The sequence below is a fragment of the Dermacentor andersoni genome, chromosome 2 (genome assembly GCF_023375885.2).
Source record: "Dermacentor andersoni chromosome 2, qqDerAnde1_hic_scaffold, whole genome shotgun sequence".
NCBI lineage: Eukaryota > Metazoa > Arthropoda > Arachnida > Ixodida > Ixodidae > Dermacentor > Dermacentor andersoni.
This window is the reverse complement of record NC_092815.1, coordinates 177,599,073-177,875,346: the sequence shown is the minus strand read 5'-3', so window position 1 is coordinate 177,875,346 and position 276,274 is coordinate 177,599,073. Positions and strand designations below refer to the sequence as shown.

General features: G+C 45.7%; 1 protein-coding gene across 3 annotated transcripts; it reads right to left on the bottom strand.

Annotated features, from left to right (window-relative positions):
* Positions 1–77,197: 77,197 nt before the first annotated feature.
* On the bottom strand, positions 77,198–254,666 carry Ubr3 (Ubr3 ubiquitin ligase). 3 transcript variants are annotated; one of them, XM_055076002.2, is made up of 37 exons: positions 254,404–254,661; positions 237,882–238,095; positions 234,656–234,801; positions 232,621–232,770; positions 230,901–231,008; positions 222,279–222,412; positions 213,259–213,667; positions 209,442–209,575; positions 208,193–208,285; positions 207,530–207,685; positions 199,556–199,737; positions 193,561–193,694; positions 188,210–188,355; positions 173,031–173,197; positions 162,447–162,594; positions 160,566–160,664; positions 154,995–155,265; positions 150,648–150,944; positions 145,430–145,546; positions 145,110–145,324; positions 143,244–143,602; positions 143,065–143,153; positions 142,673–142,825; positions 140,575–140,717; positions 134,022–134,132; positions 132,196–132,396; positions 121,559–121,686; positions 117,998–118,083; positions 114,613–114,721; positions 110,962–111,059; positions 103,326–103,450; positions 102,326–102,424; positions 94,248–94,376; positions 89,384–89,560; positions 84,479–84,688; positions 81,348–81,487; positions 77,198–77,697 (listed from the first exon to the last, which is right to left on the bottom strand). In XM_055076002.2, exons 1-37 carry the CDS (start codon positions 254,612–254,614, stop codon positions 77,580–77,582), a joined length of 6,006 nt encoding a protein of 2,001 aa, XP_054931977.2. In that variant the 5' UTR covers positions 254,615–254,661; the 3' UTR covers positions 77,198–77,579. The 3 variants fall into 3 exon arrangements, with proteins under 3 accessions (XP_054931977.2, XP_054931975.2, XP_050043145.2); XM_055076000.2 differs by having other exon boundaries at positions 94,248–94,370; positions 145,110–145,546; positions 254,404–254,666; XM_050187188.3 differs by having other exon boundaries at positions 145,110–145,546.
* Positions 254,667–276,274: the final 21,608 nt, after the last annotated feature.

The window sequence follows — 276,274 nt, the reverse complement described above, 5'->3', positions numbered from 1 at the left end:
GATGAGCCAAGAGTGTGCTTATACACTCATGAAGGATCCGCTATCAGGCTAGTTGAAAAAATCAAGGTTCTATAGAACAATACAACATATCTCGAATAAAACAGATGAAGTCATTAGGTTACTAAGGAGAATTACCAATAGACACAGAGGCTTAGGAGAAGAAAGCGATTTGAGGCTAATACACGCCTTTGCTCTCTGTCACTTCACTTATGTGGATGGATTATTCAAATGGAAGCAGGCAGAACTTAACAAATTTAATGTGATGCTTAGGAAGCTCGTTAAAGTAGCCCTAGGGATACCCAGTAACGCTGCAACCGACAAACTCATGAGTCTAGGGGTGCACAACACAATGGAAGAAATCGCGGAGGCCCAACAGCTAGCGCAACACGAAAGATTGACAAAATCACGAGCTGGCAGGAACATATTACAGGCAATAGGTGCAGAACTGATTACATCAAAGAACCCAATAGAGACTGAAGTAGAATTGAGGACTGACGTTATGAAAAAGATCAGAACCAACCCTCTCCCCCAGAAACATGCATCCAGAATATAATGTCGAAAGGAGAAAGGCAAGAGCTAAAGCACTCTTGCAGGAAATAGAGCAGCAGAACCAACAGGCAGCTATAGTTGATGCTGCCTGGGTGAAAGGTAAAGAAGCATATACGGCCATTGTCTCAAATTATCAAGAGAAGGTGCAAGACGCTATCACTATTTTTAACAAGGACCACATGGTGGCGGAACAAGCGGCAATTCCTCTAGCCATCAGGAGTTATAAGTGGGCCTGCATTTACAGTGATTCGAAATCAGCTATAACTTGTTTTGATAAAGGCTACGCAGCTGGAGTTGCAGCTAAACTTTTTGAAAACATTGGGATTATGAGAACTGAAATCCGATGGCTTCCTGCGCATATGGGGAAGGTGGACGAGACTCGGGTAAACCTCAATGAGGTTGCTCATGACTTGGCACGAGGACTTGCTAACCGTCACAGTCACAACCGAGCTGTTCACCATCAAGCCAGGGGATCTAGAGATCGTTTAATAACACACAATGACATTACCAAACATTACTATTTAGGACGCAGGCAATTCCCATTGCCACATTCAAAACTGAACAGGACTCAGGCAGTCTCAATGCGCCTATTGCAAACAGGCACATATCCCACACCGTACACCATTAATAAAATATATCCAGAGAGGGAGATTAAGATGGACTGCAACGATTGTAATGGCATCATTGGAATCAGACATATGCTGGCGGGGTGTCCCGCGACTCTCCCCAACCTCGTTGAAGAATGGACACAGTGGGAGAAAATGGTTCAAAGCTCATTGTTTCAGGACCAACTAAGGGCCGTCCAGAGGGCCCATGATGTCGCTGAAAGGCTTGGCCTGACAGTGCCAACGTGGGAGCGGCCCGCCTTAGCTTAAGAAGGCGAGCCTCCGGACCTCATTACAATAAACGTTTTCACACACACACACACACACACACACAAACACACACACACGCACGAGTCCTTCACAGTGGAGTTCTTTTAGAACAAGTACAGGCCGTCCAGAAGGCCCACGAAACGGCGGTAAGATTAAACCTTACTGTCGCGACGTGGGCACCGCCTGCGTCAACCTAAGGCTTGATGTTCAGGACATGAATAAAGTTCATCATACCATATCATACCATACCAACTATATGCAACTTGAACAACACGCGTAATCTTTCTGTGCAGCTTAGCAGCGGCATCGACTTTTTCTATAAAATAAATTTATGCTGTTTTCCTGTAATTATGCTTTCGTTATGCAAATAAACTCCAACCTATTCGAACTAGTTTGACCTGCGTTCTTTTGGGCTCCGCAGAGGAACAGAAATTGAACCTCTTTCGCTGAACCGGAACAAAAACCAGAACGTAAAATGTTTCGGTGCGACACTGTGTTTATAGGACATGTTTCTGCGTCTACAACTGACACTCGCAATGCTGGCCTGCGGCAGAAAACATATCCCTTATGTTGAAGGTCATTTTGAAAGCATGACCGAATTAGGCAGATATTAACTCTACGCGTGCACCAAATTTTAAGAAAGTTGTTTCGGTAAAGTATTAAGAAGCTTTCGCGTTTGCGCCATCTCAAGTCTCGAGTGACCGGTCCCTACGAGAAGAGTAATGGGAAATGCTAAATAAGTGCTTCCGATGCCTGCACCGTAAAATTTGTAACGCTTTTTCACCTTTAGGAGTGCTTTATTGCAGGACAAAAAATGCGTTGAAAATTAAAATATGTTCATTGGTGGGAGATTATCCCTTCGTGTGAAACATTTAGCATGCAAATATTCCCCGTGAAGAGAACGACTACACCCACCACTCTTATGGCGTTCCACTAGCAGTTCCGTGCACTCCATAGATCATTTCTTAAAGTGTATGAATTTGTTTGGGTATGAATCGATTTATATCGAAGACGAGTTCGAGAACTATAGACGGCACAAACTGCTACCGACTGGAATACCCTTGCGCGCGCGTTTGTGCAGGTGCGCGTGTGGGCATTTGAGTTGGCGTTACAAACAGTCTTAGGAGAATAAAGGCATCTTTTCCCGTTCAAGTGCACAAGCCATATGGCTATAAAAACTACGAGCTCCAGCTAAGTGCGTAGTTCTCCGCCACAAGTAAGCTTTAGAGCATTACTAAAGAGTAGTTTCTTACTCCCAGTGATGCCACAACACATTTTTTTCTTGCGTTTAGTATTTCTTGCCATATTAAACGTGCTGGTTATCTTCAGGTCACCAAAGATAAGCAGCATGGGCTCTCTAAGGGCTTCGGTGTCATGCATTCTACATAGATAGCTCACTCCAGTTCAGTTTTCGTGATTGAGACAGCAAAGGCGTTTGCTTTAACAAATACTAGCTCTCGTCACTAGAAAAATATTTAAAAATATATAAAAGATTCGGCACGTGTGAAATACATATCGCAGGTCGCAGCAGCTGTATTAAAAAGAAAGGCCTGCAACTGCAGCGTGTTCAAGGTTGAATGCCGCGAAAAGGCAAAAACAAGGTTGAGCGATTGCGCGTATGCGCAGGAAATGTTTTTGAAAGTGCACAAGTACAGTTTGACCTTAATGAGCGCGAGCACACCCTCAATTAAACATTATGTGACCTGCCTGTGTACCGTTAAAAAGAAAGCTTTAATTCGACTTTTTTTTTTTCTCGCCATAGCCTTCTGTGGTTGTTCTTCCTTTTCGTTACAATGTAGATTTCCTCGTCAAGAATTCCTAGACCTGAAAAAAGGTGCTAAAAGGTCAGATGACTGTGAAGTGACGTGTAAAATGGCAAGCTGTCGGCAACACTGCTGCGATGCAAAACGGTCGGTTTTGAGGAAACGTACTCACACGGGGTCTTAACGCTCGAAAACTCACAATATTTTGGACGTTCTGGGCATCGGTTCACGAGTTTACGAGGATATGTACACAAATGAGACAAAAGCATATATATATATATATATATATATATATATATATATATATATATATATATATATATATATATGGAGAGAGAGAGATAGAAACTCTAGCACCCTCCCTAGTTCGTGGGAAGAAGCCAGGGTAATTTTCATCCCAAAGCCAAACCCACTTAGCACTTCAAATCTCCGACATACATCACTAACCTCTTGTCTCTGCAAAACACTTGCAGACGTCATTCTCAACCGACTCAGTAAATTTATGGAAGACAATAATCTTCATCCAGCACAAATGGTGGGTTTTCAAAAATCTATCTCATGCCAATCCATGCCATCTGGACCTGTGTAAGGCGTTTGACAGCGTAAATCTTGTTATACTTCCATACAAACTTTATGATTACGGTATACGTGGTACGGCATTAGATCCAATGAGGAGTTAACGAATCGTTACCAGTTTGTTTCTTTTAATCTGGCGACTTCCTCCCTTCTCAAGTACAGACTGGCGTGCCACAAGGATCCATACTTGGTCCTGCATTATTTAACCTTTATATTAATGACCTCCCTAACATTTCTTCGTCACCTAATATCATCATGTATGCGGATGATACTAACCTTTCCTTTGCAAAATTTTCCCTGTGATGCTTAGAAAAAGAAACAAATGATTAATTTATTATCTAATTGACTGTACATAAACAAACAACAACTGAATGTCAACGAAGCCATGCAAGTGTATAATATTTAAACCAGGAAATAAACTATTGCTTGCTAATATAATTCCTCCATTTCAAACAAAGAGGCTAGAACAAGTAAGAAAGCAAAAGTTTTTCAGGGTATGGTTTCAGGAGAACTCCTGGAGAATCATGTTACAAGCTGAGCAATGACCATAGAAAAGTAGTAGACGGTATGTATAAAATTGGTTATCTAATACCACTGTGGCTAAAGAAAGCAATATACTATGCGCTTTTTTACTCGAAGCTAACTTATTGTACCTTGATTTGGGGAACAACGACAGCAAAAACTATGAGAAAGGACTAAACCTGCAAGAACGAGTAGTCCCAATTTTTAAAAACAATCATGGATGGCCACATGACTTACCCACGCATAATCTTTTTGGAAAACATCCATTGCTCCGAGCAAATCAAGTTTGTTACTATTATATATTACTCTTGCATATAGAAAACACAGACTCCATGTTGAAAGCCTGCCCACTTCTCTTCAATACCCATTACGTAACTAAATTAGTACAATACCCCTTACGCGTGCTAACTACAGACGTCAGGATCTAAACTATCAAATACCTAGGCTACTAAACATTGTTGAAAAAATTGATTTTATGCACCTCATTTTAAACAATGGGTAAAACATTTCTTTTACATTATCAAATTACTCATCAATAAAATGATATCGCGCTAACATTATTACGCAATATATGTGTATTTTTTAATCTGCGCTGTAATTCGAATGTACGAAAAAAACAAAAAAAGCAATTTGAAGCATAGAATGTCTTTTCGTGTAGTAATTGTACAATGTACAAACTATCTTGTTTATTTGGATTTTCTACATTGCACTCACTCATTTTTGTGCTATATTTGCTTTTTTCCTGCATGGAATAGTCATGTATGCCGAACGCGCTTAGGAGCAAGAGCGTCTGTAAGGCCACATGGCCTTTAGCTATTGTTTCCTCTGTATGTATCAAAGAAAGAAAAAATAAACTTCAAGTAAAAAAACTTATGCCATGCTTCGATTCATTCCACCCAACAGCAGCCTAGATACGCACGCAATTATGAAACTGGGCCTCCACGGAGCCTTCAATAATGCTTCACATTTTGCCATTCTCCGAGAGCGTAAACGTAATAGTTCTGCGGAAACCTGCAAGGTGGAGTGAAGTAACTATTAAGGGAAAATGAGACATCCGCCCAATCGTAGCACTTGGTACAATGGAAACTCATACGGGTTCCTCGAAAGAAAAGCTTCGCAGTTGAAGAAAAATTTGTCCTGGTCCGGGACTCAAACCCGGGACCACCGCCTATCCGGGGCAGCGCTCTACCATCTGAGCTAACCAGGCGTCAAACTATTACGTCAAACTCTTGTCTTTGCTTCGAGTTGTTGACAAATTCGACTTCGCTCTGCCATCTGCTAGCCGCCTGGTTAGCTCAGATGGTAGAGCGGCTGCCCTGGATAGGTGGTGGTCCCGGGTTTGTGTCCCGGACCAGGACGAGCTTTTCTTCAACTGCAAAGCTTTCTTTTTTTTTGAGGAACCCGTATAGGTTTTCTTTGTAGCAATTGCAACGATTGGGTGGATGTCTCATTTTCGCTTAATAATCCGAGTGCTTAATCTCACAGGGGTTAGCGGAAAGACGTGTGACTACGCAGGTACCTTCTCAGCCCACCGTACCGCAACCATACATATAAGCGCAGAGCAATCTCCCTTGTACGCGTTGGGCAACTACGGCCCGCCGAAGGCTCAGTGCTCTCTCCTTTCCTTTTTAATCTCTCTCTGATACCATTGGCGCGAGCACTGATATCTATTCTTGATCTCAAGTTTTCGCTCTGCGCCGACAACATCACTCTTTGGACGACTGGCGGCTCCGATGAGAGGTTCAAGACACTCTGTAGGCCGCAGCCAACAGGGTCGCGGATCATGCATGGGCCATGAATCTCAGAGGCTCCTCTCAAAAATCCTAGCTACTTCTCCTGCCATCCCACAGGGGAGCTGAAAAACACATATCTAGTATACAGCTCGTCCTAAACTCTATCCCTGTTACTAAAGTGGAAGGGCTCTAGGTTCTTGGTTTACGCATTCAAAGCAACCAGCTCAACACATATGCCCTACATACCCTCCACACCACAGTTCATCGCACCCTGCACCTTCTAGGGCGGGTCTCCAATGAACATGGCGGACTAAAGGAGGCCGAACTCCTCCACTTGGTCCCGGCTTTCGTATCAACAAGATTACATTCGCAACACGCTATTTACATTTTCTTAAATCATAATCAGATCATATCGACACTCGTTTACACAAAATATATAAATTCGCTCTGTGGGGTCCCCATACGGACCTTCACTGAAAGGTTCATGCTTACTGTCCCCTTAAACACACTTACTGAACTCACAGAAGCCCTTATCACATCCCAGTATAGCAGACTTTCTAACACCGTGACAGGCCGACAAACTCTCTCTACAATTCCGGCACCCCATCATCAACACTAAGTGCACCATTCCACATCACATACGCGAGAACCTCTACATTCTCCCACTTCCTAAAAACATGCACCCTGTGCACAACAAACAGCGCAGGAGGCAGCGAGCGAAGGCTTTACAAAAACAATTCTCCTCCTCGGAGACCTGCTGTATGATTATGACACCGATTATGGTAACAGGAATTATTGTGCAATATCAGACATCAACTGTCACGGCGAGGTGTCTGCGGCTGCCAACGTTCTCGGCTCTTCCTCGGAGGAGGCGGAGGAGGAGGCCCCTGGCCGTCACAATCCAAAATTGATTCGTTATCGTTAGCGACTCCAAAACAGCAATATATAACTTCGGAGCGGGCAGGGACTCTACACCAGCCCTTTCCCTGCTTTTGGTCCATGCTTTCCATCAAATTGTAGCATTAAACTGGACTACCGCGCATGCGGGCCTTGCCGTAGACGATGCGGCTCATATCAGTGCCCGATGTGCCCCACGCAAGCATCGGATGTGTCGAACCTCGCTACGGAGGAGGCGCAGTCTCCAGAACGGAATCCACTTAATATCTACCACAACATCTGCACACACAACCGATTACATCGTTTAACCTTTCCGCCGCTCACGCGTAAATCCCTGCGCAGGTGCGAAGTTCTATGGCGACTGCTATACTCGCACCTTTCCCTCCCCTTAGATCCTCCACCGCATTCATCCCTCCATTTACCTTTCTACCGCTTGTAAATTCTGAGTCTCTCCCAGAGCAGACTTAGACCACATGAGGGGGTGCTTATCCTCTTTCCTCAAACAAGAAATGTCTAGTGAGGAGCAATGGCAGGCTGCCTTGCGCAGCTTGAGGCACGACCTTCAAGAAGTCATCCTGGACAGGGCTGAGAGGGTAGAGGAGGCTTACTTCATTTAGTTCCTCATCCCTCCCTTTGTCCCATTGCCTCATTCCCTTTAAATGGGGCTAAATAAATAGTTTTTCATTCATTCACTCATTCATTCATTCATTCATTCATTCATTCATTCATTCATTCATTCCGCAACACCGTATGGTTCTCGCGGCGCCAACCTCAAACGCAAGCGCCCATGAACACTCGCAAGGCTGTTTTCTCGCTTCAGCGCTGATCGTAGCATGTCGTCAAATATTTTAGTTCAGCCGCACTTGGGTAACGTATTGGCCAAGATCATTCGGTAGCGACGCTTTGAGAACTGTTACAAGATTTGAAACTGGGCTGATTGGTGTTCCATGTTAATGCAAAGTCAGCTCTTGTCTTCGTTATTTCCGGTTCTTTGTCCCGGTGTGCGCTGTAACTCACAGTAACGTCGAGAACGTCCGAATCATCTAACACCTACTGCTGTGTCATCATTAGGCATCCTCCTGCGTTTGAGCGCAGTTGCGTTCTAAGCTAGTGGCGTGTGATCGTCAAGAGACGATAAACACGTAGAGAAATATGGCTGAAGCTGCACGTCCTTGCTCATCTTCCTGTTCAGATTTAACTTTAATAACATGAGACTATCCAGGCTCACACAACATCATGAGCGTAACGTATGCGCGAGCACCGTGGTCACCGAATACAGTATTGACCTCAAACAAAATCGAAAACAAAGCAACCAGTCATCACTTGTAAGTTGTAACTATAGGTTCAACCACGTGAAGGCAATGTCCAGTGTCCGAAGTTCTCCACTTCTCCCTTTGCAGCGCATGTCAACCAACTACTTCGGACGTGCTCTGAAACGAACGGAGTCCCTGATTGTGTGCTCAGTGGTATGAATTGAGAAGTGACCAACCTGAAGTCCAGTAACGGTGACTCATGGGCAATACATTTCATAAGTCGCTCTTGAAACATCTACATGAAACGGGACTTCATGCTTATAATTAATTTCCTTTTGACATTAATGCGCGTAGCAACTGAGGCGACTTACAAAAAAATATTAGCCTGTAACTTGTTCGCATTTCATTTGACTACGATCAAGTCCTAATTAACACTGTCGAAGCAAAGTAGGCCTCCTATACGTCCCCTTTCTTCGATTCGGAGGCCTAGAGTGCTATACGCATAATAAACTAAGAGTAGTGATAGCTTCGCGAGTTGTTGGCTCTTGATATTACACTTTATGCCACGCCGAGTTTCAATGTGCGAGTTCGTTTTGGTCGAAACGCACATTGACTTTGGAGGACAAGCGCATCTGACATTCCCCAACCCTCGCAAAGCCTTTCTTTGGAAGGCACCAATGCTTAACTGCTTATTACACTGAAGTATGGATAAGGTATACCAATACAGCTTTAATTATTGTTATTTTTTATAGAAAAAGAAATTATGCAAGTCATTTAGAATTGCGTTATATATATATATAGTGAGTCTTGGGGCAACCACAATCAGAAAGCCACGTGATGCTACTGTAGTGGTTTAAAACAAAACCGACGGTAGCGTTACGGTATCTCTCATATCCCCTTTAAATACCAGGCGGCACATAGCACGCGACATTACAACAAGCACAAAACAATATACATGTTTTCACCGCAGCCAAATTGGTAGCTTGCTGAGTTTTTCTTTGTAGTCAACTGCAAAGAGATGTGGCATGCAGTACCGGGAGCGCAGCACACGTTGCAATGAAGCCCCCTATTCAAGTTTTCCTGTTTGCCGCAGTTCACGTACAGACGTACGTGTCAGTATGTGAGTCAAATATCATTCTCTTCCTTTTATACTTCGCCCATAGGCATACTGATATTTGTCAGCATGCGCACTGTTTGTTTTCTCCGATGCTTTTGAAGGTGCTTTGATTGTAGAAAGAGGAGCGAGGTTTCAGAAACATGAAACCTTCAGCGCTTTTCTTATTTCTTTTTATGTTTGATCGTTGCTTTTCTGCTTTCACTGTTCCTGGTTCTCTGCTATCATTCTTTATTTCATTGTGCGATGCAGCAGTATAAAAGCATCGAAGCGAAGGTCAAATGAGTCGTCACCATATGAACGCAGTACTTCATATATAGGGATCTGCCGGGACGAATGTTTCAGAAACAGACATCAGCCGCAGAGCAAATTCGCATTATTTGAAAGCGCAAGAAAGAGAACACATCAATAGCATGCCTGTCGGCACTGTCGTTCGCCTTACGTCAATATTCATCCATGCATCACTCGCGGCTGGCACGGACACATACGACAACGCCTGCAATGCGAACCCGCTAAAGACATTCGACCTGACGAAGGTAACCGCTATTCAGCGTTTATGTCTTAATTACATCTCCGTCACTGCGGATTCTCCATTACCTTCAAACTAAATAATGGGACCGGGTCAGTCGTCTATAGCTTCGTTCAGTCTCCTGTACAGCCGAATTTAAATATTGTGCCACAGATTGCCCACCTAAATAATCCGTTTTACAAACACGCGCACAAGAAAACAAACGAAGAACAATATCACCTTAGGTGAATAAAAATAGAAACTTACAAACACGTGATTATCACCTTAGGTGATTAAAAATAGAAACTTACAAACGCGTACGAAACGGATTTTTAGATTTTCAAACAAAGAAGTTAGTCAAGAAGGAATGAGCGTTTTATGTGCGACAAAGTTCGCCACTAACAAACCTGTTTAGGTACTCCATTGTGACATAGAAGTTACATACACAGGGATAAAGTGCCTCGGAAAGGTTGGTCAGCCTTTCCGAGGCCCTTTATCCCTGTTTACTTAACTTCTATACCACAGCGCACTACTCTATCTGTAGGCCCTCTTCTTTATGATGGGTAGTCCACAGTGATTTAGTTACTGTCTAAATTTAGCGAATTGGCTCAAATAGGTAAAGCATTTTGCCACGTGAGTGAGTTTTTTCTTCGCGCCCAGCGGCCAGAAAGGCGTAAAGTACGATTCCGAACCCATGCGGCCATTTAGAAAGACTTCGGCTGTGAAAATCGCTTTGAATTTGCTGGCACCAATTCACTTTTCTTTTTCCACGCTTTAGTCTGTTACAGCATTTTCTTTTCTCTCTCTATTTCTGCAAGTGGCGAGTAAGGGGGTCGCAAAGTGGTTATAAATTCAAAAGTGAAGCTAAGACATTCCCTTTCCAAACGAGGAGGCCTCACCTCGCTTTCGAGGCATTACACCACTTTTGAATTCGAAGGTGGATCATTTAGTTATTGGGTGACCACAGGTAATCTTGAATCACATTTTTATGGTGCAGTCATCCGCTGAAAGGTCATCTCGCCGACGTACCAGTGTAGTGTTACTATAGTGTCCTGCTGTACAGAGCACAAGGTCGCAGGTTTGATGCCCAGCCATGGTGACACTATTCCCCGGCATAGTTTGGTGAGATGGCCGTACACCTAGGTGCACTTTTGAGGTCTCCAGATGGCACGAATTGACCAAGTCAGGCATGGGCTTCGAGTTAAGGTCTCCTTCCTGAACACGCGGGTAAGCCTAGTCGATTCTAAACTTTCCGTTCCCGTATTTATGCTTTGTCGGTTCTTGCAATAAGGCAGCGCGAGGTGGGACGGACATGTGTATTACACCTATACACTGCAGTACATTTAAGAAGGTAACGAATCTCTGCTGTAAAATTAAATACATGTACTGTTAGTTTTTAAGCATAAAATGCGAATGGATCCCGTTGTCGGCGACCTTCAAGTGACCTTGAGCCAAAAGACAGCCGTTATCCGGGCACTCAAACGAGAACATCCGAGCAATCTGTGAGAATAAAGCGAGATATCTGGGCAACCACACAAGACCGCATTACATACAGTAGTTACTTCTCAAACAAGTTCCAAAAATATTGCTTCCGAGCTTGTCCTAATGTTTGTTCACAATATCACTCAAGCTGTAACTTCTAGTACGCTGAAGTTTTATTCGTCATTTGCAATAGCGACGTTCAAAAGGCAGATACAGGGCACTATACACTCCATTGTCATCTTCTGGCGTTGAGTACTCTTTTCAACGACAGCAGTCCATGAGTCGCGCGGCACCTCCGGTGCACCGCGAATGACTGTTTGACTGAGGCGAGACTTGCAACGAGGTTCTGTCTATGACAGGAAACTATTGCGTCCATATGGACCAGTGCACAGTATGACATGGTGCGGTGTGGTGTGCCGTTGCGAACACGCACTACAACCATTTTAAAATTGTGGCTAGTATCATCTCCAACCAATCTGCTTTACCAGCAGCCATTTCATGCTTACATCTACTCTCGATTACGGGAGAGCCAGGATTTTTAAAACGAAGCCTTCCATGTGTCACGGATTCGTCCGTGAGAGCCAAAACCTAACTGCAGGAAAGCCAACTTACACATCTGCGTAGCACGCTACAGTTTACATTCGCAGTACTGCGCCAGCGTCGACTAGCCGGCCGGTCAATGCCTCATAACGGCGCGAAGCGACGAGCTCAGCAAGAGTAGCGCATGCGCACAAAGTTCACTAGAAGCGCAAGTTGCGTCTACTAGGCATGACACCACCCCTGTCGCAATTAACTGAGCTTTCCTGCTTATCGGAGACTGCAAGTATGCGTGAACAAGGGCTCGTATTAGGATCTGGTAAAAAAGAAAGCCCCTTTCTTAAAGAAAGATGGTTGAGCGCCACGCTACCCAGACGAACTGTATATACCTGCATTGTATTACGCGCGTCGCGCCTCTGACCATCTACCACAGCGCTCACAAGGCAATACTGTGCAAGTGTAGAGTCGTTTGCGAGAGCGTGTGTGCTTGTAATCAACGGCTACATGATCTAAAAAAGGCTACGCAACATAACGAAATGTGTCTTCATTCAAATTCAACGTTAAAAAAAAACAACCCCAAACAAGCAATCAAACCACATATGCATAGCATCGGGTCGCTCAGCATTTCTTGGATTCGTTGCGTGGTCACTGGACTTGGACTTCGATTCATTTTGCAGTGGGGGAAAGCTTCGCGTCCAACCATCTTTATTTAAGAAAAAGGCGTTGATTTTTTTATCTTTTCCTTCGGTCGCGAAGTACTAAAATGCTAGCTCTAAAAATTTGAGATTACAGCTAAAGTCACTTGGTCCCTTTTTGTTCTTCAGTTTTTCTGCAATTGAGGAACTTCGCCAGAACTACAGAAGTGACTGCATACGTGCACATGTTTAGATCGACTTTCCGGTAGAGATTTTGAGACAATCTCTGCGTTTAACAAGCTTGGTGATGATAATGACAATGATGATGATGATAACGGTAATTCATCTAACTTAGAAAGTTAAACTAAGTTATGTTAAAACCGCTGCGTGCACGCATGAGGACGTACGCATTATGAAGACTTGAGCGTCAGATACAGGTAGCGCCAGTACTGGTGTTTACATGAAAGCGACAACTGGCGCCATCGCACTGCATCACATCAACTTTCTAGCGCATCGTATTCGTGTAAACGGGGCTAATGCTCTAGGAAAGCGCGTCACATTAGTGCGCCAGACAGGGGTGGATTGAGACGACGATTGAGTCGACTTTCTGAGTCTGGTGACCCATAACTAAACCAACGAGCTTTCCTTTCCGCGGTGATTTCACCGATGACTCGCGTGAAACTCGCTAAACTTGTTGCAGTCCGGTCTCGTGTTCTTCATTCATAATCTAACAAAGCGCAGATGATGAACTGTGATCTGAACGCCAATTGCGTACGCGATTTGGATTCCGCCAACTGGGTTCCCTTACTGTCAATCGCCAAAAGGCAAGTTCACATGCTACGCAACAAACTCGAGCGCCGGCTGCAGCATGACACCGTAAGTACAGCCATCGTGAAAAACAATCGCCCGTGGTAGAAATCGTGCTCTAGTTGCCCAGAAACGCATTTTTACGAAGTTCAATTTTCCTTGTTCGCGAGGTACCGATGCGAAGCATTCTTGGCCTCCTTCCGGTCATCTTGGGGTCGGTATACAGGCACATCCTGTCTCGCCTCATTTCGGACCTCGGTAATAAAAAGAAATGAATGAGCGACAGCGCAATAAAACCTCTGCCTCCGAGCACATCAGCCTTATGTTCATTCAATAAACACTAGACCACGATCGTACGCCTACTCCTCTCGTGCCAAAGTCGACTAGCACTTTGAGACATTTGGCGCGTGCGCCACGTTCTATTTCTTTTTATTGCATTAGTAACTACATGGATACTTCAGGCGCATTTTTGCCGTCGCCGTGATGTACCGCATAAAGTCCAAGGGCGGTAATGCCGTCACCGCGCGCCGTGTGCTGTATGTGCGAGTGAGAGCACATGATAGGAACCGACGATCGCGGCTCAATCTGGCGCGCGCGAAGGAGAAAGGCGGCGAGCAAACGTGCAGTCTTCCATCGCGGGGGGAAAAGGCCGTGGGGGGACGGGAAGTTGTGAGGGGGGGGGCGTTGGGCTCCGGCAGCAACTGCGTATTTCGCTACCGGGCGCAAGGGCAACTGACGATCGCGGCTTCATCTCACGCGCCATATACGGAGGAAAGTGGGGAGGCAGCGCGAGAAGGAGCGGGGGAGGGGGCGGTGGCTTCTACTCCCCCAGCAACTGCGTACTTTGCGCGGCAACGCGCGGTCACGCGTGCCGTATCTTGAAAGCGATTTGCACACGGCTCATACTTTTGTGCGTGCTGTTTTCTCGCCGTTGTTTGCCTTCAAGCGATAGGCAGCATAGCTGTCACTTCGCTCGCTGCTGCTGCCGCGCTTGCTCACGCCAGCGCTTTGACAGCGAGTGTCCGCGGTCATCAAGTGTGATGTGTTCATGTTTTCCTCTGGGCGCTGACACCACGCTTATTAATTCGGTTAGTAAGCGAATGCTTCCAAGCTTATACGGCCAATAAAACTATTATCCTTGCTTCGTATAACTGTGTACTAATTTGCTATGGCAATCAATGCTTCGCCTTTCGGGAGAAACTGCGACTTTTTAAAGATCGCAAATAATGACTCCACGCTCCTTGAACCTGCAGTCAATAGTTTTAACCACCCGTGAGAAAGCTATCTAGATGTAATTGCGAGAGGTTTGGAGACCTGATTCGCGACTTGTATTCCCTTCTCTCCTCAGAGACAGGGCACAAGAGAAGATTTCGAAGAGATTTCTTTGTCAGAATTGTCCTACGTTAATTCTTTCATGTTTACCAGCTGCAGCCGCGAGTCCTGATGGACTCACTACTAAGATGATTATAATTTGTCTGAAGTCGCTCCTAATGTTTTGTTAGGTGTCATAAATTATTCTATACAATATGCATGGATCCCTCCTGCGTGGACAATCGCGAAGGTGATTCCACTGCTTGAAGACCAAAGCAAAGAATACGTTCTAGACAATAATCGGCCTATTTCTCTGACATAAAATTTCGTAAAACTAATAGAAATATTATTTTACGCGCGTATGATTAAATTGGTGATCACGAGAGAATTACTGAGACCCTCCCTAATTGTATTTAGGCTAGGAAGGACCACCTAGAAAGCCGAATTCAGTTGGCACGTTACCACAAAGAAGGTGTGGCTCTAGTTACACTAGACAGTTCTAAAGCATACGATAGGGTGGAATACCCTATTTTAATAGAGAGGATGCAGGATGTTGGATTACCTGAATACTTTGTAACGTGGATTGCCGAGTTCTTGCAGCGCAGGGAGTGTTATTTTGCGCAAAGTGAAATTTCATTCTCAAAATTCAGACAAACTTGCGGGGTTTCACAAGGCGATGTTTTATGCCCGCTTTGTTCCATACATTGCTCAGCTCCATTCTTTGACATTAGAATGTAAGCGCGTACGTTTACACTGATATAGCGTTTTTTGCTTCGGCAAGTGATATTTCCACTGTACGACATGAATACTTATCCGAGCTAGAAGCACGGCTGTATGGTATTCACATGTCCCATAATGTAAATACGAGTGGTGTTCTGGTTTTTCCTTTACAAGACCAACTTATTATATCCCTTTAATACCGTCATTCATTTATTCCACAAGGAGAAAAAGTCAGGTATCTTGGAATGATATACGATGGAAACCTTAACTGACATGAGCATACTGAACATGTAACTTCAAGAGCTTTCCATGCAATGGGGATACTGAGAAGGGTAAGCAATAATCAATGAGGCATGCTCAGATCACACACTGATAATAATTTACCGCTGTGTATTATCCGACCTATACTAGAGGTCGGCTATGTGTTATTCTCCGGCGCCTCTGCTTATAAGCTATGTCCACTAGTTTTGCTGGAACGGGAAGCGCTCCGCTTATGCCTGGGGCTACCAAAGTTTGTAGCAAACGCCGTGCTCTACAATGAATAACCCCTACCTTCCCTTGAAATGAGATTTAAAATACTCACCGTTCAAACATTCCTAAGCCTCTGTGAATCTCCACTAAGGTCCCAGTCGATCTTCATCAATCGACCAGCTCATTTCTTTGGAGTCTCGTGGTCTCGTTTTCACACGTCACAGGTGATTAAAACACAATCGTTAATGAGTCCTCTAAATGTACTTATAAATGATGTAATCACGATAAGCAATATCGCCAATTCGTTGGTTATTACTTATGATGACATATATACCCAACAATGCAAAGGAGCTTCCCTGCCATATTCTTAACGGCTTACTCCAGGATCACTTGGATCAGCTTCACACAAACGTAATTATAGCAACGGATGCTTCGCAGTGTGAGGAAAAAGGCTGGAGTTGGCTTTCTTTTTCATCTTCGTTGGATTAGGCATTTTCTGTCTCCCAGACAACACTCCAATATTCCTGGCAGAATTGCTAGCTGTTGTCCTAGCACTGCGTAAGCTACAGCCTTCCACGACCACCGCGGGAATAATCACAGACTCCTTATCATTGTGCACCTCTCTTCCTGCTCCCGACGAGTCGCATATATTCAGAACTTTACAGTCAATCGCCGCAAGTCATTTGCGGAATTTGCTATTAGTATGGGCACCTGGACACAGAGGCGTATATTTTTGAACAGTTTGGTCAAGGTTTCCATTGCAGGCCCTGTGTTTACCCTCTCTACCATGACGGGTTTCATCGCGTCCCTCAGATTTCAGAGGTGCACCCCTTTTTGACGGCAACATCAAATCTAACGTGCTGCAATAACTGTACCGCTTACAATTCACTTGGGACAGGACATTTTCCAAATCAAGACAGACAGAGGTACGTAGGATTAACGGCGCACCGCTGTCGAGTCCCACCCCTAAAGCTATACTTGCACCAATCCGGTCTGGCAATTTTCACTTTGTGTCATTTCTGCGACACATTAGATACGATTGATTATTATTTACCGTACTTCCGGCGTTTCTCTTCCCTGAGGAAAGGGACATTGCAAATTACAATGCGAAAGCACGGTGTGCCACTGAACTCTCCAGTGTTGCTGTCTTTCAGAGCTTCTGTGCTTGGACAAATATTTATTGTTGAAAGTAACCAATTTCACTGTTAATCATATTAATAATTTCATTCTTCTTTCAATGCCTCACTTATAAATACCAACAACAGGTTTTGTTATTAAATATATATACATATTTTCTTGCTTGCTCTGTGTTCTACTAGAATAGCTATTTACTGAATCGTCTTGAATTTTACTCACTTTAATTTATTCATCAAAATTATGGATTTCTAAATTTCTTCGCTTAGCACATGTGTAAAATCTTCCCGACTCTCGACCAGTCCCCGTGAATGGGTATGTGTTAAACACTTTAATGTCGTCATCATCATCATCAAATAAGAAGAAATGAAATACATGGCAATGTAATCGTTGTGCGATTGCGTTCTGGGCACTTGAGGGCGAACATCCACAACTCCAAGCCGTCCAGAAGGCCCATGATGTTGCGGTGAGTCTCGGCCTGCCAGTCCCATCATGGGCGAAGCCATCGGCTCATCCCGGGTCCCTCCGGATGCGAGCGCTTCAGGACCTCAATAAAGTTATTGTCATGTCATGTCATGTGTCACTGCGTAGCACGGATGCTCATAAGCACATGGACGAGCGCCATTTTCCTCGACAAAGACGCATGAATGAAATAGCAAAATTTGTAACATTTCAGTAACGGCTTCACGAAAACTTCGCTTCACATAGATTCCAAAATGTGCGTTGCATCTGCACAATTTATTTCTCTCTTTTCAGCTACACTTATGTTCCAGTCAATGGTAAACACTACCTCGAGAGGGACATCGGAAGTGGAAGTAAGGCAGCCTCGTTCCATTTCAATAGTTTCAACCTAGCTTCTCTTTCTAGAATGAAAGCTCGCAAAGCAAGCGTGCTGCTGTATGATTTGTTGGAAAGTACGCAATAAATGAAAAAAAGAGAGAATAGATTACTCTCAAGACGATTACAAAAGAAACTCGTCACTTAAGAAGGTCGAGAATTATTCTACTCCTTCATTAGGGTGTGCGTGACTGCGTGCGTACGTGCGTGTCATCATGAGAAACAACTGTTATCAATGTTATCTCTCTTTTTTTTCAATCATTTGCCTTCTTTGATTTTAATTGGAACGCCAATGCGTTTTTAGAACATTTGATGCACGGATACCTTGAAAGTGCTACAAGCTTTAGGTTCACTGCTAAGTAGATGTGAATTCACTACTCCTCGGCGTCAATTTCACAATCTCCACACGTGCTTTAAAGTGAAGAGTGAAGTTAGGGAGCAGTTTTTAATTAGATGCTTGGACATTGCAAATTGTCGAGCACGAAAAGTCTGCTTCGTCAGGTAATCTACCTATAAAGGGTGAATTGTGTTATGAGGTCCATGCAATTTGTTGAGCACCTCGAACAAGAAAAGTGCCGGTATAGTGCGTCTACTTCTTATATTTAGATGCTGCATAACTGATTGTGACTTCCTGGGCATGAAATTCTAATTTCATTTCCATAACTGATTGTGACTTCCTGGGCATGAAATTCTAATTTCATTTCCTTTACTTTCAGAGAAAGCTAGGTCTGTGATCCTGGACACTGACAACTGCAGGTACCTAGTTCAGATCGAGTGTTATCCAGATGGATCAGGTATAAAAATATCAATGAGATACCGCTCAGCATAATTTTGTCTTTGAGATATTTGCTTCACTTGTAACATATATAACATTGTGCTGCTTTTTGTTCCCGTTACTTCCACCATAAACGAAAAAGCGACTACCATCAGTTAAGAGAAAATCTGGCAAATAACTGAAATTCACAATCGAATGCTACGTTTAACAAAATCTTTCTCGCGTGTTTTCACAATACAGACCCTCTCCACGTTCCCGGATCTGCACTTTATGTAAACGCATTTATTTCCGCGTGTGCATGTGTGCGTGGGCGTGCGTGCATCTGTGATCCAGCGCGTCTCAAAGAATAATGTAGCCGCATTGTAACTGCCAAAGTAACCTTGACTGCATCGCAGGAAACTTGTCGCCGCTGCACGTTGCTGAAACACCACCTTCTCGGCTTTCTTTTACGTCGAGGAAAGTTTGGGCAGTCAGCGGTTTTATTGTTAGAGGAAATAAAAGCTGTTACATCCGCTGCATCGGTTAGTGAGCACGGTGCCGCATAAAAGACCTAAGTCGTTTTTTCCTGGGTAATTCTTGGCAGCAGCTCCCACGTCAGAAATTGCACGTCTTTATAACGTTTTACGTCCCAACATTTCCTTTTGCTCTTTCCTCTCGGTCTGTTCAGTTTACGTTTATAATTTATAAAGTTTGCGCCCAATACGTTTCCTCCTAATATTGCCCAGTTCCTGCGCAGTTTCCGTATTATAAGTGTCGCGCATTGTCTATAAATAGCACAATTCCAATGTTTGTCAGTGAATAGCAGAACGTTATCCATGTTGTTACGGTCGTCTTGTGCGTTTCTTATGCTATGCACTGACTTTAAACCACCCTCTAGATTAGCTACAGGGCAGATGTTACGAGAGGGCACGTTAGAGAGAACAATGTATATAAATTTCCATCCCGGTGCACCCTGCACCGGGATGGAAAATGTTCCTGCTTCAAACGGAACGCCAGCAGCTGTAACGCATGCGAAGTGAGAGAAGATCTCAATGGCGACCTTGCCAACAGCAGGAATAACGAGAATGTGTGACCCGTTGTTGTTTTTTAGGGAGTACTATAGCCAGCTTTTTTTTTCGAAAGTAGTCCTATTAGGGTTATTATAATTACACGAAGGTATTTCGCCCTCGTCAGCAACAGTCCTTGAGATAGTTATTCTGGCGGCTAGCTTCCCACGCTATGCGTGCCGCCCTCGCACCTGGTTAAGCTGTTCCTAGACGATAGAGTTATACTACGTCCGCGCAACCTTGAGCGATCGGAAAGCGCGTTTTCCCCTCTTGACCGGCGGAAAAGGGAGGCTTTGTTTCCGGCCGCAGAGCCCTCCACGTCTCAGTAAGGTGCCTGGTGGTGGTCTCGTGCGTACGATGCCCTCTAGGTGAGCGCATATTCCCCCCTCATCTTTTAAGAGGTTCAATACTTACAAGCATTGGTCTCGCAAACCATATTTATTTCAAGGGAATTTTCCACGTCTCAATAATTTCTCTCGTCGTATTCGAGTGCTGATTGCCGTGCTATCGTTTGATAACGAAGCTTTCCCTCAAGTCTGAATACTTTAAGGCAGTTTTCCTAGTCTCTAAAGCCGCTCCAGTTCGCTCTTCTCCTCGGGCGGCCATTTTTACAAGAAAGTATGCCTTCCAACCACTCGGCTATCGCGGACAACATCAGTCCCTTTCCACGTAAGTGTGAGGCTCGGAGCAGGAGCTGTGGCGCTTGAAAATAGCCTGGGGCCTGACGAACCAACCGACTGAGCTATCTTTCCGGGCAACATCCAAGATCACGAGTTCAAATCACCTGTTATGTTCCTTTTTTTCCCCCTTTATCTTTCTTTTTTTCTTTCTTTTTAATGTCTTTTCCTTTATTTTATCACTGTACGGGAACCCTCCTAAAATAAAAAAAGAAAGATATATATCTTCAATTATGTATGGCCACACATGTGCAGGTCATAAATACCAGGTTCTCTAGCCGAGTGCCATCCGTGCGGTATAACCGAGCTCAGATTGGTCCACCTTGACTGATCAAATAGGGCACCACTGTAGGTTAAATGAGGCGTACAACTCCTGCGGGACCCGCCGTGGTTACTCAGTGGCTATGGTGTTAGACTGCTGAGCACGAGGTCGCGGGATCGGATCCCGGCCACGGCGGCCGCATTTCGATCGGGGCGAAATGCGAAAACACCCGTGTACTTAGATTTAGGTGCACGTTAAAGAACCCCAGGTGGTCGAAATTTCCGGAGTCCTCCACTACGGCGTGCCTCATAATCAGAAAGTGGTTTTGTTTTAATTTAACTCCTGCGGGGACGGTAGAATATCCGCCTCCCGTGCAAGAGGACCGTGATTCAAATCCCGGTGCCGCACAATTCTCCACCGGAAAATACAAAAAAAACCGTGTGTTGAGAAAATTGCACAAACAGGCCTGGAGTACTTGCGCCCTGATCCCGGTGACAAGAACCGGTAACGCACACTCTCACCAGAGCAGGATTGGCCACCCTGGTGCAGTACTTGGCCACAACCTCCTATATGAACACAACCCCGGCCCTCAGTCCCCAGCAGCTGCGAAGCAACTGACCACGGCGGCGGTCAGACCTGCGACGCTGCAGAGGGTGCTAAGAATCCCTGGCTCCGGACAGGCCGCCATTGGAATATGAACCTGGCCACGTTTAACGCTAGAACGTTATCTAGTGAGGCGAGTCTCGCAGTGCTATTGGAGGAATTAGAGTGCAGTAAATGGGATATAATAGGGCTCAGTGAAGTTAGGAGGCCAAAAGAAGCATATACAGTGCTAAAAAGCGGGCACGTCCTGTGCTACCGGGGCTTAGCAGAGAGACGAGAACTAGGAGTCGGATTCCTGATTAATAAGAACATAGCTGGTAACATACAGGAATTCTATAGCATTAACGAGAGGGTGGCATGTCTTGTTGTGAAACTTAATAAGAGGTACAAAATGAAGGTTGTACAGGTCCGCCCCTACATCTAGTCATGATGACCAGGAAGTCGAAAGCTTCTATGAAGACATGGAATCGGCGATGGGTAAAGTCAAAACAAAATAAAGTATACTGATGGGCGATTTCAATGCCAGGGTAGGCAAGAAGCAGGCCGGTGACAAGTCAGTGGGGGAATATGGCATAGGCTCTAGGAATAGCAGAGGAGAGTTATTAGTAGAGTTTGCAGAACAGAATAATATGCGGATAATGAATACCTTTTTCCGCAAGCGGGTTGGCCGAAAGTGGACGTGGAGGAGCCCGAATGGTGAGACTAGAAATTAAATCGACTTCATACTCTGCGCGAACCCTGGCATCATACAACATGTAGACGTGCTCGGCAAGGTGCGCTGCAGTGACCATAGGATGGTAAGAACTCGAATTAGCCTTGACTTGAGGAGGAAACGGAAGAAACTGGTACATAAGAAGCCAATCAATGAGTTAGCGGTAAGAGGGAAACTAGAGGGAATTCCGGATCAAACTACAGAACAGGTATTCGGCTTTAACCCAGGAAGAGGACCATAGTGTTGAAGCAATGAACGACAATCTTATGAGCATCATTAAGGAGTGCGCAATAGAAGTCGGTGGTAACGCCGTTAAACAGGAAACCAGTAAGCTATCGCAGGAGACGAAAGATCTGATCAAGAAACGCCAATGTATGAAAGCCTCTAACCCTACAGCTAGAATAGAAGTGGCAGAACTTTCTAAGTTAATCAACAAGCGTAAGACAGCGGACATAAGGAACTATAATATGGATAGAATTGAACAGGCTCTCAGGAACGGAGGAAGCCTAAAAGCAGTGAAGAAGAAACTAGGAATAGGCAAGAATCAGATGTGTGCGTTAAGAGACAAAGCCGGCAATATCGTTACTAATATGGATGAGATAGTTCAAGTGGCTGAAGAGTTTTATAGAGGTTTATACAGTACCAGTAACATCCACGACGATAAGGTGAGAGAGAATAGGCTAGAGGAACTTGAAATCCCACAAGTAACACCGGAAGAGGTAAAGAACGCCTTGGGAGCTATGCAAAGGGGGAAGGCAGCTGGGGAGAATCAGGTAACAGCAGATTTGTTGAAGGATGGTGGGAACACTGTCCCAGAAAGATTGGCCGCCCTATATACACAATGCCTCATGACCTCGAACGTACCGGAATCTTGGAAGAACGCTAACATAATCCTAATCCATAAGAAAGGGGACGCCAAAGACTTGAAAAATTATAGACCGATCAGCTTACCGTCCATTGCCTACAAAGTATTTACTAAGGTAATCGCAAATAGAATCAGCAATACCTTAGATTTCTGTCAACCAAAGGACCAGGCAGGATTCCGTAAAGGCTACTCAACAATAGACCATATTCACGCTATCAATCAGTTGATAGAGAAATGTGCGGAATATAACCAACCCTTATATATAGCCTTCATTGATTACGAAAAAGCATTTGATTCAGTCGAAACCTCAGCAGTCATGAAGGCACTACGGAATCAGGGTGTAGATGAGCCATATGTAAAGATACTGGAAGATATCTATAGCGGTTCCACAGCCACCGTAATCCTCCACAAAGAAAGCAACAAAATCCCAATAAAGAAAGGCGTCAGACAGGGAGATACGATATCTCCAATGCTATTCACAGCATGTTTACAGGAGGTATTCAGAGACCTGGAGTCGGAAGAATTGGGGATAAAAGTTGATGGAGCAACTTGCGATTCGCTGATGATATTGCCTTGCTTAGTAACTCAGGAGACCAATTGCAATGCATGCTCACTGACCTGGAGATGCAAAGCAGAAGGGTGGGTCTGAAAATTAATCTACAGAAAACTAAAGTAATGTTTAACAGTCTCGGGAGAGAACAGCAGTTTACGATAGGTAGCGAGGCACTGGAAGTGGTAAGGGAATACATCTACTTAGCGCAGGTAGTGACCACGGATCCGGATCATGAGACTGAAATAACCAGAAGAATAAGAATGGGCTGGGGTGCGTTTGGCAGGCATTCTCAAATCATGAACAGCAGGTTGCCACTATCCCTCAAGAGGAAAGTGTATAACAGCTGTGTCTTACCAGTACTCACCTGCGGGGCAGAAACCTGGAGGCTTACGAAAAAGGTTCTGCTGAAATTGAGGACGACGCAGCGAGCTATGGAAAGAAGAATGACAGGTGTAACGTTAAGGGATAAGAAAAGAGCAGATTGGGTGGGGGAACAAACGCGGGTAAATGACATCTTAGTTGAAATCAAGAAAAAGAAATGGGCATGGGCCGGACATGTAATGAGGAGGGAAGATAACCGATGGTCATTAAGGGTTACGGACTGGATTCCAAGGGAAGGGAAGCGTAGTAGGGGGCGGCAGAAAGTTAGGTGGGCGGATGACATTAAGACGTTTGCAGAGACAACATGGCCACAATTAGTACATGACCGGGGTAGTTGGAGAAGTATGGGAGAGGCCTTTTTGCCCTGCAGTGGGCTTAACTAGGATGATGATGATGATGATGATGATGATGATGATGATGATGATGATGATGATGATGATGATGATGATGATAGCCGGCTAAAACATGCAAATATGCGGACAAATGAATAACACCTGATTTACGATTTGATTTCCTCTCTCCTGTTGCAGTGTGGCGGTACGTTACTTACAAGGCCTCGTGGACGCAATCTGAGGTCAATACGTTCAAGAAAATTGTTCCGCAAACTTCATCTCTTTCGTTCCTGAGATGCTTGACGCTCAAATGCTCCGTGAGCAGACCGTGAACACCTCTATAGAATCACCTTACAATTATTGTCTTACGAATCGCCTTACGATTCTATTAACTGGCCAGCCACAGGAACAATGTAAGCGCGAGAGAGAGAAAAAGGGAGAGAATTAAAGTTTATCAGTGCTTCCAATTTTCGAGCCTTGAGTCCTCCACGTCCTCAAAGAAAAAATCTTCCATAAATTTGGAAGAATTGTTAAACAAAGCCTTATTAAACATATTTTTAAACAAACAGATGTTCGTTACTTTCTCTGCGGGACGATGCTCAACTATACGGCAAAACACTGAGACCAACGGAAAAGCCGCGGCTGTTGTGTTCATGTACTATAGGCATAGGCAGTACAACGTTTTGGATGTTGCGCATGGCGTCAAACCTTGCTATGCGCGCCTTGCACGAGTCGCACGAGACTTCCGCACCGCAGCTACCCTCCTGCGTGTAGGCTGCCATCTGTCTCCAGAGTGCGCACAGTCCGACGCTGCGGTGTCCGACATGCCTAGTTCCTGTCCGAGAAAGTCCTATGCGCTAAGTTGAAAATACGTGTCTTTCTCAGCACCTGTTCGATATAAGCAATAATTCGATTTGTCCGTGTTCAATGTTCAACCAGGCGAGTTGGAATTTATAACAATAGAGCTCAATAAACGACTACACCGAATAAAAAGGACGGGAAGAAATTTAAGACAAATTTAAGAAGCGTCTTTGTCGTCGCTTACTATAGCGTCGTGCACATGGAAAGGTTCTGTTATGGTGAAGGACATGCAACGGAAATCGTGAATTGTGTTTGCAAAGTATTCGGGTATGGATTTAGGGTATAGTGGTAAAGCATTCCCCTACGACTTTCGGGTTGTGTGAGAACTATCTAGGACGCCATCGCTGTCCTTTTTTACAGCGAAGCTGTATATGGCTAGCTTACTCGTCCGTCCGTCGCCTGTAGGCCGAAAACTCTTTCATACGTGGGACGATCCACAAGATAGTGCAATTCCGGGCCGACCCACAGCGGAGGTGAAGCAGGCGTTAAGCACTCCCCATACGTGGGCCGATCCCGACATACAATACCGGGCCGACCCGCAGCAGAGGTGCAGTTCGCCATTAAGGGGCCCGCATTCACAGCTTCGCTGGTCATACTTCTTCACAGAGTAAAAGGGCACTGAATTTTTTTAATATTTATTTACACATATCGCAGTCCTATTTGGGGCTACAGCAGGAGTTGAACACACGTACACAAAAGAAACGCATATAAATGAATCGCCACAGTTGTACAAGCGTGAAATGAACACGTTGAATAACATGGACTGGAAACAATAAAATGGGCGACTGACAATGGTTAATAAAGTAAGAAAAAACTGGTTCAGCGGCAAAGAACGCGTGTCACCTGGTAATGAACCTCAATCATCAATGATTCGTGGAAGAAACTTGAAGGTGTTTTTGTACTTCAAGTGTCCTTTGAGTATGAGCTGTGGCATCCGTGAACGAAGGTATCTTTTTTCGTTTTTGTTTCCTTTTATTTGTTGTAGTGTGCTGAGGCAACAAAAAGTTCATGGAATTTTTATACACACTTCCATTTGCAGAAGGCAGTACATCAGCACAACCGTGAGAATGAGGAATAATTTTTTTCGAAAAGAATGCGCGGCGCGTAAGGCTGCCGTCTATCGGCCCAGCGATATGCTAATTCGTCTATCTTAATTGCGGACCAATAGACTTATTCCCCGTTACTTTCGTGCTTTTGGCGATTGCAGTTACTTCATTCGTTTTTTTTCTTTTTTTTTTGCGTTCCGCATTTCATATGTATAACCGTCACATGATGTCCGGCATGAGGGCGGTCGTGACGGGCATGCCTCTCGTTTACGTTCCTTCTTCACGCCAGTATGCTACATTATGAAAGATCCTTCGACGTTTGAAAGCTGCCATCAGAGAAAAAAAAAATTTTAAATTATGGGGTTTTACGTGCCAAAACCACTTTGATTATGAGGCACGCCGTAGTGGGGGACTCCGGAAATTTCGACCACCTGGGGTTCTTTAACGTGCACCTAAATCTAAGTACACGGGTGTTTTCGCATTTCGCCCCCATCGAAATGCGATCAGAGAAAAAGCGACATTGGTCAATTAAGGAAGGCAACACACACTGAAGGCCCTTAACTTGTAAAGGGACACTAAAGAAAAGTAATAGACCACTGAAGACTGCTAAAGTGCTTTTCAAAACTATTATTGTGAATTTCGCAGTGCTTCAAGAGTCTATTTCCGTTGATTTCGTAGCAAGACCTTGATTATTAGCATTGAAAATGAAGGTCCCGGTACGTCAGTATGACGGCACGGATTTCAAAGTATTTGTTCGTATTTGGTCCATTATCGCAGTGCAATTTTTTTAAAACTACGCAAGTTCTGCCTTTCGCTCCTTTAGAAGTCAAATCAGTCCATCTTTACCGATAAAAATTAACTCCAAGCAGACACCGTCAAATTTCATGACGTCACAGCTTGCTGGTGCAGGAACTCCCAGAAAGCGTCGCTGCAGACGATCCGAGTTTTTGCTATTTTCTGTCTGATTAAGCCTCCCCCCACCGTAAAATTCAGGTTTTTTTCATATGTTTTGGTATTGCAAAACGGGATGTTTTGCAATACTTTTTTTAAATATTTCTTTTTTTCAAATATTTCTTTTTGTTTCCCTTTGGTATTCTTTTCGGTCGGGATTTCCACGAAGTTCTTCGCGGTTGCAATATGGCGCCATTTAATGAAAGAGCATTCAAATTCAGATATCGAAGGCTCGGAGCGGTTCATGTCGCCGGCCGCCGAGTAGCGCAGAACTGGCTGCAGGTAGACAGCGATGCGAACCGGTTCGAGCCGACCAAGCACCGGCGGGTCAGCAGATTGCCCGCCGAAGCCCTGACGCAGCGGGCGCTGCCTTCGGCGTGCATGTCCGCGAAGTAAGGGTACCTGCGCTCGTCCGGCAAAGGTGGGCTACATTGAGCGTGCGCATCTCAACGCTGTACGAATTCACGCACGCACGAATATGAGAACACTTCTCTCTTCCTTCATATTACTGAAATGAAGATTTAGCAGGAAGATTTAGCCACTCTCCGTTTCACGTAATAGTAATAATGAAATATAAAATGAGAATAAACGCCACAGAAGAGAAGAACCGAAAACAGGGTGAGATGAAGAGAATAAACAAGGTCTGCTTACGGTCCAACGCACACAGGAACGTAGAGCGACAAAAGGCGAGGACAAGTCACACCACCCACTGTATTGTGTCCCGAACAGAGGTCAAGATGCGGTCCGAGATGAAGGGGTCCACAAGTGTGTAAAATACACCGGTGACATAATACGCTCAACTAAGACATGCCAGGCAAACGAGGGTGCGCCAAACAGCGGTACACGCCGTCTCAGCTCGGACGCGAAATTGTCAAATAAACGTTATGCGGCACCAAGGCACATGGCAAGAGATGCGGAGCTTTTGTGTAAAACGGTTCAATCACGGCTGCAGCGGTAGCGGTCTGACAGGGGGCTGAGTGCGAAAAAAAGCTCGCGTACCGCGCTTTGCGGGCACACTGAAGGCCGCCGGGTGGTCAAAACAATCCGGAGCCGTCCCCACTACAGCGTCCCTCATAACCGAACGTGCAGTTTCGGTACGTTAAACCCAAGAATAGCTAGGCGCGCTGCTCGAAGGCGTACCAAGGGAAACGTTAGCGAACAGAAAACAAACAAGGTGTATTCACCGTGTCCGTTTTCCGGTCACTAATTTTTCAAATGTTACTCACGCCCTGTGGGACTGTTGCCGCACGCCGCAAGCTTAATTAAGAGGTGCAGCATCGCGGCTGTAGATGAAAAGGACAAAGTACGCTCAAGCAGTGGCTGAGGCCCGCAAGCTGGAAATTCGGCACCACGGCCTTCCCACAGCCTTCAAGCAGCGCGTTATAAGCACGATGTCTCACCAACTACAGCATCCACGGCAGCGTTGCCGATTCAACCGCTGCGCTTGCAGACGTGCACTTTAGAGCCAGAGTTGCGTCGGGTAACCTTTGCAGAACACTGCGTGAGCTAAAGCATTCTTTTCTGACTGTTAGGTCTATATTGTCACGTGGTGGTGACGTTGAAGAACCCAATAGCAATACTGTGAAAGACAAAACTAACTTTTATTGGGTGAACCTGTGCCCCAAAGAAACAGGCTAGACTTATAGCACAACGATTTCGGCGAACACGGTCGGCGATCGTCGAAAATATGATCAGCGGGTGAAGCGCGTCGGCTTTTATACAGCAGTCGTCGAATGTTCCAGACGTAATCGTTGGGACCCGCGTGCCTTCCACAAAGTTCTACACCATTCGCGTCACGCGATGAAATCAGATAACACAAGTTTCGGCGACAACAGACAGCGGATAGAAGCATTGATTTTTTGTCGTTATGTAACTGCCCCGTGTATGGGGGGCCAACGGCTCTGTCAAGCTGTCATTCATGACAGCTTTTACTGCAGGTCTCCCGTGTCGTGTACTTTTACGGGACACAAATAAAGACATTATTATTAATATTATTATTATTATTATTATTATTATTATTATTATTATTATTATTATTATTATTATTATTGGGTAAGGGGCGGCAAAATCTTCGCAAAGAAAGACGAAGCCGCAACACTCATTCGAATTACTTGCGACACGGACATCGATAGGATAAAATGACCGACCGATCATTACTTAGTACACAAGAATTTCCAGATTTTGCCACGTTTAAAGCAAACTTTGGCCGAAACAAAAATCATGAATTCACGTTGATAAACTTGAATATTCGTAGTCTCCGCAAATATTGGGAACAATTCAAGATTTTAGCAGAAGACTCGACGGGTTTTGTTGATATATTTGTTCTCACCGAGATAAATGCACCAGAGTCCTGCCTAGATACGTTCACAGTGAACGGTTATCGTGCCAGTTTTATTGTACGCCCGGCACGCCGTGGAGGAGGGATCGCGGTCTTTGTGAGTGAAAAATACGATGTTTCATCTGTTGACATTACATTTATGCATGCGGAATGTTTGGCTCTAAACGTGAATTTATTACACGCCGCTTTCACATTACTCGCGGTATACAGGCCACCATCTGGTAGCATGACAAGATTTGTAATGGAACTCGAGGAAATACTTCTCAGGTACAAAGATGCTGAGTTGTTCTGCCTAACAGGGGATTTCAACATTGATATCTTGAGCTCAAACAAAATTTCTATTTCAGATTACCTATCCTCACTTTCAGCCTATGGAATAGAAAACACAATCACTGCCCCCACGCGTGAAGATTTCTTGTGCGGTCGTCAAGTTAAGTCATGTCTTGACCACATTGCTGTTCGTGCGCCGAATCACACCTTGACTTCATGTATCATTTCTCAGCGACTGGCTGATCATTATTTAACCGCCTGTCGTTTTTCTCCTCAGTCTGGAACTGTTTCATCAAGTTTCAGTGATGTTAATAAGATACCCGTGTTAATAACAGATGAAAGAAAGTTAGATGCATTAGTGGCATCTTTTCACTGGACAAGTTTAATTGCGGACGATTCAGCAGAGGCAGTTTACTTAAAGATGTGCCGTAAACTAGATGAGCTCAAAAATACTTGTACGCGACAAATTACGCGTAAAAAAAGGCGGAATCATGATTGGCTTAGTCCTGAAATTTTACGGGCCATCGCGAACAGAGACTGGCTTTGGAGACGTTCCAAGCAGGCTCCCAAAAACGCAGACCTTCGCTCAGATTACAGAGCCGCCAGAAACAAAGTTGTAGCACTTATTCGATCAGCTCGACGCCTGTACTTTCAACAGCAATTCAAACGAGCATTTAAAAATCCTGCAAAGATGTGGTCTCTGATTAACCATCTTCGTGGGCAAGACGGGAATGCGCCTAGTTTTAATATTTCAGTAGAAGAGCCTGTCTCAAAAGCTGATACTTTCAATAAGTATTTCACGCTCGCAGCAGAAACGGCAGCAGCTCGACAAGGCGTTAAATGCACTTTAAAAGAATCTTTGTCAGCTTCTGCATATCTTCCTCAGTTATCAAAGGAAGATCTTGCCAGATTAGTGTTTAGCTTCAAGCGGAGTAAGTCTGCTGGAATTGATGGCATATCGGCGGCACTATTGCAACGAAATTTTGACGCTCTTTCGGACATTATGCTCTTTCTGTTTAACGACTTCTTAGAACATGCCGTCTTGCCAGAAAAGCTGAAGACCGCTATTGTAAGACCACTGTTCAAGGGAGGTCAAAAGAACGCAGTTGAGAACTATCGACCGATCTCTGTTTTGCCGATCCTTTCCCAAATACTGGAGAAATTTCTATTTGAACGCATGATGTCCTTCTTAAACAAATTTGCTGTCCTTTCAAACCGTCAATATGGTTTTATCCCAGGAAGGGGCACCATACATCTTCTAGAGGAATTTGCAGACCAATTGTACGCAGCATTTGAGGAAAACTCGTTTAGCTGCGCCCTCTTTCTAGACGTAAAGAAAGCTTTTGATACTGTTAACCATACTATTCTTTTAGAAAAATTGTACTTACTAGGCTTTCGAGGTCCCTTTTATGCCATTCTCAAGAATTTTTTGAGTGGTCGTTCTCAAATTGTTAGTTTAAACAACCAATCAGAATATAGTAGCAAGCTGCCTGTGAAGGCTGGTGTACCACAAGGATCCATTCTGTCCCCACTACTCTTTAATATATTCACAAATGACTTGAGCTTAATAACTTCCAAGTGTTCCATATTTCAGTACGCAGACGACACTGTTTTGCTCACAAGACATATAAACTACGAGACTGCAGTTAATACGTTGCAGGAAAACGTGATTCATGTAATGAAATGGTTCGCTGATAACGGAATTTCAGTTAACACACAGAAAACCAAAATAATATGTTTCAGAAATCCGCTAAAGACAGCCCTTATAGACAAACAAGTGTTCTTACATGATCATGATTCTCTCTCTTGTCGTTGCGAACCCGTTGAATATGTAAATTCGTTCAAATACCTCGGGGTGATTTTCGATAGCAGTTTATCATGGCATGATCACTTGGCTTACGTTTGTACCAGGCTGCGGAAGGTTTCATGGTTACTCTTTAATATCAGATCTTTGGCTCCAATGTATGTAAAAAAAACTGTAATTTATGGACTTGCGTATAGTGTTCTTAGATACGGAATTACCTTATTTGCGTCATGTCCTTCCCGTTGGCATTGCCGAATTGATAGCATCTTAAAAAACATGTCAAAGAGCATTGCATATAATTGTCATATCCCTTCCGGGGCCGACATTTTCAGCTTCTTACGTCTTCCTTCATTCCATTCTCTTTTTGTACAAACAGTTGTTCATCGCCACTTTTGGAATTCAGAATTTTTAATTAAATATGATCCTAACCGGAAGTTGCGAAATACCATTCGATATGTTGTACAACGGAGTGTAACAAGGTATGGAAAGGCACGACGGTGTGCTTATGTGCCGGACATTTTTAATGGGCTACCAGAAGAACTATTTGCTATAAACTCTATGCGGAACCTAAAAACCCATTTGAGAACATTGAGTTGATTCTTTTGTTCTTTTACAGTTGATGCTTAGACGTATGAGATTATGTATTATAAGCTTTGCTTCCTTGGAGTTAGTACGGATGTCCTTGACACTGGCTTTGTGATTGCCTTGTTTTTCTATTTCTTCAGCTGAACCTATTGTTCCTTTCAATGTTTTGCTTGTTGTTGCCATTTTGTAACCTCTGCCGCAAACTGCCGGGCCCAGTCCTTCAAGCCTCCTGTTGGCTTTGACGGGCCTGAACCTCTCTGTATCCTCTACAAAGTGGCAATAAATATTATTATTATTATTATTATTATTATTATTATTATTATTATTATTATTATTATTATTATTATTATAACTTTCCAGAAACTTCGGATACATGCAGGCGCGTCCTGCGCTGTACGATAACATGTTAGGCGGTGAAACGTGTCGCCCGATAAAGACAAACAAGTACACGTGTCAATATCTAATGCCTGGAATCCACCTCTCGCGGCCGATCCCTCGTACCTGAGCTGCCTCGGGCTGCACGTGGCCGCAACGGGGGCCTCGCAGCGACGACTACGCCGCCGCCGCCGCCGCCGCCGCACGGCCGCGCTGGCGTTGCTCGGCCGGTTCGCTTCCCAGTCCGGCACGCACTCCAGCGCGCATTGCTCGTGCGTGTGGAACACGCGGCTCTGCTCCGACGGGCAGTTGCCCAGGGGGAAGTTCCAGCGGACGCAGCGGCGGCCGTCGAAGAACCACCAGGTCTCCACCACGTCCTCCCTGCGCGCCGCCAGCGGTCGTCGGGGATCAATCTATAGTGCATCGCATTTCGCTGCAACACGCTGCAAGTGCCCCCTTACAAATGTCCCACGTGTGGAAACGAGCGTTTGGCAGCGCTACTGCCGTAAGCTACAGAGAGAATGCGAAAGACTCGCGCAGCTATATAACTATAGGTTTGTTCGAGAGCGCGGTGCGGCTGCAACCGCGGTACCGCGCGTCGCCTGGAGCCCGTGCACTGACGCGGAGCTCTCTAATTAACCGACACGGTCCAACCGTCCTGGCTTTCTCCACAATATGTCATATGTACATGATAAATAATAATATAATTGGATAGGCATAGTGCGAAGAGGAAGTTTGCATACTTATTTTGTTTAATGACACTGTTAGCCCTGATAAAAACATTATATATATGCAGGGTGTCTTTTGGTTTAGCTGCACCAAATTTTTGCAGATGGGGCACGATTCTAAATCGTTCCCCACCTGCGGCAAGTTGTTCTTTCATCCACTTTCATTTCCATTAATTTATCATTTCTTGAATTCAATTAGTCAGTACCAGGAATTTCCCCTATGTTTTCTTTCGCGTCACTGTTTGTTGCCTTTGTTGCCATACGATTAATAAAAATCAGGCCCCTCGGTTAACCCCCTTTCTTCTCGTTTATATATATATATATATAAGAACACTTACATACATTTGGTCAGTATGAAAACAAACACTTAATCTGTGTTCGAACTGTGATTCCAGTAAATGAGTGAACCAGTCGCCTCTCTCAGTGCTGTCTGATAATAGTTCTCGTATTGCAGAGTCTCCCTCATCAAACTTCTTGTATATTATTCCAGTGTATACAATAAAATGATTGTTTTTAATTGAAAATCATGTTTCCTTTTATGCTGGTGCACCGTGCACAAAATAACATGCCCCAGATAAGGAACACAAAAGCGCTGCATTGCCCCGTGGTTCAGAGAACTACTAAATAAAAAGTCTGGATTTGGAATATCAAAGGCACTTTTGGTTGCCACAAGCGTCAACCTTACGGTGAGCAGAGTCTTGATATTCAGCCAGCCCGAAGAGAGCCAGTCCGAAGATGTATGCTTAACCTCCTTAACCCAGCCCGAACCACTTGAAGCGCACGTGTAAACGCGGTCGCTGGTTTGGAGCTAGCATTGATTAACCGGGCGCGTTGTTTTTTTCCCTAGCCTTGATACAGTATGTAGCAACAATCTCGACCCGTCAGGTGCGAGCTCACGCAGACGCTGTCCCGTCGGGCTGTCTAAACCCGACTTCTGGTCGCACCCGTTCCCGTCGCGTCCACGTAAACGTAGCCAATGGGTCCGGTGGCCAGATGAGACCAACTGTATTACAGCCTCTCTAGTTATCTCGAAAAACGAGCTTACAGCGAAGGGATGTGCCTCAGTTAAAGGAGTAAACGTGCGATTTCCTGTGGGATGAGACCAGCAGCGGGCACCACCCAACCGCAGCGAGCGTCGTCACCTGTCACACCCGGTGAAGAGGGACCTTTCGAAGCATCGGTCCGGCTTGCGGTCACCGTGCACGCAGCTGGCGAAGCACGACTCGAGGTTGACGAACCGGTTCGCGCCCCGGTTACACACGTGCGCGCTGTCGCTCGCGGTGGCCACGCAGCCGTGCGCCGAAGGCTTGTGGTACCACTCCTGGCGTATGCTGTCGCAGTACGTGTAGAAGTAGTGGCCGCACTCGCGCTTCCACTGCACCGCGCGTTGCACACATCGCGAAAAGGAGTCAACGTCGTAGCCACATACAATACAGCCAGTTCTTTCAACACTCTCCCGTGTACAGCCTTACTTCTTTTTTAAAAAAAATATCGCCCGAGTGACTACCGCATGGCATGTCAGAGGCCTTGTAGCGGCGAGGGCCGGTGGGATTGGCGGCAGTATATGCGCGGCCGAGCAAGACGATTTCTAGTTCTTGTGCCATGTGCAGCATGCGCTGTTCGTTTCCAAAGTGTCCTTTGCCACTACAAGGCCGCTGGCACGCGGTGCGGTCGACGCTCACGCAGTGTGGTCGACGCTCACGTAGTGCGGTCGACGCTCACGCGGTGCGGACCATGCTCACGCGATACTAACAAAAAATTGCAAGGACGCTTAAGAGGAAGGCGGGAGCTGCTGCGTATAAATAGATAAGAACACATAACTCGTTTTTTTTTTTTTTTCACGGCAACCACTGCGTCGATTTAGGTGAGATTTCTCGCACGTAAAAGGAGAAGTTAACATCTAATAGTAACTGTAAGAAGTAGAAGAACTTCAGTTTGGCCTAGTTGGTGTTTACTGCATATCATATTGACCGCAAATAAAGACGGGGACAGCGGAAGAGAACACTGAAGAAATACTGCCTGCGTTGTTTTTGTGTTCCCTTCCGCTGTCCTCGTCTTTATTTTCGGTCAATATGATATGCTGTAAGAAGCAGATTTTCAGTTTATGCCATCATTTGCTTAAATATTGACAACTTCAATATTTCGAAAAGCTTCTGTCAAATTTACAAGTCATTAACTCAGCATTAAAAAACGATGTCAATTCTGTAAGCTACACAAATAACACGTCTAAAAGGAAAAACTCGATGTATTCTACTCCGCTCTAAAATATACTAGAGTCTACCAACCATACCACAGGTCTTTTGAAGAATTCTCGTAAACGTTGTAAAAATGTCGCATAAGCTCTCAGTTCAAATATATCGCGTTTTTTTTTTTCACTTTAGATTAATGTGACAGATGCTCTATTACATTTTCCAACAGATGTAACTTACTAAAGTGCGATATCTGTTTTCGGTACAGAGTTTCATAAAGTTATAAACTTAGTTTTCATTCAAATCGGTGCAGCTGTAGTCTCAGAATTTCTGCGTTTTACATGTATTTGAATAAAAAAATTCGAGTTGACCCCGAGCTAACGCTCCCTCCTATCTTCTCACACGTAAAATCAGGCCAGGTACACTCTCTAAAAAAACCTCGCAGTTTCATCCCAAAAGTCGAAACATCGATTGCCATAGCAAATCAGTAAATAACTATACGAAGTAAGGATAGTAGCTTTATCGGCTGTGTTAACTTGCTAACATTCGCTCACTAACTAAATTAACAAGCATGGTGCCACGCGCGCACAAGCAAACATGAACACATCTCGCTCAAGGATCACGCACACTCGCTGTAAAAACACTGGAGTGAGGAAGCGCGGCAGCAGCAACGAGCGAATTGACTTTCGTGTTGCCTCTCACCCCAACGCGAACGAAGCGGTGAAAACGCAGCGCACACGAAGTTATCGGCATTCGGTGCACTCTGTGCCCATCGCACATCGCTTTCAATATAGGCACTGCGCGGTCACGACATACGCAGCAGCCGCCGGAGTATAACGCCCCCACCCTCCCCTCCCCCGGTGCCTTGTGCGTGACGAAAGACGACACGCTTCCTCCCTGCTTTTCTCCCTTGCACGTGCGAGATTGAACCGCCATTGGCGGCTCACCCTCGCACGCTTTCACTTGCACATACCGCATACGACGCGTGGCGACGATGTTTCCGTCCTTTGACTTTATATGGAACATCACGGCGACGGCAGAAATGCGCCTGGAGTGTCTATATATAATTGCTATCGCAATAAAAGTTTGCACCATTTGGAGCTTATCTTGTCCCACAACAATAATCGTTATCTGCTTTGCTTGCGTTTCCTTTCTCGAAAACTCTGCGCTCGCTGCTTTCTTGAGAATGCTATGTCACGCTGATCAAGCGCACGGCGTTCGTGACCTGGAAATGCCGCGCGCAGCGTTAAAAGAAAGAAATGCGGGTAAGACAAATGACAATTACCGTTGTGGGACAAGATAAGCCCCAAAGCGTGCAAACCTTTTTAAGAGTGTATGATGTTGAGATTTCTTTCGCTTGATTTTATTTCTTTGTCATTCACCGCTGACGACAGGGTGGTGGTGGTGGTGATAACGCAGGCGGAGAGCCGCTCTGACCACTGAGGAAGCTCGAAAAGGAGAACAATCGGAGTATAATCGTTACATTATCTCAGCCAAAGCATTTTTCAAAGGCCGCTTTCGACCGCGAAACTGCAGCGGAACATTTCGTTCATTGCGGCTTCGAACTCGCTGCAAAGGATCGCGTATTCGTCACGTGGTCGAGTTTACTACGTCCTAGACACCCTAGCTATGAAAAGAACAAAATAGTAGAGTTGGGACCATTAATGCGATTTGCATTCTTAGGATACCTCACGCGCTTTTAGTATCTATCTATCTATCTATCTATCTATCTATCTATCTATCTATCTATCTATCTATCTATCTATCTATCTATCTATCTATCTATCTATCTATCTATCTATCTATCTATCTATCGATCTATCTATCTATCTATCTATCTATCTATCTATCTATCTATTTGCCCTCACGCCAGACTGTGCCACTGGATATGTCCCACTGGGTATGTGCCACTGTTCATAATAATCATAACATATAGAACATTGCCATCCCCAATTAATTACACAGGCATCACACGATAGATTACTAAAGCTCGCCGATTATCTCCGAATTGTGGATGCGCGGCCAGTTCATTTCCATCGGCCATAGTTCATTGTTCTATAGATAAGTGTAGATTTTTGTTGCCTTCTTTTTTACGTCCCTGCATCTTCGGAACGCCACCACTGCATTTGGGAAGGGAAGCCGAAATGTCGTTCTCAGCCGCAGAACGCCACCCGTCGGTCAAAGAGTTACCGACATCTGATGCCCGCTTACCAACATGCGCATAGGAAGATGGCTCCCTGTTGACCCAACGTCAGCTTCGTGTTCTTCCTTCACGGTTGGAATTCTCGTAGCGGACGGCGCTGACGGAATGCCGGCCGTTGTGAAATTCCCGCTGCAAGAATTGAAAGGAAACCAAAGAAAGGCTCGCGTTTGCATGGTGCATGGCAACGTAATTTTCCTAAATATATATTAACCATGCATGCCAACAAATCCTTCTGAAGCTACAGAATAGTTCGAAGTGTTCATGCTCGCCCACAGGAGAGCGCTGTCTTTAAAAGCGATGCTGGAGATAAATAGATAAGAAAGTCCCAAATTATAATCGGACCTGGCTGTGGACTTGACCTCCTTGAAATATCTACGAAGTATACAACTTTTCCGTTACCCGCTGTGGTTGCTCAGTGGCTATATGGTGTTTGGCTGCTGAGCACGAGGTCGCGGGATCGAATCCCGGCCACGGCGGCCGCATTTCGATGGGCGGAAATGTGAAAACACCCGTGTACTTAGATTTAGGCGCACGTTGAAGAACCACAGGTGGTCGAAATTTCCGGAGCCCTCCATTACGACATGCATCATAATCAGAAAGTGTTTTTGGCACGTGAAACCCCATAATTTTTAACTTTCCCTTTAGTTTACTTTTTTTTAACTACTGTTCATAATCATGTGCCCCTTTTGCAATATTTTCGTATCTTTCCTGTCATTTTTTTTTCATGTCTTTCCTTTCATAATTTCCTGGTCTTGTAGGTCCCGTAGTTCTCGCATTTCATGCATTCTCATTTTTCTTGTATACGTCCGGAATTGATGCCTCTGTATGCCACGCTCCGGGGCACGAACCCAGTCGAGCCTTCTCGGTATTTCTGTCCGCGTTCAAAGCATCTGACGGACGTTCAATAAAACTGAACTGAATTGAATTGAAAGTGCTATCAAGTGGTGCGCTTCACATCGCTGCTGCATACTCGCGCGACCGCCACAAAGGCTGCGATGTCGTCGCCGGCCATCGAAACGCCCGAAAAGCAGCACCGGCGTTTCTCACTGAATCCGGCTTCCCGCTCCGTTCTCGTTGACAGCGGTGGCGCCGGGAACAACCGGCGCCTGGGGCGCGGCAGCGCTGAAACGGCGCGCGTCGAGCACCTCCATCTCATCGGAGGACGTGGTCGACGGCCCGGCATCGCTGCTGGGCAGCTCGACCGCAGCGCCGCCAGTCCAGTCGATGATGCCGCCCGCCGAGGCGACGAAGACGAGCAGCGAGGCGACCAGGACGCCGACGAGGAAGTTTCGCAGCCAGGAGAACGCACCGCCCGCGTCGTCGTCGTTGGCCCGCCCATCGGTGCCCGCTCTCACCGACGTCGCGAGCGGAGCCGCGTCCGCGTACGCCGCGAAGCTTGGCTGCGCGACGAAAAAAGAATCAAGAAAAGCAAAGTTAGGAATAATGTTAAAATTCCTGTCATTCGGTTATATTTCTTTCGTATCATCCGCCGTTCCCGGCCGGCCGATCCGAGTGATAATGTGGCTGGTCGGACCACTCGACAAGGGCGACAGGAATTGTAATAGAATCGTTCTATTCGAAAAACTTGGAGTTGCTCTTACAGCGAAGCAGCCAAAGCGACTATGGGATCACTCAAAAAATATCTGCCACCTTTCACGGTTTAAGGAAAAATCTGTACATAACTAAAAAAATTTATATTTTCGGGTAATGTGGGGAACGTTAGGGGCAATGTGCAGGCAAATTTTGAATCTCTATTAGGGTTTAAATGCAACTTGCTATACCCTCGAGTTCTTACTTTCTTTTTCCGGCCCGTTTAGGTGCGTTGTAAGAAATGCTTAAAAAGTTACCCCACTTTTCTGGGAGGGCCAAACGCGGCCGAAGTTTCATATTTACAGAAGATGGCGGCCATTCTATGTTTGACGCGCACTGAAAGTTGTACTTTCTAAATAATTACTGAACACTAGTCGTCTTACATCATTTGCATGTTATACGAGGCATGTAGCTGCTTTTTCCCGGTCTCGTCAGTGAACATGTGAGGCACGACGCTTATATTTCGTTAAAGTAGGAAGCATGATTGCTAAGGGATGAACGATGAATATTTATTATGTGAAGACTTATTACAGCCTTAAAAAGGTTACTTATTCACGCGTTCCAGAATGTCATACACGTGCTATCCGCTGTTTCACAAAGTCATCTAATACAACTGTGCAAGACACAAACTTCGAATTCAATGGAAATAGGGAGAAGGCTAAGTTTAATATGTGGCGAAACTTTTACGTTACTGGCTTAGTTAGAAACATAAAAAATAATTATATGCACCTTCTCGACACATTTCAACCTTACTTGTCACCTTTCCTAAAGTAACACTCTCACTATAGGGCCAAATACTCCCTAGTGCGAAATTTCACCGCAGCTCGTGTTTTCATTTCGCGATATATTGCCTGGCGCAGACAATCTGTCTCGTGCGGCACGTTGCAAACGGAGCGAAGAGTGGCGCGGGTGCCTTGCTTATCGGGAGATATCGAGAGGCAGCGCGTGGGTGACGCGTGGGCGCGATTCACAGCAGCCGCCGCAGACAGACCTACGCTCATGCAGCGCTTTGCTTCCATATATAGTATCGGTGGACGCGCTCGCCGCATGCCATCGATGAACAGACGACGACACGCTACACTGGCGCCAACTCGTAGCGGCTGCCGACGCAGAGCCCGTCTTGCGCGGCACTACGCTTTTCTTACACTTTCGCCATACCCTCTTCCTCCGCTTTCTTTTCGTGTTCTCATCGCTATCGTCGTCTTTCATGCCCTGCTTCGCTCCACGTTCGCTATTTCATCCTTCGCTGTGCTCGTTCGCCCGGCTACGCCGAGGGATGACGCCGACGCAAAATGCAGGATAAGGTGCTTAAGAACTACGTTCTAAAGGATGAAACAAGTTGGCTGGAGCCTTGTCAACAGCATGACTGTCGAAGAGTCGCTCGAGCACAAATTCCAGTTTCGTTCCTGCCGCTTGTGGTGCTGGCAATCGTGGTCAGTGGAAGCCGTTCGTTCTATGTTGCACAGGTAATACCAGAACGAACACTGGAAGGAAGATTATGTAGGTTTCAAAGAGGTCCTAATAAATGTCAGGAACCTATTGAGCAAGATGCTCGATTACCTGCCAAGCATGTACGAATGACATCTGACACTTCTTTTCGAGACCGCGTACCCGAGCACACGAGTGTTGGACCCTCCCACGTGTAGCCGTGCGCGGCTTAGCCGTGTCCGTGGAAAAGAGGATCCTGGGGGCTGAGCCAATGCCGGGTATTTGGACCTCTACGCCCCCTCAGTGGCGGCAACACACCTCTTTGGCCTACGTTTCGCGTAGACGGCACCTCCAGATTGACCGGCCTGGATGAAATCGGCAGTCGCCTTTTCCTGTCCTCTTTGATTTCCGTCTTTCTCTCTCACTTTTATTCTTTCCTGTCATCTCTTCACTTCTCCTCACTTCAACCTTTCTGGACGGCAAGGGTTAATCTTGTGTGGGTAGCCAACCTTGGGTATACCATGTTTGGTCATAGCAATAGCGTACAGCTGGCGTTTGTAGGACCTGTGTCTCCAGGTCTTGCAGCGTCCTCTTGTTGGGCTCCACGATAGGTGGCTGGTGTTGCTGCCTAGCAATTTGCCTTTACATGTAGAAAACTCATACCCTCCACTCCCTGATCGCCGTCAGAAACGAGGGCACACCGGATACCTTTTCGAGTTTCTTGGCCGAAGCATTGACAATTTTCCACGATTTTATGTAATGCATTCAGAGAAAAAAGAAAAGGCAGCGAGAATGATCTCACCTTTTCTGGTTGCAAAGACACTTAGGAAGCTTTTGGCCCAGGTTATGAAGTCTCCAAGTTGGCAAGCGGCTATCTTCTTTTATAACTCCGCGAAACGAAAGAGCACGAAAAACCCTCTAAACTAGTACCTTTCGGGAGTCTTCCAGTGATGGTCACACCGCGCTGCCCAATGAACACCACCCGCGGAGTCGCTTCCGATGCTGATCTCATGGAGCTGACTGAAGCTGAACTACTGGAGGGCTAGAGCCCTCCAGTAGTTCTGAATATGAGGCGCGATGACAAGGAGATTGAAACAAAGCACTTACTTCTAACTTTCGCATCAAGTATGCTACCTGATACCGTTGAGGCTGGGTACATAAAGATCCGATTCAGACGGTACATCCCCAATCCTCTCCGATGCTTTAACTGTCAAAGATATGGCCACAGTTCACAGAACTGCCGAGGCCCCCAGACTTGCGCTAAGTGTAGTGCCCAAGAGCACCCATCTGACAATTGCGAGAATGCTCCACACTGCGTGAGCTGTGATGGGGAGCACGCCACGTACTCGCGGTCCTGTCCATCATGGAAGAAAGAAAAAGAAATAGACACAATCAAAGTTAAGGAAAACGTATGGTTCGAAGAGGCACGCAGGCGGGTAGCATACCTGCCAAAAAACAGCTTTGCCAAAGTGGCACGTCAGGGGCAGCGCCACAACGCGGCCTCCGGTGGCTGTCCGAACCACACCCAGCAAGGCAGCAGTGACGCCATCCGACCGCCTTACCCCCCCCCCCCCCTCCCGGTGGCTGCAGCTAGCGCTGCTCCGCTACCCCAGCAAAAGAGGCCATCTAACTCTGGGATGGTGGCGAGGCCTCCACATCAAGCGCAGCGCTCGCAAGAGCGCCTGTCCAACGCCTCGGAAGAGGCGATGGACACAACCAGCCAGACGGCCTCCGCGATCTTTCTGCGATGGGTGTCCGTGGGATCATGTTAAACACAATTGAAAGCTATCTGTCTAACCACACTTTTCGCGTAAAAGTAGGTGATGCTTTATCTAAATCATTCACCCAAAAAATTGGTGTTCCGCTAGGGGGCGTACTTAGTTGCACACTGTTTATTGTAAAAATGAACAGCCTGCCCACAATCGTTTCACGCGCAATGTTTTATTCCGTTCATGTTGACGATGTTCAAGTAAGTTTCAAATCATGCAATATTGCTATCTGCGAACGACAAGTGCAGCTTGGGATAAACAAATTGTCTAAATGGGCGGATGAGAACGGCTTCAAAATAAACACCCAAAACGTACTTGTGTACTCTTCTCAAACAAGAGAAGGGTAGCGCCACTGCCTAGTATTACGATCAAGGGAGACCAACTCTTTGTGAGCAGCTAACACAAATTCCTGGGAATCACTTTAGACTCAAAGCTCACGTTTATTCCCCATATTCAAAATCTGAAAATAATATGTCTGAAAACAACGAACCTTCTCAAGTTTGTCACGCACTACATGGAGTAGTGATCGAAAGTGCCTTCTGAGCTTATATAACAGTCTTGTCCGCTCCCGCCTTGATTACGGAGCAATAATTTATAATACTGCAACACCAAGCGCATTAAAAATCCTAGACCACGTCCACCATCTGGGTATCCGTCTCGCGACCGGTGCTTTCAGGACAAGTCCAATCCAGAGCCTCTACGTAGAGTCAAATCAGTGGTCACTTCATCTGCAGCGGTCATATAGCAGTTTTACATATTTGTTTAGTGTACAAGCGAACATTGAACATCCTTGTTATTCAACCATAAACGATATCGCCGCTGCTACGTTCTTCCATAACCAACCTGCAATGAGGAAGCCGTTTGCTTTGCGTGTGAGGAACCTCATTGAGGAAATGGGTGTTCTACTTCTTGAACATTGTCCTATGACAAGCGAAACTGTTACCGCCACTTTAGCAGGGAGGAAGTTTGGGCGTCTTGGTGGGATACATACAACCTGGGATACATGGCGCTAGAATGGCACAAGGACGAAGCAGGAACACGGGACGAGCGCAAACTTTCAACAATTCATTTATTGCAGCTGGTGAGCATATATATATATATATATATATATATATATATATATATATATATATATATATATATATATATATATATATATATATATATATATATATACTTACTGGGACACCACTGCAATAGACACATTGAAGGGAAGGAGGAAAAGCAGTCATGTGACTACTACGCCCAAAAATTCAAGCTCTTTTTTTTTTTTGATATAAAACAGACGGCGTGCTAACACAATCGTCACCTGCTCTAGCTATCTCAGCTGCTTCGATAATTTCCCTCGTTATCTTATTCCTGTGGCGATAAACAACAACAGTTTGTTTGAAGGAAGCTAACTCCACGCATGAGCGATGAGCAGAGAGCGGATGAGGAAAGAGAGAGGAAAGAACAAAGGGACAAACGAAAGGTGGCTGTAATTCCCTACTTTCATCAGGTTTCCTACAACCTAAAAAAGGTTGGGCAACGGTCTGGTGTAAACATTGTTTTTACAGCACCTAACAAACTCTTGAGGTTGAGTGCGTTGAGCTGTCCCATGAGGAAACGAAAGCCAGGTTGCGCTACCGCGCACAAGGATCCTTTTGTTTCATACACTCGCAACGTGGTGTATAAGATTCCACTTTCGTGTGGGAAGTACTACGCGGGTCAGACGGGCAGATGTTTAAACGTGCGTCTGGCGGAGCATAGTAATAAAGTGAAGAGCATCGCTATAGATGGGCACCTGGCTGCCCATTGTAGAAAATGTGACGCGAAGGCACCATGCTTCCCTCTCTTAAAACAAACTGTTGTTTATCGCCACAGGAATAAGATAACGAGGGAAATTGTCGAAGCAGCTGAGATAGCTAGAGCAGGTGAAGATTGTGTTAGCACGCCGTCTGTTCTTTTATCAAAGAAAGAGCTTGAATTTTTGGGCGTGGTAGTCACATGACTGCTTTTCCTCCTTCCTTTCAGTGTATCTGTTTCAGTGGTGTCCCAGTGAGTATATATATGCTCACCAGCTGCAATAAATCAATTGTTGAAAGTTATCGCTCATCCCGTGTTCCTGCTTCGTCCTTGTTCCATTCTTGCGCTATGTACCCTAATTTGTATGTTACCGCCATGGCAGTGGCAGCTCACAGACTGTGATATGTCGTTTGTAGACGTGACGAAACATGCGCCAGAGGCACATATTAAAATGCATTTCTTATAACTCCAGTATAAGTACCCTTGCACTGAGTTTTACACGGACGCTTCCAAGTCAGATGCAGGAGCTTCTTACGCAGCCATCGGCCCATTTTTCTCGGGATCTGGCGTACTGCACCCAGAAACTAGTATATTTAAGGCAGAAGCCTATGCACTTTGTCGGCAGTGAAGCATATAATGAAATCAAAACTTCTAAAAACAGTCACATTTACAGACTCTCTAAGCGTCGTAAAAGCCCTGAAGTCACTCTGTAAACACAAAAACATTGTGCCTATTGAGCTCTACTCCGTTCTTTGTAGAGCGTACATATATAACCAGCATATTGACACGTGTACATGTTTATCTTTATCGGGTGAACATGTTTCACCGCCTAACAAAAGTTATCGCTCAGCGCAGGACGCGCCTACATGCATAGGAAATTTCTAGAATGTTATCGACGCTTCTATCCGCTATCTGTTGTCGCCGAACCTAGTGTAATCTGCATGTATGCGCGACGGGAATGGTGTAGAACTTTGTGGAAGGCACGCGGGTCCCAGTGATTACTGTGGAACATTCGACGACTGGTGTATAAAAGCCGACACACTTGACCCGCTGATCAGATTTTGACGATCGCCGACTGTGTTCGCCGCTGTCGCCGTTCTTTAAGTGTAGCCTGTTTTTGTGGGCACAGGTTCGCCCAATAAAAGTTAGTTTCGTCTTCCACAGTATTTCTACTGTGTTCTTTATACGTCACTACCACGTGACAATATCATTATATGCTGGGTAACTGGCCATAGAGGCATCGAGGGTAATGTTCTAGCAGACCAAATGGCCAGCTCAATTACATCGCAAACTACTCTTACCGCGGCGGTCCCTGCTACTGATCTGAAGCCTCTCTTACGAAGGAAACTGCGGAACCACTGGCAACGCTTGCGGGATGCGGAAACAAATAATAAGCTCCACGTACTCGAGACACAGTTAGGTTTTTGGCCCTCCGCAACAAGATCCCGGCGAACAGATGTCCTATTCTGTCGTCTCAGAATAGGGCACACATTTGGGACCCGTAATTTTCTACTTTCTGGAAATGAACCTCCAACCTGTGGTAGATGTGATGTGAGGCTGACCGTCCTCCACGTCCTCCTGGAGTGTCGGGAAGACGAAGCTGAGAGAAAGAAACATTTTCCTCTTGCATACCGTTATTGTATCCCTCTTCACCCGTCTATGTTTCTAGGTAAGGAACCGCTTTTTAACACCAAAGCAGTCATCGACTTCTTGCATGATGTTGTCCTGCATGTTATAAGCCCATTAAATTCGTAGCGCATCCTGTTTCCAGAGGATACTGCTGTGATAATGTTTTGTATAGCACATGCCTCCAGGCCATTGTCTTTCAAGGGCTCTAATGAGGCAGTAGTGCTCTAGCTAATTTTAGCATCAGACATATCTTATATATCGTATCATTCTCTCGCAATGTATATTAATGCTGATGGTTCCCGTCGTTTGTCATCGCCATAATATTATAACATGTAGATTTTACGCACTTTATAGCGAATATTTTTTGGCCCCTTTACAGCCAGGTCACAACTTCATAGAAATCATAACTTCACTGCAAACTCATTAACATTAGCATGACGCTCTTTGGTCATACCTGGCCTTTGCGCCACTAAACATCACACATTCATTCATCTGACACCTCTTTTGTATGAATCCTAGGTGTTACCACTTGCGTATGAACGCTAGCTTGACATTTTTCTGAAGCACTTTCACAGCTTTCACCACTCCCTCAACGCCACCTAACCTAGCTTGCTAATTACTCTGCCCGGCGGTTTGCTCGCTGTGGCGCTGCTCTCGGCGCCTTAATGCTTTCGCCATTGAACTGAAAAAAAATGGCGGGAAGGAATGCTGGTATTTTTCTTAATCCAAGATGGCCTGACACGAACAATTCAGTGCGTGTAATTGAAGTCTGATAAGCTTTCAGCTACCTGCGATAGTCGTTGTGCATCCCACACCATTGTTCCAGTAGCCCAGAGTAGCAAAAGCGGGATGCATGTTCGTATAGGTTCTCACGATGCAGTGGTTGAAGGACCAACTATCGTTCATTGCGCGCTGCGGCGTAAAGCGACCAAAATCTTGCGTTCATATACGAGAGATGGATGGGAGAGTTTTGCCGTGCCGCGTATTATATGGCAACTTCCAACAGATTCGCACGACCTCGCGCCTAGGGATTCAATCAGTCTCGACGGTGGACTGTACCCATATACGAAGTGAACATAAACTGATGGTCGTGAAAGATCGCGATGCAACGTACGTGGCTGCGCCGGCCCAAGAAAGGATTGGGTGGCACCGCGGGCTCCTCGGCGAAGAACTCCGCGAGGCCCGGAGAGTCAGCAGCCCGAGCATTGAGTGGGGCCGTGGACGAAACGACTAGGGACGAACCGGTAGGCGACGAACCGGTCTCCCAGAAGCCGCAACCAGTGGCATTACTGGAAGCTTCGCAGGTAGCCCCCGTTCTCGCCGTCGAAGTACCTTCGGTTCCCCCTTTCGAGCTGACGTTGAGAAAGCAGACGCGACGCTCCCTCCCGTCCTCGGTGTGGTACGACTGGGACTCCATTTCCGTCGGGCGTTTCTCTTTTCTTCTTCTGCTTCTCTCTGTTGCTCCCGGAAGATCACTTGAAGCACGAATGAGCGACAGTGCTGCCTCGTGCACAGGCGCGCTCCTAATGACGATGATGACGACTTCATACCATGACCCATACCCACGAAGGGTTGCTGGCCAATAATCAATTGGCAGAGGCAAAATATATTATGTAAAGTACTTGTTACGTTCAATAAACAAAAAGAAAACGCGCTGAAGATAAGGAGTGGGACGGGACAGTCAGAGGTAGATGACATAATTTCTGTGCTTTAAATAAAATAAGTAAAACCCAAGCCACTGTGGCATTACAAATACGCGAATGGAAAGGAAACAAACAAACAAGAAAATTCTGCAGAAACTATCTCACAATGAATGTCGACGTTAATGCGATCAACAATAACTAAAGTAATGTAGCGACACACCATATACTGGCCACCGCCGAGACGCGGCATGCATGAGGCTTGTACTCAGCCTGGCTCCTCTCTCTAGACAAGCTCCGCACAAAGTTTGCGCGTGGCCTCCGAGATGTGTGGTGCGCCAACGCGTGCGAACGCTGAGAATTGTTCCCTCACTGGTCGCGGGCTTTCGTGGCGCAGCGCCCTAAAGCGTCGGGTCGCTGTGCTTGCAGAACCCGTGTGACACGGTTACACTGAATAGCGGCACATACTGTGGCACATATCGACCCAAGTTGGCGTGATAGAGGGTAATTGAAGAGTGGCGCATGCGCATTCCATTCGTGGCGCTGCTCGCTAAGGCGTCTAGCTGCTGCGTATTCAAACCAGCGTTACCGGTGTGACATCGGTTAAAATTCACTCCGACTCGGAGAAAGTAAAGGCTTCACTTTAATGCGATTAGCATTGCTTAGGCTGTCCAGTTTCTGGTGTGTTTGTCTGTTTACGTCTAACCTCTTTCACGCCAACTTAGTCACTGGATATACCATGGTATGTGCCAGCTTGGGTCACTGGGCATGTGGCACTAGGTATGTTTCGCTCTTCAATTAACCTTGTCCACGCCAAATTGAGTCACAGGGTATGTCCCGCTATTCAATAAACCTTTTTCACACAAGCTTGCGTCACTGGATATGTGTCAATGGGTACGTGTCATTTTTCAATGAACCTTTTTGGCACCAACTTGAGTCAATGCTTATGTGCCACTGGGTATATAACGCTCTTTATTGAACCTCTTCCACGCCTACTGCATGGTAACGGGTTGGGAAGCGAATGGTCAGCCGTGTGGGTCGTCGTGGTTCAGAAAATGAGCAATGTGTTGGGCTTCGTGCAAAGTGCTTTAATGTTAGCATTCTTTGCCAACATCAGGCGTTATATATATATATATATAATTTTACGCCGATAGAGTGGCACTAGTTGTCTACAAGGTGGTGCCGCTACGTATGAGCTTGTGGTCGTTCGTTTGTTGTCATTACAACTTTGTGATCTAGTCTCGATGTCGTTCTCACGCCCTTTACGCCAACCCAGCGGCCCAAGTTGTCTAGTAGCTTGGTTCACTAGGTGATGCCATCGCGGTCGTTGCATCGTCAGTATTCCAGATTTGTCCTTCAACTCTCGTCATGCCATCGACGTGCCGTCGTCGTCGCCATACAATCGCCATGCATTCTTTGTCGTGAGCACGACCGTCGTGATGACGCTGGGGTCATACCATCGTCGTACGTCCAGCTTCGCCACCCGACTGTCGCCATGCCATCGTCCTTACACCATCGGCGTCGTGCAGTCTTCGCGTTACATTCGTCGCCACACCATTGTCGCATTACAGTCATCTTTATATCCCATTGTCTTCATACCGTTGTCATGCCATCGCCAGACAACCGCTATCACGCACCCGTAGTCGTACCGCCGTTGTCACGCCGTCGCGGTAGTCCCATCGCCGTCAGGCATTTGTCATCATATACTCTGCGTTATGACATATTGTTCTCATGCTATTGTCACAATAGCTGCCATTGCGTCGTCGCCATAGAGTCGTCGTCGTGATATCATTGCGGTCGTTCTATCATCATCATTCTAACTTTGTCATCCGACTCTCGTCATGCCGTCGTGGACACGCCATCGTTTTCACAGTCATTGTCATACCTTTGTCGTCATATCGTCGCCGTCACGCTGTCATTTTACTGTCGTCATCGTTTCAGTAACGATATCCTATTGTCGTCGTGGCCGTCGTCGTCTTACCACCTTCGTTTGCCGATCGACGTCAATCCTTCTTGGCCACTTTTCGGCAGACAGCATCTATGATGCATCCGTTGTACAACCGTCATTCTCATCCCGTTGTGGTTGAGCCATGTCATCATTCCAACTTCGTCATCCTGTTTTCATCATACCATCGTTGTCACACCATCGTCGGCATATACTCGTGGTTAATTTTCTTTCCATTTATCCTCTGCTAGCTTCAACAATAGTTGAGGAGGGAAGGTATTTAAGGTCAGAAGTCGGCGCACCTCGATGACCCGAGTGCACGGTGGCTGCGCGAAGGAAGAGTTGTCCGGTAAAGAGATGCTTTATTCAAACGCCCAGGCGTCTGTACGGGTGAAATCGCGAACCTCCGCTGTCCCTCACACAACCAAAACATCACTCTCTAAACCCTCAGTTGCACAAAAGAGTCGCAAACCAGCCAATCACACATGCGGGTTCGCACCATTGTAACCAATAGCACAAAAAATTTCGTGACGGACATGGCACTGGCAGAAACAGTGACACAATCTACAATACGCAAGAGGATAAGTTTGCTGAAAGACATGTGTCACCTCCCAATCCCCTACGTTAGGCTCCGAGTATTGACCTTGATATCCTCCGGCACTGGGGGCCAGGCTCAAGCTCGCACTTGTAACCATAAATTGCCCGTGTCGTTCCCCTTTGTCTACGCACCAGCCCACGGACTAAACATCTGCAAGAAGCCGCCACGCAAGCTGCGAGAATGTTCCCACGAAGTCATGCCCTATTGACGACATGTGTGCATGACAGTGGGCTGCTCTGCCAGCACTAAGAAAACTCGGTCCCCCGTGCAGCTGTTGGCCGGTTCGCTTGAACGCTCCAACCACAGTAATTGGGACCCGATGGCGACTGCACATAAAGATATCCATCGGTCGGAGCCGGCTAAGTGGTCTTAAATATACCGCCGTTTTCTCAAGGCATTCTCAAAAGGCGCACGCGGATGCCAAACAATGATGTGTCGTGTCGCCCAATTCGCCGTGTGCCATGTGTCACGTTGCCCAACTTCCTTGACTACGCTTCCCCGTCTGGCGGCGAGGCCCACAAACAAAGCGCAGTTGCGACCGAGAAAAGTCAACGCGACATCTGGGAAGCGCCTGGGCGTTAGCAGTGGCGGTGTCCTAAAGCCCACCCCTTCCTCTTATCTTCACGCCCGTCTCCTCGAACGCTTCTCATTCGGCTCGGACTGTCTTTCCTTTTGTTCCTAGTGAGGGTGCGCACTTGGCAGCTCTTCTACGGCGCAACCACTAAGCCGCACTTCTTTCCATGCGTGGGTATCTCATCCGTCCTCTCTCCACGGAGCCGACCCGCGTCCTTCGTTTACAATTGGCCGATAGAGCAGCGTGTGAAAGCTCGCTGCGCCTTGCTGTACTTGCATGAACTGGGCCACACAAGAACAGCAACACCAGCTCCATACACGTCACACTTACTCTCGTCGTCATCACATCGTCCTCGTGTCGTCGTTGTCACGCTGCCGTCATTATAGCGCTTTTGTTGTTCCATCGATGACCGGAGTATGTCGCATACAGCCGAAGCAACGGGAGTCTCAGAATGACCTCTACAGATGTTAAATAAACGTGAATTCAGAAATGCGGTGTGTCCTTACATCACTCGAATGTTAATCGCATTATCGACAATCATCGAGAGATGACTTCTGCCGTACTTTTTTCACACCTCATGTTGTTAGCCGGACTGTGAAGTGTTTCAAACCATATCGCGGTGTATATGTGGCGTTCATTTGCAAGGCTAGGCCCGCCTGCAACAAGCAGCATTCCTCCTCCTCCTCCTCCGCACGCCAACTTGGGTCACTGAGTATAACTACTAGGTATGTGCCGCTCTATCATAATCATCATCATAATCATAATTTAATGAAATTATAAACCTTTTAATCGGGCGAGGAGGATAGGGCGCGCGGCGAGCCTTTCCTCCTCTCTGGCTTGGGCGATCCGGCGCGGCGCTGATTGAAAGTATTGCTGTCGCGTGCTGCGGAACGATTTCGAGATGTTTTAGCTCGTACTTAGTGAAATTTACGCCATGTCCGTTCATATAAGGTCATCAGGGAAGCCTTTCGGTGCATCGGTAACTACAGCAGGTAGAAATATGTCTTGGGGACGCAAAAATGTGACGCGCATAATCAGCCGCGGTGTACGCGCATTATCAGTCGCGGTGTGTGTATCTGCTGCGAACTATTTTGCTTATATCAGTTTTAATTCAACAAAGAAAACCGGTGCCTCTGTATTACCAGCAATCAAATGGTAGATCAGCTCACTGTCTGATCGCTTGACGTAGGGAGTAAAACATAAAACAAAAGAGCGCATGCTCGTGCGCGGCCAACCTAAGGCAACTACGAAACATCTAGGTGGCAGGTGCTATCAAATATTTGTGATACAACGGCATCGTTCTCACGCAGCTCAAGTCTAGTAGGCTTGAAATTACTATATGTCTACGCTAGCCTTCCTGCATGAGGCCGATGGCGCTGCTCATCACAGCGATCACTGCGGTTGGCGAACCAGCACGATACATATCTAAGCTGTGTGCTTCGGCATTGCATTTTTGGCCTGTATACAGCCATAATATATGAGCGGTATCGCATAAAAAGAATGCGATGACTATTTTCGAGGACAACATTTCCGTAATACGTGTGAGTGCGTCGTAGAGAACGGAACGAACAGAACCAAAAACAAAATTTCGGTTATCATCCTCTTTCTCTAAAAAGCAAGAGAAAACGGGCTAAAGCCGCACTTCGTTTATAGATTTATAACCGCTGATGCCTTATGCTTGGACCATGCGCTATAGAGAACAAAGATATGTGTAATCCAGCACCTACTACTGCTTAGGACGCTCGCGCAGTTCGTAAGCGATCGCTTTGCTGGACAAGCTTAATTCAGACTGTAAGGTATGCTGCTACTGCTAGACAAAATTATTTTATTCATGCATGAGAGCCTCATCCATCCAACCAAGCAGTCACGCAATGTAACCTGCAGCGAACAGTTTAAACTCGTGTCAAAGTATAACAGCACAGCTCCTACCGTAGGAGAACGGTACCGACGCTGTTACGATTGTCGCGTAGGTTGCATTTCTCCTTAACCGCAGCTTAGAACAAGAGGATAATACTGCAATAAGGTCACATCAGTAGATGGAACATTCAGAAATACACAATTGATCTCCGAGGCTGATCGTAGGCTCACATATATGCGCGCACACATCGCGCTGCGTCCTCCGTCCACCTCAATGTCAGCAGAAAGTCCGGCCATACCGGCTTAAACCACTTTAGTACGTCTCACAGAACCGTTTAGCACGTAGAAGACGCACGTCATGCTAAATAGACCGCGCGAGCACGAAAACAAACACAAGAAACTAGCGCCGAATGCATACCTGCCATGCAAAACGGAGCACTCGCCCAAGCCACCATGCCGACTGCCCATATAGATGACGCCACTGCATAGCAACATGGTGGCGCCCGTGAAAAAACGGTGTATAGCAAGGTGGGCCGCCGCTCTGCGCAGCTCAGACCTCGGAATCCAGACGTGGGCAGTCCAGCAAGCCCGTGAGGCGGCGTTGAGGCAGGGCCTTGACGTTCCCCCGTGGGAGACCTGAGCCCGGGTCGCGTTAAACCTTGCCGGACGTACAAGAAAGTTGTATCCATCCATCCATAGCAAGCCGCCATAGCCAGGCCGAAGACTACGAAGCTGCACCGCAGCATAGTCCAGGGCTTTTATTCCCACAGGTCTGGTTTGGCACTTTCCCCTCATTGTTTTTATTGCAACGAACCTGAAACTATGGAACGTTTCTTTATAGAGTGTCGTAGGTCCGAAGTGCTCAGAAAACGACTTATAGACAGTCCCCTTCGCCAACTTGGATTGTGCATTACGCTCCCTGTGATACTGCGTCTTGGGGCGGGGGCACTCGGACATTGCAATAGGAACGTATTTGATGCCATATTTAATTTTGTAAGTGAAACAAAGAGACTGCCATGTTGATTTCACTGTTTTACTTTCCTCAATATGAACACAAACATATTCAAAATCTAAATTAATACAGGCTGAAAATTGATAATAACGATTAGCATTCATTTAATATAATTTCTAAATTACAAAATTCTATTTAAGTATTCGTCCCTTCTTACCTACTGCAGCCCGATTCATGGCAGATCCCTTGTAGTGGATTGAGCCATATCTGTAGGCACCAAACCAAACCAACTCAAGCCACGCGATGTTGCCACGCTTCCCAGAGGTCACGCGAGGCGACATCTACGCCCCTAGCAGCTGGTACAGAGATTTTTGATAAACACGAAAACCGTCCGTTAAGAGGTTGCGCTGTCGTATACCTACGTTAAACTTCTGGTGGCAACAACTTTATTTCGTCAACAGGAAGGATTTGGTTCACTTTAGTGGGCTTCCAGGCTGCGTGAGGTGGCCGTCCGATCAGTTCCTCCAGTGCCACCTGCTATAGTCGTGAAGCCCTTTCGGCGACTTTCAAAGCCCAGCTGACGGCCTGCAGTAGAGCTGCCGGGTCCGATATGGACACCGCATCCTCCCACCCTTGCTCGTTAGAGATTTGCCATTTTCTTTTCGGTTTTAGATCGTTGCGTCCGAATAAAGTGTGCTTCAAATCTGCCTTTGTGACCCCACAGAGCTTCCAGGTCTGGGCTGCTCCGGGTCCCTCAGCATTATACTTAATCTGTGGCGAAGGGGAGACAATAGGTCATTTCTTGTTGTCAACTGGAGGGGTGTTTCTGCAATAAGAAAAAATTCGACAGAACCCATCTCACAATGACTGTCGACGGTAATGTGTTAGCATTGATTCAATATATATCCCAAGTAGCACACAGTCTTTAAACACATCGATTTGAGGGATACATCGAATAAAACTGATTTCGTACGTTTTTGACGTCTTAGAGACGCCTCAGACTAGTCAGAATATATCTAATCGTTAAAACTGCTTATTAAACGTTTTCAAAAAGACTATTCGTATTATCGTCTTCTCAAAACCCTATTAAAACCATGTTTTGGCGGGAAAGCTTGTCTTTCTTTTTTTTTCTTTTTTTTTCCTTTTCGCGGCGGAGTCTTGCTTGCTCCACAGCCGTTAGAGCGTCGACAAGGCAGTTGCAGCGCAGGAAGCCGAGCGGCGAGTTGCCTGAGTGCTATCCGCCATACTGCGAATTGCGTCACGCGGACAAAGGAACGTGGAATAAAGTGTCGATTCTCTGCCTTTTCTGAACCTTTTGTCCGGCACGTGCTGAATTCGTTGTTGCTGGTTATCGTTAGCAGATAGCTGTATTTGGGAGCAGTCGCCAGCGATGCTGTTGCTGGTGACTATAGCGAACCGTAAAATATGAAAAGGGGCGGGAACAGTCGCATTCATGTCCTACCGGTGCCACCTTAGTACGTGCAGCATTGATGTTCGTATTTGTCAAGCGTCTATTTAGCTATTGTATCGTGAATACTTGAAGCAGAAATAAGTCTTGAAAGCTGTTAATGTTGATAATTCTAAGTTGTGAGCAAGTTTTTGGAGTGGCGTCCGCGTGCACGCTGCTGTACGATCGCTGACAGGCGCTGAGTTGCTCCGAAGCCTTCTCACATCTGTGGATAACAGAACGCGTCCTTTCTAAGCCTATAATGAGGGGTAAAAAGCACAAAAAAAAAAGCTTGTGTGAGGGGCTTCCTGGAGGAATTAGCTTGTAACAGCCTAAAGGCACGCTTTCTGTTTCGGAGTTGCGAATTAAGAATAGTGATAAATGCGCCTTATATGAATTTCTCACATACGCCAGGTAAATAACTCGCGTCAAAGAACAGGGCGATTCCCATTTACTTTGACTTTGTGTTTAAGTATATTCTGTAAGTGAATTCTCGTTAAGACGAAGTCGGTTAAGCTGAATTCTCGCATATAACGGACAACATGGGAACCTTTGTTTGGTTCTCCATAGACTCTATCTGAAAAAAAAATCCGTTTAAGACGAACCGCCTCAGACGTGCTCTTTGGTTAAGACGAACATTCGGAATGACCGCCACCGCAACCTATCCTGGAGGCTAGGGTGCCTCGATGAGCCACGCCCTGGGACCTCATAATTGGATCGTGGTTACGGCACGTAAAACCAAAAATATAATTTAATTTTTAAAAGAAAGAGAGACAGTAACGTTACACTTAGTGAACGCGGATGACGCGCAAGCGTGTGGGTGCTATAGCGCACACGAAGCTATCAGCCCTCGGTGCGCCTACACTGTCCGTATCGCAAATCGCGTTCAAGACAGGGCTCGTGCGGCCGCGCCATACGCAGCAGCCGCCCGAGTAGAACGCCCCCTTGTAAATATTCGCTTACTAACTACATTAACAAGCATGGTGCAAGCGCGCACAGGCAAACATCAGCACATCACACTCGATGACCGCGGACGCTCGCTGTCAAAACGCTGGCGAGAGGAATCGCGGCAGCAGCAGCGAGCGAAGTCACTTTCGGCGAGAACACAGCGTACACAAAGCTACGAACAATCGGCCCACGTAGACTGAGCCCCCAAAACAGATCGCGTCCAAGATGAAGTCCGCGCGACCGCGCACGGCCGAAGTACAAGTTGGCCTAAGTGACTCAAGTTGGTGAGACGTTCATTGAATAGCGGCACATACCCAGTGTTCCAATTCGGCATCAAAGAGTTTACTCGAACAGCGGTGTCTACCTAATCCCGCACCTGCAGTGACCCATGTCAGCGTAAAAGAGCTCTATTGAAAAGATACATGTCGCCTAATATTCCGTGACCCAAGTTGGTCCGAGAGTTCGTCACGAGCCCAGTTACCTCAGCACAGTAGCCCTATGCGCTACCCGTTTGACCACGGGCTACTCAGTAACCTAGATAGGCGGGAAAAGGTTTAGATACAAAACAGATAGATGGATAGCCCACCGGTAAGTGTGCAATGTTATCGCATTAAGATTACTGGAAACTCCGCTTCGCAATATTGGCCCAGATTATTCTGAGCCTGTGATGCTATCTTTCGGAGCCTCCATTATAGGGCTCAGCCACAGAAATATTTGCTTGGCAATCGAAAATTACACCATTGAATCTAGTCAAGTACTATTTTAGACTGGCCGTCGCACCTCCCGTTTCTTTTATTTATATATAATATTTCTAATTCAAGTATATATAATTGCTTTTTTTTTCTCTCACAAAGAATTTTTGTAAGTTCCAACATGCAAATTTTAATTTCCTTGTTTTCTTTATTGAAATGAAAATAAAAGAAAGAGACGTTGTCACCTTATAATGGTGACGGCTACTCGTTTTCTCATAGCGGAAACAACAATATAAAGATATGTAGGAAAATGAAAAGAAATCACTTCATACGGTTCGAAATCCACAGCACAGTCCTATACGCCCATAAACATAACAGTATTAAAGTCAAATGCAAGTTGCGCCACAATGAGTTCGTAAACAAAGCCCCAAACACACACAAACGGCCGTGATGTAGACTTCGATGAGCATATAAACAGATGAGGAATTGCAGTGTTAAAATCATTTACGCACAGAAAGAAATGTATAACACGTAATATACAAGCACTAACAATTACAAATAATAGACGAACGTTATAGTAACATCGCGTGTTTATGCAGTGCAATACCTAGTACTTCAACAAAACTTGGTGCCGGGCTAGTTGGTGACGCATTCTTTAGAACTCATGGTAGCGCTAAAAGGGACGAACACACGGTGGAAAGACGACACGACGACGAGTGAACGCTACTGACAACTGGTTTATTTTTGAAAAAGGTTTCAAATTTAAGACAAGCACAACACATGCGCACAACCGAACTGCGCCAGCCTTCTTTTACAAATAATTATATCGCAAGCAGTCACGGGAAGTGTAATGATAAAAAATCAAGCAGCGAGAAGTGAAACAAATGACGAATAAAAGAGAGCGACGGACGAAAAGCCATATGTTACGGTTTTACATATCTCTCCTGAAGTGTGCGTTCAGCCGAGTACAAGTTTATCGAAACAGCGCTGATGCACAGGCCCACCTTTTTTGTATGTGGAATGCTTCCAGCAAAACTCTAGCTTTAGCGTTTGCACGTCTGCCCAGAATCTTTGCTTCTTTGAACCGTGGCACGCACTCGAAAACCATCCCATGCGAAACTAAATTCGCAAGCTTGTCTTGGTTTGTTAAATTTTGAGAATGTTCCCTTAAGCGGTCATTGAGGCAACGCCCCGTCTGCCCGATATAGCACTTGCCGCAGGACAGGGGAATAACGTATACCACTCCTATGGCACACCTGACGACCGGGCATCTTCATGCTGCTTTTTGCAACCGCGCTGACCTTCACCGCAGATGCGGGAGCAGAGCTTCGCCAACTTGTTTGGCGCAGAGAAAACAAGCGGTACGTTGTGCTTGCTGGCCACTTTTTTGAGGTTGTGTGAAACCTTATGAATGTAAGGCATCACCTCAGGTTTGGTCTTCACGCGTTCAGGTGCAGCCTTCATTCGTCGGGGACCAAATTTCTTGAGGATGGTTTCAGCGACTGCTAAAAGGACCGAGCTAGGGAAGCCTGCGGCCAAAAGCCTGCGAACCCGATTGTCAAAGCTAAAAAGCATTTCGTGCGGGCACGACTTTTGAAGCGCCGATTCCATGCAGAGCGATGCAATTGCTCTTTTTACGGCCTTTGAATGAGACGATTCATAGGGCAAAAGCTCTTTCTTTGCACGTGGGAAATACGTCCCTTAGTTATCCTCAGCCTGAGGTCTAAAAAGCGAATCTTGCCATTTTGCGGTAATTCATGGGTAAACGCCAGGACTTTACCATGGTCATTAAAAGTACTTAAGACCTGTCAAACAGAATCTTCAAAAGAGGTGTCTTACAAGCTTTTAAAAAGATCAAAAAATCATCATGTCTAAAAACCTTTAAAACAGGGCCTCCAATAAAATCTCGATCCAAAAGGCGATCAACATCAGCTAAAAAGATGTCGCACAATATAGGTGCAACACAGGACACTATAAAAATGTCACTGCGCTGCAGAAAAGGCTGCCTGTCAAAAAGGATAAAAGTGACACCATTCTAAAAGCTTTAAAAAATCATCAAGAGACACTCCTGCTGTGGACTGAAAAGAAAGTTCGCCTGAATTTTCGACAGACTCTTTCACAGCAACTAAATGTTCAGATTGAGGGACGGAATAAAATAAATCCTCAACATCCACAGAGAAAGCGTAGCCGACACGGCGGTTATTCTGGAGGAAGTTTGAAACCTCTTGATATTTTTTTGTCAGGAAGGGATCGTTCACTTTTATCGACTTAAGCTTACATAGTAAAAACCGGCTAACACATTGCTGCCAGGATCCGTTCTCCCTAATAATGGTCCTAAAAGGAAGGCCAGGTTTGTGAGCTTTAGCTGTGAAAAAAGCATTCAAGGAGTTACCTCTGCCATTGGAGATATCATTGCCTAATTATGTCAGGTTCAACTCTACAGAAGTTCATGAACCTGGTTTTTACACGCACATCGCTTTTTCTCACTTGCACAAAGTTCCTCTCAACTGCTTGCATATTGCGATATTGGGATATCATTATTTGTAAAAGAAGACTGGCGCAGTTCGGCTGTGCGCATGTGTTGTGCTTGTCTTAAATTTGAAACCTTTTTCAAAAATAAACCAGTTCTGAGTAGCGTTCCCTCGTCGTTCGTGTCGTCTTTCCACCGTGTGTTCCTCTCTTTTAGCGCTACCACCAGTTTTAAAGAGCCTAGTACTTGTTAAGGATGCCTGTTTCTTCATAAAAATGTTCAAGTGCGTTCAATGTTTTTAGCAGTGCTGTTTTCGATGGTCATGGGCCCAGCAATTTTGTGAGTGAGAAAGGCCGGTGGGGATCAATGGTGGGGTTCTTGTTGTAGCTGCTGTCTTTGCACCTCGTATATGGGGCATTCGAGGAGTAGATGGCAAACATCCTCACGTCGTGGCCACGGGAGCAAGCCGAGGAAGGAGCCCGTTTGATGCGATGTAGGAAATGTTCGGTGTGTGCTGTCCCAAGGCGCAGTCGATGAATTAGTGTCTCAGTACTTTTATAAAGTTGTACATCCAGCTGGTATATGAGTTGAGGGTCCACTTCGCAAGGAATTGCTTCCTTAGTGTTTTCATTAAACCGTGTTGACATACACAAGCCTTTCTTTAGTACTCTCAATATACGCTTTGTGTCCATTGGTGATAACGGGATGAGTTGAATTTCTGCATCTTTATGAGCCGATTTTGCCAATGAGTCCACTAGTTCATTGCCTGTTTTACCAACATGGCCCGGGATCCACTGTAATATCACTTTATGTTTCCTTTCATTAGCCTAAGTTAAACTGTTCAGTACTGCGTATGTTATTCGTGCGTGTGGTTGGCTGTAGTCAATATTTTCAAAACAAGCTAAAGCCGATAAGGCGTCCGTGCCAATTGCCCACTTTGTTGGTGTCTCATATCTTTTGATAAAATGAGTGGCTTAAAGAATTGACACTAATTCCGCTATTTTTGGTGACGATATGTGTCCTAGTCGACAAGCGTACTCTACCTCTAAGGATGGTATAACATAAGCTGCAATCGCACTTTCTTTGATTACAGAACCGTCCGTGTACACGTGGATAAATTCCTGCTACTTGTCAAATAGGTGATGTAACGCTAATTTTTTTGCTGCTAACGTGGAAACGTCGCCTTTATTTTTAAGCCCTTTGATTGACGTTTCTATTTTAGGCGCTTGCAGAAGCCATGGTGGGTAGCAGAGGTCCGAGTGCCAAAAGAAAAGTGATCGTGGGAGTCGTGATTTATGCTCTTGAAACATGGCGTGTATCTGTACACCCGGACAGTTCCCTATGAGAGAGAGAAGGGGGTGTGAAGAATGCCGAGTAGAAATTCTGAAGAGATGTCGGCATGTTTCTAGGCTGCTAATCACCGTGAAATGCGGTTCCCGCGCTTCTGCAATAGTGAGGTGACTGGACATAGCTTGCGGAACTGCTAGGCACACTCATAAACTCCGAGCCTGCAAGCGCTATAGCCGATGGAGGGACGTCGCAGATAATTTGTGCAATGTATGGGCACAGTAAGCAATTCTCTGACGCACAAGTCACGTGAAGGACGTGAAGCAGGGATGCAGTTGTTCCACCCCACTTCGTGCCTGCGATTCCGCGGAGAACATTTATAACACAACTAATTTGGTCCTCCGGGGCGGTCAAATTATGAGTCCATCGAAGCTTGTGGTCTAAGATCACGCCGAAAAAACGATGTTTCCGAACCAGCTCGAACTCATGGCCATCTGTTCAAAGACCAAAATTTTTAACCTTTTTTCTTGTGAAAGGCAGAACCGCTGATTTGGCATAATATATCTTCATGCCCCGTTCTCTTAAATAATTACCTATTGCGTTCAAAGCTTCCTGCATCCGATGTTTGACAACTTCTAGAGGCTTGTTCGATGTCCATATGCAAATGTCATCAGCATACCTAGATATGTTTATGTCTGTTGGAAGTACTGCAGGTAAACCTGCTATTGCTGCATTGAAGAGAAGTGGACTTAATACACTTCGTTGAAGAACTCCTTTGTTTATGGTGTATGCGTCGCTTTATCCGTCACTTGTATTTATATATATCTTTCTGTCTTTCAAGAAGATGGCGACCCATTTGAGAACTCGGCCATGTACTCCGAAAGTCGAGAGTCCAAGCAGAACATGAAGGTGACTGACCGAGTCAAAGGCCTTCTTAATATCAATAAACACAGCAACAGAAATGTTCCCACAGCTAGTCTCGTGGTCAACAAACGTTACCAAGTCAAATATACAGTCCATTGTACATCTACGTTTTCTGAAGCCAGCCATTTGATCTGATAGACAACTGCTGGATTCTATCCACCATTGCAGTATAATATCAATGGTTTTTCCGTCACCTTTGAAACACAGTTCGTTAAACTAACAGGACGGAGGGAGTCAAAAGACAGTGGCTTTTTGCCAAGTTTTAGCAATGGGACTACGTTAGCGATCCTCCAACTCACAGGAACATGTGCTTCCTCCCACATCTCGTTGAAGACGTGTAGCAGAGTGGACGTGCCTGTTAGGCCAAGGTTTTTCAAGGTACAATAAGAGATGTTGTCAGGACCAGTCGCTGTTCTTTGGCGTGTCTTCGAGAGAGCGTGCTGCAGTTCTTTTAGAGAGAACAGAATATCCAACTGGGTGAGTTGCAAGAATTTTCAATCTGTTGCTGCACCGAAAAGATAGGTTGATCTTGAATTGATACAGGATTTGCGAAATTTACTAGTGTTGCGCAGAACCTGTTTGCAATTTCGCGTTCATATAAGCCAAGAGCTGTAGCAAGGCTTTTGGAGGGACTACATTGTGATACCGGATGGCCAAGGGCGTTTATAAATCTCCAGATTTTTGGGCAAGGCAGTGAAGGGGGTAAGTGACGCACGGAACTCACGCCACCAATGCTATCCCAGTTTTTGCATGTCCCGGTTAGATTTTCTGTGTGCAGCTTGACTTTCTTGATAATCTTCAAGCCGTCCGGAACGACGAAACCGACGCTCTGCTCTCCGTCTAACTGCACGGAGTCATTCATGCAGTCTGCGTCGACACTGTATTGTCCTACAGTTGTGTATCGCGTAGCCCTGGAGTAATTAATTAGTACCGATGACATGAACGTGTCCAGGTCATTTACTTGGTTCAGTACCGCAGAGTTATATTCTCGAAATAGCTGCCAATTAGTAAGTTTAGTTACCTTGGGAGATCTTGCCGGATGCATAAGGGGATGCGCTATGAGAATTGAGTAGTGGTCCCTACCCCGTGTCTCATAATATGTGCACCATCTAATACCGAGCGTAAGGTCGAGGGAGGCTATAGTAAGATCAAGACAACTAGCGTAATTGTAGCCTCTTAAAAAGGTAATCGATACGTCATTCAGCACAACAAGGCCGCATGAGTCTACATCGATTTCTAAAGACCTGCCTCTAGAATCACTGTGGTTACTGCCCCAGGTAATGTTATGAGCATTGAAGTCCCCGCAGAATCGGACTGGTCCTTGAATCCTTTGAAAGAAATTCATGAAACTTGACTCAGTAATGCGCGATGCTCGTTGCATGTAAACGTATACAATGATCACTAGCACCTTTTTAAATTGAACTTTACAGGTAACGAACTTGGGCACATCAGAGTCCGAGGAGAAGAGAAGACAGAAAGGTAGATCGCGTCTGACGCATAACATAGTTCGGGTAGGGTGGAGTTCGTGAAGATGAGTATATTACGTAGTTCGAAAGACGGAAATTACGGTCTACACCAGCTTCGTTAAGACACACAACGGGGAACCTGTATTACGAAACAAGCTTCCTGAAGTCTGCACTCTTAGATCGAATGCCATTTGCATTCCATTGAAATACAGTTGTGTTTCGAAAACAGTTATCCATCTGGCGAGCCATTATGCTATGTTGTAAGCTACTTTTGTAGTGCCAGCGGTTCTAACGAAAGAACAGCGCTCACCTCTGGAAGGTTGTTTGCCATAAGAAACGCCCGCAGAATTGCTTTTAACGCAACAAAGCGCATAGACATCACCATATGCTGCTGAGATGATTCCGTTTCACTTGACACATGCGCAGGTGCTTGTGTTCTCGAAGGGATGAATGCCTGCTGAGACTCATGTTGGCGGTCGACAACACTTGGCGACGTCTTTCCTTGGCTGTCTTTCCTGCTTGGTTTGCCTTTCATGTCCTGTAAACCATTAGCCGCCATCGCACACATTTCCTTGCGCTCTGCCGATTGTAACGGAGGAGCTGGTTTCACTGGGTTGACAGCATCTAAGTTTGGAGGAGGCGAGCCTTGCTTTGGTGTCCGACCATGTAATATTTCTGGTCGCCTGAGTAATGAAGCCGCTTGATGCTTGGGACATCTAGCCAGGGGCGTAGCCATGGTGGGGGGGAGGGGGGGGGCTTATGGGGCTTCAGCCCCTCCCCAAAATTTTTTCGCGCTGTCAAGCACCGCCGACCAAAACAACCCCGGCGCCGGAAATCATTCTCGATTTTGTATAGAATGTCTTTTTCATGTTCTAAAAGACATTTCGGCACAAGCATTGCGAACTCGGGCTGGTTTTCGCGGCAGATCCCATGCACCTGGAGTCACATAACGCAAGAAGTCTTATCCGAGCACAAAGTTTCAAGGGCGTTTTTATGGCGAGCGGGCTCGTCGCGGCATCTCGCGGAGGCCGCGGAATCTGCGGAGCCCATGGATTTCAAGTGCGAAACTTTATGGCCATAAAATTCTTATAAACATTTGATACCAAAGGTGCATTGACTTTATAAAGTCGTACATCCGACCGTACGGCGAGACAAGCCAAATCAACACGCTATCATACAAATTGGCAAAGCACGCAGCGAGGTCATATGAGACGAAGCGTTGTGGTGGTTCATTTGCGCAGTCATGTAACAGAGAAGAATATCAACAGTTTTTTCACCTGAGCCAAAGCGTCGATGTCAAGACAGTAAAGGCAGCAAAAGTAACTACTCTCTTATTTATTTTTCTACTTCGACTTTCATTCGCGAGCACACATTCAGCCTCTTCAATTTTTCTTTTTCTTTTTTTTTTTTTGTTCTCGCTACTCGCAGGCTGCCAGAGCCAGCCGGAACGCATGCGTTTTTCTTTTGTTGCTCCGACCACCGCGAAACGCACTTTGGTGCGCGTTCGTTTTGCTCGGGCCGAGTGGATTTGGCCTGCCAGAGTTTTGGACACCTTCTGGCTAGCAGACAAGAAAAAGAAACAATGGTCGCTCGCCGCTATCACTGTGGGGACTCGTTGGGTTGCAACGCCTCCGCTTGAGAGCATCACCTTAACTTTGATGTTATTGCAACCTCTCCGTAAAGTCTTTTGCCTCGCCGGTGTAGGATACCGAGGAGTATGCGTATGGTTCTCTGTGTACCAAGCGTCTCACTACATTAGGTGCCCAAATAGCATGCTGTTTTGGCCAACATGCTTTCCTTCGCGTATTTTTTTTTCACTTCGGTGCCCCCGCCCCACAAAAGAAAGAAAGACATTGTTGCGATGCAGCGAATTGTTGCATGGTGAAAGTTCGATTTTGTTACTTCTTCCTTTGCGGAAAGTGATGAGCCACGGGACTCTAATACTCTTATTATATTCCTGCCGTCGCCATCATGTTCTGTGTAAACTCCAAGAGCTGAAATCGAAAGTTTGACGGTAGCCCGTCTGGTCGCGAAAATACATGTTCAATAAACGCGGAGAGACTGCGTGATTTCAAGGGCTGAACAACTACTACTACAAGCAAGAATATCGGAGTGCAAGGCTAAGGTCCGTGTGCTGGAAAATGATACCGTCTATGCCCATCGCCGACTAGAGTTCCTGTGCCCTGCCGATTTTGCTTCAATTCAGCTACACGCTTTCAAGCAAGCGTGAGAACACGAAATAACGACGTCATGCACCACGCCAAGCTTGAAAGCCTGAGACTATCCTGAAACGGTACGTCCCGAAGTTTACCAAGGGAGGCTATACACAATCTTTCTTTCTATACGCCTGACAAAGCGGAACCCTGTCCTGAGCCTTGGTCTGAACTTTAGCACAGGGCCCACACGAGATACGAAATAGCTGATTAGTGCTGTTAAAGAGGCTATAAGCCAAGTCGACGCCACAAGACGTGACGAAGCTCGCACCCGTGTCATTAACGTGCCTTCTAGGCTTCAAAACCTTTATTCAAACTCCGTGCTGTCGCTAGAGGAACATGAGGCTATCGACTGGCTTCGACGCAATCCAGACATCGTCATTCCTCCGGCTGACAAAGGAAACGCAACTATTTTGCTTGATAGTGGTGACTACACCAAAAAGGTGCTGGCACTGGTCAGTGACAACGATACCCATAGTCGCCTCACGCGTGATCCCACAGGAAAACTGCAAAGGGACTTCCAAAAGCTTCCAGCTGACGACTTTCTTTGAGTCCCGCCCTAGCATAACTCACTCCATTACCGACTGCTTTGTCACAAAGGATAAGCTCCTGCACTTTATGGCCTACCAAAGATACACAAGCAAGGTGTTCTAATGCGCCCATTGTCCACTACACTCGCTCACCTCTGTACAAGGTTTCCGGTTTCTTGCCCCGGATCATTTCGTCACTCGTTGGAAAAAGCGGCATTCAAGTACGCAGTTCTGGCGACGTTATTGAGCAGATACGGCACATTGTTCCTGCTCATGATGACGTCATGGTCTCGTTTTATGTTGAGTCACTATTCACAAGCGCTCTAGTAGAACTGGCTGTAAAGGTTTGCACCGCTGCCCTCGAAGCTGGCGGGTCACTGCCCGATAAGTCTCCGATTGACGTTCCAGACCTGTCCCGTCTCCTTAGGTTCGGTGTGTCGAATATATACTTCGTCTTCCAACATATTTTTACCTACAAACGCATGCTACGGCTATGGGTGCATTTATATCAGTTTCTGCTGCGAATCTGGTCACGCAGGACGTCGAACGTCGGGAGTTCGCATCTTTTATCCCTTCTCCAAAGGTTTTCTTGGGATATGTAGATGATTGCTTCTCCACAATTCACAAGGATGCTCTCGTGCCTTCACTATTCGTCTTAACAGCAACAGGCGATTCAGTTTACTGTCGAGCAAGAACCATACGGTTGACTTCCATTTCTTGATGTTATTGTTAAGCGCGGTGACTCTGGCCTTTCTCTCAACGTCTACAGGAAGCCCACACATACAGGCCGGTACCTGCATTTCAAGTCGGTACATCCGCCTTCACACAAAAGGTACGTTCCTGCTACGCTGTTCCAGTGAGCGAAAACCATTTGCACAAGACAGGACTGCACGCGTGATATCGGGAGCATTTGTGAAGATATAAGAAACTGTGGCTACACTCCGTCCTCCTTGTCCTCAGTATGGAAAGAAGGGTCACTCCCAGAAAGACAGCGTTCTACGTCGTCTCCGAAGTCAGCTGCCATTTCATATGCCCCTGGCACAAGTGAGACCATCGTTCGTATCATGCGCAGGTACGACGTCAAAATTGCGCATGTGCCAACCCGCAAACTAAGAAATGCTTTAGTAAACGTAAAAGACTAATTGCCACAGGGAAATTTCCTCAGTGTAGTGTACGCCATAACGTGAGAGAACTGTGATTACAAATATATCGGCGAGACAGGTGACTTCAAGAAACGTGTGAAACAGCACGAGTACGACGCCAAGAAACGGTGCGCGGCCTCGAGTGTCCTTGCTGATGTAGGAAGACGCAGATGAGAAGCTATATACAAGTATATTTACAAGAAAATACGCCGCGCTTGGCCAAGAGGCAACAGCCCGCGCTAGCCTCTAATCGTCGTCGTTGTCGTCTTCACACTGCTCGCCTCTTCGTGATGGCAAATACTGTTCCGTAGCAATATTGACTGGGCAAGTGCACGTGTCTTGACCAAGGAAAAGAAGCTTGCGCCACGCCTGCATCTAGAATCCTTGCACATACAGACCACGGCGCACACGCTGAATAGGCATGACGGGACTCTTCCGACGGTGTACACTCGCTGCTTGTGTCACATACTGAAACCTACTTAAATACGTTGTATCTCTGCTATCGGTTTCACTGTGAACAAAGCTCCCGGGAGCCGAAACGTTATTAAATTTTCAGTTATCTTGCTCGGTGCATCTTTTCGCGCTTATTGATAAAACTTCAAGGCCGATAACATCGTCACCGCGCGCCGCAAGCTGTACGTGCGAGTGAAAGCGTAGGGGGTAATGGAGGTAGGTGAGCCGACGATGGTGGATCAGTCTTGCGTGCACAAGGGAGAAAAGTGGGGAGGAAGGGCGCCGCCTTTCGTCGCGCGCGATGCATCGGGGAGAATGGAGGAGGGGGGGGGGGGGGGGGGCGGGCTTATGTTTCTGTGATCAGTGATTGCGCAACATGCTTATTTGCCTTGTTTGATGAACTATGTACAGTGAATTTTGTTTAGATACGTAGATTTATTGGAGACTTATACGTATATATACATATCTTGTTGCGAGCTTTTGTGTATACACGCAATGAACTTTGTTTCCAGTGGCACTTTTTTGCCCTTTCTTTTTTGCCTGGCACTTTTTTGCCCTATGTGCTTTCTGCTGCGACGATAATTTGGGTGCAATTACAATACACGACCGGTGACAGCTGCACCTGCGCAATACATTGGAACGAAGGATAGCATCATTGAGATTTCTCCCTGGCCGTCGCATATGTACAAAAATGTAAAGAAGGTTCTCGAATTACAAAATTTTATTAAAGTATTTATCCTAAACTTGTTCATTTCATGGCCTTCACGTTTTTCATATGAGCGGCATGCACTCCTTTGCTGGTTTCGAACTAATATAGTTCTAAAGTTCGTGTGATATTTTCTTCTAAATAGACAAAAAAGGTGGAAGCATTCATATCAGTTATTTCTGGCACAATTTTCTGGGACGTACGTATACATTATTTTATGAAAAATACCTATTTTACATGTCTTTACAGTGCATAGCGCTCAAGAATTCGTTTGCAGCATCTTTGGCAATGATGGATGGATGGATGGATGAAAAACTTTATTAGGGTCCTTTAGGGCGCGCCCTAGCGCGCAGCGGACCGCTCCCACGTCGGGACAGAGAGGCCGAGCCTCTCCGCTGCGTCGCGGGCCCGTTGGACAGCCCATAACTGTTCTTCGAGGTTGGGGCTGTGTAGGACAGCATCCCAGCGTGAAAAAGTGTTACTTTCATCGCCGCGTAAAGCGGGGCATCGCCAGAGCATGTGAGGTAAGTTCGCTAAGTCATTGCATAGTGCACATGCATTTGTCGTCTGAATTTCGGGGTACATCTTGTGAAGAAGTAGGGGGTTTGGGTATGCCCCCGTCTGTAGAAGCCTTAGTGTCAAAGCCTGAGGTCTATTGAGTTTGCAATGTGGGAGGGGGTAGATCCTCCGAGCCAAGTAAAAGTGCTTAGTAATTTCGGTGTACGAGGAAGGAGAGTCCCGATTGTCAGTACCCCCGGCGTCACGCTGCCCGGTAGCTACGCGGTTGATGATCCCTCGCGCAGCTCCGTGTGTAGACTCATTGAGGTTAGGCGGGGCACCCTCGATCTGTCCCATGTGGGCTGGAAACCAGATTAATGTGTGTGGCGTGATCTCTTTGCTTCCTAATATCCCTAGGGCCAGCTCGGATATGGTTCCCTTGGCAAATGCCCTAACAGCTGCTATCGAGTCACTGTAGATTGATGTCCTCTTGTCGTCCAATAAGGCCATCGCTATTGCAGCCTGCTCTGCGATCTCAGAGGACGTCGTCCGAATCGAGATTGCATTCGTTATTTGCCTTTCATGATCTACGCTAACTACAGCGAAGGCCTGTCCGTCGGCGTAGCGCACTGCGTCTATGAAACTGTTCTCCGAAGCCCGTTCACGAGCCTTTTCCAGGAAAGCCTTCGCGCGCGCCCGACGTCTTCCCACGTTGTGTTCTGAATTGACGTTTCGTGGGATCGGCGCGACAGTGATGCGGTCCCGCTGCTCTCGAGGGATGCTGCAGAACTGTGTTTTGATTACTCTGGAAGGAACGCCCAGCTCCTGTAAGATGTGTCTTCCAGCTTGTGTGGTAGATGGCCTGATGAACTGGGCCCTCTCCTGTGCTTCCGCTATTTCCTCTAGCGTGTTATGCATGCCAAGCTGAAGTAAGCGCTCCGTGGGAGTGTATATGGGGAGGCCGAGAGCTCTCTTGATTGCCTTCCTGATTAATGCATTGAGCTTATCCCTCTCCAATCTTTGCCAGTTGTGCATGGCCGCGACGTAAGTGAAATGACACATTACGAACGCATGTACCAATCTCACGAGGTTATCTTCTCCGAGGCCTTGCTGCCGGTTGGCCACTCTTCTGATTAGTCTGATGGCATTGTCCGTCTTCTTAGTGAGTCGCAGCACTGTCTGGTTGTTTGAACCACTCGACTCTACCATCATGCCGAGAATCCGGATAGCATCCACCCTCGGAATATATCCTCCGTCTTTTGTGCGCAGTTTTATGTCGCATTCGGCGAGTGGCTTCCATCCCTTTGGTTTCGGGCCTCTGCGCTTGGGTCGATAAAGTAGCAGTTCCGACTTGTTCGGTGAGCACCGAAGGCCCGTGGACTCAAGGTATCTCTCGGTAGCATCAATCGCCTCTTGTAGGGCCGTCTCTACCTGTCCTTCACTACCTCCCGTACACCAGATGGTAACGTCGTCTGCGTATATGGTATGATTGATACCGTCAATAGCAGACAGTGTCCGGGATAGACCGATCATGACTAGGTTAAAGAGGGTTGGGGATATGACTGACCCTTGTGGCGTCCCCTTAGACACCAGCTTGATCATGTCTGAAGTCAGGTCCCCGATCTTAAGGGTGGCTTCTCTGTCTGACAGGAAAGATCTCGTGTAGGAATGAAAGTGCTTCCCCAGGTTTAGGCTTGAGATTGTGTTTAAAACGCACGAGTGAAGAATGTTATCAAATGCCTTTTCCAGATCTAGACCTAGTATGGCTCTCGTGTCCCGCGTATTACAGTCAATAATGTGATGCTTGATGAGCTTCATCGCGTCCTGCGTCGAGAGTCCGACCCTGAAGCCGATCATGTTGTGTGGGTAAATGCCGTGGTCCTCCAGGTAGCGTGATAATGCAGTTATTATTGGTGTATTTTATCCCTCGACAAATTCTATAAGGAGCCGGCTGAGCTGGAACGCTTCTCTGGACAGATTTATCCTTCGCCAGCTCTTCCTGCGGCGACTGCTGCAGCAAAGGCGCATGATCTTGAGTGTGTCCTCCTCGAAATACATCGACTCTTTAGCACAAATGGCCGACACGATCATGGACGACGGTGCAGCGGTGGCGTAGAGGCAGAGCATCCGCCTCGCGTGCAAGAGGACCGTGGTTCGAATCCCGGTGCCACGCAATTTTCCGCGGGATTAAAAAAAATCCGCGCGTTGATAAAATTGCATAAACAGGCTTGGAGTGCGGCCTGATCACGGTGACCAGAACCGGTAACGCACTCCCTCACCAGAGCAGGATTGGCCACCCTAGTGCAGTACTTGGCCACAACCTCCTATATGAAAACATCAATCAAACCCCGGCCCTCAGTCCCCAGCAGCTGCGAAGCAACTGACCACGGCGGCGGTCAGACCTGTGACGCAGCAGAGGGTGCTAAGAATCCCTGGATCAGAACAGGCCGCCATTGGAATATGAACCTGGCAACGTTTAACGCTAGAACGTTATCTAGTGAGGCGAGTCTAGCAGTGCTATTGGAGGAATTCGAGGGCAGTAAATGGGATATAATAGGGCTCACTGAGGCTAGGCGGACAGAAGAAGCATATACAGTGCTAAAAAGCGGGCACGTCTTGTGCTACCGGGGCTCGGCGGAGAGACGAGAACTAGGAGTCGGGATTCCTGATTAACAAGGATATAGCTGGTAACATACAGGAATTCTATAGCATTAACGAGAGGGTGGCAGGTCTTGTTGTGAAACTTGATCAGAGTTGCACATTGGAGGTCGTACAGGTCTACGCCCCTACATCCAGTCATGATAACCAGGAAGTCGAAAGCTTCTTATATGAAGACGTGAAATCGGCGATGGGTATAAAGTCAAAATACACTATACTGATGGACGACTTCAATGCCAGGGTAGGCAAGAAGCAGGCTGGAGACAAGTCAGTGGGGGAACATGGCATAGGCTCTAGGGGAGCAGGGGAGAGTTATTAGTAGAGTTTGCAGAACGGAAAAATATGCGGATATTGAATACCGTCTTCCGCAAGCGGGATAGCCGAAAGAAGGCGTGAAAGAGCCCGAATGGCGAGACTAGAAATGAAATAGACCTCATACTCTGCGCTAACCCTGGCATCATGCAAGATGTGGACGTGCTCTAATTAGCCTAGACTTGAGGAGGGAACGGAAGAAACTGGTAGTCCTACTGCGTGTCACATTAGACAGCTTTAGTTGGGATATACGCAGCAAACCGCGGAGGCGTCACTGTGCAGGAGCACGTACGGCATGTTGCGTGCTCCCGCAGCTTTTCAAAAGCTGCGTAGCTTCCGCTGCGGGCTTTTCTCGCGCGTCCACGAGAGCGCATTTCAACGCGATAGCGTTAAGGAGCCCGTGTCGCAGGAAATGCGGCGTCCAGCGTCGGACGGCGCCTCGGCAAAACATAATTTCGAACCAAATTACAAACCACGCATACCCAACCACTTCTCTACCGCCCAAGTATCTCACATTTTCTTTCACTCTTTACAAGGTTATTCCTCGGGATTTTGAGAACGGCAGCCCACAAACAAATGTAATGAAAAAAAAAAGAATAGAGAGCGCATGTTCTTTATGTTCACTCTTCTCGGAGTGAAATATTAAAAGTGCAAAACAATAACAGGAGATCGACCCACACAAGAGGCCGCGTTTCTACCAGGAAGCTCGCCTTCGTGCATAGCGTTTGCAGCCAGCGTTTCCCGGTAAACGTTACGGTTACTTAAGCTGCAGTTCCCGCGGTAAGCATGAAAAGCAGTAAGGGGCCCCTGAGCGCTATCCCGTTCCACTCTTAAAGGCGAAGCTTAAACGTCCTCCAAATTTTTTCAATATCGCTTTTGCCGAAGATATGACTCCGGCTTGTGGTTTCACTTCGCGGCGGCTGATATTGGCTACACAGTTTCAGAAGGTGGCACATGGCGGCGCCGAGTAGCACACTACTGGTTCCTACGCGTGCATTCCCTTGTCAACTTCTGCGTCCACCCAACTACTGCCGTATCGTGCGCGCTGCGTACGTGGGCGGTTGAGGAAAGCTGTGCACTATCAGCCGCGGTGGCGGAGTGGAAGCAAAATCGTGGTTGGCTTCGCTTCGTACCGCCGATGTGAAGATATCGTCGACACGGCATGAAACCGGGCATCTTTCGTCGCTGACTTAATTTCTTCTCTCAAATTTGCTTTTTCCGATGGCCCGATACTTCGGCAAATATTGCGGCACCTGCCACGTAAGAAAAATTCATCGGCGACTGTACCCATTCGCGTAAAATGTCTAATTTCAATATAAAAATTTCGATATAACGAAGCAAATCGCAGATTTTACCGACTTCGTTATATCGAGGTATGGCCACGGCGGCCGCATTTCGATGGGGGCGAAATGCGAAAACACCCGTGTACTTATATTTAGGTGCACGTTAAAGATCCCCTGGTGGTCGTAATTTCCGGAGTCCTCCACTACGGCGTGCCTCATAATCAGAAAGTGGTTTTAGCACGTAAAACACCATAATTTATATCGAGGTTTAACTGTACTTGTTAATTTTAATGTCCTCCTGTTAATAGTATTGGGAAAGGGCACAATACGTAACTATAAAAGAACACAAGTTCTGTGGTGAGAAAGCTACTGAATGTTAAGCTAAAGGGCATCCCATTCAGCATGCAAAATTTCAGATTAATATGTGCAGTAGTTTTCACAACAGACAGCTAAAACCAAGGTGGCCCTTTTAGTCTGCCACCCCTCCTTAAAAGGGTCCCTCACCAGGGGCGGCTTGCACGAACAGTTAATAACGAAAATAATAACGAGTTTAGGAACGCATTTTTGTGAGGACTAGGCGTTGTCTACGGAACATTTAAGAACGCATTCTTAAATTCGTTATTATTTTCGTTATTAAGTGTTCGTGCAAGCCGCCCCAGGTCTCGCCATTTTGAGCTGACAAGCGCAGAGCATACATTGCGCGATAACGATCGTGTCTGCAAAGTATTACATCGCAGAAAGATCTGAAATTTTCAAAACCGAACGACGTTTTCCTTTCTCCTCGCGGCCGTTGCACTCCAAGCCGGAGGACGACGTACACGTGTTAGTGCGCCTACGTACATGTTCGCACATACTGCGACGTCGCTCATGGTGACACGCGACTTCGAGAATTATTCAAGACATCTGTTATTTGTGTAATACGTTGTTTGAATAGACGAATTAAAACTTAGAGAAATAATAAAACACACAAACCGAATCTCTGCGCAGCAAGAGAGATGTACTTTTGTTTCGTTTGCTTGTTCCCACGTCGTACAGTTGCGCGCGCAGACACCGAAACTGTCATTTTCTACCGTGTTCCAGGGCGGTATCATGCTCTGTGATCCGCCTGTGTCTGCCTCAGTATTCGTGTAGCACAGACTTATACCGCTAGTCAGGTGTCCTCGTGTACAGCGCGCAAAATCGCGAGCTGCGCGAAACGAGACAATCGCAACAGCTCGCACGCGACACCCTCAGTGTAAGTGCACCACGCCGCAAAAAAAAAAAAAAAAGCGAGGTGAAAAAAAAATAATAAAGGCGGGGCTCGTGACGTATGCGTAACGCGATCCTCGAGCTCCGGTATGGGAGAACGCAGGGAAGGAACTTCGCTTGCGGAGGCCAGAGGGGGCAAGTGGAGAGAGCGTCTATGTTTGCGGTGAAGCTTGCCTCCTGAAATCATGGGTTCACGACACTGAAATATTTATATCCCGGCTATTAATGAGCCGATTTGAAAAATTTTTGCGGCAGAATGCTCCCTAGAGGACACGTAAGAACTTTCAGCGTATAACCAAAATTTGCTATGAGGTCTGGTAATGGGCCCTTTAAGGAAGACAAACAACAAAAGGCGTGGTGCTTGGTTGCAATGCTGATAAGTCAACAATATATATAAGGATGAAACCTTACGAATGCCCAAATGACATCCAGGCATTCCTTTACTGCAGAAGCAGTTTATGCCTAGGTCGAATATAGGTAACCCACATACTTCCGCTACCAGAAACAGAAGCTGCATCATCAATCGTTATGGCCACACCAAACCTGCCTGCTTCAGGCTAACTGGGTAGCCATTTCTGATCCACTTACCCCCCTCACAGGAAGTTAATGGTGTTGCAGACTTTTGCTACCCCTCATCCCACTTTTTGGTGGCAAAGTTCAGCGGCTTTCTTGAGACCGGCTCTTGATCGATTGCGATGATACTGTACAATGGTTTAGCTGATGGTAACCCATAGGCTACTCGCCTTGTCATTATTCTTGTCATGGCCTTAACACTTGGTTCATGTCACAAGATTAGGTGCAGGTCTAGAGCCTAGAAGTTAGCAACCTACCCACTCTGGGTAGGTTGCTTGTGTCCTGTAGCGCTTGTGTCCTGTCCCTTATACTTTGTGGTTGCATGCGTTTGCGCTGTAAACAGTTTTCATGTCACTCTGGGAGATTGGCCAAAAGCCAAGTCGTTTAATGGGAAGTTTATTTTGCATATGCAAAGTGCCACGCCAAGATTTCATTCTTTTCTAACCTTTTTGATTTCTTCTGTAAGGCCAATGGCATGCATACCCTCAGATTGCATGCACAAAATCTAAAGCTCCCCACATTAAAAAAAAAATATTGTAAGCAAATTCAAACAAGATTTCTGAATAGGTAGATCAGAATGAAGAGACAGATCATAGATAACAATTTCATGAAAACGAAATATTAAATAAAAGCAAAAATACAACCAACCAAATCAATACAGAGGAAAGCAATGCAAACCTTAAGGCCTGATTTTTACCCATTTGATTGATAGCCTAAGCTTCGTATTCTAGAACATTTCTCCTCTCAACACTCCAGCATGACTCAAGTACATAAACGATAGAACCACCTCTCGACAGAAGTGATGACTACACTTCATTGACATTCCACAGCAATTCTTGAGAAGCATAGCGTCTTCTTCAGTCGAGGGGTAATCAACTCGGTGAAGTGGAGGAAAAGATTCAAGTCAAGGATTGTTTGCGAATGCGGCGGTGAATCTCATTAACCAACAAGAAAATCCTGAATGGCATCGCAAACTTTCCTGACCCTGTGCCCAAGAGTGGAGGCCCCGAAGAGTAGTAAACTAGGAACGTTCAAATCTAATCAAAGAAAACTGAAAGATGTTTCTACCGTTGTTTTTTTTGGTTTTTTTTTGAGAATTGAAAAATGCTTCACAAGCAATGAAAAAAAAATGGTCTGTTGTCACCTCTTCCCCACAAAACCAACAGTTGTGAGGATGCCAGACCAGCTCTCTGTAATTGGCGTGGCGGCTTCAGGGAGCACACGCTCTTCTTCATTAGTGCAGTGCGTGGCTAGTGCTCACTCCCTGAAACGATTGAAACACTCATTAACACACACAAATGCAGAGATGTGTCGAATACTTAATTTTGCAGACGCATAGCGCAATATATTTGGATACAAAGACATGGGTCTCTCAATTTATATGCTATACACAGGTGCATTTTTGGCCCTTTCGTACGTATATGCTTACGGAAACTCTCATCTTGAAACGATTGAAACGCTCAATTACCATCATAAATGTGTGTCAGAATGCTTCTACACATCTTTCTCCACTCCTAAACTTGGGAGTCACCCTTCGCTTGTCGATTGACCCAGACGGTGCGGGAGCTAGAGAAACCTTACAGCTTACGATTCAATTTCCAATCCGCAGGGAGGCATCTGGCTTAGCTGTATTTTACAACACACAGATCAGTCTCGAGAAACCACTGCATCAACGAAAGCGCTCATTGGAATAAATTGGGCAACAGTGCCAGAGAAAGCTTCAAGCAGATAGCCTTTGGAACAAACAAGAAACTCCGCGACCGTGCAAGCCATGCAGAGTGGGTCTACACATCGCCAACCACATGCTAGTTGCATACCTATTTGTGGTTACTTCTGATGTTTCTGCAGTGCTCAAGCATGAGGCTCAGCTTCTGCTATGGTAACCTACTTTAGTGAAAAAATAAATTAGACCTAACTTTATTTTTCTGTAAGACTATTGCACTCTGCTATGTAGCCGTGTTTGCGCTTTGCAACGACAGTGCCAAGAATGATTGCTGGTTCTTGTATGATTGTGGTGGTAGAGTCATAGTATTGTAGTACAGGTGGAGGCATAATGAATTTACTTTGAATGCAGCGTCGCACGCAAGAGATCACAAAGACAGACCATTGGCATCATTTAACAGTCCTGTCAGAGGCTACATAATTGAGGCAAAATTGTGAACAAAGCATCTGAATTAAGAACAGAGGCTGATGAAGCGCAGATTTCTCTGGGTGGCTTTGGCTTGGGGAACTCGGTGACAGCACGAAGTTTCGATGGGTCAGGAAGGAGTCTGTCTTTAGATACAACTTTGCCAAGAATCACAGGCTTCTGCGTCATGAAGTGGCATTTTTTCAAGTTTAGTTGCAGGCCAGTCAGCACAAGTGAACCAAGCATATGGACAGTCTGCCCAGCACAGCCTCGTCTGAGAGGTCATGTGCTGGGCCAACTTTCGCAGGCACGGGGGAGAGAAAAAAGCGAAGAGGACGGTTTCACGGAGCGTTGACTTGCGAAAGCTCGCAGCACACTGTCCTGCTCCCTTCTAGTGGTTCCGTTCTTTGTGCAACGCACTGACTTCATTTCATTTGCCACCCCACAGCAGCTAGACGGTGACTGAAATAGTGATAAGGACAGTTTACATAATGCAGGAAGGGGCTTTTGAAAAAATATGAGAGGAAATCAATATCAACGCATCTTTTTCATTTTTGTTTATACGTGTACTGTGAATCCCTTTTGTTTTTCTCAATGCCATCCTGCAGGTCCTACAATATAGTCATTGTGACAGGTCTGCTAGTAACAGTATTAGAGCTTTATTAAAATCTTGTTGAGGGCTAGTTGTTTCATCTTTCGAACTGTGCTCAAACTACAGGGCTGCGACAAGGACACACAGAGACAAATATCACAGAACAGGCGCTTGTTCTGTGGTACTACGTATGTTCCTCTGCGTGTCCTTGTTTCAGTCGCGCTGTTTGAGCATAGTTCTAAAGCATTAGTGCCTCTCGGTTTTTACTTTTTTTTTTCTTAACATCAACAGCTTATTTAAGCAGTGCAGTCTTAAGTCATAAAGTAAGATGAAAGCTACAAGAGATTCCAGAGTGAAGGGGTCTTGATTAACTAAGAGCACCTCTGAGATGAAACTGAATTGAAATCTTGCAGCATGAGCATTATTGCACTTCACATTTACTGGAACACAGTTGTTTTGATTGGGAATCGAACCTATAACGTTGCGCTTGGTGACAGAATGCCACAGATACTGTGAGCATTGTATTCGACATCAAACTACCAGGACAGCTTTCACTGTATGGAGACAGAGACGTGTGATCTCAACTCTCTTCTTTTAATGCAAACAAGCAGCAATTTTTTTTCTTTGCAACTTCCTATACTAGTATTATACTGTATTCTTTCGGCCTGGCTGCAGTGCTACTTGACAGCTGCATCTCACAGAAAAAAAAAAAAAAAGAAGAAGAAGAAAATCCTACGCGCCATTCCCCGCAGCAGCGGCAGAACTTCGCCTGTACATATGTATAGTGCAGTGAGGAAAAAGGCAGATAGAAGTGACGGCTGCAGCACCCGCAGCGTCCAGGCATCTGTGAAACAAGCCTAGGGGAACAACGGCACCACAGAGTTGTGGCCAACAGCGTCCTGGAGCGCGGCCAGACGCAGATGCGGTGGGTGAGGCCGAGGGGAAGGAGGGCCAGGGGTGCATCACAGGTTGTCCTTATGCCACACCCAGCGTCTTGAGGTGTGGTCAAAGGCATGTGTTGTCCATTGCTGCTGCAACAGCTGGTACCGCTCCACGCTCAAGTAGAGTGGCTTCCCTCGCCTGCGTGCATGTGCGGCACACCAAAAACATTTTGAATCAACATTTCGATTCAAATCAGGCTCTTTTAAATGGGAGGGAAAAGATAAGAGACATGACAAGGGCAGCATGGTCCAAACAGTTGAATTTGGAGACTTCAAGTACGGTTGAACTTAGACATAACCAAGCGGGCTACGTGAGACACCCGGTGCGTCCTTATGTGCCCTGACCACTGCAATGTCACAAGAGCCTAAAGCTAGGCCATGTCAGCGCTGTCTGCACAGGCCAGATGGCATGCCTCCACTGTGCCAGCAGAGTAAAAGAAATGAAATGCTTGATTGCGATGGACCAAGGACTGTCCAAGGATTGTCCAAGGATTGTCCTAAACAGAAAAATGAGATAAACATACTGAAGCAAATGAGCAAGACACGTACATCCCACAAAGAGGCGGCAGTGTCAGCGCAACACCAGAGAAGACGATCTCGTTGTCAACGTGGACAAGCTGTAGGTCCGAACGAGAGCTCCCTGGCTCCATTCGCAGGTTCAGCAGAAGTTAGTTGATCAACATCGATAGATCTCTCCGAACCATTGCTTCAAGCGAGCCCTGAAAGCCCGGAATCTAATGTATGGCCACACTTGCTGCTGTGCACATGGGCCTTAGACTGTCAGCGCGAGCAAGGACAGCGCACTGAAAAATCACCATGGTATTCTGCCATCAAAGCCATGCTGCGACAAATAATCAACGCCCTGCAGCTGCTACTGTCTGGTTTAAATACGCCAGTTGCGCTAACAGCAGCAAAAATTGTGAGAGCTATAGACAGTCTTCTAGCTACGCTGCCGTAACTTCTACCTTTGCCCGTAAAGATGATGGGTGTGCTGTAAAGTGCACACGTATGCGTTGCACAGAACCAGTATGCTGTGGAGCCCTCATCAACATCATATTCACCATACCACCACCCTCCTTCCTCTTCACATTATCTGTCATTCCCCGAACCCCTTTCCAAGCATGGAGTAGCAGGCTGGAGGCACTTCACTCAGGCCGACCTCTCCACCTTACTGCAATTAAAAATGATCTCTCTAGACATAACCAAGCCATCAAGCCATACTTGCAGTAAAAAGTTTGTTAAATCACACACTTGTGAGGTCAACATTTCTATATCTCAACAGCGAAAATTCCTTCACAGGATTCTGAAGCATTACCAGCACCTACTGCTGGGGGCCACCACCCTATGGCACCATGCATGCATGTAATGGTAACGAAGAATGCCGCAAGTGGAAGAAGAGGCAGAGAAGGGCAAGCAAAAGGATAGAGTAGTAGTGGGTCAGGGAAATAGTTAAGATTTTGGAACGGCTGAGATTTGGGTGCGTCATGTACCGCTTGGAGCCCATTCAAGGCGCTGGACTCCCGTTACAATATGTGTATATAATGTATGTGTATCAAATGTACAATGTGATTTGTACATGTGTGATGACGTATGCTATTGTACCAGGCTCTGATGCTAATGCGTTTGTTTACAATGGTGTATTAGGTAACAATTGCGAGATCACGGTGATTTCGCATGTGATAATCATTCCCTTTAATGACGCCACTGATACAACACACATTCCTTTCATCATTGCCACATTATTTTCATGGTAAGCTCATCGTTACTGACCCAAAAGGTCACCTGAACCTTTTTGGAGCATATCTGTGAAATCATGGGAATGAATGGGGAGCACCAATGTGGTTTCCATATAGGCAGAACAAATGGCAATGCAGCGCATGCCATTATCTGCTGGGCAGCTGTCATTTTTTGCTGCTTACTTGCAACATTCACATGCAAAAGGATGCGTGAAAATGATAAGGTCATAGTAGGGCAGTGTTCTTATTTCTGCTTGTCACAGAGGCTCCAGGTACATGCATGTGCCAGGCGTGGAAATGGTTAACTCAAAATTGTGGAACAAGACTGTTTCACTAAACCTTAAAAAAAGGATCTGGCATTACCATATTTATACGATTGTAAGTCGACTCCTTTTTTTAAATTTGAAAGTCTGAAGTTGGGGTGTCGACTTACAATCGAAACCAAAACATGGCCCCGCCAATAAAAGCGATACCAACGAGAGCTACAACGTAGTTACAATTTTATGTTTGCTCCATGGCCCTACCTGTATCTTTTCGCTATCCCACGTGTTTGTTCGCTTTTCGGAAGGGTTTTTCAACATTTTTGAGAGTCTTACAGTGCATGCAACACTCATGGAGCGGGGGGGTGTCGATAATTGATGGAAACACCGCTGTTCCCATTTGCGGCGGCACCCTCAGAACGGCGGCGCTTGCGGGGAGTATCGGTAGCTCATGGAAGAGCAGACACCGCTCGCGGGTTTCTCTTTCTCTGTTTAACGGCATTGGTATCGGTTTGACCAACTTTTTGACGTGTTCCACTTGACTGCCGGCTTACTGCTATGCTTCCCCAGTCGTCATGAGTGCTGCAGGCCCACTAATCGTTCGGCACTCGTTCACAGCAGCGTTCAAGAGGGCTGCCATCCTTTACGCTGAACAAATCACTGCGCAGCGGGCCGCAATTTCGATGTTTCTAAACGGGTGGTGTGAGAGTGGCGACTGCAGCGAAGCGAAATTTTCACTCTACGGCAAGTGAGAAATTTCCCACGTGCCGAAGTCTGGACGCTTTCCGCAGCTGTAGGCTAAGCTTGCGGCGTACGTCGCTGAAATGCGTGATCGGTCCCTGCCATTGAAGTGTGACGTGGTCATGAAACAAGCCCGGACCTTCGCCTTAATTTTAAGGTTCTGCTCCGCCGTGAGTACAATGAGTGGCTGGCGGCAGAAGACTGCGAAATTACGCCAACCGGACCTGTCAAAAGAGCCTCCCTGACGGCTGCGTGTGGTTGGGTGCATTTGGCATGGGCTGCTGTCCTGCAAGACGTCCTGGTGCGGTCGTTTGCCAAATTTGAAATTTCGCTGGACCACGACACGCTGTGGGACCGCAGCAACGATGACGATGGCTGCACTAGTGAAGACGAGTAGTCCAGTGACCATGTCAGCTACTAATAAATTTTCGTTATCGAATGCGCCCTCGGGTATGCTCTTTTCTTTTTTTCTTTTTTTTCGGTCAAGCGTATGGGGGGGGGTCGACTTACATTCGAGTCGACTTACAATCGTGTAAATACGGTAGATGGGAGCATGATAAAGAAACTAAGAAAGTTCGTTATAGCGTGGATTTTGCTAAATCACACATGTTGTATTGAGGCTTAGCTGCAGTGGCATATTGTACACCTAGTTATGACCAACGACAAAACAATATGTTTACAAAATTTGTAACTCGTTCTACACTACACGTATAAACTGCATGTATACACACATACAGCTGCAAATGCTGGCTAAACTTATGTCAAAGCACTACACAAGGGCACGGCAAGGCGCCATTAGCACTGAACACGTCACCTGCTGCAAAGCCGGGCGAATGTGCACCCATGGTCTACATTCATGTGTTTTCTTTAACAGTGAACAACACTGTACACTGCTCTTCCTTTTTACAAGCAATTCGAACTGCAAAACAAAAAAATGCAACCTCCTGCAGCTGCAATGTTCTCCACAATGAAGTCATTTTTCCTGTCGCAAAGACTGACATTGTGGAGTTTCTAGAAGGATAACTTCACTGTCTAGGTTGTTTTGCACTCACTTGAGGTCTCTGTCCTCTTCACCAAAGCTGTCGAGGTAGACGGAGCCCCAGAGGCAGGCCCGCTTGCCTCGTATCACAATCACTGTTGACGAGTTCACCGCCAAGTAGATGGCCGTGCCCGCGCCGCAGTTAATGGAGTGCTGTACAGCGCAGGAAACAGAATACGCAGACAAATAAGCTATTTAACTTGCACTCAAGGCCACACAGAGAACAAGAAAAACACAAGAAACTATGCTGTAGTACAAAGTGCCCATGGTAATGCCAAATGGCCACAATGAACATAGTGACGCTGCTTCTAGGGCCTTGACATGCAATCTGCGTACTGTTAAACTTTAAGAACAAACTAAATGTTTTAGGCACTGTATGTAGAGCCCTGTTAATAGGTGACAGGGAAAAATGCATGCCCATACATTTTTACTGATGATAATGCTGCCTAACTCCAGTACCAGTAATGCGAACAGCACAATACATCTTACAACCTTCCATTACGATTCTATGAAGAGCCTAGTAGTATAAGAAGCACATCAGCCTGCCCAGGCAAAGAAAAGTGTGAGTTTGAAATATTTGAAGGTCATTTTTTTTTTTTTTTTTGGTGGTGATATATTCAGCACACTAAAAGAACCGACTATAGTACTGGCTTGGACCAAATAATGGTAATAGCAGCTGTCTTTGTGAGCTTTGTGCATCCATTCATTTGGTGCTGTGATCTCAGAGTAGTAAGATTACTTAAGACCAATGTTTCTTCCCTCTCAGTGTCTCATGTACTTGAGAAAACCTGACTACCATATATGTCACTGACAACATTATTGCTGCAATGTAGGCTTTCTTCCTTTTGTAAAATGTTCCTAACTACAAAGAAAAATCAAAACAACAATTTTACAATAAGCAGTAATTCTGTATTAAATAAAATCTTTTACTGCCATACAAAATATATTTCAAGACAAGTTTTGAGAGCCAGAATTGCTGCCCACTGGTACATTTGCTGGTGATGGGCAAATAGTCATGACATTGAACACTTCTAATAGCTTATTTGATTCCATTTACATTTTGCTACTACTACTTGATGTACTCAGGCCTAATGAGCATTCTAAATTTACAAACGATGTTGTCAGAAGCTTCTGGACAACAGAAAATCACTGACATGCACTTTTTGATGACAGAACAATAAATGCATGACACATGTATGACACATTGTCTGCATTCGGCTGCCTATAATTTGCAAACGCATATGTAGAGCACCATGGCACATTTGAGGTTTAATTATCCATTTTTTTCAAACAACAAATCTACAAGGAACGAAATATTTATAGGTAGAAAAAAGATAACCGGTTTTGAACAAGTAAGAAGTTCACAGCTAGTTAGTGAACAAGCCTTAGTTCTCCCAAGCCAGGGTTCTCCCAGAAGTGGTCTGCCTACAATACTCAATAAGGCGACCTTACATCATCATCATCATCATCATCATCATCATCATCGTCGTCGTCGTCGTCGTCGTCGTCGTCGTCGTCGTCATATTTTATGTCCACTGCAGGACGAAGGTCTCTCCCCGCGATCTCCAATCACCCCTGTCCTGCGCCAACTGATTCCAACTAGCACCCGCAAATTTCCTAATTTCGTAACACCACCTCGTCTTCTGTCATTCTCTACTGCGCTTCCCTTCCTCTAGGTACCCATTCTGTCACCCTAATGGTCCAACGATTATCTACTCTACGCATTACATGACGTGCTCAGCGCCATCTTTTTCTCTTCATGTCAATTAGAATGTCGTCCTATACCCGATTGCTCTCTGATACAAACCGCTCTCTTTCCGTTTCTTAAAGTTATAACTCGCATTCCTCGTTCCATCACTCTTTGCGCAGTCCTATACTTGTTCTCAAGCTTCTTTGTCAGTCACCGAGTCTGCCAATATGTCAGCACACGTAAAATGCACTGATTGTATACCTTCCTTTTCAATGATAACGGTAAGCATCCAGTCAGGAGCTCACAATGTCCGCCGTATGCAATCCAACCAATTTTTATTCTTCTGTGAATTTCCTTCTCATGGTCATGGTTCCCTGCGATTAGTTGACCTAGGTAAATGTACTCTTTCACAGACTCTAGAGGCTGACTGGCGATCCTGAATTCTTGTTCCCTTGCCCGGTTACTCATTATCTTTGTCTTCTGCATATTAATCTTCAGCCCCACTCTCACGCTCTCTCTGTTAAGGTCCTCAATCATTTGCTGTAACTCGTCTGCAGTGTTGCTGAATAGAACAATGTCATCGGCAAACCGAAGGTTGCTAAGGTATTCGCCGCCGATCCTTACTCCTAAACCTTCCCAGTTTAATAGTTTGAATATTTCTTCCAAGCACGCAGTGAATAGCATTGCAGAGATTGTGTCTCCTTGTCTGACTCCTTTCTTTATATGTATCGTCCTACTTTTCTTGTGTAAAATTAAAGTGGCTGTGGAATCACTGTAGATATTTTCCAAGGTATTTAGGTAAGCGGTCTGTACTCCTTGAGTATACAATGCCTCTATGAGTGCTGGTATTTCTACTGAATCAAATGCTTTTTTGTAATCCATGAAAGCCATATAGAGAGGCTCATTGTACTCTGTGGATTTCTCGATAGCCTGATTAATGAGATGGATGTGATCCATTGTAGAGAATCCCTTCCTGAAGCCCGCCTGTTCCCCTGGTTGACTAAAGTCCAGTGTTGCTCTTACCTTATTGGAGATTATTTTGGTAAATATTTTATATAATACTGGGAGTAAGCTAATAGGCCTATAATTTTTCAATGGACCTTACAGAGGGCCCACTAACCAGATGCGTCTTGAACAGTTTGCACAGCGCGTTTGTTGTTGCATGCAATCTAAATACTTCTTCAGATTATGAGGGAACCTTTTTTGCACTTTCCAGAATTTGCCAGGAGTTATCCTAATGTTTTCCAGTTTTCCAGATCATGTGGGATTCTGCGAAAACCATCTAAGGACAACAGCTATAGCCATTACATCTCATTCACGCCCAAGTGTCAAGAGCCTCATCTTTTTTTTTTTTTTTTGAGAAACAATAAAACAAGGCTGACAAGCCCGATGCACACAAGCCTCACTGCCGGAGAACAGGCAAGGGCAACAGAGGGCAGCACGAGTCAACTCACGTGCACAGCCTCGAAGTGCGCCTGCTGGCGACAGCAGCTCTCACGCAGACAGACCAGTGTGCCGCACACGAGGCACACAGACGGATCCTTGGGCACGCTGTGACAGTTGCTGCATGCCCGGCTGTGGTAGTACTGGAAGAGCTCATCATAGCGGCCCGGCAGAGACAGGAGCCGGGGCTGGGCCCAGTTCCACCTCACTGACATCAGGCCCTGTTGCAAGACGAGGAACGCTTGGAGCATTCTAGCACACTTAACAACTAGGGATACTGAAATTGCTGGCTGCTTTCACACTCCTTATAAGGCAGGTTTGGCCAGCATACCCAACCTAGAACGGAAACGATAACAAACGTCCTCAAGAACAAACAAAGAATCTGTCGCGGTTGCCTAATGGCTAGGGGGTTGTGTTGCTGAGTTCAAAATTGCAGGTTTCATCCCAGCTCCACCGGCAGCATTCCAAAATGGGCGAAATACAAGAATGCTCATGTACGGAACACTGGGTGCACATTAAAGAACCCTAGGTAGCAAAATTTAATTTCTAGCCCCCCCACTCAGGTCGTGGTTTTCAGGTCATGGTTTTGGCACGTAAAACACAAGAATTCATTTTAATTTGAACAAATGGGGAAACAGTCTTGTTTCTTCTCTGTCTACTCCATCTAACGTTATACTTGCCAAGCCTGTCAACATGCACTACCTATCCCAGCAAAATACTCGGTCAATGTTACACCTAGATCCCCCGCAAGAACAGGACCCCCTTTGCCTGTTGCCTACCACACACATTTGTATAACCCCATAAGTTTTACTGCTACGATGACTACATGACCATGATGCTTTGTTTTCATCACAATATGTGTTGATCGGCGATGAGCGTGGACAACGAAGTTCCACCTATTATCTCCGATGGGGATTTTCTCAGCAACCGTGTCGTCTCTCGATGCAGAATGAATACAAGCGATATGATGGTCAGAGATATATACATTGCAATGATAACAAAGAACGCCACAAGTGAAAGAAGAGAAAGAGAAGGGCAAGCAGAAGGATAGAGTATGATGAAGCAACATCTACTGGGCCCGAAATAAATCGGTGGTGCACGCAGGCACCAGTTGGGTGGTTCCCTAGTTTTGGGACCCATATGTTTCCAGCAGCTCCTGGCCCCTGTCGGTCAGTGCGAGCTGAATTGGTAAGGCGGGGCTGGATAACAAGGTCTCCCATCGCTCAAGGGGTTGGGGATTGGGGGTTTTGGTGGGAAGGGGAGGAGGGGGGGTCTTGGGTTCTGTGCACTCTGCCAAGACGTGCGGCAGGGTGCCCTTTTCTCTTCTGCAAAAAGGACAGAGCATATCGTATTCCGCAGGGTACATGCGGTTCATCAATACGGGATGCGCAAGCGATCCCGCCTGCGCTCGACGCAGGATCGTCTGTTGTTGCCTGGTGAGTTTGGGGTGCGGTTCTGGCAGTCTGCACATTTCCTCTCGGTACATCCGGGTAATGTCCCGAAAGCTGGTAACCGGGTGCGGTAGCTCTTCCGGCTCGTGCTCGGCCGGGATTGACATTTCTCGGGCATGGTAGTCGGCGATGGTGTTGCCTGCTACCTGCGAGTGAGCCGGGACCCACAAGAGCTCTATGGCTCTTCCCGGAGGCTTGTGCTTGGCTAGAATGGCTCGGGTCGTGGAGGAGATTACCCCCCTGCGGAAGCTTCTGTACGCTGTCTTAGAGTCAGTGACTACGGTGTCCACGCTCGGCTGTGCGAGTGCGAGGGCCACGGCCGCTTCTTCGGCAACTGCGGGGTCTGTTGTCTTCAGGGACGCGCTGATGATCAGCCTGTCTTTTGATGTAACCACCACCGCTGCACGGTCACTGTGTTTTCGGAGCGAGGCGTCCGCGTAGAGGACCCTGGGGTTCTCTTCCAGCTTCCGGGCTAGGGCTTTGGCTCGCGCGGTGCGCCTCTCGTCGTCCTTGCCCGGCGCCATGTTCCGGGGAAGGGTTTTTTTCTGAATGATCGTTTTCCAGTCTTCCGGAAGGGCCGTCTTGATGGGTACTGGCTCAATCTGCCATCCTATCTTGCGTAGGACGGCTCGTCCGTGTTCCGTGTGACTGAGCCGGATTCTCTGATTAGAGAGGTGGGCTTCGATGAGCTCCTCCACTGTGTTGTGGGCGCCCATGTCTAGCAGTTTTTGCGTGGACGAGTATATGGGCATGCCCAGTGCTTGTTTCGTTGCCTTACGAAGCATCGTGTTTAGGGTGTCCCTATTCGCCTTCGTCAGCTGGAGATACGGGGCGGAGTAGGTAACCCGCGACACGACGAACGCGCGTACCAGGCGCATGGCATCGTCCTCTTTAAGGCCTTGGTTTCTGTTGGATACCCTCCGAATCATCCCAAGTATCTGTTCGGTTGTAGTTTTGATCTTTGCAATGGCGGCCTGTGCCTTTCCGTAGCTCTGAAGTAGTAGGCCGAGAATCCTAATCTGCTGTGTTGGCTTGATGGTCGTTCCGGCGATCGTGATAATTACGTTCGGCGGCAGCTCCTTCTTGGATTTTCCCGGTTGGATCATGAGCAGCTCTGATTTCTGGGGAGCGCAGCTCAGTCCGCACGACTTTGCGTACTCGTGCACGGTCGTTGCCGCCCGCTGCAAGACTTCCTCCATCCAGGCATCAGATCCGGCTCGGGCCGTCCACACCGTAATATTGTCGTCGTAGAATGCGTGGTCCACGCCTTCAATTTGCTTGAGTAGATCAGGCAGGGGCAGCAGGGCCAGATTGAAGAGCAGGGGCGACAAGACCGATCCCTGAGGGGTGCCCCTATCGCCGAGCTCGACAGGGTCCGACTTCTCCTCCCCTATCCTGATGGTCGCCGTTCGGTTTGACAGAAAAGCTTTTATGTAGCCGAATGTCTTTCGGCCACACCGGGTTTTGTTTAGATTCTGCAACACGCTCGCGCGGGACACATTGTCAAACACTCCCTTCAGGTCGAAGGCGAGTATCCCGCGCGGCGCGTGCCTCGTTGCCGGCTTGACGACCAGTTCGTGGAGTTGGATCATCACATCTTGGGTGCTTAGATGTTGCCTGAAGCCGTACATCGTCTCTGGCATCTGATCCGTTTCTTCGAGGTGCTTCTGCAGCCGGCGAAGGACCATGCGCTCCATCACCTTCCCCACGCAGGATGTGAGGGAGATGGGCCGCATGTTGTCCATCGTGAGGGGCTTGCCGGGCTTTGGAATGAAGCGAACCTCGGCGTCCTTCCATTCCTTCGGCAACTGCGAGCTCTCCCAGGCTTCGTTAATGTGCTCTAGGAGGCCGCGGGCCGCTGTACCGCTCATGTTACCGAGTAATTTGTAAGTTATGGCGTCCCTGCTGGGTGCACTTCTCTTGTTACTGTCATCTATCGCTGTCCACAGTTCCGTCATGGTAAACGGCCGGTCCAGTTCTTCGTTGTTGGGTCCTTCGTACCTCTCTGGCACCGGGTACTGGCCCTGCTCTGTATTTAGGTACTTGGCCTTCAGGTCTTCCAGGAGCCTGCGGCCGTCTCCCTTGTACGTGTTCAATACTTTGGTGAGGTTGCGATTGGTCGCAGTTTTGCTACTCAGCGGGTCGATCAGATGCCTCAAGAGACACCACGTCTTCCACGTCGAGAGCTTGCCCTGTAGGCCGTTGCAGGTCTTCAGCCAATTTTCCTTACATAGTTTGGCCGCGTACTCGGCGATCTGTTTGTTCAAGACTGCTATGCACTTGGCCAGCTTTCTGTTGTGTGTCTGACGTTTCCACCGCCACGTCAACGAGTGTCGGGCCGCCCACATGTGGGTCAGTCTGGCGTCCACGTACGGTGTCTGCGACGTCGTTGCGATTTCTTGGGTAAATTTATCGAGGGCCTTCTTCTGGTCCCTCGCCCATTCGGTGTAGGTCCTTTGTGTTTCAGCTTTTCCCATGTCTTCCTCGGATGCCTCTTCTTGTTCTTGGGTAAACTTTCTCATCTTGTCCCAATCCGTGATCCGCGCCATCCCCAGCACAGCCCGATATCGGGAGCCTCGGATCGTGATGCCAATCACGCTGTGGTCAGACCCCAGGTCCACTTCTTCGCTTCTCCAGGAGACGTCTAGCGTGCCTGATAACCACGACAGGTCTGGCGTGGTGTCCCTCGCGGCACTGTTGCCTCTTCTGGTGGTTACGTTCGGCTCGTTCAGGAGGGCCATCTCGTGATCCTCCATTGCTTTGGCCAATGCTTTTCCTCTCTTGAACTGAAACTTATAGCCCCACGTTGTGTGAGGGGCGTTAAAGTCGCCGAGGATCAGGAGCGGCCTGGTCCCCGCCAAACCTTTCGCCTGGCTCACGATGCGGTCAAATTCATACTGCCGTTGTGACAGCCGGCAGTACGCGCTCATTACAAATAAATTGCCCGAGCTGCCAATTTCTCTCGCATGAATTTCGACCAGCGTGTGCTCGCACCCACCCTGCGCCGTGACATGTTGAGTTGCCGCCACGTTGCTGCGGACGAGCACCGCCGTCCCGTTCTCCGTGGGGTCCGTGTAAGTGACGTACCCCGGGAGTCTTGGTTTCCCGTTTGTTTCTTGTAGAGCAATTACATCGGGCTTGTTTTCTTGCCCGTCAATGTGTAATAATAGTTCCGCTTCTTTGTTGCGAATCCCGCGGCAGTTCCATTGGTAAATTACGGTGGTATCCCCCCCGGTTTCCTTCTTGTGCTTCTTACTTGGCTTCTGCATCATCCTTTCCGGATAGAGTAGCAATGGGTTAGGTTGGGACGGCTGAGATTTGGGTGCCAAACTGCCTTTACAATATTATGACTCTCGCTAGATTTGACATCTGCTACTTTAAAGCACGCTGTAGTTTCAGGGTAATGCTGGCATTAAACTTAATATTCAGCATGATTAATTGCCAGAAAATATTCTTCCCACTTACCCTAGCAGCCACTGGGACCCCGCCAGCAAACTGGTTGAACTCACGGCACCAGGAGCGCAGGAGAACCTGGGGGCTCTCGGTGACCCACGAGACGCCTGCCGCAGCCAACTGGGGAGGCTGGCCCTCGCGGCCTAGTCCCAGAAACAGGCACAGCATGCCCAGCTCGTCCGCGGGATCCTGTTGAGAGCAGGAGTGCACCAAAAAATGAAGACTTGCTGCGAAGCGTGTGAATATCCTAGACAACGAGCTCTCCAGATTACGACAAAACGTGAAAGAATATACAGAGGCCCACAATTAAGACTGAAAATGAAACTGTTCCTCAGAAAGGCAGTGTTCCATTTTGATAGGATGCCTCACCTTTGTCAAGGTAGCCTTATCACGCTCGGTGCTTTTAGTGAAGTACAGACGCATCAAAGTGGTATAAACTCTACCCCACACTTCTTTCACATGAAAGGATGACACTTACTATGTATGATGGTGTGGAAATGCACTGGGATATTTTAAAGTAATGTTGGCCTCAAAATGCCATGGCTGGTGTCATTTACATCATTGTCATGCTGGACACCAAGCAAAGTTTGCCAACATCATCCAAGACTAAGACTAGCTATGTTGCTCATAAACAAGCAAACTGGAGTGTTACATCTGTTTCTTCTGGCTGAGCTCACGTGTGGCAGCCACAGCAAATGCAGAAATGGAGTTAACCAGTGTATCACGATGTCATGACGCAATCTTCTCCTGGGTACCAAAACTGAAACTGCTTTATAGGAAAAAAGTATTGTACAGTCGACTCCCGTCATTTTGACCTCTGTTAATTCGACTTGTTGCTTAATTCGAATGCACTGAAAAAGTCTCCTAGCGAGAAACCATACTGTGCTACGGTAGGAAAACTTGTTTACTTCGAACTCGAAAGCGTACCACTTCGGTTAATTCTATCCCTACCAACACGCACTGGCACCCTCTCAGGCATGCAGTGGTTACTACAAACTAGAAAACACAAGAAATTCAGTAGATGATGCCAGTGCTTCCCCAGGTATGAAGCCCTGTTATATAAATTTATTTTTATATTTAGTGGCAAGCGCTCCTTCTGCTCGTGAAGCAATAAATTGTTGCTTGTTTTGTGTCGTGTCAGGCTGAGCCAGGGTTTAAACATGTCAGCACTCGTCCCCTCATGCTAGTTGAATCATGCTCCAAGAGCAAGAAACAAAGACATTACGGACTACTTCAAGCAATAAAAAAGAGATCTGAATTTGTTCACTTTGCTGTCGTTTGATAAATCGACCTGTCAGATAATTAAACCAAATCTTGCGGTCCGACAAGGGTTGAACTAACGGAAGTCGACTATGGTACGTTATCTAGGCCACTTTGATGCTTGCCAACGATTTTTCCTGGATCTAGAGGGCCTAGGCCTTCATTTATACTGCAACAAAATAATAAGCCCAAAATGTCATATCAGTACATCAGTACATCAGTATATCATATCAGATGTTCGCACATGGATGGCAAAGCAGCCTTGAAGAAGGTTGCTCCACCAAATGAAACCTTGGCTAACCTTTCCTTTATGTTCCTCAGGCTGGACGTATCGGGTCGGTGGCACGGTATGTTGTCCATGAAAAGCAATAGTATTTTCCTTGCCTTAGCACCCATTTTGTTATCCAGCTGCTGCAAAAAATTGCTGAAGAGTGAAGACATCATCCACGCTTTTTTGTTGAAGTTGTAGCTGCACGGCAGGGTCTTCAAGTTATTAAAGCACCGTGGCTTTGCAAACTTTCCAACAATGAGCACGGGCTGCCTCTCGGAACCGTCCTCGTTAGCACAGAATAGTGCCGTCACACGCTCTTTACTACACTTTGCCACCATGACAGCTGTCACCCTTAAACGCAAGGGTTTGCTTGGGCTGCATATGGTAAAAAATACCGCTCTCATTGGCGTTGAAAACATCACAGGGCTTGTATGCAGCAATCATCTCCGGCAGCAACTCCATCCACTCGTTCACCGTTGAAAAGTCCACGGAAGTGCTTTCTCCGCAGGAGCAGCTGTGCACAATCCTGTTTTGCTTTTTAAAGCGATCCAGCCACCCATTCGATGCCTGAAAGCCGTCAATGCCCAGACGCAATGCCACAAGGTCGGCCTTTTTTTTTTAGAATGGCGCCGTCAACGTTGATTGCAGAGCTCTGTGCTTGATGCAGCCACTTGACGAGGACTTTTTCTAACTTCTCATGCTGTCCTTCTTTTGCCGCTTTCCACTTGAGCCCGAACTTGTTGGCATTCTGCAATATCACCGCTTTGTTTGCCTGGATCATCCTAAGCAAAGATCCGGGTATCTTGAGGTCCCGGGCAATGCTGGCTTTCGTGGCTCCATGCCGCTTTTCCGCTTCCTCGATAATATTCAGCTTATCGCCGAGCAACAGAACTGTCCGCTTTCAGGACATCGTCCGTCGCGTTGCTCCACGCAACTCAATACCTCAGCTGAACACTGGTCACTGGGATTACGACGAAGAACATGTGCGATAAACCTAGGCCTCTCCGCGCTACCTTGTCAACGATATGCTACTGGAAACTGGAAGGAGAGAAACGCTTTCCCAACACGACGAGAGGCGACGTCGCCGAGAAGAGAGGGACAAAGTGATTGTGGAGAAGAAAAGGCGCTATTTCAGCACAGCGAGTGTCGCATGCGGCTGCTGGTGGAGGAGAGAGAAACGAACGATGAGACGAAGCAGGGAAGAAAGCTGCGCCGGAGCGAACCAGTCGAGTGGTGTCAAGTGCTCTGCGTGCAGAGAGACGGAGCGAGGAAAGAGACCCGCGGCACTTTTCTTTCGTCCGCCGTTTCGTCCCGCGCTTCACGAGAGTGGTCGTATAACGCGGGTCACGCGCAAAATTGCATCGGATAACCGGGGTTTTTAATGCATTGCTTCTATGGGGACTTCACCGGGACTGCGGTAATCCATTGTAAAACCCGGGTCATCACAAAACCAGGGGACGTATAACCAGGGTTCTACTGTATATTGCTGCTAGCTATCAGCCACTTTATCAGCACCAACAAATCGGATGATTGAATTACATGCAGTTGCATGTGAAAACACCTGTCAAATGGAGGCCGCGCAACCGAGACAGACTGCCATAACAGAGTAGCATCATCAAGTGCAATAAGATCCTATCGTGCCCAGCATGCTGTATATTTTGAGTGCAAATGAAAGCATGTGAGGGTGAGCCGAGAAATACAGTGACTTGATGAGTGCTGTCTTCCCGCACGAGCAAAGGGAAAGGGGGAGGGAGCTCGTGGTAATGCAATCAAGTGTGCGCAAGGGGGTGGGGAGGGAGTGGGGGGAGGGGGTGTCAGGTTGGCGTGTCTCCTTTTCTAGCCCACCTGTCGTGGTTGAGCGCATACGCAGCCTGCATGTGAGGTAATCTGCCATGTGTGCAAAGACTGGGCAAGCCAAGAGGGGATTGCATTATGTGCGCTGTCTTCCCGCGTGTTTAGTGCTGGATGGTGCATGATCTTGAGTATTGTTGGAGACGCATTGAAGTGAGAGGCAGATGAAGCATTCACTCCCCGCTGCTGGTGCTTTCCATAATAGCATAATTCTACTGCAGGCAACAACTATCAGCCACAGGGGCTGAATGGACGTGAAAGCGTGGCATGCTTCGCTTTGTACTGCCGATGCGAGGATGTCACTGACATGGTGTGAAACAGTATCTTTCATTGCCGACTTTCAAATTTAACAAAAAAATTTTTTTCTCGTCTAAATTTGTTCTTTCTCGAATGCCCGTAATTGGGAAAATCTTGTAGCCCCTTTCCCGTAAGAAAAATCCATCGGTGACTGTACCTATTTGCATAAAATTTCAATATAACAAAATTTCAATACAATGAACCAAATTGGCAATTTTACTGACTTCATTATATCAAGGTTTAACTGTACTAGTAATTGATAATGTTATTTCACACAAATGGCCACCGAAGATGGTGGAAGCTCTGAACTAACGGCACTCTTGACTGGTTCCTACGATGCTCTGACTCAGTGTGTGGTGATGCGGAGCCCTCTTGAGATTGGAGTCGGAGATGGACTCTCTTCTGAACACTCTGAACTATACTCACGTACGACCTACCATGGCAATGAACAGAAATCTACGGAGGTAGAGTTCGTGCAAGAGCACTCCTGAAGAAAGTCCCACATTTTCATCCACGCTAGTTTAAGCTAGGGAAGAGAAGACATAAACATCTTGTTTTTACAGCAGCAAAATAAGACAATATACACTGTTGAGTGTTGAAGTTGACTTCTGCTTTATCTCTTATGCATGCGGGCAAATTCGAAACTGTCGCAGTATCCGTTACAAGAACCCAAAAGCGCCATGAAATGTTGCCAGACTACTTGGCACAGTAAAATAGTGCTAATTCTCCGCCGCTGTAGCTTCTCCTTCATTGCAACAGAAAGTAGTTTGTGAGTATAGAGCGTGGCACTGAATAAACCAGGCAAATGTGTGTTCCAAGCGCTCGATTTCAACCAGCAAAACGTAAAGTGCACCACCAGAGCACTCCAGGGCTCTACAATGCAACCAGCCGAATGTAGCATAGGCATACTAGCCAAACTGGCATCGTCATAGTAAAAAGTGATGAAAGTGGAACCAAAAACATCTCCTAGTTGGCTATTACTCACGACTGATTAATGGGGTTTTCTGGCAGCAAACAATGGCATATTGTAGTTGATGGTATATGTGATTAGATACGGCAACCAAAGCTGTACCAACATCCTATGAAGTGGTGAAAGCAGTACCGAAAACATATCCTAGTTGGCTATCACTCAAGTAAATTTCATTTATCTCTGGTAGTATGCAGATAAACAAAGATGAAATGTTATTTTTTACTCACTGCGGCTGTGGGCAGCTTCTCCTCGAAAAGGTGCGATTGCAGCAGGGCAGCTATGCGCAGGAAGGGCCCACACATGGCCATCACTTGCTTCTCCAGCTGGTGTCCTGTCAACTCCTGGCCTCTCTGCCGCTGGTCAACACAAATTGCATGCAGAGGAAGCAAACAGAGCCAAATTAGACTTTACCAAACCTGAAGGCACAGTGCAGTCTCAAGATTTTCCTACTTGCCGAACTGGTAACTTGGAGTACGCTCTCGAAATGTTTTAACCAAAATGTGCAAGCATGGACAGCATGGCATGTCATCATCTTATAGTGGCTAGAAGAGACAAGATAGGCAATGGTATGCACAAGCAATCTCCAGTTCTTCGAATGCTGTCTGCTATACTGTCTGCTTCAGGAAGGCACACACCCTTGCCTTTGCTACCTACAGAGCCCCATTGCACATTACCACAAATAACCAGGCCACACAGCTACAAATATTCGCAATCATCGCTTTTGCTTCCTTCTTATGACAAACCTTCTAATGTGCCCATAAAGTTTCTTCCTTTTCCATATTTATCTTTATTTCCTGGCACACGAATGTGTACCAGTAATAAGAAATAATGGAAAGTGCATTGCTAATAAAACATCTTAACGTACACCTATTCTCACACTGGCTTTTTGCAAGCAGAACTGTGCAGACAACCCATGCATGGCTTTACTGATGCAAACAGAGTAGCAGACAATGCTCACAGCGGATAACGCTTTGTGCACTTGTGCATACCGTCATCTATCTCAGCAACTCCCACCGTTTCAGGTGCTGACATGTCACTCAGTCAAAGTTCACACATTATGGTTAAAAAATTGCGAGGGCGTACATTCAAACTCCTATTTAGCAACATTAGCAACTCAACAGACTTTCGCTGTTTGCGCGATCTCACCCAGGGATTGTGCATTGCTAGAACTGTTTGTTAAAATACAGTTAAACCTCAATATAATGAACTTCAACATAATAAACTTCTCGATATAACGAAGTGTTTGACTTTTCATGACCTCTTGTCCATAGAACACCATGTATTTAGAACCTCAATGTATGCGATTTCAATAAAACGAAATTTCCCTGCTGCCACAGAGGACTGCCGAGACAACATGCGGATGCTGATGGTCAAATGATTGAATTACAAGTGGTTACTAGCAAATGGAACTCTCAAATCATGCACCACGCGACAAGAGCGACCACCAAGGTGGAGCCACACCATGTTCAAAGTGCAATAAGATCCTATCGCGCCTCATGCATTGTGTGCTTTAGGTATGACTGAAAGTGTGCGAAGGTGGGACAAGAAAGATGGTGGCTTGACGAGTGCCGCCTTCCTGCACAAGCAATGGGAAAGAGGGGGAGGGGAGCAAGTGACGGTAACGTGATCAAGTGCGTGCGAGGGGGCGGGACGGAGTGGGGGGGTAAAGTAGTGCATGTCTCGATTTTTGGCACACATTTTGGCCGTGGCTGCACATGGCTGTAAGCGCAACTGAGCACATATGCACCCGCGCACCCTCCTTTAGATGCACTCTGCCACGTGTGCAAAGAATAGCTGTGCCAAGACAGTATGGCTCTACGTAAGCTGTCTTACCGCACGTTTAGTATTGGACATTGCTTAATCTTGAGATTTGGCGACCCATTGGAGCGAGAGGCAGCCGAAACATTCACTCCCCACTGCCAGCGCTTTTCCTGCTAATGTCATCCCAGTGCGGGTGACGCTATCAACTGCGGTGGCCAAGTACATGCGAAAGCGTGCCTGGTTTCACTTAATTCGTACCGCCGAGAATATATCGTTGGTGTATGTCGCGTGAAACCGTACCATTCGTCGCCGACTCCCAAATTTATAAAAATGAATTGTTTTCTCATTCAAATTTGCTTTCTTCAATTGCCCGACAATTCGGAAAATTCTGTGGCCTCTTTCTAAGGGAAATCGAAGATTGACTGTAGTACTTATTTGCATAAAAGGTTGAATTTCAATAGAATGAAATTTCAATATAATGAAGCAAATTGCCGATTTTACTGACTTTGTTATATCAAGGTTTAACTCTATTCAAATAAAGAATCACATTTACGAAGTTATGGAGTCTATTGTCCCATAGCAACAAATAGGCTTAAAGGGACACCACAGAGGGGAGGGAACACTCCAGATTAATTTTGATGTCTGGGGGTTTAACATTCCCCAAAATCTAAGCACACAAGTGTCTTTTGCATTTCGTCCCTACTGGAAATGTGGCCATGGCAGTTAGCAATCAAACCCACAACCTCGAGCTCAGTAGTAGAATACCAGGTTGTAGCCACAGAGTGGCTGCGACGGACATTCACATATATGTACTACTACTACTTTTCCTGTGCACCATCAATGATCAAACTGGCCTACCCTATAATCATGAAGACTCCACAGGAAGCCCAGCACTGTTTTACTTTTCATTTACCTAGGCTTCAGGAACAGCTCGAAAGCTTAATAAAAAATTCAACAGAATGTTATGCTGTTCAGCATTCACTTCACTAACAGTTTCAGTATTCAAGAAGTCCAAAGCATTTAATTAACACAAATGAATATCAAAACTATGATCACAAAATACTAGGAGTGTGTAAACACCGAACAGTAGGTTCCTAATCAAATACTGAATTGAATCAAGAAGAAAAAAAGACAAATATTGAATAGTATCAGAAAATTTTTCCCAAAATTTAATGCTCACAAATTTTGGGCAAAAAAATATGGTGCTGCACATGCTCGGAAAAGACTCATAGCATTGCATTACATAACATTGCACAAGAAGAATCTAGTAAGCTATCAGTAACATACATACAGAAATCAAGACATACAGTACAGTCTATTCTTATTAAAGGGAACACCAAATCAGTATGCCAGCACTGATTACAGCTAGCTCACTTCTAGTGTATGAAGGTCTGGAAAATTTTCTTTATCAATATAATTTCTGCTGAATAGAATCAAGTGCTTTTTTTTCCTCTGAAGCTAATGAATTAGTGACGCTCTGTTGTACTGAATACCAATGATGTTCTCAGCGTAATAGTGGACCTGTTTTCTGCAGCAATCTTTTATTTATTGCACAGAAAGGCTTGCTTTCTAGTTTTTCTCCAAAATTCAGAAGAGCTATCCCAACTTTATGGCACGTGGGTTATCGTAAGGCCAATCGGCATGACAGATGAAAGGGCCCTGCATCACGTGACTCGTGTTGCAACGCCGACAGTAAAGAGCAGACATCGTCCGTTCCGTTTCTTTGTGAGGTTCAGCAGGTTATGCCACCTGTCAAAGATTCTACAAATGACAGCGTCACGGCAAGTTCGTGCGACGTCCCCCCCTCTTTTCCCACTTCTTCACCCGCCGTCTGCGCCAATGAAGGGGCAACCACGTCATGACACTTTTGCGCCCACCATTTAAACACAAAGCTAGTTTTGTGATGAGTTGCCCAAAATGACAACATAATAATAATAATAATAATAATAATAAAAACAACAATGTGCATCTACGAACGGCATCGGTAACGATAGATAACGATAGACCGCCGTTTCATATTTCACAGAAATGACGGCTATGAACAACTTTATTAGTATCCCGTGCGCTCACTTTCATTTGCGAGGTGGCTTGTCGGCTTTCTGAGTGTCGAGCGCCTGCTGCGAATAGAACTGCATCGATTCGACACCAAACCCTAACTTTTGTCACCGACGCCCGATGAAGCAGTGCCGATTAGACCCAATGGCCTAGGCAACGTGGCCGTGATGAAAATCCGCCGCTGGTCGATGTGGTAACGGGCCACAAGCCGTGGCAGAATGCATGCCGCTAGTATGTTTATACGGTTGGCTCATCATGCGATTGGCCCTGAGGTGACCGGTGAGGGTTAGATTGATGGCTGTCAAAGCGGTGTGAGGCTCATCGCTGCATATCCAACACGATCTGCATGCCTATCGGGTGGCTAATCAGCCTGATCTTCTCCCTTGCACAATACGCGCTGCTTATGTTGCCGCTCCTTCTGTCCGGGGTGTCGCGCTATCATTTCGATTGGTCCTGCCGACCCGGAGGAACCTTGTACCAACAAAGGCGGCCCTGGCCAATGCGGCACTGTTGTGTGAATTGCGGCATTCAGGCGCTGCGTGTGTGATCCCCGCACCGAGCTGACGTTGGTGAGTGCTCACAGTGGCAAAGTCTGCTACCGCGTCAGCTGGGGCAGCCCATCCGCAGCTAGCTTGGTGGTCCTTTTGTGGTGAAAACAAAGTAGTAGTAGTAGTAGTAGTAGTAGTAGTAGTAGTAGTAGTAGTAGTAGTAGTAGTAGTAGTAGTAGTATAGTAGTAGTAGTAGTAGTAGTAGTAGTAAACTTCATTTAGAAAAAAAAAAGAAAAGATCAAACGCTTGCCTGGGCAGCATCGAGCACGAGGGGCTCCGTGGCACAGGCAACATTGCACGGGTCTCTATGCCGAATATATCGAATATTAGAGAAATAGAAAAGTAGATGTTCGATTTGCAAATCGAATTATTCAACCGTTCACTATTCGACTCGATTAGGTGATATTAGACTTTTCCACATCCCTACAACATACTGATGGCAGATGTGATCACATCGCAGTGCCATTGACATGACAAGCAATAATAATAAAGACCCAAGATGAGCCGAGGATGGACACATGTCATGACATCGCATTGCACACTTTGCGCGTGGTACACATAAGCAATCATTTTTCTACTTTCTGTTTGAACACCATGCATTGAATGTGCTGCTGGTTTAAAGTAAACATGCAAGATTTTTCCTAGACCTCAACCAGACATGAAGCAACTTAGCTGCAGCATTTTTCAAACACCAAGTGCCTATTAAATAAGAGGAAAAGCTAAATACAGTGAAACCTTGTCAAACCGTAGTTGGCTGGAGCTCGAAAACAGTGTATGTACTAAACAGTAGTACTGCTTAACCGAAATAGCACGAGATCGCCCACTTACCTATCAAAAACGGAACTCAGAGAGAGTGTGATGAAAGGGCACAAAACATGCAGTATTTATTCATGTCGCGCGACGACAGCGGTCTCAAACACTTTTAATTAAGCTGTGAGCCAGCTTTTCCACCAGCTTCCTCTTCTCAGCAAACACCCACATGAGGCTGACATAATGTGCAGCTTCTGACACTGCTGGGCCTGAATCGTTCGTGCTGTCGCTTTCAGCGTCATCCTCATCAGTGTCGTTAGGCGACACTTCAGCAATAACAGAAGCAACAAAGGCAAAAAGTTAAACCTCAAAAAGTTAACCTCGTAGCCGACATCTTTTTGCAGTCCCAGCAGCACTGCCAAAACATCTTCTCCTTCGCATTCCAAATGCCACACACCGTAGTTAAACCTCGAAAAGTTAACCTCGTAGCCGACATCTTTTTGCAGTCCCAGCAGCACTGCCAAAACATCTTCTCCTTCGCATTCCAAATGCCACACACCGTAGTCAACAGTAGATTCCTCTCGCGTGCCAGCGCCAACTTCGTGCCACATTCGATAGTACGAACAATGTTCAATTAAAATTTTTTTCGGAGCACCCGGTTTTTGTCCGAGCTCCAGCATGACGCGAGTCTTAGCTTGCACGACACCACAACACAGGCAATCACTAGCCAGTCACAACGCTTTCTGGCTCGGCGTCGAAATGATGTTGATGTTAATGTGGATGGATGGATGGATGGATGGATGGATGGATGTTATGAGTGTCCCCTTCAGAACGGGGCAGTGGGCCGTGCCACCAAGCTCAAGCTACTATACTGCCTACTGTGCTACCTAGGTTAAAAAAGGAAGAAAAAAAAAAAGATGAATTCTCATAACCAAATTTTCTGACCCATATGGTAAAATTTGTTTTTGTACATATCCATTTTTTCTTTTTGTCATTTCTCTATTTTTCTTCCACCAATCTTCAAATCACCTCTTACTAATCTCTATTGCAGACATGTTTACTTTCCCCCTGCTCTCGCTGTACCCAAGGGCTTCAAGGAGGCTAGTGGTGCCTAAATCGACCGCTGGGCAGATATCTTCAGATTCTAATAAAATATGCTCGATAATTTCCCTAGCTTTACCACAGCAAGCACGTGCTTCTTCTTCCTTCCTATATCTCGCTTTATAGGTGCATGTTCTAAGGCATCCTGATCTCGCTTCGAAAAGTAATGAGCTTCCCTTGAGTTATCATATATTGTTTCTTTCCTGATTTCGTTTTTTCCTCTTAAGTAGTTACTCATGGCAGGTTTCTTTTCCATGTGGCTTCACCCTTCCAAGCACCCTCTGCGTTTGTGCTTGAAAGCCATTCCAATCTCTAAGGCTCGTTCTTCTGCCTGGCGGACCTACCGCCATGATTGCCTCACAAGAAGTGCAAACAGTACGTGTTAACCGATACGTACATAATAAGCCAGTACAGTTTATGCGGATACAAAACGTATTATGTTCAACGGCTGCTAAGTCGGAAATTTGACTTTACTACTTTTAAAACGAAACTACTGTTTAAGTGGGTACGGTTTAATGAGGTTCTACTGTATATCTCAATCGTGGTTCATGGAATCTGACTATAAGATCTGTAGCCACGTGGCTATCAGTGCCATTGCATCTCATGATATATGAAGGTTGCGGTTTGGTACGACCCACTGGTGGTACACAGTCCTGTTGGGTGCTTTTCTTCACTGCGTCTCTAACCTAACAATTTGACCAAGTAACATCTGCAAACTAGAATTGTTAAATTCCTCAATGCTTCCCTTGGCTTCAATCACTCTTGACTTTTTTATAAAGTTAACTTTAAGTCTGCATGAATTTTTGCAATGTTGGAAATGTTCATGTCTTAGCATTGTTTGTAAGATTTCGAATGTCCCTCTCTCAGTCTTCTTCATAAGATTTATTATTACAATCCTGCTATAAAATGCACTTTTTTTTTTCTGTCCCTTTGCTAGTCTATAAACCATCATTCTGAAATGGCCGGCACTATGAATCACCATATAATCTCGAGGAAGGGGCTCTACCAGTGTATGGGCTGCACTCTCAACTTGACAGCCCAAGATTCAGCAAAAAAAAATTCCATTCCAACCCAATCGCAATTGTGTTCGGTGCACTGACGTCGCATGCAGGCATCGGCGAGTTTTCACGTGCCATTACTAGCTGACAAGAGCTGCACTTTGATTTCCAATGTCCATGGTGCGGCCGTGACGGGTTCCTCTGTGTTCCTCTGTGGTAGTGCGCAAATCACAGGCGCCATGTTTTCATTGTGTGGTTAGTTTTCACAGCCAGCTCCTTCAGCTCATCTGTCAGCTGCCGGGAGACCACAGAAGAGGAAGCATTTGATGGCGTACGACGCTGCATTTAAGCTCAAGGTTGCCGTGTACGACGAGGAGAAGAGCAAATTAGAAGCTAGCCACAACTTCAGCGTGCAAATGGCCCAGTTCCTTGTAAGGCCACAACTCTTCAAGGTTGCGGGGGAAAAAAATGTGGTTCTTACACGAGTATGTACAATAAGTTTGGAAACTTGCTGCCCATGTATTGACTCCTTTGTGTCAACAAACACTGCCAAATGGAACCATCTTCTCACTCCTATTGCCACCATATCACATGCTTCAACACTGCCGCAGGGCTGATAGGTAGCAGTTGCCTCAGGATGGTAGCCTCAGGATGGTGCAGTTGGCGTTCGCACGCACCAAGGCCTGCCAACGGTTGCAGGCCCAAGAGTGGCCGGCCAATGCCAACTTTGCAACCGCCTGTTCTCAGCTTTGCCCATGACTAGGTGGCTTCTAGGGGCGCAAGGTGCATGCCATGGTGCACACAGACGATGATGACCTTGCCCACTACTTCGCTTCCAGAGCTGTGGGCGGTACAGCATAACTGGTCTCGCAAACATTTATGTAACTGATACAATTGACAGTCCAAAGAAAGGTCAACACTGCCTTGCAAGATGCAGTGTGATGTTTTCTTTTGGATGTTATTGTTTATTGCATGTGTTGTTATGCGTTATATTACCCCAGTCCTTTATGCAGTGCCTTCCCTCCTTGAAGGTATCTTTAATAAATACATAAATAATATAAATATGTGAAGAATCCATTTGACTGACTCACCGCATGGGTGTCCATGTCCTCGTCATCAATGTACAGATTGCCTTGCTCAAGTTGCTCAACCAGCAAGCCGAGCACAGAATCTGCTGATTCCAGGGAATTCTGCACATGGATGAAAGAGTGTACAGGGATCAGTTTACAGCAACCAATGAACATAATTCTTTTGTGCATTTTGCCCTGTCCTCTTGTCCACTTATTTACAGGAGGTTGACTGCTTGTCAAGCTATACAGAAGGCAGATTTATCCTCAACTTCATCTTTTCTCATATTATAGTATAACAGTATAACATGTAGAGATTAAAATAGTGATGTTTATATGTTTCACCGCAAGTCGCAGGCCATGATAGACACAATAGCAGAGGCTCTGGATCAACTTCGGCCCCATTAGGTTCTTTTAAGAGTGTACCTACCAACCTGTAAACTTAAACATTCGTAAAATCCTGCAGACACAACACCGTGAATGAAAGGGGAACGGTGAGCGGGGAGGGGGGGGGGGGGGAGGTGGCCTAAATCTGAGAATGTAGGCATTTCTGTGTTCCATTCACCAGCCCCTACTAACGTTCGTACTAGCATCCACTCACACTTGTCGAAAGTCACTTACGTTCGTACTTGCATCAACTTACTCACTGGCACTCACTGCCATTTTTAATACCCACGTCTAAACGCACATTTTGTCACTCCCTCACACGTCTGCGAAATAAGAATGCAGAGTTGAGTGGGTGTACTGGTGAGTGAGTATGCTGAGCTACAGCAATCCCAGCTGATACTGATGTGGCTACTGCACGCTGATTGAGAAATCAATTGAATAAATAAATTTAATGAATGAAATAAGTACATGAGGGATGTGGGAAAACAGAACACATCATAATTCGGGAATTTAAAAGTACCATATTCTAAATGACAATGTTTTTTGGGGAGGCTAAAGACTGAAGAGGGAATTATTCAAGTTCTAAGGGCATTCTACATACTCATGCTCCTATCACAGAGTCGAACAAGACACCCACTGGTGAGCCGAGGCTTTTCTGCTTGAACTGAGTCCGTGCCACGTGACCAAGATTACAGCTGATCTGCACCAAGGACTGGACGTAGTTGAGTGCATACAGTGACCGAACCAGACACGTGTAGTACGCTGCAAGAAAAAAGAAACAGAGGTTGGGAGGAGAAGACAAAGCAGCAGTGTGTCTCTCATTCCCAAACACCACAATGCAGTAAAAACGCAATAGGCAATGATGACAGGAAAAACAAGTTTAAAAATGTTGTCTGGCTTATTACCAGCATTTTATTTATTTATTCAATATACCTTACGGGCCCGAAGAATCGGCATTGGGTAAGAGAAGCTTCAAAATATTGCATGGTATAGACAGCATTCATTTATACAAATCATAAGAACACTTTGTCAATAATGGTACGATAAAGAATAAAGTGTATGCAAAGTTGAATATACTCAAGCAAACAAACTAAAAAATGAGGACATGAAACAATTCAGACAACATGTTAAAATAAAAATTGGAGCAATAAAGCTCCATAAATTTAGCCTTGTTATTTTTTATTTTATGAAACTGGAAGAAACGTACAAATTATTGTTTTCAATCATATCTAACCATATGTCAAATTATAAAATATCATTAGCAGTGGTGGAAGAGCTATTTCACCTTTCGGCACAAGTCCTGGCACAGGCAAAAAGCCGATTTGGCACAGCAGCAAGCACTTTTGGCACAAGGCCCCACGCACGTGTGCTTACCATATATCATACAAATTTTCACTCATATAGTCGATATGTTGTGGAAACGGATTTGCATAAGGCTTACCCTGCAAGTGCCATCAGGAAAGGATGCAATGCCCCTCCACACCGTGACGCACAAAAGGGCGCCATGGCCGAGTTCGTCGATACGGCGCAGAGAAGGCATCACTAACAGATAGTGAACAAGCACGTGTTTATTAAGCTAGGATGTAACGGCTTGTGGGCAAAGGCTCACCTCAAGGCCGATCAAGTATGTGCACCTGCACTGAACATGACATCATACAATGTACTCAGGTCATGCCATGCGCATTAGGGAGGTTTCAAATAGGGGCCACAAAGGTTTTATGGCCGCAAAAAAAAAATACTGTCAGCACAATTGCGCACGCACTAAACGCAAATGCGCTTTTGCGTTTGCGTCAGCGACACTATATTTCACCGAAATAGGGCAGCAACCCAAGCTTGACGCAAAAGTTTTGTGTCAACCAACATGGCGCCACCCATCGAAGTGCCGGCTCTCGCAGTGTACGACATTCGACCTCATTTGCTAATACCATTCTTAACTATGCCCCATGTGCAATTCTGATCATAGCGGCTCTTTTGCAAAGCCCCACTTTCACCCATAAAAATAGAAAAAGCATACCTTTATTCCTAAAATGTGATATCCTCCTTCGGCAAACTCCGTGGTACCATGAGGGCAGGTTCGATGAACATCGAAATAGAGCACCAGCAAGATGGTACGCTAGCACCACATTGTACGTCCGACAGAGAAAAACACACGAATGACGAACCGGACGACTCCGACGGGCCCTTAAAGCTTCTTACTATATAGTGAGAAGCTCTACAGACAGGCCTCTGCTTTCTTCTATGATGATGATGATATCGTACTGTTGGTTTCGATTTCAGTTTCGTGAGCTGTGAAGCATCAACGGAAGGAGGGTTTTGCCTTTATACATGCTTTCGCGCAGGATGGTGCAAAGTGCCGCTATCGGTGATGTTTGGCGCAATTGGCACTGCTGTTCCACGACTGCATTGCGACCAGATTCTTAGGCATTAAAAAGATGGGTTTTAAGCACCTAAAACAAGCACTTACAGCCTGATTTTAGGCACAATAGGGGCTGAAATAGGTGTTATAAACTGTTAGAAAATTACAGCGAACTTAGTGCATTCAATGTGTGCAATACGTTTTCATGGTAATAAATTGATGTTTACTTGGGAGATCTGAAAGGCAGGAACCATATTTTGCAATTCTTTGCTTCGCAGCGCTTTACCGTGCACATGGGAGGCCACTAATAAATGCAATGCATTTCTTTGCCTAGTCGAAGCCAAGGCAAGAGGATAGTCATGCACAAGGGCGCGTCAATTTCGTCTCCAAAAATGTTGGCTGATCCAGGAGATCATGCAGCTCGAAAAGCTGCTGGACATAGTGCAAACACCAGATATAATGTGAATGAAAGTGGCTTGATTGGCTAGTATCAGACATAGTATCAACAAACACCGGATGTAGTACGAATTGAGGCGGCCCATGGCAGCAGGTGATGCACGTGGGTGCAGACGTGAGCTCCAACCCCCAACGTGTAGTCATCATGCTGTCGCCATCATTTCGTCCTCAAGATTTCATTGCCGTCATGACATTGTGATCATTCTTTCGTTGTCGTGTTACCTTTCTGCCGCTTTTACACTGTTGCTATCACTGTGTCGTCATATTGTTATCATTACGCCATCTTCGAGTTGTCATACTGTCATCATCACGCTAGTGTTGACAACGCATCACCGTTACAAGTCGTCATGCCACCACAGTTATCCCATCACTGTCATTTTGTTGTTGCAATTGCGCTGTCATCAAATCATTTTCATCATACATGTGACGTGGCACTGTTGTCCTTATTTTACCTTTGTCATCCCTTTGTCGTCAAGCCATCATCGTAATACAGTCGTCATAAAAATGTCATTATGCCGCCATCAGAATACCATTGCAACCATTTTAACATTGCCATCCCATTGGCATCACTATAGCATTGGCATCACTGCAGCCTTGTCATTTCATGGTCGTCATATCGCCGTTGTCATACAATTAGCCACTTTGCACACATTTGTGTCGTCTGCATCTTCCATAAATGCTTTCCGTGGCATAGATAATCATCATGGCTGGTTCTTGCTTTAATTTTGTTGTTAATACGCTAACACTATGAGCAGGCAGAGGGCAGAGTACTATATTTATTAACCAAACTTTCCCACTGACAATGCTGCCATAAGTGGGGCAGGTGTGAAAAAAAATTTAAAATATATATATATATATATATATATATGCCTGGGAGGATGCTATACAGTTAATGTAGAAGCTGAAATCCGTACCTGATAGATTGAAGTCAACAAATGTTCTGGTAAGAAAAAAGATCTGAATAAAGCGTATTTCCACATATAGTAAAACCTCGTTAATTCAGATTTCACAGGACTGAAAAAATGTCCGAATTAACCGAATGTCGAATTATCAAGGGTATCAAGAAAACAATAAGCAAATGCATACTACGTCAACACCCTTTTATTTACTGAATGAATCAGCAAATCCTGTTTCTATCTTGCACAAAAGCAGTACGGAAGCTGCAATTCTCATCTCGTGACTGATTAGAGCTCACAGCAGCGAAGGCCTCACAACTTCTTTCACAGCACAGGCGCAGCGCAAGTCTTCATCTGAGATGCTTTTCACTACCGCGCGCACATTCCAATTATTCTTCTGCCAGTGTCGCCAGGTTGCTGCCCATCGAGATGTAGACGGTGATCTACTTTCTCGACATATTCACACTGAATAAAAACGAAACTACTGTTAAACGCAACCATTGTGAATGAAACCGTGCCGGCTGTCGACAAAATCATGCACGACAACCTTGCGGTTCTGAAGGTGTGCGGCCAGGTGCACACTGAGTCAAAACGGAACTACTGTTTGCCGCAACCACTGCAGACGAAACTGCAGTCGCTATCAACGTGATCATGGATGGCGACTATGCAATGCTGAAGGCATGCGGCCGATGTGCGCACGGAGTCGAAGCGAATCTACAGTTTGCCGCAACCACTGCGGACGAAACTGCAATCGCTATTGATGTGATCATGGATGGCGACTATGCAATGTTGAAGGCATGCAGCCAATGTGCGCACTGAGTAAAAACAAAAAAACAAAACAAAAAAACTACAGTTTGCCGCAATCACCGCGGATGAAACCGCGGCCGCTATCGACGCAGTCATGTTTAGCAACCACGCAGTCGTGAAAGCACGCGGCCAATGCAGTGCAAAGCGTGGCAGTAAATGCAAGAAAGGCTTTAAAGGCACAAATAGGCATGACACATTCTGCCGTTGCTGTCATTCTTGATTCACGTATGATTTCCACTAATGACTATGGCGATGGGAGCTCTGCCGCTTCGTTCTGCTAGACGCTAACTCTGTTTTTGCTCTGTTGCGGCACTCCGCACTTGCTGACCTCCAAGAGTTGTCCGAATTAACCGATGTGCGGCCAAATGCGTCCTAATTAACGTGAGTTTCATTGCATTAAATAATACATACGCCTGCCGGAACCAGAAGACAAGGCCGAATTATCCAATTTTTCAAATTAACGAGGGTCAAATTAAACAAGGTTTTATTATGTATGTAAAAGTTACCAGAATAGAAACACACGATTATTATCTCTAGGTTTTAGTGTTCAAAGTTATGCTTTTTCTCACTTGTAGGCTGAAAATGAACACTTAATATTGACGGAATAAAATGGAGTGTTTTTATATTCCTGTATGTTTGATGGCTTCACACACTATGGGATTCTTGAGTGTTTGCCTGCAAGAACCTCCAAAATTTCTACGAACAGAAAATACAATCCATGCTTCTCGTCTAAGACAGTTTGCACAAACTTTTTCTACAGCTGCTGCCACACACACGGGATGCAGTAACTTGTGTTATGGTGCGGAAGCTGTGTCATGACCCGCAAATCATTCATAAGAACTTTTCAGTAAGCCCCTTTTGTGCATCATTACAACTTCATTCTTCACAAAGTGTTTCTCTTTTATCGCACACTAGAGCACAGGAGTATCTATCTCCTTATACAGTAGAACCTCGTTGATATGATCTCACTTCATATGTTTTCCTGGCGCCAATGTTCGCGACTGAGAATACCAAAAATGACATAGTACAGTTAATGTTTTTTTTTTGCTGGTTAATATGTTCCGGGAAAACATGATCTTTCAGCACCAACGTTCAGTACATTGCCGAACTATGATCCTACAACACGTTTTCTAGCCACTAGATTCCATGTGAACAAGAAAAGGTGCGAGATGGCCATGACTGAGATCAATCGCATGCCGCAGCTACTTCCCCACAGTACTCACCTGTGCGTCATGTGAAAACACAAGCGTGCACCAGTGAATCCTCTCGTGGGTCATCACATGGCGCATTTACAGCCATCGTCGCTAACTCTATCACGATAAGGATCTTAATTTATCTGTTTGACAGCTCGTGTGACGTAGCGCAGTTGGAAGCGTACTGCACGCTTTAATAGGCAGTAACCCAAACGCTGTTCCCTGCTGCAGGCAGTGCCAAGTAAGCGTCATGTTCTGCTCTGGTGGCATCGTATTCCACCGTCGCCCATCAGCCCGACTTTGTGTTGGTTTCCCTTTGCTGTCTTAAAAAGCTGTGCAATAGGAAAACAACAAAGCATGTCCCCGGGCTCGGGCTCCACCAGCTCAATGCGCCTCGGCATCTCGTGCCGCACCGATTCTTCTCGAGTGGGCACGTCAAGACCTCCCGCTGAAATGCCCCGCCCGAAGAAGCTGTTGACCAAGGCTGAATTTGAGAAGTGTGAACGTAAGCTTAATGAAGTCGCAACAATGACAATGCGTGTCTCAGGCCACACAAGCCCCACCAGCTCGGCGCACATCGGCATCTTGTGCTGCAACGATTCGCACAACGCTTCGCATTACGTAGATGCCAACTACGATTGAAACTGCCAAACTTTTTTAGTGACGTTGAATATGTTTTCCCGGCTAGTCCATTTTTCTCTTGCATATTTTTTCCAACACATACGAACGAGGTTATACTGTATATCATCATCACTAGTTTTTTTTATGTCCACTGCAGCCTATATTTATTTCCACGTAATTTTCTGCCCTCCTCGACTGTGCTACTTGCTACTGTATGTACGCTCACTTAATTTAAAAATTCGTTGACGATCACGATACTCTCAATGTGAAATTAGAGCACAGCTGTATACGTGTTTTCATTTCGCTTGTCAATATGTTGTATTAAGATTATATAGGTACACCGTTTATATTAGGAAGAGAATGCTGTGAGTAGCATGCTTCGTTTCCATACAGACGACGTGCGCTACTCCGGCATCACATCACAGTCAGTGTTGCCACACAGCCTGTCTTGTATGGCACTGCGCTTTTCTTCTCACGCTTTCGTTCCACCAATGAGAGCAAACCTTCGTCGCGTGGGAATCGTGCCACCAGTGTCAGCAGCAACAACACCCACGGGTGCATCACATCGAACCTTACTCGTAGCCAATCGTCACCGCCCCTTGCAGAAGGAGTGATCCCCATCACACACGCTGGTACCATGGACGAGCTCCCCACCTCACGCCACATTTGCCCTCTCTCGGAAGCGCACACGAGATCGGCCATGTGGCTGCAGATGCCCTGGCCGCCGCCAACTCAGCACATGCGCAGGCCATTTTCCCTCCGCTCCTCTTCCACTTTCCGCCTCACGCTTTCACTGTAGCCTCCTCCTCCAATTTCCTTCTCGCATGCTCGTCTTACATCTCCCGCTGTGCTCCACGTTCTCCTTCACCTTTCACTGTGCTCGTGCGCTCAGTTACGAGGTACGACGCCGAGGCCTGCCAATGCTCAATGCAGGAAAGGACGCCTAAGAGCTGTGCTCTATAATATCAGGATGAGGCAAAATGAGGGGCAGTTTAATGCAGAGGGGCAGAGTTTAAAGCTCATCAATTGCAGATTTTAGATGAGCCACCACAGGCTGGTGTTTCTGTACAATCAAAAAAAGGAGTGGACGTACTGAAAAAGGGACCTGCATAATACATTCGACAGTACTTCAAGCAGACTTTGCACACTTATGTTTAAAACACATGCAGTGCAATCTACAGTCAATGGTTTTTCTAAGCTACAGTCTACAGTACACTTTTCTCAAAATTGTGCGCTTTCCTCAATGAAATCCCCGCTCACAGAGTAAAACTGAGTTGCGTGTCCATTGCCAAAGGAGCCTTTCAGTGGTCTTTTTTGCTGGCATTGTCAACAAGCGTCAGGCACATGGTGAGAGGCTCTCAACAGCTCTACTAGTATCAACAATACAAGTGCCTATTTGATAGGTCAAATTGTCAGGTGCATTGCCATTAGCAACAGTGTCTGCCAATGCTGCCAGATCTTGTGGAGAGAAATGAATTTGCTTTCCAAACAAAAAGAGTGCCTCAGAAAAGCATTTTCATGTGCTAAGGGCATATGAAAAGCATCTATATATAGCAACAAGGACCAGAAATAGGCATCTATAGGTACTAGAAAGCCCGTGCTAAAACACTAACTCATAACTTCTCGCACAACAAAAGGGTCGAGCCGAGGTGCACCATAACAAATAGGCGTTTGCCTGTAATCCGGTTTCCGATTATCATTGCCATATAGGCATCATTTGCATGGCTGCTATTGCTTCCCACCATTGCTTTCCCCATAATGATTGTGGTGATGCGTACAGTTTTGTACCAGACACCTACAGCTCACTCCACTCCAGGCTTCTCCAAGTTAACACGTTTGCCTCAGCGCATTCCTCGTGCCAGCTACAGATGTACAACTTCATCTCCCAAACCAATCCTATTCGATTTCTTTGATTTCATTAACAGAGAAGCAACCTGAACCTACCTCTTTCTAGGTCCAGAGGCAAGGCAAGCATGAGTTCCAGCAGCACAGCTGCAGGGTCGCACACGAACACTGGTACCTTCCTTTCCACGGGTGTCAGGCTGCAATGCACACATAAAATGTAACAACAAATCACAAACACACACGGAATGAGAATACCTGCCAACCTTAGGGCCTCAAAGTACGAAAGATTTGCTGAGGGAAAGGGGGGGGGTGAAAAAATTTTTTTCTTTTTTAGGGTGGGGGGCCACAGCCATATCGGAAACTGCAATTTAAAAGGGTTTTAACTCAGCCAGTTGGTACTGTTTCATAACTAAAGAAACAGCACAAAATAAAACCAGGGCAAGAAAGACGATACAGGACGAGCACTGATTGCCAACAACTACGTGTACGTATATATATTCCCAAGAAACAAGGAGAGGGGATGGAAGAAAAGGGGTTCGTGCGCATGCGTCAAGACGTCGAAAAATTCGGAACCATCAACCACGGAGATACTGAACCTCCTTGAAAGTCAACCAGTCGAAGGCGCACTGACACATGACGATCCCTTGCAGTGCATACAAAAAGCTTTGTAGGTGTCACATGCTCGCAGGTCTCTGTATTGGCACAAAACATGTGCCTCCTGAGGTAAAGGCAGGCACCCACATTTGGTACAATGAATGGCGAAATTGCTTTTGCTCTCAGACTTGAGGTGTTATTAGTGTACCTATGCAAGCGGTCGTTAACCCTTTCGCTGTCACGGACGTACCGGTACATCATCGCGCTTCCCCCCCACAATGTCACTGACATACCGGTACGTTCTCTATCATGCGTTCAAAATTTCGCGCCTGAGCGCAAAGCTGGCGCTCCTAAACTGGCCACGCCATCTGTTGACTCTTTCTACGTTTGTATTTTCGCCCCGATCTGTGCAGTACATGTATTGAAGAGTATGGTGCGACTGCCACTCCCCCCTTTCTCTTCGCTGAGTTGCGCGGTGGCTCTGCGTTAGCTGGATCATGCGTCGCGCGCGCGTAGTTATGGGTTCAAGGGTTGTTCGGCCATCTCCGCTGGTTTGCAAGTTTTTATTTTTCTTCTGTTGGTATGTTTGCTATGGCGCGTCAAGTTCAGGCGCACACGCCGTTGCCTCTCCGAAAAGAGTGACTCGATTGCTGCTTTCGCTCTCTCGCCGCACCGTCGCTTCCGACTTGCAGCAGTAAACGTAAAGCCCTTCAAACTTTGTTTTAGCCTTTTTCCATCTCCCTCTGTCTTCTTGATCACACAACGTCCCATTTCTCTCCGTTGTGCTGGCGACTGAAAGCGCATCCTTCCTGCGTGCGGTTACTTTCGGATAGCTGAGGCGCGCGGGACCTTCGTCTGCTCATTGGAGTGGTGGCTCTTCTGATTCAGAATACGAGCAGAGCTAGGATTTGGACTCGTACAGCGTCTCATGCGAGGAAGAGAGGAGTTCTGCATCATCAGATTCGGATGTTGAACGGATGTTAGTCAGGCTGATGATGATGATGATGTTTACTAACAACAGCTGCAGAACACTGAAATGTGCATATTGCATTGACTATGTTATTTGTATACCAATCATAATCAAAAATAAATTGCTATGTTCATTCCCTGTTATGCTCGTTCCCTGAAACCAAGCCGACACTGGGGGTGCGTCACGGCCAGAAAGGTCCGACAGCAAAAGGGTTAAGGCAATGACCTGTTTATCCAACGTACGAGTCACCGCACGACATTGGGACCTCGTAGAATATATGTGTACACACCTCACATGCACCTCGTATACATACGTGTGTGCACGTAGAATAAATGCATTTTGTTGGCAGTCAACGCTTGTCCTGTGTAGTCTTTCTTGTCCTGGTTTTTTATTTCATGCCGTTTTCTAGCTACGAGTCAGAAACAGCTCTGAATGGCCACCTGCACAGTTATTACACATCTTGGTGCTCGTACTGTGACCAGAGACGGCATGTGAGGGTGTATAATTACAGGAACACATACTAGGTTGCGTGACAATGGTCCTTTTTTACCCTCAATATGCTTAACCGCACAGCAGTACTGTACTTCAGCAGAACTAACCTAAGGTAACTGGCCATTATGCCATGCATATTAGACTTTTGCCTCAGGAACGCTCCTTAACACAGGTCTCGATTTGAAGTGAAATTAGTTATGCCTGCTCTGCCTACATACACATAGCTTATGCTTAAATCTGCCCTTGTCTAGCTACTTGGCACATAATGAAATTACGATGCCTGACGCTGCATTAGATATATTTATTTTTTTCTTTTTCTGCGACGGTGCAATTTTTGATGAGGTTTATGGCAGTGTCCTTACAATCTGGAGGATCGGTTGAAATTTGAGAGTCACCTGGATAAAATGGCAGAGTTGGAAGGTATGGATGAGTAAACAAAGGTAGGACAGATGGCGCAGTTACAGCTTGCCTCCAGGACGAACATTCTTGCCATGCAGCTACAAATAACTGCAAGTGCTTTAAATTATCACTTGGACAACGAAAACCTTTTTGGATGCAATTATAAACACCAAAAGCCGCGCGTTTCAAACGGTGAGCACAAACGAGCCCCTGTGTCTGCACACATAGGCTTTTGCATGCGCATTTGTGCCCCAGTGGGAAACCTGCTCCCCCCTCTCTGTCGCATGCTGTGTGGGAAGAGGGAGCTGACATGCCCAGACGTGACGACCAAGCGCGAACAGTATGTGCTGTGGCTGACGATTGCCTACCTCTACTGGGCAACAATGTTCAGGGAAGCTATAAAATGCAGTATGCCTTGCCGGTGGGAGAGCCTTCATCTTTCTTTCATGAGCAGCTTGTTCAAAAGATTGCTTGTTACATAGCAATGCAACTAAACGTCATGTTTTAGTTCCCCATTGAATTATCAATGCCCAGGCCTTCTCTGTTGTATATCTGGTCAAGTTCCAGGGTGCTGGGCTGACACTACCTTGGGACTGAGCAGTCCCATGCAACAGTGGGAAAGAATGTGATGTAATTTCTATGTTAAATCACCACTATAAAGACGTCAATTGCTTAAGAGCACTTGTTAGGGGAGAGGTGAGGGGTGGGGATTCACGTCTCTTTTAGAACTGTTCCAAAACGTGGACACCTGTGAGTTACGTTTTTAGCCTACACTAGTACCTTTGTTGCTCACTGCTCAGTGTTTGCGTTGGTATATATTTACAACTTAAACCTAACGAAGGTTGTTGCGAGTAGAGCAGAAATACAAAAGAAAGCTGCAGTGAAGTAAGTAGCTGCAAAAGCAAAGAGGCTGGGCAATTCTAGTTGGCCCTGCTATAATTTGCTTTGTGTGTGAGCATTGGAGGGTTTATAACTGTGCAAAAGCAGCCACGACATGTTTGTCTCTGAAAGACACTTGTGAGCATGACAGTGGGCCAGAACTCATACTGCATATTGTGAAAACAAAAGCAAACTACACATTTCTGAATACAGTTCTGATTTATGCCAGCTTTCAGCAAAAATGGATTGCAGTCAAGAAATTCCAAGCAGCTTCTGACTTACAAATTGCTCTTTGCTTATACAAACATAGCTATTACATCAAGAAGCATAGTAATTGAATCAGCAAGTTGCAGTAATGCAAGTCACCCAGAAGAAAGGAGGAAGGTATAGGTGAAGGATAACGATGGCCATGCTACCTGGTAAGATTCTCACTGAGCACCATGCCAGTGAGTTGCGACCAAAAGGGGGCTTGGCGTCGCTCCATCCACCGGTCTGCATGCAATGCCAGCACCCGGAACAAAGGCACTGCAAATGCGTGCAAGGAACGTTAGCTGCTTGTGCTTATAAAAAGGCCCAGCAGTCAGTGATGAATCGGCTAATAACTCTTCGATATACCCTTCAGAGAGTTTACGTTTGGTTTTACTCACAAGAGCATCGCTTGAACGAAAGCTTACTGCACAATATTGCAAAGAATAAAAAGGCATAAAGCACCAGAATCGAGTACAGATTTTCAACTTCAAGGAAATGCGTATCAGCAAATGAATACTATATATATTAAAAGAGCATATTACAATCACCACTCATCACATGTATACATATCCATTTGCTTATGTTCTTCTTTTTAAGTTAAAAGCACACACTTTATCTAGTCATATTATGTATCTTTTCTTTGTACTTTTGTGCAGTAGCTTTTCTGTCAAGCATGGACCAATTAACCAGCAAGAAAATTCTTCCTTCAGAATATGCCACTGCAACACTGTCTAGTTTTGAGCCAGAATGCAAATTTACCAAGTCGTCTCTCAGAACTGTTTGCCGAACACACGACTACGATTAAAGGAACAGCTCGTTCGTGTTTCACAGACAGGAACACTATGTGACATGGGTTCAGTCACTACATGCTAGTGACGAAAAACAATTAGCAAATTGACTATTGATAGTATCGACAGCTTTTTAACTATAGATAGTTAAAGAAGACTGTGCTCACCAACTGTGCTCACAGCTATGGTTGTGTTTCGAGTGCCACTTGTTTTGCTGGGCAAAGGTTTGCCCAACAAAGAGTTAAGATTTTGAAGTCACGCTTTTGACAAAGTGTTATTCTATGCTGTCATGACAACATGACAATATGTTCACACTTGTAAACCTTATTGGTGATTGAGTGTAAGCTCAGACACACATGTTAGACTGATGGCATAGTAGTGATGGCTGGGTCCATGTGTGGTCCCCTCCGTGAGCAAAAAGTCGGTCAGCAGCGTGCACATTTTTTTGTTAATGCTCGTAGAAACTCCTCCATTGCTTCAGATTGCCTCCATTCCCTCTGTGTCTGAAAAGTCTGTCAGCAGTATGTGTGTTTTGGCCAGCGGTTTGACTTGCAGTTGGCAAACTAACATACTAATCCCATGTAATAACTGATAATTGAGTAGGGAATTCGGGGCAATGCAAAGCAAGTGCATGTAATTTATTATTGTTCCCATGCCTTATAATGGCATGGCATGATGCTGATGGGCCATCAAAATCCATAGCAGACCTTCTGCTGGCCCATCAGAAGCACCCCACTTGCATTTTTTTTTTTTTTGGCATAGACCGGATGGCAATATTTTATCATCCATATCTACAAGTCCACTCTTATCTAATATCAAATTAGAAAAGGTATTGGTCCAACTGGATACAAATATTAACGCAGTTCGACAGCATTACCATAAATTTTGCAATAATTAACCATCAGTAACACTCAGTTCATGTAAGTGGAAGCAGGAAAACACGGCCAAGATTATGCTACAGTGTTCATGTGCGGTACATCGTGGTGTTTTACATTATTGATAGCAGGTATCGATAGTACGGTACTGCTGGTCGTGCACTATCGATGTTACTACCGAATGAATGATTCGTACAACCAAATATTCGATAATGACTAAACTATCGATAGCTTTTCATCACTACAACCGGTACAATTTGAACTAAATAGACACATTAATCAGGCTGAAATGGGTGCTCCTGTACTACCATCAACAATTTAAATAAGAAGTGGAAAACAAAGTATAAATCTGAATGTTCAAGTTTGCCTTTGTGAATTAAGGCTTCGAAACAGTTTTTGGGTAACACCATGTTTAAATACATATTTTTTTAAATAATTGACCAAGTTTGGAGAGACTGCACGCCCCTAAGACGATGACTAGTAGTGAGACCATTCACAAAAATGAAAGTGGCAGCAATTTAAGCATTAAGATTCAGCATTCGGCCATGCAGTTTTCTTACATTACAACCTGTACAGTGAAACCTCGTTAAACCGTAGTTGGCCGGCACTCGGAAAAAGTACATACTAAATGGTAGTACTGTTTAATTGAAATAGCATGAGATCGCCCACTTACCTGTCAAAAACGGAACTCTGAGAGAGTGCGATAAAAGAGGAAAAAACATGCGGTATTTGTTCACTTCACGCAACAAGTGTTATTTTCGTTTGATGCCACGGCGGCCTAGCAGCGACGACAGCGGCTTCAAACCTACCAAAGCTGTGAGCCAGCTTTTCAGCCAGCCCCCTCTTCTCGGCAAAGACTCGCATGGCAGATTCCTCGTTGGCGTTGCATATTCTTCGTGCACAGGCGCGGTAGCGTTGCAGAAGTCACAGAGTCGCGGGGCACCTTTTAATTGTGGGGTGCTGTTCTTGTAGCAACGATTGCATGCATGAAGCTGATGTAACACACGGCTTCTGCCACTCTTGGGCCTGAATCGCCTGTGCTGTCGCTTTCCGTGTTATCCTTATCACTGTCGCTAGGCGACACTTCGGCCACAACAACAGAGGCAACGATGGCGAAAAGTTGAACCTCGTAGGCGACATCTCTTCGCGGTCGCAGCAGCGCTGCCAGGCAACTTCCCATTCCAAATGCCCCACACCGTAGTCAACAGCAGATTCATGTCGGGTGCCAGCACCGACTTCTTCGTGTTACATTCGATAGCACGAACGATGTCTCATTTTTCTTCTATGCTGAGCACCCGGCGTCTTTTTTATCCGAGCTTTGGCATGACGTGAGTCCTCGCTTGCACGACACCTCAACGCTCTCTGGAACGGCCATATGGCATGGCCACACAGCGCCTAAATGATGTTGATGTTCATGTGGCTTCACGCGCGAACGCACAGGGCACTTGGAAGCCGTTGTTCTGATCTCTGAGGTTTGTTGTTCTGCCGGGCCGCCCGACGTAAATGACGCACCACCGTGTTTGCACGATGAAAAATGGAAGCACTACGTGTTAACCAATACGTACGCAATAAGCTGGTACAGTTTATGCAGATACAAAACACATTATGTGCAATGACCGCGGAGTCGGGGATTCGACTTTACTACTTTTAAAACGAAACTACTGTTTAAGTGGGTACAGTTTAACGAGGTTTTACTGTACTAGTTGCAGGAAGCGTTACATGTTTTTCCTTTTCCTATATTAAGAAACACCCCAGGGCCTACGTTGTTTGGGGATCAAAATGACGGACAGGAAAGCCAGTGGCAAATGTTCCTGTGAGGAAGGACCACACACTCATGCACTAATAGTTGGGACAAACAAAGAATTCACAACAGACCATGCGGCACTTACAGAAACAGGACTGCTTCTTGACTTGCTGTGGCTGTGGTAGGCAGAGGTTTCGCTTCCTTAGCACTATCTCCGCCTCCAGGTTGGTCCTGGTATGCAGAGGCACAAGAAGAAGGCCAAGCAACAGTCACTTACTGCAGGATGCCTGACTGCAAATTTTTCTTGCATACGTTTGTATGCGTGCACAAACAAGCATACACACATAAACACAGTGCACAAAGCATTCCACTAAGACATGAGTGCTGGTTTCTCTGCAAGCTTGTGTTTTGAAGCCAGTTATTTTTGTGCTTTCACAAAGTGATGCCTTTGATGTGTCCAACTGAAGTCTTGGCAATGCATCGTGCCTAAAGCTTTCCACAGTGCTAACTTACCGTGCACACCCTTACTTGTGCCTACGTACCTCCAGTTTCATCGTTCACTAGCTGTTAGGTAATTGTGCATGCCACTGCACGGAACGGAACCAAAAATGACCAGCACGTGAGGAAACAATATCTTACAGCTTAGTCAGACCGTGCCAATATTGCACCACCTTGCCTTCGCGTGAAAAACACGTCACCAAAGCATGGTGTTGTTTGCTTGTTACCAGCAGCTGAGAACAACAATTATGCAGTACCCATGCACCAGGGGAACCAATTTTATACGAAGTATTTTGCGGAAACTGACTATTTGGCCACGTGTTGGGTTTTGCAAAGTGGTATACCAGATGGCACAGCATGTTTGTGTAGGGTAGTGTACCTCTATGTGCTCTCATGGGGAGCAGAATTGTGCAAAAATCTGCCACCTTGCGATCCTTTGTTATGAGGGAAAGCCACTACTCATGCGTGCAGGAGCCAGGCTAATGAGTGTCAAAAGAATCTTCAGCGCTTTATTTTTCATTGTTACTATTATAATGAGGCAATGATAATCTTGATTGCACACAAGAAATTCACCTCATCGAAAATGGTGTTTGGCAGGCTGAATTGCATCACATGAGCTACACAGATAGATCTCCACAGCAATGGTGTTTTTATCTGGATAACAAATGTCGCACTGCACATCTATGCTTTGTTGGTTATGCCTTGCTCTTGTTGGCTCACTTTCATTTATCTTAAACAGAACATGCAAGCACTGTAATTAAATGTATGTAAAATAAGCTTTGAGAAAAAATGCTTGCGATGGTCCTATCTGTGATAAATTAGACGGAAACAAGGCAAATGTACAAAACATTTGTATGTGCGCCTCTGATAGCAATGCAAGTTTTAGTTCTTCACAGCACAACACTGTTACATTTCGCCTACGACGCGCGGTATGGCCGGCGCAGATGCAACGGACGCCGGGGCTTCGTTCAAAGCGGCGGACATTTTGGCCGCTGCTGCAACGCTTCCTCCCAAGCGCGTCCAGGCATGTTTCAATGCCACGTATCTTCGTGTGTGTGTGTGTGTGTGTGTGTGTGTGTGTGTGTGTGTGTGTGTGCGTGCGTGCGTGTGTGCGTGCGTGCGTGTGTGTGTGTGTGTACATGTTGGTGCCCACGCTTGTCAAAGAACGGCAGCTGGGGAGAGGAGCTCCCCAACTGTGAAGCGAGGAGGTCTGACCGGCCCCGGCCCAGCGGATGCGTCACTTCTCGTCTTAACGTGTCCGTGCGGCGCCGTCACGTGCGCCTCATCCCGAGCCGTTCCTTCTTGCCCTCAACTCCGAGAGTATAAAAGCAGCAGCCCACGGACGCCAAGAGAGGCTCCGATTTCTTCCGTCGAGTAACGTGGTCTCCCGTCTCTCCACTTCGGTCGACCTGACCGGCCGCTCTTTTGCGATGCTAGAATAAACAAGTTGTTCTGTTAGCAGTCGACTTATCCTTTGCCAGGACCTTCGGATGCTTCCAGCTGTGCCCCAGGCCGCCAGGCCAACGCTACCCTTGGGGCTTGCGACCCAGATGCAACAACACCAATGATGATTGATTGTGCCTAAAGTTACTGCAAATACTGGGGCAAGACCACTGTGGCATCGCTGAATATGATGAGTGATATTTTCATTTTTACATGTCGTCAGCCATGTTGTCGGTCATGTCATCGACGCCTCCTCGAAACCGAAGCTAGTGAAGCCTAGGCGATCTAGTACTTACTGATCGTGCGCAAACTGCAGGACAATAGGAGCCAATAAGAAGTAAAGGCCAATGCTAATAGAAATTCCAGTCACGTTCATAAAGGCTGCATTTGCAATTTGCACGATTTGACAAGCAAGTTTTGTTCCGCTATTATCATCCACCGTTCATGGCTGGCTGATCCTGTTGATAATGCAGACAGAGCACTGCTCTGACCACTGACGAAGTGCAAAAAGCAGGAACAGGAATAGCATGAAAGACACCGCTAGAAAATCAGGGCCAGAGACCATTTAGGCCAAAAGCAAGTGCATGGACACGTTGCAATGCGGTGACAAACTTGTGCTGTATTCTCTGATGCTCACTTTAGAAGACACATTCACTTTCGTGCTACTTTGCGTGACTAGCACCGGATGCTTCAGCGGGCGGCAGTGCTTTCGCACTGTGATAAGATAGTGAGCTTCGGGACTGTGCCAAGAATGCTGTTGATCATAGAGGTCGATGCGTCTTGCGTTGGTCACTCGAAAGATAGCGTGCTTGGCATTGTGCCATGATTGCCGTCCCTCATAGATGCCGACACATCTTGGGCTAGTCACGCGAAATTGAAGGTATCCCCTAAAGTGGCGATTAAAGAATATTGCACTTTTTTTTTTCGCCAGTTGTGAAATAAAGTCACTAATTTTATGGCGAATCCGGTTTTTCGAACTCCCTATTATTTGGATGTTTTGGCAGTCCCCGTCGAGTCTAAATTATCGGTCAGCAACTGTATCAATAAAAATTTATTTTGCAAAACTTTTTTAATTAGTTAACAACATTTTACAATTTGTCTGCGAGTGGTAGTGTTTGTTTTTTCTAGTAATTCAGCCGATGCAACGAAACTGCGATAGCTAGAGGAGCAGATCATTAGTAATCCTGTTATTAAAAGCCAACTGCAACAAAATTTCACTTTAGCTAATTTAGTTATTGGTGAGTAGTCTATACCAATGAAGCAATCTCGGCAAAACTGAAAGGCCATAATTTTCTTATTAGCCGACTTTAAACAGCATCTAAGCAGACGACACGTGTATCTGGTGGCTGCTGTATGACTTACTAAGTCCCGGTATGTTGCCTCCGAGATTATTTTTTTTTTCAGTGCAGGTGGAGTCTAATATTGGCTGTTATGCCAAGGAAATGCATGCTGTTGGCTGTGCGCCACTTCAGGCAAGCAGTGGCATTTTATTCAGTTTTCAAATCAAAAACGTCTAGTCTAGCTAGCATTTTTCGTAATGCATCTGCTTGCACTTCAAATGCAAAATTTCTCACTGAGGCCATTCCACATCTACATCGCAGAAACTAGGACTTTTACGTAGCCCATAATTTCATAGCAGTTGGCCTCGAAAATAGAAAGAGCGGTAGACGGGGTAACAGTACTAGGTCCTCGTGTTGGCAGCGCGTGCTTTACCCTCACTGCACTTGCTTAGCCCAAGCCGCGCGCCCAACGGTGAGGCCCTCACCTGGCAATGGAGCAGAGGAACAGCACCAGACTATGCGAATTGGGCAAGTAGGAGATGGTCCGGTACTGGCTGAACGTAGCATTGGTGAGGTCTTCCATGAAGGGCCGCATCTCCTTTATCGTTGGCTCCTGGATCAGTGGAGACACAGACGAAGCATAAGTGAGGACGCCACAGCCAGGGGAAGGCTATTAATGTCTTTATTATTATCCCATTGAGGGTTTTCACCCTACACAGTTGGACCTCAATATAACAAAATTCTTGCTATAACGAAGCATTTAAGTTTTCATAACCTCTTGTGCTTAGAACACCATGTATTTAGAACCTCAATAAAAGGAAGTGTGTTTGTATGCGATTTCAAAATAATTAAATTTCACTGCTGATAAATGGAAACTTCTGCGGACGCAGATGGTCAAATGATTGTACTACAAGCGGCTGCTTGCAAACGCACCTCTCAAATTGTGTGCCATACAACAAGAGCGACCATTGAAGTAGAACGGCATCATGTTCCATATGAAGTCCAAGTGTGATAAGATTATATCGCACCTTGGGCACTGTGTGCTTTAGGTGCGAGTGAAAGTGTGTGAGGATGAGGCAAGAAAGAGGGTGACTTCACGCGCGAGCAAAGGTAAAGAGGGGGAGGGGAGCGAGCTCGTGGTAACGCAATCAAGCATGCACGAGGGGACGGGGGAACAGAGTGAGGGGTAAGTTGCCGTGCATCTCAGCCGTGGCTGCGCACAGCTGTAAGTGCAGCTGAGTGCATATCCCTTTAAAGGTCAATGACGTAAATATATGGCACCGCGAACAAGTCCAAAATTGGTCGATGCCATATATTTACGGCGCCGTCTGTACGTTTAAAAAGCGTGCCAATTTCCTAACTTTTTCTTTTCTGTCATGTGCTGCCACTATGTGGGAATACAGGGAATTTTTTCGCACGCCTCCCTCTCTCAGTTTTCGTTGCATGGTTTGGTTCAGAGCTAGTTTGCTACCGCACATCTGTATTTTTATTATTTTTTTATTTCTAAAATACCTTACAAGGCCCCTACATGGGGATTGAGTAAGGGGAATCAAGTACATACAAACTAGTAACAATAATAATAAAAAAAGAAACACCAGCCAAGTGCACAGCCTAAAAGTCAGAGAAACATGTTAGCTACATAAAGCTGCATATAAGTACAATAAAAAGGAACTCTATAAGTTTGTAACCAACGTATAACAGTGCAAGAAAAAGGTAGAAAAAATAACACAGAACAGTGAGTGTGATATTAATGGTTAACAAGGGTTAAGCAAGTTGAGTGTGTGCTTGACTTTTTCACGGTCAGTTTCCGCAACTATGTTGCCGGGGAAGTTGTTCCAGAGCCAAATGGCACACGGGATTGCAGACGAGTTAAATGCTTCTCTTTTACCATAGATGCACATGAAGCTATGATGATTGTGTAATCTGTGCGACGTGTGCGATGACGTTTCTAGGTGTAGAGAACATTTGTTAGTGTGGTGGGCGTATTTATGAAACAAAGACAAAAGGGCTATATACCACCGCTCGCGCATTGGCAGGCGGGCGGGCGGGCGGGTGGGCAGTGGTTTGGGTTTTGTTCCGCTGGCGGTTTCGGCTTTTTGCGCTTGCAAAACTGATGGCTATCTCATTACTAATCGCTCAAAGGGCGACCGCTTGTCTCACACTCGTTTAGTGCTCACAGGGGTGCGCATAGGAAGGATGCCGCCGTGCATGCGTTTCCGTTGCTTTATTTTTTGGACACTTGCAAAAACTAATTGCCTCTGGTTGGCGATAAGATGAATATTAGCGGTTGTTTGTCATACGTTTTGCTTTTTTGATGGGCACGCAACCACACAGTTTTCTTGAATGCACGCGCTACGTAGTTCTATTACGCTATGGATGTAAATATAAGTGTAAGAGCAGGAACATTTGAGTCTTGCGAAATATTCTCGTGTGCGCATTTTCAAAGCCTTGAACTATGTGTATAACAATGCATCAAATTTTTAATTCTTTTAAGTTTATTTCCTTTATAAGTTTTATAAGTTTATTGTTGTTATTCATGAATGAAGAGTACGTATATACCAACTCAATATATTTTTTTTCTCACTTTACAGTCACCCTAGAAAAATTAAGGTAAGTTTGTTTAGGAACAAGTCCCTAAGAAGAATTGGAATCTGCAATAAAAGAATATTAACCCTGGGCGGTCACATATGGAAAAAAAAATCGACCCTCAAAGGGATATGCAGCCATGCACCCGCTTCAGGGGTAATCTGCCGCATGTGCAAAGAGTGGGCATGCCGAGACAGCGTGGCACCATGTAAGCTGTCTCCCTGTGAGTTTAGTATTGGAGGTTGCGTAATCTCAAGTTTCAGTGACCCGTTGGAATGAGAGGAAGAAGAAGCATTCCCTCCCTGCTGCCGGTGCTTTTCCTGATAGCGTCGTGCCAGTGCGGACGACGCCTGTCAGACGCGGGGGCAGAGTACATGCGAAAACGTGACTGGCTTCGCTTAATTCGTACCACCAAGATGAAGATATCATCAACGTATGTGGCATGAAGCCGTATCATTCGTCACAGACTCCCAAATTTATCAAAATGAATAGTTCTCTCATTCAAATTTGCATTTTTCAATTGTCCAATAATTCGGAAAATTGTGTGGCCCCCTTGCGTGTAAGAAAAGTCAATTGGCATCTGTACTTACTTGCATCAAAGGCTAAATTTCAACGCAATGAAATTTCTATATATAGCAAAGCAAATTGCTGATTTGACCGACTTCATTATATAGAAGTTCAACTGCATATACAGCAACCCTGATCCGTGCCGCTTGGTTTTTGACACACACGTACGGCCCCAATCTCATGTTAGATATTTTTCACGCGCTCGACCCCACTGGTTGTTAAGATGAAGTCTAGGGTTTGACAAAAACTCGTCTGGCGAGGAAATAACATGGCTGAATAAACATACACTCGCCAACTGAAAAAATTCAAAACACGGATTGATGTTTCGGCACCCAATACGGGTGCCTTGTTCACAATGAGCGAATGCATGGTGGTCTTTATTATATATGCGTCGGAAGACGTAATGCGCTTCCGTACAACTCACGTTGTTAAGATCTGCTGCCACCTCTATGGAGTTACCCAAATTTATCTGAAATTGAGTTTCTGCTCCGTGAGGCGCACAACTCGACTTGTTTACCTGCAGGCACTCGCTTACGTGGTCGCGCGTCTGCGAACTGCAAGGCGTGCATGGCGGAGATGCTATCATGTTACCAATAGCTAAGATATAGCCCTCCGTGGCTGAAAGTTCAGAAATACTAATAAGTTTTGTTTTTCTTTGCCTATGGTTGCGGTTCTTCTTCTGTGGCGGTTCTCACATTCCCGTAGACAAAAGTGAGTAAAGTTGTAATTTCGGTATGGCCGTGCATGGCGCCTCTTGCAGCAACTGCACAAGCGTCCTTTCTACACTCTTTTTTGACGCGTTTCTGAATCTGATGTAACATGTTTTTGGGACAAGAAATTGATAGCCATAAATTTTGCTATACATTTTTCCCAACCTCTTACTGTATAACACATTTGTGTTATACTGTTGGTGCAAGTAAAGTCGAACTTTCAAGTGCCAAAAATATTCCACTGTGATAACTGACAATTGTTATAACCAGGTTGCATTAAAAAAGCAGAGAGGAGAAACATTTAACCATTTTAATTGGAGGGAAAGGACACAAACAGCATTACTGGCTTTAATTAGTGGTATGCAAATATCTTAAACTTCGAACATTCGATTTTCATTGGTTAACGTTACATTCGATTTGAAAGACACCTTTACTACAGTAAAACTCATTAAACCGTACGCGCTTAAAACAGTAGTTTCGTTTTAAAAGTAGTAAAATTAAATCCCGGACTCAGCGGCCATTGAACATAATACATTTTGTATGCGCATAAACCGTACCACCTTATTGCGTACGTATTGGTTAACACGTAGTGTTTCCACTTTTTGTCGCGCAATCTTGGTGGTGCGTTGTCCCCATCGGGCAGCCCATCAGAACAACAAGCCTCAGAGATTGGAACGACGTCCAAGCACCCTGAGCGTTTGGGTGTAAAGCCACATCAACATCAACATAATTTCAGCGTCATGCAAGCAAGGACCCGCGTCATATCAAAGCTTGGATAAAAAGACATGGAGTGCTCAGCATAGAAAAAAAATTAGACATTGTTCGTGCTATCAAATGTGGCACAAAAAAGTTGGCGCTGGCACGCGACAGTGAACTACCGTTGACTACGGTGTGTGGCATTTGGAATGCTAACAAGTTGCTTGGCAGCCCTGCTGCAACCAGTAATGCTGAGCTTAGTGTCACAAGTTGGCGAGGCCACGCTCCCCTTCCTCCTCTGTCTTCTGCACTGGAATGTGCTTGCACTCATACTTCCGAGCACAGATTGGTGTGTGCCTGCTTTCCACACTGGCTTTCAACAGCTCACTCGCTGCTTGTGCTAAAAGGCATCGACTAGCACAGACGTGCTTTTTGCTGCACACTTACCATGTTTGCAAGCACGCAGGAACGCCGAAAAACATACAAGCAAAGTGACAGGAAACTACGCTTTATTTTCCTTTACTTTGTGATGAACCTGCACACTGAGTAGCGCCGAGCGATGGCTCTTAACAAGCGCAGGGACGCACTGTGACCGCAAAAAGATCTCGGCTATGAGGTTCGCCTTTTCGCCATCGTTGCTTCTGTTGCTGAAGTGTCGCCTAACGATAGTGAAGAGGATGACAGAGAAAGCGACAGCACGGGTGACTCAGGCCAGACAGTGGCAGAAGCTGCGCATTATGTCAGCCTCATGAATGCAATCGTCGCGACGAGAACAGCACGCCGCAATGAAAAAGGCACTCCGCGGCTTCTGCAGCGCTACTGCCCGCAGCACCGAGAACATGCAATGCCAACGAGGAATCTGCCATGTGAGTGTTTGCCGAGAAGAGGGGGCTGGCTGAAAAGCTGGCTCACAGCTCCAGTAAGTTTGACGCCGCTGTCGTCGCTGCTAGGCCACCGTGGCATCAAACGAAAATAACACTTTTGTCGCACGAAGTGAATAAATACTGCATGTTTTCTCCCCTTTTATCGCACTCTCTCTGAGTTCTGTTTTTGACAGGTAAGTGGGCGATCTCATGTTATTTCGGTTAAGCCAGTACTACAGTAATACTTTTCCAAGCTCCGGCCAGTGACAGTTTAATGAGGTTTCACTGTATTCGAAAAACCGTCGACTTCTGTTAATTTGACTCTGGTGTGACTGACAAAATTAATCAATTACCCGACCAGTCGATTTAAACAAATAGCATAAGAAATGCATAAAACACTGCCGATTCATTTGGCAGTATTTCCCAGAGTCTAACACGTCCCCAAATCAAATGCATGTCCACTCATTATGTGTCCAAAGCAGAAAACTAACGTAAAAATTGCATTAAAGCGGCTAAACAAAGTAGAAATCTAGTGCACACATGATTTTTCAGCAAGAAATATATATGTGTTGCACAATGGTGGCCAGTTTTTCTATGTCAGTTCTGCTGCACAGGTTTCAAAGTCAGCTTCGCCGCAGTACATTTATGTAATGGGGTAAAGCATAAAAATGCCATGAAGGTAGTTTTGGTTTGTATTCAATTGCACTGCTTAGGCAATTTTCGGCACAATTTTCTAGAAAAAAGAGAGGCATGCGTTAGAATTGAGTAAATACCATAATCGGACATTGCGTGCTATGGTTATTGCTAAAAAAATTTGCTAGGGCAGTCAGGAAATGGACGTTTAGACGTGTTGTTAATGCATTCACAGTCCCCTAAGCTCCGCCATGACAGACACTGCACCTAAAGGGGTCGCTATTGGGGTTACTATGGGGGTCACGGGTGTGTGTGCCGACTGGGCAAGTTCGAGTTATCCAGAGAAGGCCAATTTTAGGATAAAAATAACGAAAGTTTGGGCCCATAGAAATGTGTGGGCGCAGACCAGGACCTTCGGTTGGGATCGAATTAACTGAAAATTAAGCGGAGTCGAATGAATGAAAGTCTACTGTATTCAAATCCCTGATAATTGCTGTTGTCGGTTCTTCAGATCAGCTTCGCTACAGTACAACCATTGTATGCGGCGAAGCATATTTGTTGTGCAGTGAAGCATATCAGAGGGCATGGAGGCACCGACAAGATGACAGGCTCACACTTGTCTTTTTTCACCCTGCAGTTACTCGCTGCCGTCATCCCCGGTTTCCGGTGCGCTGTTCCACTGGATTCGTATGGCGAACCTATCGTTCATGGTTCGGAGGCCGGCAAATACGGTGAGCCTGTTCCTGCCACACTTCGCCCGGATCAAAGCCGCCATCAAATCTACATCTGGAACGACACCCCATTTGTATCTTCGACTCATCACTGCGCAACCGCGACAGCATCGACAGCGCCAGCAGCGGGACGCTTAAAGCCAAGCAACACGCTCTGGACATTCAGAGGGCACGGAGGCACCGACAAGATGACAGGCTCACACTTGTCTTTTTTCACCCTGCAGGTCAGTTACATTTCCAAACAGCCACTTCTTTGCTTTAAATCTAGTAATCGCTTCATTGTCGTGCTTCCGTGCCCAGAAGCCTTGAGTGACCCGTTCTGTTCCTTGTTTCTTTCACTGTGTGGTGACGTGGAAAGCAATCCTGGCCCATCCAAGGACGATGTCCTTGCTGAAGTACTTAAAACCGTGAGGGACCTAAATGAAAGATCTATTAGAATGGAATCTCTACAAAATTCTATATCGGAGACAATTCATGAGCTGAAACAACAGCAAAAGCCGTTTCAGATGCTATATCTGACATCGATCAAAGACTGCAGCACGTGGAAAGCCAGACGGCCATCCTTGATGAATGGAAACAGGATGTCAGCTTATTGCGCGACAAGATTGAGGGTGTAGTAACTGACACGAACACGCTTCGTGCGCGACTTGATGACGCGGAAGATCGCTCACGTCGCGATAATCTGGTTTTTTTTTGGAGTACCGGATACTCCAACAGAAAATTCAATGCAGTCAGAGGAAAAAGCCCTGGATTTGATAAATAACACTTTAAAACTTGGTTTAACTTGCGACCACATAGTGCGTGCACATAGGATTGGTCGCTACAGTCAACAAAAATCACAGCCGATAATAGTTAAGTTTTTCTCTTATAAAACCAAAGAACAAGTTGTGTCTAAGCGCTCTCTTCTAAAAGGAAGCAGCCTGACTGTGAGCGAAGACTTCTGTGAGGCAACGCGAAATATAAGACATAAATTAACGGAATATGGCAAGGGACTAAATGTACCCTACAGGCTACGTTACAAAAGGCTATTCGTGGGAGAAAAATGTTACGGCTACGACCTAGATAACGATGTTGTGTACGAAATAACGCCACGAAACAGAAATTCCGATCCTCGAATTCTGCGCTCAGGTCGTGTCTTGCAGACCTCGCGATAGCAAAACGCAAGGGGAGATGCTTGCACTTCATCGAAACATGTTATTTCAGTTGTATTCACTAATATTCGCAGTATATTTAATAAAAGGGACGAATTGTGCTCTCTGGTTGATGACACTGATGCTGACATAATAGCGATAACCGAAACTTGGTTGACTAACAAAATAACAAACGAAGAATTGTTTCATTGCCGTAAAAGATATGTTGTGTATCGGAATGACCATACTGACAGAATAGGGGGCGGTGTATTACTTGCTGTTAGTAAAGACGTTGAGTGCTTTAACGTACCGATAATCACTGAAATTGAATCTATCTGGTGTTGTTTAACCATTAATTTCAAAAAAATTATCTTAGGCGTCTGCTACCGGCCACCCTCGAATAGCTCGTTTTGTGGTCACCTGCATCACTGTCTAAATCAGTTAACAGTAAGATTCCCGGGAGCAAAGATAATTCTTATGGGTGACTTTAACTTTCCTAACATAAATTGGTCAAGCACATGTCCCTTCTCTAACCCATCATCCAGTGAGGCTAATCAATTTATCGCTATTTGTTCTGACTTTACCTTAGTAAAAACGGTCCTTATTCCAACACGTGTAACAGGCACTACGTCATCATTACTTGATCTCGTGCTGACATCATCAGCTGATATTATATCCCCGATAATGCACTTACCTGGCCTTAGCGACCACGATACATTACATTTTACAATCACGATATCACTACCACTGAAACGTAAACGATTTAAGGAAATAAAAGATTATAAAAAGGCTAACTTCTCGGCAATAAACAACGAACTTGCTTCCTTTCTTGACACGTTTATACTTTGCCATCTTGATCGTTCTGTCGAGACAAATTGGCGCCTCTTTAAAGAAAAAGTATCTGATCTAATAAATCGTTATATTCCAGTCCGACGTATATATTCAAATAGTAACGCACCGTGGTATAACAGACACCTTAGCAGACTAAGTAACAAAAAGAAACGCCCATTTCGTATCGCTAAACGGTCACTAAATCCTGAACGCTGGTTCTCAAACAAATCTGCTGCCGCCACGTACTTTTCAAATTTACAGTCTGCAAAATTTTCCTACTACGTTACCCTTCCCAAGCTACTGAAAACTAACAGTAAGGCATTCTGGAGCTCTATGAAAGAAGATAACACTAGAAAGGTTACTCTAACTTCACTAACTGGGAAAGCAATCGCCGACCACGCATGCGCTGACGTGCTAAATGACACGTTCGTACAGGCCTTTTCGCCGTCTTCGCATGTTACTCCTCCTCCCGAAATACGGCCTAAAACATACCCCCACGTGGATCCCATAGCATTTAATAGTAACGGTATTAAATTGATTATAAATAAATTAGAATTGAAATCGTCATGTGGTGTTGATGGAATTAACATTAAATTTTTACACAGTACTAGTGAGTACTGCTCGATAATTTTAGAATTACTTTTTTCTCAGTCGCTTCACAACGGCACATTGCCTTTAGATTGGAAAACGGCTAAGATTGTTCCAATTCATAAATCTGGTGATACGCATAACCCTTCTAATTATAGGCCCATTAGTTTGACTTCAGTGCCCTGTAAAATAATGGAGCACGTAATTTATTCTCAGGTAATCAATCACCTTGAATCTAACAACTTCTTTACATCTAGCCAACATGGTTTTCGTAAAACATTCTCCTGTGATACCCAGCTTCTTTGCTTTACTAACGACTTGCATTCCAACTTGGACGCAGGATTTCTTACGGACTGGACTGTATTTTTCTTGATTTCGCTAAAGCTTTTGACAAAGTACACCACACATTACTGCTATCTAAACTCAGCGCACTAAACATTGATACTAATGTACTTAATTGGATAAAAGCATTTCTAACACACCGCATGCAATTTGTAAGCGCTAATGAAGTTAATTCAACTCTAACCCCAGTTAAATCAGGTGTTCCACAAGGGTCTGTGCTTGGGCCGCTGTTGTTTTTAATCTACATTAATGATCTACCTGATAACATTTCGTCTAAAATTTGTCTTTTTGCAGATGACTGCGTAATATATCGTAAAATTACTAATGACACTAATATTTCATCTCTTCAGGACGATTTAAACACACTGCATAACTGGACTATAAAATGGCACATGCAGCTTAACGTCAAGAAATGTAAATCAATGCGAATATCCCGTACTAATGAAGCTTGTCCTGCCTATTTACTTAATAACATTCCTTTAGAGAGCGTAATAAATTACAAATATCTGGGCGTCCATATAACCTATAACTTATCCTGGAAGTACCATATCGACTTTATAACGAGCAAAGCTAATCGCACACTTGGGTATCTTCGTAACTTCTCGCTCGCACCATTATCACTCAAACATTTGTTATACACAACATATGTCCGTCCACAGTTGGAATATGCATCATCAGTATGGGACCCACATCATGCCACCTCAATTAACTGCCTTGAAAGTGTCCAGAATCGCTCCGCTCGGTTTATACTAGCTAATTATCATCGTACAGCAAGCGTAACACAAATGAAGACTACTCTGAACCTACCTTCGCTATTAACCCGCAGGAAACAATCACGCCTATGCTTATTTCATAAGATTTACTACCAAAACGCTGCGCTTCGGTCGGCATGGATTAACCCAGCACCATTTATCTTCTCACGTAGAGATCATACGCATAAGGTACATGTTCCTCGCTCTAACACACTAACACATTCGCAATCATTTTTACCTAAAACATGCAACGAATGGAACGGTCTGCCAGCATCTATTGTTAATATAAGTAATCCTGTTCAATTTAGAAATGCTTTAGTTAACTACATGTAAATCATGAAACTTGCGTTCAATATATCATGTGACTTGTTATTGTATAAGTACTATTTTTTCAAATTAACTATGTATGTATTTACCTATCATTTCCAACCTGTATATTGAAGTGTATGATGAAATTTCTATGGTGAACTACGACTACTATTTTTTGTGTAAATTAGTGAGCTAGTGTAACTTTCTATTTTTACTTATACTGTGCCTTTCCTGTATATCATTTTTTACTTCCTTTATGTAGCCTCTCCCCTCTATAATGTATATTTACTCTGAGGGTACTGTAAATAAATAAATAAATAAATAAATAAAAGAAGGGGGCACTGTTACGAGACCTCTGACAATATGAGACATGTCAATGCTCACCTCAACCGGAGGCTTGTGTGCAAGCATCGCAGACAGGTCTTGCACCAGTTGAGTGTTGGGTGTCATGCCCCTGCGCACCAGTGTGCCCTGGGGCTCCTCAGGGTGCAGGGGAAGGACAGAGTTCGCCAGCTGTCTGCACAGTGGACACCAGTACTCTCCCCGCTCAACCGCCACAGTCTGCAACCGCTGGCTTTGTTGGCTCTACAAAAAATGGGAGAGAGAGAGGGAAAAGAAGCATTTTTCTTTTGGACGTAGACACTGTTCCACACTTTAAATATGACAACTAGTATTTCTGGCACCACACAGCTGCCAGACACAAATGACATCATTTGGATTTAATCATGCCTTGCTTCCCCTGCAACAATTAAAAGCAGGAATGTCAGCAGTCAAGGTGGTCATATGCAATTTAGTAGTGATAACGACAATTCTGCTAATGAAATTCCTAGAGGATTGTTACATGGTTTAACACCACAGTCACATGCATTTTCAAGGACCATTGAAATCAAAGGTGATTGAAATGCATGAGCACCACTGGCTCTGTTCCACAAGTTCATACAAAGCAACCGATTAGGCATGCAGATTGGCAAGCGATAGCAGTATACTAGTGGCCTCAAATGATAAGAACTGGTGCAGGCAAGCTTTGACAGTTTGCAGCTCAAAGGTGGTAAAGAGGATGATGGCAGAGATGAGGAATTTGAGTCAACAGTTTAGGAACATCTCTTACAAGAATATGAGCTCAACATATTTGCTGCTCTAAGTTCTTGGCTTTGGTTATACTATACAAGCAGAATTGGGAAGCACTGCAATCATAGCGCTATATTTTTTCTTTATTTTTCAAAGGTCGGACTGTCAGCCTTTGTCATGGCTACCTTATATACAGTCGACTTTTGTTAGGTTGAGTCCAGTTAACTCAATTTGTCGGTTAACTCAGTCGTGAGCAAAGGTGCCAGCCAGTGCCCATGCATTTCTATGGGCTCAAACTTTTGTTATTTCATTCCTAAAATTGGCTTTCACCAGATAATTCGATCCTGACCAGTCAGCACTCCTATGGTGATCCCAATAGCGACTCCTTTAGTGGCAGCGTCTGTCTCGGCAGAACTTAGGGGGCAGTGAATGCATCGAACGCATGTCATCTCCAGTTAAAAACGCCTATTTTCAGCTTGCCCTAAGAAAATGTTCAAGTAATAACAGTAGCTAACAATATCTTATTAAGGTATTAACTGTATTTTAATGCCCAACCTTTTTTTTGAGAAAATTGGGCTGAAAACTGCCTGTGCAGTGCAATTGGATAAGAAAGCCGGATACGCGCGCAAAAAGCGCATATCTGGAATATAACCTGGATATGCAATACGAACTGCCTTGGCGCTGTTTGTATGCTTTACTGCATAATATAGATGTATTGCAGTAAAGCTGACTTTAAGTACTATGCGGCGTAGCTGACTTTAGGAAACCAGCCCCCAATGTGCAACACATATCTGACCCTTGCCCATTTTGCTTGCTAAAAAATTGTGTGTGCATTAGGTTTTTACTTTGTTTGGAAGCATTAATGGCATTTCTACTTCAATTTTCTAATTTGGACATATAGAAAGTGGGCAATTATTTCATTCGAGGTCGTGTTAGGATCTAGCAAATATACTGCCAAACAATTCAGCGGCATATCCTGCCGTTTTTTTCTGCATCTTGTTTAGTTCCACCTGCCAGATAATTTAATCAATTTTGTCAGTCCTGTCAGGGTCGAATTAATGGAAGTCAACTGTATGCACAAATACAATGCATGTCACAACGTTCACGCAATGTTTCACGACTATTTGCAGGAAAGTACTCACCCTTTGAGACAGCATGTAGGACTTGTGGCAGTCCAGATGCAGATAATGGCCACACGTCTGCACATGTACTCCACCCTCCCAGCCTATGTTCACTGACTGTGCCAGTGGGAACTGAAATTGACAAGAAAAACAGCAGCATTGTTATATAATAGAGCAGTGACGTGCAGGTCTTATGAACATTCATCAAGCCAAGTTGCACGTTAGTAATGCAAGAAATTGTGATTAACATTCAATAACCAGGTCAAAAGCTTTCATCTTGTAAAGCACTGTTATAGGTAAAGAAAAAATAATTAGCCTGAATTCTTACTACGTATATTCAAAAGCTATTAGTGTGAACTATGTGCACAGTACTCAATAATCGTCATCAGCTTGGGCAACTCAGCAGTCATCACTAAAGAAGAGAATGCGTGTCATCAGAATTACTGTTTGAACCTTTAGTTATTCAAGCAGTGCCTAATGTTATTAACCAGGTTCATGGGAATGTGCCTCAAGCTTATTGACACTCATTACTTCACATCTTGTGCACTAAACTGATGACAGCGTTTTAACCACCACATTGTGAATGAGGAAAGAAACAGCACATTTTCCCTCATCTGTTTGCCACCGAGCGTAGCGGTAAAATAACACTCCACACATTGCTCTGCGCACAGCTGTCCCCAATATGTAGCACAAAATATGCTTTTTAGACCAAAGCCCCAAGAAATGAGAGCAAAACATAATTTATGCTTAAAGTGAAAATGTGCTTCAGTCAGCCAGTGTTTACCTTTCCTGTCAGCACTTTACAGAAGTAACATTCTGTAGCATAACTTATTTATTGGAAAGCCTAACTTGGTGATCGAAGCTGCACTTGGTCTTTTGGAGCAGCTTTCATAGCAGGAAAAATTGTAGTTTGGAGCAGAAAAACTTGCTGTTTGGAAAAGAAAAGATGCTTTGGAGCAGTAACTTGTTGCTCTCGTGCAATAAGAAACCTCTGCATGTGGTTTATGAAAGAAAATGCTGTATAAGTTAGTACTTTTTGAAACATTGCACTCAACATGTATTATGCTAAGATGTAAGCTTTTTCCGTACGCACATGTCAAAACTGCTAAGCGACCGTGAAAAAAGATGCGTCAAGCACACAGGCCCTCACAATTATGCATCACCACAATTACATATTTATTTATAAACTACACATACCAAGTGGAAAACAATAATGAAAGGCACGCAGATACCTGTGATGGATTGCAAAACGACCACAAATATCTAACACAATTAGCAGCGAGAAATAATGTGCCACGGAAGTGCACACAGCAACAAATGAGCCTTAATAAGAAAAAAAAGTGCATTTCAGTCAACTAGCTGAAGTATTGATCCTACTGCAGTATTCACATCGCTGATCGATTTTTCATACCTACTCTGATTATTTGGACTTCCCCATGGCACTGCCGCGTTCTCCAAAGACACTGGTGGATCCAGAAAGAAAGGGTTAAACCTGGCCATGGGCCCGCAATTCGATGGAGGCAAAATTAGAAAACACCCATGTACTTAGATTTAGGTGCATGTTAAAGAACCCCAGGTGGTCAAAATTTTCCGGAGTGCCCCACTACAGCGTGCCTCATAATCAGATCGTGATTTTGGCATATACAACCCAATCATTTAATTTTTAAGAATGAAAGGGTTGGGGGGTTCCAGGCCCTTGCTGATACATGCTCATATAAATCGGCACTGACAAAGTTGAATGTGCAGTCCCTGGTCTCCTCCACCCCCTTGAGATTACCTTGGATTCGCCCCTGTCCATAGAACCAATGTAGAATAACAGCGGGGGCACGATCTGCGCACAAAATGTTGCAAACAAGGCGGCTGCGAACAAAGGTGCCGCCATTCATTTTGTCACCCTAGCCCTCACTTCCGTTTAAGCGATTTTTTTTACTTTCAGAATGCCATGTAGCCGCTACTAAGGGATTTTCGTTGACTCCGCACCAAACCGCTACTTTCACTGCAAGATCCTGACGAAGTGGCGCTGGTTATGCCAGCAGCACATGGCCATGATGAAAAGTTGGCACTAGTCAGCCAGCACAGAGGTGGGCGGCAAGCTATCAGGGAATGCTTGCCATCTGTGTACGTTCGTACCAGAGCCATCTTCGGCAACCAGATGCGAGATGCGCACAGACTAAACTGGTGGCTGCAGTAGCGGAGACTGGGTGCATGAGCAAATCGGTGGGAACTACCACAAGCTCGTCTACTATATGCTTGCTTAACAGGATGGAACAGTACAGGCAGAAAGCTCCAAACTGGTAAAATATTGCGTGATGCACATCAGGCTGTGTTACAGGCCAGCGATGGGCAAACATGAACTGCTCCAATAGACAGGACTGTTGCGTAAAGTATAGGCTATTTCAATGAAGCACCACACAGAGCAAAAATATGCAAATTCTTTGTACCGCTGGTACATTGTAAAAAGCAATAAAATTAATTTTTACTAGGAAGTGCTTGATTATTAGTAGCAGGTGAGTTTCAGTGCAATATCTGAGGTAAATGACAATTTGACGCAACATGTAGCAGCATTTACTACATGGCGCAGTTTGGCACAATTGGTGCACCACTTCTGTCACTGCCTTACTACATCACCACAAGGAAAATAAAAGCAATACATTGATGGTAGCAGGCTCTGAACAATACAAAATTAAAGAGAAGCAACAGATGCAGTGCCTTTTCAACAACTCGGTACATTCTGCCTTAAAGGAACACTAAAGGCCAATACTAAGTCGACGTGGACTGTTTAAATACCATTCCAGAAACCTCACAATGCTTGTTTTGTGCCAAGAAAAGACTTAGGTTACAAGAAAATTGCATCTGAAAGGTCCGAATACCTTTTTCGAAATTCAAATCTCCCGCCACCCAACCGGGGGAGTGGTGACGTTGCATAAGCCCTCACCACCATTTGCTGCCATCAGTGAGTAAAATGGCGCCTGACAGACAGCGATACTGCACCAAGACAGAGCAGTAGATTCGCCGCTGCAGTCGCTTGTTGGTCAATAGGCATAGACCATTTGGACATCCCGCAAACATCACATGGAAGTTGAATTCTCTGCTAACAGTTTGTGCAAGTTTTGCAAGCCAGTAAAACTAGCGCAGCACTACGCGATAACAAAACTACTGAAATGCAAAAGCATGGGCGGCGCAGAGTCGAGCGAAAACGAAACCTTTCGACCGCTCGCGTCATTGTCAAGGGTAATTTCAATGAGTTCTTTTTCCTAAAAGTGAAATAGAACTGGACAAGTAGCATTTTATTTCATATTATAATACAATACAAGGATGCCTTTTGCAACAAGTGGTTGAGTACTAATGACAAAATTTAACTAAAGAGTGCTTTTGTCATCAGGCAAGTACTTGAATGTCGTGAGGGATTGTATACTCATGTCCAATCATGTTCTGCATTTACTTCAATTTCTCGATTATTAAGGTTCTGTTCACAATAATATTGACGCCTTAGAGATTCTCTAGCACTAATCTATCACTTTAGCTTGACTTAACATTTGCCTTTAGTGCCCTTTTAAACCCTAGTGCACAGCTGCGTGCAAAAACAAGCGCGAAGATTGGGCTGCTTAGCCACTTGAAGGCATGCAGATTATGTTGGATGCACAGCGACAAACGTCACACTGCTTCAACAGCTGTCGACCTAACACACATGTGTGATCTTAGGACTGATCAGTGATGAGCCACTCGTACGAACTTATTAGCAGAAAGCATTCCGTGACGGCTTGCGGCTCTTACCACATCAGCCTGCAGTGAATTTTTGGCACAGCCACACTGCCTAGGCCATTAGGCCTAATCGGCACTGCTTCATTGGGTGTCGGCGACTAAAGTTACAGTTCGGTGCCAAATCAACGACTATCTATTTGCAGCAGCCAAACGACACTTAGAAAGCCAACAAACCATCTTACAAATGAAAGTGAGTGCACAGGATGGCAACAAAGTTGTTCACGGCAGCCATCGTTGCAACACACCGTATGGCTGCCTCTCGTTCCCAATGTCATGTGAAGATGCACATCGGTTTCTTTTTGTAGCGTTAAGCAACATGTAACAAGACTAGCTTTGGATTTACATGGTGGGCATGAAAGTGTCATGCCCACCATCAAATGCATGCCCAGTTGCATGCATTTGTGCGAACGGTAGATGAACGAAGCGAATGAATGAGGGGGGGGGGGGGGTCAAAGAAGGGGAGCGAGCGTCATGTGAACTTATTGTGACCCTTTAGATTTAAGAATCCTTGACAGGTGGCAAATCACGCCAGACCTGGCAATGAAATGGCTTGTACGGCGCTTGCTCTTTACTGTCAGTGCCGGCTGTACGTGTAGAGGTGATGGTCACATGATGTGTGGTTATTTTTTCTGTTAAACAGATTTCCCTAACGATAACCCACTTGCCATAAAGTTGGATAGCATTTCTGTATATAGGAGGAAAACAGGAAAGCAAGGCTTTCTATGCAATAAATGAACGATCGTCGCAAAACACAGGGCCACTATTGAATTGAGAACCTCATTGGTATTCTGTACAACAGAACGTCGCTAATTCATTAGTTTTAGAGGAAAAAAAGCATTTCATTTTATGCAACAAAAAGTCCATTGACAAAAACATATCTTCCAGGCCTTCAACTGAGCTGTAATCAGTGCTGGCATACTAAGTTGGTGTTCCCTTTGATGGGGTCCTCCTGAAACACCCCTTGGGCTTGGTGAAAAATGCAGTCCGCAGATAGCATACGTTGCTGTGAACAAGTCAGAAAAATTTTGCAGTCGTGTGCGGCGCATGGAGCTTGCAAGTGGAGCGCCGAGTCATCTTTTCCTCAAGCTCTCTCTCTGCAACAGAAGCTTTCTCCTCACTCTTTCTGGGCACATTTCATCATATAGCATATTGTATGCGCGACTGCTATTGGCCAATAGCTGACATCAGTCAAGAAGGCTGTTTGGATCAGTGCGCTTCTCCCTACTGTCACTGTTTAGGTATATCTTAAGACGCAGTTAAATGAGCAGGCTCAAGTAAGCAAGAACTTGCTTTCGAATTTTGATAAGAATTACATATTTCTGGAAGAAGCTGACTATCGTCTGCTCACAAAAGGTGACGGCTGCCCGCATTGGAACTAAACTTTGGACAGCATGCTTATTGGTGTCATAGCCGACTAGCCTTGAATCACATGAAACTTAAGGTCAGACCCCATGCACGCTTGCCAGCGCGCACTCACTCTTGGCTGCTCCTCGCTAAACACCTTAGCAAACTTCGTTTCGTATTGAGCTATTGACAGCACTTCCAAATGCACAGGTTGGATGTGGCTACTATTCGTCCGTCAAGCTGGTGCAGGACAAAGTTGGTCCGCACCACGTAGCATGCACAGCAGCATATGAGCACGAGCAGAGCGTGCACTCATGCCCTGTCGTGCAAAAAGCAAGCGCTGCGCATACGCACTACGGTTGCACGTAGCTGTGGTCTGTTGCATAGCATAGACACCACAGCTGTCACGGGGTGCTGCGACAAGTCTGCTCACAAAGGACAACCATGTTTGGTGCATTGTAGGCACCAAAATTGGAAATAGTGGCATCTACGTGAACACGAAATCAAACTTGAATTGTGCGCCACGGTGACGTTCAATAGGTGGAGTGCTTCACCATATCTTTTGCAGCGCAAGGCATTGGAGAAGTGGGAGCGCCGGCAAAGGGGATCATAGGCGATGTTTGATTACCAATAACTCCACTTCTACTGAACGCATTGAACTACTTTTTCAAGCAGAGTATTTCTGAAATAGTCTATTTTAACTTCAAATGCATTTCTGGACTTCGATAAAAAGTGGTTCAGGGCCCCTTTATAAAAGTAGACTGTACTGTATATCTTGATGTATATGTACTTATGTTAATGATAGCTAGCTATGTTCTTGTTATGCAACAATGCTAGGAGACTCCCAAGCATGTGCAGCACCATATTTTCTTGCCCACAATTTGTAAACACTAAATGTTGTGAAGGATCTTCTGATATTCAATTTGATATCTGGCTTTTTTTTTTCTTGATTAGCTTAGATATTCGGTTCGAAATCTACTATTCGGTATTCACACACCCATAGTTACCATAAGTGCACCACTGAAAGAAGAAGAATTAAGAAAGGAACAATAGGCAGGGTGTCGCCATCTCAACTGACAGGAAACGTTGTGCTAAGGAGTAATGGAGAAATCAAACACTGCGCTCTATATCTCTACTACCACGAGGTCCTTTTCAAAAATTTCTGCAAGAATATAAACTCACTGAAAGAGAAGGACATCACACACACTCTAAACTGTTCTCAGTTTGGAAGAGAGATATTGTAGGGTCTCTAACAAAAAGGCAATACCCCTTTTAACCGTATGTCTGGAATGCACCCTGCTCTGTCCCATTGCAACTGTCCCACCTCGTGCTGCCAGCTGATGCCGACAGAAAGTTAAGGCCGCCGACGCTTTTACACTTAACCAGCCAGGCATTAATCAATTCTGTTACTTGCCCATCCTTATCTCCGTACGGCCCTTTGGAGCCTTCCACGAACAAATGCACTCACATCATCAAAGTGCATGGTGAGGGTCTCAAAGCGCTGCTTCATGTAAGCCGATCGACTGGCGTCTCGAAGCAGTGGCAGGCGTTCCTCGTCTGAGCAGGGAAGCTTGCGGTCAGCCTCCTCCTCTTCTCGCGCATGACCCATCACTGCAGAGAGGGACACCCCAGTCAGACCTTGCTTCTATGAAACTGAATCAGCAGGAGTGTGGTCAACGACACATTACAGTTGATCCCCAACATATAGAACATTGCATTATGAATCACTCGATAAAACAAGGCTTTACAATGTAAGCGGTACTTACCACAGCTGCATGGCAAATTAGGTAACAAATTTTAAGGGGTGCAATGCCCTTCGACCCCATAAAGACGAGAAGCACAGAGATCCGGGAAGCACTGGTGTTTAGTACTGGCCGAGGGGAAATTACAAAGATCAAGAAATGGCATCCCCAAGCAGCCTAGCGTGCCCGAAATCCCAAACCCGTTTGTAGACCCTTTGCATTCTTTAGTGTTTTCTTTGCATTCTTTTGTACATTTGCCCCATAGCATCCCTTGAACTTTGTGTTCCCTCATTCTAAAACTCCATCTTGTGAAACGCACACACACTCACATTCACCTCTGCACACACTCACTGGCACTCACTCGCACTCGCCTCCACTCACGCTCACTGGCTCACACTCACACTCGCCTCCACTCACACTCACTGGTGCTCACTTGCACCCACCTCCATTCACACTCACTCGCACTCGCGCCTTTGAAATGAGTGTGAGTGAATGTGAGCGAGTGCACTCATTAGTGAGTGTGCCACCATCTGCCGCTCACAATTTGAGTATATTCATAACGAAGCTTCCAATTTAGCCCCTGTTACATCTGGAGTGCACCAAGGCAGTGTTTTAGGCCCAGTTCTATTTTTAATCTACATAAACGATTTGCCTTCCTGATTACATAGTAACATCCGTCTATTTGCTGACAAATGTTTTTCGTAACGTGAAATTAACTGCAATAATGATCACCATGTAAAAAAGTCTACCTTTTCTTGGTGTCAGGAGTGGCAGATGACTCTAAATGCCCGAACATTAGTAACATGAACAGTAAGTAGAAAGAAACAGATATCCGATTTTACTTAAATTATTAATGACACACCTCTCACTTGTGTATTTCAGGGTAAATATTTACGTGCTCTCTGATGGGAAACCCATGTTAACAACATAACCTCAAGTGGAAGTCAATGTATATGCTGAGCACCAAAGCGACTCATCTTTCTGAGAAGACGCCTTCCGTCTTGCACCTGCAGATACAAATCTGCTGGCCTACAAAATGCTTGTTCGACCAGTGCTCGAGTTCGCCAGTATTGTCTGATTTACGTACACAACTGAACTCGTAAGAGGGAGTGCAGAGGAAGGCAATAAGGTTCATTTATAATAAATACAAGTTGATTCATCGACTGAATTATTAAAAAGAGCTGGGTCAGGCGTAAAATTGCGTCGGATAACCGGGGTTTTTAATGCATTGCTGCTATGGGGACTTCGCCGGGACTGCGCTAATCCGTCGTAAAACCCGGGTCGTCGCAAAACCGGGGGACGTATAACCGGGGTTCCACTGTATTTTATGCTGTTTTTTACAACAAAACACATCAACTTAATTTAATAAAGCATGCGTTATACCGGTTTCGACGCGTATCTGCTGCCCTCCTACTGGCAACACCAGGGAGACGTCGCTAAACATCATTGCTCGCATGGTGTATCACTTGTAGGCGACAAGCTAATGCGATCGCCAACTCCAATGCATCGCTTGTCGCTGTCACAAGCAAGATCACTTGCATGGGGTTTATACTTGATTTGCAGAAGTTTTTGAAGTGTTTTTTTATGTGATTTTATATATCAAATTCTGGCTATGTTGAACTATTTTGCGATCACCATGCTGTTCGATATAACGAGGTTCGACTGTATTTGAGCATTGTTAGTACTATTGAATTTGAAGCAGAATATGTAAGTACAGAAACTGTATTAGTAGCTCACCCTTTTTCAACATTGCAACTCCTGTAGACCAAGATTGCAATGGTCCCCACTCTACAAGGCAAAACGGCAACAGCCGCAGCTACCTACCACTAGTAGCCTGGAGAAGCACCACCATGCCAACAGGCCGAGCCACCGTGGAAGGCGATGTCTGACTGCAGATGACACACTCATACTCCTTGGCCACTGACACCATTGTTTCTGGCTCGGACAGCTGCTCTGCCATGTCCAACTCCTCAGTTTCTGAGACGGCAGTTGGAAAAAAAAAATTATTGAGGACATCATTGCACCAACTCTGGCAACGAGCCATTGTTCTGTTGAAACCCTATTCCCAACAACTAACCATCTTAAAGCCTGTCATAACTGAAGATCATTAAACGTGACTCCATTGCAATTAATTCAAGAGCTTGACAAAATTGCACCTGTTCGGGAACGATCACGACAAAGCACGACAGATGGCGACCAAGCTGCACAACACTCACCAATCTCCATGGCCTTCTTGAGAAAAGACTTTTGTCTGTTGGCGAACTCTGCCATGAGCTTCATTTGGCGCTCCTTGGCTCGACGCCTCCTGCAACAGTGACGCATGACAAATTAGGCAACTTCATGCTACCTGTGGTGAGAGTAAACAAAACAATGCAACACCGAAGCCTTTACGCACCGTTCCTCCCGATCGCTAGCCTCCCGCGCTGCAGCCGACGTGCTTGGAGTGGCCGAGCTTCCCTCGCCATCACTGAACTGGGGTGGCCAGATGTGCCGCCGCACCTCTTCAACAGGCGACTCTCGATCGCCGGTGCGCGTCAGCCGCACCAGTTTGTCGAGCAAAAGGCCCAGGAAGTGAGGTCCTGCCCCGACCCTGTCCCTCTCTTGCTCTTCGGGTGTGGGGCCACCTTGGTCCTTGTCCGGCAGCCGGTATGAGTCTGGCCGGCCTGACAGTTTCGAGTGCAGCTTGAGCAGCAGGGATACCAGGCTCTCGTCTATCTCGGCCACTGGTCGTGGTGCATCTGATGGAGGGAGGGCCTGCAAAGAACGTACTGAAGCTGTGACTGTGGCACTGGATGCAACCTCCAAGAAATCATTTCATGAGAGTTTTGGACATTTTAAGCCCAAAGTGCTTCTTTTATATACAAATTCGAAAGTGGTACCTTACAAGGGCTGCTGCCAATACGTGGTTTATGGGAAGTACGGTCAAACCCACTTATAACTATACGTGTTTTAGCAATATAGTAGAGGTGTGTGAATACTGAATAGCAGATTTCGAATCAAATATCAAATCGAATGAAGAAAGAAAAAGCCAAATATCAAATAGTACACCAGAAAATGTTTCACAAAATCTAATGCCTACAAATTCGGGAGCCTCTGAGCATTGCATAACAAGAATGTAGCAAGCTATCAGTAACATAGGTACATAGAAATCAAGATATTCAGTACAGTCTAACCTTAATAAGGAGAGCACCAAATTAGTATGCCAGCAATGATTACAGCTGTTCTAGTAATTGAAAGCCTGAACAATATTTTTTTATCACTAGAACTTCTGTTGAACAGAATCAACAGCTTTTTTTTCCTCTGAAGCTAATAAATTTGTGATGCTCTGTTGTACTGAATTCCAACAAGGTTCTCAGCTTAATAGTAAACCAGTGTTTTGTGGCAACCTTTTATTACTTGCATACAAAATTTTGCTTTCCAGTTTTTCTCCAGAATACAGAAGGACTATTCTAAATTTACGGCAGGCGGGTTATCGTAAGGTGGATCTATGTGACAGATGAAAGGACTGTGCATCACGAGACTTGATCACTGCTCTACGCATAGCCAGCGCCAACAGTAAAGAGCAAGCACCCTCCGCACTGTTTTATTGTCAGGTTCAGTGAGATTTGCCACCTGCCAAAGATTGTGAAATCTGCAGGGTTATAGCAAGTTTATGCGATGCTTCCACCCCCCTCCCTTCGTTCATCCACTAGCCACGCCAATGCATGCAACCGGGTCATGACACTTTCGCACCCGCCGTGTAAAACCTAAGCTAGTCTTGTGATGAGTTGCTCGAAGCTACAAAAAAAGACCGATATGCATCTACAAACGGCATCAGTATAACAACTGTTCCGTGTGTGGCAAAGATGGATGCCGTGAACAACTTTGTTGCGATCCTGTGCAATTATTTTCGTTTCCAAGGTGGCTTGTTGGCTTCCCAAGTGTCACAGGGCTGCTGCAAACAGATCTGCATTGATTAGGCACCAAAACTAAACTTTTGTCACGAATGGCCAATAAAGCAGTGGCGATTAGGTATAACGGCCTAGACAGTGTGGCCGCGATGAAAATTCACTGCTGGCTGATGTGATAACAGCCGCATGCGGAATGCTTGCTGCTAATATGTTCATACGGGTGGTTCATCAGTGATCGGTCCCGAAATCATGCATGCGGATGAGTGTTCCCCAAGGGAACAAGGGGAGCGCCCTTCGTTGAACATACAATAAAATAAAATGAAAATTTTCTTTTATTGTATGTTCAAAAAGAATATGTAAAAGTCAGTTACCTTAAAAGCAGTGCTGCTCTCCAGCTCATGTCGAGGCTTACAGGCGGGCAGTTGAGGGTGGCAACCGCTGCTGCCGCTGCCATTGTTTACGCCACCGCCACCAGCCCTCGACCGGAGGCCGTGGGACCGCAGCCGCCGGCTTAGCTGAGCTAGGCCTCGCCCCAGCGGCACGAGTGCACCTATGGAACCGCTCACAGCCGCACCAGTGGAGCCCCCTTCGGAGGAGGGTAGAGGGCGTGCCCGCCCCCACAGTGCTGTAGGCAACCTCGATGATGGAACTAGGGCCCCACCGGGGCCAGCTAAACTACGCTGGGACATACCGGCAGCACCATGCCGCACCAGTGCATCACTTGGCACGACGCCCGCTGCTCCAGACGTGGTGGGAACCAGGGTGGTAGTGGAAGGCATGAGGGCCCCGGAATGAGCAGCAGCCTGGTCTGCAATGCATAGTGTTGTTTCGTGGTGACATAACAGTGAGGCATCCGTGGCCGATTAGAGGAGAAACAAAAGCATCACTGACCTGTCATAACACGCACAGAAACGGGGCTCATAACATTGTGCACAATAAGTTGAGTAGGGGTGTACGAATACCCAAACATCACCGGAATAAATCGAATAGCATAAACGGAATTGCGAATCGAATATCTACTATTCAGTCTTCCAACTATTCAATATATTCGGTGTAGAGACTCGCATAGTGACACATTACGCGTTCACCGAGGAGCCCCTTGTGCTCTATGCTGACCAAGCGAGCGTTTCACTTCGTTTTTGGCACAAAAAAAAGAGCCAAGTGCGCCATGGATGGCTGGCCCAGGGTGACGCTTTAGTGGACTTATGCACTGCAAGCTACCCAATGTTGTCCAATGCGGGGATAGCACACACAGCGCCTCAATGCCGCAATTCACAGAATGGCACCGTGTCGGCTGGGCCTGTCTTTGTCATACAAGGTTTGCTGACAAGATTAATCGAAATAATAATGCGATGCCCGACAGACGAAACCGTAACAAAAGTAGCATGCATTTCATAAAGTGCGAAAGCATGTGCGAAGATCGCGCCGATTAGTCGCCAATAGGCACGCAGGTCGTGTCAGATATGCGGCGAAGAACTTCATGCCACTTCAACAGCCATCAATCTAACTTCCACGCATGATCACACATGATCTTGGGACCAATCACTGCTGAGCCACACATACGAACTTATTGGCAGCAAGCCCTTCACGATGACTTATGGCCCCTTACTGCATTGACCTGGGGCAAATTTTCATTATGGCAACACTGCCTAGGCCATTAGGGCTAATTGGCGCTGCTTCATGGGGCATCGTCAACTAAAATTACAGTTTGCGCAATAGGATTGTATCGCATAGCGAGAAGAACTTACTGCCATGCTGCTCCGCTTCCATTTGAAATAAGTTCCTGTGCCGTCCATATGCACCACAAGTCGTAACTTCGATGCCTTGTGTATTGGGGGCTGAACTCTTGATAATACATTTCAGCGACACTACTTTAAAATTTTATTGCATATCGCATTAAATATGCATTAATGCATATTTATTCATGCATATTAATGCATAATATTGGCAAATAAGCTCAAGAATGAGTTACCACTAGTGCTGTGCGAACAGCAATATTCTGGGTGCGAAGTGAATTTGCATATTAAAGTTTGAGTGCGAATCGAATATTTTTTTAATACTTCCATGTTAAATTACCAAAAAAAGGAAAATAGTCTGTAGTCAAGAAATTTTACTACAGTGCATCATTTAGAAGTACTGCGATCTGATTTTTAGCGGATGAAACCGTTATACAGTCAAGGTCCAATTTTTAAGGCTCCCTAGGGGCCGCAGAAATGTCCGAAAAATCAGGCAGTGTGCAAAAATTTTATCCTTTCCAAAATAGCTCTGAAGGCCTGCAAGTACTTTTATCAGGTGTATCATATTGTGATAGGAGACGGCGGGTGCATGCGTGTATAATTAAGGAATACATACCGTGTCCCGTGACAAATGCCCTTTCCCACTCTTGATATGCTTCACCGCAATACTTCGCATATGCTTCACTGCGTGACACCCCTGTACTGAACCAAAGCCGACTTTCATAAACCGGCATCATGCAACCCTTCGTGCTTCCCTAGCTTCCAAGACATTGCCGAAGATTACAAAGGCAAAGTCGGCGCCATTGCTAAAAGAAGTAGATTGATTCAATAGAAAACACGGCACTGAACAGAAAGAAGCTTGGTAGCAACCGTTGTAGCTAGGCCTAGCGTTGTCACGGTGGTGGCTATGGCTGCCAGCGGATCTGCATGCAAGAGCGCAGGTTAGAGGAGGCGAGATAATCAAAATGGCGGCGGTGATCGATACGGTTAATGCCGTTTCGGACCTGCAGTCATGGCAAAACGTCCGAAAAATCAGACAGTGAAGGTCTTTTTGTGTTTTAAATTTCAGACGTTCTTATACATTGATTCCATGGGGTAGGTGGCGGTACCACAAAGATGCCCAAATTATCGGGCATGTCCGAAAAACCTGGTGACCCGAAAATCGGTCGTTGACTGTATTTATTTTCCGCAACTTTGAATACTTTGAATAGTAAAAGGCCAGTGCGAATCGAATCGATTAGCAAACGCTATTTGAAAAATATTTGAAAGGTCGAATATTCGCATACACCTAGCAATAACGTTGACTGACGCAAATCACGAGTGGGTGACGGCAGTTAGTCCCTGTGTGCGGCTGTGCAGGGCTTTTCTGCAGTGTGTAAGCAACATCTTTGCTAGAAATCAAAAGAGGAGGAAAAAATCTTGTTGCTTCTTATCCAATGCTGTCATAGCACCATCTCTCTGCACATCAAAGTTTCAAAAGAGCACAACTTCATGGAGACCGGTGAGTCATGACGGTGAGTCACAAGTCACCCATCAGTGAGTCATAAAACACCGGAATCAAAATTTCACAAAGCACTTCTGCAGTGAATGTGTTGATCTGGGCTCATTAGCAGTTGGCATTGTTTTTCCTGTCATTATCTTAGGTCTTCTGTTTGCACTATGCAGTACATATACAAAGTGCTTTGCCATCCCAGAGGTGGCAGAATTGTTTTCATGTATATTAAGGGGGGAAGTGAGGATCAGAGCTAACTCTTTTGTTCTTTGACCTAGAGCAACGAAATTTGGCAGCCACACTCAAAAGTGTCTGAAATAAAGAAATATGCAGTTTCATTACGATACCCTGACTAGTTTTCAAGTTACAAAATGTTACATGTGTTCCGCACGTGGAAAACCTGGCACTGTAACAAAACATGCCACGGAGCTGCCTGTAGTTTTTAATCTTTGCTCAAAAGAGCACTACAGGGTACAACAGTTCCAAAACTTTTTGAACCGCTTTATTTTTTTTTTTTACACAGAACATCATGTTCACCTTCACTAATTGTACCAGAACTTGTCATTCCCAAGTTAGCATGCAGAATAAAAACTAAGCATTGAGCAAGATATTGAAGACTGTCATACCCTCAAGCACAATTCAGGGAATACATAAAAACAAACAGGACCAAAATTGGTCCAGGCATTCTCATGCTACCCTTTCCACAGACAACGCAGAATGCCCAAAACACACTTTTGAGAAAACGTCTCTCCAAGTTTTTGGAGCAGTTCAGATCTCTCAAAATGCACCAGAATTATGCGCGGAGTACCTAGCCGCGCAGTCCGATGTGTTGATACACGAAATTCCTAGTCGTGGGCTTGAGGAGTCAACACTTGATGTGCTTAGTCGCACAGTCCGAGGTGCCGACGCACGAAATTAGTAGCCGTGGGCTCGAGGAGTCGACACTCGGATGTGCTTAGTCGCGCGCAGTCTGAGGTGCCGAAGCGCGAAGTACATAGCCGCGCAGTCCGAGGTGCCGATGCGCGAAATGCCTAGTCACGGGCGCGAGGAGTCGACATTTGATGTGCTTTGTCGCGCAGTTCGAGGTACTGATGCGCGAAATGCCTAGACACGGGCTCGAAGAGTCGATGCTCAATGTACATAGTCGCGGAGTCGAAGGCGCCGATGCATAAAATTCTTAGGCGAGGGTACGAGATGTCTGCGCGCGATGTGCTCGATCGCTGAGTTGGAGACTCCTATGCGTGAAATACTTAGCGGCGGGTCTGAGGATTGTGTGCGTGATGTGCTTGGTCACGAATTTCGAAACACCGAGTGCTGAAAAGATTAGCCGCGTGTCTGAATTCCGCGTGCAAATCTTGGTCGCGATGTCCGCGTCGCGGATGCTCTGTATGCTTAGCCACGGGTCTGAGGCGTCCACAAACGCAGGGATCAGCCACGCTACTGTGATGTCCACGTAGCACCCATTTTGACACGTCGAGATTATGGCCAGTGGAGACTTCCAGACTCGCGAGGTGCAAAGAGCCGAGCAGACGATGCAAGTGCCGGACCAATGGCGAACCACGCTGGAGTCACGTGGTGGGCACGGCCAATCGCAGATTCCGACACGGCCTTCAATCATTTGATTTTTGTGTGCTTGTTTCTGTATGGAGGAGGTAGCTGAAGTGGCAAATTTGAAGAGGGATAAATGCGCTTTCCGAGACCAAGATGGCGGCGCTCGGTTGCGCCGTTCCGAAGATATTGTGGCTTGAAAAATGCTGTTCTTTCTTGATTTCTGCGAAATTTTTCGTCACCTTGGCTGATAAAATAAATTTTTTAGAGCACTTCTACGTGGTTTGCAGTGATGATGTTTCGGAATCAGATAGAAAAAGAGTAACAGAAATTAAAAATGTGATTTTCAGAAATTCGATTTTTTGGCCATTTTTCGCGATGCCTATGGCCACATTGAGTCATAAGGCTGGACACTGTGACATGCGGAAATGCGGAAATAATTAAGAACACTGTTATCAGAGGTATGTGTGCAGACATGCTTTGGATGGTCGTGCAGTTTAAGTTTTTGAACAGCGAGCAGTCTGAATTGAGCAGTCTTGCTGAATAATGAAGCACTTGGCACCTGCTAGGTTGTCTTTCGTTTCTCGAAAGAGTATCCCCCACCTGCTCTTCTCTGCTCCCTTAAGCATATTTTCCTCCACAAGTCCCGGAGCACATAGCTTTTCCTACAAAAATTGCTGGAAGGAACTCTGATGCTAGTATCAATGCAAGCTGTAAGTATGGCAGTTGAGCCGGAATTGGAATGATGGGTCTCAGGAAATAGATTTTGCCTAAACCTTGTCATTGTGGCTTCAAACGGCTTTGTGACTTTGCAAACTGATCATGCTCAGTGAGCCACTGAGTTATAAATGCCACAATTCGCAATGAGTTTGCACTTAATGCCTTGGCATGTTTAACACAGTATGAATATTTGAATATTTAGAAAGATAAAGCACAGAAAATAATGCCACAAGAATGATAAAAACCACAAACCACAAATTTTTGTACGAACCTTCACACCATGGCACATCCACCACGGAAAGAACTTTAGTCTTATTAGACACAGAAAAGTAACTATGCTGCACTAGCCAAAAATTGTTTCTTTTTACTAAGTGGGCTGGGTGAATAAGGGCTAACAATGTGCACACCCTTACCAGCAGATTCCCTTGCAGCTGCCCTGCCACCACCGGCAGTAGGTACCAGGGCAGTGTTTGTGGCTGACTCTGCAGTACCAGTATCATTCGGTGCAGGCAGGGCTGGTGTGGAAGGGTGCGACGGACCAGCCAGAGGTTGGGCGTAATAGGACGGCGGCGGAGAACTGTAAAAGGCTGGCACCATGGTGCCAGCTTCAGGGTTTACCGGAACCAGCGCACCAGTTTCTGGAGTTGGTGAGGAAGGGGGAAGAGCCAGTGGCTGGCCAGACGAGGGTAGTTGGGGTGCAGTGGTGCTGCCTGCAAGTAGAGAGAGCACTGAGCCTTCTGCAGACACCCATTACGCTGCGCAACAAAGATGGCTACCCGTTCTGCCTAAATGAAAGCTGACAGCAGCCCCCCCAGACTGTGCAAAATGTGATGGCAACCGTTCGGTTTGCACGATGCACTGAGGGCCACATCTTGTATCAGCTCTTTCCCTACAGAATTAAAGTCACCTTTATTCGTACAATTTAATTTCTTACAATAGAGAAATACTTTGACCGATAATGAACAGGCTAGTGATCAATAAAAATTTCCAGGTGTCCTTAGCTACCGCCGAAGAGATGAGAAGGCAAAAGCCTGGTAAAGCCTACTGTAAATCAGCTTAATCTACCCTAATCCACCTTAATCCTCCTTCATCCACCCGTATCCACCCACCATAAACCTCCTTAATACACCTTAATGTTCTTTCATCCACCATAATCCACCTTAATTGATCTTAATCTGCCCTAATCCTCCTTAATCCACCTTAATCCAACCACTCGTTAATCATGATTTAACTTTGTTAATCATTAATCATCTCTTATACACGGCTGGGCACGCTTTGGTTCACTTCTGGCCTTCCTTGGGTCACGTCATATTTTCTGTATCTCACAATGCAGCCTTGAAACAGAGATTTAAGCCTTTGCCTTAAATTATAAATATTATTAGGGAGCGTTAAGTGTTGTGTACCCAGAATTGGGGGTTTGAAACTGCTGGAAGTACAAAATAATGCAGAAAGGTACACAAAAGAAGGCAAGAGTACAAAAGAACTCAAGCCGGACTTCTGGTATGGAAAGATGCTTGGGTGCCCCATTTCTAAAGCTCCCTAATTATTGTTTAAATGGACACTGAAGGCAAATATTAATCCAAGCCAAAGTGATAGATTAGTGCTTGAGAACATTATCGGGAACAGAGCCTTAATAATTGAGAAATTAAGGTGCATGCAGGACACGATTAGAGAATCCCCCGGAACATTCAGGTACTTGCCTGATGATGAAGGCACTCCTCATTTAAATTCAGTTACTAGTACTCGACGACTCATTATAAAAACATCACTATTTTTGCATTATAAGATGAAAGAAAATACTACTTGTCTAGTTCTATTTCAGCTTTAGAAAAAATGACTCACTGAGGTTACCCTTGACAACGCCGTGGGCAGTCGAAACGTTTCATTTTCGTTCAAATCCGCACTGCCTGCGCTTTGATGTTTCGGTAGTTTTGCTATCGCCTAGTGCTGCACTGGTTTTGCTGGCTCGTGAAACTCACACAAACTGCAAGTAGCAGAGAATTCAATTTCCATGTGACGTCTCGGGATGCGCGACAAGTACAACGATTCCGCCGCGACTCGTGGCTGCGGCGGAATGCTACGACTACGAAAGCCAAACCTGGGCCGTCCAGCAGGTCTCGGCGGCTCTTGAAAGACAAAGGCCAAGCGAAACCGACGGAACGTTGCCCCTCAGGGCGACCGACCGCGGGAGTAACACGCGCTGGAGTTGAGTAGAGACCACCCGCTGAGAAGACGTCAGGGCCCGCGTCACGGCGCCATTTAGTCGTGGTGTCGTTCTGCAGGCGACTACATGAAGTTGTTTCTCTCTCTCTCTCTCTCTCTCTCGGTATGCCCGAACAGTCCACGCCACTTGACCAAAAGCAGCTGCAGCGGCAAACCTACCGTTCTGCTCTGTCTTGGCTTGGTTTCTCCATGGCCGCGCAATTGCGTTTTGGACAAAAAACCATACCGCCATCTGTCGGGTGCATTTTACTCACCGACAGTGAAGGGCGGTGATAGCATATGCAACATCACCACTCCCCTGGTTGAGTGGAAGGAGATTTGAATTGCTTAAAAGGTATTCGGACCCTTCAGATGCAATTTTCTCGTAAACTTGGTATTTTATTGGCAGGAAACAAGCATTGCGACGTTTCTGGAATGGTATTTAAACAGTCCACATCCACCTAACTTGCCTTTAGGGCCCCTTTAATTCCACTGGAAAAGGTACTAAAAAATTTCTAAAGTACCATTTTAAGTTTTGTCATTACGAAGGGCATTAAAGGTGCACTAGTTCAAAATAATGAATGAGTAGAAAGCACACTTGAAATGGAAAGAACACTGCAACCACACTCTTTTGCTGTGAAAGCAATAATGATCTGAGAAGCAGGTTTTCTAGTGTACATAACACAGCCAGGCCAAGACATTACCTCCACAGTGTATTAAAGTGGCACTGACATTATATATTCGAGGATTCATTCTTTTTTTTTTTTTTTGCTATTTAAGACACTTTCCTGCCCATGGAAAAGCAGCAGTTCTTGGGTAGTCTAGTAAATACTTTTTTTCCTATCAAGAAGCATGCTTGATACTACATTGTATAGTATCAAATTAAAGAAGAAATTTCCTTGCCAATGGTACTATTCCCAAACAACATGTTTATTAAAAATAATTTGAAAAAGAAAGATCTAAACAAAAGTTTTGTAAAAGAAAAGTAAAAGTTATTAGAAACGTCACTGTTGCTTTGCACAGCAAAGCCTTTAAAAAATGTCAGACTATGCATTTTCAACATAAAATACAAGTGCAGTATTGCAGCAAATATCATCATTCTATGTAAAAAATTTCTTGAGATTATAAGAAAACATTAACACTAGCGACTAGCCCTAGCGCAATGCCAATGCTGGCTCCCGACCGTCTTTTCATGCAACACTTGACTCACTGCACAGCCGCCAGCAAATGATCCCAACAGCAGGTTTTTAACACCCAGCAGATAAGAACTGTGACCTTTAGAACATGCAGGATATCTTAAAATCGGTGCATGGCAGCTTTGAAGCAGTTCGGCGAGGAAATTGAAACTCTGTTGGCTTCAATTGCAAAAGTCATTGCAAAAAATCCGAAAAATCGAACGGCAGGTGTTATTGCACCCGTAATTTCAGACGTTCTTATACATTGATTCTGCGGGGTATCGTGGCGGTGCCGCGAAAGCATCTAAATTATCTGGCATGTTAGAAAAACCGGGCTTCCAGAAAATTGGTCATTGACTTTACTGTGTCATGACATCATGACACAGTACCTTCCAGAAACGAAACCGAAACTGACTGGTTTGCATCTACAAAATGGTGGTTTGCATCTACAAGAGACGCCAGTGAATGTCCACTTGGCTCACTGATAGGCGTTTTGAGAGACAGCATCTCGCACTTTGTTATTGACAGTGCTTCAAAATGCTGAAATATTAATAAATACGTTTTCTTTATATTTAGAGCAGTTAGATCACCGCAACAAAGTAAAGAAAACGCTCATTCTCGCATGACATAAATATGCCTCACTGAGTGTTGATTGTAACACGCCACAGCTCCGTAGCCAGAAGTGTAGAAATGCAAGGCAGCCAGAGCCCACTATCTGCCTGCAACAGATATCCGTGCACAAATATCTGTCCGGAACAGATATTTGTGCTCACGCCGCACTTGGGCGCGTGCTATCTGTCTCACGCCTCGCGCATGCATAGACACAGTGGCACCAGCTTGCACGTACCAGCAAGTGTACGTATAGCTTGGCCTTCATTGGCCCAACCTTCACACATGTGTTCGTGCTTTATGGAATATGCACTGCTTTTGTTGCCCTCCCCTCTGTCCACATCGCGTTATCATTTCAATCGGTCCTGTCAACCCGGATGAACCTCGTATCAATAGAGGCAGCCCTGGCCAACGAGGCGCCCTTCTGCAAAGTGTGGCAATTGCACGCTGTGTGTGTGCATCTATGAACCACCAACGTTGGGGAGCACTCACAGTGACAGACTCCACTACCGCACCAGCCGGGGTGGCCCGTCCACAGCACTCTTTTTGCACCGAAAACAAAGTGAAATGTTTGCTTGAGTGGCATCAAGCACAAGGGGCTCCGCGGCATGGCGATATGGGGCACTGTGTGGGTCTCTACACTGAATATATTGAATATTTGAAATATGAATAGAAGACAAACGATTTGTGAATCGAATTATAGCCAAGAACTTCGGCAACCGCGGAAACAAAACCGGCCGACAAAGAGAGCAAATGAGCTGCTCCACTCCTTACCTGTTTCGTGTGCCTCTGTGCCGGCTGTGAGCTCTGGAAAGCTGCCACTGGCCGATGGGAAAAGGAAGGCAAGGGCATCCTCGGCCTCCTCGAGGAATTCATCGGGATCCTGGTCGACCTCCATGTCATCGACGCCCGATGGAGCAAGAGCCAGGCCATCCGGCAGCATCACTGTCTTAATGGTGCGCAGCGCATTCTGCACTATGCATGTCTCCGGAAACCACTCCAACAGTGACAGGTCTGTCACCTCAGCCACCGATGTTAGATCGTCCTGCCGAAGATGGAGGGGACATGATTCATTTCATCAACCCATCATTAATGTGTGCGTAAAAGCACAGGCTGCCAAACATTCTTTCTTTGCCCTCATATGACTTAACCAGTCTTCAAAAAGTGGTCCTGGGTTGTCGTGTGTGAGATGTGCATCTAAGAATGAATGCAGACAAATGGTCCTTCAGTAGACATACATGCATACATAAAGTGGCCTCAAAGGTTTGTTACATGGAAACGAATACAAGGTAAATATGCCTCGTAATGAAGCTTCCATAGAAGCCCATAGATTAAAAACATGGCAGTCCATCAGTGGTTCACTGGGCATAGCGCCACCTGTGTGAAAAAGAAGTCCTTCTGATGGAACAAAGATTAAAAAGCAGGTGCAACAAAAGGTGTCAAAGGTGCAACATTTGATTTTGTGGCCTGCCATTAGAGCTGTTCATAAAAATTCCCCACCATTTGACTTGATGGGTGCTTCGAGCTTTAGTGTCAAAAGTGATGCAGCAAAACATCAGCCATACAGGTGTCGAAATCGCATCCATGCCCAGAACACTGTTTCTTGGCAGATCGAAGAAGCTCTACGTTCTAAGTACTGGTCGCATCATCAAATGAATCAGCGGTACGCTATGGTATTTTTTTCTTAATCTTTTTTAATTAGACCCTCTGGATAATTTACCGATTTCGTCAGTTCCGTCACGGTCGAATTAATGAAAGTCGACTGTACTAGAGCTGAGAAATTATCAGGTTTGGCACTAGAAATTCAAATCTAAATGGATTTTTTTTTTTTTTTTTTTTGAGGATTTGAAGAATACGTGGCAATGCATGCGGACTCTTGAAGTGTTGTGAACTCAATATAAAATAAATGTCAGCAGTACACAGTTTTATTTGAGGTTTACAGGAGATATTCTCTATGTTCTTGCCTGATTTTTATAAGTAGCAAATAAGATAGTGTTTGGATGGCCTTTACAGTAAGCAGACCAAAAACATTCCTTCAATAAGCAATCTACAGACAGTTTTGCTCAGGCTAGCTAGCGTTCATGAACAGAAGCAGTAAAAAAGAAAGCCTCTTCTCTTCATGGGCTGTATTTTAACATAATCCAATTCACTTTTCATTCTTTTCTCCTTTCTTTCTCATTGGCTTTGATGTGGCTGCCATTATTGGTGGGGTTCGCTACTAAGTGTAAAAATGAATTCTCTGGTTTTATGTGCCAAAACCACAACATGATAATGAAGCATACCGTAGTGGGGACTCCGAATTAATTTTGACCACCAGGGGTTTCTTAAGGGGGGAACAGGGATCATTAAGCATAAAAATTACCAAAAAGTTGAGCTTCTTAAAATTGCATTTTTTTTATTCTACATCTATTCTCTAAATTTGCCAAGTTTCCTATCTCATATGTCAACATTTCAACCATAATATACAAATTTTAGAACTATAGGGTGGGTGTTCGCTTGTTTTCTTCATTCTCTCAAGTACTAATTGTCCACAACCAGGAGCACCTACCACAGATAGAATATTATTTTTTTTTTAAGCATGGAGCTAGATGTTTGGAGCACACAACATAGGGAGCAGATTTTTAAGAAATTTGTTTCACAGTTTTTAATATTTTGCCTTTGTGTGACCACTGCATGGCCATATGCAAAGCACTGGAGTTAAGTCTGCTTTAAAGCAACAAATACTGACCCAATCATGAAAAGTACTTTCATCATTGTGTCTTATGCTTTCTAGTATTTATCCATATTTTTGTGCAGTGGACATTTGTCTATTGCTCAAACACAAAAGAAATTTTTTTTAATTATCTTACAAAACAATGAACCTACAGAAGAACAACAGCATTCTTAGAATCGGAAGAAGAAAATAAAAAAATCATGCCAACTATTATCAAATTTTTTTCAGAAATAGGGGAAGATTGCTTTAACACCCATGCCCCCCCTTAACATGCACCCAATGCACGGTACAAGGGTGTTTCTGCATTTTGCCCCCATCGAAATGTGGCCGCCAAGGCCAGGATTTGATCCCGCACCCCCGGGCATAGCGGTGCAATGTCATAGCCACTACACCATCATGGAGAATGGCACTAAGTCCAACACAATAAGCAAAGAACGATGGAATGTGAAACGGAACATATCAAAATAAGGGCAGTGTTCCGCCAACTCTATCGTGATAAGCATCCCAGAGAAAAACACTGAATCCTTAGTGCATCCAAATCATGTCCCAATGTCTGTGCCCCATTTCAATGACAAACAGGACAGCCGCTGAATGTTCCATTCTTGGTTATCCCACCACAGATGTCCCAAGGATACCGCATATTAACTTTTTTAAGATATTCCACCATAGGCGTCCCAAAGATAATACATATAAGGGCCTTTCTCTTTTCACATAAGAATATATTTTTCTTCAAAAGCTTTGTTTTTGGTTAATATGCAAGATAACTATGTTTTCATGTCAATTCAAATTACAGTTTGAAGCTATCATGTCTGTGGCTTGTGTGTACGTCGTACTTTGCAAATTTTCTGATGCAATTTACTTCAAAAACATCAGTAAGTTCAATAAGCCACTTGTACTTGGTGGAAGGACTAGAAGAATGACAATTATACTGCACTTCCATACATGTGCGTGCGTGCATAATGTGTGCACACAATGTACAGTACAATTTCAATCATACAATCTCTCAGGACAGCACAAAAATTTGTTTCAACTGAAGTTCACATCACCTAAAAACGTTGAAAAAGAAACCGGGAAATTAAGGGGGGACGTGGCAATGAAAATGGCTAATGTGCTCAGAATTCCCAATGTAATACAGTCTACACTCTTTACAACAGATCCGCATACAACAGACTTTCGGATATAACGGACCATATTTCAGCCTTAGTTTGTTCTACCTGCTTTATTATTGCAACGAAGTTCGCTTTTAACCCTTTGAGGGTCAATGACGTAAATATACGGCACTGCGAACAAGTCCGAAAATGGTCGATACCGTGTATTTACGGCACCGTCTGACGGTTAAAAAGCGCACCAATTTTCTAACTTTTTCTTTTCTGTCATGTGCTGCCACGATGTGGGAAATCAGGGAATTTTTGTTGTACGCCTTCCTCTCTCGGTTTTCGTTGCATGGTTTGTTTCAGCGCTAGTTCGCTCCCGCGCGTCTACATACTACCGCTCGCGCATTGGCGCACGCGCACGGGCGGATGGCGGTTTGGGCTTTGTTCCGCAGACGGTTTCGGCTTCTTGCACTTGCAAAACTGATGGCTATCTCGTTCCTAATCGCTCAAAGGGCGACTGCCTTTTTCTCTCTCGTTTGGTGCTCACAGGGGTGCGCATAGGAAGGATGCCGCCGTGCGTGCGTTTCTGGCGCTTTTGTTTTTTTTTTTTTTTTGTGACACTCGCGAAAACTAATTGCCTCTGGTTGGCGATAAGATGAAGATTGTTTGTCACACATTGTGTGACAAACAATCTTCAGTTTGTCACACGTTGTGCTTTCTTGATGGGCATACAACCACAAAGTTTTCTTGAGGGTGCGCACCTACGCAGTTCGATTATGCTGTGGATGTACATATTAGATATTAGTGTAAGAGCAGGAACAATTGAGCATTGCGAAATATTCTTGTGTGCGAATTTTCAAGGCCTTGAACTATGTGTATAAAAATGCATCATATTTTTAATTCTTATAAGTTTATTTCCTTTTTTATTGTTGTTATTCATGAACGAAGGGTGCATATATACCAGAGTAAAAGATTTTTTTCTCACTTTACGGTCACCCTAGAAAAAGTGCGCAAATTTTTTTTCGGAATAGGTCCCTAAGAAGAACTGAAATCTGCAATAAAAAAAATCGACCCCGGGCGGTCGCATATGGCGAAAAAAATCTACCCTCAAAGGGTTAACAGACCGTGCTACAACGGACTATCGGCTACAGCAGTCAAACTTAGAGGCAATATTTTTCAAAATGGGGCATATAAAGCATGCCATATTTACTCGAATCTAGGCTGGCCCCAGTTCTAAGCCGACCCCCTAATGTCCGAAGCCAGAAAAAATATAAAAACTTACCTCAAATGTAGTTCGAACAGAAAAGCGAGAAGAGTGTTCATAATGAGAACAGTGTTTATTTATATATTTATTTATATTATAGAACGCCATGTAATTAGAACCTCAATGTGCGATTTCAATATAACGAAATTTTGCTTCTGCAGCGAAGGAATGCCGAGACAACAAAACGGATCCAAATGGTCAAATGATTGAATTAGTACAAGCGGCTGCTTGCTGACACACCTCTCAAATCATGCACCGCAGGACAAGAGTGACCACCACAGGGAAGCCATATCATGTTCTGTATAAAGTCCAAAACTGCGATAAGATCCTATCAGGCACTGCGCACTTTGTGCTTCAGGTGCGAGTGAAAGTGTATGAGGGTGAGAAAGAAAGATGATAGCTTCACGAACGAGTGCCCCTCTCCATGTGAGCAAAGGGGATGAAGGGGAGGAGAGCGAGCTCGCGGTAACACGATCAAGCGCAGGCGAGAGGCAGGGCAGGCGGGGGGGGGCGGAGGAGGAGGGGGGTAAGTTCGTGCGCTTGGCTGTGTACGTGACTGAGCACATACATATGCAGCCGCGCACTCTGCTTTAGAGGTGATCTGCAGCATGTGAAAAAAGTGGACGTGCGTGCCGAGACGGCGTGGCATCATGTAACCTGCCTTTACGCACGCTTAGTATTGAAGGCTGCGTAATTTTGAGTTTCGGTGACCCGTCGGAGTGAGAGGTAGACGAAGCGTTTGCTCCCCACTGCCAGCACTTTTCATGATAGCGTTGTCCCAGTGTGGGCGACGCTATCAGCCACAGGGGTGGAGTGCACGCGAAAACGTGGCTGGCTTCGCTTAAATTGTACCGCCTATCTGAACATATTGTCGACGTGCCATGAAGCCATATCATCCGTCACCGACTCCCAAATTTATCATAATGAAGTGTTTTCTCATTCAAATTTTCTTTTTTCGATTGCCCGATAATTCAGAAAATTCTGCGGCCCCCTCCTGTGTAAGCAAAATCAATCGGTGATTGTATTTACTTGCATAAAAGGTCATATTTCAATACAACGAAATTTCGATATAACAAAGCAAATTGCTGATTTTACCTACTTATTTATATCGAGGTTTAACTGTATTAGGTTTTTGGAAGTGGAGATGGTATGGCATCCTAACAAGGCATGTTTTTTCAAGGGCAGCCTAATAAGTAAAGCGCCGAGCTTATGGAATGCAAGCTAGCTGCTTGCCATTTCACACAATACACGGCAGAAAGAAGCTTTGCGCTCACCTTCTGAGAGACGGAGTGAGGGTGAAACTGCAGGGCCATCTCCAGCAGGTAGACAGTGAGAGCCAGTATCTGCTCGGGAACCTCCGGGTCTTTCAGGGCCTGCAAGAGATGCAGAGTGCCAGCATTTGAAGGAAACTGAAAACAGATCAATTTTCTGTGGGCAAAGGAAACAAGCACAACAAAGCAAAAAAATCACACAGCCTAAGCAACTCCTAAGCCAATGACTTCACCAAGAAGCTCGACTGCCATGTACTTCTTCACATGACTTGTCGACTCACAAATTATAGGGACAGATTCGCAAGGGTTAACCTTGAATCTTGTTGGTATGGCATTGTAATAGAGTGCAGTCCACTTATAGCGATACCACATATAACGATATATCAGTTATAACAATAAGTTGACTTCAGAGTATCAACTTACGCACTAGGGCTATGAGAAAAAAGAAACGTATATAACACTATGTTATTCACTGAATATCTGATATAACAATCGAAATTCTGCCTTTTGGGCAGCATTTTCCATGCAGACTAATCATGAAATTTGCGTTGCTAAGTTGTTTTTAAGCGAGACGGGGCAAAAAGGTTGCCTACGCGAATTTGTATGTGCCGCCATTACCGCGCAGCGCGTCCCGCTAGTATGCCGATTGCGAAAGCCACGGAGAGCATCGTAAGTTGGCGCAGCGTCCCACAACATGGCGCCAGCTGCTTCGCGTCCGCGTCGTCGAGCGTCCCGAGAAAAGAAAGAAAAAGAACGCGAAGCAAACCGCACCTGCGCTCCCTTTCTACAATCTCCCTCAGTGAGCATGGAAATGTGCCGCGGAAGCAGCAGTCGGTGCACCGACAAAGCACAAAGCTGTGTCGCTTGGGGCGAAGCTGTAAATTTCGCAAGACTCGAAGTACGAGCTCGCACAGTCGACGATATCGACGATTCTAAAAACCACGAGCGCCGTCACGATCCTGAAGGCTAGAAGCAGTGATCATGTTGATCAACAGAAACGGCGAACTTTGTGCGCCAGGGCAAAACCCCCCATGTGTAAAAACAACAGGATAGCAGCCGCTGACATTAGCGAACTCTGGGAACACATCACTGCTGGCAATAAAACAGGCGGTGCTTCGATGGAGGAGTTTCTGAGTGCAGATAGTGCTGCCTCGTTCTGCGAATAATCTCCAACAGTGGGCTGTCGTGATCATTGTCGTGACACAGATGGCGGCATGGAGCGGTGGAGGCAACAACAGCAGCAGCAGTAACGACGAGATTGACAGTGGCCCGCCTTTGACACTGACCCCAACGTTAACGCAAAGTGCACTGTCGTCGATAGAGTCACTCACCAATTTCATGCAAACTAAATTATAGCCGCCAGTGTTTGCGCAGCCGCTGGATGTGATGCACACCGTGGTTGCAAACCTGAAATTTCCATGAGAGCAAGTGCAGATTTCTATTTCAGCGTGCCTACGCTTGACACGCTACTTAGAGGTATAAATTAATGTTTCATTTTTCGCAGCCTACTTTCTACAACGGCAATTTTTTATCGTAAGTGGCAAATTTGGTGTCGGAGCTATGAAGGTGTATTCTGCAGCTTTTTCTTTTTCTTTTTTTACGGCAGTCCAGATATAGTGACGATCGGTTATATCAATCGGATTTTTCGTTCTTCTTAATATTGTTATAAGTGGACTGCACTGTAGGCATAAAGTGCATGAAAAGATGGGGATGAAGAGGAAGGGCACATCACAAGCGCTATTCAGCAAGCTTAATAACCACAATGAGGCCCAAGAACCAAACAGCTGGAACACTAACAAGCCCACAGGCTACGAGAGCCAGTTCTGTCGGAGAAATCTGAGAATTTGGCTTCACGCACACAGAAAGCCCCATATTGAGACTGACCTTGAACAAGATGATGAACAGAGCAGCCTGCATAGTCTTGCACTGTAGCAGCTTGCGGGGGTCCACCAGCTCTGGGTGGACAGTGCGTGGCAGTCGGTACGGTGGCCAGGGTGTGGCACTTCCCTTGAGCCGACCAGACTGACGCATGCTGCAAGGACCAAGCCGTTTCACTTCGATCGCCTCAGTTACCTCACTCACTAGAGGTCACGATGCCCAGTGATGAGGCGACAGGCTAGAAGAACAGCACATAACTTCACAAAAGATCTTAAAGTAACTTTGCGATACCACCAGCAATTCAATCAGCGTTAAAGCAAACGCACAACTTCCAGAAGGAAATGCAAAAATTTTGAGGGTGCTTAAGCTTCGCCTTTAAGAGTGGAACATGATAGCATTCCAGGATCCCTGACTGCTTCTCATGCTTCCCAGCAACTGCAGTGCATGTAACCCTAATGTTTACCGAGAAACGCTCGCAGCGAACGTTATGCACAAAGGCGGGCTTTCTGATAGAAACGCGGCCTCTTGAGTGGGCCGCAATGCGGCGGAGGCGAGCACCATCAGTAAGTGTTTCAAGGAAACGGGCGCGGCACTCCATCGCCTCCGACATATTCACACGCTGGCACATGCAAATGGCAGATGCCGTGGCTGTTCTACAATTGGTAGAAACGCTACAGTTCTCACGTAACAGAATTATGTTTTCTCATATAGTCAAATTACAATCCAACACGATCACGTCTGTAGGTTGTGTGTAAGTCATACTTTTTGATTTTTCTATGTATTTTAGCTTGAGAAATTCCATTAATTCAGTAACTTTCTAGCGCCACATGAAGGGCCTGGGTATGGGTGGTTCGCAAATCCTTTTGCCGAAACAACGTCCGATGCCGACACCGGATTTTCTGCGACACGGGGAACTTAACGCTATCGTGTTAATCCAGTGAACTCTCGTTAACACAAACTCGGTTAAGCCAAATTCTCACATATAACAAACAACATGGGAACGTTTGTATGGTTTTCCATAGACTCAATGCAAAAAAAAAATCTACTTAAGCCTCAGATGTGCCCTTCCGCTCAGACGAACATTAGGAGTGACCGACACCACTACCAATCCTGCAGCCTAGGGTGCCTCGATGTGCCGTGCCTGGAGGTGTATGCACCGAGGCCCCCTACTGAAGTATGCAGTGCACACCGCTCGCGCACAGAGGCGAAAAAAAGAGGAGGAAACATAAAAAGGGACGTTTCACTTCGTAAACGCGGGTGATGTGCAAGCATATGGGCGCTATAGCACACACGAAGCTATTGGCTCTCGGTGCACCTGGACTGTCTGCATACAGATTCTATTCAAGACAGGGCTCGTGTGGCCGTGCCACATGCAGCAGCCGCTGCCGAAGTAGAACGCCCCCTTGTAAACATTCGCTTACTAACTAAATTAACAAGCATGGTGTTTGCACGCACAGGCAAACATGAACACATCACACTCGATGACCGCGGACACTCGCTGTCAAATGCTGGTGTGAGGAATTGCAGCAGCAGCAGCAAGCAAAGTGATTTTGAATGCAAACTGAGCGGCGAGAACACAGTGCACAAAAAGCTACGAGCCATCGGCCCACTTAGACTGTGTCCCCAAAGCAAACCACTTTCAAAATAAAGCCCGCGAGACCGCGCACGGCCAAAGTACAACCCCCTCCCTCCCCGGTGCCATACGTACGACACGTGACGGCATGCATCCCCACCCCCTTTCCTCCTTTGCACTTGCAAGATAAAGCCGCCATCATCGGCTCACACACGCACACACACGGTCGCACATGCAGTGTACAGCGTGCGAGGGTGATGTTATAATGAGATGAGCCCGGTATGTCCGTATCGCAAACAAAACCTGTAGCTGCTGCCAGAGGAGGTCAACCCAGTGCGCATCCGCCTCCTCCGCGACGCTTCGCCTCATTTCTCCTTCCCCGCTTTGCTCAACGTAAATGCCTGCTTGAAATCCCTAGTGAACTTTTTCCAGCAGCACGAAGGCAAAGAAGGATTTTTAAGGTCATTAGGTGAGATGACACCATTTGTGACTGCGTGCCGATTTCCGCAGAAGCGCCAAACATCCATCACGGACTGGATGAAACAAAGCAAGAGTACCACTTGAAGATAGTTTTCTATTAAGTTCAGCTAAAGAGATGCTTTTTATGTCATTTTTCACCCGTATTAAGTTTACTTCATTTAACATTTTGAAGTAAGATATTCTTCTGATAGGACAAATTTCTGATAAGACGAACAAATTTTCATGGTCCCTTCGAGTTTGTCTTAAAGGGAGTCTACTGTAATGTGTTGAAAGTAATGCAAAAGGCCATTTGTAAATAGTAGAACCTCATTCATACGTTTTGGAAAAAGACCACAAGAAAGAGCATACTAACCGGGAAAATGTACGATCCAAAGTAACTAAAAAATTTGACAGACTCAACTATTGTTGACATCTATGTAATGTGAAGCGTCTCATGGATCGTTGCGGCACAAGACGCCGACGCGCGTGGAGCTGGTGGTGCCCCAGTGCCCCAGAGACACATTTTTTTGTTTTCTTATTGCGTGGTGTTTTAAGAGGGCGATGGGAAACCGAAACAAAATCGAGCTGGCGGGTGACGCCGGATGCCGCCAAAGTGAAACGTGATGCCCACATCATGAGATGGGCAACTATATACTGTTCTCAACTGCGCACGCCTCGCGTCTTTTCTTATTCACATGGGGTCTAGCGGCCAGAAAACGTATACAATCGCAGTTTGTAGCAGCGAAAAGTGTCGCATTTCGGTTATCGCCTAACAAAAGCATGCGCTACACTTCTGACGGCACCACGCACTGTGAAACCGATAGGCACAGATGCTTACCCCAATAGGATTGGCGGTGATAGCTGTGAATGCCACATATGATGACCCTGAAGAAGATTTGCTAGTACCGGAATGAGAAAGTGAGTGCATGCCGGCGCTTTCATGCGAGACGGGCAGGCGAGTACTGTGGTGAAGCTGCCGCAGTGGGCAGCCCTATACTGTTCTATCACGCGCGCCTCGCGCATTTTCTTGTTTACATGGAATCTAGCTCCTAGAAAATGTAACATACGATGGCAGTTTGGCAACATACTGAACGTTGGTGCTGAAGTATTATGTGTTCTGGGAAGTATGAACCGGTAAAAAATGAGCGCAACTATATTGGGTGAATTTTTGTGTTTACGATTGCGAACGTTGACGCCTGGAAAACGTACATAACAGGAATATGTCAACGAGGTTCTACTGTACATTGGTCTTCCAGGACCCGACTTTCAGGGAATATGTTTGAAGATCAATTCAAGTTCATTGTCTCATGTTTCCGCATTTGCACTGCTGTTTGAATATGTTCCATTGAATTATTAAAGGGAAAATGAGACATCCACCCAATCATATCAATTGCTACAAAGGAAACCCGTATGGATTCCTCGAAAGAAAATTTTCGCAGTTGAAGAAAAATTCATCCTGGTCCGGGACTCGAACATGAGACCACCGCCTTTCCAGGGCAGCTGCTCTACCATCTGAGCTAACCAGGCGGCTAGCAGATGGCAGGGCGAAGTCGAACTTATCAACAACTCAAAGCAAAGGCAAGAGTTTGACATAATATTTCTGTGGAAACCTGCAAGGTGGAGAGAAGTATTAATTAAAGGGAAAATTGCCAATGAATATTGAAACATTGCATCCTGCCCCAAACGCAGGTATCGCTTGGTCTTCGATTATCAGTCCCTGACAGTCCCGGACTGCATCAGACAGCTTCAAAAGCTCCACTCATCAGTCTGAAAGCTGCCAGAATCGCATTCTTTTTTCATGGATCAGAAATTGCAGACTGTCCGCGGACTCTCGGAGCTGTCAACAGATTTTTGCTCACACAAGCGCAAGCAGCCAGGAGACGATGGCTGTCTTAAAAAGATGAAAAAGATGCACACGTCATTTGACGCCATGTTGTGGAAGATGCTGTGTGCTTTTGCATACTTTGTGCATTCCAGACGGCAAATATTGTGCACTCAGCCACTCAGCTATCACTTCTGTTACATCAATGCTTTATGTGCCAACATGCCAGTTTTTTACGAGCTGTCTAATTGCAGCAGCTTTAGTCTTCGTGTTTTTTAACAGAGAAGCACAGCGGTTGGACACACATGCTTGCTTTTCTTGATGTGTTTCACGAAATCTGTCTTGTGCATTGCTATATATGTAGCAAACAGGTAAATTTCTCTTTTCAAATAAGTAAAACTGGTGTGCGAGGAAGCATATCATATTGCATGTGGCTGTTTCACGCCAGTAGCTGGGGTGGTATACAATTGGAGCTTCGCCAATTGCTGTTTACAAATACAGCAATCCTTCGCTATAACGAAATTTCTTTACTTAAAATATCGCTTTATTTGAGATTTCTTATAGTCCCGACCTAAACGCATGCGTTTTAACTCTTTAATTACTGCGAGAAAATGGTCCTTTTTTTATAGGTCTCAGAAAAAAATTATTTACCACTACATATAATATTCCAGCACACACTGCAGCATAGCATATTGTACATAATGAAATGCTCTTTCCAAAAATGTAAATTGCTAAATGACAAAGTTTATTAGGTAAAAGAGAAAAATTCCAGAAAGCGCCATCTTTGCTGCCATTTGATAAAACAATAAAAAAACATGATATCTTCAAAAACATTAATATCAAAGGAAATTCACAATATACATTTTAAATTTTAAAGATAAATAACCCAGGAATAGTGTCTGAAAAATAGGTGCTCAGTACACCGCTATTCTTCGGATACAAAAAAAGAAACTAAGACCAGTTCATTGTCATGCCATGCGGTGAAGCAGTTCCTAGATTTGTGAAGCATAGGTGCACTCCGCATTTTTCCATCAAGACGTCTGGCTTTTGTTCAACTTTGCTATCCTCATAACGCATTTTGCAATTCCGCCTTTTCGGCATCTTATGAGAATGGACCGATGAGAAGTCCAAGGAACATAATTCACCAGTTCGTCTATAGTCACGCACCTTTTTTAGGACCAATCGCTCTCAGCACAGCTGAGCAACTACAAGATTATGCAACCAAGCATGTCTGTTTGCATTTTTGCAGAATATGTTTAGCACTTTTTCAGAGAAGAAGAGTAGAAGGAAATCCCTAGCCATTGTAAACGGTCTTGTGCTGATCCGTAGTGCTGGGCTGAGATGTGCTACGGCCGGCCTTCTCAGCGTGTACGGAAGTTTCTTTGCTGCCGATGGCAGCCCATCATAACCAAGAGAAGTATGCACCCTGAAAATAATCACTAGAGCCCTCAGGTCGTGCAAAAAAATCACCAGATAAGCACGAACAAGGAAGGAGACCACTCGAGGCCGTAAAGGAAACTCGCCGGCGAACAGCTGCAGATGTCCCATGCTGACTCAAAACATCACCACCGTCAGAGCTTGAACCTGCTTTGCTGTCATCTTTGGAATCATAACTCGAGTTCTCATCACTAAATTGAAGTGCGGGTGCAGCACAGTTTCGAGCACGATTCTTTTCTCACGACGCAGTCGCGCGAGACGACGCCATGGGAGCGAGTTTTGATAACTGCGCAGTGACACCGACAGCGCTCCTTTCTGGGATTTTACGAGAGAAGCAAAATCGAAGCTCATGGAAACTGGATGAAAATGCCAGGTCCACATGTTGGACATGCGGCGGATCTTCAGAAATACACTTTGGCAGAATAAAACGACTCGCACTCCAAACCAAAGCTCACTAGTGAACAGCTGGTGTAATATTTGGTTAATTATCCCCACTCAACACTGTTGGACAGCAATGCCAGCGATATATTTTAATTCTTGACTTGCTGAGAGTCGCCTGATTACAAAATTTTGATGTTAGTGCAGCGTAATCGTGAGCAGCATGATTTTTTCTCGAGCACAGCAAAAGGTGACAGCCACGCCTCTTTTTGCTACAACATAGGCACATTAGTTTGCAAAAAGGTCCGTCAAAAATCACAACATCGCCGGAGCGCGAAAATTTAAAGTGATTCAGAAAATGCGGTGCCTTGCACCAAGTGCTGGATGGCCTTAAGTGGATAAGAAATGGCTCAAACATATCGAAATCAGCGATCTAAAGCATAGATCACCGGTGATCGATTTGAATAGGCGTGGTAACAAAAGAGTTAAGCCGCATTACTCGTGGCACACGAATAGCTTGGCCCTTTTAGAGCAAAGCGGAGAGCGGAGGCATCACCGCCGCCAAGCGGTGGTGACCCTTTTAAGCATGTAGTATCAAATTAATACCGCCAACGAATTAGTCTCATGCAGGCACAGAACAAGCCACAAAAGTACAAAACATACGAGCGATGACCACCTAGTAACGAGTACCAAGTGAGTGCCGAGTGCTCCCAATTGTTTAGTGCGGAGCGAACAGAAGCTGTCAAATTCCATGGTCAAACACCCGAACCATTAATCTCGGTTGCAATCATTTCGCCGGTGTCCCCCATAATAGAATCCACACGAAAATAAAGTTTTCGTGACACTTTGCGATGCTGGAAAACCACGGTCTCTTGGATGCCGAAAAGTGACCAATAGACCGCAGGCAGACTTGCACAGAAGTATTCCATGGGGTGCGCTCGATGAGCAAAGTTTTACCACTCTAAAGAGCACTTCTGGCACTGAAACGTGCCGAAAAGCACAAAAGAAATGTCTCTTCAATTATAAGTGCCATGTTCGACGTTAACAAATCAGGAAGACGACCTTGGGGAAGCTGGTCTAGAAATTTGCTCGCCGCTTGCCATAATCGGCTTGCATCGCAATGAAACACCGCCCCTAGCTTCACTGCACTTCTAACATTCAAACCGACCAATAACTTGCCGGAAACAGGAAAAATCCAAAGCGTCGCCAGCGGCGAGTCAGGCTGTCAACATGATGGGTCAACGCAAGCTGGTGTTTCCCCAGCGATTTTCTCGAGCCGGGCATGCTCAATCCACGCCATTCAACTTTAGACAAACGGTCTAAATGCGTAGTAGGGTCATTGAATTTTGTTCCTAGCCACTTCTCAATGGCGCGGTCGTGACGGTGCGTGAACACCTACACTAGAACCATAGAATTAGCACAGTGTCGTCGACCAATAGTGTGCCGAAAAACTCTCGTTTTGCAAACTTCATGGCTGCTCACTTCGTGAAAAAATTGCCCAGTGATCATGCAAAGCCCCTACTGCAAAACCGTTCAGTTTTCACGATTGCGCTGCGTACCCACAATGAGTGGCTAATCATTTTTTGAGAACGACAAACGCAACCTCAGACTCGAGCCACGGCATTTGCAGTGCTTTCCAGCATGATACTCTCTTAGTTTTCCGTGATCTCTGAACCCTCCTTATAAAAGCGGCCACTGCCTTCCCCTCCTCATTCGCTCTCCAGTCTGCAAGCTGCTTGGAAGCCAGTCACACCTCTCATTCGCCTTTTATGTCAACTCCTTGCCTCCTCGCTGCCAGTTTTGACGTCGCTGCTCCTCTGAAGTTGCCCTCTTCCGGCCTGCCCTCACGAGCACAATCTTCCACCAATGGGTGCCCTTCCGTAGTGGCCAACTGCTTTGCACATGCCGGCTTTTCCCACGCCGTCGTCGGCAACCCTAATGATGACCAGCCTGACATTGACTGGACTTGCAGTGGTCTGTACAAGGCTGTTCATAAAATTGCTGGCCAAGAGGTAGAAGACGACTTTAAGACATTCGCGTTGGCTGACGCTGCTGCTCCCATGGTCACCCCAGCGATGAATACGGAGAAAATTGACACTGTTGGTGGCCCTGACAAGGATGAAAAGCCAACGGATGAAGAGGCACGTGAAGTGCCAACTATGGTGCAGGTAGGGGGTACCTATGCCTGCTGCAGATAAGGTTGAATGCATTGGTGGCGACCACAACCTCGTGCTATGCTTGGTCAAATTAGAGCAGGGGTTGCTCGCACCCAATAAGAACTTGAAACAAGCAAAGCTCATTGGCCTTTCTGCCCCTGCATTAAGTTTTGCTTCACTGAATAAATTGTATTTTGACATCCTCGCAGTTGTGGTGCAATTAAAGCTCAACTGCTTTAGTTTTTCTCGAGTGATCGCTTATATCGAATTAACGCTTATAACGAATTTTTCCGCCGTCCATCCGATTTCGTTATAACGAGGGACTGCTGTATGCTGATCCCTTCTGTTGCCAAGCTCGAATGTTTGCTTTTTGACGTGCAGGATTATAGACACAGGGTGTCTACCAAGTTGACATTTCCAATTTCCCCGAGTTTTCCAGGTTTTCCCAGAGTGCATTTGCAAAATTCCTTGAGTGACACAGAACTTTGTAAAGATAGGTTGACACCATATTGCCCGTTGCTGCAACTCTCCATTAAGCATATTAAAAAATAAAAAAATTACTTAATCCAGTTTGAATAGAAAGGAGTAGTCTTTATTTTATTGAAAAAGATAACAGATGGGAGGGATTAGTAAAATGCACAGCGAATAAAAAATCTTTGAAAAATATGGTAAAGCCCATTGCAAGTCAAGTCGAACAATTTCAAATACGAATAAAAAGAGATACATGCAGAAGCAAATATTTTTTAATATGAGCTATTTAATAAAAAAGTATGAACTGATAGCAAGCCCAATGTTATGAGGCCCGAACTTTGTCACAAGTGAGATTCTCTCAGCAGCAGAAAAGTCAACCTCAACTGTCCTGACATACTCTCAGCCCGCGCACAATGCCTTAGTGTTGCGTTTCACTGCCTTAAAAAGTTGCCTTAATGAGGGTCACCTGCATCTCGGCGTCAGCTGACAGTTTGCTTTTTGAGCTCAAGCTTCTTCAAAGAGGAGGTGACACAGTTCCTTTCCCGATCATTTCTCAATGCAATGGTCCCTTCTGTTCTCATCCTCGTTCCACCCCGTGTTCGCCCCACGGACCTTTAAAGCATCATCTTGGTCAGTTGTACAGTCACTGGCCTATTTTTCGGACTCCTTAGGGGCCGCGAAAATGTCCGAAAAATCGGGCAGTTCGAATAAATGAATGCATGTCTTTTACAGCCTTCAAGGGCACAAATCACCACAGGCACGTCTGAAAAAGCTCTGAAGGCCTGCCAGTATTAGGCATATCGGTGCTCGTACTGTTACAGAAGACGGCGGGTGCACGCGTGTGTACTTGGGGAATACGTAGTGTCCCATGACAATTGCCCCTTCCCACGCTTGTTAGGCTTCACCGCAATACTTCAGGTATGCTTCACCGCGAAACACTGCTGTGCTGAGGCGAAGCTGCCTTTCGGGAACCACATTATGGAATGCGGTGTGCTTTCAAAGCTTCGAAGTTAATCGTGAGGATTACAAAGGCGGAGTCCGTGCCGTTGCTGACAGCGGCAAATTCCAATGAAAAACACGCCTTCGAACGGCAAGAACCTTAATAGGGAACATCGAAGCAGCTAGGCCTCACGTTGCCGCGGTGGTGGCTGCGGCTGCCAGTGGATCTGAATGCGAGAGTGCCAGTTCGAGGTGGGCGAGGTAATGCCGTTTCTGACCTGCGGTCGCGGCAAAAAGTACGGACAATCGGACGGCGAAGGGTTCTTGCATCCAAAATTCCAGACATTCTTATACAATGCCGCAAAGGCGTCTGCATTATCGGACATGTCCCAAACATGTCGCCGACTGTACACTGGCAACTCCTCCAGCCGATGACACAGCATCAAAGACAATTCGTTACGATTCCACTCTTTTACTCGAGGCAGCATTAGGGCGACTTTCGTTTGCTTTCAATAAAATGACAGCTAATTTTCCCTGATAGAAGCACAATTTCCCTGAGTTTTCTGAGTATTTCCGGACTATTTAAGATCCCTGAGAATTTCCTGTTTTCCCAGTTGGTAGACACCCTGCAAATCAAATATTCAAGTATTTGCACATTCCTAGTTATTAGAATTTCACCATGCTTATTGTTCGTATGTAAGTTTTCTGTCGTGGGTGGTTCTGTTGGTTTAATCTTTATATGCACTAGAAACTCTCTTATACATTTTTGGAAAAAACACGAGAGAAACATACTAATTGGGAAAACGTAGGATCCAGTCACAAAAAAATTCACCAGGATCAACTGTAGTTGACATCTATGTAATGTGAAACGCTGCAATACGAGATGCCGATGCACGCCGATCTGGTGCAGCCCAAGATGCGCATTGTTTTTGTGGCTTCAGTAAGCTTACGTTTGCGCTCCTTGAATTCGGCCTGGGTCAGCAGCTGCTTTGGGCATGCATCTTAGTAGAAAGTTTTGATGTGCCCCCTCGGCGAGAATCGTTGCGGTACAAGACGTGGATGGGCGTCAAGCTTGTGGGGCCCTAGCAACCCGGCGAAGGTTTTTTGCGTCCGAAATTTCAGATGTTCTTATACATAGACTCTATAGGGTACCTGGCAGTGCCGCGAAAGCATCTGAATTATCCTGTCAGAATTACCATTGCTGTTTCCCATCGCAGTCCTAAAACAACAACGTGCATTTGCACATTGTCATTTTAGCACAGTGATGGGAAACAGCAACGAAATCGAGCTGGTAGGCAATGATTGCTATGTGCTACCTCCAAACTTAACAAGTGTAAAAGCAACGAACCACTCACAAGTGCATGTATCGGTCCATGGATGCTTGATAGTCCTTGCGATGCACTGCACGCAGCTGGACGTGCACGGGATCATACTCTCGCTCCCACACTGAACCTTGAGGCACATACATTCCCTGTAGCAAGTTGCCGCCGGCCTCGAAGTTTGGTTGCTTGTATAGTGCCACCTGGGTGTAGAACACAGGGTAGGCAAACGGTCACCAGAAGCACAGTAACACAGATCCTGTGCTCCATTTTGCCACAATTTAGAAACAAATTTAAATGAAATTGTGAGGCTTAATGTACCAAAATACTACATAATGGGTTCTGAGGGATGACATAGTGTCAAGCTCTGGATTAGTTTTGACCTTTTTAACCACTTCAGCACCTTGGTTGAGCTGGGTTTGTCCACTGATGGGCTGAGCTCATCATTGGTACTTTCCAGTTTCTAGAAATACCATGGATGAAAGCATTTTGTCTCAGTACTTTGTTGTGCTTCTCTTAGATGGCAGAACACAATATGTGGGGCAGCGCAAGCAGGAGCAAGTTTATTCAGGCAGAGAAAATAAAACACGTTGGCAACTGGGGTCTTTAAATATGGTGCCACCAGCAGGTTGACCTTCGTTGGCTTCTTCATGAAAAAGCAAAGCAAAGGGAAACATTCGGCAGAGATATGCCTGGTTGGGAACAACTGAATAAAGGGGCCCTGAACCACTTCTTATCCAACTGGAGAAGTGCATTTTAAGTTAAAAGAGACTATTTCAGAAATACTTGACTGCAAAAAAGTACTTCAATGCCTTCAGCAGAAGCGGAGTTATTGGCAATCAAACACTCCTTTTGCAGTGCTTTCACTCTTTCTTCAATGCCTTGCACTGTGAAGGTTACGGAGGAGCAGGGTGTTCCTACAACGCTCCGCCTACTGAATGTCACTGTGGCATGCAGTTCAAGTTTGATTTTGAATGTTAATGTAGGCGCCACTACTTCTGATTTTGGCATCTACAACGCGTCAAACGTAAGCCAAACACGGTTGTCCTCGGTGTGCCACAGTGTGCTAAGCGAGTGAACTTGTCACAACACGCCCTGGTGGCCGCACTATCTATGCTACGAAGCAGACTGCAGCTACATGCAACTATAGTGCGTATGCACAGCATCTGCTTTGTGGACAACAGGGCTGGAGTGTGTGCTCATGCTCATATGCTCCAGTCTGAGCGTGCTACGTGGTGAGGACCGGCTTTGTCCTTCCCCACCTTGACTGGCGAATATTAGCTACATCCAACTTGCGCATTTTGAAGCACTGTGAATAGCTCAATTCGAAATGAAGACTGCCAAGGCATTTAACCAGGAGCAACCAGGATTGAGTATGCACTGGCAAGCATGCATGTGGTCTGGCCTTAATTTTTGCGTGGTTCGAGGCTAGTTGACTGTTGAAAGCTAGTCAAAATACGCAGGACCCAACAGCTACGACACCGATAAGCAGGGTGGCCAAAGTTTAATTCCTATGCAGGTGGCCACAGTCTGTTACGATCGGCCTGCAGGGGCTGGCAATCTTTGGAGAAGCGACCTCCAAAGCCTTCCCACCCCTGAAGGCTTCGTCGCTTTGTAAAGACGACAATGCGCCACGTCAACAGCCGTACGGCACCGGTATGTCTAGACTCGGTCGGCGGACCAAATATTCTTAGTGGAGTCGCCATCGCCTTCATGGTTTGATTGGAGCGGGGGAACTCCTGGAAGGAGATGTTTTGCGGTGCAGTCTCAAAGGCACCAGAAGAGGTCACAGTCAATGGACAGACACGGCAGCCACTGACTGCAGGGTTAACTCTGGGATCAAGAGGTGCCTGCTCGGGTCAAGACCTCTGTCTGCGAGAAACCCTCTCACTTTGGTGTGTAAACCACCTCCCTCAAAGGCGCTTCGGCTACGATGACTTTGGACACTCCGTTTGGTCGAAGGTTGAACGACCGTTTTCCCTCACCTAAGGATCTAGGGAGGACAGTGTGTATTTAGGCAGCCGTTGTCGGCTGTTCAGTGTGCAGTGCATTCTCTTCCAGTCATGCTAGATTGATGAACTGTAATGTTCTCATGTAGATACTGTAAATACCGTATTTACTCACATGATGATCGCACTCGCGCAGTGATTACACCCCTAAATTTTGTTGTCAAAATTCAATTTTTTTTATTTCCCGTGTAATTATGGCACCCCGAACTTGCCGCAGCAATATGTCGTGTGCCAAGTCTAGCTAATAATGATGGCACTTACCATCTGTCGAATGCTACGCGAACAACTCTTCAAGACAATGCAAGTGGTCTGCACGCACCAAACATTCTTAAATAGATGCCCCATTTCATTCCTTTCATCACTTTCCGCACTTCCATGACAAAAAAAGAACGCTACAACCAAACATGCCTTTATTATGTGTAGGCTTTATAATGGTTGTGGTCAACAACAATGATGACAAAAAAGGCGCCTTTCGATTCTTCTTCTCTGCACTTGTGGGCACGCAACAAACCGTGAGCGGCAACGACAGCAGCCACGTTTACACTGATATGTTAGAAGTGTACCCTATTCATACGCCGACGCTTGTAACACAGCTAAGATATTCGCCCACCCTAGGTATTACCTATTACCACCCGTATTAGGAAAGTAGTGAGGAAAAATGCAGCAGTTTCCACAGGATTCTCGCCATGTGTTTCTGTGTCACTGGCAGCTAAGCTTGCCCATCTGTTTCTGTCCCCTTAAAGTGGACATAACTATGTTATTGCCGCAAACTTGCCGATATTACCAACATTATTCCTTACTGATACGGAAGAAACTGTTTCAATGCACGTAATGTACACACGGGAAGAAAAAAAATCGCGTTCGGCGCGTTCGGCTTGCTCCGCTGGCCTCCATTTTTGTTTTGGTGCCCCACACTACGTACAGCGCTGCCTATTTATTGACCTGTTGTCATCCCGCAGCAAACGCGATATGTAAAAAAAAATTTCTTGGGGGGGCGGGGGGGGGGGGAGGGCATTTAACCGGCGCAATGATCACACCCCTGAATTTGCGTAAATTTTTTTACAAAAAGGTGTCATCATTATGCAAGTAAATACGGTAAATCTCATATTCCTCGTTCTCTATGAGAACAAGTCTCTCCCTTCAACAACGTCCTCAGCGTGTATGAGTTGGACGACAGCATGGGCCAGCTACCATCTATTTCATGCCCGACCCCAATCCTTACAAGTCTAGCGTGAGTAGATCATAATCGCCTTCTTCCGGAAGTATTTAATCATTATCGAAAATCGAAAGCAGATTTTCGCTTACTTCAGCTTGTTTGCTAAACTTCATCAATAAATATACACAGTAATAGTAGGAAGAAGCGCACTGATCCAAGCACCCTTCTTGATTGATGTCAGCTGTTGGCCATAGCAGCTGCGTATGGGAATCTGCTATATTACGAAATAAAGCATCTGGAAAAGAGTGATGAGCCGGCTTCTGTTGAAAAGAGAGCATTTGAGAGAAAGGTAACTTCACGCTCCACTTGCGAGCTCCACGTGCTGCGCATGTTGAAAAACTTGGCCGAGATGTTCACAGCAGCGAATGCGATCCGCGGACTATGTTTTTTCACTTAGCCCGAGCGGTGGTTAAGGACACTTTTAAAGAATGAAGGATCTGCAACCAAAATTTATTTTCTTAAACTTCAGTTATTTGTTAAACTTCAGTTTTTATATAATGTTTAAGATTTCAAAAAAAATTCATCAGCCCTTCCCCTTTGTGAAGAAGGACGAGCAGTGAAGCTATGGTATGTTTTACCTCAATCGACACATCTATATATTGCCACATCCTATATGGTCGCCGCGGGTATGTGCCGGGCGATGAGAACGATGCTGAAGTAGCGCGCGAGTGGAAAAACAGACGACAACGACGTTGCGTTGACTGCTCTGATAAAGTGCTTCCATACGTCCTCTACGCCGGCTTTCCCGTCTTCTACTAGGCTGCGACACTGGTGGAGGTGCTGGGTAGGATTGCCTCATGCTCGGCACCCCTTCGCGGAGCCATACCTCGAAAACGGAATCACCTTCGTTCGTCGAAACTCCTGTTCACCGGTACAGTCGCCGCCTGCTAGGCCTGACGCCCGAGTTCAACCCTTTGTAGGACCCTGCTGGAACGCGTCTACCTACTTCCGCCATGGCTACTGCAACTACATCGCAGGTGACGCTGCAGAATCCTAAGATACCAGAATGTCTCCATGGCGACGCTTTTGAAGATGTCCAAGATTGGCTGGACCAATTTGAGCGTGTCGCCAGTTATAATGACTGGGGCTCTCAGCAAAAGCTGTCTAATGTCTATTTCGCGCTTCAAGACAGTGCGCGGACGTGGTTTGTGAACCGGGAGAGAAGTCTGACCACATGGGATGCCTTCCGCACCCAGCTGCTAGACACGTTTACTAGTACCGACAGAAGAGACACTGCGCAGCGTCTACTCGAATCCCGTATTCAAAAACCAAACGAGAGCGTAGCCATGTATGCAGAAGATATGACCCGCCTTTTCCGCAGAGCAGACCCTGAGATGGCCGAAGAAAAGAAGTTACGCTATCGCTTGCGCGGAGTGAAGGAGGAACTGTTTGCCGGACTCGTGAGGAACCCACCGACGACAGTGGTCGAATTCACCAAGGAGGCTACCGCTATAGAACGGGCACTAAAGCAACGGTACCGCCAATATGATCGCGCGAACTCGCCGGTGAATGCTTCAGTTCTACCTGAGAGCTACAGCACGTCTCAGCGTGAAGTCATCCGGGAGATTGTGCGAGAGGAGATCCGGCAGCTCGGGATTTCTCCTATGGCACCAGCGGTGGCTTCCGTCGCTGATATCGTTCGGGAGGAAGTTCGACAGGCCTTTTCGTCCCCCGACCAGCAGGCGGTGCCGCGATGACTAAACTACGTGGAAGCTGTCTGTCGTCCACCTCCCGCGACTTCGATGCTGCTGACACCGTCGACCACTACGACGCAGCCAGCACCGCCACCCCCGACACCATATTTTCGCCAGTCACAGTCGCCGCCAGCTATGCCGTATCGCCGCCAGCCGATCGCTGCGCCTCGGTCTTACGGTGAATCCCCTGTGGGCTACCAGCTTCGAAAGACCAATTTGTGGCGCACCGCTGACCACCGGCCGCTGTGCTTTCATTGCGGCGAAGCAGGACATGTTTATCGCGCGTGCCACTACCGCGCAGCCGGGTATCCAAGGTTTCCCAACTGCAATTAACCGGTCCTTGATGCTGCACGTACCTGCGACAAAAATTCTACAAACTTTCAGCCGGAAGGTTCAGCGATGCCTCGATCGCATTCCCCTTCTCCGGCTCGTTATACCCCACCGACCCGTCGCGATTTTTCTGACGCCTCTAGGGGCAGGTCCCCTAGCCCGCGCCGGGGAAACTAGAAGCAGCGACCCCCGGGGGTGAGGTTGCAAACCGTCTAGCTTTCCAAGAGCCCCCATCACCGACGACCGACGACTTTAAAACTCTGACGTCTCCAACCACACCCCCTGTAACCGATGCCGTCAGCGCCGATCTTGTCGTTTTCATTGACAGCCACCAAGTGGCCACTCTCGCCGATACTGGTTCGCATTTTTCGATAACAAGTCAAAATCTGGCCGACAGGTTGAGAAAAGTGAAGACGCCGTGGACCGGGCCCAACATCAGAACTGCCGCCGGCCAGTTGATGACGCCGATCGGAAAATGCACAGCCAGGATAGTAATCGCCGGTGAAACCTTCGTCGCCACCCTCGTCATTCTCTTTGAGTGCTGCAAGGAACTTATATTGGGTATGGATTTCTTGAGAGAGTACGGTGCAGTGATTAATGTCCGTGACCTCGTCGTCACATTTTCTACGAGCTCAGACGACGTCAACCCCGCGGAGCACCAGCGACCCCGCTTACGTATCGCCGACGACGACGTCACGCTTCCGCCGCGAAGCTGTTCCCTCGTACCTGTTATCTGCGACAACTTGAACACCGGGACTGGTGTCGCTGAACACATCGACGCACTGGTACTGAGTCAAGGCGTTTCCATCGCCAGCGCCGTAATTAACGTACACGACGGACGTGCTGAACTCCTGCTGACGAATTTTACCAGGGAACGTCGACAAATTGTTAGAGGCACGGCTGTTGCTTACTTCGACGAATTTACCTCAATACAAGACTGCCTCTCAGTAGAGTACGCGACGGCCACCGTGGCCATGCCTGCCCCTGTGGTTGATATTAGTCCCACCTTGTCACCCATCAAACGTAACAGCCTTCTTGAGCTCATCGATGAGTTTAAGAGCTGCTTTTCATCTATGTCACGAGTCAGCCAGACGCCGCTCACTAAGCACCGTATTGTTACCGAAGCCGACGCCAGACCAATTCGGCAGAATCCTTATCGTGTGGCACCGAAAGAGCGCGAAGCAATACAAACGCAAGTGAAGACGATGCTTGAGGACGAGGTTATTCGGCCATCTAAGAGTCCTTGGGCATCGCCTGTCGTGTTGGTGAAAAAGAAGGACGGTAGCCTGCGCTTCTGCGTGGACTATCGAAAACTCAACCAGATCACAAAGAAAGACGTTTATCCGCTGCCGCGTATCGACAATTCACTGGGCAGGCTACGAAACGCACGTTACTTTTCGTCGATGGACTTGAAAAGCGGCTACTGGCAAATAGAAGTTGATGAGAGAGACCGTGAGAAGACCGCTTTTGTGACGCCCGACGGACTTTATGAATTTCAGGTGCTCCCCTTTGGTTTGTGTTCTGCGCCAGCAACATTTCTGCGACTAATGGACACGGTACTATCAGGCGTCAAATGGTAAACCTGTCTGGTGTACCTCGACGCCGTGATTGTTTTCTCCGTCACGTTCGAGGAACACTTACGGAGACTAAAGACAGTCTTTGAAGCAATACGCTCAGCTGGTCTAACTTTGAAACCTGAAAAGTACCATTTTGGCTTTGAAGAACTTCAGTTTCTCGGTCACGTTGTCAGTCGTGAAGGTGTCCGACCTGACCCTGATAAAATCTCTGCCGTTGCTACTTTCCCAACGCAAACAGATAAAAAGGCCGTGCGAAGTTTTCTGGGCCTTTGCGCCTAACTACCGACGCTTTATTGCGGACTTTTCGCGCATCGCATGGCCATTAACGAATCTAACCAGAGAAGATGTCCCCTTCGTATGGGGTGACGACCAGCAACGGGCGTTTCACGACCTACGGCAACGGCTGCAGACGCCTCCCGTGCTCGCACACTTTGACGACGACGCTGCTACGATTCTTCATACCGACGCTAGTAATGTCGGCCTCGGCGCAGTGCTTGTACAGCGGCAGGACGGCACCGAAAAAGTGATTGCTTACGCCAGCAGGACGCTATCAAGGATGGAGGCAAACTACTCCACTACAGAAAAAGAATGTCTCGCACTGGTGTGGGCCGTCCTGAAGTTTCGGCCATATTTGTATGGTCGGTGTTTCACCGTTGTCAGTGATCATCATGCACTTTGCTGGCTGACTAATTTAAAAGATCCAGCTGGTCGGCTAGCGCGCTGGAGTCTTCGTCTCCTAGAGTTCGACTTCAGGGTTGTCTACAAATCAGGGAAACGACACACCGACGCCGACTGCCTTTCTTGGTCTCCTGTTCAGACTGCAGTGCACGACGATGATGACACGGCTTTTCTAGGCGTGCTAGATACTGTCGCCGTTTCACGCCACCAACGCGAGGACGCAGAACTGGTTCCTCTTTTTGATTACTTAGAGGGAAGAACAGGCAGCGTGCCGAGGTTATTCGCCAGAGGGCTGCCTTCATTCTGCTTACGCCACGACGTTCTGTATAAAAAGAACTTTTCACCTAGTGGCAGCAGCTACCTACTCGTCATTCCCGCATCTCTTCGCGATGAAGTCCTACGTGCCTGTCACAACGAGCCGACCGCTGGTCACTTGGGCTACACTCGGACATTGGCAAGAATTAGGCTAAAGTACTATTGGCCGAGACTTGCGTCGATCGTGAAACGTTACACACAGACATGCCTGGATTGCCAGCGCCGCAAAGCCCTACCCGGCAAGCCAGCTGGACTGCTGCATCCTGTTCAGATACCGCAAGCGCCATTCGAACAAATTGGCATGGACCTTTTAGGTCCGTTTCCACTGTCTACTGCCGAAAATAGATGGATAATTGTCGTCACGGATTATCTTACGCGATACGCCGAAACAGGTGCTATCCAACGTGGAACAGCAGCCGAAGCAGCGTGATTTTTTGTCGAAGCCGCCGTCCTCAGGCATGGCGCTCCCGCAGTGGTCATAACAGACAGAGGATCTGCGTTCACGGCTGCGCTTCTGGATACCGTGTTGCGACTACGTGGTACCACTCACCGAAAGACCACGGCTTATCATCCCCAAACCAATGGGCTGACAGAACGTATGAATAAGACTCTGGCCGACATGATGAGTATGTACATCGACGTCGACCACAAGAACTGGGACGAGATTTTACCATATGTTACATTTGCGTATAACACAGCTCGCCAAGAGACAACACGCGTGACACCTTTCAACCTCGTTTACGGACACGAAGTGACAACAATGTTGGACGCAATGCTGCCACACGAGTGCGGTGACGCCGAGACTGGTGCCGAGGAGTTCACGCAACACGCAGAGGAAGCCAGGCAGCTTGCGCGTTTGCGAATCAAAGAACAACAGGAATACGATGCCCGACACTACAATCTTCGACACAGACCCGTCACGTACAACGTCGGTGACCAGGTGTGGGTCTGGACTCCGATTCGTCGGCGGGGGCTGTCTGAAAAGCTCCTGCGAAGATACTTCGGCCCGTACACAGTTCTGCGCCGCATCAGCGATGTTAATTATGAAGTTGTCCCCGACAGCCATAACTGCTCCAAACGCCGGCGGCATCTGCCCGAGGTTGTGCATGTGCTTCGTATGAAGCCATACATTTCCTCATGACCTCAACTTGGCACCGTTTGTGCACAGCCTTCGGACGTTGGTGCATCGGGACAATGCCTCTTTTTTTTCAAGGTGGGGGCAAATGCCACATCCTATATGGTCGCCGCGGGTATGTGCCGGGCGATGAGAACGATGCTGAAGTAGCGCACGAGTGGAAAAACAGAGACGACAACGACGTTGCGTCGACTGCTCGTATAAAGTGCTTCCATACGTCCTCTACGCCGGCTTTCCCGTCTTCTACTAGGCTGCGACAATATATGTAGGCGACTTGACGTAACCACAACACACAACGGCCACTGGTGGCAACAGTGTGTATAGGACACAGGTGGCCGTTAAACCGAGCCTTGACGCAAGCAACAATATGCATTGACAGGAGCGCAGTCAAAGGAGTACATGAAACAAAACATGTTTGTTTGTAATTTACAATTGAGCATACTTATTAGTTAATTAGCTTAATGAAACGCGCAAGGACTAGGGTTTTATTCTAGCGGACAAACATGGGGCTGTCCGTTCCCCTCCCATAGAAGCCCATGTATTGACAGCAGACAGGAATTCCATAATATTTACAACTTCACTGTGAACTACATAATTAAGAAAAGTAGATGAAAGTGTAATGTTATCTTAGCAGCTAATTGTCATATAATTTGTTTTGGGATAGTGTCAATAAAACAAGAGTTACAGCCGTTTTCTATAGCCATACTTCCTCCGTAGACGGCCATGTATTGACAGCAGACAGGAATTCTGTAACGTTTACAACTTCACTCTGAGCTAACTGATTATGACAAGTAAATGAAACTCAGTGTAACGATAGAGTTGTCTTAGCGGCCAATTTCAGTATGACTTTTTCCAAGATACCTACATTAGATTGAGAGCTACAGAGCCTTCGTGAGAAACTGGAGATTAAGTTTTTTTTGTGTGGATGTGACGCTTAGACGGTCGATATCAGCCACCACCGGATGGTATCTATACACAGCTTCACCGTAATACAACATTTCAACCTTTGTCTGCGATGACTTTTGTAAAAAACTCCCCAATAAAAAAAATTCGACCGTGTTTTTATTAGACTGCGAGATAAAAGCATGGCATGGAAGGGGTTAACATCCACCAAAAGTACAGCGCACGAGCAGTTGTGCATTCTGTCTGCATCGAAATGTGACCACTGCTGCATGGGTCGAACCTGCAACGTTGTGTTCGGCAGCACAACGCCGTAGCCACTGGAGCCATTACAAGGGGTTACCATATTTACACAAATCTGACGCACACTTTGTCAGAGTAAACGGGTCCAAAAACTGCCTGGGCGTTACAATTGGATACGAAACCAAAACTATGTTCGCTGCACTGGCAACAGCCTACTGTCAAAGTGGTTAGATGTAGCCTCATCGCCATCACAAGGTGGCGACAGAGCACATTTTTATGAAGGTTGCTGTGGGTTCATTTTGTGCTTGACTATGATCAGGAGCATTACTTTTGGTTAATCACTTTCGGAGGTATGTACTATCACTTAGCCAAGATTTCGACTGACTCAGCGCAGATGCATTGGCATTGGCCGCTAGCGTTTTTGGCGCTGAGCCAAGCAAATCTAGAGAAACACAGTGCCAGGAACACTCTTGGCTGCATGCTTCGAAAAGTTCAATGCAGAGTCGTGTGAAATCTTGTAAAACTAATACTACAGTCAAACCTCTTTAATACGTACCCACTTAATGTGTTATTGCAGCTTAAACATAGTCACGAAGATTCCACCACCCAGCCCCCATTGAACCTAATGTATTGGCTGACCGCTTAAGCTGTAGTCACTCAGTGCCCACCAAACGTTTAGAGCATACTATTTTCTTTCTTGTTCGACACGCACAGGCACGAAATCAGCAAAATATCATGTGCGCAGACATTCAATTCTCGAGTTGCGACATCCGGATGACAGCCGCCAGCGATGGTGACGTTAAAACATAGCCACCATGACATTGTTCCTGCTCATACAGCTGTTGCCGATTGCAGCACGCAAAAGCATGGCCTTCAAGATTGGCTTCCGGTAACGCGAATAAGCTGCCAGTAGAGGTGCAAATTCACTGCCGCCGTCGAACCCAAACCAATCCAAGTAGTAACCACAAAGAAGCACATTTTTTTTTAAATGCATAGGCCTTTCTATGCTTACCCAAGAAAAAAGAATGTCCCTCCGTCCATCTGTCACATAAGACGACCGCTTTCAAGATAAAGCCCGCACCAGCAAGTGACTGTACCTTCACACTGCCTGTCACTTCAATGCGAATGAGGCAGCGAGAACACAGCAGTCATGAAGCTCTCCACACAAGCCACACCTTGCCCCTTCCGCAGATCGCTTTCAAGATTTGAGCTCGCGCGTCTCTCTTTACCGTGCAGCAGCAGAAACGCAGTGCACAGAGCTATTAGCAGTCGGCCCTCTCTGTCCGCATTGCAGATCATTTTCAAGATACAGTCCGTGTGGCCATGCCATACAGTGCAGCTAACTTATAATGATATCAAGAACCAAAAATTTGATCGTTATAAGATCATCGCTGTATCTGAATTGCAGTGAAAAAAAAATACAGCTACCTAACATACCTTTGTAGCTCCGAAACCGAATTTTCCACCTATTATAAAAAATATTGACATTGTCAAAAGAAGGCTGTGAAAAATGAAACACTTAATATTACCTCTAAACAGCATGTCAAGCATTAGGCACGAGGAAATAGTCAGAAATCTACACTTGCTTTCGCAGAAGTTTCAGATTCACAACCGCAGTGTGCATCGCGTGCAGCGGCTACGTGAACACTGGCGGCTATAATTTAGCATACATGAAATCAATGAGCGACTCTATCGACGACAGTACACTTTGCGTGTACACTAGGGTCGGTGTCGGAGGGGCCACTGTCAATGTCATCACCTGCGTCGCACAACGCTGCCGTCTGTCGTGACAATGATCGCTCCGTCGGAGATCCTTCGCAGAGCAAGGCAGCGTTATCTGCACTCAAAAACTACTCCATCGAAGCACCACCTATTTTATAGCCAGTGGCAACATGCTCCCAGAGTTCAGTAATGTCAGTGGCTGCCACCGTGTTGGTTTCACACATGGGGGTTTCGGACGGGTGCACAAATCCCGCCGTTTCTGTTCATCGGCATGGTCACTGGCTCTAGCGTTCATGGACGTAGCGCTCACGGTTTTCAGAATCGTCGATATCATCGACTGCGTAAGCTGGTACTTTGAGTCTTGCAAAATTTGCAGCTTCGTCTCAAGCGACACAGCTTTGCGCTTTGTCGGGGCACCTACCACTGCTTCTGCTGAGGGAGAAAGGAAGATTGTAGAAAGAGAGTGCTGGCATGATTCACTTCTCTTTTTCTTTCTTTATCTGGACGCTTGCTGGCGACGCGGACGTGAAGCAGCTGGCGCCATCTTGCGGCATGCTGCGCCAACTTGTGATGCTCTCCGCGACTTTCACAATCGGCGCACTGGCAGGACACGCTGTGCAGTAATGGTGGCAGATACGAACTCGCATAAGCAACCTTTTCACCCCATCTCAGTTAAGAGGAACTTAGCAAAGCAAATTTATCTATTATCCTGCATGGAAAACGCCGCCCAAAAAGCACAATTTCAATTGTTATATCCAATATGCAGTGAATAACATATCATTATATATGTTTTTTTTCTCATAGCCCTAATGCATAACTTGATATTCTGAAGTCAACTCACCGTTATAACCGATATATCGTTACATGTGGTATCGTTATAAGTGGACTGCACTGTATATGCAGGTGCTGCCGGTGTATGTTTGATCACGATTCATAATGGTTCAACGCGGATGGATAAGGCGATAATGAGCGATAACGGCTTATAATGATCAGAACATCATCAGTGCACCTTGCACCGCCATGCGCACCAGTTCGTGTTGCCGCAGCGCGGTCATTTGTTTGTACTGGCCGGATCAAGTTTCACAAAGCCAATAATCACACCAGGCTGCATGGGGATGAGCAACTGGCACAATGCTTGCACGTACATAGACAACTCGCAGAGAAGTTCCTGCATGAAATTTTTTCTTCATTCCGCCAGTGTGTTTGCGGTCATGATGGTGTAGTGTTCAACCGTCTTTGCTGCGGGGTGTCGTGTTTATGTTATTGAGAAGTCCCCATTGTTACATCCACGGTGTTCTCGGATAGCAACATTGTTGCCGCCGTCGCACCTCGCCCATCTTCAAGCAAAAGTGATGACGACAACAACGATGTGGAAGTGCACGACGGCCCTTCATTACCTGACGCAGCTCGTGCTTTGAGCATCATGCGAGCTTTCGCAGAGATGCAGGGCCTCGTGGACAAACTCGCTTGCAGCCTTACAGAGTTCGAAGACGTCACGGAAAAGCCACCACAGCGACAAGTGAAGATCGCCATTTTTTCAGCTTACCCACAAATAAAGCCTAAGTGTGTATATTTGAGAGCATTGTGACGTAGTTCTTTTCGGGCAGATAAGTAGCTTCTAAACTGGCAATGGCAGTTAATTCGTACATTGTTTACTGCATGCCTAAACATTGTTCCCGGCCGACTACATATTAACGAGGTTTGACTGTAGTACCGTTGAACCCATTTATAGTGAACTCCATAGTTCCGTGAAAAGTGGGTGTTGTATCAGTAGATAGTTATATGTGGAAACTCCCTTCAAAATGCGCATAAATTAATGACACTGACGGCACTTAAACATCCTCTAAAGAATAAAATGAGGCATCATAGCTTGTTCAAAATAGCACCCGGCTGGTCAGCACCCGGCCATTTTAAAAATACGAGCACAGCCGCTGCCATTTTTTGTTCGAGAGCTTGTTATATGTTTTACTATTAGTGCACATGAGTGGATTCTACATACGATAGCGAAGCATTCTGGCTGGATGGAAGCGGAAACTACTGCGGCTTGCCGGTATATTGCAAAGGTCTTGCCGTTACAGCTGCAGCGTCAGCCGCTTGTGCGCGAAACACTGTGAAGTTCCGTTTCCCGAGTCACTTCAGTCGAAAAAGTATGGTACGAGTGGTAGAATGCCACTGTGAACGTTTACCAGCAATGATGTTAACGAAGAAGTGATGAACTGCAATCTCCCGATAACCACCGACTCTTTGCAGCTTTGCGTAACAGCAGCGTGTCCTGCTACTGCATTCAAGCTGACTCAGGCCACATGACTCAGCAGCAATGATAAACTAGCAACTAGAGCTGCGTTGGTCCAGATTGGTCTAAATTATCTAAACAGGCGTAATGTATGTGCTACCACATGGAGAACTATGCAAAAATGAGGGTGCCACTGTCATGACCTCCAAGATGGCACCAGCACGTGCACCCATACTATCTCGGAGGCCAAGGCAGCCATACTGCCTCACTCTGAAGCATGCTGGAGACATGCCTTGAAAGTACAGTTATCGTAGCAAGGGTGACAGCAAGTGGCTTTTCTCACGGCTTCTGAAATTTGTGCGTTGGGTTCGATCATCTCCGCGGTCATATCTTCGTTGCTGCTGGAATGGAGCAGGGGAGGAGGGGGGGGGAGGGGGTTTTGTGCTTTGGATGTGTGCCCTCCATTTACCATGACCGGTCTTGAATTGTTTGCTGTAACTGTGTGGCACTGTTGAAAATTTTCGTTATATCTGGGTGCAGTTTCAATAGGCAGGGTTACAAAACCATAAATGCAGTGAAATGCAGTCCTTATAACTGATAAATTGTTACATCTGGGATCGTTATAAGCATCTCTAAAAGTGTTTGCTCGAGCTTACTGCCTCTGCATGCTTGGTATCTTGGCCAATTAAGCGAAAATGGCAACAACGACATGCTACTTTCATTTTGGAAGCTCATTTTAAAAAAGCTTTCCTTCTGTAAAGGTGAACTTTGCACATAATCTTTTTTTATAGCAAAAGTAGCAGGTATGCTATATATATATAAGCTGGCCACATGTGACATTCGGTTTGATGTTAGAATGGTGTAAATATGGCATCTGGCAAAAAATGTGAGGGCAGGGGCTACTTACATTCACACAAGTATGGTGCATATTATGTAACATCCTTACACCAGTGTCCCTATACAGAAAGAATAGACCAGATTCCCATTGAAATCCTGCCATTGCCGATGCAGCAGCATCCACTGACCAACACCAAATCCTCCCAAGCCTGAAATTTCATGGTTTCAAGGTGACCTTTGAGAAACTCACATAGATGGCGGTGCTAGCTTTTTTTATAACGATCCCGAAGCAGCACTGTGGCAGTGCACAAGCGTGGAGGGCTTACTTCCTCGAGGAAGGCCTCGAAGTCCCGGCTGTGGGCACTGGTGCCGCACTTCTCAGGCAGCAGGTCCATCAGCTGGGAGTGCGTACGGTCCCCCATGCACAGCAGGCTCACCATCTCCTGCCGCGTCACCTCAGCCTCGCTCATGCCTGCAAAAGGGACACGCCTGGTGAGAGATGGGCAAGGCTTGTACGCCCTCAAATGCTCTTTAGCAGCCACGGCAAATGAACAACGAAATGGTTCTTAGCCCTGCTTGATGGCATGACTACATAATACATCGAAAAGAGCAAAAATAGGACATAAGATTAAGGAAACGGACAACACAGGCACTGCGGTGTCATGCATTCTCTTATTCTTTTGTCTCATTTTTGCGCTGTTTGCCTTAAGTAATCAGCGAAATCCTTCCAGCAGCAATCACTCAAAGCTAGCTGTGCAGTCAATTCAATGGAATCAGACTGCTTATTCCTGCTTTTACAGTCGAACCTGGGCATAACGAACGGGGATATAATGACGGAAATCAAAATTTGGTTACCCATGCTTTACCTAAGTCAGTATTCTACTGTTAGGACTACGCCCATATGAAAGATCCACTGCACATCGGTTACAGCAGAACTAATACTTGTTTGCTCACAGCTCAAAATATGCGTTCTAGCAGCAGAAATTTCAATTACTCAGTGAGAACAATTAAAATTGCACATTCTAGACACACATGCACGTTTTGGCCAGCAACTTGGCTTGGCTGCATCCCAGACTGTGCAAAATGCCCATTTGTAATTAATGTTGCTCATTTGCCACACGTTGGCATGGCAAGCCACCAAGAGGTTATCATAATCCACAGGAGATCACTTGCTGGTACGTCAAGGGCATCAAACTTGCATTTCTATCAGAATTGCAAAACTTTCTTTCCCCATATCAGCATGTATGTTTATAATGAGTATCTGATATAACGAAGTGCCGGATGCAACTTTAACAGCATTACAAGAAAACTAGAGCACATTCATAGTGGAAATTTGGGACCAGACAACTTTACCTTCACAGAATAAATTTGTTTGTATCTGTAGCAGCCAATGGGAATTTAGGCTGCTACAAGAGCTGCACAGCGGCTTTATTGCTCCATCAGCCATTTGATGCTTTTGCATCAGAATGCCCAAGGCATTTGGATTGAGGCGAGTAGCTGCCTGCCATGGCAGCTACACTGCAATACTCGCCTGCCCATCTCGCCTGAGAACGCCAGTGTGCACTCAGTTTGTTATTACAGTACCAGCGAATCACCTCCCGGTTCGTCGCACATTTAATTCACAGCTATCACCTCCAACACTACTGCGATAAGCATCTTCACCTATCTGTTTTACAGCAGGTGGGGCGGTACTGCGTGCCTTTAGCAGGTAATACCCCAAACGCTACATTATTCCCTGCGGCAGGCGGTGTGATATGAGTGCCACGTTACGCTCTGGTGGCATTCAGCATTACCCACCAGCTGGATTTCGTTTTGGTTTCTCGTTGCCATCTTAAAGCACTACGTGATATTGGAAGATAACAAAAAACGTCTTGGGCTGCCGAAGCCCCACGAGCTCGATGTGCGTAGGTGCCTCATGCCGCAACGATTCGCACAACACTTCGCATTACAGTAAAAGCGCGTTGATTCGGACTTCTAGGGACCGCAAATTATGTCCGAATTAAGCGAATGTCCGAATTATAGAGCAGACAACAAAAACAATAAATGCACGACTTTCATCAACAAACCTTTACTGCGCAAAGTAATCAAGGATGCTCATCTGCTTTCGAGCAGAAACCCGCGCGGATACTATTTTACGAAGTCCTTCCATGCTTAGAAGCTCGCATGCTGTCTGGAGTGTCCCAACAAAATTCTTCCAACACAGCGAGGGCCTCCGCGGCTTCCTTCACAGTGCGAGGGGGCCGAGGCTGCTCCTCTCGCGGCTCCTCTTCCTCCTCAGAATCTTCACCGTGCAGCACGTCCCTGACAATTTCTTCTTCGGTAAGCGAGCCGGCTGTAACAACGCCGTCATCAATACCGACGTAATCAGCGAGTGTCACCGCATCCGGCAGAACTCCTCCAAAATCCTCGCAGTCATCTCCATTGTCATCTAGCGACACATCAGCCACTGCATCATCGCCAGGCTCACGCACAACGAAGCCACTGTGTCTAAAACAGTTGGCGACGACGTCCGCGGGCGTGTTGTGCCAAACGTAGGCAAGAATGTTGACCGCGCTCAAAAGATTCACGTCGTACTGCTTGCTGACTTCATAGCACAGGAGCATCCGTTCCAGCACGCGCCTGCGGTATTTGGTCTTGACATACTGAATTATGCCTTGGTCCATCGGTTGGAGGGCCGATGTTGTGTTCGGCGGCAAGAAAACAACTTCTATGTTGTCCAGTTCGGTGACACTGTTATGCGCACTACAATTGTCCAGCACCATTAACACTTTGCGGTTCTTCGTGGAAAACTGTTGGTCTAACTTCTGCATCCAGCCACGAAAAATTTCAGACGTCATCCAGGCCTTTTTATTCGCTCGGTATTCCACCGGAAGAGCAGGCATTTTCTTAAAGCATCGTGGCTTATGTGCCTTTCTAATGACGACAAGCGGCAAGCACTCTGTTCCTGTCATGTTGGCGGCTAAAAGAATGGTGACGCGTTCCTTGGATCTTTTGCCACCGATACACGGATCTCCTTTCACGGTCACAGTCTTGTCTGGCAAAGCCTTAAAGAAAAGTGCTGTTTCATCAGCATTAAATATGTCATTTGGATCGTAGGCGGCGATGTGCTCGAGCAGCTGAGCGTTCTTCCAGTTGTTGGCAACGTCTTCGTTGACAGCGCCTCTTTCGCCGCACACAGTCTTAAAAACGAGGCCATGTCGCTCTCTGAAGCGCGCACACCACCCTTCCGATGCCTTGAATGCATCGATTTGCATCATCAGTGCAAACCTCTCGGCTTGCGCCATGATGAGGGGTCCACTCAATGGCAGATTTGCATTACACGAGTCGACCACCCACCGAAGCAAAGCCTCTTCCAACTCTGGATGAGCTGCTGTTTAGCAGACGCTTTTGTGACGCTCGAAACTTCTCGCTTTCGAACGCCTGAAGAATCTGTTCTTCATTTTTCGCATACGTGCTCAAGGTACTTCTTTTCACGTCGTACTTCTTCATGGCTTCTTGTCGAGAGAGTCCGTCCTTCAGGGCCCGCAAAATTTCCACCTTGGTAGCCAAGTCCTTCGCCTCGTATTTCGGCCGCTTCGCCGGCGTTGCCATCGGCGGAGAATGCAGTGACACGGGCGCACAACAGAAAAGCACCAATAAAGTTCAATAACTGAGCTGCGCTAAATCCAACGGTCCTCGGCAAAACAGCATGCAAGGATGTAGCGCACCAACAGCAACAAAACGACAAAATGGCCCCGTCCATAGCGCCGACACATGCAAAAACAAGGAAAAGCACCCATCCAGCCACAAGTCAGCCAATTGGATTGGATTGGCCAAGTTTCAGCCACTTGATGTCAATGGCGATGCTGCGTTTGGGCAACGAAGCGTTGGTTTGGGTATCACTTTTGTGTCGCGTTTGCCATATTTTCGTTTTTGAGCCTCGGTGGCTGCCCGAAATCGTCCGAATTATCCGAGGTGGGCTGGAATCCGTCCGAATTAACGAGAGTTTCGTCCCATAGACTCCTATATATAATTGCAGGGACCAGGCGCGAAGGTCGAATTATCGGATTTTCCGAATTAACGGAAGTCGAATTAACGAGCTTTCACTGTATGTATATGTCAACTACAGTTGAGTCTGTCAAATTTTTTAGTTGCTTTGGGTCATGCTTTCCCAGCCAGTACGTTTTTTTCTCTCATTTTTTTTTTTTCTGAGCGTATGAACAAGGTTCTACTGTATATTGATTATGAATGCAAAAAGTGTAAAAGTTGCTCTAGCCTCTTTAGTACTGCCTGCTAAGTATGAAATGAAGTATAGTTAAACAGTGATTCAAATTTTTCTATAGAATGTTTTAGTCTGATCTTTATTCAGTAATTGCATGATATCAAGGGTAGTGAAACTGCAGAACTGCTTTTGACAGTTTCACAGTAAGTTCAAGAGTAGCACAACAGTGCAAAACAAGCACAATCGAACTCATTTATGTAACAAACTCGATAGTTCTGCAAAAAGTGGTCGTTATATCAGTAGTTCATTATATATGCACCCACCCTCAAGAACGCTCCAAAATAACCGCACTGAAGCTGGCATCAGCAGTTACAATTCAGCAGCACTTTGGCCTGAAAGCTAAATTTTCAGTGTTATTTTTGTTCCCAGTAGCTTCCTGCAGCCGGCTGAAAATTTCTGTAAGGAACATCCATCTAAAGAATGAAATGCAGCCTCATATAGCTCTTGCAAAATCGTTTGGCTCATATAGCGTCATATAGCTCTTTCAAAATTACCCAACCAGTTTTGTTAGATTTAATGAAATGGCTTTCCCTTGAGCCTAAGCATAGAAGCGTAATAAAGCTGCTTCTATGCTTTAGACTTGCAACAGGCACTGCACATTCGGCACACTTCAAACAAGCAGGAACAAAAGTTGGTGGAACAACAAGACCATATCAACAAGACCATGTGACCATGCTCTAGGACACCCGCGACTACACCAAAGCTACAGGGAAGACGTCCACAAGTTTTTTCTAATGTGCACAATTCCTCCAGCACAACTGTGCCATCGAATGTGTGAAAGTTGATTAAATTACAATCACGAAATCCACTTTTACAATCATGTAGGGTTCCAAAGAAGATGCCCACTCATAAGCAAATTATAATGTCAGCAGTTGAAAGATGTAGTAAAAGATATTATTTTAAAGTCGAACGCCGACAACTATGGTAAACAATGTGTGACCGGACTTTATCTGATACTTTTTTTTTTATCTGACATCTTTCTTGAGTGAGCTCCATCCCATTCTAGTACGAGGAATACCGAACTGTAGCACGAGTGGCATAAACAAAAAGACAGTACAGCGACAGTACATTGAAACATTCACGGGATAAACCTGTAACAAAAGCACAAATACAGCAATGACTTCTACAATGATGAGGATGGTGAAGGCTTTGGTTCCTGTTTCACTACTGAGGCAGCATCAACGAAAGGGGGCTCTCATTTTTAAGCTTCATTTGGTGCAGGCTTGGCACAATTTTCTACTAAAATTCTGTTTTAGAGCAGGATGGCACAAAGGGCCACTATTAGTGCAATTTGGTGCACTTCATGCAGCTGTTCCAGCACTGCCTTACTTGAACCTCAAAGCATGAGGACATGCCACGCCACCCCACATACAGTGAGAGAGGGGGGAAAGGAGGAAACAGCGAGAGTGCCCGCACCCAGGTTGGTGCGGACGCTGAAGAGCATGGCAAGAAAGGTGAGCGCAGCCTCCAGCATGGGCAGCACCTTGTCCGGCTCCAGAAAGGAGTTGGCCCGATTGGGCGACAGCGACAGCCATTCCCACACGTGGAACCTGATCGGATAGAGGGGAAGTAAAATAATCAGATGAGCCGCTTCCTGCTTTCTAGTTTTCCATGCAAACAGGCCACAAAAGGTTAGAAGAATAAGCAACCCCCCTCCCCACTTACCTCAATGTCTCACATCGTTACGTGTAAATCTGTCAAGAGCTTATTAAAAACGTTTGAGGGACACTTAATGCAAATGCTAAGCAAGGTAAGACTGGTACATTAACCAAAGGCCAACTGCAATAAAATTAAGACTCCATAAAAAGTCTAATTTCATATAGTATAGATAGTGTAACCTCCATGGCAGATTGTATGTTTCAAATATTTGTGAATTTATCAAGCTAGAAAAAAATACCATTTTTCACACCAAAAATTGAATAAATACCACCTCACCACTTGCCCAAAATGACACAGAACTCGAAACACTGAGAAGCGGCGCAGCTCCTTGGGATGACCTTCGAGATTAGGCAGCTCACATGGCATGCCAAAAATCTCGGAGGTCATGGTCTGGGATTTTCGTTATATCTGCCAATTACTAGGTGCATGTGTCGTTTTCTTAGGGACTAAAGGACATTCACAAAGAAATTTAACAGTTACCAGTCCTTCAGTATTTGCCAATATCGCTTGAGTAGTATATACTACTAATTAATGAAGGGACATCAGACATCCACTCGTTCGTAGCAATTGCTGCAAAGGAAACCCATACGGGTTCCTCGAAAGAAAAGCGTCAGAGTTGAAGAAAAATTCGTCCTGGTCCGGGACTCGAACCCGGGACCACCGCCTTTCCGGGGCAGCCGCTCTACCATCTGAGCTAACCAGGCGGCTAGCAGATGGCAGGGCGAAGTGCCCGAAGTGCCATCTGCTAGCCGCTTGGTTAGCTCAGATGGTAGAGCGGCTGCCCCGGAAAGGCGGTGGTCCCGAATTCGAGTCCCGGACCAGGACGAATTTTTCTTCAACCCTGACGCTTTTCTTTCGAGGAACCCGTATGGGTTTCCTTTGTAGCAATTGCTACGAACGGGTGGATGTCTGATGTCCCTTCATTAATTACTTCTCTCCACCTTGCAGGTTTCCGCAAAACTATTACGTCAAACTATATACTACTCATTTATAACCAATTTAGTCAAAGCGAAATTTTGTTGCAGTTTGCCTTAATGTTTTACCACTTGAGGGAAGAATTTCTTTCGCAAAAAACTAGGGGTGTGCAAATATTCAAATATCACCAAATTGAATCAAATAGTAGCAAACATTCGAACAATTCGTTTTGCGAATTGAATATCTACTATTCGATTTCTTGAATACACAGAGACCAGCGTAATGCCACATGTAGCATGCGCTGCAGAGCCCCTCATGGTCGATGCCACCAAAGCAAGCATTTCACTTCGTTTTTGGTGCAAAAGGAGCACCAAGCACGCCACGAACTGGCCGCTCCAGCTGATGCGGTAGCTGACTTAGACACTGTGAGGCTCTTCGACATTGGCTCAATGCGGGAATCGCACACACAGCACCAGAACACCGCAATTCGTAGAATGGCGCCCCGTCGGCCGGGCCCACCTCTGTCGGCACAAGGTGCGTCCGACTCAACAGGACTGATCAAAATGAAAACGTGATGTGGACAGAGGGAACGGCAACAAAAACAATGCACATTTTCAGAAGTGCGAAAGCCTGCAGTAGGCACGCAGATCGTGTTGGATATGTGAGGGCGAACTTCACGCCTCTTCAACAGCCGTCAATCTAACCTGCACGCGTGATCTCTGGACCGATTACTGATAAGCCACCCATACAAACACATTAGCAGCAAGCATTCCGCGGTGGCTTCTGGCCCGTTACCAAATTAGCCTGCAGTCAAATTTCGTCACGGCCACACTGCCTAGGCCATTAGGCCTAATTGGTGCTACTTCACGGCATCAGTGACTAAAGTTACAATGGCGCAGAACTGGGGCAGATCGATTCGCAACGGTGGCGTGACACTCAGAAAACTGCAAGCTGTCTTACAAATGAAAACAAGTGCACGGGACGACAACAAAGTTGTTCCCGGCCGCCATCTTTGCGACACACCATAAGGCAGTCTCTTGTTCCCGACGCCATCCATAGATGCCCATCGGTCTCTTTTTCTAGCTTCAAGCAACCCGTGACAAGACTAACTTTGGTTTTACACAGCGGCATTCCATTCCACATCTACTATTCGGTATTTACACACCCCTGCAAAAATGTGCCCTTGTGGTCATTTTCTTAAACTGCAGTTTCTAGTACAGTAAAACCTCATTAATTCAGACTTCACGGGACCGAAAAAAAAAATGTCCGAAAATACTGAATGTCAAATTATCGAGGGTATCAAGAAAACAATAAACAAATGCATACTATGTCAACACGCTTTTATTTACTGAATGGATCAGCAAATCCTGTTTCTATTTTGCACAAAAGCAGTGCGGAAGCTGCAATTCTGATCTCAAGACGGATTAGCGCTCGCAGCAGCAAAGGCCTTGCTACTTCCTTCACAACGCAGCCGTGGCACACAACTTCATCCGAGGCGCTTATCCCGATTATTTTTTCCCCAGTGTCGCCAGGTCACCGCCCATCACGATGTAGGCGGTGCTCTTCATCCTCGACAGCTTCACACTGAGTAAAAACGTAACTACTGTTTGTCGCAACCGTTGCGAACACGAAACCACGGCCGCTGACGGTGCAATCATGCATGGAAACCTTGCGGTTATGAAGGCGCACGGCTAATGTGCACACCGAATCAAAGCGAAACTACTGTTTGCCTCAACCACTACGGATGGAACTATGGCCGCTATCGACGTGATCATGTATGGAAGCAGTCGTGAATGAACACGGCCAACGCGGTGCTAAGTGCGGCATTAAATGTAAGAAGAAATGCTTTAAGGAGGGACCCTGTGCTTTTAAACTTCTTTTTTTAATTCTTGATCGATTTTTATAAACCTTGCTGAGTTTATGTATTTCAATGTACCAATTTTAAATATACATCCAGTTTTCCTGCAGAGTAAATAAATTTCCAGAAATTGAAGAAATTCAGCTTTACTGCATAATTTGCTTGGAGGTGAGCTATTTAAATGATGTGTAACTAACAAAGAATGTAAATTAACAAGAATGGTGTTCTAAACCAATTTTGTATTGAAAGAGAACATTGCAAACTTCAGTGAGAGAAATCCATCTAACTGCTATTGTGGCTAGGGGGGCGTTCAGGGCATGGAATCCATCAAGCCCGTCGACTGCTACGTCAGGTTGCAGAAAATGAAGAAAAACGGGTCTATTTAGCTTAGGTACACGGCTCCAGTACAGAAGACCACTCCATGCAGGAGCAAGTTGAATGTCTCAGTTAACATCAGGACCCTCTCTCCCGCTCAAGAAAAGTCTCCACTTTTAATCCCGTCGTTTTCCCTAGGCGAGTCACCTAGGGAATCTGAACCAGCAGAAAATCACACTCCTCAACTTTGTGGCGATACCACGCACATGGTCGCAAAAACCCGCCGTAACTCCGCCTCTGAAGAGACTGGTATGGAATCTGTGGCAAGAAAGCAACCGGTGACACCCAGTTCGTCGTCCTTGTCCCCCTCTTTTTCATCCTTTTCTTGGGGTTCCAAGTAAGGGTCAGGTGAGCATCTGTCATGGGACCCCTCAACAGTCGGCGTCCAAGCTGCATTGACGTCTGGATAGGAGGGGTGGTGGTTTGACACATGGCAAATGTCCAATTAACGCCTTTGTGGTGTTGAGACGTAACACTGCTATAAACAGAAACATCTTTTATAAATTTTCTAATAAATGCAACCTTATCTCGTAAATTTGCACTCTGAACAGCTTTGCCTTTCTGGAAAAAAAAAGAATTACAGTGATAACACAAGTAGAAGCAGAGATAATGCACCTCCAATATGGAATCATCACCAAAATTGTGGTTTTGAGAAAACAACAGACACTTTACAAGTGATATATTTAAAGAAAGTTTGAAAAAAATGGCACCAAAAGCCATCAGTAGGCACCAGGTATCATTCATGGCCGTTTGGGCACTGCCAGTCGACAACATAACACGCATTGCGAGTACATTCACTTCAAGAGGATTACAAGTTTTAGGGCCCTCAATTTTCCACGAGCTCCATCTTGGTGCAACTTCACCGCAGATCTCGCAAACCACAGTCAGTTTAGTAGCGGGACCGTAATCCTGATCGCTCCGCACTAGCTATGCAGAACCACCACAAGTACTACACGAGAAAACGCAGAGAAGACTGTTCTCTGCTGCAAGTTCGACGACAACGTACAGAGCAGCAGGCTTCGCGACCGAGGCTGTTGCACTACCACACTATCAGCAGTTCGATCTTTAACAAAATGCTGAATCTTTTGCTCTGTGGCCAGCGTAGATGCAATCTTGTCGAATGGTAGCTTGCTCGTGCACTATTATCTTATCCACTTCCTTTTCAGTTATGACAGCCGTGTTAATTCTTACACAAGTAGCACAGGTGTGTGGAGATGTGTGATCCGGCAGAGCAGTTGAGGCGTCGACGTTAGGCGGCAGTATTTCAGCGGCGAGCTGCCGGGTATCCTGTGCCGACTGCAATGACAGAGTCGCTTTCGGAAGCCTCTTGCATCTTGCACGCTTCCGCCCATAATGAATCACGGAACGAAACTTTGTCGGACCTCCTGCATGTCCAGCGCTGCACTCACGAGACTACGACAAAATGGCAGCTGTTCGCACTCGCGAGAGTATGACAAAATGGCAGCTGTTATCATCGTTTGGGCGCTCATGGTCCTTGGAGCCAATCACTACTTGGTATCTTGATCACATGCTCAAACTGGCCAAAAGTAGCATGCACGGCGCATTTCTTATGCTGTTATTTTTTCGCGACCACAGAGCAGGCAATGTTGCCGACTGACAAATAAAAAAAAAGCCAGAAACGTGAGCTTTTGAATTATACCAATATGGCACTGGCACAACGCATAGCTATCGAGTTATGCGCGACGAAAATCAGGCGAGATTTGTCCCCAATTTAAAGGGCGACGCTTGCAGGCTCGCACCTTTAGGTCCCGATAACGGAACAAATGCACAGTATTTTGTAACCAAATTTAGGAGATAGCTGCGGAAACGCATCAGGAACGTGGAAATATAATAATTGATAATTCGAATTTTGGGCCGATTTTCGGTCCCAAAGACCCCTTAAAGGCACAAATAGGCACGACGTGTTCTGGCATTGCAGTCATTCACATACGATTTCCACTGATGACTACGGCAATGCGAATTCCACTGCTAAGTTTTGGTGGACGCTAACACCGTTTTTGCTTTTTTGCGGTGCACATTTGCAGCGCTTCGCGCTCTCCTTGTTCTGAGAGTTGTCCGAATTAACCGAGGTGCGGCCAAATACGCCTAACTTAACAAGAGTTTCATTGCATTAAATCATGCATCCGCCTGCTGGGACCAGAGGACGAGTCTGAATTATCAAATTTTCAGAAATAACAAGGGTCGGATTAATGAGGTTTAACTGTACCACAGCCCTTGCGATGAGAAGCTTACAAGCACTGTGAAGAAAAAAATGGCTGTGTTGGTGGAAAACCAGCCAGGTGGAAACAGTACCAAAAATCGCAAACTGCAGTACACCACTCACCTCTGACCACAAGGTGCACAAGGCAGCTAGTTGTAAACCAGAAATTAGATTAAAGAAGTTAACCAATATTGGCAAATGTTTGCTATCTGTGTTGTGCAGCCTCTAAAAGTTGCACATATCACAAATGTTTAGGGAAGCCAAAATGTTTGCTATTCAATTCTACATACAAAGCCCATGCACAGTTAGGTCTCAGCATCTTGCTGCTTCACAGACTCCGGAAGAAAAGCATTCTCAGCACGCTAAAGCTCACATGCACACACCTCTGAAAGACCGTAGAAATGAACCAGTCAGGATCAAGATGGGTGGCACACAGCTGGAGCAGAAAGAGATCGGCATCCACCATGGAGTTGCAAAAGTGGCACTGGATGTACGTCATGGCCTGGCCCTTGATCTGCAGTCCATTGCGCGCCCAGAGGCCACACAATATTTCGTGGAACGACACCTGCACGGTACAGAAGCACATTAACGCAACAGCTGCTTATTCCTGATGCTTGATCCTGAAATTTGATCCTGAAATGTCAAAACACTAAATAAGTTAAAAAAATATTGGTACTAAGTGCCACATAAAAGCAGCAGCAGAGCAAAGCAATGCAAAAAGTCATGCCCCCTTAGAAATCTATGAAGTGAGAAAGCAGTCAAGGTATGCGGCACGCCAACAAAAGCAGGACAATTTCCATGGTTGCCAAATGCCTCGGGACATGATGCACAGTTACATCACCCTTGTGACCTCCATTTTAGATTATCTCTCTTGCCAATTTCGCCCGACCTGCTTCCAAAATATCTAACAACTCACTTCCTATTTTTAATAGGAAGTTACCGTATTTACTCAATTGTAACATGATTTTTTTTTCACGACTTTTGTTGCTTGAATTCGACCCTTGCATACAAGTATAGCCGAATACAATAATGCAGGTTTCAAATACAGTCGAAACCCGCGATAATAAAATCGCGCAACTATGAAATTCTCGCGACAATGAAATATTTTCGTATCCCTGGCAAACACCCATAGGATTCAGTGCATTTCGTACCTCTCAATAACGAAATGTTGCTGTACCACAATCCTGCATCAATGAAATTTGCCGAAGCGTAGCCCCGCAGATTACCTCCTTGCAAAAGACTAGCAGGCCCCAAACTGTGCTCAAATTGTCATGATCCACCCGGGTTCGTGAACGAGGAAGGGCTCGAGGCACTCTCCATTAGACAGACACTCTGCAGCGTGGTGGTAATGAACGATGACTGACCACCCAGCAGCTGCGCTCGTCGGTGTTTATTGGTGCAGTGACCAATGTTGCCTACCGAGCCAGGCAGGCCACCAAGCCTCAGGCCAACAAAGATTATGCCCGAGGGGGTGCCACATGCTTGTTACACCCCCTTACCCTCAGTTTGTTAACTAAAAGAAACAAACGTCCAAGTTCGAGCATAAGGCTCTACCGCCGTCCCAGCCAAGTCAACAGTGCCTGCTATACATGCGAGTAACAGTCCGGCAGCTTCCGCGGTTGAGTACTCCACTTGGGCACCGGTGTTGGCGGGCTGGGTGTGGCAATGCCAGGTGCCGCCTGAGCCAGACTCGCTCCGTCCGGAGGGTCTGCAGTGTCAGCCTTGTGAGTGGTGCCAGACTTGACACCGGCCCAACGGGCACCGCACCACTGGCAACGCTTGCCGCCTCCGAGGTGGGCGGTGCTCTGCTGGAAGTGACTGGTGTTGCCACTGGTCCTCCTGCGTGCTAGAACTCTGAAGTGGTAGTCGAGGGTGCTAGCCAGGTCCATAGGCGAGGCCTAACATGGTTGGCGTGTCTGTGCCATGTGGCCCCGTCTGGCACCACTGGCAATGGTCGCCACCTCCGAGGTGGATGGTGCTCTGCTGGAAGCGACTGGTGTTGCCGCTAGTCCTCCTGCGGGCTGGAACTCAGTGGCAGTCGAGGATGCTCGCCAGGTCCCGAGGCGAGGCCTGACATGGTCAGCGTGTTTGTGCCATATGGCCCCGTCTGGCATGCGGACAAGCAGTGATGAGGCGCTGGCAGGAGACACCACCTGTCCGGCAGACCAGGGTGGGCCAGGACGGAAGTTCCTGGCGAAAACTGGAGCTCCTGACTCTGGCATAGGCCCGGGACGGCATCCTTGGTCAGCAGCCGCATTCTGCTTTAGCTGCTTCAGGAGCACTGTGAATCGGAGGTCTGGATGGAAGACGTCCAAGGGTGTCTTGACCATCCGACCCAGAAGGAGCTCACAGGGGGCACGGCCAGTGACATCGTGGGGCATGGTCCGGTGCTGGAACAGTATCCAGGCAGTCTGCATCCAGAAATCCCCAGTCTGGCTCTTCTTGAGCTTGTCCTTGATGGTTTGCACCACCCGCTCGGCTGCACCATTCGAACAGGATTGTATGGCGGAACCATCATCTGGCGGATTCTGTTCTTCGTCAGCCCGGCTAGGTATGGCGACAGTAGGACCATTGTCAGACACGATGACGTCCGGCAACCCCTGGGCAGCGAAGACCTGTTGTAGCGCTGCAATGGTCGCGCCTGCTGATGGAGTGGTGACAGGTAGAGCATCCACCCACTTTGAAAAGGCGTCCACCACCACCAGGAAGTAATAATGACCCTTGAAGGGCCCCCCTAAAATCCACACGCAGGCGGGACCAGGGTCTCTGTGGGAATGGCCAGGGGGTGATTTCCACATGACGCGAGGCCCGCTGGTGCTCCTGGCAGCCTGGCCGACTTGGCAGCTCTGCATCATGTGAGCGATGTCCTGGTCCAGGCCAGGCCACCAGACATGGGACCAGGCCACCATTTTGGTCTTTTCTATGCCAAGATTACCTGCGTGCAGCAACTGCAGGACCCTGGACCAGAGACTCTGTGGGATCACCACCCTGGAATCCCAAAGTAGGCAGCCCTGCTGCAAGCTCAGCTCGGCGGCCTTGTGGCTATAGGCCTGCTGAACCAATCCCTCCCACGGGACACTGCCTTGACCACCTGAGACAGGACTGGGTCCTGGCCGGTCTCTTGCGATACCGCAGACCTGGAGAGTGCCTCCGGGTATGCGTGCTCCAGCATGAACACTTCAGCAGGCTCTGGAACAGCATCAGGCACCTCTGGCAAGGGCAGGCGGCTCAAGGAATCAGCTGGTCCCAGGTCCACCCCCCCCTTTCCCGGATGGTAAACCGGCTGGTAAGTGTAAGCTGCCAGCCTCAAGGCCCAGCGTACCACTAGAGGTTATGCCTGCATGGGAACTGCCTTGTCAGGCCCCAGCAGCCCCAACAGCGGCTTGTGGTCCGTGATAGCCTCGAACTTCTGGCCCCACAGATACTGGTGGAAGCGTTCAACACTGAACATGAGGGCCAGGCCTTTCTTGTCCAGCTGGCTGTAGCGTTGCTCTGCAGCATGAAGCTGACAAGAAGCAAACGACATATGGCGTTCCTGGCCATCCTTGTCCTGGCGCGCCAGGACGGCTCCCACGCCATACGGCAACACATCTACGATCAGGATGACAGGCTTGGCAGGATCGAAGTGTACCAGCACTGGAGCCTCGGTGATTAGCTCCTTGCTGCGCTGGAAGGCCCGGTCCTGCTCCTTCTTCCAGATCCATTGCTGGCCATCTCGAAGCAGAAGACGGAGCGGCTGTAGCTGCTCCAACAGGTCCGGCAGGAAACTCCTGCAGAAGTTGATGAGGCCGAGGTAGCTTTGAAGCTCCTTCTTCATCTGGGGCTTAGGCGCTTTGAGCACAGCATCAACTTTGCGGGAAGCCGGGGCTAGGCCAGCCTGGGAAATTACATGTCCTAGGTACTCTATACTGGGTGCCAGGAAAATGCACTTTTCCAGCTTGGGCTTGAGACAGGCCGTCCTGCAGTCGTGCCAGGACGTTGTGCAGGCTCTGCAAGTGCTCCCCATCGACACTGCCAGTAACCAGGATGTCATCCAACTACACCGCCACGTGACTCATGTCGCTGAAGAGGTTGTCCATCTCCCTCTGAAATATGGCTGGAGCTGAGGCCATGCCAAACGGTAAGCACGTGTACTGGAAGAGCCCCAAAGTTGTTGATATTGTGACATATTTCCGGGAGACATCCTGGAGCACCAGCTGCTGGTAAGCACCTCTGAGTTTGCACTTGGTAAACTTCTGTCCACTGGACAACGCTGACCAGAGATCTTCTATCTGGTGCAGCGGGTACTTTTTGATGGTAGCGATAGGATTGATGGTAACCTTGAAATCCCCACAGATCCTGACACTGCTGTCTCACTTGAGGACTGGTACGATGGGAGCGGTCCATTCAGACGTCTTGACGGGTACCAGGATGCCCTCTCACTGTAACCGTTGCAGCAGCAAACGACAAGTGACCCCGTCCTTCAGGGCGAATGGCAGTGGTCGAGGCTTGAAAGAACTTGGCCAGACTCCCTCAGGTACATAGATGCCAGCCGTCGTGCCGCAAATGTGCCCACCCCTGGCTGGAACAGGGACTTGAACTTGGTCAGGAGGTTGGGGACTTCTTTCACCACATGCAGGCTGGCTTCCTTGTACTCTGGCAGACGAACGCCCAGTTCATGAATCCAGTTTCGGCTTAGCAGCGTCAGCGATGACCCCTTGGTTAAGTAAAGGGGAAGGGCTGCCTCCCTGTCACTAAAGCGAACGCTGACCTGGGCCTGACCCTGGACCTTTGAGAGCTGCCCAGAGTAGCTGTGCAGCATCACACCTGAAGCCTCGAGGGACACGCCAGGAAAAGTACGCTTGAAGAGTTTCCCGGCCATTACTGACACTCTGGCCAGTGTCCAGCTACATGAAAATGGGGTGCCCGCAGATTTCGACGGTCAGTATGTACGGCGGCACAGACGACGGTACAAAGCCTGTGTGCCACATTTCGAAAACCGGCGGGTTCTCGGCCACAACGTGGAGCCTGGACGTGGAAAAACTTGAGCATACTGCCGCACGCCCCCGCCGCATACGCTTGCGACGGCTACCCTGGCCATGGGCTTGTGTGGTACCTGGGCTTGAACCAGGTTGCTGCTGCTGTTTGCTTTTGTCCTCCCCCTTCGGCATACCCATGCCAGGTGCCGTTTTCCCGCACGTGAAACACTGTGCTTGAGAGAACTGGCACTGTGTGGGGGAGTGGGCACCACCACAGCGACCACAGGTACTGCCCTTTGTCGCCAACTTGCTGACCGCCGCTTCCGCCGACGGTGAGCCAGTCACACGGGCAATCATGACGGCATCCTAGGTGGCAGCTTCCATTGCCAGCACTGCCTTCACGGCATCATCCAGCAAGGGGTCGGGAAGCTCCAAGAGTTGCGTCTGCATGGCAATGTTGTTGATGCCGCAGACGAAACGGTCCCGGAGCAGCTAGTCCAGTTGGTCCTCACAGGTGCAGGCACTCGCTAACCCTCGTAGCATAGCAACGAACTGCCCGAGGGTCTCTCCTTCTCGGCGGCTCCGGTTGTTGAAGCGGAAACGCTCCATTAGTGTGGACAGTTGGGTTGAAATGCGAGCGCAGCTTACCCAGCATCTTAACATGTGGCATGGCTGGCTTGAGAAGGTTGAGCAGGAGACTGAAGATGCACGTCCCACAACTGGCCAGGAAAATGTCCCACTGGTGGGCCTCGGGTGTGTCATTTGCTCGGAAGAACACATGGACTTGCTCCTCGTAAACTGGCTAGGCGGACCCATCTCCTTCGAACAGCTCGAGCCTTCCGTATAGCGGCATGGCGACAGCAACGGGGGGCGGTGTTTCGCCACTCGTGGCGGCGTGGGACGATCCGTGGGTACTCGTCGCCAGTGTCATGATCCACCCGGGTTCGTGAACGAGGGAGGGCTAGGCACCCTCCATTAGATAGACGCTCCGCAGCGTGGCGGTGATGAACGATGACTGACCACCGAGCAGCTGTGCTCATCGGTGTTTATTCGTGTAGTGACCAATGTTGCCTACCGAGCCTGGCAGGCCACCGAGCCTAGCGGGCCAACGAAGATTATGCCCGAGTGGCCGTCACATCCTTGTTGCATAAATGCGATTGCTTTGCACTAAAATTGCGTAAAATACCACGACATTACACTTGCAAGGGTGCCGCCATTATTGTTTGCAAAAACAACCAAGCACCGGAAGCGATCGCACCGAAAACACGTCATGGCCGCCATCTTGTTTGATGACCGCCTATTCGAAGTGGCACGCATGTTGCTACCAACATGTGACGACTGTTTTTGCATGCACACCTAATATAGTGCGAAATGCGCACCTTGGTGAGAAAAATGCAGCCAATTTCGGGCCAATCTCGCTACACACATACGTGTACAGCAGCCCTGCCAGCACCATGATGATCCACCGACGTGGAATTGTTTATGCTACTTGCGATGGCGGTCGCAGCATGGAGTGCCATGCATCAGACCGTGATTGAGCAATCGCCCGGGTATACATGTAAATTTGACGCCAGAAGTAGATTTGTGCAAAGGGGCCTTAATCTCGGTCGACTGCCTTTGGGTATACGAGATACGATCACTTTCTTGCTCAGCACCGGACGCATAGGCACCTACGGGAGACAGTGTGCGCTAGACAAATGCTGCTGCATGCTTGGACTGCTGTTGCTTTGTGTCTGGTGCCGAGCTACGCAAAATCTCGCAAAAGTGTTCGTACCTCCGAAAGCAATTGACCGAGAATACTGCTCCATGGCAATGCTGCCACTGCTGATCCGACGCATGCGGCACACACTGTACTGTCAGCAATGCGGTTCTATATCCTCAAGCAAGCTTGCCAAGGTAGGCTAATGGAATTTTGACAGTAAAGTTTCATTCTGTGATGCATTACCTATCTGTGCTCTCTCATTTCGCAACAACAAAATTTACACAAAAGCAAATTTTTTCGCATTCCCCACAGATTTTGTTACTGCGAGGTTCGATTCTAACAGCGAAAATGACCATTTTAAAACAAATACTCAAAATCCTGCGGTCTTTAGCACTACGTTGGCAACCTGCACCTTAACACCTCAATCTAATCTATACACAGGTTGACCAAAGTAAAAACTTGCTTTTTGTTCGAATTGATGCCATTTTCGCTGTTTTTGTTACTGGTGTTACGGTTATGGTGCTGCAGTACCTTGTGGCCTTTCATGCTTAGACCGTTCATTCGCAACGTTATGGTGATGATGCAGCACATTCGGTATGATGCCCACTTTGAGAGACGAGCAAACTGGCGCTGCGCGGCGTCGGCGTCCACAAGGCGCAGCGTCTACAAGCTGATGATTTGCGGATAGCGGTACCAGCCGGAAGCCCTCTTTAAATGCGAGGCCGGTAAGAAGGGGTTTGGACCTCGTAGTGGCCTGGTATTCTCCCCAAATAAAATGGTTGTGCGGTCTTTGAAGAAGTGCTTAATTTCAAATGAGCTCACTGGCACGGAAGATGACTTGATCTCAGGTTATCACTTTCGGAAAAAGTTTCGCTTTCGTGAGGCTCGGCTAGTCCCTGCGCTGAACCCCTCGAAGTATATGACCGAAAGCGCTCTTGGCACTGTGTAGAGATAGTGAGCTTGGCGGAGCACCAGAAACACTTGTCGGGTGACCCATTTGATGACGAGTTGTGCAATATTTCGCAAAAGTGAAACTTTGGTTCTACATCCAAAAAGTGATCGCCTGAGAAAACGCCCAAGCTTTGTCTTCATCTCAGACTATGATGATGAGTGCGGAGAAGTAAGTTTTGAATAGTGATTCCTTGAATAAAGGTAAAATTTCTTTATCCGCTCATCACGCATTACTTTCACGGTATGTCTTTTTTTTTTTGTTTCATGGAACTGGAAAGGAGACCCTCGTGTTATAATTGCGGTCACATTACATTAGAGTAACTACGGTAGATGGAAAGATGCATTTAGATGAAAATGCAAATCCTTTCAACTTTCCTCGCCCATGCATGACTTTCTGCTTTATGGGATGTACTGGACACAGTCTGACAATATGCTATCTCTACCATAGTCCTTTTTCTTTTTGTTTCCACTTCATTTCCCTTGTTCTTTATAATGCCAACATTTCAAATGAAAAAGAAAATGCAGGTGCTTCATCCTACATTATCCCTGGCTACATAGACTGTTCGCTTCATATGGTAGTCACCAAAAAACAAAAAAAATCAAGCCCCATGCTTTCCTTCTTCTCACATGTTGACACTTGGTCATATGAAAGGTCTCATTACAAGCACACTCCCACTGGCTTCAGGTGAAGGAGGAGTCACAAACTACGGACAAGGGGTGAAAGCACGGAAATACCGAAAGCGCACCATGGCTTGTAGAGGGTGTGCCATTAGGGTCATCAGGACATCAGTGTCTGGCAGCAGCTCCACTAGCGTGGCCCCTTGCCTCGTCACTGCCTGGCACAAGAACACCGCATAGTACCGGTGCAGGGGCAAGTGGAATGACACCTGGTACGGGTTGGGCTGAAGGAAAAATAATGAAATGGTGTCGTTCAGGAAACGCAATTCCATGAAATACAAGAGATAAAAAGAAGAGATAGCACACTAGTAGAAAAAAAGAAAGTGGCCAGGCCAGTCCCAAGATTTAGCCCTGGTTAAATATCACAAGGCTAGTCACTCAAAAGCTGTCGGCGAAAAATGTTGGATAAGGAATGTAAAGGGTGATGATGTAGGAGTGCAACAACAAAGAGCGAACAACTATCCACTGTCATAGCTGTGACATTTCACTGCTGTGAGAATTTTACTCATAAAAACTGCATGCCCATCCTGCACCTTGAGAGGATGGACACGGCTGCGTTTATTAATGGAAGGCACTCTCAAGAATTAGAAGTGTAGCTCTGCCAAAAGAAAAAAGAAATAATCAGATCACAGTGTGATTAAAGCTTTGGAATTCCTGTCGGCCCAGCCTACGCCACTGTGAAAAGACAGAATCATCATTACCAAAAGCCCCAGCCACCCCTCAGAACTTACTGTATCATCCTTCTTGAAGCCAATGCTGTCAAAGAAATCCTCCAGTGCTGTGAGGCACCTCTCAAGGACGTTCTTAGACAGAGGCAAAGTTTCCTGCAGAAAAAGGATGCAACCAACCATCAGCATTGCAGCATTTCTTGGCTCACAAAAAGGAGAGCAGCCACAAGAGACATTCGAGACAAGAGCAGTCGAGACATTCAAGTGCTGATGACTGCGAGAACAGATCGCTAACCACATCATCATATAAAAGCAACCCTCATTTCATAGACAAGGCACCGGACAAGAACTGTGCTTCGAAGCTTTCAATAGACCTATCTCGCTACACACATGCATGTGCAGCAGCCCTGCCAGCACCGTGATGATAGTACTAGACCTTACTGCTTTCCCATTGAACATTGAAAAGAATGCCAAGGACAATACCATTGTGGATTTTTCCAGTGAAGCTCGAGGACAAGTTGAAGGAGATGCCTTTTCAACTGCCGCTCCCCTACTGCAAAATCCTTTAATCTCATCTCCCTGCTGTTTGGTCTCGAGGGCTGAGAGGATTTGTCATGGTACAAACATAAGACGTCCTTTACCACAGTTGCCCTTCAGCCCAGTTAGAACTGCTATTACCGGCATGCTTTGTGGCAGCGGCGGCGTATTGCAACTCATTCTGAAATCCCTCTATTGAATCCTGGCAGGACATGCATAATTAGTCTGAATTATCTGATGTTTCAGTTAATAGAGTGTTTAAAGGGACACTAAAGAGAAATGATAAATCAGTTTAGACTAATAAAGCACTGTTTGAGAACCCTGCAGGCAGTCATTTCAGAATAATAGTTTGATTATTAGATGAAAAAAATGAAGGTCGAAGTATCAGTATTTGAATTTCCCGCCACAACCCCGATGTCGGTACATCAGTGTGACGTCAGAGATCCCAAAATATGTTCGCATTTGGGCCGCCTTGGCTGAGTAAAGGTTCCCGAAACTTGCCATGTTTAATATTTGGTTCCTTTAGAACACAATGTAATACATCTGTACCGTTATATAATTAAATAGGCCCTAAAGGATTATAAGTAGGCCCTAGAAGAGTGGTGCTTTTGGTGTTGTAGAATGGTAACTTACTGATGCAGAAGAAACCATTTTTCTCTTTAGTGTCCCTTTAAGGTGAAAAAGTTAGATAAATAGGGCCAAATATGCAACGTTATGATTGTAATGAACAAACATTAAACACTTTAGGTTTAAAATGTAGAGAAATAGCACCCACCTCATTTTTGAGGTGTGAGATAAGCGCCCAGAGCGGCGTTGCTGAAGCCTCCAGCTCGGCCGAGAAGGCTGCATAGTACGTGTTGGGCTCGAACTCCACGTGCTGGGTCAGCTCTCGCTGGTTGACGTTCATGCCTGTTTCACAAAGCGTGGAGACAGAACAAAGCAAGGCAAGGCAGTCTGCCATCAGCTACAGTCGAGGTAACATACAACACCTGGCCACAGTGGCTCCAATTGTATCATGCACACATGCAAGCAGGTATTAGTAGGTATTAGTGACCTCCATGAGTCACGCTAGGAAATGGGGACCAACAATTACAAATCCTGCCAGTTATCCTTGCACCGATAGGACACGATTTGCTGTAAGTGGGCTTTCAAGTATGACCGTGCAACAATAGAACACCAGGCCCACAGTCTAAGAGTTCATTTTCAAAAATATGCTTAAATTATGGGGTTAAAAATCCCAAAGCAACTTGCAAGCTATGAGGGACACTGTAGTAGGAAGCGCGCAATTAATTTCGACAACCTGGGGTTCCTTGATGTGCACGTAAATCCAGGTAAGTGAGGTCTCTTCTTTTTTTTTTTTCATTCCGACGCCATCAGAATATGGCCACTGCAGCCATGAATTGAACCCGTGACCTCGCGCTCCATAGCAGAACACTACAGCCACTGAGGCACCACGGTGGATAAGTGGTGCTCTTTACTGTTGTCATCAATAAAGCAGGAACAAAAAGCTAGAATTAGTTAGCAGCAACTACTAAACTTGGTGCAATGGGTGTCCAGCTCTCGAACTAGCGACTTCATCATAGAACCTATCTTAATTCTTTAGTTAGCTTTCTGATGCTGTACGTTTGCGTAGTCATAGTACAAATTATCTTTGATATTAGGCCAAAGTGCATATCACACGTGCCAGTTCTTGGAAGGTGAACATGATGTCAACTCTCAGCAACCACATCGCTGCTTCCTGTCTCACACCAGTGAAGCTGCATACATATCCGCTGCTTTAGGAGCTACTGCACATACAATTTATATTAGCAAGCCAAGTTGCAGAAGAGCTTGCTTAACATTGCTAAATGCAGCTTTGCTTGTGCTGCAGTGAAAGGCAAAACAAAGCGCAAATCAAATGTTATCACATCCCAAAACTATACCTAGCCCATAAGGAACGCAGCAGAGTATTCCGGAATAATTTTCACTGGAATTGTTTAGCATCCTCGAACCTCTTGGTGCTTCCCGTCTTTCCGTATCCCACCTTCCTCAAAATGTGGCTACAGTGGCTTGGAATAGACCACATTTCTAGGGGTTCAATGATCACTCCTGTAAAGTAGGGGTATGTGAAAACTCGAATATTCGATTTCAAATAGAATAGTGAGCATTCAAATAATTTGATTCATGAATCAAAAATCTAATATTCCATTTCTCAAATATTCAAAATATTCAATCTTTTGAATATCGGTACCGTCGGTGAATGACATGGCCGTGGGCAGTGCCTTGACATGGACAGCATTCCCACGGCGTGCAATCTTTATCGGTACAAGGTTTTATCAGGTCGATTGAACTGATCGAAACGATTAATGCTATGCAAACAGAGGGGACAAAAAAAAAACAGAGCATGTGGAAATCACGAAAGCATGTGCAAAGAAGATCGGGCCAATTAGACACTGGAAGGTATGCTACTGCATCCCATACACGAGTTCAGAGTTCAAGCATGCATATTCGTGCAGTTGAGCTTTCTACCACATGGCAACACACAGACGAACTTGGCATGCATGCTTGTGGTAGTTGCCAGATGGTCGACCGCGAACCTGAACGCCGCTTCAACAGCCATTGATCTAACCTGCAAGCGTGATCTCGGCCCTCGTCACATGAACTTGTCATGGGCCTCCCATTTGAGAACTATTTTATCGTCGACATCAATGATAACGCGGGAGCGCTGCGGAGTGATGTGATGTGCATTCCTTGATTTTGTCTGTCGCACAGGTTGCCCTTAATGAGCTGACGATAACCCACAGCCATAATGATAGAAAAAACTGCCATAATGATAGAAAAAAACCTCCCTCCTGTTTTCTGCAAGAAAACTTGAAAGCTATACTTTCTCGTTAAATAATGTGATCAGCATCCTGAGCACCTGCAGCACTGTTTCTTGCACAAAATTTGGAAGCCTAAAAGTTAGTGCTAAATTTTATGATATTCGATATTTGATTCAATATTTGGCTTTTTTTCCTTGATTCAATTAGATATTCAATTCAAAATTTACTATTCAGTATTCGCACACCCATGCTTCAAGGCAATTAAGGAAGTAAGGCTAATGGAGGCCTAACCAACATAAAGCGTGCAGACAGAATGCGTCGGATGTGAAGCGGAGGTGCACACTGGATTTCCTCTACATCAGCTCTATCTATGATACAGTAAAACCTCGTTAAATTGTACCCGCTTAAACAGTAGTTTCATTTTAAAAGTAGTAAAGTCAAATCTCTGACTCAGCGGCCATTGAACATAATGTGTTCTGTATCCGCATAAACCGTACCAGCTTATTGAGTACGCATCGGTTAAAACGTAGCGTTTCCACTTTTTGTCGTGCAAACACGGCGGTGCGTCGTCTCCATCGGGCGGCCCGGCAGAACAACAAGCCTCAGAGGTCAAAGCAACGGCCTCCAAACGTCCTGTGCGTTTGCGTGCAAAGCCACATCAACATCAACATCATTTCGACGGCATGCCTGAGAGCGTTGTGGCGTCGTGCAAGCGAGGACTCGCGTCATGCCGAAGCTCAAATAATAAAGACGCCGGGTGCTCAGCATAGAAGAAAAATTAGACATTGTGCGTGCTATCGAACGTGACACGAAGAAGTCGCTGCTGGCACGTGACAGGGATCTGCTGTTGACTACAGTGTGTGGCATTTGGAATGCGAAGGAGTTGCTCGGCAGCGCTGCTGCGACGGCGAAGAGATGTCGGCTACGAGGTTCGACTTTTCGCCATCGTTGCCTCTGTTGTTGCCGAAGTGTCGACTAGCGACAGTGATGAGGACGACACAGAAAGCGACAGCACAGGCGATTCAGACCCGACAGTGGCAGAAGCTGCTCGTTATGTCAGCCTCATGAATGCAATCGTCGCGACGAGAACAGGGCGCGATAGCATAACTATTCCAAACAAAAAGTATTCCGAACTCCGGCACTCGGCAATGAAAAAGGCGCCCCGAGGACTTCTGCAGCACTACTGCGCGCTTGCACGGAGAATACGTAACACCAACGAGGAATCTGCCATGCGAGTGTTTGCTGAGAAGAGGGGGCTGGCTGAAAAGCTGGCACGCAGCTTCAGTAAGTTTGAGGCCGCTGTCGTCGTGCTAGGCGCCGCGGCATCAGATGAAAATAACACTTTTGTCGCGCGAAGTGAATAAATACTGCGTGTTTTTTTCCCCTTTCATCGCACTCTCTCTGAGTTCCGTTTTCAACAGGTAAGTGGGCGATCTCATACTAATTCGGTTAAACAGTACGACCGTTTAGTACATACTTTTTCCGAGCTCCGGCCAACTACGGTTTAACGAGGTTTCACTGTACCACTGCAGCCTAGGATATTGCATCGGTCTTCCTCCTCTAACCATGTCATCAAAAGAACACGCGTCATGCTCCAAACTTCTTCCTCATCCACTCTTCCTGCTCCAATCCAACAAATAATGTGCGCTGCCTATCATTTAGTGTTGCCCAAAGAAATTTGTCAAGAAGCTCTGTACTCTAAACAGAAACTCAGCAAAACATCCAATTATTTTTTTGGTGGTTCGTCACCTGTTGGCCACACTGGCACACAAAGGGTTAAAAACAACTTGCCTTGAAACATGGAGAGCAGGGAGAACCACATGTCCAGAAGGCGGGTGTCGGCCAGGAACTCCATGGCGACCGGCCGGTGGGTGAGGATGTTGTTGAGGTCGCTCACCAGCGGCCAGTAGCAGTGGTCCTTGGCAATGCGGTGCCCACAGTTGACGACGTAGTGGAAGTTGCGCTCGCCCTCCTGCAGGGTGCTGGGCTGCAGGATGAGGGACATCATGGCGCGCAAGCTGATCACCATGATGTGCAGCAGGTGTGCCCGGCGCGTCATGCGCAGTGACAGCGCCTCGTTGGAGAACAGCTGCACGCTCACATGCACCACCCGGTTGGACAGGGTCTCTGAGTCGGTTGACTGTGTCAGCATGTGGCTGATGCGGCTGTAGTGCTGCACGAAGGTCTGCGTGAATGCCTCCTGCAGGGTGGTTGTAGAGGGGAAGGAAAGGAGGTTCATTCAGGTGAGAAGCGAGCCTGGCTAGTAAAAGGCATTGTCTTTGACCGTGACTGATATACCCTTGAGGCACTGTATGCACAATTGTACATCGAAAGCAAAAGCAATAATGTAACAACTTCAATGGCAATTTAATGGTAAGCTTGAGAGAAATGTGTTAGCATCAATGATAGAATGTGTAAGCGCGACTGAACACGGATATAGAAAAAAACACACACACAGACAGCGCTACTTTCAACTATAGATCTTTATTTTCGCACAAACCGATAAATGTATAGTACCGAACGAGCAGAAACAAAACAGAGAAAAAAGAACATTCAGTGGTACATATAGCAGAACTGTACATGTGTGTGAGACATGAGTAACATACACTGCAATAGTTACAGCGATAAACCGAAGAATTCGATCACTTTTTCCGATAGCGACACTGAAGGCTTGCTTATGTACCTTCCATCTAATTTTTCGACTTCATAGGCCTCCACGATTTCTCTTGTAATCCTGCTATGAGCCTTATACAAATTTGAAGTATCTTCAAATACGAGTTTACAACCACAATCTCCGCAATGAATACCCAAATGGCCCGACATTGATTTAGTGACCTTATAATTATTGCTCCTTTAGTCTCTGATCGATGCATCCACCAGTCATAAAAGGTGTGCTGGTGTTATCAGCCGAGAGGCAATAAGCCAGTCCCACCATTTCGTTCTGCTCATTCAAACCTCGTTAAATGTGCAATACAGTAAAACCTCGTTAAACCGTACCCACTTAAACAGTAGTTTCATTTTAAAAGTAATAAAGTCAAATCCCCGACTCAGCAGCCATTGAACATAATGTGTTTTGTATCCGCATAAACCGTACCAGCTTATTGCATACGTAACGGTCAACTTTTCAGCATGCAAACATGGCGGTGCTTCATCTCCATCAGGCAGCCCGGCAGAACAAAAACCAGGGTGTCTACCAAGTTGACATTTCAACATTCCCTGAGTTTTCCAGGCTTTCCCTGAGTGACGCGGAACTATGTTTTATGTCAAGACAGGCTGAAACTATGTAGCCCGATGCTGTCACTCTCTATTAAGCATATGAAAAACAAATTAAAAAAACGACTTAATCCAGTTTGAATACTAAGGAGTACTGTTTATGTTATTCAAAAAGAGAATAGAAGAAAGGGTTAGTAAAATGCACAGCAAATAAAATGTCAATAAAAATCGGGGTTCAGTTGCACAGTCCACGCCCGATTTTTTTAACTCCCTAGGGGCTGCGAAAACGTCCGAAAAATCGGCCAGTTGGAAAAAATAAATGCATGTCATTTACTGCCCTTAAGGGCTCAAACCGCTTTAGGCACATTTTAAAACGCTCTGAAGGCCTGTTGGTACACGTATTAGGCATACCAGTGCTCATACAGTGAAAGGAGATACCGGGTGCACGCATGTATAATTACGGAATACATACTGTGTCCCATGGCATTAGCCCCTTCCCACGCTTGTTATGCTTCACTGCAATACTTTTACATATGCTTCAACAATAACATTTCTGTACAGAGGCGAAGCTGACTTTCGGGAACCGGCATTATGCAACGCACCGTGCTTTCCAAACTTCTAAGCCAGTCACGAGGACCACACAGGCAGAGTCGGTGCCATTGCTGACAGCAGCGAATTCCTTCAATGGAAAACGCGGCACCCAACGGCAAGAAGCTTAATAATGAACGCCGAAGCAGCTAGGTCTAGCGTTGCCGCAGTGGTGGCTACGGCTGCCAGCGGATCTGCGTGCGAGAGCGCCGGTTTGAGGCGGCAAGGTAATAAAAACTGAAGCGGTGGTGGCTTTGATTAATTCCATTTCGGACCTGCAGTCACGGCAAGAAGCGCCGGAAAATCGGACGCCAAAGGGTTCTTGCATCCGAAATTTCAGACCTTCTGATACACTGACTCTATGGGGTGTGTGGCGGTGCCATGAATCTGTCCAAATTATCGGTCATCTGGAAAGTCACTTGCTGACTGTACATTGGCAACTCCTCCAGCTGATGACAGGGTGTCAAAGACGATTCATTACAATTCCTGTCTGTTACTCGAGCCAGCATTATCACGACTTTCGACCCTTTCAATAAAATTTCATCTAATTTTCCCTGATAGAGGCACAAATTCCCTGAGTTTTCCCTGAGTTTTTCCAGACTACTCAAGGTCCCTGAGAATTCCCGGTTTTCCCGGTTAGTAGACACCATGAACAAGCCTCAGAGATCTGAACAATGGCCTCCAAGCGCCCTATGCGTTTGCGTGTGAAGCCACATCAACATCAACATCATTTCGGCGGCGTCCCAGAGAGCGTTGTGGCATCGTGTAAGCGAGGACTCGCGTCATGCCGAAGCTTCGATAAAAAAGACGCCGGGTGCTCAGCATAGAAAGAAAATTAGACATTGTTCGTGCTGTCGAACGTGACACGAAGAAGTTGGTGCTGGCATGCGACATGGGTCTACTGTTGACTACGGTGTGTGGCATTTGTAATGTGAAGAAGTTGCTCGGCAGCGCTGCTGCGGCCGCGAAGAGATGTCGGCTGTGAGGTTCCTCTGTTCTGCCGAAATGTCGCCTAGCGACAGTGATAAGGATGACACGGAAAGCGACAGCAAGGGCGATTCAGGTCCGACAGTGGCAGAAGCTGCGCATTACGTCAGCCTCACGAATTCAATCGTTGCGACAAGAACAGCACCCCGCTATGAAAAGGTGCCCCGCAACTTCTGCAACGCTACCGCGCCCGCACACAGAGAATATGCAACACTAACAAGGAATCTGCAATGCGAGTGTTTGCTGGGAAGAAGGAGCTGCTTGAAAAGCTGGCTCGCAGCTTCAGTAAGCTTGAAGCCGCTGTCGCTGCTGCTAGGCCACCGCGGCATCAAACGAAAATAACACTTTTGTCGCGTGAAGTAAATAAAAACTGCATGTTTTTTCCCCTTTCATCACACTTTCTCTCCCGTTTTTGACAGGTAAGTGGGCGATCTCATGCTATTTCGGTTAAGCAGTACTACCGTTTAGTACGTACTTTTTCTGAGCTCCGACCGACTACAGTTTAACGAGGTTTCACTGTAGTAACATCTAGTTTCAATAACTCTCTTATGAAGTCGTACGACCACAAAGTGGAAACCAGTTTCAGGAATAAGGCCAAGCGCCTGGAATATTCTGGTTGCCCGTCGTTTCTGGTCACCTCGGTAAAAACTCGTTAAGGGGAAGCAGTAGCACTGCTTGAGCAAAGAAAGTTTCTGTAGTGCCATACATTCATTGCATATCGTTTAATCTGAGAAGAATAGCGGGAAAGCTGGGGCTGCATTTGGTTTTTCCTGCCCCTGAACGTCTGCAGAAGCTATGCAATGAGGTTAACTCAGAGCACAGTAAGACAAATGCATCTTCTACTGAACATCGCAAAGATTTTGTAACCTGTATGCGTAAAATTGTCTATGCTGTTCCCCTTTCTTGTAAAAGAACCTATGTTGGTCAAACTGGCAGATGCATCAATCAGAGACTAAAGAGCATCAATATAGCATAACTAAACTAATTTCAGGCCATTTAGGCATTCACTGCCGAAAGTGTGGCTGCAAACCAATATTTGAAAATACTTCAAATTTGTACAAGGCTCACAGCAGGATGACAAGAGGAATCGTGGAGGCCTATAATATTGCGAAATTAGATGGAAGGTGTGTAAGCAAGCCTTCAGTGTTGCTATTAGAAAAAGATATTGAATTCCTTGGTTTATCGCTGTAACTATTACAGTGTATGTTTTGATCATGCCTTACACACGTGTATGGTTCTGCAATATGTTGCACTGAATTTTTTTTTTTCTCCATTTGGTTGCCGCTCGTTCAGTACTATACATTTATTGGTTTGCACGAAAATAAAAATCTATAGTTGAAAGTAGCACTGTCTCTGTGTGTCTGCTTTTTTCCACATCCTCATTCAGTCACACTGACACATTCTGTCATGGATTCCAACAAACAAGCCCTACAACGTGTTTTACAGTGCAGTCCACTTATAACGGTATCAGGAATGAAAGATCTGATCTTTATAACCAATTATCACTATATCTGGACTGCCGTCAAAAAAAGAAAAGAAAAAGCTGCCAGACATACCTTCATAGCTCCGAAACCAAGTTTGCCACCGCCTGTCGCAACAATGATCGCCCCGTCGAAGATTTTTCGCAGAACGAGGCAGTACTATCTGCACTCGGAAACTCCTCCATCAAAGCACCACCTATTTTATCGCCAGTAGCAACACGCTCCCAGAATTCAGTAATGTCAGCGGCTGCCATCGTGTTGGTTTCATAAATGAGAATTTCAGCCAGGCGCACAAAGCGAGCCGTTACCATTCATTGGCAGGGTCACTGGTTCTAGTCTTCATGATCGTGGCACTCGCAGTTTTCAGAATTGTCGATATTGTGACACTCTTGCATGCGTAGTGGGTTCACGCCTCACCAGTATATGGGGCATCCAAGAAAAGGCGACGTATGCAGGCTAGCTGAATCTCAATAGGCACACAGGTGATCAAAGCCGTTGCGTCTAACTGTACCTGGCTTGTCAATAAACCCCTTTCGCGGGCGTAACAATATCATTGACTGCGCAAGCTGGTACTTTGAGTCTTGCAAAATTTGCAGCTTTGTCTTAAGCAACACAGCTTTGCGCTTTGTCGGGGCACCTACCGCTGCTTCTACGGCGCATTTCCACGCTCAATGAGGAAGAGAGGGAGATTGTCGAAAGGGAGCACAGGGGCGGTTTGCTTCTCGCTTTTTTTTTTTTCCTGGACACTCACTGGCGATGAATGCGAAGCAGCTGGCCCCATCTTGTGGCACACTGCGCCAACTTGCAAGGCTCTCCATGAGCATGAGCATTGTGTGCATATTCATCATTAGCAGCAGCAGCTGCCTATTTTATGTACACTGCAGGACGATGGCCTCTTCCTGCAATCTCCAATTAACGCTGTCCTGCGCCAACCGATTCCAACTAGCGCCCGCAAATTTCTTAATTTCATCACCCCACCTAGTCTTCTGCCGTCCTCGACTGCGCTTCCCTTCTCTTGGCACACATTCTGTAACCCTGATTGTCCACCAGTTATCTAACCTCTACGGTTATATGACCTGCCCAGCTCCATTTTTTTTCTCTTAATGTCAATTGGAATATCGGCTATCCCCGTTTGCTCTCTGATCCACACAACTCTCTTTCTGTCTCCTAACGTTAAGTCTAACATTCTTCATTCCATTGCTCTTTGCGCAGACCTTAACTTGTTCTCGGGCTTCTTTATCAGTCTCCATGTTTCTGCCCCATTGTTAGCACTGGTAGAATTTACTGATTATACATTTCTCTTTTCATTGATAATGGTAAGCTTCTAGTCAGGATCTGATGATGTCTGCCATATGCTCTCCAACCCACTCTTACTCTTCTGTAAGTTTCCTTCACATGATTACGGTCCCCTGCGAGTATTGACCTCGGTAAACGTACTCCTTCACAGAGTCTAGAGGCTGACTGGTGATCCTGAACTCTTGTTCACTTGCCAGGCTATTGATCATTATCTTTGTCTTCGGCATATTAATATTCAACCCCACTCTTACACTCTCTCTGTTAAGGTCCTCAATCATTTGTTGTAATTCATCCCCAGTGTTGCTGAACAGGACAATGTCCCCTGCAAACCAAAGGTTGTTGAGATATTCACCGTTGATCCTCACTCCTAAGCTTTCCCAGTTTAATAGCCTGAATACAAGCATGCAGGAATAGCATTGGAAAGATTGTGCCTCCTTGCCTGACCCCTTTCTTTATAGGTATCTTTCTACCTGTGGAGAATGAAGGTAGCTGTGCAATCTCTGTAGATATTTTTTAAGATATTTAAAGGGACTACTAAAGTGAAACAATAAATCAGTTGCGACTAACAAAGCATTGTTTGAGAACTTTGCAGGCAGTCATTTCAAAATAATAGTTTGATTATTATATGAGAAAATGAAGGTGGAAGTATCGGTATTTGAATTTTGCGCCGAAACCCTGACGCCGGTACGTCAGTGTGACATCAGGGATTCCAAAGTATCTTTTTGTATTTGAGCCGCGTTGGCTAGCCAAGTAAAGGTTCCCGAAACTTGTGTAGTCAATCTGTACTGCTACATAATTAAGTAGGCCCTAGAAGTACCATGCCATCAAAATCTATGACGTCACAGCGACCAGGTGAGGGAACTTCAAGGAGGCGTCGCCATCCGTCTTTTGTTCTTGCACTTTTTCTGGTTTACCAAGCGTCTTATCGTGGTAAGAGTGGTGTTTTTGGTGTCATAGAAAGGTAATTTACTGATGCAGAATAAATCATTTTTCTCTTTAGTGTACCTTTAAGTAAGCCTCCTGTATGTAATGCCTCTACGACTGCTGGTATCCTTACTGAATCCTTTTCTGAAGGTGTGTCTGAAGGTATCTTTACTGAAGCCTTTTCGTAATCTATGAAAGCTATATAGAGAGGCTGATTCTACTCTGCGGATTTCTCGATTACCTGATTGATGACATGGATGTGATCCATTGTAGAGTATCCCTTCCTGAAGCCAGCCTGTTCTCTTGTTTGACTGAATTCCAGTGTTGCCCTTATTCTATTGGAAATTATCTTGGTGAATATTTTATACAATACTTGCAGTAATGCAATAGGCCTAAAATTGTTCAATTCTTTAACCTCTCCCTTTTTGTTGATTATTATAATGTTGGCATTCTTCTAGTTCTCTGGGACCCTTGAAGTCGTGAGACAGTTCGTATAAAGGGCCACCAGATTCTCAAGCATGATGTCTCCTCCATCTTTGATTAAATCGACTGTTATTCTATCTTCTCCTACCACTTTACCCTGTTTCATGTCTTGCAGGGCCCTTCTAACTTCCCTGCTAGTTACAGAAGGAGTCTCTGTAACCTGTTCATTACTACTTCAGATGGAGACACGTATCATGGCTGCTCTAGGTACTTACAGGTCAATATAGAATTCTTTCGCTGCTTTTACTCTTCAAAACTGCTGATGATATTACCCAGCATATCTTTCAGTGCATACATCTTGGCTTGCCCTATGCCAAGTTTTCTTCCCACTGATTTCATGCTGCGTGCATTTTTTACTGCTTCCTCAATGTTTCTTACATTATAATTTTAAATATCTTTTATTTCTCCTTGTTGATCAGTCTTGACAGTTCCGCAAATTCTATGTGATCTCTTGAGTTGGACACTTTCATACTTTATCGTTTCTTTATTGGGTCTTTCGTTACCTGGGAGACCTTACCTACTGGTTGCTTTGGCACCTTACCTCCTACAATTGCTGCTTCTGAAGCCAGTCTAGTTACGGTTTCATTCATTACCTCTATGTCATCTTCAGCTCTCTGTCCTAAGGCTGTAAGGCATATTACACCGTGGTGACCGTCATGCTAAGTTTACGTAATCTTTTCTTTAGATGCTGACAAATGCCAACAGCTTTGCTTCAGGTCTCAAGGCGTGACACTTGCAAAGCTGCTGGCATGCTCTTCATCTCTAGCTTTCTGAGGCATCATTAGTGCATTCCTAAACCTTGCAATCACTTTCAATGCTTTTGCTTTTGGGTAAAACTGACAATTTTTTTCATGATTTTTTTACATCAGACATGCTCTTCAAGTGGTTGGATAACTGCTTTTCAACTATGCTAGACAAGAAATAGTTGATATTTCCATATCTGATGTCCCTGTAGAGAGTTCTTGCATGGACTCCACACTGTGTAAACATAACAAGCTATAGCTGAATATGTAATTGGAGCTTCTCAATCCATACTGCAGCTGTATGCTATTCATGATTATGAAGATGCAAAAAAGGCGGTGAAACATTTTTTAATGGACAGAACTAATTGGTGCCTGAAGGGGTTATAGAATCACCACAGGAACTAAAGATGAGATGGGAATACACAAACAGCACAGCGACAGGCTGTTGACTACCCATTGACAAAGCAGTAGTGGTTAGAGCATTTTAGTGTATATTACGACAAGAAACAGAAAAACATGTGAATAAGGCTCAGTGTTTTTGGCTTTTATTTGCTCAACTTTTTTTTTTCTCTTTTCATTAGACAACACAATTTTTAAGCTTTTTTTTCTTTTACTGGCTGTTAGTTGTCATGACAGATTGGCAGTGTTTTTCAGACTGCCTTGACAACGTGAAGGGTCCATTTTGATTTTTTTATAACTATCTGCATAACAATCCAACCTATTTTGTTGGTGAACACATGTAATGATTACCGTCTGCATGTCTGTAGTACGCAATCACATCGTCTATGAACAATCACAGGAATGTGAGACAAGAGTGCATAAATGCACAAAACCAAGGAAGGCTTCAAAACGGGATGGAACACACACCCAACAGTATGCAACCTAATAACAGTTGTTGGTTTTCGCTCTGTGTAAGGTGTATGTGCTGCGCCATTTTGCAGACGTTCTTCGTTTTGTACAAAACATTGCCCAACCAACTGGCCCCAATTGCAGCTTCACTTACAGTAACTGCAGTGTGCGAAAAACCATATCACCGACACTCTTTCTCTATTACTTTCACCGAAACAAAGGAGACGGAAAGGGCTGGGCAACATACCTTATAGTTTATGTCAGGTAGCATGTTGAGCAGGAAGCAGACTAGCTTCTGAGGGAACTCAAACTTGACCATCCAGAAGACCAACTCCTCCAGGAAGCTGTTGTGCATCAGGACGGGCTGTAGTGAGGTGATCTCTGCACACACGGACAAGACAAAAAGAAAGAAAAATAATATCTTTTTCCCATAAATACTCCAGCATGCTACGACATGCCAGATTCTCGAAGATTCTCGACATCCCATCAGTCGCATCGCCTGCCTATGAAGATCAAAGCCCAAACATCAACAAATCCCCCTTTGCTACAAGTAATCAAAAATTGTAGGAGATTTTTGCTTGAAACATTTTATACCATTTATGTTGGCAAACAGATACTTTAAATGAAGTTTTCGCAAGCACAGATCCAGTGCTTAATGTTAGTCAATGTGAATCTGTAAAGCAGTAACACAAGACAATGATCTCCGAAATTGCTGGTGTGCTACTTGGCTTGAAAAACAACCTGATGCACAGTGAATCTCAAACATCATGACTTATGACATGAATTAAAAGGATGCCATGTTCCAACCTTCAAACCAATTTTGGAAGGGCCTCAGATGACATCTGTCTTCTTAAGTCTGAAGCATTCAGTTTGCTGTGTACCATTTCCTTATACCATTTTCAAAATATGAGGTCTGTTTTAAAAGATCATGCAGCAAGTTTTAAACAATTAATTTCACGACCATTCAAATACATGGTTGTCGTCACCTTCAAAATACTGCCCATTAGACACAATACACTGGTTCCACCTCTTCTTTCATTGCTGGAAGCACCCTTCGAAGTCCTCTTCCATTAAGTGCTTCAGCAACTATGTTGTTTCCTTTTGAAGTGCCATCACATCCCTGACATGCCGCCCCCAGAGCGCCAGTTTGCATTTAGGGATAAAAAATAAATGCCACAGGGGGGCTAAATCCAGGGCGTAGGAAAGGTGTTAAAACCAGAAGATGGAATTGTGTTACAAGAACTCAGGCACTATCAGCAGAGAGCGTGCAGGGCGCATTATCATGACGCCAAATTTAGCACCCCTTTTTCAACAAACATGGTCACACATGGCACACACAATCTTTAATATGTTTCAGGGCCTCCATGTGGAGAGCTGCACTGACAGTGTTACCTTCAGGTACAAATTCGTGGTACACATTTCCTGGCAGTCAAATAACATAATGAATGTGACCGATTTTTGCTTTGTTCTTCCATGCTCCCTTTGGCCTTGGCTCATCTCTTTTTTCCGCTCGTTGCTCTGTGACTTCAGCTCGATGTCATATTTGTAAATTCAAGTTTCATCGGCAGTGACAACCCTTTGCAAGAATTCATTAATGTTATATGAAGTTTTCCAATAAATGCTAAGTTTTTTTTTTTGTCGAAACTTTTGCTCAGGCATCAGCAATATTGGCCCCATCTTGGCACAAACCTTCTCAATATTCAAATTTTCAGTCAAAAGTCAGCAAACAGACGACTTTCCAAATCAACAATGTTGGTCATAGTGAAGAAGACAATGAGGAGCTTTGAGGATACACTATCCAACATCTTGGTTGTTTTGCTGTTCCTTGTAAAAAGCCTGTAACTATACTTTCATTTGTATCACTTTCCGTAACTAAATAAGATCTTGCAAGGAGTTAAATAAGTTTAAACAAGATGCAGTCCAGAGACAGACATTTTATTCACAAAGCATTTGACAGGAAACATTACCTTCAGAAAAGTCCCACTACAACATCCTTCAAATGTTGACCTGTAGTTCTTACTCTTTTATATAACAACTGCCCTTTCTCCAGGCACGTTATACCAAGTAACAGACTCTAGATGTCCACAGGGCAGAATAAGCCAAATGTAAGAAAGTGCCATTCATCACTGCACATTGAGCCACTCTGAAGTCCATTATACTTGCGGTAAGGTCAAAGAGCACACGCATCTATGAATTCTTGCCATTATACTTGCAACACCTTTTTTTTTTCATGCTCCTACTTTACCAGGGTTTTGTTTTTTCTTTCCTTATGTCCAACAAGACACACAGTAATCAATTGTTTGGTGCTTTAATATGCTAGTTGATGTACCACCTCTTGAGCTACTGTTAACAAACATGCAGCAGAAGTGCAGTTATTCACATCAACCAGCTTTTCTTTTGTTCTGCATCTATTGGAAGCTAACTAAATGCTCCCAAAATATCCAGCTTTGTGCGCATCTGGGCAAGCCTGCTCCCAGTGGGAGGCCGCAAGTTATCTTGGGGAAGGTCGCGAAGTGCAGAGAACATGCCTGTCACTGAGACCAGACTTATTTCTCAGAGCGGAATTGGAACATTCAATGCAGAGAAACCATAAAGTAAGCCGAGATGCTCACCATAAAATAAAGTTTCAATATCAGTTTAATGTCTCTTTTTATTTTATGTAATGAAGTAAATGAGAGGTCATGACCTGGTATATCTATACTTCATTTACTTTTAATGCCCAATGGGCCTGATTATCTATTACATAAGGGGGGGGAGGGGTAAAGTGAATACATACAGGTAATTTGAGACATCAGAAATGGAAGAAAGAAAGAGAAGAAAAAAAAACAAGGTTTCAAAATGCAGTAAAACAAAATCAAAAATACACCGGGAAGATTTTGTTACAATAGGCCGGGGAGGAGGGACTCGAGTGGGGAGAAAGATTGAGAACTGCTGCACTAAAAGTGCATATAAAGCAAACTCAGAAGACAAGCAAGGCACTAACTAAGAACTACCGGGAGAACTATGGGAACACAAGCCAAGCAAAGCACGAGTTACAGAACTACCCACCTGGTAAGTAGTTCCCAACTATAGGAAAAATTAAAACACAGCTATTAATCACTGTCCCATTTAGGATAGCTAGCTAGCTTGTGGCCATATGTAGGTAAACAGAGTAATGTTAAATGGGTCTAAAACATCTGGACATAGCAAAATGGCTTTGCCACTGAAAGCAGCTGGTGAGGGGCAGGGGGCTGCTGCCATGCAAGACTACAGTGTAGATGCATAACAAAGCCACGCCACAGCCAGTCACCAGCTCACCTTTTGTGAACATCTTGTACTCAGACACTGGAACAAGAGTAGGAGAAAGAGAGATCACAACAGCTGTGCCACCCAAACAAACATTTACCTTCTTGTTCCTTTTACTACACTGCTGCCCAATGCCTTTGTAGCGGAGTCAATGCCGTGAGATACGTAATCTGATTATCTAATTAGAAAAGTGAAAATGTACCCTCACAATATTCATCTGCATCTGCCTCCATAGAGGCAGGAGACATCTGAGACAGCAGAAAGAAGTTGCATGAGAAGCATGGGACATCTTGTAGAAGTCAGTGGTCTTTGCCAGCCTGATCAATATGGGCAATTTGTGCCCACTTGTGCAAATATCTGCGAGGGCCTTGACACCAAGACAAGGCCTCTCATGTAGCCAGCCCCACCCTGTCTCGGTTATGCCAGCTGCCAGACGCCACTGTTAGGCTGAAGGTAGTCCAGAAACAGACGTATGCTCTGGCTCCAGTCAATGCAGGCAACGAACTACATCCAGCTGCAAACTCGCCAGTGCTTCAGCATGCTTAATTGTACTGGCTTCACCGGAAGAGCTCAGTAAAATGGAGTAAGTCGGGTCCAAGTAGCAAATTGCCATGCAGCTCAGGGCCAGAATTCAGACTCAGCATAATTGCCAGAATAAGAATGGAAATAAATGGATAGTGGACAGCCTCTCTCTTGTGAAGTGGGCAAAAAGTGGCTGTTATCAATCTGGCCACCACCAAAAAAAGCAGCTCAGAAAAATCCACTGTCACATAGACCACGTCAAATCCACATGATTATCAGGACTACCTATCTGGATGTACTGCCCAACAATTGTTAATAGTGAGAGACTCTCCCAAGATTTAGGTGCAAGTGTTCTTTCTCTCTCTCTTGATGGTGATTGGGCATACCCTGTGATGATAACAGAGTGGTCAGCAAAGAAAAATAAAACCTATGCAGCAATACAGTCTTGGCATCAAGTGCAGTGGTTCTTTTTTCTCCAGCAAAGAGTACTTCCAATAATTTATGCTTTAGCCCTTCCCAGCCCCATATTCAGTTACCCTGACTACAACTTATAACCAGAATATGTATGTACTGCCCACTACTGCAATGGCTCTTTGCCATGCTTTTGTTGGTTGCAATGTTGTAAATATGTTGCACATCCTGCAATACACTACTTTTTATGACCAACTACATCAGCACTTCTAATTCTCACATTATATCTGTGAAAAGATAAACCACTTTTAATGATGCAATCACTATGACAGATAATATAAAATAACACATTCTTCCATTGAAAAAAACGGCCTTCAAGAAAAAACTGACATTGCAGTAAAACTTGATAATAAAATGCACAAAAAAAAAAATTCTTAGTCTTACTGTTTTACTGAAAACTGCAATCCAGCAAAGTAATCTTGTTCTGCAGTTTAAATTTAAAGTCAGCAGACATCACATCCATGCACTAGAACCTTATCTGAGAAGCAAACGAAAAAAGTACTTCATGGAATCATTTTCATTTCACAGATTTGTTTCACTGCCGACAAGCGACAAAAACACTGATCGTCAATTGAAGAACAGAATGCATTGCTTTGCCAACTGTCAGGATGGTAAGGAAACAACACTAGGTCCGCTCCATTTGCACTTGCAGATACAGTCCATGCCTGTTACAATGGATCCACATACAACATACTTTCGGATCTAACAGACAATTCAACTCACTTGGTTTGGTCTGCCTGTATTACCAATGCAATGATTTCTGCTTTTAGTGGTGCCACTGACACCCCGAGATTTGGAGAAATTTTTGGAGCAGTAAAATGTTAATTTTGGAGTAGGTTGGAGCCCACAAATACAGCCTTTGGAGACTTTGGAGCAAATACAGTCAACATCCAATTTTTCGGACTCCCTAGTGGCCGCGAAAATGTCCGAAAAATGGGGCAGCCCGAAAAATATGAATGCATGCCTTTTACTACCCCCAAAGGCTCAAATCGCGACAGGCATGTCCGAAACAGCTATGAAGGCCTGCCAGGACACTTGTTGTGCGTACATATTGGTGCTCGTACTGTGAAAGGAAATGGCAGGTGCATGCGTGTATACTTATGGAATACATATTGTGTGTCGTCAGATGATACAAATCTTCTGACCGCACTCTATCACTTGGTCGCCACGATGCTACTTCTGGATCCACATTACAATGGCCTTGTGATCAGTGACATACTTGATACACTTGAAACTCGCACCCTTGTCAACAAAACTCCTAGCATACAAAACATTCGTTAGGCCGATCCTCGAATACGGAAACACTGTATGGTTCCCTACACCCAAACTAACATAAAGAAAATAGAAGCAGTACAAAGGAAGGCCATTCGATTTATCCACAACAAATTTAGACGTGCAGACTCTCCCTCTAACCTTCTAGCAATTTCTGGGCTCCTTACGCTCGAAGCACGAGCGAAACAGGCACGTTTGAAATTTCTTTATCAACTTCTGCATAATTCTTTCAAAATTGACATTTCAAATTACATCTCTTATTCACAAACACGACCTACCAGGCACAAACACACAAACACCTTAGTGGAATATAAATGTACTAATAATGTGTTTAAATATTCCTTTTTTCCGGTTGCCATCCGTGAATGGAATATGTTATCGCCTCTCACCACTAACACAGAGTCACTGTCTCAGTTTGAATTAGAAATTGAAAAAATTGTTTAGCAAGTTAAAATTGCTAGTGCTATTATTGATCGTGCAAACCACCATGTACTTGTGTCCTGTGTATGTAGTCGGGTATGCACTGTAGAATACCTCAATTGCCATTTCTTATTTTTTTTTTTTTTTTTTTGAAAGTTCGCATGTACTTTTGTTTGGTGTATACATTTTGTAGTAAAAATTGTTCATGTTTTTAAGGTGCAAAACTGACGTTATACATGTATTCATACTTAACATTATCAGTGTTCTTTGTTTATGTGCATATATATAGTGCCCTCCTGCTATGGTCTCACTAGAGACTGGCAGTATTGTAAATAAAAAAATAAAATATCTTTATGGAATTTTCATTGTGGAACGCCAAGTCAATGGACGTTCCTTGAATTATTCACGTGGCTTGTTTTGGCATGGCAAGGTCCAGACCTAGAACGGTTTCTATGCGCTTTAGAAAAGCTGCATTTGTCTGAGCGCTTTGGTTAAGATCACCTATCATAATCATTGGCCGGTGGCACATGTCGGGTGGCATGTTTTGGACGATGAAGTTACCTGCTGCTTTTTCTGACAAACTGGGTGCCAAGTAAGCGCAGACAACAATGAAACCCATTGACAATCATACTGCACATTTCGCCAATGTCGAATTGACAGTTCGGATCCATGAGTGTTGTTTGCACGTAGATGGCTGCAACTTCTGCATTGTTGTCGTGACGTTGTGCCCCACAGATATACCCAGAAAACTCTCTGGGATCTGCTGGTTCCATTCTCATTTCTGTCAAGCACAGAATGTGTGCTTCTATTAGGTTGATGTCATGTGTAATGTTTTGTCAAAGTTTTGGCAGAGATCGCACGTTGATGCATGCCGCTACCGTGGGTGCTTAACTTACCAGTTCACTACATGATAATGGTCTGTAGACGATATTTGTTCAGCCTTTGGAACACGTCGGTCAGTGCTATGTCACGATTTTCCTTGCCTGATTTTCCTTTCCTTGATTGAAGTCACCACCTTTGTTTGTCAAGTAGAGGCCAGAGAGGTTCACTACTCCTGCTTAGTGCCATACAGACTAACTTTTGTGGATATGTTTTGGCATAATCTACAGATGGGGACCTACACCTGTGCCGTGGGTGCCCATCTTGCGATTTGTGGATTGTAACTGCACTTGCTCTTACCCCTGGGAATTGATTTCATTTCAGATGCAGGTGAAAAGTTCCCTTGCCCTTAAGTTGACAACACAGCTTCAAAATGTCAATTGGAATCCAATTTGGAGATATGGCTGGCTCATTTACTGATGTACTTTAGTTTTTGCCAAGACAATGATGCCAGGTGGAAACTCCAACCACAGTCTCACAACTTCCGAGTGTACGTTCAGTTGTATGTAACAATGTTTACCTACAGATCCATTGACTTCCTGTCAGTGAGAACAATGCTGCGAACTACCTTGTATGAGTCCTGATGCATAACATGAGCTCGTGCGGCAATGATCCAGTCTCAGCTTTTGAAAGCTTCTGTAATTTTTACTTTGCAAAGACACATTCCAAGTCACTGTGACAACCAACAATTGAATCTTGTGCTTGCCAGACTAACTTCATTAACCACACCTTAATTAACTTGGGCTTATTTAACACCAAAGGTCAGGGGTTCGACTCCCACCAAAGGTCGTGGGTTTGACTCTTGACCTTCATAATGTCAATTGGACTCCAACTTGGAGATATGGTCGGTCAGCCCATATCTCTAAGTGGGTTTGACTCCCACTAAAGGTTGTGGGTTCGAGTGCCTTAATTAACTTTCTTAATTAACTATGCCTTAATTAACACCATAGGTCATGCTGACGCTTGTTCTTCACCTCGGCTTCATGCTATCTTACAAAGATATTGATCGCTTAATTTGCCTTAATTAAAAACGGTAACACGTCTCCTTTTCTAGCGTGTCCGTGGCTGCACATAGCTTTCAGCATGGCTGAGCGCGTACGCAGCCCGCATGCAAAGAGTGGGCGTGGCAAGATGGCATGGCATCATGTGCATTGTCTTCCTGCACATTTAGTGCTGGAGGTTGCGTAATATCGAGTTTCGGAGACACGTTGAAGCGAGAGGCAGACGAAGCGTTCGCTATTAGCTGCAGGTGCTTTTCATGATAGTGTCGTCCTACTGCGGGCAACACTATCAGAGGGCAACACTATGGAGTGGACACGACGATGTGGATGGCTTTGCTTCGTACCACCGATGTGAAGATATCATCGACATGGCATGAAACGACATCTTTCATTGCCAACTCTCGAGTTCAACAAAATGATCTTTTTTTTTTCTCATTCAAGTTTGCTTTTTCCCACTGCCTAATAATTAAGAAAACTTTGCTGCCCCTTCCGTGTAATAAATATTTATTGGTAACTGTACTTATTTGCATAAAAAGTCGCACTTCAACGTAATGAAATTTCGATATAACAAAGCAAATTGCCAATTTTAACGAATATGTTATGTCAAGGCTTAGGTGCCTGTAATGTTGCTCTGTGCAGAAAAACAAATCAGCTCAAATTATTAGAGCAAGGGTCATGCCAGTTTTGGTGCTTATTTGCTGCCCTCATACCGATAACACAGGAGAGTTGTCACTCGTGCAGGGTTCAACTTGTAGGCAAAGCGTGGACGCAACTGCTATGTCAGTTGCATCGCTTGTTGCTGTCGCACAAAAAATCGTTTAAATGGGGTTTATATTTAGTCTGCAGCAGAGTCCATTTCCTCATGAAAGATCGAGGAATATAGACTGGTTCCTCAAGTTCACCGACATTACCACCAATAGCCCATTTCTCTTGTCAATGCACAAGGGTCAGTAAGTGTGTGTTCGCGGTTGACAACTTCTGCTGCCTTGATATGCAAAACTCCCGTCGATGCAGCTCACCTTGGTACTCAGGTGGGCACTCCCAGTTCTGCAGCCGACGCTTGGCCTCCTCGTAGCACTCATAGTTGTGCCGTAGAAACTTTGCCTTCTCCTCGTCCTCCACATCGACTGCACAGGGAGAAACAGACACGCTTGCAAACAGTGCACAATAGAATAATGGTTTTAAGCCCTGCCATAACAGTAAATATTATCCACAGTGGTTGCAACAACGCACAGGTGTCATGCAGGATGCGTTACTCAAAAATTCAAGGACATTTCAAGGACTTTGAGTCTGATGAAGGTGAAACTCGGTAATGCTGAAGCAGACCTTACAGAATTGTGTTCAAGGCTACATTAATTTTCCTTTATTTTTTCACCCCCTACTCTAATAGGAAGATTAATTGAGAACCTCACCTTACCTGTGCCAAGAACAGTAACACATCACATCAACTATAATGTGAGGGGCTTCTCAATCGCACATCTCATATTTCAGTGAATTGGCTTTTATGACTCAAGGCACCTGTGCACCCATTTTCAAATAATTAAAGGAGTGCATCTATTTTCAAGAAGTATTAAAGGGACTGACAACCAATTTTCATGTTACCCACTTTCTTTTTTTTTTCTTTTTTAGTGCAATGGAAAGCTTACTGGCCATCATGAAGTGCTAATGCGGAAAACGCCATTGGAACAATTTTTTATCAGAATTTTTCGATCTGGGAGCAAGGATGTAGTCATTCACTAGAAGCATGCTGAAAACAGTGATAGGTGACCGCAATAGCGATTATATGCCGGCATTAGCGGGAGGCAGACGACAAGTGTGGCCGTGCTGTAACAAAGCATAATTTCGTTTATGAAGTCAATGTTCCTACGATTCATGTTTTCCGAATTGTTAAATGATTTCTGCAATAATAGCAATGTGTTTTCATGGCTTCCTGTCTAACTGCTTTAGTATTTAGCCAGTCAAAAGGAAACCAGTTGGATCAAAAACTAAACAACACCTTTACACGTGATACAGAGTTACACATGTTGCCATAGCCACACGTGCATTTTTGATTTCCAAAGCATAGAATAATGCGTGAGTGTTTAATAGTATACCAACTGCAATTTTAAGCAATAATTATGATGTATTTAATAACAGTCAACTTACGTACAGTAATCTCATAGAATACATCCGAAATGCCAAGATTTCACTGCCAGGTCGCGCCACTCACTCACAAAAAGAAGAAAAAGCTTTTAATGGGTGCTTGCTCATAACATGCAAGTGGATGGGTCTGCTATGAAAACACAAAAATGTTGCACTACAGTTTAGTGCAACTCTTGACCTAAAGAAGTTCCTGGTCAAAAATAGAGCTTGATCAAACAGACAAGTGGACAAGTGGACATTTCAATCCTAAAGCACTTCCCTCTCTTCTGCTTCTGATGACACTTGAGCCGAGATAATGTAAAAATTTTAATTCAATGCTGTTCCTTTTTGCGCTTCCTCAGTGCTTCAAGTGGCGCACCGTTCACGTTATCACTACGATCGACTGGTTGCAAACAGTGCACAATAAGAAAGGAATCAAATCACACGGAAAGAATTCTTACATTATATTGGCCCTGCACTCACAAACATTAAGGCTCAAATGTAACAAAGACGTGAAGATTCCACTCTGATAGCCCACAAGCACCAAGCAGTGTCAGCAGCTGACATGTGACTTTATCTCCTACATGCCAAGAAGTCAGAAAAGCTCATGTAACTTACTGGCGGCAGCACAGGTGAGAGTTCGATAGCTGAGGGGGTTGGTGAGCGCGTGAGTCATCACTTGCCGCATGACAGCGCCCATCTCACTCAGCTGATGCAGCATAGTTAGAAAGCCATCTGCCTCTTGCACCGCCTTCTGGCCCACTGTTCCTGCAAACAAAAAAAATAGCTGTAAGACATTGTCCAGTGATTTCCACCAAGCTAGAGCAACTGAAGAAGCACAGCTTAAAAGTCAAAAAGAAACAAACAGATCTGCCAACTCCAGCGATTCCTCCGGCTTTGAACTCATAGCGACAGCAGCAGGATCTCACTGTGGACACTGCCATCTTGTCAAGAACAACTTTCTCATGGTGCACACAACATTATATTTGTCCACTACAGTAATGCCTGTGATGGCTTCCGAAATGTATGACCGTCACTGACTGTCATTCTTGAAGTCTGTATGGGGCACAAAAGTTCACACAAATTGTCAAGTTCCACCACTGCACAAAAGCACACAGGTTAATGTGTCTGCCTCTCAATGGCACATTGCCACAGGGGCAGACTTAGAATCTCAGCAGCAGTGGTAGGTAAGTTTTGTTTTACAGAAATTTACTCCCCTGGTCGTTTTCATGTCTGCCGATGTTGTTGCTGGAATCCTAAAATGCTTTGCAAGAAAATTACAACAAAATGTACTGCAAGGATTCGAACTTACGAACAAGAGACTGGCAGTCCAGGATTCTACCGTATAAACCGGAATATAAGTCAAGATATTTTCTTGCAAAAAGCTGGCTATAGTCACCCCTCATCTTATACAGTCGACTGATTATTCAGACATGCTTAATTACTCAGACAGCTCCGCAGCACCACCACTAGCGCCATAAGCTTTAACGTGTAAGGATGAATGAAATTTCGGGCACTGCACGGCAGGGTTATTTTATTTCTTTCATACGTCAAAGGCCCAAGGGCATTACGTGAGGAGCCATGTCGTCGACCATGTCGGCGCTCCGTGAAACCAAAACTAGTAAAGCAAAGTCGATATAGTAGCCGATGATGAAATTCGATGCATGCATCTACTGTACTTTCATCTATCTGTAGGAACAGCATGACAGTGACCGAGAGATGAACCACAATTTTGTAGCGACGCCTCCGGCTCGATTCTGTGTCACTCTTATCATTCACTGTTCATGGCCGCCTGATCCCGTTTAACAAGTGCAGAATGTCGCTCTGGCTACTGATGCAGTACGCAAAGTGTGAAAAAGAATAGCATAAAAGGCACTGATAGAAAATCATGGCCACGGAATGTCTAGGCCAAGGGTGTAATGGAAAGAATTGGCATAATGGAAAGAATGGACACAAACAGCAAACACAGTTTCAAGCTTAACAAAGAGTAACAGAAGCTTTCATGTGTGCAATGTATCGTATTTGCACGATTCTAATGCACACTTCTTTTTAATAAAAGAAGCGTTGAAATCTGCATGCGAATTACGATCGTAACTATTTCTACTCAAAATCAAAAGTGAAACCGTTTCTTACTGAAAAAAAGCTCAATGCAATGTAGCTAGCCACACTGCCATCGAATGGGTCGTCTGAAGGAAGCGATGCTTGGAGACATCGCAAGGTGGGTCCATGGTGCATGGAATGCCCTCCCGCAGATGATGACTACACAAGCCTTCAGTTTCTAATGCATTAAAAGGAACTGAAGACGACTGTCTGCGGTCAGCAGCCAGTGAAAAGGAGATGTTGACGGGCAACGATAGCGACTAGCTGCTGAGATTCAGCTGTGTGCGCCAGTGTGCCTTTGTATGTTCCATAAAATCGTTTCTACATGCTACGCGTCGACTCAGGTTTCGTTACTTGATGTGTACTTGATGTGCGCAGTAGAATCGGCACCAAGCTTGCTTGTTTTCTTTTTATGTTTGGATGGTAATATCACTGTGCATTACAATCGGTGGCACGGCAGAATCATACAAATACAGTAAATGGCCAATTAAAGAACAAGAACGCGCCCTTTCAAGAAAACCAGGAGCAGTTCGCAGAGAGTGGAGACGCTCACCAGCATCAACACTGCTGCTGTGCTCACGCAGGTGCTGGACGAGGCGCAGGATGACTCGAGGCATCATGGACTCTGCCACGCAGAGTAGATCCGGAGGTGCTGGCGGCTTGCCAGCTTGTGCCTTGGGACCATGCCGGTGGCAGAACCTGTTTCGCAACCCAGAGACATGTGGGCAGGTGGTAATGAGCGATGCACACCTACTACCACAGAACCTCACTACTGTTAACAGTGTATTTTAAGCATTCCTACAATCAAGCAAGTACAGGCCCAGGGCAAAACAATTTTCCTCCAATTCGATACCAAACTGACTCTTTTCGCCATTCACAACCGGTCAAGCAACCCAACGGCCACAATATCACCAAGATCGGAAAGGTATATGTGGATCAGAGCAGTAGGATGAAGAGGATAGTTTCATAATACCACTCCTCGATACCAAGGTTGCTAAGTACAATATTTATCTTTAGATGGCAAACAATATTCTACTATGTGTCTTTTTCTTTTTTTTCCTATACATGTGTCATTCTTGCAGCAACTCCATAGCTTGAGATCCAAATTAAAGGGACACTGATACTACTGAACTTCTGCTGTAGCAAAATGGTTCCCCTTGCTGTGTGAGGAGGCTTGGAAAGCCAGAAAAAATGCAATAACAAAAGACTGGGAGGTGACACCGTCCTGACGTTCTTTCATCAGCCTGTAGTGGCATCATGGATTTTGACGTCTATTCAGGTGTAGCTAATCGCTTATCGATAATGGTGTGTGAATATTCAATTCAAATTGGTTGGTATTCAATTCGATTTGAAAGACGCTTTTACTATTCAAAATATTCTAAGCCCCAAACATTCTTAAATGTATTCAGAACGTGTTTTAATTGCGAAGCCACATAGAAATTACGCAAACAGTGCTCACTAGCTCACTAAGCGCATTTTTGCAATGGCTGTACCGGTTTTCTTGCATAATTGCCAGCACGCAGCAATGCGCATGGGACTAAGTATGCTGTTGGTCAGTTCCCTATAAGCAGCTTCTCCGCAGTACAGCCACGCTAGGCAGCGAAACATACAAACTGTATTGCAGTGAAGCATATTTGTCATGCAGTGAACCATACCAAAAGTGTAACGGGGGCACTGTCACCAGGTCATCGCTGGTGCTGATGGCCACCCACCCCTACCAACTCAAGTACCCATACAATACTGCCTCTTCACACATCTGGACAACACCAACTGCTGAGTGTAAACCACTGTGTCGGCTACCAATCTGGCTAACTGCCTAAAACAACAAGGTTTCCAGACTACAAATTCGACCAAGTAGCAAAGCTTGGCAATGTTTTTAAATCCTCGCTATAAAGCAGTTGTGCACCACCACAATGCTTCAATGGCAAAATAGTGCTGACATGGGCCGGTTGGTACATACAAAATAACAGAATACAGAATAATACAGAATAACAGCGCATGGAACAGGATGAAAGAAAAGAGGCAAAGAAAGAGAAACAATCGGCACTTTCATTCGTCTTTCTTCTCTTTAGTCCTGTTCCCATACAATGTTACTTTATTTAGCTTCAATGGCAAACTCCGTTAAAAACCTGGCTTTAGATGAAGGAAGTAAAATTTCAACACCAGGAGACCTAGAGATGTCCTCAACAACAACAGCTTCTGAACAGGCTCTTTCCACATCAGCGCCGTGGAAGGACTTCGATAGGCTCACCAACCAGCAGCAATCTTCACTGCCCCAAGCACAGGTTGAATGATATGTGCATGATCACATTTTGGGCCAAAAATGAAGATCCATGTGAGCAGTGGTGCGAGCATGATGCTCAGAGCTACCCACTACTAGCTCTGCTTGAGAAGATATACCTACCTATACATGACATTAGTGTGTCCAGTAAGCGACTGTTTGCATTGTCCGGAGGAATTGTGACATGCAGGAAGGTGTCACTGCTCTTTGAACATGTTGAGTAGCTATCCTTCCTTCAAGAAAAATAACTGCAGTTGTGATACTGTCAAGCGAAAGTGTTGTATTAGAGAATTTTGTTGACCTTAAAGTGTAACTTCCCGGTACATTATTGATGCGCAAAAAACTTGTTTTCCTTTCGTACTTCTGGTTGGAGAAATAAATAGTATTTTTGAAAATGGCAATAGTATTCGTATTCTAAAAGTATTCTATTCACACTTCGTTTTTATTATCCAAATTTGTTTCAGAAGTGAAAATTTGATACGAGTTATCAGCAAAGAAGGGCTATATTTTACTCTAATATAATTAAAGTTCAAGTTAAAAAAATTAAAAGAACGGCCCAAATGTGAAAATATACTAAAAAATTCAAGACCACTCTGACGTACCAGCAGCCAGGTTTTAGCGCAATATTAAGAAGAAAATGGAAGATTGGCCTCTAGATTCTCCCCTAGTAATAGGCTTTTCTTTTTTTGCCGGAACAAAGAAAATAGCTTTCAAAGAATACTTTTTTGGCTTAAACCATTTTAGTATTGCTCTCTGCTGTCCCTTTCATAATTTTGCACGTGATCATATGCAAAAACACGTATTTTCTCTTAAACAGACACTTAGGAGAAATATATTTAGATTGGTATTAGTAAATGACACTTCTATGAAAAAAGCCAGTGTTACTGTGAAAGAAGGCTCTGTAAGCCATAAAAGATACAAGAACGAAAAAAAAATTGGGTGGCAATGACACCTTAAACTTCCTGCAACAACTCACCGTGACAAATTTTGACGGCACCTTCTAGGGCCCAGTTTCTATCAGTTAAGATGGACTACACTGTATTGTAAAAGAGCCAGAGACTGAACTTCGTAAGTTTCAAAAGATTCATTGAGCTACAGTGGCTATAATATGAAAACTTACTTTAAAATCTTTGACCTGAGATTGATGCACAAGCACTGTAATTTTGGCACAGAATTGCAAAACCAGAACCTTGACTTTCAACTTGTCTAACAATATTCAACCTCTTAGCACAAAATTAAAGAAAAAAGAGATTTTTTAAAGAATGCTTTGTCAGTCTAACTGATTTAGCGTTTGCCTTTAAGTCACTTTTGAGGAACAGAAAATTGGGAAAGTTCATTTTGGTTCCTGATTACAGGCATCGCAAAGCAACCAGAAAGAACAGTTTGTAACCTTTATGTTCCATCTACTCTGTCCCTGTCATTTTCTTGTTTGTTTTTTTTCACCGCCTCTAACCTTCAGATATTCCCACAAGCTCGTCGGTGCTGTCAGTTTGCTCACCCATCCTCACGCATGACGCTGGCGTCGCCACAGTCGCAGGCACCCCCCGCCTGGCTGCGGAACATGTTGAAATCGTGCCCCTGGTGGTTGCCCTGCTGGAAGCAGTCGGCACAAAGGGACATGCACGGCGAGATGCCACACGTGCGGCACCGATATGCCACAAAGTTCGCCGTCCACACCAGGCCACACGTGGTGGCATTGTCGTAACGCCGCACTGCAGAAATACAGACAAGAGATACAAGGGTGTGATGAGTGGCTGAAATGTGGAATAAAATTAAAGCATCAGTGGCAGAAACCTAATGGTGACAGCTACATGTGAAATTCACCAAGTGTGAAATTCGCAGAGTAATTCAATTTTTGAATGTAAAAGGCATTAGACCAGTTGAAACTAATCGTCAATTCACAGAAATGTATGGACAGTCATACATGGATGTCAAGAATGTTTGCAAACGGTGCAGAGGCTTTACAGCTGGTCACAATGAAAGTCATGACAAGGAAAGGAGCAGTAGGTCATCAATTTCCGATGAGACAGTCATGAAGGTTGAGGAAATCATATGTGAAGATCGGAGGATCACTCTGGATGCTCTCTGCATTTTGGTTACTGAGGTTTCCCAAAGCACCATCCCCAGGATTTTAGCAGAAAAACTGCAATATCGAAAGGTGTGCGCAAGTTGGGTACCGTGTATGCCGACAGCAGACCACAAATGGCAATGAGCCAATTCTTTCCACAAATTTCTTCGCCACCAGGCAGACAAAAAGGACAACTTCTTGAACTCGATTGTCACGGGTGATAAAACCTGGGCATTCCACCTTACAGCTGAGACAAAATAACAGACACGCGAGTGGCAGCGTCCCTCTTTGCCCAAGCTGTGAAAATTCAAACAAACACAGTCTGCTGGTAAAGTCATGGCAACTGTGTTTTGGGACCGGAAAGCAATACTGTTGGTGAACATTCTGCCTGCTGGAATGACAATAATCACTGACAGGTACTGTGAAACACTGAAAAAACTCAGAAGGGCAATTCAGCACCAGACAAAGGGAATGTTGGGCAAGGGCTTAAGCATTCTTCACAACAATGCCCGCCCACACGTCGCCTGGCAAACTGTCGATCTCCTGCGAAACTTTGGCTTGAAAGTCATCACCCATTCACCATACAGTCCAGACTTGGCACCAAGCGACTGCCACCCATTCCCTAAGTTGAAGGAACATTTGTCCAGAAGGCATTTCTGTTCCAACAATGAGGTGAAAGATGAAGTTCAACACTTTGTGAAGGCCATGACTGCAAGCTGGTATGACATGGGCATTGGAAAACTGCCACAGCATCTACAAAAATGCATCGACCGAAATGGCGACTATGTAGAAAAATAAAGCATTCTTCAACCTTTAAAATGATGTAACTTAATAGTAGATAAACAGTTGTTTCTATATCTAAAAATATTGGAGACGTTATTTTTGGCTGTGCCCTCGTACAACAACAATACAAGACAAAATACATTGTTGAGTGTTAAATATGACTTATTTTCATGCTTTTCTCTTCCGCATTTTGGCACATGCAAAACAGTCGCACGTGGAAGCTGCGCCGATTGAGTGTCCATTCCACGAAACCAAAAGTGCTGTCAAACACTACCAGACTACTTGTGCAGTGGCTTCACCTCCGTAGCTCTCCCTTCATTGCCACAGAAGGTAATCTGCGAGTATAATCATAAAGTGCAGTCCTGCGACCACTATCACAGAAACAAAACAATCTGCTTTTCGTACAAGTTGTAGTAATGTAAATAAAACGATAATGGAAAAAATATGTAGTTAAAACAATCTGAAAGCTGTAGTAATGTAAATAAGATGATAATGGAAAAAATATGATGTTAAAACATTCTGAAATCAGACCAAAACCCCCCCCCCCCCCCCACCTTAAACCTTTTTCCAAGGATAAACACTGCCATAGTGGGATAAAACAAGGCAGAAATGTCAGACGTTTTTCCTTCAGCCTCACCAACCACAATGACACACACACACACCGCTGCACTTCTGAAGGTGAGAGGCTGTTGTTTGTGAAACAATGGAAGCAGCAGGTAGCACACAAGAAATAAGAATGCACAAAACCCATATTTTTCTTGAAACAATATCAAGCGTCAGAGGCTTGTACAATAACATAATTGGGTACGCCAAATGGAGAGGTTCTGAAGGAGCCTCGTTTGTCTTCAGCATAACTAAATGCATAACTATCCTAACTAAACATTAAAGGCCAACTGCAACAAAACTTCAACTAAATTGGCTATAAATGAGCAGTACATGCCATTCAAGAGATCTTGGCAAAGCTGCACAGCTGCTCAGTGTCTAATCTGCTTATTAGCCCTTTCCATGCAAAGGACGAGTCTCACTCATCAATGGATTTCCTTTCGTTTACGAGTGCTACAAACCAAGTGGCAGTCATTTTATTATTATGGTGTGAATGTCGCATTATTATATGGTGCCAGCTTTCCAGAAAACCGACTACTTGTGGGCACAGTTGGCGGAAACTCAGCGAAGTCCAACTCTCGTGGCTTTTAAAAATGGTGGCATAGAGTCAGACAGCTGCAGCAACAACAACCACCTTTCTTAATGCCGGAATCGTGGCATTTCGAGCCTCTGGTGGCTTCTCTCACGTGGATGCAGGTCAATAAAAACGCTTTGTTGCTGGTGCCTTCGCGATTTTTTAAATCACATCGCATAATGCACAACACAATCATGCCTCACTTCTGTTCCAAGAAATGTCAAGCATTATATAGACTATTTCTGGTGGCCAAGCATATCTGCAATTCAATGTTCAATTCAATGTTGGCCGAAATAATGCACCAGAAAACAACAAATGAACTGCTGATATAGCAATAACGAAAGCTGTTCACATAAATCAGTCATAAGCTCAGAAAATTTTGGTTTCCTGAAAAAATTTCGTGGGGATAGGTTCAACAGCCTTTATTAGCACATAAGCAGACAATACAGGTAGCTCATGGTTATGCGATACAACACAAATCCTAGAACACAGCCTGGGATTTGCGTCAGTCTTCTAAACCAGGAAATTACATGGCAGGCACCCGCCTCCTTATTTAAAGGGCCCCTGAAACGGTTCGGACAAGTTTTGTAGACGCGTATGGTACAGCTTAAGTAGAACATTCACACCACAATTTAAGTGAAGCGTTACGTATTAATGGAGCTACAAGCGATCAGAAGTTACCCTCCTCCCTAGTCATGCTTTTCCTCCTCAACTCGTTCGCCGAGCGATCGGGGCTAAGCTCCGCCTTCACTGGTTTCGTGTCACGATGCGACGTCACATCGTCCACTTCCGGTTGTTTTTTTGCAGCCCGCCCCCGGCCCCGCGAAACCTCTCCGCTAGCCGCTTGGCCGTCGACCCCAAGCGAGAGATATCGAAGCAGCGTGCGTTGCGAGCATTCTGTCGTAGCGCCGAATGTGTCTCGTATTCCGGCAATCACACACGAGCTGAACATTTCGACGGAACGGTGGAGGCATAAACTCAAGCTGGTGAAGGAACTTTAGCGTAGACGTACGTGCGGCCTGATCGGTCTGCACGGTCCAGCCACTTGTTGGCACAGCGCTTAACCAGCCAAACAAAGCGCTAATATTGCTCTAACCAAGTGTAATACATGTTAAACATTTATAAAAACAAAGTGTTGATGATTACACTCCTGCGAAAAATACACACCAGCAGCAAAGAATACACTTCGTCACTGCTACTGTGTATGGTTGAGCTCTGTGCCACCAGGTGGCTGCACCGTGCAGACCATTCACATTTGCAATTCTGCTCATCCCATGGCTCATCCCGTTAGGGCACAGTCAAGCGGCCAGGCCCTGTCCCCTTGCGCTTGCATTTGCCCTAATACCGGACTCGCGAAACGCTATTGCGTTAGTAATCTTCCGTTGTAAAGTGACGGCCACAAACGCGCAAACCCTGGCGCCGATCGGATAGCGGCAGTACGATTTGCAGCAGCCAGTTCGCTCGTATGCTGCCTTGCAGAGGGACACGATGTCGCAGCTTGACATATTGCCAGTCACTACGTTTGTAGTCCACAAAGCAACAAAGTCGAATCATAGTGCTCGCGAAAAGACTGAGACTGACTCTGACCGCGGAGCTCTCGTCAAAAATGGAGTATGTTGTAACACAAGCAGACGACACTTGCTGTGTGCCGGAAGTGCTTAATTGTATTGAAAAATTTTTCTTGTGCATTCTCTTTATGTTACTTTCTGTTTATAAAAACAAATGAACCAACATTCCAACTATTACGAAGATCATTTGTTTACCATAAAGTTGGAAAAATTATTGATCACGCGCCCTGGTCAGCCAATCAGATAGCTCGCCCCACTGACGTCATATGGGTGATTTTCGTCATATGGGTAGGGGCGGCTTAAAATTCCACCGAGCAGCGTGCTGCGATCGGCAGCTATGTGCATTTTTAAAACCTTATAATAAATTACACGCTTTACGCGGAGCACTTAGATGTGTCAATTAATGATCAGAAGGACCTACTCTAACGATTCAGTATGTTTGTAGAAAATCGTCAAAATCGTTTCAGGGTCCCTTTAAATGAAGCAACCCCACATAAAGCTCTTAAGCGTACAAACCTGCCATGCCATATCATAACGTTGGAAAGCTATCATACTATCATACCGGTCACCTATAGAAAGAATGCCTTCCCTTTTATTTTACAATCCCTCTTGCACTTCCATGAAAGTCTCTATTGAACAAGTGCAGTGCGTTTCAGAGTGTGCGAGGGTTTGCCATTTGGTTCTAAATCGAGATATTGATTCGGAGGCCTCAGCAGAGGAAAAAATTCTGATTAAATTGTGCAGTTTAACATCCCAAAGCTACACAGTGGGACATGAGGGATGCCATAGCTTAAAGTCTCAGGATTAGCTTTGACCATACGGGATTCTGAAGCACACACCCGAAGCACCCACTGAGCATAGGGTCACAAATTCAATTCTTAGCCACAGCAGCCAAAATATGACAATGGCAGAGTGTCAAAATGCTTGTGTACTTGCTAATTATTAAGACTTCAGTGCATATTAAAAGGACATTAAATGGAAACAGTAAATCAATTTAAACTGATGAAGTATCTTTTCAAACCTCTACTTTGATTATTTTTTGCAGGAATAGATTGATTATTAGAAGAGAAAGTGACATAGAAGAGTTTTCTTTTTTTTTTTTCACATCGACACCTCAATGCCGGTATGTCAGCATGACTGCACAGATTTCAAAGTATATCACGTATCTGGGCCTTGTGGCTAAGTTCACAAAACTTGCTAGGTTCAGTCTATGGCTTCTTTAGGATTCAACATAATCCATCATTACCGATAAAAAAAATAACTAGGCCCGAGCAGGTGCCATCAAAATCCATGATGTCAAGGCAAGCTGCTGCGAAAGCTTCAAGGCACTGCTGCCAACAGTTTTTTGTTATTGCATCTTTCCTGAATTACCAAGCCTCCTCTCGTGGTAAGAGTGTTTTACCTATATATATATATTACACACGGGTAATTACTAATATACAACTGAACTCAATTTTCTCTTCCGTCCGAACATGAAATCGTTGAAATCAATCTGTAAGCCCACCCGCCCCCCAATGCCACCTCTCATAGCTTCAGTGTTCATTTAGAATGTTAAGTCCCATGAATCAATCACTACTCTTGTATACAGCCCACGCTGGAGCACTTACAGCCTTTGTGTCCACAGGTAACACAGAGTGGTGCATCATCACACTAAAAGACCATTAGAGTGGCTCATGCATTTGAATGCTGCAAATCTGAAATTCAGAGTGCAAGAACAACAGAAAGCAGTCTACAGCAGCGCACAGCGCAGAGAGGGCATGAGAAATGTGCCCGTTAGAAATAACAGAGATGAATGGAAAGAAAATTTAGCTAAAGAAAAATGTGCACTGATTGCACAACAGCACGTGAGAGCTTACATACAAAAGCTACAATAACATCCGAAAGCTGATACCATGTTAAAGTAGCTTATCAAGGAAAAATAAACATGAGCCTTGGCTGACAAGATAAACTGTGTGACACTGGATATGTTGGTGTAATCAGTGGTCAGCAAGGTCTCACAAGGAGCAGCCCTTTCATTTGATTTAAAGGGTAGTTCAAACTCCCAAAACACCAACATTAAACGGGACACCCAATCTACACAAGAACTGCCAATCTGGCTTTCAATTCAAGGCCACAATAAAAAGTAGCTGCAAGGTGTTCACCATCTTCAAATTAGATGTGCTATTATGCATGCTCTGCAAAGTTGCCGACAGCATGTTTAAGCAGTTGTGTCACTGGAGATAAGTGCAGAGTGCCCATTTTGTTATCCCATATGCCATCTGCGTGTGATAGCATCATAGAACCAGCATGTGAAATCAGCTGTTTGTTGACACAGGAGAGGAGACATTCGAGCATGAATGGAAGGGACACCTTGGGTATGCAAGCATGCCACTTTCTCACCGTTTGTCAAGTTCAGGTTTGCCCAAAAATAATTGTCTTGCCTCTCAAAACAGGACAACTCTTCAACAATCACTCCCAGGACCTTAATACTTTGCTTCGCAATTTTTCTGCTTGTGCCCAGGTAGTGATCTTTAGTACCACTGAATGAACTGCTTTTACACATTGCCTCTCGTGATGGGTGTACTACTCTCACTATCAGCTATGTTTCCTTATGCCGATTCCTTCCCATTCTAAATCCTTTTTTAATGTAAGAAGCATTAATGTTACTGTAAGTATCCCTGTCATGCTTTTATGTGCATCTACCTTGAAATCAAATTGCAACAAGCGCAGCTGTGATTACCAAACTGTATTTATTTTTGCGTTCATTCAGCTACAGTCACTTGTTATTACAAGAAACATCATTACTATGCACAAAATCAAAACTACCAATCTGAAATGACAAATTCATCTTCAGCAACCCCTCAGACTAAAAGCTTCTGAAACTGAGTTTGAGTTGCTGAAAAAATAGCAATAATGGTACCACGTGAATTCTCTTGTCCTATTTATTCTATGCAATGGCACCACCAGCAATATAGGTACCACTAGAAATGTTTTTCTATTACTTATTGCATGCAACAGTGCATGCATCGTTGCAACTACTAAGAGTACATGCACCACTTGACATATTTTTCCCTCTGATCACTGCATGCACAGCATCACAAACAATACAAGTACTCTTGAAATTCCCTGTCCTTCTTATACTAGACAGTGCCACAAACTATACGGGTACTACCAGAAGTACTTTTTTACTTATTTAATGCTTGGAACAATGCCACCAACAATGCAATGAAAATACAGTGCACGTGTGCCCGCCACTTGGTATCTTTTCCATTGTTCACTACGACCCAATAAAAAAAAAGGACATTAAGGCCCCATATCTAAGAACCTCATATGAACATATGGGGGTTTCATATATAAACCTTTCTGTTCCCATATGCTGTCGCATGGGGCGAGTCTTATATGATTATATGAATGTAGTATAAGTATCCCATATACAAACTTGTATCATATGGGGCCCCATGTGGTATATGGGAACATACAAGTTTTCTTTTTTTCTTTTTTTGCGAGAAGCGCCTATAGTCAAGAGATGGACAAAACATCACCTGGCAAAAAGCAAACACTGTCAGAAAAAATGAGCTCTCCATAAGCAGCGAAAAAAACATTGAAAAACTTTACTTCAAAAATTTTTTTTTTCTGCTTTTGGCGAGTGTTAAATTTTTTCTAACAAAACCCCTCATATGTGTGTGTTAGATAATTAGGTGTACGACCTTTTTTTTTCTTCTTTTTAATAGAGCTGCAATGGCACCACAGATGATACACAGCTACCATTTGAAATACTTTTCACATATCTACTGCATAGAGCAGTACCACCAGCCATAACTTTAAATTATGGTGAAGTAGGTGTTTATTGTGGTGAAACGGTGGAAACTGGGTGTGGGCACATAGCAAATGTTTTCCTCACTAATATTTCTATGACCACCACTTCGTCGCCACCAATACAGTAAAAGAAATGATAAAGAAAGCCATAACAACGATCATTCAGATTCAATGTTGCATGGAAGACAGTTCTCTCAGTCACTGCACGAAAAGAAAAAAGTTGTTGCTTTCTTAGTAATGTGTACAACGGTCTACTCTGATCACACATGGTTAACCCTCTGCTCCCAATGAGAATATTAAGAAATATGCTAATCTTTACATCCCTTTTCCTTTAAGTACACACAGCCAGAGAAACCATGGTGTTTCAAAGTGTGAATGTGTCACGTACATTGATACTTATAATCAAAATTTTTGTCCTACCCACCAGGCCTTCAATACAGCTACAATATGTTACACAGACGGCAACAATCATTACAATCGGTAAACAAAAGATTTTAAATATTCAGATATTTTCTTTTATTAGTTTGACCGTTGATGCATACAGAAGGTGAAGGATACTACAAATTTTTCTTTTAAGGAAAGTCTGTTATGTGATGGCCGCATCACCCTCAACAGTCATCGTGAGATGGTTCTGCCAGCACTTTTTTTTTCTTTACATGTTGAGCTGAATTCCTGCGTCCAGCTAAACGTTTATACACCCGAGGCTTGTTCACCATGCATCAGTGTTTGTGCACCTTCTGTTTCGTCATCAAGGTTTTTTTGCCAACACTTAGTAGCCAGGCAACCCCAGAGATAATGAAGTGCTGACAGATAACAAAAGTGGGGGAAGCTAGCCAAGGCTGTGTCAACTGCCCCTACCCTCCCCGATAACACGCAGCCATGTCTCACTGACATCACTTCAGCACAACCACCGTCAGAAAGCCGCAATCTGTAGAGCAATGTTTACGCATGCGAGCTGAAAAAGCCAAGCATTTTTCACCCTATGAGGCTGTGCAGCTGTCAATACAGCTCAAGTAAGAATGTGAATACAAAAAAAAAGAATGTTTTTATTTTATTAACACTGCTTTTCATGGGCATTTTAGAGGGGCACTAAAGAGCAAGTCTAAATCGGTATGTGCCAGTAAAGCATTCTTTCAAAACCCTATTAATCATTTAGTAGGAAAAGGTTGGTTACAACATGAGAAAATGATGGCGCCACTTTCTTTTCTTCAATTTTGCGCTAGAACCTGAGCACTGGTATGTTAGTGTGATGTCACATATTTCGAAGTATTCTCGGATATATTTTGGCTGTTTAAAATGCTGCAAAGGTAGTGAAAACTTGCTAGGTAGAGTCTCTGGTTCTTTAAAAATGCAATGGAGTATTTATTTATCGATAAGCAATCAACAAGACCTGAGCAGACGCTGCCAAAACCCATGACATCATGGTGAGCTGGTGCAGGAACTTCTCAGCCAATGGTGCCACCTGTCATTCATTCTTTTTGTTCATTTCCTGGCTTGCCAAGCCTGCTCTTTGGGCATGAGAGTCTGTTTGGCTATTGCAGGAGCGTAAGTTACCAACAGAGCACAACTTCATATTCCTCCTTAGTAGGGGTGTGCAAATAGTAATTTTTTAGACCGAATGGAATTGTACGAAAAGCAAAGTGAATAGAATATTGAATATTTATAAACTAGAGAACAGACAACAATGAACAGCCTTTTTCACCATCGACGCAAATGAAAGTTGGCACCCCAGTATTCACTACTTTAGCAAGCTTCTATTGTTACACTGTACCACTGCGAAGTAAGCTTTATCGAAACCTGGAATGAAGCATTATAAAGAAATAAGGGGTGTTGAACACCAGGAAGCGGAGCCGAAGTAGAGAACGTCTTCTTTATTTGACGCTTGCAAAAGAAACTAAAAAAATGCAGGCACGCTCGGCTCCACGCTCGTTTCTCACTTTGTCTTCTTCTCTTCTTTTTCGGAGCATAATTTTCAACAGCTCCCGGCCAAACAATTTGCGTGTGCTTGTTTCTTTTCAAGACGGAGCTTGTCCAGCAGATTCTAGGTAGTACCGCATCTGTGCCGGTCTCCGCAACGTATTGCCACTAGAAGTGCGCACTTTGCATGAGCGAACTTTGCCGTCGGCAAAGCCGTCGGCACCATGAGCACTTTTCTGTGCTCGTGGTAGAACCCTTGCTGGCAGGTGTCTTCCTAATGGGCGTAGGTGCCGCAGTGGAAGCCATCGCAGCCACCATTGCTGACGTGCTGCTGGTGCATGCGTCGGGTGCATGTGATTGGCCTGCCCTGGCCCCGGCCCAGACAGCAGTCCTAGCCCTCCAGGGGTGTAAGGTGGTGGCTGCTGGGGTGAAGGTAATTCCTTTTGATGGCCTGGCAAGCTGTTGCGGGCGGCCATGGCTTCCGGCTGTCGTGGAAGGGGCATTCGCTGCACCCGGACAACGAGGGTGAGCGTGTGGTCGTTGGGTTTTAGCCTTTCCACAATACTGCTGTGCCTCCCTGACAGTGATGACCCAGATGGAGCCTTTTCTGTTGACGACGGGCGCCCGGCAGGCCCGCTCGAGTGTTGCGGAGCGGAAGACGATGACGTTGAAGACGACGATGATGACGACAATGACAAGGAGCTGTGCCCCGAGGACTTCCCTCCACCCGCCGGGTGGAGCACGGACGTGTCAGCAGTGTGGTCACCCCGACCAAAGGTGTCAACGCTCCCATGCCGCTGCTCCAAGTGATTTCGTAGAGCCCGTGGTTTTGTGACTTGGTTACATATTTCACACACAACTAAATACAAATCATACCACGCTAGACAACATCTGAAAAGTTCCGTATCCTCTTTTCTTAATTTCATGGCATCGCTTTCTCTTTTCGCTGTCTCTGTCTCTGTATCGGCTTCTTTGTTTTCTGGACTCCTGAAGAAGATAGTTTCGGTCCAAGAATTCCATGACTGTCCTTCAGTAGCCCACAAACTAGTAGTGGCCGCCAGTCTGTGAAGATCTTTCAATAGTTTGGCAGTAGAAGGGTATTTGTCTTCTACTAGTTGGAAGCGGTGTCGCAGAGTTGCAGCAAGGAGAAAGGGACTGCTGCAGGCACCAAAAGGAACCCTTGTGATGCGCGTTCAATATTGGAAGATCCTTCTTCAAACCAGAAGTAACGAAACGCGTCTCGGTCTTGTTCAGCCAGCGATATTTGAAGAAACGCTTTTTCGATATCAGCGGAAATTCCAATCTTGAAGCTGCGAAACTTCAGCAGTAAGTCGAGGATGTTGGGGTACAAATTCGGCCCTGTCCACAAGACGTCGTTGAGTGAAGGTGACTCCGGAGCATGAGAAGAGGCGTCGGATACCACCCGTACTTCAGTCGTAGTTCTGTCGCGTCGCACTATTGCTCGGTGTGGCATATAGTACGTGATATGTTCACTCGTACTGTCCATTGTGACCTTCTCAGCGTAGTCTTTGTTATAGTAGCTCCTAATGGCAGTGTCATATTCCTTCTGAAACTCTGGTCCTCGATGTAGCGTTCTCTGCAAGGACTCCAGCCTCTTTAACGTGATATCCCGGTTATTTTTAGGCTGGGAACAATTGCTGCGCCACGGCAGTTCAACTTGATCGCAGCCATTGTTTGTAATAGTTGTTTCCACGAAGTTCTTCAGGACGTGTTTGTCATCTTTCGAAAGTCTGTCTTCGTTAGTCAGTCCCAGATGTTCTATTTCCCAGGAAGACCTCGGTTGCTGGGAAACATTGGCATCCGTTAGGCATATGTTGAAGTTCCTTACGGTTTCCGGCTTGTAGAACTTAGGTGGACTTCTGGTATCTCCATGAAGTGTCCATCCTATGATAGTTTCGATGGCGGTCAAGGAGTCGTCCAGTCGATGAATTCTTCCGCTGACAAGCTGCCAGTAATAGTCGGCACCTATAAGGATGCTTATTCCAGGCTCAGGCGTGACCTGAACTGCGTTGACGTCAGCCAAACGTAAGTTCTTGCTTTTCAACTTTGCCAGTACATTTGTATCTGTCAATGCTGACAAGTCATTGCATATTTCGGGAACTTCTATCGCCTCTACTTCTAGTGAGTTTGAGTCGTACTGGCTATGCAGCGTGACTCGTACTTTTCGATAATATTTCCGCGGTGCTGAAACGTTTCCAAATCCCGAGATTGTGAGCTGCTCTTCGGCTAACACAGTGGCTTTCAGCTTCCTAGACAATTCTTCCGTAATGAAGCTGCGTTGACTGGCACCATCAATCAACATTCTTACAAAGCATTTGCTTCCAGTGCCCATAATTTTCAACAAGGGGGATTTTTTGAACCATGCGTGCTTGCACATTATCAGAATTATTTACATTTAATCCCAGGAGAACACACAGTTGCAACGTTAGTAAACCTGGTACTAAACAAATGCCATGCCTAATATTATGTCTAAACAATCTATGACTAAAATTAATTGCAGTTTGGCTGGAAAACTCCGTCGCCTAGAGTGACACAGCATTTTCTATGCAACTTCCCATTCTATGCGTCCACTGAGGCAGGAGTGAAATTTGATTCATTTTTGCTCCAACGTCATGTTTATCGTGCACAGCTGAAGATATGAATTACTTGAAAACTATTTTTTTAAATACTAGCCCTCTCAAATGCCTATTCAATTCAAGGTTGAAATCTAATGCAATAATGTTCAATTAGTTATTCAAAAGTTTAGAACATTCACAAAACTTTACTCCTCAGTGTCCCTTTAACGTCGCGCTATAGTAGATTAAGGGACAGGCAAGCATGTAACAATTGGAAAAGCAAAACACAAGTGATGCTAAGATTATGGCTTCAGCTCCCAGTGGTGGCAAAGTTGAAACCCACTTTAATTTTCCTATTGTGTTTTATGAAGAATGCAAAGTCTATCGTAAATTTAACCCTCAATCATAATCAGCTATACTGTTCAATAAAGAAACAGCTAACCTTCCAATGCTTTCCTTGGTTTGGTGTCACTGTCTGTTGACTTAATATGGTTCTTACAAAAAATTTTGCCTCATGGTTCTGCTTATTCCTTTTGCTCAGTACAACAAGAAGCACCCAAAAATAGCAACACGTAATGACTTGCACCTAACGCACTCATTGCAAGCTGATCACAGTTCAGGTGTCAACTGCAGCCATGCATAAATAAATCTACACCTGCTCTAATCTGTATACTGCATTTAAATCAATAAAGTGTATATTTATCCTTTATTTAACCTTTATTTATCCTCAAGCGCTAGTGTGACTAAGATATTAAAAGAGTAAATAATGCACATTTTGCTGTCATCTCATGTTTCGTTTCATATTCATTTTTATTCTATTCTTGGCCTAATGCAGGCACAACTGTGAAATAAACTAAGTTAATTGTTCCTTCCCCAAGCATCAGCATGCCTCATCACACAACATAATCTCTGGCCGGAGGGAATTGGAGGTTTCTGGACACCGACCTGGCAGATGGAACTACCGGGCACCCCGGAGGAAGCTTCCAACCTCGGAAATCCAACAACTGGTGGCAGCGGTGTAAAAAGCCCATTCTACAAGTGCATTTTCACCGGGTGCATTGTTCAATATGGCCCCATGATCTGAGACTCTGAATTGCATACAATGCCCATCTATAAATCAATAAGCCATAATGCATTCATATTAAAGCTTCTTGTCATTAAGTAAAAATGTAATAATTGTTATAGTTATTTACCATGAAGTAACACAGTAACAGCCAAGTGCTTTGCAGAAAGTAAGCAAATTAACAAAGAAAAAGGTTTTGTGGAAACTAAACAAGGTAAAACAATCCAGAACCCCCTATCACTGAGGTTTGAAACACTTCAACATGCTTAAAAACCACAAAAATTATGAGCAGACATGCAGCAGCAAAAATGTCTCCCCTCATTTCCACTTTCCCCCATTTTTGTCGAATCACAACCCAGTGTGGAGACTGAATGTTCACATTCCCATCTACTATGCTCAACTTGCTTGAATACAAATTAACATGACCGATAGGCCTTAAACACAAGTTTTCTATTTTTACTAAATGCCTTAGGTAATAGGAAAATGCAGCTGTCAACAGAGAAGAAAATAAATTAACATCTCTAATCATTTTTAAAAATATAACATGCTACTTTAGGTTAGGATAGGTTACTTACATCTCATGTTAGGCTGTAATATTATTTTAATGTTCCTGGCAAGGCAAAGTAACTCGGGAATATTCCCTCAAGGTCATCAAAGGGCCTCTCTCAGCCCACCTATTAACTTACATTGAACTAATCCTCCAATCAAATCACAGCATCACACATAAAAAAAGTGAATCAGTTCAATAATGTATGAGGAAGAGCCGGGTTCAAGCCATGGCTAGCTGGTCTCAGTCAGCCTTGAGTCTGTCTTATGCCTTTTCTGCAACCTTGGCAGTGCTCTCCTAGAAAGGAGCACTCGTTGAAGGAGTGACACCAGTTCCCACACCGTCTCTACCCTTTCAATGACACTGATGGCTTTCCAATAAAACATTACTGCAGTACAGCAGCTCAGTGGATGGGTGTTTACTTCTTGGTACATGTGATAGCTGCAGGAGTGCTGCAACGAACCACACCGACGATGAGCAGAGGTCTTCAATATGCACGCAGCTTCTCAACATGTACAGCTCCTCAAGTGCCTCAACACACCCGCTGACCCTCCAGACGACAAGTTCATGCAGATGCATCTGACAAAAGTACCGCACTCAAGGTGATTCCCCCTGATGGGCAGTAGCACATCACCACTTGTAGAAAGCGCACAGTTTCATCCTGCCTTTAGAGCGAATCTTTTCTTGGCAAGGTTGCCAAGGACAGAAACACTTATTGCAGATACCTGGCTTATTGAAATTGAATAGCTAGCTAGCTCCACCATGAGTTTCAAGTTTTTGAGAGCCACAGCGATGTTGATCTCAGTCAAGCGCCCTCAACAGTGGTGAACGAGCCTGTTGGTGCAGCTCAGCGGAACACACATAGCTCTCGGCCTCCTCCTTCCCGGTGCTGTTTCTATGATGTTCTCCGACCACACAGCCCAAACTGTTGACAGGTTTTGTAGCTGTTGGGCAATGGCGTTGCCAGAAAATTTTTTTGAGGAGGGGGGTGGGGTGGAGGGAGGCACCCACTTGACTGGAGATGGGGCGAGGGGAAGGCTGGGAAGGCAGAAAATTCAGCAGGGGGGGGGGAAGGGGGGTGGTTGCCCAGGGTGCCACTGCTACTGGGTGTGTGGGAAGTGAGCAACAGCAGCATAGCCAGGGCCTTACGTCGAGCACCAATGAGGGAAGGTCCCCAGACTGAGCCCCATTATAGGTGGTCTCAGTCAGCCCTGCGTAAATCTTTTGTCCTCCAGGAAACTTGCTTGTGATCACGGAGGCAGTGCTTGCAGAAGAAGGGACACGAGTTCGCACAAACGATGCCTGTATTTTTACATCTACAGGCAACAGCACAAATCTAGAAGCCTTGGATCGCCTGTGTGCAATCGGTGGCATATACCGCTGCAGCAGGGCAAGCGCAACATGTATTAAGGCTTTCGCGCATCTGGTGCGAGGCGGTGTGTAATTTCGGAGCTAAGTCCTGCGCTAGGGAACGAGATAGATACGCGCAACTTCTTCAACCGGCTCCGATATGCACCTAAACGTCGCCGAAAATCCAGGCCCACGGTCACGCGCTACCGACGGCGAGCTTTCCACAGGAAGTTCACAGGGTTAGTCACACGTGCAAACAACGCTCGCCTGCACGCGGTTATACGGGCGATCGGCAGCGCTCTCGCGCTGCTGGCTGGTCAAGAGAAAGTTTAGAGCGCCTGCCACTTTCGGTCAGCTACGAGGTTGGCATCGAGAGAGAGCGTGGTTGCGCAACCACTACTAACAAACACGCATCGCCAACTCGTAGGCGTGCGAAACCCCGATAACCAAAACAGCAGCACAGACGCGTGCAACGATGGTATGGAGGAAGCGAACACAAAATGAACTCACACGCGTTGTAGTTTCCAAACAGATGCGAGCGCTAGACGATCGGGGAAAGCCGCGCACGGCGAGAGACGGCGGAATGCGTATCCGCAATGACGAACCCTGCGACCAGGCCGAACGCGGCAGCTGGAAGCGCTACACCTGTCACTTTCGCATCGCGCACGAAAATTCAGGGCCACGTTAATTCATCAAAACGCAAGACGCGCTGATGGCAGCGAAAGGCGGAACAGTTTTCGGAGGTGCACACGCTGAGCACGGTTCACGCATCGCGCAGCGACGTCCCCAGACTTGTCAGATGGGCACGGAGATTTGCTTCTGTGTAGCGTCACTCTTTAGAAACCGGACAAACCTTCATGCGACTACCTGAGGCACGATTAAAAAACGATTTGAAATGAAACGCGAATCACATACTGCACTGTAACAGCGTCAAGTACACACGGTGGTGCGCAATAATTTAACACGTAGGAGCGCCTACGCGTCAAGGACTCAGCAGGGTCCTACGAGAGGCGAAAGTTGAAACTAAAACCAGTACTAAGCATCGACGGTGACCACGCCGCGATAGAGCGAAACTACGTGTCCGTACTGCTCGGAGCTTTCGGTTACCGAAGCGACACGTCTTGCGATGTGACACCTCAACAAACGCGCCCCGACAGAAGAGAATGGGTTGCTTACCTGTCTGGGAGAACTCGTCCGGAGTCTTGCCTCCGGCCATGAGCCATTTGCACCAATCTATGGTGTCCCATATGTCGATGGGCTTTCGAGGGTCAAGAATAATGTCCAACAGCTCGTTTAGCTGCCTCGGGTTGCTTGTTCTTGCGCATTCCGATTGAAAATATGCAGCCGCTCCTCTTTTTCCCTTCTTAATTAGCACTTCGGCGGCCATTTTACATTTCCATCTGCCGTCCAGAGTTGCCAGACGCTTCCTGAGGAACGCCCAGAAACGGGGCGACGGGAGCGTCAGTTTCGGTTGCGTTTCCATGCGGCGGCGAAGGCGGGGCCGCTGAAACTCTGGCGTCGTTTCGCCGAGGGCTGCTCGCCGCCATTGCAGGATAGCAGCCCGTACGCAGGCACTTCGTTTTCCTTGTATGTTGAAAAGCGTATTGTTGTTGTCTTTGGCAGCAAATGCATTGGCAACTGAATGCTTCTTTAACGAAGTAGCGTACGTGTATTTGCTTTCCACAGCAAATGTTCTGGTATCGCTCTGCAGTAGTCTCGCAATTAAACCAACATGCCTATTTTTCAAAGCTTAAACATAAAAAAGAGAGCTGAAACTCATATTTTAAAAATCAGCCGGTAATATGCCTGTTCGTTACATTATAATTAATAAGACATATGCAGTACCTCTCAATTATGGAAGCATAACATCATGAATTATCAGAGAAATAAAGAACTGGGTTAGTTCAGTTCATTGGACGAAATCAGGAAATTGTATTTGTGAATACGAAGAAAGAATCAAAAGAATGAGAAAATTTTCTGACAGCACCCATCTCACGATGAATGTAGTCATTAATGCGAGTAGCATTGACGCCCCTATTGCCGCCGCAGAGTCGCGTAATGTAGATTCGTGCATGCAGCCTGTCGGCAGCCCGAGCCGTCCTGACCCCCCCTCCCCCCCACATCCCCCCGAAAATTTTTGGTGTTTAAATTTTTTCGGTGATACTAAAATATTTAGACGCCTTCACAACGATCGGCCACCAGTTGCCAAAATTTTTCGTACACTGTAATTTTCCTGATATTACTTCCCTTTTCCTTTCCTCCAGCCTTAATTCCCTTTTACAAGACCACGTCAACGCTCCCTCTGCGCAGCCTTAACATCTCACCCACCCGTTCGTTCGCGTCTCACCTTTTTTAAGCATGAAATGCTTAAACCTCCCTTTGTCGGCGACCTTCAGGTGACCTTGAGCCAAAAGCCAGAGCCGTTACGCGGACACAAACGAAAACACCCGGGCAAGTTGCACTGTTATCAGATGGGAAGAGGACTTGGTACCCGAAGGTACCGCGCTCGCTAGCTTACATGTACTCATCAACCTAGCATCATTCGGTACATTACTTGACCCCGGCGCTCCCCCTCTACGCTGGTTGAGTGGATGGGGGCTTTGGTTCGGGCCTACGGTCCTTCTCAGACAAGGGGGATGCTGTGGAGCAGCACAAACTGAACTACTGCGCTCACCACACAAACAGTCATGTCAGTCTTACAGGACTCGAGCCCGACAGACACTCGGATTGCCTTAACACAGAAGAGGTCAAGGCAAACAACAATAGAGACCACCAAAGCCGTCCTCGGTGCAGCGCGACCACACGAGGGTGCACCACGACCGGTTATGGCTCTGGGTTCTATTAAGACGAACAAAAACACGTGGTTAGGCTGGTGCACACGGCCAAGTCGAGCGACCTTAGACACATACACCATAACTTAATGGAGAGCTTTCCACCTGACTCGTCAAAAATCACAGCAGAGCGCGCCCACACTTCGAGAAACTTCTTCGGAAAACCAGACCTCTTTCCGTGCTTTCGCAAGCACTTCGTGAAGGCCCGTAATTCGCCCCGCGAAAGCTGCATCATAGTGTGATGCAGTTTTTTGGGAGCCTGAAAAGACTAGCTATCCGTTGAAGAAGAGCTGCGGAAAGCAAACACTGCAAAAAGATATGAACCGTATCCTCACGACTACCGCAAAAAAAGATGCAGGACACTTAAGCTTCTGCTTTAAGAGATACGCGCAACTTCTTCAACCCGCTCCGATATGCACCTAAACGTCGCCGAAAATGCGTATGTAACCGTAATGTTTACCGGGAAACGCTGGCCGGGAATGCTATGCACAAAGGCGGGCTTCCTGGTAGAAACGCGGCCTCTTGCGTAGGCCGCGATGCGGCGGAGGCGAGCGCCATCTGGAGATATCGCAAGGAACCGGGCGCGCCGCTCCGTGGCCCCCGCGATACGCGCCGGCGCGCGGGCGGATGCCGTGGCCGGTCTATGAAAGGTAAAACGCTGGAAAAGTGGTTTCTTTGAGTTTTCGCGTAACAGAATTATGTTTTCTCATATAGTCAAATTACAATCCGACTCTTTCATGTCTATAGGTTGTGTGTAAGTCGTACTTTACGATTTTTCTAGGTATTTCACCTTTGGAAATTCAATTAGTTCAGTAGCTTTTCTGCGCCACACGGAGGGCCTGGCTATGGGTGGTTTGAAAATCTTCTCGCCGAAACGACGTCCGATACCGTATCTTTTGCGACACGGGGCCATTAACGCTATCGCGTTAAAATGGCACACCTCACGAATCGGGACGACTGTGAAGCGTCTGTAGGTCAGCGGCAGACAGCCCCGCGCCAGGCTGTACATGAACGTATCTCGCCTGGCTTAAAGGATGGTGTCCGTAATAATCTTCCAGCTTGGCCTGTGGGAGGACATATTGTACCTATGGCAATGCGGGGGTAGCTCCGGGGGGAGGATGTCGACTAATTCTTGAACAGGAGTTGAAACTACATCGATGCCAGGGTGAACCTTCCGGAGGCGTACCACAGAATTGGCAGCAGCCGCATAAATGGCGGACGGGGAACCTGAGTGAGGCACACAGTGAGACAATGTGCTTTGCGAAAACAAACGGAGTCGAGTGCTAAGGAAAAAAGAAGTAAAGCCACAGAACACCTGTACAAATTAAAGCTTCGAGTCAGGGGCATAAACTAGTTAAGAGCGACCTGGGTGTACCTGACATGCAGTTCAGTAGCCACGAGGCCCAGCTAGGTCGGGAATTCCGAGTCCTCCCTTATCCATGGGCAGAACCCGTCGAACTACACAGCCAGTTGTCCCTTTCCAAAGAAAACGGAACAGAACCCTCTCCAAAGTAAGCTTCGTTCGGGTTAGAACAGGAGACACACATGCTACATACGTGAGAAAGGAAAACAGAAGTGACAAGAATTGACGCTCGAGCTGTCAACGGACACGACAACGCGTAGAATTCGTGAATTTTGGTTTCAAGCTCCTCGAGAACATACCGTTGTCAGATGGGAAGAGGACTTGGCACCTTTGAAGGCGCCGCGTCCATGAGCTTTCGTGTACTCATCAACCCAGCATCATTCGATACATTGACCCCGGTACTCCCCCACAACCCGGGCTGACTGGGTGGGGGGACTTGGTTCGGGCCAACGGTCCTTCCCGGACAAGGGGGCTGTTGTGGTGCAGCAACACAGAGTTACCGCACACAACACACAAACAGCCATGTCGGTCTTACAGGACTTAAGCCTGAATGACCCTCGGACTGCCTCGGCGCAAAAAAGGCCAAGGCATACAACCATGCAGAGTACCAAAGCCGTCCGCGGAGCAGCGCGACCAACCAAGGGTGCGCCACCACCGGTTCTAGCTCTGGGTTCCGCTGAACCAGACAAAACCCCGTAGATCGACTGGCGCACACGGCCAAGTCGAGCGACCTTAGGAGCATGCATCATAACTTAATGGAAAGCTTTCCGCCTGACTCATCAAAAATCACCGCAGGACGGGCCCACACTTCGAGAAACTTCTTCTCGCCTAAGCGGTGCCGCTCCCGGGTGAGATGGAACCAGACCTCCTTCCGTGCTTTCGCAAGCACTTCGTGAAGGCCCGGCGCCCTCCCCCCGAAAACTGCACCGCGTCGTGCCAACCACACTTGGTAGGAGCACTCAGCGAGGAGAAGCACGAACTGGTTGACCGCCTGATTAGGCAAAGGGTGCAAAAATCGGACTGTCTGATAAGGAATGCCTGGGAGATTAAAAAGGCTAGCGATCCTACAGAGAAGAGCTGCAGGAAGCAAACACTGCGTAAAGGCATGAACCGTGTCCTCACGAGCGCCACAGAACGGGCACACTCCACTAACCGGGACGGCAGTGAAGGGCCTGTAGCCCAACGGCAGGCACCCTCGCGCCAGGCGATACATAAAGGTGGCTCGCCTAGCGTCGAGGAAGCTAGCCGTGATGAGCTTCCAGTTTGGCCTGTGAACGGACAGGTCATACATTTGGCAGTGTGGAGGGAGGCCTGGGGTAAGGATGTCTACTAATTCTTGGAGTGGAGTTGAAACTACGTCGATGTCGGGGCGAACCTTGCGGAGGCTTACCAAAGAGTTGGAACAAAACGAGATTATCCAGGCAACAAGTCAAAACTTAAGAAAATGCGGTCCCTGGCCTCCAACCCTTTATACAGGACCGCATTATGTACTCTAGTTACTGCCCAAACAAGTTACAAAAATATTGCTTCCGAGTTCTTTCTAATGTTTGTTCACAATTTGACTCACTCTGTAACTTCTAGTACGCCGAAGTCTTATTTGTAGTTTACAATAGCGACGTTCAAAAGGCAGATACAGGGCACCATACACTTCAATGTCATCTTTTGGCGCTGATACAGGGTTGCCTGTGTTGAACGCCAGCGGTCCGTGAGTTCCGCGGCGTGGTATTTGCGTCGCCTCCAGAGATGGCACCAGGCTGCGTGGCGCCTTCTTCAGGCAATTTTCTTCTAGCTGAGCAGTGCGCTCTCTTTCCCTGGCGTCTCTCGCTGCCTGTCGTGCCGCCTTCAGCCGGTTTTCTTCTTCTAGCTGGGCATCGTGCACAGTATGGCGTAGTGCAGTGTGGAGTGGTGTGGTGTGGTGGGATGTGCCATTGCGAAAGTGTACTACACCCATTTTAACACACACACACACACATATATATATATATATATATATAAAGAGAGAGAGAGGTCAAATACTTGTAAGAGGTTTGATTAGATTGTTGACGGTATTAATATACTGAAACTGCAATGCTACGTAGGCTATCTCTACACAGAGATTAAATAGTTCCAGCATTTGATAAACCAACGATTTCATGCCGCAAGGCACGCCAGTCGTTGGGCGCGGCTGATTGTAATACTTTATCCGGACCTCCCCCTCACCCGTACGTTAAATGCACCAAGCTGATTGTGTTTCTGTGATGTGTGGTGCGCGACATGGTGCGGTGATCGCGACGGTCAAGAGCAGACGACACTGAGTGCACGCGCGCCGAGGTGGAAGAAGGAAAACAACGACGCCGAAGAGCGTCCGGCAACCGTGGAGGATTTTATAAGTGCTACAAAGAGATTGTCTTGAATTCTTAAACATTTTATTTTTGTTCATTTTCTGCAGTTACTTTACCAATTTCAGTCTTTTAATAAAGATAGCCTAATTTCACCCAAATCTTGGCCAATCCCCCACATTGGGTGTGCGCCATCGCATAAGGAATACCATACCATACCATACCATACGAGAACGCGCGGCGCATGAAAGGCAACTAAAAGAAGAAAAGCCTCACCAATCAAGAAAGACCACGGGGCGTCAGGCAGCCAATCCGAGAATGCCAAATCGGCCAGATGAGGAGAAAAAGCGTGGTGCGCTGGCAGAACGAGAGGACACGCAAGGAGACGCAGAGGAGACGCAAGGGAGACGCCAGGAGAGTCCCAGGAAGCGACGGCAGGAGGAGGTCAACCACCGGAGCGGGCGTTGAAGACGGGCCGTCGGGTTCCGGACCCGAGCCACCAGGACTTCACCCGACCGGGGCCTCCTGCCAACCTGTTCCTGTGCGGCGCCCGTCTACCTGAGCGTGCCGCCAGCTCCTCAACGCCGGTGAGCTTCTGCGCCTGTGGGCAGCACGAGAACAGTCGGGCTACGGGCCCGAGTTCTACGCCAGTTGCCTGGCCAGAACGCCGCCCCCGTCTGTCGTGCCGCCTGCTGCCCGAGGCCGGCGTTCGAGCTTCTGCGCCCGTGGGCAGGACAAGAGCAGTCGGGCTACGGGCCCGAACTCTACACCCAGCTGCCCGGCCAGAACGCCGACGCCGTCTACTCGCGCCACCAAGCCGCCTGCTTTTCCTCACCTAGCCAGAGCGGGCGCACTCTATGGTGATACCGGCGCCACTCCTTTCGCCAGTTTGTCGCCGCGTCGAGACTGTGACGCGTCCCTGCCCTCGTGGCAAGCCCGGACTCGCGCACTCGTTAACCTCATGCAAGCCCTATGTGTGTTCCTTGCCGCAATGTCTGCTTGAGTGTGCATTTTAGGCATGCTTTTTATTTCCTTCTATTTACTTTATGCCACTTTTTAGTTTGATTAAAAGTCTTTGTGTGTGTTCAAACCAACGGCTTTGTCCTCAATTGGGTTCTCGGAGGCTCCGCCTAAGAGAACCGTTAAAACATTTGAGTACACGAACCTTTGTCCCCATAAGTGGGTCATCACAGTTCCCGAATACGGAAATAGCGGTCCCAAAAACCTGGGCATGATGCAAGTTGCGCAAGATGACATTTGCTAGGGAGGTAACTGCCCATCGTCAGGCGTTCTCCGCAACCCGAATGTGTATGGCCAATCCAGCGCGTCGTCCGCGACAGTGCGTCCCGAGAAGGCACAAAAGACAATCCTCCCTGTCCAAGCAGGGGATGCGCAGTAAAAAAAAAAAAGCATTACTTATGTGGTCACTCTATTAAGAAAATTTTGCTTCAGCTGTAGGTTTGTTCGACTTTCCAGCGTGCAGGCCGAAAGTGCCCACTTTCGAAAGGGGGCGGGGGCAAATGGCGTACTTTGCCCCCCCCCCCCCCACACACACACATTTTTGAAAGTGGGGGGGGGGGGGGGGGTAGGTACGCCCTATGGGCTAGTATCATCTCCAACCAATCCGCTTTGCCGGTTGCCACTTCATGATTGCATCTACTTTCGATTACGAGAGAGCCAGCAATTCCTTTTTTTTTTTTTTGCCTTTTCCCCCGTGGCGGCTCCTTCATTGCACGTTCCTATCACAGAAAAAAAAAAAAAGCCTAAGCAAACATTGAAGTACAACCGCGACTCTGGTGAGAGGAAGGCATGTCAAGCAATTCCACTTGACAGCGAACACATGCGCCAAAAGATAATTGCGGCCGCCGGCGACGCGCGGATGTAAAGAACACAGTGAAAAAGATGCGCCAAATGTTCCCAAGCCGTGCGTAGCGCTACGCAAGCCACATGAGTGGTTAGGTTTGGTTTGGTTTGGTTTGGAGCCTGTAGATATAGCACAACCCACTACGGGGGATTGGCCATGAATCGGGCGGCAGTGGGTTCAAAAAGAATAAATGCCTAAATAGGATTTTTTTTTTACTGAAAAGGTGATATTAAATTAATTCTAATCGTTAATAATAATTTTCATGCTATAGTTTCTTAAAATTAGAAGTTAATATTTTTTTTTTTGGTTTCTTGTTTTGGAAAATAAAACAGTAAAATTAGCATGGAAGTCTCCTTGTTTCCATTATAAAATTATATATGGCATCACATACGTTCCTATTACAGTGTCCTAGTGCCGACGCCCCCAGAGACAGAATGATAGGTAGCGTGATGGCTAATCCAAGTTGGCGGAAGGGACCTTCTAGAAGTCGTTTTCTATGCACTTTGAACCTACGACACTCAATAAAAAAATGATCCATAGTTTCGGGTTCATTGCAGTAAAAACATTTAGGAGAAGGTGCCAAACCAGACCTATGGGAATAGAAATTAAGCCGTGGTATTCGGCAACGCAGACGCGTAAATGAAACTTCAAATTTTCTTGTTGCACACCATACGCTGTGCCAAGGAAATCTAAGGTGCTGAAAATCGGCGTTATCTAATACACATGATTTGGCATGTTCTTCTTGAATGGAAATTTTTTTAAATCTTGCAGAAGTGACGTATGCCGAAGGTTTTAAGATCCTCAGTACCGGGCCTTTAAAGGGACACTAAAGGTTACCAGAAACTCAAGTTAAAGTGGTAGAGCAATGTTCTAGAACGTCTAAGGCGTCAATATAATCGCGAACAGAGCTTTAGTAACCGAGAAATGGAGGTAAATGCATGACACGATTTGAGACCCCCCAGCGACATTCCGGTACTAGCCTGATGACGAAAGCACTCCTCATAATTTGTGTTACTAATACTCAACTACTCGTATTAAAAATATCATTTCATTCGATTATAAGACGGAAGAAAATGCTACTTTTCTACGTCTATTCGATTCTAAGAAAAAATAACATTTTGACGTTACCCTTCAGTAGTAATATGGGTGTTCGAAAGGTTTCGTTTTCGCTCGACTCTGCGCGCTCGACTCTGCGCCGCGCACGCTTTGGAGTTTCAGTAGCTGTGAGGGTTCTGCTGGCTCGCGAAACTTTCATTTGGAACAAGCAGCGAGAATGCCACGTCCATGTGATGTCGTGGGAAGCCCTCGTTGCGTTCCCGCTCCGGAGAGCCGGTGTCGAGGCCGCCGTCGTAGTGCGCAACGACGCCGGCAGTGCGAGCCCTCAGCAGCAGGTCGCGCTCGTCGGTGCTCAAATCGCTGAAGTTGAGCCCACCATCGCGAGCCAATCTGTCGGTGTCAGGGTCCATTGCGACGAGCGTCGAAGTTTGCGTCATAGAATGAAGTTCCAGCTTATGGGCGTCTTGCACTGGAGTTTGAGGTATAGTAGCGGCGCCTGGTGGCGGTGCGGGAAACGACATCTGGGTCGTGCCAGCTTGGGTCGTATTGAGCCCTGGTTGTGGCGAAGCACGTTTCTAGGCCGAGTTTTGCGTCGATTCGCACTTTGTTATGCCCTGTTGCGAGTGCGAAAAGGCTCGTCACTTCTCACAGACCACGCCGACCACGCTGCGAGCTCGCCGCAGCCTATAGTTTAACGAAAACGGACTCTCCGTGTGCCGTGGGACGTAATGTGGGACGTAATTCGTTTCTCCTTCCGGTAGCCACCATACTCACGCTTTCGCTCTGCTGTCGGCTCTGTCTTGGCTCTGTTTCTGGCCGCGCGTTTGCGTTTTGCGCAGAAAAGCCGTAGCGCCGTCTGCGGACGCCGTTCTACTCACCGATGGCGCAACGTCACTATGAGACCATGATGTCAGTACTCCTCGATCGGAGGGCGGGCGATTTGAACTGCGCTAGAGGTACGCGGACGCTTCAGAACGCATTTTCTCTTAAAATAAGTCCCTCCTTGGCACGAAACAAGCGTTTCGAGGTTTCTGTGATGGTATTTCAACAGTCCACGTTGACTTAATAGTAACCTTTAGTGTCCCTTTAAGAGATGCCGCTGCTAGTGCGTCTGCTGACTCGTTTAAAGTGAGCCCCACGTGCCCTGGCACCCATACCAGGTGGATGAGGCGTAGATGTTGGGGAACCAGTGAATGAAATTCTCGGAGAATGATACTTGGATTGGGTACAGATAAAGCGGAGCAAACAGACAAGGAGTCGGTTAAGATTACGGCTGAAGAAATAGATGTGGGAAGTTTGCGTAGAGCTAGGATGATTGCCAATAACTCTGCTTGAAATATTGGCGTAAAGTCGGGTAGTCGAAGAGAGAAAGACCAATTTAATGATGCCGAAAAAATGCCCACTCCGGCCTTCTCCTCACTGACAGAAGCATCTGTGGCTATTACTGCATTTATTTGGAGGGTGTCAAGGTGGTCATCTAATAAACCTTTTAGGTATCCAATAGGTAGGAGCTTAGCGTTATTGGGAAATATATCGCCAAATTCAACACTTGCTGTCGAAGTAGGTAAATTTTGAAAAGCCACATCACGGATTGATATTTGTAATGGCTGTAATAGCTTCTGCACAAAAACAACCTGGGGACAATGCAGTCTGGGCCATTGATTCTCAAAGAATGCAGTTGGTTCTCGAGTAAAAATATAGTAGGAGCGTCTCTGGGGAGAAGCATAGATGTTTAGAAATGTTTGGACTGTCAGTATACGAAATCGAGTTTGAAGAGAAGGCAGGTGAGTTTCATGATATAAAATATTATTTGCTACAAATTTTGGAAGGCCGAGACACAGACGTAGTGATTCGCGCTCTAAAAGAACCAGAGGACGTAACTTATACGTAGGACCTCCTGAAAATAACACGCATCCAAACTCTAGAATGGGGCGGACATACATACAATAAATCATCAGCAAGGTCTCCCTGCGCATTCCAAAACGACTGCTGCAGACTCTTCGTAATAAACCAACAGCGCGTGCTCCCTTAGATGCGATGTACTCTATGTGTGTCTGCCAATTTAGCTTTTCGGTGTAAATCATTCCCAGATATTTTAAAGAATATACCTGCGGAATAATCTCCTGGCCATATGACAGTGATATTCGGATAGGAAAAGTCAAGGGAAAGACTATGATCGCACTTTTGTTGACATTTAGCGACATTTGTATTCCTTTTAGCCAAGTTTCAATCTGATTCAGATACGACTGCAAAGTTTTATATAGGCTATGTATATCATTCGATACCGTGAAAAATGCGATATCATCAGCATATACGTATACCTGTACGTCAGGATGTGTCGGGATGTGATTTAGTAGAATATTGAATAATACTGGGGAAAGTACTGCACCTTGAGGGACGCCCCTTGTCTGTTTGTAACTTTTAGAAGAAACACCGTTTTGATAACAATAAAATGTTCGTCCGCTTAGAAAATTTTGAATCCATGCAATTATATACTGTGGAAGATTCACACTATTGAGTCTGTTGATTAAAGAACTGTGGTCGACACTGTCATACGCCTTCGCAATGTCTAATGTAACTAGGGCCGCGTACTGGTTGTTGCGGCGAGCGAGTTGGATTCTACTCTCCAAGTCAACATGAGCACACCAAATTGAGCAGCCGGGCCTGAATCCTATTTGAGAATCATTTAATATTTGGTTCTCGCCTATCCACCTATCAACGTGACCATAGAGAACTCTCTCGATTAACTTTACAAGATTTGAGGTTAGAGAAATAGGTCTAATGTTGTCTATTGAATATCCATCGCCTGGCTTTTTGAGTAGTGGAATTATTTTGGCAACCTTCCAATCTGGATGAATCTATGCATTCTTAATCGAGTAATTTATAAAATTAAGCAAATCCTGGGGAGACAATTCGAATAATACTTTTATCATTGCTGTAGTTATGCCATCAGGGCCTGGGGCTGAAGCTGGCAGCATCTTTACCTCTCTCATTAATTCTTCTAATGTGACCGTTACGTACTCATTAGGTGGTTCAGGAGCCGGTATATGATAGGGGCGAAGTGATGTGAATCGACGCTCTAAGCCTTTTGCAATATCCTCCAGTGACTGCACTAATTCAGCGGAAGTTAAGCTAACTGACTCTACATTAACTGGGGCTGAAACAATCTTTTTAGACCGTAGAAATCGAAATAGGGCTTTTTTATTACTAGACTGCGATAGGTAACTGTAATGTTTGGTGTTATAATTTTCTTTCGCTTTGTCAACTGTTTGCCTGAATGTAGCTGCAGCAAACTTATAGTCATTCCAATTACGTGGACATTGATTATACAGTAACTTTCTCCAGGCTGCCTTTCTTCTTCTATATTCGCGTGCACAGTCCGGATTCCACCATGGAGAATAAGTACCACCTTTAGTTGACTGCATACTGAACTTGCATTTTTTATAACTGTCACTTAGCACTTGACACAAATTAACTGCCTTAACTTCATCATTTAGGCCAACCTGTTTTTCTAAAGCTGATCGCAGCGAAACTTGAAATTTAGTATAGTTAACATAGGTGCGGACATGCTTTTCAACCAAATTAATTGGGTGCGTTATTTCAAAAGTTATTGGAAGATGGTCGCTATTTGTGGCCGAGGTAATAGCAGACCAGGAGGAGATTACACAGCCCGAACTGGAAAAAGTTAGGTCTAACACCGAACGCGATGTGCCGGATACATAAGTTGGGGTTCTCGAATTTACACAATGAAGGTTATTTGTCGAAACCCAGTCTAACAATCGTTTACCACAAGAGTCGGACCGATAACCCCATGATACGTGGTGAGAATTAAAATCACCAGCTATGATTATATCCTTTCTGCATGCTGCAACCGCGGCATCAAGAGAGCCTGTATTGCGGACTCCTGTAGGGAAATAAGCATTGATTATCGAAAATGGGGCGCATCCAGGAAGCGTTACATCCAATGCTAGAATCTCACTTTCAGTGGAGAATGACTGGTGACTAATTTTAGCTATATGACAAATTTTTGTTGAGATGAAAAATGCTAATCCCCCTCTACAAGAAGGACGATCTAGACGAAAACTGCGATAATTCTTTAAATGATAATTCTTTTCTGTGGATAACCAAGTTTCTTGCAGAATAATCAAATCAGGAGAAAGATCTTCACAGAGATATAAGAGATCGGCGGCTGCAGCAAAAATGGAACGACAGTTCCACTGCAGCACTTTCAAGCTTCCTATGTTGACGATATTCCGGCAGTATTAACTGCCGTCTCTAGAATGTTATCCTTTAGGAAATCATCCTTTGATAAGCTCTTATTTTCACTCTTTTTAGCTTTTAGTTTGTGGAGGGTAGTAGCTCTCGGGGAGTATGGGGAAGCACGACGTTTATAAGTTCTAGCATCCAAATCCATGTTCTCCATGGTATCTGAACCGGATTCGTGACTCTGAAAGCCCTCATGTTCTACATGAGTTGCGTGAGCTTCGGAGGCATCAGTACTGCGAGGCGAGATCTCTGCTGATACGTGTTTCTCTATGTTCTCATCGGAGACTGTGATTTCAGAGGCAACACTTGGACGAGCAGTAACATGTAAAAGTTGCGACAACTGAGAGGTGAGAACTTGTCCAACGGTCTCTGAAAGGTTTGTAAATAAAGTGTCAATGGCTTTTGCCATAGCTTTCTCAACGGCAGCAGCTACAATATCACCAAGAGATGCATCCATTGCTTTTGAGTGACGAGCAGCAGCTGTAGCATAGCCACATGATTTCTCTAATGAGAGTGCACGAGCCTCACGACGCGAACACCGTTTCCGTTCTATAATTTGTAGAATTTCGAGCTCTTGGTTTCTCGCAGGGCATTGCGCACAGTCCGCAGGGTGGGAATCTTCACACAAACAGCATCGTTCGCTCTGAGAGGAACACGTTTTTTCATCGTGGCCTTCTCCGCAAATGCGGCACCGAGGCTCTGATCGACATCCCTTAAAACTGTGGCCGTATCGCCAGCATTGAACGCATTGCAACGGGCGGGGAGAAATTGCTTCCACCCTGTATATTAATGGCCACGCCTTGATCTCTGACGGCCTATTTGTGCCTGCAAAGGTGACTATAACCGACTCTGTGGGTGTTCTTTGATTCTCAAAAACGCGTGAACATCGGTAGACGGAGACGGCACCTGCCGGGGAGAACATCTGCAGGACCTCTGAAGCACACAGGCTCGCGTCGACTCCACGTACTAGACCCTTAACGCAAGCTAGATGAGCAGGAATCAAAGGCCTCACCGGGTGGTTCGCGAACATTTCGCACTTCAGAAGGTCGGAGACGCAGGTCTGGTCAGGCGAACAGCAAAGAATGCCCCCTCTGCCAAATTGTCGGACATCGGTTATGCTTTGGAAATGCGGGGTTGCTTTCCGCAGCTCTTCTTGAATAACCTTGGGATTCTTCACGCGGATGAATCCCCCATTGGTCGGCACTAGGGCCACTGGAACGCTGTTAATGCCACTGCGCAAGAAAGCCTCTATAGGCATGTCATTAGTGGGAAGCGAAGCCGTCCAGAGGAAAGATCTCTGGCCGGGAGAAGAAAGAGACATTAGGAATTCTCAATAAGAGGAAAGTACAAAATAAAACTAAAGAAAATTAAACCGCCCGATACTTGACCAATTCCCCGCAGAGAACAGTCGAGCGAAGGAACGCCAGTCGAGCGTCCCCGTCAGCAATGGCGCCTGTCAATAGCAAGCACACAGCTCTGTCCGCATTCGGGGCATGCTGAAAACAAAAAAAGAAAAGAAAACCTCCGGTGTGGCATGAGGGGAGAAAGAAGAAGAAAGAAGGTGACTTTTCCATGCCTTCCATATAAGATAGAAAAAAAGACGGATAAGAGGGGGGAAATCTTGCTGCAGTAAAGCGGACATTTCCCTTCCTGCCGGATTACCGAAAAAAACAAAAGACTGCAGTAGAAAGCGCGCAGCCCAATGGTATTCTGTAGTTTTAAGCGCAATACAAGTGGGGAGGTTGTCAGGGTATACATATATAGATTCTCTGCGCGTTCATTCTCTCTCCATTCGTTCGACCTTTTCGCCAGGCAGTCGCAAACATGTCTCTTTGGAATAGCTGGCCACTTATGTTTGCGTGCACAATATTGCGCTAGCAAAATGAAAAGACACGCTGCAATAACCAAGCAAACGAGACTTGCGTCTTATACTTCAAAAAAATTCCGAGCGCGTGAAACAGGCGGAGGAGAAGCGCTACCTCCGTCAATGGACAAAACTACCCCTTTCTCTGCACAGCCGGAAGCCAAGCGCGTAGAAACTTCTGTAGCGACTCAGGAAAACGCTCATGCAGCCGTATGTGAATCACCTGAGAACGAACCGCGGCAGGCCCTAAAGAACGACAAGCACGACACCGACACGCCACGGGGAAATGATGGCGGCCGCCGTTCAACTCCAAGCAATACCCAAGCAAGGGGAGTGTGATGACACCTACACATTCTGGTTCGCCTGCCCGCAGTGCGACGAGTGCAAATATTCTTGCTTGGGGCTTTTTGTCTCAAGCACTAAGCGTGTACTTGATCCAGAGACGATGGAGAAGCTGCTGCTTGATCCATGGACCCCTATGGCTAGCTATGATTATCCAGCCACAGAGAAAAGAAACCTGGAGTTCCAACCTCACAGGGTAATCGACGAGGGTGGCGATATGGGCTTGTTGGTCGGTCATCATTGAAAGGTACCTGTATAGAGCAACAAAACAAGGACGCAAGAAGAAACGCAAAGACAAAGACAAGCGCTCATCTTTATTTGTATGTCTTTATACGTCTTTGTTTCTTCGTGTGTCCTTGTTTTGTTGCGCTATACAGATACCTCACAGGGTAGATCGTTACCTATGGCTTAATCCAGAGAACCTTCAAGAAGAGTTATGCAAATATTGCGTAGTCTTCGCAGGCGAGTGTGCAGAAAAAGAGGAGCACCAGCGCTTGGCCTGCTTTGTAACTAAGGTGTTTAACAATTACAAGAAAAGTCATGCACGCCTTCAAGAGCCACGCATCCAACAGTTACCACCCCATGTCAACAACGCTATCCGAGAACTTTCTAACAGTCCGTTCCTACTCACAACATGACCTTATAACACAACTTGACCATGGCCTTAAAGAGCAGGCGGAATAAAACCGCAAGAACTTGCTACCAATAATAGGAACGCAGTTTTTTTCTGTGGCAGGCAAGAAGAGCCGCTTCGCGGCACAGACGACTCCGGTCCAATAAATATGTCTCAGGTGCTGCAGCCGGAGACGTTTCAATATTAGCGCTCAGGGCGGCATATCCACATTTTACCCTCATCTTAAGCATTGCGCGAAAATTTCCGTCGTTTGTCAATGGCATGAAACGTCTCTCGCGAATGCCCTCCCTGTACACGAGCCCAAAGCTTCAAAATAAGTTTGTAATCCTCTGTAGTAAAATCATACAAATAAAGACAGTTGACAACGTCAACTCAGGTTCATGCTTTTCTCAGTTCTAGCTGACGAGGCCATTGATATATCTCGCACTGCCCACATTTCCCTGTGTGTGAGGTACGTCGAACACGACGCTTTGGAACTACCTATACGTAAAGGTCTTGTATATTTCGTTCCTGTGTACGATGTCACCAGCAGAGCGCTGGCGAGCACAATCTTGTACAGCCACTAGGTGTCATGGCGTTGACCTGCACCTACTTTGTGGGCAAAAACACGACGGCGCGACGTCAATGAGCGGCCACCTGTTAAGTTTTCTGTTAAGTTTCCCATGATTGGTGCATAGTGCTATACGCGTGTGGTATTGCGTGCGTCTATTTGTCGTACAAAAATCCCTCACGTGACCTGATCCTAGGTGCCTAGGGACAGTATCATTTAGGGATTTTTGAGAAGGCGCGATGCTGGCGCCGAACGTGTTCGTCCTCGGCGTGATCGTTCTCTGGACCGCGCGTTGTTCAACGTTGCTCATGTAATCGTGCGTGCGTTGCTTGTGTGTTGGTTGTAGGTTCTGTGTACTTGGCGGAAAGCCGTGAATAGTGGCGGTGCGGCAATGCGGCTTTGGCCTCGATGAGCTCTGGCACTACAGAATCTGCGTTGTGTGACCCGTGCTTTCTTGAGAACCCGGCGGTGGTGACAATTGAAATATCGAAGTGGCCTAGCGCCTCGGCAGCGAAGTTCTGCGAACCGCGATGTGGCGTCGCCGTGTCCGACTTTGCTGAACGGACATCGAGGCATGTGCTGCTCGCTGCAAGTCATGTAAATGCAACTGCGTCGACCGCCCACTGTTCAGCACCGAATGTGTGTTTGGTGTGCTGTGCTTGAAACGATTGATGCAGCCGTGCAGCGGGGGTGGCGGAGGAGCAGAGTGGTTTATGGTTTGCGCGTTCACAGACATGTGCTCCCGTCTTGGTCTCATTAGCGGCTGTCGCGGGATTGTGGTGCGCTAGCTCCTTGCCTAGTATGAAGTTTACGACGCTAACACACAGCATGTTCACGTTTTTCCGCGTTATATGTCATTTGCATGACGGCCGAGTTGAAAACGAGACATATAGTGTTCTTTGCGTTTGTGTGTTGTAAATTACGTTCTATTGTGGAAGTTCTGGGAGTCTTATTACGCAATGAGTGCGAACTTAAACATAAACACATATGTGTGTCTGAAATTTTGAATTACCCATAATACCCTTTACGACTGATAAGTGGGCTACACGGCCTGTGTGAATCAGCTACCGTATATTGCGACGCTCTTCCGTGTGGTAGACTGATGCATGGTGCGCGTTTCTTACTGTTGTAAAAACCACTTGTTTATTCACTCAATACAAATGTACGGCTTCATCGCCGCAGTACATTTTAGTTACGCGGTGAAGCATACTAAAAGTGGGAGGGGGCCGCTATCAGCCAGCATAGTATGTCCACTTAGGTGACCTGAGAGGCGGCGGGTGCGCGAGTGTATAATTAAAGAAGTCTTATTATGTCCAGGGACAGTGGCCCCTTTTCACTTTTAGTATGCTTCACTGCAGTACATTGCTTAGGCTTCACCGCGAAAAAAGTGTATTGCGAGAAAGATAATCGTAAAAAGCCTAATTATGCAACCGTTCTTTTGTAGCTTGCTACACCGCAATGCAGGGGTGTAAATAAGCATCGTGCAGTAAAGCATACTAAGAGTGGAAAGGGCACATAGGTTTACACTGTGCTCGTTACTTTCAATTGTGACATAATTTGCAAGTGCATCTGTGCTCGTGGTAAGCTTCATGGGCAATTCCTTGTACATTACAAATTAATATTGCAATGAAGCTTACTAAAGCACATTCGCCATTATGGCACGTGTTATTCACCTTCAATGCAGGAGCACATTGCAGATTCTTGCCCCTGCTTTTGGCTGGACTGCACATGCTCTTTGAGAATTGATTCATTGTTCATAAGCGCACTGGTACTTTACTCTAAACTGGAGGGCTCAAGTTGATATGAAAGCACAACTTTAATAAGGGGACAAGATGTTGCCAAGATGGTTGCAGCACAGCTTTTTTTTTTTTCTTCCAGGCACCTTTTCTACTTGAAGCTTCCATTGCAGTGTTTAGAACACCATTGAACCAGCAGATAGTGTATATAAATATTGGACACTGATTGGGAACATCACCTAAGTTCATGCCTATATATAGTAAAAAGATGTAGCACGACCAGACAAAATAAAAGAAGGGGGTGTGCTGTAGCAATACTAAGTGTTAAATGGTGCTTTATCCTTTCCCTTGAGTTTTCTGTTTTGTGCTGTTTATGAATCCTCCGCAGTAACCATGCGAGTGCTGAGCTTGAGCTTGTTGGTTTCAAGTCTCATGGTTGTTACTAACAGAACAGTGTGATAAACGAACAAGGGCTTGGAGGCATCCATTCACCTTGCTTGCCTCATGGTGCTGCTTCATAAGCACCGTGAGCATCCAGGCCAATTTGGAAGGGAGGTTTGTTGCAATTGCTTTTGAACTTTATTGCCACCAAACCAACAGTGCTCTCAATGACAGCTTTTGGACAGTAGAATGCTTGCACCCAGCAAAGTCTTAAGAAGGAAGCATTCAGGATGTGCAAAATAGGCTTTTGAAGCTGGCAGCATTACTGAAGGGGCTTTGCCCATCTGCCCTCTTTATGGATACACAAAGATGATTTCCTCTTCAAGAGGGATTGTTTCAGAGGTCGTTACATGGCAACAGTGTTGGGTGTTTAGTAGCTTGTCTTTGCCCACTGTTAATAACCGGTTCCTTCTCCAGTGCCCCTGTGAAGTGCCTACTTTTTGGACACAATGTGCTGTCCATGCATTCATGCATTTTTAGCTTGTAAAGACGTCTATTACCCCTTGCCTCAAGCTGGTCTTTGCTGATGTCACCCAAGAAGGCATTGGGGAGTATGGCAATGTACGCTTACAAAACACTGTCGATACCAGTGAAACTAAATTAATGGAGCCGCTGTTCTTTTTTGTCCACTCCATCCTTGTTAGTTACAATATGTAGTTGGTCGTGCATAGCCTGCGCACTAAGACTTGTTGGCATGTTATGACCTTAGCACATTGTTTATATGTAAAAACCTTCTGATGTGTTGATGACTTCCTTCTCTTTATCATACCTTGCCTGGTGGAGCCAGCAAGTGAGTCAATCAGATGTTCAACAGGCTTCCCACTAGGTTTCCCAGAGTCTCCTTACCAGGGTGCTGCTCATAGATATCTGTTTTCTTGACCTTGCACTGCACTTCAACCATGGCCACACCTGCTTAACCTATAGCATGCGATCAAAAAAGTGCTATACATCATGTTGCTCCAAACTCGTGTAACATGTGCTACAAGGCCTTGAGGAACACCCTCTTTTATTTACGCCCTCATCATACTGTATGAAGCTTCGCATGATAAGTGCGACAATTAACATCTGCTGGTTTTTCAGTGTTATTCCTGTCCAGCTTGCTGAAAGCTATCCTGAGTGTTTCAAAAAGCAAACGACCGCTGCTAGACAAGAAATACTTAAAACAAGGGTCGCTATAACCACATATGTCACACGAAATGAAGGCCACTGAGTATACAGGCCATTTACTTCATATCCGACAAGCTTGGTTCTTCCTTTGCTAGTGAGTGAACTCAACTTGCCCCGAATACATGGCTTGTGACAAACTATGTGCCAGATGCTGTGTCCCCTGCAAAGCTGAAGATGTGTATGAGATCCTGACACCCTGCAGCGGCTTCTACACTGGGCAAACAGGCTACTATAAGAACGACTGCCTTTACTAATATGGTAATAACATGAAAACGGGCAGAAATTTGGCTATTCATTGGACCCAACTGCAGGTGCAAGCCACCCTTCCACCAGATGTGTGTTGTTCACAGAAACTGGAGCTATACAAATGCAGATAAAAACAATGATGTTTGAAAGTAGTAGAGCTGCACTATATTCTGCACAAGCAGTGCTATCTGCAGCGCTGGTACCTTATAGCCACAATTCATGGCTGCACCACCATGCAAAGGCACTATTCTTGAATTATTTACTTCTATGATATTTATGGTGGCCATATATTGCAATTACATATCATCCACATTGTGTGCAATATGGTTAAATGTCAATTATGATAGCCATTCCTAATCTGAAATGCAACAAAAGAGCAAATATAGGCAACAAATTGCAATTCAAAGAGACAAAAGGCAACCAGTGCACAGGATAAGTGACAGACTTCCTTTTATTGAAAAAGAAACGTGACATGTGTCATGCCACCACCAGTGGGTAGCAATCTCTCAAGCTTAGGTGATAGAGGCAAAACTTAGCAAAATGCTACAATCACGCTGTAAAACGGCCTTGGACACAAAAAAACCGACATCATATTGTACAGAATGAAAGGGCAAGACTTCATCTAAGAACAGTCTATGGCACCACATACTTGAAATGGTGTAAAAAATGTTGACATGCCCTACCCATAAAGAAAAAGCAACAAGCACAGAAAACATGCCTTAAAATGCAATGTGCAGAGTCTGAAACCAAGAAAAAACAACCCGAAAAAGGTTTCGCTAAGTCTTTCAATGATTAAAATTGTCAAACTGTATCATCACTTCTTAATGAACCTGCACAGCTGAAAAGGAAGGAAGGAAAGCTCAATAGCAGGGCTGCAGAAAATGTCACCGAATAAATATACTTTGCTTACCAACGATACCTGTGGTTTAGTTGTGGTCTGTGTATAAACTAATTGTGTATAAACTTTTCTTGTTTAGAATGGCTGAGCGGATAGGGAAAAAATGACCATAAGAGCACCAGGTGTATGCATAGTCTACGCACAAAAAGCCACTGCTTTCTTACTTTTTTTTCTCTGTATTACTATTCATGAGTATTTAGGTGCCTTATTAGCACTGCTAACATCCCCCTGCAAAACACAAAATTGGGCAAGTTCTGGCATAAAGAAAATTGCAGTTTCACTCATAATGTGAAACAATGATGCAGTAGCTGGTGAAATATGCACAGGAAGCTTACTTCATGCAGTGTTTGCTGAAGTGAACACTTGTCAATGCAAGTCGGTAATCTCTTTAAAAAAGTAAAATAAGTAAGAGTCCTATTTATTTGTGGCAGTTGTGCCTCAGTGTTGAAGTGGAAAGACTTGGCTTTTCTTCCTCCTCTTTCATACCCGGACTTAGCCACTGATCTACACCAAAACAACCCTTTAGCTTCTTACTGTTGAATTCTTTTTGGTTTTCTCAAATCTATATTTGGGCTACGCATTGCTATGTCTCGCGCTTTGCTTGAGGAAAACAAGACACCAACAGCTCCATCCAGTAAATCTGAGAAGCCAAGCACTAGAACAAGATTAATGAAGCAGATGCACCCAATCATTGTCATCACATGCAAGAAGAAAACTTAACATAGGACTGCCTTCACAAGTGGGAAGGTGATGTGTAAGAACTTGAAGGTGTGGATGCCAGCTCTATATACAGTACGCAGACATTGAGCAGGTGTTAGCCAATCTAGGCACCTGTTGGCTAGATCACGCTCTCCGGGATCAGTATTCACCCAGACTGTATCTTCAGAGTGGCTGAAATGTAGAATTGTGGACTGCCACTCTTTTGATCGTATGTTTGAATCCTCGCAGCACAATGAGAACATTATTTGCAATATTCTAGGAAGTAATTCGGGAATTCCAGTGACAACACCAGTAGACATCAGAACAACCAGGGGAGTTAGCCCATAGCAGCTATTGCTGTAAAAAAGAAGACTGGCATAAGCACAAGAATTGAGATGGGCATACTACATGCCTTTGTTCTGGTAGTGGTCCACTACTTTGGTGCTACAGTTAATGATCTGCACTGTCACTGGACATAATAAGAGTTCTTTAATTATACACTCGCGCACCCGCACCTCTCAGGTCGCCTAAGTGGACATACTATGCTGGCTGATAGCAGCCCCCTCCCACTTTTAGTATGCTTCACCGCGTAACTAAGCTGTACCGCGGCGAAGAAGCCGTACATTTGTATTGAGTGAATAAACAAATGGTTTTTACAAAGTACAGAAATAAACGCGCACCATGCATCATTCTACCACACGAAAGAGCGTCGCAACATACGGTAGCTGATTCACACAGGCCGTGTAGCCCACTTATCAGTCGTAAAGGGTAT

Bases quoted from the DNA above. Each gene is read 5' to 3' on its own strand.
- Ubr3 (XM_050187188.3), bottom strand. From the start codon at position 254,614: ATGGCCGCCGAAGTGCTAATTAAGAAGGGAAAAAGAGGAGCGGCTGCA. The intron at 143,603-145,109 runs GTAACTGACTTT...CGTTCTTTGCAG, and splicing joins AGAGCAGCACTGCTTTTAAG to GCCCTCCCTCCATCAGATGC. The intron at 143,154-143,243 runs GTGCGTAAAGGC...TCACTGTTGCAG, and splicing joins GCTAGCGATCGGGAGGAACG to GAGGCGTCGAGCCAAGGAGC.